At 53.7% G+C, this 228660-nt stretch overlaps 3 protein-coding genes across 10 annotated transcripts; all 3 read right to left on the reverse strand.

Moving 5' to 3' along the window:
- Positions 1–8256: 8256 nt before the first annotated feature.
- EML1 (EMAP like 1) lies at positions 8257–152452 on the reverse strand. 6 transcript variants are annotated; one of them, XM_053666080.1, is made up of 23 exons: positions 151212–151472; positions 66778–66960; positions 59602–59737; positions 49362–49496; positions 38739–38767; positions 37631–37687; positions 35168–35297; positions 31987–32136; positions 31139–31208; positions 29270–29380; positions 28332–28427; positions 26737–26871; positions 26021–26120; positions 25275–25429; positions 22945–23070; positions 22539–22670; positions 20099–20166; positions 17955–18043; positions 13084–13181; positions 12891–12978; positions 11451–11546; positions 10278–10408; positions 8257–9734 (listed from the first exon to the last, which is right to left on the reverse strand). In XM_053666080.1, exons 2-23 carry the CDS (start codon positions 66932–66934, stop codon positions 9609–9611), a joined length of 2415 nt encoding a protein of 804 aa, XP_053522055.1. In that variant the 5' UTR covers positions 66935–66960; positions 151212–151472; the 3' UTR covers positions 8257–9608. The 6 variants fall into 6 exon arrangements, with proteins under 6 accessions (XP_053522055.1, XP_053522054.1, XP_053522053.1 ...); XM_053666079.1 differs by having other exon boundaries at positions 151115–151472; XM_053666078.1 differs by lacking the exon at positions 151212–151472 and adding an exon at positions 112701–112896.
- A 3322-nt stretch (positions 152453–155774) lies between these two features.
- Positions 155775–186472, reverse strand: LOC119037986 (cholesterol 24-hydroxylase). Of its 3 annotated transcripts, XM_037130405.2 has the most exons (15): positions 186254–186472; positions 179590–179670; positions 178906–178987; positions 173085–173158; positions 172551–172637; positions 167416–167554; positions 166631–166741; positions 165717–165867; positions 165523–165585; positions 164043–164115; positions 160071–160155; positions 159325–159435; positions 157439–157527; positions 156678–156744; positions 155775–156536 (listed from the first exon to the last, which is right to left on the reverse strand). In XM_037130405.2, the coding sequence occupies exons 1-15, from the start codon at positions 186370–186372 to the stop codon at positions 156366–156368; spliced, it is 1503 nt and encodes a 500-aa protein (XP_036986300.2). In that variant the 5' UTR covers positions 186373–186472; the 3' UTR covers positions 155775–156365. The 3 variants fall into 3 exon arrangements, with proteins under 3 accessions (XP_036986300.2, XP_036986301.2, XP_036986302.1); XM_037130406.2 differs by lacking the exon at positions 159325–159435; XM_037130407.2 differs by lacking the exons at positions 167416–167554; positions 172551–172637; positions 173085–173158.
- Positions 186473–190756: 4284 nt separating this feature from the next.
- On the reverse strand, positions 190757–213388 carry HHIPL1 (HHIP like 1). The gene is made up of 9 exons (XM_053665981.1): positions 213102–213388; positions 207180–207826; positions 204411–204554; positions 201840–202168; positions 201279–201405; positions 199441–199586; positions 196463–196544; positions 193994–194076; positions 190757–192280 (listed from the first exon to the last, which is right to left on the reverse strand). The coding sequence occupies exons 1-9, from the start codon at positions 213375–213377 to the stop codon at positions 191703–191705; spliced, it is 2412 nt and encodes an 803-aa protein (XP_053521956.1). The 5' UTR covers positions 213378–213388; the 3' UTR covers positions 190757–191702.
- Positions 213389–228660: the final 15272 nt, after the last annotated feature.

A 228660-nucleotide genomic window follows, 5' to 3' on the forward strand; every position in this document is an offset into this window, starting at 1 on the left:
GAGATATGTGGCCCCCCAATGATTTGTTTCTGGAGGTCACCAGTTCTTGGACCAGGAAAGATGGCTCACTGAAGTCAGTGACTATATGACACGTGATATGTGTGGGTGCAGGACACATGGTCAGGTTGACTGCTCCTGGATGACAGCTCCCATTCGTGGGGGAGGCAGGGAGCTGGGTTTCTGCTGTCTGCCGAGCCCGGGATAGCCGTCGAGCCACAGACGCATGAGACAGCTGGAAAGTCTTTAAAGGGCACCTCATCCAACCTCCGTGTCCAGAAGGGGAATTGCGATTCTTGGTCCCCTAGAGGCCACAGAGGCCAGTGAGATGAAAAGTTGGGTGACCTGGGTTTTACAGATGCCAAGTCCTAGAACTGCTCACAATTATCCCACTCCCAGTCCCAGTTTCTTCCAGGTTTTTGCCTGGGGTCACCGCCGAGGAATCAGCTCCACAGACCTTCCCTAGTACCTGGCATTGCCAAAACAAACCTCACTCACCACAAATAAACAAAAGAAACACAGTTGCTTCGGATGATTCACCAGTGAGACCCTGTCTGGTTTATATTAACCAGCTTAAGTTGTATTACTAATTCAGGCCAGAACAGAAGTGAAGACATGCTTCTTTAAAATGAAGACAACAGCAGATGTCTCAGGGGACTCAGGGACCACCAGTGACCCTCACCCTGTTTTTGAAAATCCTCATTCACACCATTCATGTCATTGACAATTCAGTCATTATCAACTGTTGTTTTCTGGAAATACAACATAATTTGCATTCATTCATTCAGTGTTTATTGAGCACCTACACATCTGCTCAGGCTGCTGCCTCCATCTACCTGGCAAATTATCCTCAGCCCCGACCATGGGACCCTGAGCACCCAGCCCACAGGGCCGCTCATCACACCCTGCGGGCATGGGCTTCTTAGTTAAGTTGCTGGCCCCACCACTGGACTGTGAACTTACGAGGGCAGCAATTTGTTTTATTCCTTTGTCCCCGCTGCCGGTTGCAACGCGGAATTGAAAAGACCCTGCTGACAGGTCACCCTCATTCATCCGAGCTGGGCCTGGGGGGCGGTGGGGACCAGCCTGGTGTGTGCAGGCATTACATTCTGGAAGCAGAAGCTCCTGCCTGTGTTCTGGTTCCATCTGGCAGGAACTATAAATTGCTCCCAGCCCCTGTTGTCTTCCTTACACCTGAGGATGGTTTCGTAGCTAGAGCTTCTCTTGTTTGACTCCACCCTATGGGCTCCTTGGCTCAGAAAAACAACTTTCCTTAAGATTATATTTCACCCACTTTGAAGATTCAGGAGTGGGGAGGGCTCTTGGGAAAGGGACCTGTTAGGGTCATCCTGGAGATGCCCCCAGGTTCCTGTGGGATAACTCAGAGACCTGGACCAGTCGTGGGGAAGCTTGGCCAGATGTGGAGGGGACCTTGGGTACTCACCCAGCAGAGAACAACTTCTCAGTGCCGTTGTTTGCAGTGGCTGGAGGTCTGAGCGCCCAGGCGGGGCAAGGCCTCCCCTCCCAGAGGAGTGTGGAGCCAAGTTCTGCCGCCTCAGGCTGCCTGAGTGTTCCCACTTAACTGAATTGAGCAAAGTAAGCCAAGTGCATCCCTCAGGCCAGCCTAGCCAGCGATCCCAGAGCTGCTGACTCCATGGGAGCCTCTGCCCTTTCCCAGGAGGCCAGCACTTTGGGAAGCCATGACCCACTCCCCAACCCAGGAAAGCCCACCCTCCCAAGTATCCCCAGCCTCAGTTGCCAGGTCCCAGCATGGGGGTGGGGTAGGGGGGTGGGATGGTTGAACCCCCAGCAGCTCTAGGGAAGAACTTCCCGGTCACTCCTCCCTGTTGTCTGTCTCACACCTGCCTGCCGACAGCCAAGCCATTGTGGGGACCCAAGGAACACATTCCCATCAAAGGATGGGAGGCCTGGGCCGCTGAATGTGTGAGCAGACCATTTGGGGGACTTGGGAGGTCTGAACCCTGTGATTTGCAACCCCCCTCGATCCCCCACCTCACCGCAGTGTTCTACCAAGAAGCAGAACTTGGCGTGGCTACCAGAAGGACTGAGAGAGGGCTATAGGGAGTCAAGGTCCTGTGCCAGAGCAACACGAGGACAAAGAAGCATTTGGGGAGTGGCACGGAGTGTTTTTTAAGTGTAAAATGTAATCAGAGGCAGCGAAAAACAGAAAAGATGGCGATCTAGAACTAGGGTGGCACACTTCTGCAAAAGGGCAGCAGAGGGAATATCTTCGGCTTTTTGCAGGCCCCTCGGTGTCGTAATTATGCTCCATTGGGCCTTAGAGTGTAAGGGCTGCTCTGTGTAAATGAATGGACGTGACTGTGCTCCAGTCAAACGTTGTTTATAAAAATGAGTGGCAGGCTGGGTCGGGCCTGCAGACCCTACTTTTGATCCAGGGGGGCCTGGAAGATGGAGTGAAAAAAATTCCTTCACAAAGCAGAGTGAAAGAAAGAACTGGAAATAATCATTGACAAAATGAGGCACTTACTGTATTTTTTGAACCATAAGAGGCACCTAGAGTTTAGAGGAGGAAAATAGGAAAAAAAAATTGAAGCAAAAAAATGTGGTAAAATATTTAATAACATAAATAACATGTTATTTCACCAATGTAAATGTAAACAGAACTCAACAGTAGCATCAACAACCATTATTCTCCCCCAATTTGAGAGGGGGTACATCTTATAGTCCAAAAAATATGGTAAGTATTGATAACAGATTCAAGAGACCAGACTTCTCAGTAATATAGTTCCAAAAGGGCTGAAGGGGGGGACCCATCAACGAGGGCCAAATAGAGTTTTTAAGTTAGAAGAACTCATCAGAAGACTGGCTGTCTTCTCCTGAGATGAGGAATAAGACATTGGTTGCCCCTTTCACCTCTGCTTGCCAGAGTTGGACTGGAGGGTCTTGTCGGGGCCATTGGGCACAAAGACGTCCCTAGGGGAAAGCAAGAAGTAAAGCTCTCTCTCTCTCTCTTATTTGCCGAGGACATGACCTTGTGTATAGAAAACCCAACGAAATCTACCGAAGAGCTATTTAAATGCATAAACCAACCTCAGGGAGGTCGCTGGGTGCACAGTCAATACACGAAAATGAACCATGTTTCTATACACTTGCTTTGAGCATCTGAAAATGAAATTAAAACAATTTCATTTACATTAACTTAAAAAAGAATAAAGTTCTTAGAATAAATTTAACAAAAGAAGTGTAAGACCTACACTGAAAACTATAAAATGTTATAGAAAGAAATTAAAAACCTAAATAAATGGAAAGACGTCTTCCATGAATTGAAGAGTTCAGTATGGTTAAACTGACAATACTCCCAGATTGGTCTAGAGAGTCGACACAATTCCTGTCAAAATCCTAGTTGCCTTTTTTTTTTTTTGGCAAAACCTAGCAAGCTGATCCTAAAATTTATTTGGAAATGTGAAGGACCTAGACCAGACAAAACAATCTTGAAAGGGAAAAACAGAATTGGAGGAGTCCTATTTCCTGATTTCCAAATTTATTGAAAAGTGACAGTAATCAAGAAGGCATGACTCCAGCAATAAGGACAGATATGCAGGTTGATGGAATGGGACCGAGAGCCCACAAGTGAGCCCTTCCGTTTATGGTTAATTGAGGTTTAACAAGGGTGCCAAGATAATTTGGTGGAGGGAAGAATAGTTTTCATTAAATCGTGCTGGGATACCTAGGTAACCATGTGCAATAAATGAAGGCAGATTGCCTTTTACATCATATACAAAAATTACTTTCAAACAGATCATAGTCCTAAAACTATAAAACCTTGGGAAGACAACATACAGGGTGGGGCAAAAGTAGGTTTACAGTTGTTCCTAAGGAACATAATACGATAATAAATAATAACATAAGGATAAACTTGCATACTCACAACTGTAAATCTACTTTTGCCCCACCCTGTATGTGGAAGTCTTCACAAACCATGGAGTAGGCAAAGGCTTCCTCGATATGACGCCAAAAGTCCAAGCAACGAAAGCAAAAAAAAAAACAAAACATAAACTGGACTTCACCAAAGTAAAACACTTTTGTTGAGAATAATGCCATTAAAGTGAAAAGACGACACAGAACTGGAGAAAATATTTGCAAATTAGATGTCGGAAGAGTATCTAGAGTATACAGTGAACTCTTACAACTCAGTAACACAAATATGAATAAGCCAATTAAAAAGTGGGCAGAGCATCTGAACAGATGTTCCTTTGAAGAAGACACACACTCGGCCCACGAAGCAAAGGGGAAGATGCTCAGCATCATCAGCTACCAGGAAACACAAACCAAGACTGCAGTGAGACACCGCTTCACGCCCACTGGGTTGCCTATGAGTGTAATTGTACCTGACTTTCACTTTGCCAGGAACCTACATACAATTATGAGGCCATTACGGCAGTTTTACTTTAATGCATTGATGATCCACTGAAGTGGATGGTTTTCTTAAAAACAGGTAGAAATGCTGGTAACAGAACTTGGACTGAACCCTAAAACCAGCAGTTTTCAACCCTTTTCATCTCATGGCACACAAATGATTTAGTAAAATTCTGCAGCAAAAAAAAAAATTTTACAGATCTGATAAGAATAGGTATAATTTTGATTTACACACTGGAAGGCTGTTGTCTTTTTTTTTTAAACCTAAGGGAAAAGAGGTCAGCACCCCTGACTAAATATCAGGTGTTGTGTGTTTAAAGAATTGCTGTGGCATGTCAGGTGCAAATCGCTGCCTAAAGCCAAACTGAGAGCCGTGGGCATTTGTGTGGTGCGCTTTGGGGAAACCGGCCAGCTCTAGCGCCAGCATGGAGAAATGTCCCGCTCGGTGGTCGAATGACCACACAGTGAACGACTGAGTGGGCTCCTGGCAAGGCAGCAGGTCCAGCGTCGCCTGCAGGCAAGGTGAGGAGCCCAGCAGGTGTCCCTGCTCTGTCACTTGCTGGGCCTGGGCTTTCTGGATTTAGATTCTAGATGGTAGATTCTGGCAGCTGGAGGTAGCCGGGGAGCGGTGGGGTGTTGAGAGGCATGGAGCAGGTGGGAGAGAGAAACAGACGCAGGATCCAAAGCAGCCCCATCCTCAACCACATCCCAGAGCCGGTTTTCCTGCTGATTTCATCCAGGGAGAGCACTTGCTGCTAAAACCAACTCTGAGAGCCAGAAGATCCCCAGCCCCCAACTTGCTCTCAGCCCTGATCTTTCCATCATGTTCGCCTGCCACAGTTCATTGGTTTTTGCCTTGATAACTTTCCAGTCTGTTAGAAATCTGAAGAAGGTAATAATGTGTCTGTGTTTTCATTCTTTTATAAAACCACTGCTTAATTTGGGAGATAATTGAAACCTGCTTCGCCCAAGTGACCTAGAACTGGGCTGGCGCGCAGGGCCTGATGGGCTGGCGAGGCGGCGCTGTTTCCGCACACACCCCGGCCCTCTCCTCTGAGCGCTGAGGCTTACAGCCGCTAGGTAAAAATAGCTTCGGGCAGCTTCCGCCAGGAAGACACTTAAAAAGGGAAAAAGGATTCATTTGCTAAAAAAGAAAAAGGCTCCCAAATTGCTACCATAATTTTGGAGTGCATTTTTGCAAACATTTCTGTGTCAGGGACAGGAAGGCGTTCTCGCCCTTAAATTCAGCCATTCCACGCAGGGTGTCTGCCCCCAACACGCAAAGCAACTCCATGAAAAGCTCAGTGGACAGAGCTGTCCTTGGCGGTGCTGTGGGCAGGAGGGAAAGTGAGGCAGGAGAAAACACTCGGGGTTGAGGGCGAAGGTCGGGGAACCTCCTGCAAGTCCAGAAGCTCCCCTGCAGCTCGCAGATCATTCACCGGGGCAACACCTGCCTCGTACTGACCACCTGTGGGCACTGGACGCCCTGCGGAATGTCGGAGGCAGGGAGCTTGTGGACCGGGCGGCTCCACCATACTTACAACTCAACTCGACCAGGGAAGTGCAATAAGCAGGGATACAAAATAGGGACCAGCATCCAGACCAGCTCCTTAGGGAAGACTTTCGGGAGGGAGGAAACGACTTTTAAGCTGAGGGACATGATGGTTGTTGGCAAGGAGAAATGGGAGGAACAGTGTTGGGGCAGGGAGCACGGTTACTGGGCAGTGACGGAGAGCAGGCTGTAGTGTTGGGTTGGACAGCTCAGCGGAGCGTGCGGAGAGACCATGTTGGAGGAGCAGAGGCCACTGCACAGGCCCATGGGCCATGTGAGGGAGTGTTCCCTCTGAGCCACGACAGGGTTTTAAGCAGGAGAGTGACATGTTTAGAAAGCTCACCCCACTGCCAGTGAGGAGGCTGCAGCCAGGCTGGCAGTGACGGTGGCCAGCCAGGGAGAGGCAGTGCAGGTGGGGAGGTGACGTGGACACAGGCTGGACAGCTGCCCCGGTGTGGGAGAGGCAGAATGGTGCAGGGGTTGGTGAGGACCCTGGGGCCTGACTCCAGGGGTTCCCACCCGGCTTCCCTGCTGTGTGGCCTGCAGCAAGTTAAGGGTCGTGGTCAGAAGCCACCTCCTAGGGTTGTCGAGGGGACTGAAGGAGTCCCCATGTGTCAGGCACTTGCAGTGGTGCCTGGCGTGGGGTCAGGGCTGCTGTTCGAGATACTATTATTGGTGGCTTGTTGCTTTGGAGCGTAAGACTGAGGCAGGTGTACATCCAGGTGCGAGCTAAGGAAGCTGAGTCAGGAGAGGGGCTCGGGCCTTACAGGGTTGAAGAGGTGGGAGGTGGTGGAGACAGCCCGGGGCGGGGTGGGGGACAGGAAGGCCCAGGAGAAGCCTGCAGGGCACAGAGGGGTAAGCAATAGACCAGGAGGCTGTTTTTTTTTTAACAGGAAAGAGTTGAACCTGCTTAAATGCTGGTGGTGGGAGGCTGGGCAGAGCACAGGGAGGACACGTATCCCTGGCAGGGTGGGTTTCATGATGTGTTCTTGTCATCGTCATCGCTGTGAGGGGGCTGGGAGAGGAGTGATGGTGTTTATCACGACCATGTGGCGTGCCATCAACAGGAGTTGTTTACAACGAGGTTATGAAGACACGAAAAGGTGCCTGAAAGTTATATGAAAAGCAACGTAAAGCATTGTATGTGCAATACGTCAACTACAGAAATACACCCACACCTGAACTTGCAGAAGACGGTGCAATGGGGAGAAATGGCGCCATTTCTGGACGGTTGGGGTGGGGCAGGGTTTCCTTTTGGAACGCTCCGTGATGAGTCTGTGTTAGTGTTTTCATGGAAAAGTCCAGTGAACTTTATTTTATAAAAAGAAACTAGGGTGGCCAGGGGCTGTCCCTGCCAAGGTCGCGGTGACCTTGGGCAAATCCCTGCTCTCCAGGAGTTTTGGTTTCTGCATCTACAGAAAGAGGGGGCTCAACAAAAGCGTGTTCCCCCAGGGCGTGTCCCTGGAGACTGATCCCAGGGAGGAAAGGCTGTGTGGTCAGGCAGCTTCCGAAACCCCGCGTGCTCACAAACTCTGGGAAGACCCATTCTCAAAAAAAGCTCTGCTCAAACCCGCCCCTGTCCCAAACATGAGGTCTGTTAGCAGCCCATGGAATCGTTTTTCCTGGTCACCCCCAAACCCCCCCGGAGCCCCCCTCTCAGCAAGGCCTTCAGGCAAACACCCCGGTGGGGGGGCTGGCAGAGCACTGGGGGCACCTGGAAAGGAGGGGCAGCCGCAGCTGCGGGGCCACCCTCCTGGACTCCAGGCCTCCTCCCCACCCTGCTGTCCTGAGCACACGGGGTCCTTTCCGGCATCTGCTGCTGGCTGCCGCCTGGGCTGCAGAGCTCCTGCAGCCAGGGAGGGAGACAGGAGGAGCGAACAAACCAGGACAGGGGAAAGCCTCGCCGGCAGCAGCCTGAGTTTCTGAAAATCACCTTTACCTGATGCCACAGACCCACAGTGACCAAGGAGAGGACAGGAGGCCTTTGGTTAATCCCTGCAAAGCTAATCCTGGGCTGCTGAAAGAATTCATTTAAATAGAGACAAGTCGGAGGAGAAAAACAATAACTTACATAACACCCTTTTCCCATTACTGAGCTTAAAAAATAGTGTAAGTATGCAGAAATAAAAGCAGATCTTATTAAGTTAGTAATGGGTCCCTTTTCCTTCCTTGATCCGGTTATTCCCTCAGTTATTAATTTTGAAATGATTATTTTGCAAATCTGATAAATGTGTGCACACCACAGGCAAATTATAGTCCCCAGAGAAGAAAAAAATCTGTATATGAGACAAAGTATAGTGTGAATCATATCTAATTTCAAATATTTTAATTTATATACTTTCATGATTATAGGTCAATACGAAATCCGCTTTTCAGGTTTTATTTCATTACAGAATATATTTGATAAGGATACGTACAAACAATCACCTTTAATACATATTGTTTACCGGCGCCCCACCCCTGCAGCGGCCCCCAGCTGTCCCGAAAATGCTTCCCAGCGTCTCGATGAATCGGCCGTCTGAGCAACCAGGGCCCGTGAGTTCAGCTAGTTCAATTCCCTTACTTGCCTGGAACAAGTAAAAATCTTAACATTTGTTTTTAAGTCTGTTTATTATTCTTCTATTTTAAAATCTGAGATACATTCCCCAATGTAAACAATACATTTCAGTTTGTCACACATCAAAATGCATAAGGCCTCCTGGACAAACGGACGCCACCTACGTTCACGCATCAGGGCGCCCCCTCCCTCGGTGGCCAGGTGGGCGCCCGCGCACAGACGACGGGGCCGGGGGCCTCCGGGAGCACCTGGCGCAGCCTCCGGGCTTCTCCCGCTGCAGGTGTGTGGTATCTTTTTGACTTGGTCTACTTGGTCTTAAAATACAAATATACAATGTCCGTAAGCATAAAATAGTAAAGCCTAGCCTTACGTATTTCTTATGAATCGCTAAAATCCTATACAAGTACAATACCATATCATGCCAATTAATATACAAAGGCAGCCAGATGACTCCGTTCAGGGGCGCCATCCACGAGGGTGCGCAGCAGCAGCTGAGTGCGCGGGGTCAGGCCGGCACCTGGAGCTCCGAACGCCATGCCCTCCGCGGAAACGTCAGTCCATCCCGGCCCGCCGGCCTCCGGAGGGAGAACTCAGGGAAGCCTTACCAGGGTAACCAGGTAAATTCGCCGCTGCGCTTCCCAACTCAGCTGTGCAGTGACCTCAGCTCCTCATGCGCTCAGGTCACCCCTCTGGGCCTTCGACCCACAGGGACCGTGATTCGGTACCTCATCAGTGTCACGCACACTGGGCTTAGCAAGCTCGATGGCGAGAGGGGCAGGCCTGCGTACAGTGTGTGAGAAGGCATTCTGTGACTGATTTCCAAGAGTTCATAGAAAAGTTACGAAGGACATACCAATCTGCTGATGTCACTGTACTGTAAACCCTGGCATTTTCTACATGAACTGTGTTTTAGACATGGTACAAGCGAGAGACCCGAACTGCTGACCTGACGTGGTGCTCGCTGATCCACTAAGCTAAGGTAACCGGTACAGGGCGTGGTTTCCTGAGGTTTGTGAGAACTTTGCAAACGAAACAGAAATCACAGTGACCGCGTGCCCGAGTCGGTGCCTCCTGGGCTGCTCTGCGCCCTCGGCCTCGCCAGCACTACACGACCCGCCACTGCATGATGCTCGTGTCTTTGCCGCCCGTGGAGATGAGGTGGCTGTCGTCACAGAGGAACTCAACATTGGTGACGTGACTGCTGTGCCCACTGTACACGTGGCTGGGAGCCTGGAAGCAGACACCGAGGAAGCTCAGCGCTGCGTGTGCAGCCGGGAGCTGGGAGGGCTGGAGCTCCGCAACGTCCGCATCCTCTGCCCTGCCCTCCCCTCCCCCGGCTGCTCCCTGGGTGCGGTGCTCTGTGCACGGTCAGGTCAGGGACAGACACGGGCAAGTGACCATCCTGGGTGCATATGTTCAGTCCCAGAGACGCCTGGGGGTGGAGAGTGAGGGGTGTCCTGCCAGAGGACGGTCGGGATAGGGAAGGACCCTCCTGGTCCTTCCTGGGCGTGCCAGGCATTGCTGCTGGCTCAGCGCAGGGGGCTGGGGTGGGGCCCCGGAGGAAGCCACAGAGGTAGGACAGCCAGGTCCATGGACCTCACAGGGTCGGGGTTCCTGGGGGGCGGGGGGAGCCCCTGAAGTGCTCCAGGGTCACGTCCGTACCTGTGACCGGAGGCATTCACTGACAGGCCTTTTACTGAATTACCAGACAGCCCGGTCAGGCCAGAAACGCACCCCCCGTGGGGGGCGAGATTCTCGAGGACAGCTCCTTACCCGGAACTGCGAGCAAGGGTACGAGAAGAGGTGAACTTTGCCGAAGTCATCGCCCGTGGACAGGAGTTTTTCCTCGTGGGCCCGACAGACGGCATTGATGTCGGTTCCGTCCGAGCCTTCTGGCCACACTCCTGCAACCAAGAGCGCAGACAGAGCCCTGGAAACCCCAGAAACACTGGGCCGCGCTGCCTGGGGACCGCACTAAACTCGGCCGAAATAAAGTCGCCCAAGTCCCAGGTGCAGAGACCAGGGCCGGGAGCACGCTCCGTGTCACTCCCGACCTCTCCCTGTTCCCAGAGCGTCTGATGGGAAGCTGACTGGTCCGAGAGCGTGCAGTTTCCCAATTTTTCTTTTTTCTGGGTAACTCTTTACATGTGAGAGTCTCTCCAAAGAGCTTTCTAACCCTGGGTCTGAGTGTGACTTCCAGGCGTTTCTTGGTGTCAGCAGCTTGCTCTGTGACACCAGCAGGTGTAGGGGCCGCCTGCCATGGGCCAGGCGAGCCCGCGGCTCTGCTCCGGAGCCCTGTGTCCAGTGGGCCTGAAGCTGGGACCGGGAGCGACGTCTCCTGACCATTGTGCCAGGAATCCTTGGCGGCCCCAGCAGCTCTGGTCTGTGCATCAGTTTCTCCAGAAGTTCTGGAGTAAACCTGGGGATCCTGGCATTTAATACCCGCAAATGATAAAATGCCAGCTCTAAGGAGATTTGTGGAATTCTGATCAACTTATTGATCTAAGATCTTACAGAAAGAGATGACATGTATTGCTTTTCCCTGCTACCACATTGTAGTAATTTATTTTAGATCACTTATGAATATCTTCCTAACCAGAACTTTGAAAGAAGTGAAAGTTTCAGTTTAAGGGCCCAAAAGACACAGTGATGACTCCAACAGATGATACGTGTGTTGACTGAGTGCCATCTATCTAGGAAGTTCGGCACAACCTCGTGGGAGAAGATTCTAGAGCATTACCCAGGACCCCTTTCATACACGAGAAGAGAGTTCACGCCCGGGTCCTGGCCCTGCTCGCCCGCCCCCTGGAGCTGTGGGGAGCGTGTCCTGGGGCCTTCACGGGGCAGCACAGCACTTTGATAAGCTGGTGACTGCGGGGCTGCCCAGCTGCTGGGGAAATGCCCTAGAAGGAGACAGTGAGCCCTGGGAGAGCCGGAGAAACTCACCGAAGACGTGGAACCCCAGGGTGCAGGTGTAGGTGGCCCATTCGATGTCTCGCGTAGCTTCCACGCTGACGACTTGCTTACACGCAGAGGGGACCCCTGGGGAGAGCACACGCAGGTCTGCCGACACCTGACAGAGGTCCCCTGTCCTTCCGGGGCCTCACCTGCTACGGAGCCCTCAGGAGAGGGACAGGGGGACCGAGCTCACAGCCGGCACTGAGCCCAGCTCCCGGGCGGCGAGGGCCCGCCTCCTCTTCGTTTTCTGCCCGTCTTCCCGTCTGGGTCTGTCCCGCCCACCCCCGCCATCCGGCTTCTCTTTTCTTTGACCATCTCTGGTTCCTCGGCCTCCACCTGCTCACTGTCCCCCCAGAGCCCCTCCACACTACTCAGGCCCCCTTCCCCACATTCACACGTGTGTGGTTACCCTCTACAATCCTTTAACACCAAACTTATAGAAACCGGTCAGACCAAGTCCTACAGCCTCCCAGGCGACTTGTTTGCTCCCCAAGTGAGCTCTTACCGGGGAAGTGAGAGACTGGGGAAGTCACTGAGAGACCGTGTCCGAGATGGTCTAGACCCAGGGCCCAGCCTGGAAAGCCTTCCCTCTGTTCCTGCTCTCGTCAGCAGGGTGGTGGGGAGGGCGGGGAGGGTCGATCACGGGAGGAATGGTCGAGGCACGGGTTTTCCCCCCTCCCCCCCTGCACCTGCTGCCCTGCCTTTCCTGGGCTCTTCAACTCATGGGCAACCCCTACCCACTGGCTCTAACTGCCTGGGGCTTCCCATCTGGCCCTGATGTCCTTGTCTGCAGAACAGGATGAGCGTGAAAGTGCTGCGGCCCATTTAGGAGGTGCAGTGGGAGCACCTCACGCTTTGGTGCCCACAGCAGTGCAGCCGTGACCCTTCTTGAGCTGTGACCCTGGTGTTGAGCCAGCGCTGGGCCCGGGCAGCAGCTGCCTGGCGAGTGCTCGCAGAAGCAGAGCATGGCCTGTCTTACGCACTCTGTGAGTGCCAGCCATGACTGTCCTCACCGTTCCTGGGCACAGATGCAGGCCACAGGGGTTGGCGGAGAAGCAGGACAGGTCCCAGGGGGCTGCCTCCCACCTGGGTGGGAGAGGCTTCCGGGTCTGCCTGATGGGGAAGACATTACCACCGGTCCCCTCACACTGTGACAGCTCTGACCCCACTGTCTCCTGCCACATCTGCCCCTCTCCAGCCGCTCTCTGCAGGGCATGGCCTCCACCTCCCTGGGGCCTTCGTCTCCTCCATAGGGACACAGGTTGGCAGGGTCTCCATGTGCCTCGGAGGTGGGAAGGACGTGAGAGGTAGTCCAGCCCGAGGGCTGTGTCACAGGGGGCGGAACCTAGCCCTGAGCTGCACAGGAAGTGCGTTTTTGCAGGAGGCCCCGCCTGTTCTCAGAGTAAAGTACTCCTGGGTGCTACTCACAGTAAAGGATTTCGTAGTCTCCGGAATTGGACACAAGGAACTGGGAGTTTACAGACCAGTCCAGGTGAGTGATGAAGCTTGAGTGACCCTGGGGGAGAAGTGCATTGTCTGAGTTTCCTCGTCTCATGAACGCTGACCCACAGCGTGCAGATGCAAGGAATTCGACGGATCAGTAAGGGGCAGGTGTGCTTACCGAGCATTTGCCCACTCGCGTGTACTTCCTCCCGTTGTCGCTGACTCCGTAGATGTAGATGCAGTTGTCGTGGGAGCCTATGGCTAAGAAGTTCCCATCTACAAAGACAGGGCAGATTGCGTTTCCACTGGGAAAGATACACATTTGATCAAGTACAAGGGACAATGCCAGGTGCCACCAGAGATTTAGAAAACACAGCCAAGTTAATGAATTATTTCAAAGATGAACTACAAGGAGAAAATTTGCTCCGAATGATTCCCATAAGCACTTCTATTTTTTGAAAATCATACCTGACCGGATTCTTGTCCTCGTGAAACCCTCCCTTGGCCACCCCCACCGTGAAGGGGCCGAGACTCGGGTCCTGAGTGGGGCCCACAAGGCCCTGCAGGATGTGGCTGTGTCTTTCCTCACTGTGCTGCAGGGTCTCTCAGGCCTCGGACGCAGCCCCTCCCCGCCCGCAAGGCCCTTCCCGCCTCAGCCCCAGGCACACTGCCCTGGCATCCCTGCCTGATTCCATGGAAGGGTCAACCAGACAGACACACCTTTAGCCAGACTGACTAAGAAAGGGAGAAGACGCAAGGTATCAGAATCAGAATAAAGGAGGAGTCTTCACTACCAAACTCAGCAAAATTAAAAGGATTATAAATAAATATTATGAACAATGTTATGCCAACAAATTAGACAACTTAGATGTAATGGGAAAATTACCAAAACTGACTTAAGGAGAAATCAAAACTTAGAACAATCCTACAACCAGCAAAGTAATTGAATTAGTAATTAAAAACCTTCCCACAAAGAAGAGCCACGCTGGTTACCTCATAGGACTCCTGTCAAATATTTCATAAAGAAATGACCCTAATCCTCCATAAACGCTTTTAGAAAATGACAAAGAAGGGGCACTTTCCGGTTCCCTCCACAGGCCAGCAGTGGTCTCACAACTAAGCCAGACCAAAGCGTCACAAAGAAACCAACACCCACATGGACACGGATGCAGAATCCTCAACAGAATGTTAACAGACAGAATCCAGCAACAGATGAGAAGGATTAGACATAACCACATGAGATTTAGACCAGGAATGCAAAGATGGCTTAACCTCTGAAAATTAATGTAAGACGCCCTATTAATAAAATAAAGGACAAAAACCACATGATCATCTCAATAGGTACAGAAAAAAGCAGTTGACACATTCTAACACCCACTCATGATAAAAACTAGACAAATCAGGAACAGAAGGGCCCCGCCTCATCATGACAAAGAGCACCTGACATCGTCCTGATCAATGAACGACTGCTTTCCCCCTGAGACTCGGAGCGAGGCAGGGACCCGCCGTGCCCCTCCTGTCCCTCATCACACTGGAGGTTCTACCGAACGCAGGGAGGGACAAATGGAGGCGTCCCGGTTCCCAAGGAAGAGTGAGGCCGCCCATATTTGCAGAGGACGTACTCCCATATGAAGAAAATCCCAAACAGTTTACGCACGGAAACCCCACTAAAACAAATGAAAGAGTTTAGAAAGGTCACAGATATAAGATCTATGTACAAAAAGATAACTTTTATTTTTCTATGCTAGCAATTAACATTCTGAAGACAGAATTAAAAAAAAACGTCATTCACAATGGCATAAAAAGCAACTTGGGAGAAAGTCTAACTAAGGAAGTACAAGACCTGTGCACTGACAACTGTAAAACATCGCTGATAAAATTAAAGCTCTCAATAAGCAGAGAGACACTGTTCAGGCATCATGAGACTCAGTCTTGTAAAGATGGCAACTCTCCCCATATTGGTCTACAAGTTCAACATATTAAAATCTTGGTAGGTTTAAGGCACATCATAATTACATTAGCCAAAATTAAAATGAAGGAGAGAATCCTAGAAGCAGCAAGAGCTAAGGGGACAGTCACCTACAAAGGAGTCCCCATCAGACTGTCAGCAGATTTCTCAAAAGAGACCTTACAGGCAAGAAGGGGCTGGAAAGAGGTATTCCAAGTCATGAAATCCAAAGACCTACAACCAAGATTGCTCTATCCAGCAAAACTTTCATTTAGAATGGAAGGACAGATAAGGTGCTTCTCAGATAAGATCAAATTCAAGGAGTTCATCATCACCAAGCCCTTATTATATGAAATCTTAAAGGGACTTATCTAAGAAAAAGAAGTTAAAGAAACATGAACAGTGAAAGGACAACAAACTCACAGTTATTAACAACCACACCTAAAACAAAAGCAAACTAAAAGGACAGCTAGATCAGGAGTGGAAACATAGAAATGAAGATCTCAAGGAGGGTTAGCAACAGGGGGAGTGGGAGAAAGAGAAGGGGGGAGAAGGTACAGAAAATAAGTAGCATAGACAGTAGATAGAAAATAGATGGGGGGGCAAGAATAGCATGGGAAATATAGAATCTAAAGGAATTGAGACACATGGTCATAAACTAAAGGGTGGGTAATGGTGGGGATGGGGGGGTAGGGTGGAGGGGAATGAAGGGGGGAATAGAACAACTGTAACAGCATAATCAATTAAAAAAATTTAAAAAAATCTTGGTAGGTTTTTAAAATTAGAACTTGACAAGCTAATTCCAAAATTTATATAAAAATGGTAAGAACCTAAAATAGCTAAAGCAATTAAAAAACAACAACAAAGTTGGAGTAATTACACTACTCAATTTCAAAACTTACTCTAAAATTATAGTAATCAAAATTGTGTGGTGTTGGTATGTGGATATATAGATGAACGAGAGAGAACTGAGATTCTTGAAATAAACCTTTATATTTACTGTTAATAGATTTTGGACAAATGTCAGGATAGTCCAACAGGAAGAGAACTGTATTTTCAGCAAATGCTGCTGGAACACCTGGATATCTATACGCAGAATAAATAAACTTGGACTCCCACCTCTCACCACCCACAAGCATTAACTCAAAATGGATCACAGACCTACCTACACACAATGGCTGACACCACAGCTGTTATAAAAGAAAGCACAGGAGAAACTCCTCATGACCCTGACTATGGTGCCACACGCAGGATCCATAAAAGAAGAAAACTGAGAAGCCAGACTTCATCCAAATTAGAGCTCCTGCTCCAAAAGAGCCCATTAAGAAAATGAAAAAAAAACACCCCAAAACCCTGGCTGGTGTGGTTCGGTGGACTGAGCACCAGCCTGCGAACAGAAGAGCCGTCTGTGGACTGAATGGTTGCTGGTTCAATTCCCAGTCAGGGCACATGCCTGGATTGTGGGCCAGGTCCCCAGTGGGGATGTGTGACAGGCAACCACACATTGATGTTTCTCTCCCTCCCTTCTCCTCTCTCTAGTCCCTTCTCCTCCCTTTAGAATGAATAGATAAAATCTTAGAAAAATAAATTATAGGACAGGAAAAGACACATCATACTCTGAGAGAAAAATGTTTGCAAATCACATATCTGATAAAGAACTCGTATATGGAATATAGAAAGAGTTCTTACAACTCAGTAGTAAAACCCAATTAAAATGGGCAAAATATTTGGATATATTACTTCATCCAAGAAGATACAGACAGACACGTGAAAAGATGCTCAACATCCTTGGCAGTCTCTATAGAGACGTAACTTGAAACCAGTGGGGTACCCAATGTCCCCACTGGGTGGGCGCTGATCCCAAAGACAGATGGCAGCAGGTGCTGGCGAGGGCGTGGGGAAACTGTCACCGGACGCATTGCTGGTGGAAACGTAAAATGGCGCAGCCACACTGGGAAGCAGGTGTGCATTTTCACAAGATGTTAACATAAATTTGCCGTACGATCCACTGATTCCACACCTACCACACCTAGGCATTTCCCAAGACAAATGAAAACAAATGTCTACAAAAGGCATGAACAGTGACTGTTCATAGCAGCGTCACTGACAGTGGTCACAACATAGAAGCGATCCGAGTGTCGCCAACTGAAGGACAGGTCCAGTTAAAGTGGCCCACTCGGGGGAAGGGGCACTGCCCAGGAGTTACAAAGGAATGCAATGCACCGGGGGTGTGAATGGTGGGAGGAGACCTGACCTGGGGTGGTGAACACCCGACACGGTGTCCAGATGATGTGCTACAGGACTGTGTGCCTGAAACCTGTATCATTTTACTAACCAATGCCACCCCAGTACATAAAAAAGGAACTACCTACTGATACGTGCACAATAACCCGAGTTAGTCTCAAACATGTTATTCTAAGGAGAAGCCAGACAGATGTCACAGGCTACATGCTGTGTGGCTCCGCTGACACGAAACGTCCAGAGCAGGCCGTCCGTCTGTAAAGCGGCCCAGTGGCTCGGGGCGTGGCCGGGGCTGGGAGGCAGGTGGAGGCTGCTGCTGAGCGGGGAGGGAGCTTTCTGGGGCGCTGAGAAGGATCTAACATCGGGCTGGGGCAAAGGCCGTGCAGCTCTACCAGTCTGCTAAGAACCAGTGAGTCGCACACGTATAACGGGCAAATCAGTGTATATGAATCACACGCCAACAAAGCCGCTCACAGAATCTCCTCCTTCTGAGACGCAGACAGCGACACCAATGGATGGAGGAGCAGGGGTCTACGAATCACTTCAAAATAACACGGAGGGGCAGTGGGTGGTTCGCAGGTGAACGGGACAGGCCAGGGGTCAGTGACCACCACGGCCGGGGGTGAACGCACGGGCTTTGTCACACTCTCCTGTCCAGTTCTGTTCTGTGAAAATTTCTGTGACTGAGAGCTAAGAAAACACACAGGCGTGGTAACCACCGAGGAGAGAGAGCCCTAAATGCCAGTGATGTGCATTCAGATTTCTCTCCGAGGTGGCTCGTGACGTTTCTTCTGCAAAGACCCCCACTTGGACTGTTGTGAACCTGCTGGGGCTGCACTGCGTGTGCCCGGCGCCCTGACCTGGAGAGTACCGCATGACAGACAGCTGCTCGTTCCCGTCCGTGTGCACGGTGACCAAGTCCCTCGTTTCCGTGTCGAACACAAACCACCTGTTGCAAACCAGAGACAAAGTACAAAAAGCTGCTTAGTGGGGAGTGACGTCAGCCTATTACAGTACCCGTAAGACTATTAAAAACTTAACCTAAGGGCTTAATAAATACTCTGCTTTTACTTAACAAGAAAGCTTGCTCCCGGCTTTGATTTAAAGAACATTTCCTGCCTGTGAGCATTTCCTGAAAAGGAACAGCACACTGGCGACTACTCAGACTGGTTCAGTTACCGCCGCAGGCGGTACAGGTGAGGCAGGGCTGGGCCAGAAGGCGGGGCTGGAACAACCTCAGGGGCGGTGAGGTTCCCAGCTGGGCCATGTCTGACCCCCGTGAGCCACCGGCCAGGTGAGGGAAACACTGGTGAGAACGAAGGATGAGCGAGGAGGGGGGACAGTCACCTCTCTGAGCTCAGCTTCCTCAGAAGGAAGACAGGGCTCAGGACCCAGAACCACCTGGCCAGCCCAGAGTCAGCCCTGTCATGTTGTGACAGGTGCAGAAGTGCTCTGTACCCCTAACAAGGACGCAGTACTCGGAAAATTCCCGTGATGGAATGACTGCACTCTCCTGCCCGCCTGTCCTGGTGTGGTGGCGGTAACTGGGACTCGTGTTCTCAGGAGTGGGAAGCCATGAGGCCTCCTGATCCTGCAGTTCCTACCTAGATGACACGTTCCGCCAGCTTGTCCCCTGGGCCAGCACCGCTGTCTTAGCCTTCCATTCGGGGCCCTAACCCTGCCGCTGCCCAGCATGCCTGAGGACCCTCTGAAATCTGGATTTGGCTTCTTGGCTTTAAGTTCTTGCATCTGCAACATCCATTTCCCTTTCCTGTGCTATTTGACCAAAACAGAGGTCAGAACACGAGGAGCAGAGAGACTCAGCGGCCTTTGGAAAGTCCCGTTGAATTGCGGCATCAGGAGCCAGGCCCTGGGACCAGAGATGCGGGAGGCATAAATGGAAGGCAGGGATGGGGCTGCACGTTCCATCCTGCCCTTGTCGCCAGGTCCCGTCCCGCTACACAGGCAGCACCTGGCTGTCAGGGCTCCTGGTCAGAAGCCTCGGGCTTCTCCAAGAGCGTTAAAGGGAAGGTGAGCGTGTGGCCCTGCCCGTGTTTTTATGGAGAAGCCCCTAGAAACGAGGGTCCTGGCTCTTACAATACTGCTGCCGATGACTCAGAAATGGCTGCCCCTTCTCTACGCACGCTCTGCAGTCACGACCACAGAATCGAGGTGGTCTGCTTTCCAGAGAGGGAGGGCAGGAGGACGTCAGCAGAAATGCCTGAAAAAACTGTCAGGGGTGCCTGTCCTATGGCGAACAACGGGAACCTCTAGAACCATGACGAGGAGAACCACTGAACTCGCCTGCCAGACGCCCAGGCGGTGCTCTCTGTACCTCGTCCCCTCCGCCACCAGCGCCGAGTGGCGAGGCAGCTCATACTCCCACAATTTATAAAAAGCAGCAAATGCACAGAGGTCATGCAACCAGCTCACAGACGCGTGGCTGCCGGCGGAGAGGCTGGAATCCCAGCATTGACCTGTCGCCTGGCCCCCCGAGGCGTCGGCTCAGGAGGCTGAGTCTCAGTAGGAGACGCAGGGTCTGGGCAGTTGCTAAAATTTTGAAAGGGCAGCAAGAACAAGCCTTTTGACAGTCTCAGTACCTGGAAGTGCTTTTGTGCCTGACTCTGAAGTTGAGGCTCCCCCCACCACCTGCAGAAGAGGGCTGGAGGTGCTGCGCATCCCGTGAAATGGGACACAAGTGTGTGCACGTGTGCACATGTGCAAGCACGCACGTGTGCACATGTGAGCACACATGTGCCTATGCGCACATGCCTGAGCCTGTGCACTTTTGTGGGCACTCTTCCAGGAGAGCAAGCCAGGGCTTTCCTCAGATCCCCAGGTCCGACATGCGAAGGACCCTGTCTCAGTGTCCTTGAGTCTGACCCAATTGCTGCTCAGTCATCAGACGCTGGAGATGCAGCCGAGGGCTGCTCCGCACCTGCCCTGGCAACACAGACAACACGCCTCTTTCCGTGACCTGTGAGCCACGCTGCTGTGGACTTACCTCCCGGTCAGTGTTCCGACTGCAACCACAGACCCTGAAGGATGAAAACCAGAAGACTGAGCTGGATCCTAAAATATTTTAAAGGAGGTGTAAATTGACGGCCAGGCACAGCACTATCGCATAAAAACACACAGCACAGCCCTGGTCCCTCGGGGCCTTGCAGCCCCGTTTACAAATCTCCTCTCTCCAGAGAGAACGACATTTCCCTGCTTGGACCAGGCACAAAAATTTTTCTGTCTCTGCCTTTCAGCCTCTCATAGCTACAGCAGCCAGACCACGGATCGAGAAGAGGTGCCCTTCTGCTGGGTCCTGGAGCCACGCAGTGGCCCCCGGGCTGAATGGCGTGTGTGCTCTGCCCAGACACAGGGCCTCTGTCCCCATCCAGCAGTTGGACACTGGGTGGGCGCAGACATTCCGCACCCCCAGGCGGGTCCGAGACGGGGAAGGCACGTTCAAGGTTTCGGTCCGGTGGCCCGCACGCGTGTGTGGTGCTGATACGAGATGGAGCGTGGTCAGTGGAAGAGGTGGCAACAGGCTGTGGGTCCCCAGAGCGGGAAGGCAGACCCGGCCCGTCCAGGAAGGGCCACCACTGGTGACGGTGGGAGTGGACACACCAGGATTGGGGAGCAGGTGTTTACGGGACAACGACATGGTCAGAGAGGTGGACGCGGTGCCACGGGGGCCTGGCTGAGAAATGGCAGGCGGGTTTACGGTGCAGAAAGTGAGGGCCACGTGGGGGACGGGACAAAGTGCGGTGGCACAGGGAACGTGGGCTGTGTTGCCAGGTCGGGACTGTGGTCGCTAGCAAAGAACACAGCAGGCGACTTTTTCCCTTTCAAGAAAAAGAGTGGGTGACTCCGTCTGCCTGTGAGATGGGGGTCCCTTGGCAGGGGTGTTTCGGACAAACTGAAGTGAGAAGGGGTTGGTCACAGGCAGACCAAGGAAAGCGCGGCCGTGGGAACGGGAAGAGGAGGAGCCGCAGAGACTATGGATCAACTGAAAAGTAAGAGCCCAGGCGCTCCCCAGTGATGGACTGACCCATCGCTGCGATGCTGTTCGCAGAGGGAGGGCTGTAAGTGGGTGCAGGCTGCCACGACACACACACAGAAATCGCGGCCGCTTGAGGCTCATAATGTGCCTGACAGGAAGACGCTGAGGCCCGGGGGCGGGGGTCCTGTCCAAAGTCACACAGACAGGGGAGAAAGCAGAGAGCACTGAGCCGCAGTTGTTTCTGGCGTCCGGTTTGGCGCCTCTACCCTTGTGCCAGGTGGACAGGGTCGCCAGTCTGCCCTCAGCACGGCTGCCGCGCTGACCGAGACCCCAGGGAAACCACCCCCTCCAGACTGCCACTGTCCCTGCCACATTGGTGGTGGCTGTCAGGTCTGCACAAACCCCTCATGTATTTTTCATTCATGAAGCCCCCTCCTGGGGACAGGTGCAAGGCAGGGCACCACCTCGTCTAGCCACACCTGCCACCTCGGGCCACACCTGTTCTGTCCTCTGAGTGGCAGGCTCACCCCTCTGGCCCTGGCCTCTCCTGCTCAGCTCTACCAGTGGCTGCCCAGCTCTAGTCCCGCGGTGGCCTTCTCTGAAAGCAAAAGGCAGGAGGGCTGACCCTCAAGTTGGGGCATGCCAGCAGTTACGTGGGGCTGCGGGCAGCGGTGTGGGGTCTGGAGAGGGGCCACCCCTTACACAGGAGGGGTGTCACCTGGGGCACCGGATGTGTGTCTGACCCACAGCAGTGTGAGTGCTGGAGGGCCCTGGGTTTGGGAATCAGGCCGAGCTGGGTGCAGATGCTGGCTCTGTGGTGACCTCGGCAACCTGGGCAAGTACGTGGGTGGCGTTTCGAAGCCTCGGTTTCCTAACCAGCGCCATCAGGGCGAAGGAACTCCTACTTGCAGGGCGGCTGCCGGGGTGAGGGCGATGAGTTCACACACGTGCGCAGTGTGCGAACAGAGCTCAGGGTGTGCGGCAGGGCGGCGCTGGCCCCGTGGGGAAGGCCGGCCGGCACTCTGCTTTGCACGCGGAGTCCCTTTTGTAAAGGTCACAGAGACGCTGGTGTTAACACTAGAGCTCTGCCTTTATCACTGAACTTGGATTGCAGAGAAGAACTGCTCATTCCAAAGGCGATCCGGCAACAGGACGCAGGCTCCGCACCAGGGGTCCTCAGCAGCTAGGCCCTCGGCGAGGCCACACCCAGGCAACCCAGCAACCGACTCGGAGGGCCCCCCGCTGCCAAAATTCAACAGCACCCCGCAGAATTACATGGGTGAGGCCTCTGGGCAATGTTTAAAGCGATACAATTTGGAGGAGCTCAGTGAAGTGACATTTGGGGATAATTTATGTCACTATTAATTTCATGCAAGTACATATTCCAGGTGAATGGACATATTCCAGGTGAACTTTGACAAGGAAAACAGAATACAACATGTACGTCTACCTCGATTATTTTGTCCCAGACTGGCCGGTGACCGACAGCGTCCCACAGGGTGGCGTGTCTGTCATGCCCGCAGGTCAAGAACTGAGGTTTGGAGGCATGGACGGCCAGTCCCCAGAGCTCATCGGTGTGACCCTACAGAGAAGCAAGACAAACGGACGCTCTCTGAACACTCCAACCGGCACGCAGGAGCCCTGAAGGGTGACATGCCAGGCTTGCCGCGCGCTTTGGCCCCGCCCTCCTCAGTCTCTCCCCGCCCCCACTTCACTCAGGAGAGCAGACCGAGCCCCCCCGAGGCTCAGGACGGTTGTGTTAGTGTGAAACACAGGGTCGTCTCCGCCTCGTAACGCTTTGTTAAATTCTAACGTTACGGGACATGGACAGGTGCAGTGGGCCAGCTGGAACGCACCTGAGTAATGGCTGCAAAGTCCCCGCACAGTGTGCCCTGGAGGACGAAGTTCCTGGTCGTGCCGATCAGGATCACGTGGCCTTTCCCCTCGGCCACTGTCCGTATGGGACCGAACTGTTCCGGGATCTGCGCGGAAAGGATCGGAGTTAACATCAGTGATCAGCTCCACCATTCAGAATGCTTTCGTCTGTGTATTGATGGCAGCGCCTATCACAGCCTCTCTCTCTCTCTCTCACACACACACACACACACACACACACACGCACGCGCACGCATGCACAGGGAATGGCTCACTCTCGGTGCCTGTGGAGTGAATGACCAGAACTCCAAATCTTGCTTTCACACTCTGAACATTTCATATACCTTAAAAGAATCAACCTGGCTGGTGTGGCTCAGTGGATTGAGCATGGGCCTGTGAACCAGGCTATCGCGGTTCGATTCCCAGTCAGGGCACATGCCTGGGTTGCAGGCCAGTTCCCAGCAGGGGACACATGAGAGGCAACCATACATTGATATTTCTCTCCCTCTCTCCTTCCCTTCCCCTCTAAAGATGAATAAATAAAATCTTTTAAAAAATTTAAAAAAAAAAGAATCAGCAAGAACTAAAGCTGTTTAAAAAATAATAAAGAATAAAGCATTTTTTTCTTGACAAGACTAAAAAGTAAGAAACACTTGTGGTTAGTTACTCCTTACTTGTGATGACTTCGAAGAGCCGTGGTAAGTAGTAAGTAAAATTTGGAAAATGAGAGGCTGGCCTATAGTACAAGCCATAATGAGAGTTTCTAAAATTTTCTGTAACTTAAAATGGTGAATTTTCTGGCAACTTCACTCTACTTAGTTTTGATCCACTGTTCATGTTGGTAAACATGTGGAATTTTCTACATGTTAAGAAAAAAAAATTTCAAAACACGCCAGCCAGGAACAACTCGCAGTGGGAACAGACACGGAGGCTGGGGCGCACTGGGGCTGGACTCTGGACCCTCCTTGGGAGGAGGAAGCAGCGTCTCTGCTCGCTTACTGACACTTCCCACCTCCAGTGTCTGTGACGGGAGCGAGGACAGGAGATGGCAGCCCAGGCTAGTGAAGAGGATTATGGGTACATAACCTTGGTGAGCATCTTCTACGAAACTGGATGAGGCTTTGGTGCTTTCGATGTGGTTACAGCTCACCATGGGTACATGTTCAGTCAAGTGCTGGTCAAACCTCATTATAATGTCAACAGTGAATTCTCAGTGAAAGGGGAAGCGATTTCCGAGTTCAGAATGGAGGCCTTCCTCTACTAAGTGCAACAAGCAACAAAACCAAGTTCTCCGACAGCCAAAGCACCGAGCCAGCTGCTCTCTGATGGATCGTGTTGTGAGCATTGACTTAGCAGCTGGAAACCCTCTACAACGTGTCCACTCTAGGGTGGGGGGAAGACCATCAGCGGTCAGATGGATGCTGATATCTGTCTGCCCATTATTTCCCGGGGCCTGGGGGAGAAAACTCAGCGTGTAGAAGAAATACTGGAATTCTTGCTTCTGGCTCCTGCTGGGGTGCAGGCTGCTAACCAGGTGATAAGTAGACCCTCAGTAAATATTAGCTCAAAGTGATAAAGTCTTCACAGTAACACACTGGAGATTAGTGGAAAAAAGGAAAAAGAGTGTAATGATAAATCAAAATGTAGATACAATTCCCTTGGAAAAGTGAGATTGGTTCTATTATAAAAATATTCTAAATGGGAAATGTTACAACCTCAAATTTTATACATTTACTGTTATTTTGCTGTATATAATCTGCAGAATTTTGCCCAGATTTTTTGAGGGAAAAATAAAGGTGTGCTTTATACATGGGTACAATGGTTATATACCGTGGGTGTAATAATGGGCATGATAACCCCGTGCAATATGTACACAAAAATGTGGGAGCACATTATACACAGTAAAATAAGGTAATTCCATTTTCGTAGTTGTACTGTAACTGCCTCCATGATTTTAGTCAAACGTTACACCGCTCGCCCTGGCTGGTGTGGCTCAGAGGGCTGGGCGTCATTCCATAAACCGGAAGGTCACTGTTCTGACCCCTGGTCAGGGCCTGGGATGTGGCCAGGCCCCCGGGTGGGGGTGTGTAAGAGGCAGCTGACTGATGTTTCTCTCCTTCTCTTTTGCCCTCCCTTCCCCCTTCTCTACATATAAATAAAACTTTAAAAAATATACCACTCAATAAAATGATATCTAAAACAATTTTCAAAAATGGTATGCTAAAGATTTAAAATCAACAAGGACACTGATTGGGGCAAGAGTTTAAGGCTCAAAACAAATTTCATAAAAAATAAGACTGAGCTGTCTTACCTCAGTTTTATGAAGTTTCTGGTAGTTTCCATTCCAGGAAATGAGCTTTCGGTCCTTCCCTCCTCCCGACACCAGGGTGCCGTCCCTTAGCATGCAAAGTGCGAAAATGCCCCCCTCGTGGGCCCCTTGAATGGCGTAGCTTATTCGATTCGTACCTGAACACACCAAGAAACCATCCTTAGTCCTTCAGGAGGGGGTGCCCTGTGTCTCATCACGGGCCAGTTTTGCTTTAAAATCGACATCAGCACACTCCCTGGGCTGAGCCCAGAGAGTGTGTTCTAAGTGATGCCCCCTCCCTCCCATCGCCTGCTCACCGGCAGTGGGGACTCTGGTCAGACTTGCCCGAGCGCCCACAGTGCATATTGCCACTCACGTATTGGTACTCGAATGCTATGTGAGCCAGGACAGTGGCTTAAATATTTCACAGCTACAAAACAGTCACGGCTGACTTCATCGTTGTCATTTGTTAATACATCTCCTAATAGAAGTACTCATCCCATCGTAGCATCTTGGGCTTAACGAGCCTTTCAGAATGACAACGAGGCACTACTCTTAAAGACCCGTGTTCCTCTGCTCTGGTGTAATGGTTCCAGGCCACACATGCACACACCTGTGTATGTACCTGAGTCACTCGGAGTGTAAGAGCGATCCTGTGGATTATGTTAATAGACAATTCTTACCGAAGTCATGCTTGATTTCTCATAACACCGCCAAACCAGTTTGAGTTGGGAACGACCATGTGTTACCTTTCCCCCACACCAAGATGTTGCCACTCGAGTCTCCGGTAATGGTGTCGCCGTTTTCAGAAAAAGTCACGCAGAGAACAAACTTTGGCTTTTCTTGCTTCTGCAGAGTGTCATAAATATATGTGTTTATATATTTAGTCAAGACGTCCTCTGGCTTTATTACTACCACCTAGACTTGCACTAACCCCCAGAGAGACGGCATTACCACCCTGCATGCCTTGCACTTCTACCTGCCCTTACACAACTAATGCGGTGAGAGCATCTGCTCTTACCAAATTCCTGCTCATATAAGGTTACCGACAGCTCCAGCCAAGGAGGGTGTTGGGGGTGGGGGGCCCAGGGGTGGGCAGTGCTGTCGTGCCTACAGTGTGAGGAACAAGGCCCTGGTACCAGAATAAGGGAGTCCTCTAACTCCGTCTCCGGGCGCAGCTGCAGCTGTCACCAGAGAGAAGAGGCACTGTCCCCCGGTGCTGTCAGAGGCCCCTGAGTGGCCAGACTAAAAGGCACAGGGTATCTTGGCCATTGTGGGGGCCCGCTCCTCAACTCTAGTAAAGGTCTGGGAACAGTCTTTGTCGCTACACCCACACACGCACCCCCACACTGGCCCGGTGAAACTGACTCTGAGACTGGGTGCCTGAAAGCTCCCTGATGACAAGTGGAGCCAGCTGACCCAAGTGCACGCCAAAACAGCAACGCCAGACGCCATTGAACTTTACCTCGAATAACCCTTGCTTCTTAATGAGGCAGTTTCCCTCTAGCGTCCAGAAGTAGAGGTGTGATTTTCCACAGGTGACTATGATGTTGGTGTCGGTGGGGTGGAAATCCACAGCAAACACGGCTTCATTGGAGCACTGGGCAAAGCAGGGGGCTCGGATGGCTCAGGTCTCTTACACACCGTAGACAAAGCGCGCGGCCGGGCCCCAGCCCTGGGTCTTCCCCCTGAATCGATCCTCTGTAAACACTAAACCCATGTCTACGGTGGCCTTAACCTCTCCTCGCCTGTCTTGCCCACTGGACAGCAGCCCGCGGCCGCAACACGGGGCCCTCTTTCTGTGAGGACCCGTCACCGCAGCGGGCACAGAGCAGGCCTGCAGTGGGCTTGGGGGGCAGGGGCAGCAGGGGACTGCACTGCAAGGGGAACGGGCCCTCCTCGTCCCGTCGTGGTGGCCCGGCCCCGGCCAGACGGCAGGACAGGCTGCGGGGCGTTTCGTGCACATGTCAGGTCCCCTCCCCACGTAGTGACGGGAACCTCTGGGGCTGGGAATCTGCATTTTGTGCAGCTCCACTGCTCCCGGCCCACATGGGCCGCTGTGTTTGCCCTGGGGTCCCTCCTGGTGTAACTCCTGGGACTGTGCTGGTGGGTCGGCAACCAAGCTGGGGACCCAGGTCCTTGGGTGACTCTCACTACCCTGCACCCTGGCTGGATGAAAGAGACCTGATTGTTCCGTCTGCTGATAACTCAGTCACACCTTCTCACACCTGGAGGCTAACTTGCCTCTGACTACTTTCAGCCTAGCAACGCAAGAACTTACTCGTGACCAGACTACTAGAAGGCAAGGCTCTAGCATGAAAGCAGGTGTTAGGAAACATATGATTAGTGTATAGGGTCTGCAGCCCAGTCTTGCAAGGAAGATGTTCTCCCCACAGCAAGAAAGGAGGGCGACCCCTTGCTACCCCTCATGTGAGGGAAGTAGGACTACGTAAGGCTAGTGGATGCCAGGACAGAACTATGAAGTCAGTTCTGTGAGACAGAGCGAACCACGATTTAACAGGAGGAACACAGGAAAATGCCTGTGAAAGCTCGCTGCTCTGTTGGGCAGAATGGATGGGAGGTGGGGCAGAAGCGCTCTGGGCCCCGGAGGAGACGGGGCAGGTGGTGCTGGCCTCCTCTGCGCCCACCCTGCTCCCTCCGGCCCCCCACTGATGGGGGCTGGCACTGGCACAGCATCTCAGCACCACGACACCTCCGGGGCCTCCTCGACATGTGAGTACATGGGGGCTTTTGTTGAATGAAAGACAGAAAAAGTCATCAAATGAGTGATGCAGTGAATTACAGGGGTCGTGGCTGTAAAACGAGCAGGGAAAACCCTTGCAGACTTCGTGCAGAGGGGAAGACACGCCGCCAGGACTTGGGCCTGGCATCCTGGTGGGGGGGGAGGGACAGGTCAGAGGGATCTGGGGCAGGTGTCGCCCGAGGGCTGCCTTGGGGTGGGGACCCCAGAGCCCACTGGGAAGCAGGGAAGCAGGCATGGGAAAGAGAAGGCTCCAAATGGAAACATTGGCACAGCCGGCATTGGGCCGGGAGAGAGACCTTGGCGTCGGCCAGCCGCTCCTCCCGCTGCCAGTCCCACACGGACAGCACATGGTCGTTGGAGTCGTCCACGGCACACAGGGTGCTCCCTCCGTTCTGGAAAACATGTGTGTTCCCCAAAGATTGCACTTGAGAACAAAACGGGTTGAGCGCGATGAAAAATGAACACTAATTTTACTTTTAATCGGGACCGCCACATTTCAGTTAAAGAGTATTTACTGACTGCCTCTGAGACCTGCCTGCTCGGACAGACGGACAAGGAGAGGGGTGAACGGGGAGGGGGTGGGGCTGATGAAGGGACAGGAGCACGAGGGGCCAAGGGGCTGGCTCTTCCCCAGCAGGTCCACTAAAACCAGCCTCCAAGGGGCTGCAGAGCCCCTGCCCCCTCCACAGGAGCTGGTGCCTGCTGCACACACAACACACGCCTGGTGCTAATGGGTGACTGAAGGGTTGTGGGAGGACCAAGAGCATTGGGGCGAGGCGTGTGCTGCTGGGACATAAGCACAGACAGGGGCCTCGGACATCAGTTTCTGAGCTGCCTGAAGAAGTGGTTGACAGGGTGGATCTGGGGAACAGCAGGCACATCTGGAGGAAGCACATCTGGGAGACCACAGGGGCTGTCTGGCTCCTATAAGAGACAGGCAGCTAGCCCCTGTGAGGACAGCAGGGTCCTGCTGGGGCCCCTAAGGAGGGGCAGGGGAAATTCAAGGCCGGAACAGGCAAACTGCCTCACCAAACCCGAAGACAGCGGCTGCAGAGCCTTCTGCCATCAGCACACCCGCATGTCTGGAGAGGTCTAGTTGGAACGCTGACCTCTGGCTGAGGGGGCCAGGGAAGCCGGAAGGCTTCAAGGTCAGACCTGTGCACTGACGCTCACCCTGCCCCCTCTGGCCACCTGCTCCCTGGGAACAGAGTGCACCCTCCCGGCTCAGACTTACGGATTTAGAGAAGGCAATGCAGGTGACGGCTCGGTCGAAAAACCCAGTCCCGATGACGTGCAGGGTATTCAATGTCACGGAATCCCAGATGCGCACGTGTGGGGGCAATTGCTGGGGAGAGAAAACACGCCAAGTCCTCGACTGTGACAACTACACATCTTTACTTTGAAGCTACAAGATTGCTTCACCTTTGTCAAAACAAGATGTCAAAACAAAGTGTCAAAACACTTTTTGTCAAAAGGTCTCTTTCTGCTTTTCTAAGTTCTATTAACATAAAAGACAGATCCCCGCTGTCCCCAGGAGGCCATGGCCCCTGGGCCAAGGTAACCTCAGGAGAGGTTACCAAGTTGTAATTTTGAACAGCCCATGCTGGACTCCACAGGAATTATTCTACTTTTACTCCTGGACACCCCTGCATTTTAAAAATGAGAAATGACGAGGGAAACGGAATCTCGGTCAAGGGTTAGGCTATGATGTTCGTGCGGTTACCAAGGGGAGAGTGCGTGTGCATTCCTTAGGGCGGCCACCGCCCATCGTTTAAGGCACTCCCTGGGCCCCACAGGAGCCCAACAGGCAGTCAGTCACGCACAACGAAGACGAGAATTGTCATGGTTTAGTCCCGCACTCTCTCAGGGTGTTGCAAGGTGATCTACACTAATCTCGCTCTTTAGAAGCTAGCAGTCCAGAACAGCCGGCAGATCTGTTCCCAGGACACAGAGTGTGGTCGGGTGAGTTAGGTGCTAGTTCGGACTCGTCTCTAAGGAGCTGGGCAGCTGCAGGCAATCACATGACCTCTGATTCCTCTGCTTGGGCGTGAAAGGAGAGGCTGGGGGTGAAAGGAGAGGCTCGGGCAGCCACCCCATTTTCACCCTTTGGAAAGTTCTGATTGAGTTCAATGCCAGAAACTGAAATACACTTTTGGTCCACTAGAGGGAGGAGCAGATAACTTGCTACTAATTTCAAAGAACTTTTAAGGTCACTTGACAAAAAAAAAAAAAAGTGACTCTGTCCCACTTATGTGTATTTATGTAACAGTGGTCTGATTTATTGTTCCTGTTACTTCAAGTGTAGCACTGCAATGGAAAAAGCATAAAGTTAATATTTAAAAGTTGATGTTATTGAACTCTGCTGACAAATGGTAGCACTCGTTTGCTGGAAGAAAGCACGTTGATAAAAATGGAAGCATTTCATGTAGGTGGTTTCAAATCATACATTGTTCGGTAAGCAGCTATACTAAGGTAGGTATCAAAAAAGGACAGCAGTTTTGGATACGACATGACAATGACCACAGCCTGTCCTAAACAACGGCCTGGGAGCCAATTTTGAATTGTGTTCTATTTGCTAAATTCCACCAGTTCTCCGACCCCCTCGAACATCAGCTGACACCTTGCTGAAGGGCCAACCCAGTTTGAGCTAATGCCCCGGCAGCCTCTGCGGATTGCGCACGCGCAAGACGCACATGCGCATGCGCACAGACGCGCTCCACTGGCCAACCGCAAGCGGATGGCTCACAGGGAAGGGGCTGGAAATCACTGGGGAGGCAAGAGGCCCATATTCAAATGATTATTCACTATGATTTTAACTTCACTTATTAAATGTTTTTCATATTTTCATGTTTATCATGCAGGTAAATTTCTTAAGAATTAATGAATTCTTAGACAAGAACAACGTTATTTAAAAACTGGCTGAAATGAAGCTGAATTCAAACGGTTTTTAAGATCATTGTAAAAGTGTTAATTCACAGTAAAAAATTCTAATGGGGGTTAAGAAGTATTCAGGTGCTTGACACCTAAGCATCCTTGTTCATCGGCAAAACATTCTGTTGTGTGACCAGTGTGTGACAAAAACACAAGAGATGCTGTAACTCACTTTTCCATCCTTGGAGGTGCCCGCGACCTGTCCTGTTGCTATCGTGATCTTATCCGGATGAACCGCTAGGCTAAAAAAAAGTCCATAAAATAGCTGCTGTTTAAGGGTAAACTTTATTTTTTCCTTGATCAAGTATAACCTAGTTGACAGTTTAAATATAAGAAAGACATAATGCCCAACTTCTTACGGACTCACAGTAAGCTGAGCACCCTGGTGATGCCAGTCAATGAGAGCTTATTTTGTTTCATCTTCATTCCTGCATCTCTAGAGGATTCTCAACTCAGGAATAAAAGTGGAAAATACCATTTCTATCTCAAAACCATTTAATTAGTCTGAAACTGTATTAAGAAGTCATTTTGAGTATATCGAATAGCAAAGACATCCTATAAATATGTAAATCCATTGTTTCATCCGTCTGTCCGTCCATCTATCCATCCATTCTTCCGAGATACATAAAACCCCACCAAAATCTATGAATAGGGGAACAGCAGACACAGCCATAAACATGAGGCAAGACATTTTAATTTTTATTAAAAAATAAAGACCCAAATTAGAAGCTGCTGGCACTAGATGTCTTCAGAAGGCTTCTAATCAAGGGTCAATTAGAGCTATCGGTTTAGGTACTATGGTTGGTTGAGATTATGTGTCATAAAGACAGAAAACTAAAAAGGTGTCTCAGGGAGCCAGGGAGCCGGTCAACAGCACAGAACATGGAGAAGAGCTCTCCCACGGACCCCACTCGCTCTCCCACGGACCCCCTGTGCTTCTCCTGAGACACGTCCCAATACCGAGCCCTCTGCTGACAGTGCTTCGCCAGTGTGGCACGAGCCTGAGTCTGGGGGACTCACCACTTCACGTCGTCATTGTGGCCAGCGTAGTGCCTCTGAAGCTGTTCCTCTACGTTGTACAGCACGACCACAGACGCGATGAAATACACCGTCTCGCCCGTCGGCAGCAGGTACAGGTTGTTCCGACAGTCTCGGCCCCTGTACCCGTAGCTTTGAGTGTGTCAAGATAAAACTTTTTTTCCTTGGAAGAGCTGACAAAGCATCAGCTTTATTCAACAGGCGATACAATTCTATAGATGACTACTATTACTCTCAGTTTCACAAGTTCAAATAACCTTAAATTGTACAATAACTAGTGCCAAATATTTCCATCTCCCTAAATAGGCTGTAAAGTTGGACATGGTCATTGGTTTAATGTGAGTACATATTTTTAATACAAAGATGTGGCTTTATTTTTAGAAAGCATGTATTATATTTTGAAAGCTGAATTTTTTAGCTTGATTAAAAATGGTAATTTATCTATTTTATTTACTGAAGGGAACTAGATCAGACATTTGTGAAGTCACTGGGAGATTAACTCTTTCCGATTTAGCCAGTTAATCGCGGACCTAGGAGTCACCCACAGGTCAGTGTTTTCGCTGAGCTGTTGGAGTTTTATGTGGGTCCTGACTTCCTCACCCCTCAGAAAGGCTGACAGCCGCAGTGTCCTGCTGCACCGCACCACCCTGACTCCAGAGTGAAGTCCCTTGGAGTTGTATTTCAATGCTAATTTCACAAATGTGCTGGACTACTGTGCACCAGATTTTCTCCTTCCTTTCCACTGCCTCTTGTGCAACATTTATCTGCAGTTACCACTTCTGCTCAGACCTACTCAGCTCTCACAAGAGTCCACGGTGCGTGAACTTTCCTTTCCCTTCTGAACCTCTGATCTCTCGAGGGCGGGGGCCTGACTCGGGAACTGGAATTAGAAGGAGCAGCAGGGCCAACCGAGTGTCCTTTGACACCTCTTCATGTTGTTGTCTTGAGACACAAACTTACAACCGGACACTGAAAAGGCCATTAGGCTGCGGATCAATGAGAGACACTTGGCCTGGTTCTAGGATCACGACTGAGAAATTAATCAAATCTCTATTCTAGTTTGTGTCACATGTAGCTTGTATGAAAAAAATACATCGGAAAATGATAACTACTGTTCCAAATATTTAGTGTGGTTATCAACCCTATTCCAAAAAAAACCTTTAAGCTTTGATAATTTTTTTAATTTTTAAAATTATTTTATTGTTGTTCAATTACAGTTGTCTGTATTTTCCCAAGCTTTGATAATTCTTTATGTTTTAGAATATTTTCAAAATATTTAAGACACTGATAATTGACTTTAACATGTTTAAGTCAATTTAAGTTTATTTTTAACTGTAATTTTGGAGCTAAATCTTTTTCATTATGAAAGTACTTGTAAAAGGTGTAGACCACAAACACACACATCTATGAGTATATAAAAGTTTAAAAAGTTAGGTCTTTCCTCCAACCATTCCCAGGTCCTTAGGATAATTACCTGTTAAGATTTTGGTGTGTATACTTCCAAACCTTGAAAACTATTAGGAGAGCAAAACATGTGAACTTACATGTGAGGAAATAGCCTAGCAAAATATACCACTTATTTGGAGCAAATACCACTGTTTCATATTTTCTAAAATATAAACAGGAGTTGGCTGAACACATGTGTGTTTTGGATAATGTTTTCCAGATCTGCTATAACCAATTTAACAATTATTGACTTAAAGAGAAACTAACTGAATCACTTCACTTCCACGCACTGAAATAAATCCCAAAATAGGGGCAGGAGATGCTTCTGACTTCTGAATCTGAAAAAATAAAAATATATTTGGGGGGGAGAAATTTAGGTACAGATGGTAATTCTAAAAAGTTTCCAAAGTATATGATTCCCTAGTTTCAAATACAGTAGCAATTCTTCCAAATGTAATTACACCAGCCTCAGTTTAAACCCATTTTGTGTAATTTGCATTCAGGGCTTTGCATTAAACTGGCATTCAATAAATATTTGTTTGAGGGTAAATGAAGGACTTTTGCTCTTTGTCTTAAAATCTGCGTGGCCTGGAAGGTGTCCTTCGCAGGCTCCTGCAGAGTAAAATAAAACAGTACAGTGAAGGAAAAGTAGCCTAGAGTGAAAAGTTAAAGTAAAATGCAAGGAAACAGAAAAACCCACACATAATCCAGCCTTTTTCTCAGCCCCGCTGTCCTGTCTTTTGGGGCCTTCTTGTCGGGACGACTTCACATTCCAAATCTCCTGCTACGGAGGCATGGGGTGCTCTGTCTCAAGAACAGTGGTCACATGGCTGACTCGGACGCTGTGGCCCAGGTTCTGGGCTGGGGGAAAGGCTTCCTACATTCTCAGAGGGGTGTTACATCTATGCTGCGTGGAGATTTCGTTTAGTGCATGGGTATTCACCTCTCTCACCCGCTCAGTGAGGCCAGATTAGCCTGGATGTGGGGCTCCCGTGGCCGCCACGCCCTACTAGGTTTGGGGGATCCGCATCCTTCCTCCCGGGCTATCGTTCTTTCTTCCTTTCAGCTTAGCAACTTCCTGCTAGCACAGCTTCGCTCTCGGATAGCCTCGCTTTCTCATTCCTAAGTTCAGTATTTTCTTGCATTTTGGCCGCTGTACCTTTCACAGTGTAAAGCCCTGGCTTTCCCACCATCCCCGAAGAGCTGAGTACAGATGGCTACTGCTAAAAATGATCAGCACTTTCGGTTTCATTAGAACCTCAGATTCTACCCACTGTGATTAGTTTGGCTAAATCTACTTTTCAATTAAGTTTTTAACTAACTTGATTCTGTCAGAAAAATTAAAATCCAGGCCAGAAACTAGTTGTGCATTTTCCCACAGCTGTCCAAAAAATAAAAAGTCATTCAGACAGCCACTGGCTGTCAGTCTTCTCCTTCCAGGAGGACGCTGCCTGTGCATCTGAGTGAGGACCAGAGACCCCCAGGGAGTGGCAGTCTGTGCTCTCCACAATCACTAGCTCTTAGGGAGCTACTCTGCTAGTCTCCCTGGGTGCTGACACAGAGCCAGTTTTGTTAAATTATGTTTTTTAAGTGGGAGAGTTTGTTTTTAGAAGCTTAAGAGGACTTAAGTTTTACGAATTTCTGTAGTTAAACATGAAGCCGAAAGCCTGAATTGGCTGAGGACCTCATGGAGGCCCAATGGATGGATGGAGGATACACCCACTCCAGCTTGAGCCTCTTGGTTGGAAGGTCCGCCTTGGCCTCCAGGCTGTAGCAGTCCACCTGGTCCCTGGGCAGGTACATGGTGACCGGGCGTCCGCGGAGGAACATCTTCACGTACCCTTCTTCTGCAAAAGGAACAGAGAGGGTGGTGAACCGCTCAGCGCCCAGGGCGCCGGCAGGCAGATGTGCGTTCTCCAGCGCTTCGGGGGGGACGTGCAAGCTTTACCCTCCGTTGTGTTGCCACTTCTAACAAACGGCCAATTTCCCCTCACGTGTTTCTGATGTTCTGCTGACTCAAGTACATAAAATATAGAAGAAGATGTAAAAAACAGGGGAGAACTAGGTTCTAGTCATTTTTCACGAGAGGTTTTGGTGCTTACATTTGCTTTATTGTTGCAATGGGAAAAAACGGCACCCCTCCCATATTATAACACAAAAAAATGCACTGAAACTTTTTACTGAGTTTAATGGATATATAATATCGATATCAAAATTTGTAAGGTGCCCTTCAATATTTAAATTGCGTTGTAATATCACAATGTAAAAATGTATCTTTTACAATGGACGCCCTGAATCAGAAGTACGTGCCAGGATGCATGCACCGAGGACAATGCTCGGAGAAATGCGAGAAGTGGAAAACGAAAGAGCAAAGGCCCGCTGGCGAGAAAAACTGAGAAATAAAACTTCACAGAGCAAACACTTTCTATTATGAAACATTATGAGTTATTTTACTATAATAACTTACGATGTTTTAGTAAATTGTGAGGACAGAAGCAAAACCCACTAGTACACCAACACGAGGCCACCCCAGGACTTTGAAAAAGAGACAACTTGGGGTTTCCTGGCTGCATTTCCAGGACATAATAAGACCCGAGAGAGTTCTGGTGGGCCTCTGATAAGTGTGGATTCAGAACTCCCTGCGCTTGGTGCCTCACCGCAGATCAAAGCACAGGGCTCTCATGGCCCTTGCATAGCGGGGCCGTCGGGACAAGGGAGATCTGTACGTCACTCACAGAAGAATCATCCGCAGAAGGCAAGCGGTGAGGAAACGCCACGAAGTCACTACAACACCGTTAGGTACCATCGTTACGGATTAGCTCTGTCAGTCTTGTTCCTAATTTCACACGATGCCGCATGCAGTGCTGCCTGCGCAGCCAGAGGCCATCTCAGCTCTGTTACTGTGCCCACACTGCAGACCCCAACGCATGCACGTGACACACTCTTCGCTCTGCAAGTGAAGCTGGACTTGGGACGAAAGACAATACCCACTCGCTCCTGTGCAGGGTGCTGGTCACCATGTCCGGGGATCCCTGTTAGAAGGCTCTCACTGGGCTCCCTCCCCCCCAGCTCCACTGGACTAGGCCACCAGGGGCCCCATCACAGCAGCCTCTCTTATTGGTCCCCTAGGCCATCTTATATTCTGCTACCACACCCATTAAGGCCAAAACTGAATTTCACGGATCTCTGCCAAAATCCTGCGCCTGTCTCTCGCTGTATGCTAAGGCCCAACGGCCCAGCCCAGCCACCGTACGTGGGTTCTCCTCTCTGGCCAGCCGTGTTGCTTTGTCACCCTACATGTCTGTCTTGCTCTGGGTCCCTACACAGGCTCTTCTCCTGGCCTCCAACCTCCTCCCTGTCATTATCCCTCACCCAGACCTAAGCACAGCAGACTGTGTGGCCCACTGAAAAACCTAAAAGCGCCCAGCAGACTGACAGACGTGAAGAGAAGGGACAGCGTGACAGCGCTTAGAGTTAACTCAGGGTGACCCCGTCCGCCCCCCGGAAGGGAGGAACCCCAGACTGCAGGTCAGGAGCAGAGAGAGCACAAAGCCACTTCTGCAGCACGCACAGAGCCCACGTGGCTGGATTTAATCCATGTGTATGAATTAAGTTTAATCAAAGCACCCTACTCGCGCATACTGTAGTGGGGTGTGGCGTACGGAGTCCTCACGACCGAGGCTTGCTTACTTACTCCACAGGCCTAAATGACTGGACTAGGCAAATAGCCACGGACTCAGCTTCGGCGTGGTTTCGAACTGGCAACACAGACGTCCTACATCTAAAATCAGAACGCAGCGAGGGGAAGCCATGGTTCATTCAGGCATGTTAGGGTGACAGCCACCAAACGCAGAGGTGCCGGGGGACGAGGCCAGCAGCGGTGCAGGAGACCATTTCAAACGGTGGACACCCAGGGCTCGTCCTATAGCTCTCTTAAGGTTTACACAGATTTTCTGGAAGTTCCTGTAATCGGCCAATAATCAATCAAGATCCAAATGACAGCTGCTGCTTTAAACCCAACCAAGTCAATGCTCAGTGGCTTAGCTTCAATCCAAGTGGTTTGCCTCGCAAAACCATTTTCATACAAGGAGAGAAGTTGTCTGCCTGTATGAAAACAGTTTCTGGAGCCTGGGCCACAGCTTTGCTCAGAGAGCTATGAGGTTTCGGAGAGGCGGCCTACCTTCACAGTGTGTCACCCGGCGCTTCCCGTGAGATTTCGGAGACAGGGACAGAAGGGCTAGATAAAGAGACGTGGAGCGCTGCAGGGGGCCTGCCTGCCTGCTGCAGGGCGCGCACTAGTTCTCGTGGGAGGTGCCCCCGGCCCCTGGCAGAGAGACCGGGGCGCGTTTCAGGGATCCCGACAAGTAAGCCTCGCTCCGCGGGCTTATGGTCAGTAATGGTCAGTAATTTCATGCTCCCTGACAACGAAATAAACACTAAAGCTCTTGCTGATAACCCCCAAACTCTGACTTCTATGTTTCAGTTCTGAATTAAAGGAAGAATCTGGGAAAACTAAAATTAAATGAGTGGATTTAACTAACTGCATACTTGTCAATTGTTTTGCATTTCAAGTGCACTTTTAAGTAAGGCTGATATTCTAAAAATAGCATCTACCTTGTGAAATGTGTTACAAAAAGATCCACGGGAAGAAAGGTCTGTGTGAACTATCAGTGTGCAGGTTAGGAAATCAAAGAGGAAAAGGGAAAAGGCTACTTCTAGACAAGTTGTAACTTGCTGCATCCGGAACTTTACTTTTCAGAGAAACGCAAATATTGGCGGCAGGAGCCCGTGAGTGGGATGGACAGAGGCAGCAGCAGTCTGGTAACTAGAAATCCCCAGCAGGGGGGCTGACCTGTGGCCCGCAGGCCACGTGTAGTAGCCCAGGAGAGCCGTGAACGCGGCCCAACACTAAATTGTAAATTTACTTAAAACATTATGAGATTTGTGTGTGTGTGTGTGATTATGTGTTGCTGTGTACCTAACGTGTGGCCCAGAGAAGCCAGAGGCTGGACACCTCTGCGGCCTACAGCATTGGTCGTGGCCTCTCCCCTCCGCCTTACTGACGTCACTTGAATCGGTGTTCAGAGGGGGTCAGTAAAGGTTTAGTTTTTATGACCGTTTTATGGACAGCCTCTACGATCGGAGTGGTGATCCCCCGAAGTCCCCAGGGACCAGCGGATAGCTGGCCCCTGAAGTCCCGCGTGTCAAGAGCTGGCCCCCGGAGCAGCTGCCTCAGGTCCCAAGGAGGTGAGTGAGGGGCACCCGCACGAAGGTCACGTCAGACTTACCAGGGCTGAAGACGGGCTCCTTGGGTTTGCTGTGGAGAAAAGAAAACCAGATGTTAAAGGGAGGCTCACTGCACGCACCTGAGACCCGTGCACGACTGCGAGCTGGTCTGTTGCAGGGGTGCCAGGTGAGTGGCGCGCATTAACAAGAAGAACAGAGCCCAGTAACTGCAAAAGGGAGCGGCTGCGACCCAGCACCCAAAACAGCGCAGAAGGCTGCGGCCCCCACTCCACCCCAAAGATGGGCCTTCCTTGAGCGAACGAGACCTGGAGAAGGAGAACATCTGGTTCATTGAGAGGGCAACCGCCCTGCCTGAAGGTGTCGGTTCGGTTCTTCCCATGCGCTTCTGACACATTGTTTAAAGAACTTACATAAAACTAGCGGACTCCTGACAGAGGGTGCTTTGGAGAGGAATAGGGAAGAATGGGGGGCACCTCACTGGAGGTGTGGGGGCACCACTGTAGACTTTGTCTAGGCTGAGACCACCCCCTCACCACACCGGGGAAACCAAACCCCCAAAGGCTTCGAGGTCGGGCCACAAATGGACTGAGGTCACCCCCAGGGGCAAGCTTTCAACAGAGCAGGCTGGCAGAAGGAGTCCACGGACCACAAGACACAGCCCTCCTGTGACAGGCACCGGTGGGGACCTTGCCCTGCTAGACAGGGAACGGGCGCTCGGGTGGGGCAAGAGTGTGACCATTCGGACACAGAGCCAGTGCCAGACCCTGAGTCTGAGCGGCTTTAGCGTTCACGCTGTGCTCACGGGGCCCCTGGCTTCTCGAGGGGCCCCTGCTCTCAGACACACAGCAGACACTGATAAATGCACGCACGCCCAAGGGAGCCACACGGGACTCGAGCCTGTAGAGGAAGGTGGACCTCACAGGTCCTCTGTGTGCCCATGTTTAAAAAATACACCTGAGCAGACAGCACCCTAGCACCACTTTTCTCCTTCACTTTGAACTTGAAATACTTTGAGAGACTCCACCAGGAAAACCGCCCTTAGCTGCATGGCATAGTAAACAGTGTCCCGGGTGGCCGGGTGATTTCACGCAGCCCAGGGGGCCCTGCTGATGCCACAGAGGCGTCGGCACCCTGGTCGCCTGTGCTTTCCCAGGCTGCATCTATGGGAGGCGGAGTTTCCTGCTCGCTAACCACTGGTCACTGAACACGGCGCTCGGACCGCACGGCCTATTAGCGGGAAAGCCCCAGGCTGACACCAGCCTACAAGGCCCTGAACACCTACTGACCCCTTGGCACTTCCTCCCCAAGTCACTGAGCGCAGACACCTTGTCCCTGGCACCTGCCAGGAGCTCCTGTGCCGGCTCTGCCGCAGCTGCCCCTGCTCTTGGGGCCAGTTCCAGGGCCGGTTACAGTCCCGCCCATGTGGGGTCTGGGCTCAGCCATTCCCTGGCGAGGCCCTCTCTGAAGTTCCACTGTACATGCTATGCAGGCGCTGCCCCTGAGCCCCCCAGTTCATTGCTTCTCCCCACTAGGAGGAGGTGAGTGCAGGCGGGAGGTGCTGGGCTCCGCTTGGGCAGTGTCGGTGCCTGGAACCTGGTGAGGTCTGAGCCCGAGCCGGTGGGAAGAAGGGCTGCCTCCCAGCAGAGAAGCAGCTGCCTGGTGTCTGGTGTGAGGCCCTCGGTCCCCCAATCGGGCCCAAGTCCACCCTGACGCCTCTCGGGGGCCTGCGCAAGCCCAGTGTGGAGGACTTCTCTCGGTTCTCTGCTCTGCCCCAGACGACTCGGGCCTGTGGGCCTGGGCCTCAGACAGGCGTCTTTCAGCAGTTCCTGCCCTGCCGGCGCCTCGGTCTGAGCTCACTGAGGTCTGCGGGAAAGGGGGTGTGTGTGGAGGTCCCCTTGTGCCCGGGGGTCTGGAACTCTGAGGTCCGCACTCAGCCCTTCCGGATTCTCCGAGCTTTCTGCCGCTGCCCTGTCCTCCCGGCCACGGGCCTCCCTCCTCTTCCAGCCTGTTGGAGATAAAGGTTGCCTCGGGGCCGTCTCCCTAAGCCAGGCTTGTCACTTTTTGGACTTGAGTTCATCGCATTAAACTTGGTCGGTTTAAAACAGTTGCAATTTCGTAGACTACCTGGCTTGTTCTCACTGTTGGGGGTTCTGGGGGGGCAGATAGCGACATGTGTATGATTTTCTAAGCAGAAGCACAAGCCTTCACTCCAAATTTCCTGTATTATTAGATTCCCGGGCAGGGCAAGGACACACGGACACAGGACGGAAGCTGAAACAGGAGGCGGCAAAGCACACACCACAGAGACACGACACCGGGGACGCCAGGCAGGGCGTTGGGAGACAGGAATCTGTTCTTTCCACCTCGGCTCTGATCACAGGAGGAGAAAGACATGAAGCCACACACACAGAAACAAGACGCCCAGCACCTGTCCTGGGGCATGGAACGCGCAACTGCGGCTTCCGTCACCCTTGGAAAGAGAAGCCCACGGGGGCACCTGAACGCCAGCACACGGCGCCCGTGGGCTTCCCTCGCTGCGGCGGTGCCGGAGGAGGTGGGAGGGCCCCCCCTGCGGAGCAGAGGAGCAGGCCTGTGTGTGCCACCCCAGGTCGCCCAGAGAGGGGCCAGGTGGCTCTGCAGTGCTCACGTTTCCTAACTCTCTCCCTCAACTCCGCATCATTTTAGTCTGTTATATTGAAAAACATACGACTACTATGTTGCATTATTTTAGAAAGTTACATTTGTACAGAAAAAAATACTACGTTTACTTTAACATCCCTTATCCCCGCCAATGCACCAAGGGTGCCTGGGAAAAGGCAGTTCCACACGTGTGTGCAAGTCTTACAAATGCACACCTGTAACACAACGATGAGTCTTGCCAACCACGGAGAGAAGGGCAAACCCACAGAACGTGTGAGGGTAACGATGACCCAATACTGTGGGTGCTCATCACCACCAGTGACCTGGAGCCACACCCTGGACATGCGTCCTTTTCAGAGCTCACTTTCAGGAGCATTGAGAGCGGGCCCCTCACGCCCAGCAACCTGAGAAATGTGTCCGTGTCTGGGCTCTGAAAGCACCCAGGACACCACCTCTCAGGGTGTCACGTGACTTGTCTCTGATTACCCACTCCTTAGAGCGAGCTCTGTGGAGAGATTTGGCAGCCCGGGTGTGGTTCTGTGTGGGCAGGGGATGGGCTCTGGGACCCGAGGAGACTCCGTCCATCCCTCTCTGAGTGTGGAGCCTATACACGTATCGTCACTCTACTGCCAAGCCTATAAGAGAAGCCAGCTCAGAGGAGAGGAAGGGTTTCCCCTTGGTGAGCACACCCTCCACTCTTGGCTATTCTGACAGCTGGCTGCCGCCAATATCTGCAAAGTGAACAGTGTTGCAATCCAGGGCAGCTTTTACTGCTGTGTTTTGGCAGGAAGGGCATTGGCTGGAGGAGCTGGCTTACACTCCCCTGGACTGGTGGGTTCAGGGGACTCCCCTAAGCCTCTTGTAAGCACTAAGCAGGAGCTGGGGACTCCTGGAGGATGCAGGTAGCCTGGAGCCTTCACCGGAGCAGTGGCTGGATCTGGAGGCCAGCAGCAGAAAACCAGGCAGTTGGGGCCAAGAAAGACTCCCTCCCTCACACCCACAAAGCAGCTACAGCCGTCCTAGCCACGTGCCCCCAAATTCCAGCAAATGTTCACTGTGGACCTTGGGCGCAGGGGCCATCTCACTGCAGCTGGTTTCCCTTTCATCTGATGGGACACGCACTTGCCACACTGCAGACTGACCGTCTGGGACACGTCCAGACCCGGATTCCTGAGCGTCCTCTGACCTCTTCCTCTGTGTGGGACCACACAGCACCTTTGCCTCCGTCACCCAACTTACCCAAGTTGCTGAAAAGGGGCTCAGGGGGCTCCGGGGGCCCAGCCCCGGGCACATCAGGCCTGACACACAGGTGACTTGTGCACAGGGATTTAGGGCAGAGTCGGTGGGGGCCAAAGGCTGTTCCAGCAGGGATGCTTGCTCCTGAAAATGACTGGTAAGGGTCAACACAGGAGACCACTGCGAAGTCGCACATCTTGTTTCCCAGCGTCTTAGTCATTTAAAAACATCGGCCCTCAGCGTACAGTCTGCGCCTCCTTCTGAAAAGGATTCTGTCCAAGAAATAAAATCCTGCTGGAAGTCAAAACACTGCACTATGTCAACAAAGATGCTTTACATAAATTGCCCCAACCAGCTTTTTACTAGAAATAGGGTCATTCAGGAAACACCTATTTAAAGTGTTTAGAAGTCACTGTAGACTCTACCGGGGACAAAAACTGCTGCTTCGTAGACACTTCCGGTGGACACTTCCGCCGACACTTCCGGCGCACCGTGGGGGCGGAGCACAGACGTGCAGACGCCAGACCTGCCGGCCCACCCATCGGGCCAGTCGCTTCACCCCCACGAGCCATAGTTTCCTACTGCTATGGAAACTCAGTGGGGAAGCCACCGCTGAGAGGTGTGGGGCTTTGGCAGAACCAACTAAACTGGGTGACAAAGTGCCCAGGGCATGGTTACCAATTAATATCACTTCCCTGTCCCTAATTGCAGTGACAAGAGTCTGTATGTATTTTCGGGCTCTTCACCTAAGAGCCTCAAAACAAAACAACATGAAGAATATTAGCAATTACTATTTTAACGTTTATTAAAGGATAAATGACCCCAGGCCCTGAAGAATGAAGTAATTTCATCAGTTAAAAATAAAAGGGCCTAATTTGAATCATTTAATTTCCACAGAGATCTGTTTCAGGATCTAAAATGTAGTGTTAAAATCATCCACCAGTAGGTGGTAGTGTTTACATACTTCTTAAATGGTTTTAAATTAAATAGATAATATCCTTTCACTTGGTCAACGGATATTGATTGAGCAATTACTGTGCGCCAGGCACTGTGCAAAATGCTAGAGATACAAAGAATAAGAAGTCCCTCAGCTTGTCCCTCCTCGAGTGTGGGGGTGAGGAGGGACAGGAGAGTGGGTGTGGGGGGTGGGGAAGGAGTTCAGGCCCAGAGCCACCTGACCCGTACCTGGCTCAGCCGGAGGGGCAGGGCAGCTCCCCAGAGAAAGGGGCACCCCGAGCCCGGCCTGGAGGGGTACACCGGTGTTCCTCCAGACACGCCCGATCATATTCCCCCCGCCGAACGTCCAGGCATGTACACGTGGCACTCAGAAGGGAAAACTCTCCATTTGTTAAGTGCTGGGAAGTGTGAAATAATTCATGAAACTATGCATGTGTGTGTAGGTATTTTTGGTATCTGTGTTTGGTTTTATAATAATTTTTTTCTGAATATGCTTTTTTCTTACTTAGGTTGGCATTTCTTTGAGACTGGGTTTGATCATCTTCCCGTCAGTTAATTGGCATTTGTCTTTCTCACTCAACTACCTGATCGAACTCTTTCCCCACTTTTTAACTGAGTTGTTGTCTATTTTCTCACTGGTCTGTGCTGAGTCCTTTGGAAATGAAGGAAATTGGCCCTTTTCAGTCACATGTCATTGATGTTCATTGAGAGAATGAATCTGTGTGTGCAAACCCTTTCTCCAAACCACCAAGCCTTGCACTGTGTTCTGCACGTAGTAGGTATTCAGCATGTTTGGCAGGGCTGTGGAACTGAATGAGCGAGGCACAGGAAATGCCCAGAACTTCTGATCTCTTCCTTTTCCAGCTGGGGTGAGGGCAGAAACAGAAAGATTCTGAAACGTCCCAAAGAGGAGAAGGACTTCAAGACTGGGGGAGGGCCCTCAGGGCTCGAGGGCCAGCCCCAACACCGTGGAAGAGGAAAGCAGTCTTTGGGGCTGCCGTTTACCGAGGGCCAACAGTAGGCGAGCTCCATGCTAAGGATTCCACGTGCCTGACCTTATTTAATCCTTAGGACGGCCCCAGGAGGTCGGTGCTGCGTCTATGGCGGCGAGGAAAACCCCAAAGATGGGAAGTAACGGACCGCAGTCACACGACAGAAAAGTGGCAGAGCTGGGAGTAACCCTGGGTTACGGCCCATCACCCAGTGGGTCGAATCTTTTTGTGTTACGCTGATTGGGGTGAAAAAGATTCACTCAACAAACGTCTACTGAGTACCTACTACGTGCCAGGTGTTCCCGATGGTGGGCTCGCCGGACCATCTTAGAACAACCTTGTCGGTAACTGGACATCAAACTGAAGCACATCTGCCCAGAAGAACCATGACCCACAACTAAAATGACGCTGCAAGAGTATGTTTACTGACACAGAGTCACGGTCATGGAGTAAATGAGAAAGAGGCTTCCCAGACACAGGCAGAGAGTATCATTCATGTCAAAATTACACCCTGTACCCTAGAAACAAAACCAGATGGGAATGTAAGAAAATGTTAGCTGTGAGCCCCGGAGATCAGAGGTGATTTCCACTTCCTCTTTTTTGTACATCTGGTTTTCCTAAAACACATGTTACGTGTGTAATAAGTAAGTTTCCCCAAGAAAGAAAGAGCGAACCTCGCTGGGGACAAGCGACAGCTGGTGTTGGAGAGGCCTGATCTCCGGGCGCACGGAGGGCCCTGAGCCTGCGCTGGTGCCGTGAAAGAAGCACGAACCCGGGGGCCTCGCGGTGTCAGCGAAAGGCTACTTCACCCTGTGCCAGAGCATCCGGGAGGGGGTGCTCCTGGCCATGTAGGAGAAGCGGTCAGCGTGGGGGTGTGTGTCCTCCGAGGCGAGAGGGCTTCTAAGGGCCATTTCCGCACTGCCCACGTCTTCATCATTAGTTTGAAGTTTCTCTCAAATGATGTTGACTCCAAAGAAAGGCAGCTTATATGTTTGTTACAACAAGGTTTCTAGCAGATGGTTGACACATTTCTTGTTAAATCAGCCCATTAGAACAACTTCTTGATGGAAACTAAGTGTTTTTTCTTAAGTTGGTATGTAACATTCCCAGCAGAATTACAAAGAATTACATTCCCATCAGTTTATAATTGAAACAGTTTATCAGTCTAACATCTATCGTGAATTGTGCATTCTAAATAGTAACTCTTTTTTCTGTCTGAAGTAAAATACTTTTTTAAATTAAAAAAATTCCTACTGGATTAGTATACTGGCTACATTAGATAGTGTAGATAGTTCATCAAGATGGTATTTTCAATCCCTCATTTGAATTTAGTAAGTACTTCATTATGATGTGGATCACTATCTGATTATTAATATTTATTTGCCATCAATAATATATAAAGTAAAGATTATATCGCCATATATAGCTTTTGTTTCTTCTGGAGCTTCTGTCAGTGCGAAGATTAAGTGCTATTTATTTTGTGGCTCATTACCAGCCAAGTGCTGTCAAATGTTAAGCTAAGGTAAAAGTTCACCATGTCATATGGAGGACTGTTAAATCCAGTGGCCATTTCTGAAGAAAACGGGATAGAGATGCAAGAAGACTGACACTGTTATAAATAATATAGCTTCCATGAAAGCAGAACATAACAATTTTAAAATGAAGTACATCTTAGAAAACGTGAATGTTGAGATCTCAAAAACACTGTTATTTTAGGTTCAACGGACCTATTTGTGCAATTTACAGGGACTGGCTTGGTATTTGCTGTCATTACTGTTACTGAGAGACAGACATGTTGACGTGGAACGGTTTTCCTCGAGGGAAAGGAGCCTTGTTTTAATTTTCGCCGAGGCGCCCTGAGCGCTAACGACAGGCCTGCCCACGGTGCGTGGTGCGTGTGAGCTGCAGGGCCACCGAGCGGGGACCGGGACTGCTGCACATGGGACCGTCTCCCCCGCAAGGTGGGACGGCTCCAAGTTTCTCCCGCCACAGCACTGACCTCACTCGCGGGCACGCTCGTGGGTCCCGAACCACTCACGACCCACAGACCAGCGCATTCCTCTTCCGCTTTTCTGGAGATACGCAGACTTTCAGCTGCTGCGTGACCAGGCTAAAGCCCGTCTGTGTTTTTTACCTTCATATGTGACCTACTTTGTTTCACTTCCCCTCAAAGCCTGGCTTCTAGAACTGGCACCCTAGCCCAGGGCCAAGGCACCTTGGTTCCTTTTTTTTTTTTTAAATTTCACCCCTCCCCTCTGACAACCTGCAGCTTGTTCTCTCTGTGGGTCTGTTTCTGTTTTGTCCTGCTTATTCATTTGTTTTGGGTTTTTTGTTTTTTTAGATTCCACATGTAAGTGAAATCATGAGGGATTTGTGTTTCTCTGGTGTATTTCGCTGAGCACAGACTAGCTCGTTCTGATGTGACAATGACCGTGAGAACCGCGATCACTCCCGACACTTCACATCCACCTGACCACGTCTGGGCTTTGCCGAAGTCTCGGTTGAGGTCACAGTGCTTACTGTGTCACCGAAGTGGGTGCCATCCAGTGTACGTCAGACCAGAAAAGTGACCAACAAACTCAGAGGTCACCTAGCAGCCCCTCCCGTACCCACGAGGGACACGAGGTGTGGAAGTCCAGACGCCTCACCCCGCACAGGCCGCACAGTGTGATAACGGCCCCCACGGTGGTCCCCATTTTCCAAGTGCCACACGCCGTGCTGGGGGTTCTCCTACCATTTCTCGTAAACGTGTAAGATTCAAGGGCAGTGGACATAAAACCCCAGTTCACGGAGGGAGACATGAGGCTCGGAGAAGCGAAGTGGGGGAACTGATCGGAAACCCCGGTCTCCCTCTCACTCCAGAGCCGGCGCCCTTTCCATGGGGTCTCACGCCTGCACTAACCAAAAAAGGAACACTCCTGAAATGTGAGACGGCATCCCAGACCCGTGGACAAATACCAGTGTGCGACGGGGAAGACACCACGCTGTCCTGAGGCCACCGAACACCATCGCGTTTAAAAGAGAAATTGCAACGGGTCACTCCCAGTACCTTCCTGTGCACGTTTGAAGTTCCGGGGTCTGGGTGCCGGTCGGTGAGCCCCCAGGTCGGCCGCGCTGCCCTACAGCCAGCCGCTCACGGGGGGATGGAGAGCAAAGATGGAGGAAGGGGGCCGGGCGGCGACTGAGTCACCAACTGGACCTTCACTGTGTTGCTTCTCTGCTGCTGCTTCTTCCTGTCTGAGTCACCTCCTCTGGACCCTGAAGGTGTCTGTCCTCCCGGCCGTGACCCAAGAGGGGCGGGGACTTTCCCTCTGAATCTCCCAGTTCAGAGCGACACTGGCCTCTACCAGTCCAATGGGAGAAAGGGTTTACTTTTACATGCATGTGTTCAGTTGTTTCAGTTATTCTGAGGGGATGATTAGTAAATGTACTCAGGCCCTAATTTCCAAATCAAAATTTCCTACCGTGGCATTTACAAAAAAAAAACCCGTTTGTAAGTATCTTTTACGGAAATATTTACTCAGGACATTTACCAAAGCCATAGGATTTAGAAGATAAAACAGATCTGGATTTGCACAACGGAGATTCCCTTTGGAAATTCTTAATAAAACGCAGATGTGCAGAGAAGCAGCCAAGCTGTTAAGGGCCACCGAGATCCAGACATCACAGGTCAGCTTGTGGGCCCTCCCCAAATCCGCAGGCGCTGGAAGGCCACACCACAGGTCCCTGCGCTCACGCTCTGTTGCCATTGTAACCACCTGGCCTCATTTCCAGGGCATTATCACCCACTTAGCATAATCTTCTGATAAGAAGCAGTAACAGTCTGCATCAGAAGACTGAACCCACGTGAGTGGGTTTGAGAGATTGTTAGTGGACCATGGACTTGACCTGCTACAGATGTGAGAAGTGCTTGCTTTCTTCCTACGAAACATGGTCTTTCAGGAATAAACCTGAAAATGCATTCAAGCTTCCTTCACAGGACTGGAACAAGACGGATTACAGACTTGGGAATTTCACAGCCTGTGGGTCGGAGCCCAGGGCTCGATGACTAAGCCTTTTCCTTACACGAACATTCGGGGAGGGGGCGGGGGAAGAGTTTAGCCTGTGAAGCTGAAATTCCTCCCTAAGCCTTGCTCAGTAGAGAGAACACGATTAAAGCACAAGGAATAAAAAGTGCAGTAGGTATAACATACACAGAGAAACCGATCTCCCGCGCACAACACATTCTTAAACATAAAAAACAATTAAAATGCCCCAAACTAGCTTTCACTCTTAAAGCGTTCCTATTAGTTTCACAGCTATCTGTCATAATCCATCAAACACAAATCTCAAAGAAAATCCAAAATCAGGAGGAGTAGGTGCATTTCATGCGTCCAGTGAGAAACTGGTTCCTACTTCTGGTGTTAGCTCAGTGTTAAAAATAGTTTCTGACCCATCATAAAAGTACAACCTTTCACCCACTCTGTCAGAGAAAACACTGCTGACACACTTACACTGCCCACTGAAATCCACTTTCACGTGGCAGCAGATCGTGCTAGAAAATACCAAGTGCCCTCAGGGAAACTCGGAACAAACAGCTCCCCAACTCCACGCAGCTGGTCGAGGCGAGTTCTCAGCAGCTACCTCTGCATGTGAGCGCGCTGGGCACTCACACTGTCCTTCCTTCCTGGACATGACCGCCCCAGCGCTGTTCCACGGGGGCCCACTGCGATCCCAGCGGAGGCCCAGGCAGCCCTGAGAGCCCCGAGCTTCTGTGCGTGTGAGGGGTGTGGCCTCATCTCTGGGGAAAAGAGGGACAAGGCATCTGACCTGCGGGGACCACGGGTTCGGTGTCTGTACCTTTCGCTGTTCTTTTTGCCACTAGAAGAGCTGCTGGTGGAGCCCGTGCGGTTCCGGTTGCCCTTGGGGTCCCCATAGCTCTCCCTGCGGCCGCCAGGAGACACTCGTTCGGAAGAGCTGGTCCGCTTGATGGTGCTGGAGTGAGAGGCAAATGACAAGGAGGTCCTTAACAGAGTGATTTTATTTCATGGCCGAGTATAAAATACATACACAGAGCATCATGGTTCCACGTTCATGTTTAAAAGACAGATTGGCCTGGCTGGTGTGGCTCAGTGGATTGAGTGCTGGCCTGTGAACCAAAGGGTCGCCAGTTCGATTCCCAGTCAGGGTGCCACGTCCTCTTCCAACCATGTTGTCTGACAAGGTCCGGGCATGGAGGACTCGAGTTCAAGGAATTCGTCTCCCCGGAGGAGAACGTGCCATCCAAAGTGGGTTAACAGTTGGCTGTTTTATTTTAATTATTTTACTCTTGCTACTGAATATAGGCATTATACTGCACTTACTTATTCCTGCGAAAATCACCCAAGAGGAAGGGTCAGTTCAGGGGAAAATTCCCCACAAAACTGCCTAAAAGGATGGAAAAATCCCCACAGACTCCCCTCTCCCTTATACAGGGAGTACGACAGCCAGGGCAATATAATTGTTAACCATAAGGGAAAACATGTCAAGTTGTATAAATTACCCTGGTTTGAGCAACTTAAAGTGATCGGGACCGCCACAGTGTACCAGAAATAAGAAAAACAGGTTAGATTTCTTAAATCAACAGTTAAGGCCAGTTAATAAAGAACCAGGTTATTGTTGCAAACACAGGTTGTGCTGCCAACATTTGAGGGAAGAACAGATCAGAAAGACTTTCCCACGACTGTTCCTCACCCACAGATACAAAGGGTCCTCCAAGAAAATGAGTAGAAACTATATAGACCCCTATCCACAGCCCAGGGATACGGTCGGGACGGTTGAAATGCAGCTGCAAGGCAGAGGCACCTGTGGCTGGATTTCCTGTCTGTCTCTCCTTACACGTTTGTTTGGGTGACCAGAAGGTGGTGGGATTGTTAGACACCTGTATTTCAGGTTCATTGATTAGCATAATTCCAATGAAGTTGTACAAAATAATTTCTTGACCAGAGAACAAAGTTCCCTCTAATGAAATAGTTCCTGTATATCTAAAAGTTTTTGGAGTAACAGCCCCACCTTTACCTTGAATAGGAATATATATCAATTAGACAGGCAAAGAAATAAGAAAAGCTGGTTAGAAATGGTTACTAGGGAGTCAGAGTTTATAGTACACAGAGAAACATTTTAGGCAGAAAAATAGATAGCTAAGTTAGACATCACAAAGGCCTTATAATAAATTTCTTAACCTCTGCTCGGTCTAACGTACCTTTTGCCCCATGCCAAATTCTAAGACCTTTAATAGACAACAAGACATTCAAACTCTGTACATAGTTATTACAAATTGTCTGATTAATGGCTCTCCTGGTCAAAACAACTTTTGTTTAACATAAATGAAATTATGGAAATTCTTGTATTTTTCCTGGTTACTTTTGTATTGATTTTTTGCTTAACTGATCATGCAATGCTGCAAATGTTAATCACTACCTAAAATGGAAGTATAAAAACCTGCTTGTACTTGCAATAAACGGAACAGAGCTTCACTGTCCTTTGAGGCGTGTTGTCGTCGGTTACCCGTCGCCGACGCCTTACCCACCTTATGGGAATCCCTGGACCCTGCTGCGGCTGGTCCGCAGCATCAGGGCACACGCCTGGGTTTCCGGCCAGGTCCCCAGTAGGGGGCGCGTAGAGGCAGCCACACACTGATGTCTCTCTCCCTCCCTTCCCCTCTCTCTAAAAAAAATAAATAAATAAAAAATCTTGGAAAGACAGATTGGTTCTCAAGTCCTAACTACAGAGATCAAAAAACTTTTCAGAATTTCACTTGGACTCAGTGTTTCCCTCACTGCTCTTGTAACCATGGTGATCAGCACGGGTCAAAGCCACAAAGGAAGCTGAAAGGTAAGCACCCCCACAAGGTGGTGTGAGAGAACCTCGAGGGCTTAGCTGGGTATGACCCTGCACTTGAGTAGGCCTCAGCTTGGACCAGTGGTGCTCAACCAGGGGCGACTCTGCCCCCAGGGGCAGGTGGCAATGTCCGGAGACATTTCTGGTTGTCACAGCTGGGGGAGAGGGCTACCACTGGCACCTGGTGGATGGAGGCCAGGGATGCTGCTCCATCCCCAGTGACGCCCAGGGCAGCCTGACAACAAGGCAGGATCCGGCCCCCAGCATCAGTGGTTCTGGAGAACTCTGGTCTGAAGGCTCGTGGGGGACGAACACAGGGTGCCACAGGAGGTGACATAGCATGCCACCCTGTGCGCAATGCTGTGCTGAGGGGTGGTGCCCATGCTGGCCCTGACCACCCTTCTGGGGACTTTTTGACAAGTGGGAGAAGGGACACCAAGACAGAAGTTGAGACCAGCAGGGCCACAGGATTTGAGCCATTTGCAGCCAGATGGGAAATCAAACGGTCCTATCTTCCCTGACCACGGACGCTTGAGAGCAAATGGTTTACACCTCGGCTCCCTGACCGGAGAGTAAACGGCTGGTCAGGGAGACAGACAGCAGACGCCAATTAGTGCCGGCCAAACCCAAGGGCGGGGAAAGTCAGGGAAATAAATAACAAAGAAAAACCCAATTAAAACCCAAAACCCAAGATAGAGGTAAAGCTGACCGGAAAATGACCCTGGTGTATCAGCACATTAAAGAACACACCTGGAAAGCTGAGGCATATTTTGTGGAGACCCTCCCCTCAGCCTCCATCAGGATTCCGGCCTTTAGGAAACAGGTAAGAACTTTGAACAAAGAACCGGGCCCAGGATCTCTCTGGAGCACACCCTCCCCTCTCTGACCCCTTCCTCGGGCATGAACTTACTTGATCCTCACTCTAGGGGTCCCCCCGAGACCTGCAGGCTGGGGAGCAGCGGGCCGTGGCAGTGCCAGCCTGTCCTGGGCTAACCCGAGGCCCCTGCTCTCCGACTTTCAGGGAGCTGACAGCAGTCCCACTCCCCACTCGGCCCACTTCTGTCACTGTGGCTTCCACTTCTTGGGGAGCCCACACGGCCCCGTGAGGCTCACTTCCTTCCCACGATGTTTCTAGGGAGCCAAAGCAGAGCACTGCCTGGCCACCCCCTGCTGCTTCTCCTGTCTCCAGCTTCAGTGCACACACTCGCGAAGCGTCCTGGACTCGAGCTGTGAAATTATTCCCGCACGAAGTCAAAAGCCCACACACTACTGGCCAGACCGGCCGCTTTCCAGGGATAGGGTGGCTGGAAACCCGGGGGACTGTCTGGGGAAGACCCCCAGAAGGCTGAGTTTCTGGGAGAGGTAAGGGGCTTGCATGAGCCGTAGTGACGCAGTGGGGAACGCGGATGCACGGCAGTCACAGAGCCGGGCGGGATGTGGGCCGCCTACTCCGCTCCTAGAGCAGTAACTGCATTGCCTGTATCCCTGCAAAGTTCTGAAGTTTTCATCATCGGCCATACATTTCTTGAGATCTTACCTCGTTTATTGTTCTCGTGAACTTAGTGGCAGAGAAGCTTGATAAATATCTATTAAATGAAGGGACACGAAGCGCTTTAATTTAGCACCTGCTCTAGAAGGGAGAAGGGAGAGTGGGTGGGTGGGTGGGTGCAGTGGAGGTGTGTGTGGGGGGATAATTGTGCACACCTGTGACCCAGGTGGTGCCTCAGAGCAGAAACCATCCAGCTGGCGGTCACTGAGCCACAGATGTGGAGGGAATTGCCAAGTGAGGACAGGAAACTGCCACGGGATTGGGCGGTAGCAGAGAACCCAGAGAGACGGGGAGGAAGGAACGAGGAGAGTGGCTGGCGGCCCAGACAAAGAAAAAAGGGGAGGACCAGTCAGGGTGCCTGGAGTGGAGGGGAGACGACGGGGCTTCAGGGGTGGGGCGGATGGTGGGACGTGGACCCGGGGCTGCCCGGCAGTGCCCTCGCTGCTTCCACAGTTACAGGTCAGACAGAGGGAGGCCCCACGTGGTCGGGGCTCCTGCCGCCTCCGGGGCTGCTCCTCCTCTGTGGCCACCGTCCCCTCTCTGCCTTTACTCTCGGTTCCTGCTCAGCCTGGTTCTTCCTTGGGGCCCACGTGCCGTCCTCTCCCTTTGCAACTTCCATCTAATCTCTTGGTGTGTTTTTAAAAACCACACGGCACCCTGGCCTTTGAAAACCAGTTTGCTCTCTGAGTGAGCAACATAAATGAAAGGACCCAAACCACGCAGGTCTGAGTGCATTTTCTGCGCAGTCCCGCTGGTGACGAGGGAGCTCTGATTCACAGCCCCTGAGTCTTCCAGCCGGACCGACATGGGCGTGCCTTAAGGTCAAAATGTGAATTTTTAGAACGGTCAATTTGGGGACAAGGAAATTACAGACCTTAGGAGAACATGACATGTTTGAGATTTTGGACTGAAGTCTTACAATTACAGAAGCCTCTGTGCTTAAAGTTCAGCATCTTCCAATGACGACAAACATCAAGCTATCGTGACGTGGCGGATCATTCTGTGCCAGTCATTTGAGGCACAGAGGGTGTAAATGGGTGATGGAAGGAGACTTCGTGCACACACAATTCAATATACACATGACGCATTACAGAACTGTACACCTGAACCCTAATAATTTTACTAACCGGTGTCTGCCCAATACATTCAATTCAAATTAAAAACTAACCAACAGAGTCCTGGAGTGTCTCAGGTAGCGGTCAAGTTAGTGGTGGAGCCCCATGCCCTTGAACAGCACGTCCTTCCGCTGCCTGTCCTTGCTGTGTGGGCTGCCCCTTTAAGAGGCAGAGGAGCCAGCTGACTTCTTACAAGACCAGGTGGCACTGCTGATGCGCTGGGGGATCTCGAACAAGTTTCTGAAACTCTAGTCTCAGCTTCCTCACCCGAACATTGAAATGAAAAAATTCAACCTTGCAGTTGGATGAAATGACCGGAAAAAACCAGGAAAATAGATACCCATTCGGCAAACAGGAGTCCCCCATCCCTGCTCCCGGTCCCTGTCACAGACGGACTCTCTTTTTTGCCAAGTAGAGAAAGTGGGGATGGCCCCTAAGGTCCCTCCCAGCTCAAATATTTGGTCACATAGAAAGTGCTGGGGAAACTATAAACATTTACATAAAGCACCTTAAAGAGCTGAAAGCCCAGTTTTCAGGGGTTGACACTCAAGCCGGCGGCCGGGTCAGTAGGAGCATTTCTGGTGGACGCCACAGCGCAGTCACAGTGAGCGGCACTGAGGACTCTGTTTCACACGTGCCACCCGACGTAAACTCACAAAGCCCCTGCAGAAGTATCCTCGCCCCACTTCACAGCTGAGGAAACCACTCGGGGAGTGAAGCCACTCACTGGGGCCCCCCAGCGAGGCCCACCTGCAGTTAGTGAGGCACGGCAGCCCTGGAATTTCGAGGACCTGTTGAATGTCTAAAAATCCCACGGGTGCCGATAATTGATACAGCGACATGATCTGAGAGGTGGTGAACCGGAGGCACTGGAAAAGGTCTCCGAGCTGGGGTGTTGGAGGGGAGGGGAGGCAGCCAGGGTCACCGAGCAGAGCGAAGCGCTTCGCCTGACCGAGCGTCTGCTCGGTGCACCTGCAGCGAGAAGACTCACAGAGCCGCACAGAAACAAAGCAGACTATGCGAGAGTGCAACCCTACAAGCGGAACTCACCCCCACACGGACACGGAAACGCGCCGTGGTTTGCATATCAGGCCTGCATGCAGTCCATCACAGCTCCTTCCAGACGCCTGTCATTCACACATTTGCATTGAAATGTAAAGCTATTTTAAAAAAATCTGGCATTGTTGTATAGAGAGAAAAAACAAGACATTTCCTTCTGAGAGCCAAGCGCTCTTATGAATGAAAAAGGATTTACTAGGACCCAGAGTGAAGGGCAGAAAACAGAGCTTGAAGACAAGGCGGCCAGAGGGAGTGATTCTGCACAGTCACCGTGAGCAGTGTCCTGAAACAACCAGCGGGGCTATCAGAGAAGTCACGCCTCCCGGGGACAGCAAGTGAAGAGGAATGCTCTTCATCGGGAAGCGGCCTGGCTTTGAGGTCCCCCAGACGTCCTCTCAGTGTGGGGTGGAAATGCCAGGTAGCAGCATTTCCTCTTCTCCCTCCTGCTATCTGCCACACTCCCAGACCAGAACCCAAGTCCTGGACATGTCCTGGTCCTTTGGGCTTTACAGTTACATCTGCAGCCAGTGGGCTTGGCCAATGTAAACTACATTTAGACAGAATGAAATTTCTGCTGTGCCACTTGGTGACCGGAAAAAAGTGGCAATCTTTTTTTCTTATGGTCTGATAACTCTAAGTGTAATAAGCTATAATCATGTCTTCCTTTTGTATGTGACTTGGAACCAAGAACTGGTTTTACGAAATTTTGCAAAAATGATCCCAAATTATTTACAGTAGAAAATACAGAAATCTGATGGGGAGCTGATCACAGGTTCTCCGATGACATCACGGCAGCCGGGACGTCTAATACTGGAGTGAAACAAGGACTCGCTCCACAAACGCTCACTAGGCATCTCCCGTACACCGGGCACCATGCCAAGCTCCAGGAGCCCACCAGGGGACCAGGACTCACCTGGCCTCTGGTGTCCTACAAGGTGTGAGTAAATCTAACAGGTCCAGAGCACGTGCCTCGGTGATTAGGAAATGCTCTTATTTTTCACTGTCTACAGACCTACCTCTGTGGCAAAACCAAGTGATTTCCAAAGAAGCCTGGTGATCTTAGAGAATCTGACAGATGCCAAGAGGTTGTTTTTCCTGCCACAAGACGCCAACTACCTGAGCCCAGGGAGGAGCGGGAGTCACTGGTGATGAAGGGGTAGGTGCCGATTCACCGTCTCTGGTCTGCTTTGAGAACCTACCCTGAGCACGAATCTGACACCTACATTTCAACAGGTCTCAATGATAAAAGTATTAGAAGGAGTCGTTTTGTAAAAACTAACAGCAGGTTTTGTTGTCCTATTCTTCAAATCGTGAATGGTACGTGTCTGGCTTTGGCCCATCCATAAAAGCTGTGTTTCTAACGAGGGCGACTCTTTTTCTGAAGGACGGCCAGCTGCCTGTTTGGATGCAGCAGGAGCTGTTGACCGTCCTGTCTCGAGCTCAGAGCCGAGCAGCTTTAGAATAATGCTCCCTTTTTGTACCAGTTTGGTTGTCCTGGTCTCTCTCCTCACAGCTCTGCCCTATTGTAAAACTCCACTTAGGGACGGGAAGAATGAGCGACTGTCTGTGTGGAGCCCGTGGAAATGTTATTCTATTGTCGGCCTTGGCACCCCCACTGCGCAAGGTATGACCTACAACAGTCTTCCCCATTGTCCGCCGACTCTCCTTTGACTAAGGGAGACAAAGCTTCTCCCGAGGGGTCCAAATCCAGCCCCCAATCGAAGGCTTAATTGGCAACACAAAGCTCGACCACCAGGTCCTGGACACTCTCCAAAGGGGGTTTTGTTCTTAAGCCCCAGGCTGGCAACCCCCAGAGAACAGAAAACGGACACGTTACCCATCCACGCACCGCAGATGCCCCAGCTCCATGAATCTGGAACTCTGATTACAGAAAAACTTCTACACGGTTGTAAACATATTGGAAGTGCTAGGATGTTGTTTTAATCCTAAAATTTACAATGCCTAGTTGCTTTCTGTTTTCGAAATTCTCTCCTAACGAGTGATCTATAGGAACTTTATAAACACAGAATAACAGTCCGATGCTACTGGTGGATTTACAACTTCCAAATAGATGGAACACACATCTGTGGAAGCCCATAAATGCCAAGGGGGGGAAGTAAGTGATTCACTACACTCTGCACTGGAAACCAAGACTCTTGGACACTCAGTCTGGAATCTATGTGTTTATAATTGGCAGCTGGATAATAATTTCCCACGTTTTTACTTTTCTTTGGCTCTGAAAAAATTTTATTTTATTTATATAAGTTCCAAATATATAAAGAGGTATGAATTATAAAATTCTATTTCCTTCAAGAAAAAAAGAAAAATCTCATTTTCTTCACTATCTGCTACTTCAAAAAATCAATCTTAAAATTAAACAACTTCCTCTTAAACAACCAATGGGCAAAGAAGAAATTGCTAGAGAATTTAGAAGATATGCTCTGACCTGTGTAGTTGAGTTGCTTGGGTATTGTCCTGCAAAGCAAAATGTCACTGGTTCAATTCCCAGTCAGGGCACATACCTGGGTTGCAGATTCAGTCGCCAGTCCAGGTGTGTGTGAGAGGCAACTGATCAATGTTCTTTTCTCACATCAATTTTATCTCCCACTCTTTCTCCCTCCCTTCACCTCTCTCTAAAAATGAATAAATAAAATCTTAGGGGGAAAAAGAGAATTTAGAGAATACCTGGAGACAAATGAAAATGAAAACAAAACATACTAAAACTTAAGAAAACAGTACTAAGAAGGAAGTTTATAGCCATAAACAACTACATTAAAAAGAAAAAAGATCTCAAATCAACAACCTATCTTTACACCTCATGGAAGTATAAAAAGAAAAAAAACAAACTAAACCAAAAATTTGCAGAAGTAAAGAGACAATAAAGAGTACAGCAGACCTAAATGAAATAGGAAACAGAAAAACAATTTTTAAAAATCAGCGAAACCAAGAATCTTTTTAAAGACGAACAAAATTGACAAGTCCTCTGTGCTAGACTAAGGAAAAAAGAGCAAAGACTCAGCTAAAATTAGAAATGAAATGGGAGATATCAGAACTGATTCACAGAAATAAAAGGGATTCTGCAAGGCTGCCATGAACAAGCGTGTGCTGATAGACCAACAGCACAGAGGATGTGGACCAACTCCTTGACATGTACAACCTACCAAGACTGAATCACAACCAATAAAAACCCTGAACAATCTACAATTGGAAGGAAACTGAAGTGCTATGAAAAATCTCCCAACCAAGAGAATCCCAGGACCAGATAGCATCACTGGAGAGCTCTACCAAACCTTTATAGAGGAAGTAGTCCCCGTCCCCTTCCGACTCTCCCACAGAACTGCAGGGGAACACTTGCCATCGCGTCCCACGAGGCCAGAGTCACTCTAACACCAAAACCAGGCAAAGCTCTAAGAAGCACTGCACAGACCAACACCCCTGACGAACACCGATGCAAAAATCCGCAATAAGGTGAAACCAAACTGAATCGAACAGTGCGTTAAACTAATTATAACACCACAACCAATTGGGATGCACTCTGGGAATGCAAGGATGGTTCAATGTAATGAAAACCAGTGCAATCATCACGTTAGCAGAATAGAAAATCGATCCGTGTGATATAGCACATTAACAGGATGAAGGACAAATAAATGTTTTCTTGATCGATGAAGAAAAAGTACTTGACAAAATTCAACATCTTTTCATGCTGAAAATACTCAGCAAGCTAGAGACAGAAGGAAACTACCGTAACGTAATAAAAAGCCACGTATGAGAAGCCCATAGCTGGCGTTGTACTCAATGGCAAGAGACCAGAAGCTTTTCCTCCGAGAACAGGAACGAAGTAAGGACACCCACTCTGACCACCACTACTCAACAGCACCACTCACTGGAGGTCCCACCAGTATAATCAGACAAGAAAAAGAAGTAAAAAGCACCCAAATTAGAAAGAAAGAAGTAAAGTTATCTCTGCTTACAGATGACATAATCTTATCTGTAAAAAAACACTAAAGATTCACCCTGGCTGGTGTGCCTCAGTGCACTGAGGGCTGACCTGTGAACCAAAGGGTCCCTGGTTCAATGCCCAGTCAGGGCACATGCCTGGGTTGTGAGCCAGGTCCCCAGTTAGGGGCTCACGAGAGGCAACCACACATTGATGTTTCTCTCCCTCTCTTTGGCCCTCCTTTCCCCTCTCTCTAAAAATAAATAAAATCTTTTAAAAAAACACTAAAGATTCTCACACACACAAAAAATTTAGAACTAATAAGCAATCTTAGCGAAGCTGCAGATACAAAAACCAACACACAAAAATCAGTTGCATTTCTATAAACTAACAACAACTCCGAAAGGAAATCAAGAGACTGTGGAAACACACCAAATACTGTACTTTTACAGGCTTTAATCAGATGGGAGACTGCAAAGTGTCACATAGGAAAAGGAAAACCTATTTTAACCCCCGAGATGGCTCTGCCTTTAGCGTCCACCCAAGGCCCTCGGTGCCTACCTTTTGGGTGTCGCCGTCACAGCCATGTCTTTCCTGGTCCCGGAGGGGGATGGCAGAGAGCCGCTCGGTTTCTTTGGTAACACAGTGCCATTGTTGACGGTGGTTCTCAGGGGCAGGGCCTGCACCAGCGGTCTTGCTGTAAGACAAGCGGGAAAGGACTTCAGGACGCGCCCCTTGTCGAGGTAACTCTTCAGGACATGCAAATCGGTTTCCACCAATGCTGGCGTCATAGACATGGTGCCGAGGCAGTTCAACGGCGATGTCTAACGAGGGGTGCTGACGACTGAACCTCGACACCGGCCGCATGCCTTACACAGAAGTTAACTGCAAACGGACCACAGACCTGAGTATAAAATGCGAAACTATAAAACTTTTCGATGAACACATTGGGGAAAGCTGTGGGGAAGACTTTCCAGATACAACACCAAAAGCACAACCTATGAAAGAAAAAATTGATAGCTTGGACCTCATTAACATCCTAATAGTTTTGCTCTGTGAAAAAGCCTTCATTAAAGGGGTGAAAAGACAAGTCACAGACTAGGAGAAAATATTTGCAAGTCATATAGCTTGTAAAGGATCTGTACATAGAATATTAAAAAAAAAAACTCTAAAAACTCAACAGTGAGAAAACAAACAGCCCAATTAAAAAAAAACAACAGGCAAAAGATCTGAACAGACCCCCCACCAAAGAAGACACGCAGATGGCAAATGAGCCAATGAAAAGATGCTCAGCATCTTCTGTCACTAGGGAAATGCAAATTAAAACAATAATGAGATATCTCGATCTACCTATTAGGATGGCTAAACTCCAAAAGACAGACAAAGTACTGACTTCAGGCCAGGATGCGGAGCAATGGAAAGCACTCACTGCTGGTGCGAGTGCAAACCCGCACTGTCGCTTTGGGAGAGAGCTGGCCGTCGCTAAACACAGTCTTACCCTGCGACCCAGCCACGGGCAACCCTAGGTGTTTGTCCACTGATGGGAAAACACATTTATGTAAGATCTGCATTTCATATTTACAATAACCGGAAGCAACCAAGATGTCCTTCAGTTCGTGAGTGAATAGAAAAGCTCTGGTACATTCATACAACACAATATGATACAAGAGAAAAGGAAAGGAACCAGCCCGCACCACCGGCGGACGAGTCTGCATCCATGCTGCTAAGAAGAGGCGTTATGTTGCCTTTTCTGGGTCACCACTGCATTCTTTTCCTTCGGACCCGCTGTGCCTAGCACCATCGGACTGGCAGCCCCACGGCAGGCAAGACCCTCTGGGCCCGTTTTCCTAATTAGGCTGAAGTTAGTCTAGAAATGCTCTCAGGACGTCGCCTCCGCTCTGAAATCTACGACCCTAGTCCACGTGAGGGGAGTGTTCTGAAGCAACACCGGGTTCCCGTGGACGTGGACACCCGGGGGGCTCTCATATTCGCAGGAAGTGGAAGGGGAAGAGCCCCGGGTGGAAGGGGACAGCCCCCATTGGGGGGGGTGGAGGCAGAGACCCAGTCACTCCGGTGGAACCTACGGCCAACAGTGACCCTGCACACTGGTTCACAGACTGTCCCCATGCGCTACCGAGAGTAAAACCCCGCAGACGGACTCCATGGGTTGGTGACTGAAATCTCCGCTCTCAGATATTTGGAATCTGAGGGCTAAACATCCACGGTTGGGCCTGCAATGAAAAGTGCACCTTTCCGAACGGTGGGACTGGAGTGGCCGGACTTCAGAAAGTGCTGTGCGCGATAATACATTTTCACAACAACAGCTGATATAAATGTGGAAGTTCAGGTATAGCTAGTCAGATCCACTAATGCTTAACACGTTGACATCGATGTTCAGTTATAGTCTATAGGGTCAAGAAACCTTTTTAACTTGTATTAACAACTCAGTGAGATATTTGATAAGTAAAACTTTCCACCAGGCCTATGCAGGTGATTATGTGTGAAATCTACAGTTTAATTTCAGCATATCTGACCATTCATGGACCTAGAATTCCTAATTATCTCTTTCAAAATATAAAATGTCTGTATTTGGAATTGGGGAAGGCAATCTGCTTTTGCTGAACTGTAAGACAAAGTAGACAACTGGTTAAGTGCTGGGAAGGTTCCTGTCGCCAGGACCCAGCAAACCTACAGATGCATCTGTGCCCCGATCCAGCTATCCCTGCTCCCAGGATTTGACCCTGAAGATACCCTGGCAAAAACACAAAAGGCGCCCTGACTGGTGGGGCTCCGTTGACTGGATGTTGTCCTGTGAACAGAAAGGTCACGGGTTGGATTCCCAGTGAGGGCACATATAAGAGGCAACCCATCGATGTTTCTCTCCCTCTCTTCATCCCTTCCCCTCTCTCTAAAATAAAAAATAAAATGTAAAAAAAAAAAATCCTAATGGAGTGAGGAGAAGTGAATAGAGGGCAATTAGGATGAATAAATAAAACTGACTACATGTTGATAAATAATGAAGCCAGGTAAAAAATAAAAGGTATTTTTCTTTCTACTGTTATATACATTGGAACATTTTCATAATACAAAGTCTAAAAACAATCTTTCTTAGCCTCTGAAAAATTGAATATACCTCCTAAACATTTTCTATAAATCACTAAAGAATTCATATATAAACCGTAGAGTAGAAATAATAAGAAGAATGGAAGAAACTATAGTGTGTTCTGTCCAAAAGAAAGCAGAAGTTGTTCTGTGATTAACTAGTATGTAAAAAGAAAGATAAAGAGAAAGGACGGTGAATGGGGGAGGGGAAAGTATTTCTCCCTAATCGTGGTCCACCAGGATAAAGTACTAAGTTAATTATTCATTAACTTAATCCACTGCAAAGAGCTGCAACGTTTTGTAACTTGTTAGTTTTATATATCTGATATAATCTGTGGAGGGACCATAACATAATATTTCCCACAATTATATGCTGAAGATGATCTACTGTAATTTGCAAATCAAATCAAACCTTGAGAAAAGAACTCTCATTTCTAATCATCCGGTTATTCATTTCTTAAATATTTGACTTGGTTTGAATAACCCTAATTTACATAATATTGCTCAGAGGGTGCACAGCAAAGCAACACGGAGGGCGGAAGGAATCCACCTCTACGTGCAGCCAGGCCTCGGGGTCCACACCCAGATTTTCCTATGCCAGCTGGGTGACCTGGGGCAACTTATTCCTTCTCCTCCAGGCTGCCTCCACATCTGTAAAATGGGCACAAAGCAGTGAAAGGAGCTAATATATCCAAAACCTCTACTGCAAGTCCAGCACTCGGTCAACGAACAAACAGCAGCCACAGTGTTATGGTAAATGTCAGGGTTAAGTGCTAGTGCAATGGAGGCCGTGTGACTGAGGAGAACCCACAGCTCCTTTCGACAGCAGTCCCGGGGGCTCAGTGCTGAGACCAGGTTTCCATGTCCTGGGAGGGCAGGACTGACTTGCTCACCAGCATCGCCAGCAGAGGCTTCAGGTGACATTTCTGAAGTCTCTGATCATTAATCGGGCTATTAATAAAAAGGGCTGCAAACGTACAGAGAAGTTTTACCAAAGGCAACCTGTCGAACTGTAGCAAAATTAAAATGAGCGGGAGGAACTACTTGCTGGTTGATGCCCGGGAAAGCAGACAACCCAGATGCATGGGACGGTGACTATAGTCTAACCGACGGTTTCCTTTTAAAATCCAGTGACGCACCCCTAGCTAGCGCTGACACGGGAGCCAGCCGTGCACAATGGCTCTGTCACCTACTTGACCCCACACCTGTCTTCCTGAGAACACGTGAGCGAACTCCGCCTCCGGAAGTCTGCCGTGAGCCCTGCTGCTGGTCCCCACGCAGTGAGGGTCAGATTCAGGGGGAAGAAAGGAGTCAGTTTTAAATAAAAAATTCCTTCTGCTTATTGAGGAATATACACCAAAGGACATTTAGAAACCAACTAAAAGTATAAAAAAGAAAAACGCCATAACCCTACCACTGAGGGAAAAAAGCAATAAATGTTAGTATAGCTCTTTCAAATATTTGCACAGATTTTGTCCATTTACTTGAAATTATACAGTCTATTCAGTTCTGCATCCTGCTTTTGGCTCCTAACGTAGTGTGTAACGCTTAAACATTCTCTCTGTTCTTACCAGTCGTGGACCCTTTCAAAGACCACACAGCCTTCAACCTCAGGATGCCAAGTGGTCTGGCCGTGCCCCTCCCTTCCCTGTACTGCTTCCTGTCCGACTGTCCCCACTGTGCACCATGCTGCAGTGACCTTTATTCACCAAGTATTTTCTGTATTTGCACACGCAGTAGGTCCGCTCACTTCATTCCACTAGTGGTGAGTGTTGTGCCCATTCCAGCCTCAACGCTGAAAAAACGTGACTCTTAGCAAGAGCTTCAGACTGTCTGCCCCGTGAGCTACTTGGTTCTTTCTCTGCTGTATGGTGACCCCAGTGCATAGGACCGTCCCGTCTGCACGGAAATCCAACATGGGCAAAGCTAACTCTGCGGGCTGATGCTCTCTACGGTGAAGACATAAGAGAGGGCAACAAGGTCTTAGTATTCTCTCTCTCTCACACAAACGAACGGAAAAGAACAGCAAAGTTTGGGGAGCTTATGTAGAAGCTGAGTTCATCTTCATGCTAAGACCCAGTATCACTGGGTTAAGAAGAGTTGGATAATTAGCACAATCAGCCACAATAGGGACAGTAGAATATTGTTAAAAAAAAAAAAAGTCACCTGAGACACAGGTCCCTCTCTATAAACTACGTCCACAGGCATTTTTAGGGGGTGGCCACAGCCTTCCCCTGTCTCGGGAACCCTCGAACTTGAGCTCTGAGCTGTTGTCATGAGACTAGCTCTCTTTGTTACGCTAGCAAAGTCCTATGAAGAAAGATCGAGTCGGTCAAAGCTCAGAGGTCAGGATGGCTTTCTTCCAATAAGCAGAGAGGTGATGGGGAGAGGAAAGAGAGTGAGCACCCACAGCTCGTGGCCACACTGAGGCAGCGAGTGGAAGCGCTGCCCAGCAGCGGGGCATGTGGGCAACTCACAGCCCCAGTGTGCTCACCACGCATGTGTTCTGGGTGCTGTGAAAGCCGACTGCCTTCCAAGGTGGCCTGACCCACTGTAGCAGACAGCACAGGGACGCGCCCCCGGAGCTTCGGACAACTAACCTGGGGGAGAAAAACAATCACTGAATATTTAAAAGTGAGCGTGCTGGGAGTCCAGTCCACTCAGGGCTGCATGAGGATGGCAAGCCTGGGCACTGCAAAGCGATGGTGATAACAGGGCCTTTCGGAAACCCAGGGAGGTCTGCCTACAGCCCATCTTGTTTCAATGATCCCCAACCCCAACCAAGGCTGCAGAGGGCCAGCTCTCCTGACCGCGGGGCGCCTGCAGGGCCATCGCGGTGCCTCGGGAGGAGCTGCCTCCAGTGCCGGTGACCGATGCCTCCCCCTCCTCTGCCCCAGCGTCCCGAGTGCACTGTGCCCAAGCAGAGGAACCACGACCCCCACATCAGGGGTGCCACCCCTCCCAGCTCCCTTGTGGTCTTTTTCCATTTCTTGATGTGACCTTCTGGCTTTTATGCTTTGGCTTGTTTTCACTTATGGAAAGAACGCTGCCAAGAAACATCAGCTATAACTCCTCTTAGAAGTTTTATAAAAATTAAGTTTTACTCTTAATCAAGAAAAAAAAACTCCTGGGTAGCCCTCTTGTATTATTTTTTTCCCTAATTTTCTAAAAGTGAAGACCTTGTAGCCCTAACTAGTGGGTTGGGCATTATCCCTTTGCAAAGGGAAGGGTCACCAGTTCGATTCCCAGTCAAGGCACATGCCTGGGTTGCGGGGCCAAGTCTCTGGCTAGGGGTGTGTGAGAGGCACCTGATTGAAGTTTCTCTCTCACATCAATGTTTCTCTGCCTCTCTTTCTCCCTCCTTTCCTTTCTCTCTAAAAATAAATAAAATCTTTGAAAAAAAGAATAAAGAAGCTATAGAAGTCTTAAGTTTTATATGAGCAACTACTTCTAACGTACCCTTTAGGATACAGTAGTCATCGGAATTATTTTGGGAAAGCTGAATAGGTCAAGAATACCTGAAATAACCTGGTTTCCATTTAAAATACCCTCGTCACTTTGTAACTTAGGAGAGAAAGACTATTTGAAAGGATTATTCAAAACGCAGATGGCGCCCTGCGGGTGCATCTCCTGTGGGCTGGTGGTGGTGACCCCGGAGGGCGGGACATCCGTTTGCCACAGAAATGCACAGATGGCCGGGCGTGGAGAGAGCGTGAGTACCTGCAGCAGAGCCCTCTCCTGACCCCAGGGGAGACACGGTGACTGTAGCATCACTGGTGAAATCCAAACACAGTAAGAAAGTTCAAGTTAAAGGGGCATTTACAAGCCACAGTCCCAAGAATGTTTTAACCAAGGGATTTCTACAGCCCAGAGGAATTCAGTTCTGCTTTCTAGGGCTGGCCCTGAGGAAAATTCAGACAAGAGGTGAGCTGCACCTTCCAGCTGAAAGCAGACAGGAGGGTATAGACTAAGAGGGGATTTATTTCCAAAATTTCAAAAAGAGGGTCACCACAAAGTTACTTAAAACAAAAACACCACTTTTTCATGTTCTGTGCCCAGATGCCACAGGGAAATAAAAAAGCATCTCCATCTGCCAGACCGCCTGGGGGTGAGCGATAAACTTCAGGGCCCTGAGCTCCTCGGGGACAGGCCTGCCCCCGCTGGGCCCCAGGCCTGGGCTCAGTGTTGCATGTGGCCCGTGATCAGTCACGAGTTTGCTGAACTGAGATGAGAGACTGCATGAGATGAGCATGGAGGTGAGAGCTGGAGACAGACTTTCCAGAGGAAGAGCTTCCCTGGGGCACTCAGGGGGTGCTGGGGCTTTGTGCGAACTAACTCCGTCCCGGAGACTCTGGGTGAACTATCACTCTCGCTGCGGACGGTGCCTTCCTTGACCCACCAGGCATCTGCTGACCACTACAGCCACACCCCTCTGGGCTGTACGCCACCGCCGCCGAGTCAAGAAACACTGTCCTGCCTCGTGTGATGACCCTGACCCTGCTGAGGTTGTTTCACTGCTTTTCTGAGTTTCGCTTCTCTGTCCACATTAAAGAGTACGGCGCATCGGCTGGAGCAAGGCCCGGCCCTGAGACCGACCGTCCTTCTGCTCCTGCATGAGGTCGGGCGCCCGCCCACCTTTGGTAGGTCCTTTCCTGTTCAGCACGGCCTGCTGCTCCTCGGTGATGTTCAGCCGCCGAACCACGTCGGCCAGGGCGGACTTCAGCAGCTGGATGTCATCTTCTTGCATCTGGACCCGCTGCTCCAGGGAGGCGATGCGGTCTGTCACCTCCATGCTGCTCGCCGCGGAAGCGCTGTCATCTGAACCAAGGAAAGGAACAAGTCAGTTTCACGTGCCCCCCAGGGAAATCAGCACAGTAAACACACACTGGGGCAGGGCTGCCGCAAAATAATTAAAAAGCGAAGACAACGGCCTTTCAGCAGAAATCACGCGGCACCTTCCACTACGCGGGACCACAGCGCTTCATTCTCTGCAGCCTCCTCCTCCCCCACGTCGGTGGTTCTCAATTTTCAAGCTGCGGCTTTAACTGCCATTGCATTCCCCCCTCCCATGGCATCAGAGGCCTCGGAGGTAGAAGGGATTCTAGAACCTGTTGACTTCAACCTCCCACCCGTGGCCGGAGCCACTGCGCAGCCTCGCAACTTTCGCTCCAACAACGCCGACACGTGTCAGAGAATCACCAGGCCACGCCGCCCGCTGGGCAAGACTTTCAAGGCCTGGCCACTCTGACCAGGCAGTTTGAGTGGCCAGTCCTGTTCACTTAGCATAGCCTTATGGCAATGGCAGCATTTTCCTGTACAGAATCATTACTTCCCAGTTCCTTTTCCAGGTGTGCCAGGCCCTACGTGACCTTCCCCGCCTCTCCGACCTCATTTCACATCACTCTCCCTTCACGTGCCACGCTGCGGCCGTGCCGACCTCTCCCCCACCTGGGGGCTTCTGCATCTGCTGCTGCCTTTGCCTGAAACATTTCCCAACCCGCCACCTCTGTTCTTAAGGTTCTGCCTCCAACGAGAGCCCTGCAGAGAAGCTTCCTAACAGCCTTACCCGACGCTGTCGCTCTCGGTACATCAACCTTGATTCTCTCTTCACAGCATCTCTGACTGCGATCCTCCCAGGTATCTGCCTATTGTCTACGTCTCCCAGCTAGAATGTGAGCCTTGCGGAGTCGCTCTGCTTCCCGGTACGATAGACCCTCTTGGACACACCCCTGAAGAAGGCCATCAGCAAGCCCGAGACCTGAAGAAACTGCCTGAAGGCTCTAGAGGGCGGACACAAGCAGCACGGAGGCTCTGACGGGGCGTCCACGCCCGCTTGGCAGCGGGCAGAGGGGCGCCTATACAGGCAAACCCCCTTCCACGGCCACAGCTACGCGGCATGCACAGGGGGGCGAGGGCACATGTGGAAACCCTCGTAGTTGTTTCGTCCTAAGAAAACCAAAAAGGGAAGTCTAAAAACTGTGAACACTACAGAGCATGGGAAGAGCCCAGGAAGGAAAAAGCCATGGGGGGGCGGCGCCCCCCACCCCACACTCTGTCTGTTCCTGCAAAGACTCAAGCCCGCCTGCCGGCCACACAAGGTCAGAACTGAGATCAGAGCTGCAGCCCTGGAGACAAGGCTGGTGGTCCCAGCACAGCGAAGAAAGGTCCCCACTCAGACAAAGGAAACAGCACTTGTCAGGTAAACGGAAAACAGAATGTCCACTACTTAACACTCGGATGTCCAGGATGCAATCCAAAATTACCAGGAACATAGTGAGAATCAAGAAATGAAACCTGTTTTCGGGAGAAAGAAAATAAACTCAGTACGAGTCCAAAATGAACAAAACATTGGAACTAACAGGAAGGACTTGAATGGAAGCTTTGTCAAAGAACAAACAGGCACACGGGGACATGTTCAATGTCACTGGCCGTCAGGGAAGTGCAAAGTAAAGCCACAACGAGCTATCACTGCTCACCCGATGGAACCGTCCATGCAAAACACCGATGGAAGCAAGTGTGGGGAGAACACACGGCACGAAACTCTGCTACATTGTTGCTGGGCCCACAAAATCTGCTACCATTTTGCTGGGCCCACGAAACGGTACGGCCCCCCCAGAACACAGGGTTGCAGACTCTCATCCAGCTAAACATACACGGGCCATGGGACCTAGCAGCCCCTAGGTACTGCCTCTGGGGGAAGCAGCACGACTTTACGGTGGCTCCATTCATACTCGGTGAAGGCGGGAAACAGCTCACGTGCCCTCGCTGGTGAACGGCCCCCTGCCGCGCGTCCACCGGTGACATGGTGGAGTACTACGCGGTGACAAACAGGAGTGGTCCACGGCGACACACGATGCTCTGGATGGCTCTCAAAGGCACTACACTGCGCGAAGGAAGCCGGTTTCTGAAGGTTGCACACCAAATGGTTCATTTACGTGACACTCTCAAGAGGAAGCCCCAGCGGGAGAACAGATCCCTGGTCGCTGAGAGCAGGGGAGGGGCACAGCACAAGGGCCTTTTAGAGAATTAAAGAAGCGTTCTGTGTCCTGATAATTACATGCATCTACACCGTGTTAAAATGCACAGAATTGTCTCCAAATGGGAATCTTGCTGGATGTTAACCTAAAAAATAAAATAACTTTTAAAGCCCTAGCCAGGTAGCTCAGTTGGTTAGACTGTTGTCCCAACAGGCCAAGGTTGCAGGTTTGATCTCCAGTAAGGGCACATACAAGAAGCAACCAATAAGTAAAGAGGTTTAAAAAACATAAAATAGTATTTTTAAAGATTTTATGTACGTATGTATGTATGTATGTATTATTACAAGGGAAGGGAGGGAGAAAGAGAGGGAGAGAAGCATCGATGTGTGAGAGATCACATTAATCGGCTGCTTCTCACATGCCCTCAACTAGGGACCTGGCCTGAAAGCCAGGCGTGTGCCCTGACTGGGAATCGAACTGGTGACTCTTTGGTTTGCAGGCCAGTGCTCAGTCCACTGAGCCACATCAGCCGTGGCATAAAACAAACAAACAAACAACTTTTTAGGAGTCCAAGTGAGATCAGGTCCACCCATTGGCTTGGTCTAGTAGGGGTTATTTTTGCTTGCTGAGGTTGGTTGCTGTTGTACCACGAGGTCTCGGCAAAGGGACATCTCAGAGACAACTGAGTTCCTGTCGCTCACTCGAACGGGCTGTCCTGGGGTCCCCGCTCGTTCTATGGGGTTTCTCTATGTGTCCTCGCACCTGTGTGGGAAAACGGGCAAGTCCCTCTTCGTGACGTCAGGCCAAGTGTGGGGGGACAGCAGCCTTTCTCCCCTCAGAGGAGTTAAACGTCTAGATTCTCTGGTGTGTGAACAGAAGACGGAGGACCAGTCTGGGACAGCTGCCACGTGGGCGCCTGGCCACTGCACACCTCCCGGGAAGGCCTCGCCGCAGGAAGAGGGCAGGGAGGGTTCTCCTGAGCGTCAGTGATGGAGACTTATGAAGAGACAAATGCTTCGGTCATTATTAGCATGGCCTCTGGAATCAAGCACCTGGGTTCAAATCCCTGCCCTACTACTTACCAGACATGCGGTACAGGGCAAATTATCTTATTGCTACGTGCCTCAGCTTCTCCATTTGTAAAATAGGGATGACAGTTATCTCACATTGTTGTAACATGAAATGAGTTAATATGTGTAGAGCACTTAGGACATTTTTTATGTAGTAAATGCTTTATAAATGTAAGTTATAATTAAGCAATTGTCATCACTATTATTACTGATAAAAATTACCAAAGTAAATTCAAGTTGAACATTTCCTTGAAAATTCCTATGTGCTGCCTAAACATTCATATGAAAAACAACACCGAGAAGTTAATTAGAAATGAGTGCTTGATTAGTATGTGTTTCTAAGTCATACAGGAACCTGGCACAGGGACTCAGGCCTTTCTCTGATCTTTGGGGCTCCTGGAGGGGACAGCAGTGTCGGGAGGGTGCACATAGTCACAGGGGGGTTGGGGGTAGCGGGGGGGGGGGGGGTGACCTGCACCTGGTGGCCTGGTGGCCCGGTGGCCAGCAGGGTGCTGAAGAGCAATGCCAGCCTCTACCAAACCACCTTGTGTTTGCGAGTCAATGGCAGCAACACTCCAAGTAGGGTGGGTGAGGCGGCCTTGAGTCCTCCAAGGTTACGGGGTAAAACGTTGTCAGGGTGGTCTTGGCTGGCTCCACAGACGGCTTTGCTAAGACTGCACAAATTGGACTTGGTTTTCATTTATGTTGCCAAGTTTGTACAGAAAGAGTCTAATTTCACAATTTTGCCCTGGCCGGCGTGGCTCTGTCTGTTGGAGCATCATCCTGTAACTGAAAGGTTGTGGGTTTGATCCCCAGTCTGGGCATGTGGGAGGCAACCAATCGATGCTTCTCTCTCACATCAGTGTTTCTCTCTCTCCCCCTTCTTCTTGCTCTAAAAGCAATGAAAAAAATGTCCGAAGGTGAGGATAAAAAATATTAAAATTTTACCAACCCCCTACCCACCGCCAAAACAAAACCCTGCCTGCAAATACAAGTGATCAAAATCAGAAATGCCTGATCTGCTCAGTAAGAAAACCCCCGCTGCGAGCTCCGCGGACCTTCTCCCTGGGACATGCCTCCCGTGCTTCCCAAACTCGGCAGCGCCACTGCGTTGACCAGAGGTGGCCCGTCTGCTCCCACAGGCGGTCACTTCCAGGGCGATGGCAGGCTTCTCGGCAGCATGCATGAGCTGCGTGTGTGACGTTCTTAACTTTCATGTGCACAGGAACGGCCAGTGGGCTTCCGACGACTTCACACTCCAGCCCAGAGGGAAGCTGATTATTAGCACGACGATGAACAGAACCCAGAGCCCAGTTTAACCACCACGCAGCATTTCCGAGGTTCTGAAAACTTGTCTGAACTGGAACTACCGGCTGGGGCACCTGCTTGTCTCCTTTGGGGGGTGTGGGGACCGACACTCACATGATGGGTGGAGCACCGCTCTCTCTCAGCATCGGGGAACTATCTCAGAGATCGCCCGCACAAACTGGCGCAAAGGGCAAGGCGCAGATGGGACACAATCAGAGGCGGAACCAAGCCAGCAGTGGCGTGAGGCCCGTACTGCAGCTATCTCGGCGGGCCACCTGTGCCAGAAGTGACCGTTCCCCCTCCACCAGCAGCAGAGCTTCTGGGGGCTGAATTCCAGCCTCATGGCATCTTCTCAAGGTCCAAATGGGGTTCAGAAAACGAGTCCTGGGAAAGGCTGCAATCAGCGTTTCTGCACTGGACAGCCTGGGTCCTGGGGCTTCAGGAAAAGCACTGGCGTGGCATGCAGATCAGGTAGGCTTCAAGTCCTGGATCTCTCACTATTAGCCATGCGACCCTGACAAATGACTCAACCACACCAGGAACAGTACCACCTGCTGTCTGAAGTTCCCGTGAGGCTAAGTGTGAAGGCGTGTGATACACCTGCTGCAATGACGGCAAACAGAGGCTCGGGACAGATGGTGGCGCAACATCATTATAGTTCACTGTTGTTAACATTATGGTTTATAATAGCAAAAGACAAGCATTGACCTGCAGCGGAATCAACATTAAGAATAGTTTCTAGAGCCGATTCTGCAGAGCTGGGCGGCGCCTGGCCCGAGAGGCCAAGGCTAGATCAGAAGGTACCATTGCTGCCTCTGCAGCCCCTGTGGTCCCCTGAGAAGTGTGACATTCACCTGAAGAGAGAGGTTAGTTCCGTAAAGGCCCCTCGCATGGCAGCACGTGACTCGTGGGCAGAGGGCAGGCCCAGCACCAGGTCCACGGCTCCATCTCAGACTTGAGCTCGTGAGGACCCAGTCTCGTGTGCCAGGCTTCTCTCTGAATTTAAAGTGGTGAGGTGGGGTCTACATCACCTGTGGGTCCACACACAGGAAGGTAAGTTTGAGGCTCTACCCCTCACCTCGATCTTCATGTGGCTATTTTTGGCTGTGACTTTTAATTCATTTTAAGTTGAATTACCATTTTATGGTAAAAAATGGCACAAAAAGATCTTCTGGTAACTTGAGCATTTTCTTCTATTTAAAAGGTGAGGGGCGGTCACCTTCTCTCTTCCTAAGATGGTCTCATTAACCAGAGATAAAAACAGGCCCTTGATGCTGCGAATCTGGGGACGCGAAGGCGTTGTGGCTGTCTGAGAGTATGACACGTCCAAGTCCCTGGGGGCCTGTAAATTTTACCAAGTTCACTTAGAATCTGGCCCTTCACGTGGAGAGGCTCTTATTTCTCCTCTTCGTCATCTGAAACGATGCCAGCTGCCCTTTACTCCGGCCCACCACGTGTGGGACGCTGCGCCTCACCGTGTCTCTCTCCAGTCCCCACAAAGTCCTCCCATTTCGTAGGTGGCATCAGAGCGGCTGGGTTTTCCGTCCACCTCGTCTGAATGCGCGCAGCTAGGAAGTGACAGACGGGGGCGGCCGGGAGCCCTCTGTGCCTGCCCCCATCGCGCTGTCCGTCGGATGACAGGCGTGGGTTCCAGCGGGACTTCTGTGGCACTAAGTAAAACACATGTAGAATTTCTGCACCATTTTACCTTTACCAAAACATAAGACAGATGCATTTAGAGACAGCGTCCTGCAGCAGGGTTGTGGAGTTTTGGAACTAGTCGTCTAAGCAGTCAGTAACTTGCAGGTAGGCATCTCCCATTCGAGCTGGCTTTCCATGACACGTGTTGTCTGCAGAACGTGGTCGCACTCAAAACCCTCCTGAAACAGAGAGCAGGACCCAGCAGAGTGGCGCTGAATCCCCCACGGTGTCGGGGCCTGGAGTTCCGCCCCCCACCCCCATGCGCATGCGCGGCTCTGAGCACCATCCTGGCTCCCGGCTCTGCTCCACTTCTCCGTCTGGACCTTCGGTCCTCCTTTGGTCACGTGGGTCAGTCAGGCGCCCAGAGTCCCACTCATCCCTGGGCTGGACCTGCTGTTTGAGCTCCAGCTCTGAAATTCAGCACTTCACAGAAAATGACAAGTACTGACCCCACACAGGTCAACCTGACTCAAATGATGCTCAAGAGCTAATGCTCGTACACTTGACAGTGAAGGAATTCTGCAGTGGCTCTTGACTGATAGGAAAAGTTGCCATTGCCTGTTCGTTGCCTGTTCGTGAAAGGATCTTCGGCAGAGCCTCTTGACTCTGGGAAAATATGGTATAAAGGTCTTTTCTGAGCCTTAGGTTGTGAAATCATGGGACCGGAGACCAGGAAAAACCCGTAAGCTCACCCTAAGAAGCAACGTGTGACTGCTGAATTGGGATGACACGATGCAGTTTAAAGCCAGCACATCGTTCGTTTAATTCAGTAAGATGTTAGTGGGCATCCTCCCAGGCCAGACCTAGTGCCAGGCGGTGCGGTGAACACAGCGCGCCTCCCGACCCAAGGGCACTCAGTCTGGCAGAGGGCAGAACGTCCAGCAGATAACCAAGCCAGGGACAGAGGAACCCCAATGGCAGCAACGACACAGGCCCCAGCCCGCCCAATCACGAGCTTGGCAAAGAGCCTGGCTCTGGAGATGCAATACGAGGACCAGACAAGCCTGGATCAAAACACAGGTGGAGGAGGAAGGGCAGGATTTCAGGTGAGCTACTGGGTTTCAATCAATGACTAATGAATGAAGTGAGAGTAAGAGCAATCACTTACAGATAGGGCAGCCTGAAAATTCTCAAGTGGAGCACTTAGGAAATGTGCCAATGACTGTACTTTGAAATATACTCTAATTTCATTTTGCCTGACAAAGATTTCCCATGGAATTGAGAGTCCTCAAAATCTTTGGAGTGTTTATTTAATACCACAAGTCCACACTCACACACATGCATGTCCACACTCACACACATGCCCACACCCCACACCCCACACCTCTACCTTTGCAGAAGTGATCAGGTTTCTGGTTCCTGTCAGAAGCTGAGAGACCTGGGTGCTGTACGTTGTGAACCCTCTTTCCCCACAGCGTTAAAGCGAAGGAGGCCCTGCAGCTGAGCAGGAAAGAAGCCCCCGGTCAGGGTGAGAGAATCTGCTCCCTGATGTGGCCTCTGCCCCGTGGTTCAGCGGCACTGGGAGACTGAGGCAGGACCATGCACCTGTCTCCGGGACAGCTGGGGTGACAGAGAGGAAAAAGCCTGGAGCTCATGACGATGCTCCTTCCTAAAGCGAGAAGAGCAGGGCTGCCAAGTTCTGACCACATAAGGGAAGATAAAATTATGGAGGTGGGAAAGGGGTGAGCAGGCCAAATGATGAGCGTAAGGGTTGGACGTGAGAAAGATCTAATGCTGTGTCCAGACTGTGTCTCACAGGAAGACCGGCTGCTGCCATGCTCACTGGTTACATCTCAGAGATGTAACAACTAGGTCCCTAAACCGACTCAATAAAAAGTTGTCTGAAAAGGTAGCTTTCATAAAATTTTACTTGCTACATTGTTTCAAAAACTTTAAGCAAAAAGGATAAAATAAAAGCTATTCTTATCTTCATTTTAAAATTACTTTCCATTAGTATAAACATCTATCTAAAGCACGGTGTAGTTACATCACCCATCACACTGACTGCCTTCTGAACTGAACACTTCCGGTCGGTTGGAGACAAGGCTCCTTCGCAGGAAAGCCTGGCCTTTAAGAGTCGGGATGAAAAGTCTGAACAGCACAGTTCCGACGCTGGAAATCCACCAGTGGGGCTGACGCCCGAGAACTGGTTCTCCGGGATAAAACTGCGCAGCACACCCTGCGGCCAGCAGTCTGTCTCGGGACAACATGGCAGACACGCTGGCTCGTGGAGGATGTTAGGACTGGAAAGCAGGGCTGCTTCTCGTTGTGCAGCTCATCTGCCAGCCTCCTGGCGAAGAGCTGGCGCTGTGGCCTTCTAAGGGCAGAATCTAAAGGCAGGTTTGAGTCCCAGCCTCCCCCAACCCACATCCCCTTTTTTGTGGTTATTGTTGTTATTGGAAAACTTTGTCTTTTTTATTAACATGGTAGAACTAATTTTTAAAAAGCGCCAGCTACTTCTGCTTCCAGCCAAGATGGAGTAACAGGTGCCAGATTGGCCATCTTGCCCCAAACAGAGGAACAGAGTAGGCAGAAGGCCTACAGAGTGGGCACAGGCAGGGAGGGATGGGGAGGCGGCCAGCAGAGGAGACCCCCCAGCTCTCAGGAAGTGGTGGGGGCGGGGATGGCCCTGAGGTGAGGGGACAGAGCTGGAAGTCCAGAAAAGCCACCAGGACTAAGGTTCGCAGGGCAGAGAACGACAGAGGAGGAGGCCGCACAGAGGGAACTTCGGAAATGAGTTTCCACCGAGAACTGACCGGCACTCACATGGGAGGGATTTCTCCAGGGAAATCAACCGGGAAAGAGCAGAGAGGACAGACCCCTGAGCTCCCGTCCCTGCTGGCGGAGGTTGACCCGTGTCACCCTCAGGAGCTGGGCGGGAACCCGGAGCACTTCACCCTGGGCGAAATGCTACTCTGGTCCCCAACAGAGCTGTGTCCAAGTAGCAAAACCACATGCCAGCACAAAGCTCAAGTATTTATAGGCACATAAAAATATCCAGCTCCCAACAAAGTTAAATTCACAACGTCTGGTATCCAACAAAAACGACCAGGCAGGAAAATATGACCCATAATCAGGAAGAGAATCAACCAAGCAAAACCAACCCAGGACTGACACAGATGACAGAATTATCAGACGGGAACATCAGTTATTTTAACTATTGTATGTGTTCCAGCAGCCATAGGAAAGGCTGAATATGTTAGGTAGAAGCATGAAGGTATATGTGTGTGTGTGTGTGTATATGCATATGTATGTTCTATAAATATATTTTATATTATATATATTTGAAAGTCAAATTTCTAGAGAGCTACAATACACTGGATGAGATTAACTGAAAAGATTAGTGAACATGAAGAAACAGCACTAGAAACTATCCAAAGGAAATACAGAGAGAAAACAGACTGGAGAGAGGGAGGGAGCGGGGGAGGAGGAGGAGGAAGAGAAAAGAGAAAATGAACATCAATAAGAAGAGAACACCAGGGAGTTTGTAAATCAACCTCCAGTGTCCTAGTATCTGCGTGAGTCAAGTGTCAGAAAGGGAGGCAAGATGGGGAAATAAAGAAATTAGAAACATAATGGCTGAAAGATTTCCAAATTTGATGAAAATCAGAAACCCACAGATCAATAAATCCCAAGCACAAGAAACACATAGGAAATTTCGCCAAGGCAGGGTGAAATTACATCGCTTAAGACCAGTGATAAAGAGAAAACCGGCAAACTGGAAGCACAGCCTCCTCACCTACTTCGTGATGAGACTGGACGCATCTCCCCCAGAACGGGACCAGGCGAGGAGGAGCTGTGCTCTCGTCACACCACGCCGGAAGCCCAGCCAGTGCCAGACGACAACTACAAGTAAGTGTGCACGCCGGAGGAGGAGAAAGAAAACCGCAGATGACATAACTGTCTAGGTAGAAAACTGCACGGAATAGACAAGAAAAACTCCTAGAGTAAGTGATTGTAACAAGGTTGCATGATACACGGGTCATGCACAAAAGTCAACTGCCTTCCCGTGAAACAAACCAGCTGGAATTTGAAATGAAAAATAAAACACTACAATGGCACCAAAAAATTAAAATATGTAGGTATAAATCTAACAACATATGTTTAGGATGTATATGCAGCTAATTATGAAATTATGATAAATTAACAAAATGTATACAGGACCGATATGCAGGAAGCTATAAAATATGATGAAATAAAAAGATCCGAAGGAGTGGAGAGATATTTCGTGTTCACAGATTGGACGTGCCCATATTCTCACGTCAGTTCTATCCAACCTGATCTAGAGAGTCGACCCAGTAACTCCGGCGGCTATTCCGTGAATGCCGACAAACTGACTCTAAAGTTTATATGGGGAGGAGGCGAAGGACCGGGGACGGCCAACATGGTACTGAGTAAGGGCAACAACACGGGGAACTGAAACTACCTGACGTTCAGACTTCGTACAGAGCCACATAATCAAGACCTCATGTTATTGGGGAGGAAACAGACAGAGACCAATGGGACACAACAGAGAGCCCAGAAATGGACCCCACAAAGGGAGTCAATTCATCTCTGACAGTGGAGCAGAGGAAATTCAATGGAGAAAGGGCAGTATTTTCAACAAATGGGGCCGGGACAGTCGGACATCTGCAGACAGAGACCCTACAACTTTCACAAAAAGTAACTCTAATTGCACAGGGAGGAAAACGAGTATTTTGAACTGAATGAACATGAAAACACAGCAAAGAGAAACTTGTGAGATGCAGCTAATACATTTCTTAGGCTTTTATAGCACTAAACACCTACAGTAGAAAAGAAAGGAGAAGGAATAGGAAGGGGTGAGGGGAAGTGACCTCGGCTTGTACCGCAAGAAACCCAAAGTGAGGCAACACACATCAGGGCGGAAATCAGAGACGAAAGGCTACAGGGAAAATCAGGCCCAAAGCTAGTTCTTTGACAAAGCACATAAAATGGACAAACCTGTATCCAAATTAATCAGGAAAATAAATGAGAAAGGACACAGAGTATCAGCATCACTACAGAGCTACAGATGTTAAAAGGATAACAAGGGACCTGGAAGAAAAGCTCTATGCCAATAAATTCAATAACTTAGAAGAAATACATGGATTCTTTGAAAAACAAGACTTCCTAATGTTCATCCGAGAATAGGTCATCTAGATAGCCATATTTAGAAATTTGAATTTATAGCTAAAAACCCTTCCACCAAAAAAAACAGGCACCAGTGACTTCCACCAGACATTTCAGAAAGAAACAGCAGGGTCTGAGCAAACTCCTTCCAGGTGGCGGGGGGAGGAGGGGACACCACTCAACTCATCTGTTAGGCCAGCTTTGCTCTGATATCAAATCGGACAAACGTGTTACAAGAAGCGTGTTGGTGGCACACGGAGCAGCTGGATCTCTGACACACTGTGTGCAGATGTACGTGTTACAACCACCTCGGGAAAGAAGCAGTTTGAAGAGTTCGCCCACAGTTCGATCCAACCATCCTACTACTAAGTATTCACCCAAGAGAAGTGAAACCACACACACGTTCATGCAAAGACCTGGACACGAACGATGGAAGCAACCTGACCTGTAATAGCCCCAAACTGGAAACAGCCCAAATGTCCAGCAACAAGCAAATGCATTAACAAACTGCAGTATGTCCACACAGTGGACATGGAGTTTATTTTCTCATACAGAGTTTAGTAATAAAAACATTTAGCACTGGAACAAGCGACACCGTGGATGAATCTCAACATAATTACGCGAGTTCAAGCGGCTGGAGAACAGAGTGCCTGCTGAAAGGTCCCACTCACAGGAAGCCACCCAAGACGCCAGCTAAGCTGCAGGGGCAGGTCAGAGGCTGGAGGGCTGATGAAGGGGCACGGAGAAACTTTAGAGGGAGACAACTGTGCTCGTTATCTTAATGGTTACGGTTCCGTGGACGTGTGCACGTGTCAAAGCCTATCAAATTGTTCATTTAAATAGGTTCAGATTACCGCACGTCACTAATGCTCCCGGAGAGCTTTAAAGGAGGAAGAAAAGCAGGACGAAAACCCACACAGAACACACCACATGCATGTCTGTGAATTTTAATAATTCCAGCCAAACTACTTAAGTGTCACGAGATATCAAAAACTATTCAGGAAATGAGATGTTATATCAAAAAAATATATAAGAAAATACTCAGTTTGGACAAAGAAAGGAAAAAGATAAACTGGACTATTTCTGTACCTAAAGCTCATAGTGTTTTTTTCGTAATAGAACTTACAAATATTTTTAATCACAGTCCCTACCGGATGGGTTTCCTTGGTTTCTACCCCTGAGGGCTGGAGCTGCCCCGCCTGGCTCTCTTCCCACTTAGCGTTCAGAGAGTGAGGCTGAGGTTAAACGCCCACCCCCCCAACACCGGGCAGCAGAACACTCAGATCTGCCCAAGGAGACGCTGGCCTCTCTACATTCAAAACCCTGCTTCCAACCCCCTGCAAAATATATCAGAAACACTACTCAAGTACATTTCTGTAGGATCACTTTTAAAGAGCATTCAAACAATACAAATTGACAATCTAGTTCTCTAAAATCTTAAATGAACTGGAAAAGGATATCTGTGCAATTGAGTTGCAGCATTTTCCAATGTGAAATTCTGCGGTTTGATTCTCCAAGTACCACTTGAGGTTTAGTCTGAAATGTGAACACCGTACTGGGGGAAAAAGTAAGAGAAAGCCAAAACGGGAGGAGGCGCAGGAGATGATTACAATAACCTGGTCAATCCAGGACCCTCAAAGAACAGGTTTCCCAGAAAGCTGGGTCTTAGGAAGGCTCCACCTTTTTAAGGAACCCACTTTCTGAAGTTTCCACCATTTTGTTCAATAATGAAAAGCTAAACAACCTAATTTTGTAAAAAAATGAGCAAAGACTTGAATAGATATTTCTCCAAAGCAGATACAGGAATGGCCAGTGAGAACATGCAAAGATGTTTAATGTCACGGGTCATTAGGGAACTGTACATCAAAGCCACAACGAGACACCCCCTCGCGCATGCTATAATCCGCAAACTTGAAAGTAACAAGCTCTGGTGGGGACGTGGAGAAACGGAATCTCCTTCACCGCTGGGAGGAGTGTGACATGGTGCAGCCACCGTGGAGAACAGTGTGGCGGCTCCTCGGAACGCCAGCCCAGAACTGCCACCCCGCTCCCAGGGTGCGCACCCAGGGGGACGGGAAAGAGGGGCCCGGACAGAGCGTCTACCCCCTGCTCACAGCGGCTGAAAGAGGGACAGACTCAGTGTCCACAACTGCGTGTGGATACACCGGTGTGGTCTACCCACACAGTGGGACATTGCACAGACGCAAAAAAGAGAGGAAGTGTGGATATGTGTGCCCGACGCATCACGCCAAGTGAAATACGCCAGTTATAATAAAAGACAAAGACCGGGTTCCCCTAGTATGAAATATCGCGGGTAGGCATATTCATCGAGGCAGAATAAAGGAGACCAGGGGCCAGGAAGAAGGGGACATGGGAGTTGTCACTTCGTGGGGACAGGGTTCCTGTTTGGGGTGATAAAAACACCTTGGAGATCGATGGTGGTTATGGCTGGAGAACACTGTGAATGTAGGTATTGTCATCGAATCTGTGCACTTAAAAGTGGTTTAGATCACAAATTTTGTTGTACCCACAGGGTCCAGCGGAAGGAAGGCCTGCTCAAGTGTGGTTGGGAGGGCAGTAGTATGGGTGTACTAACTGATCATTTTAATTTGAACATTTCACCTAGAATGTCACATGGTGTGCTTGAGCGTGACATTGTTAGGTCACAAAATTACATGCTTATGATTTTGTCATAAAAGGCAGCGTTGTTTGTGCGGACCCTGTATTTCACCACAGTAAAGGAGGACCCACAATTGCTTTCAGCCAATTTGAATGGCCAGCTTTCAGGGAAACATTGGTTCTTTAATTCACTGGCTGGCTCACAGGCTTTGCAGGGTGAGGGAGACTCGGAGCCCGCAGCACTGGCCACCACACTGACACCAGCGCAGCGAGGGCCCCAGAGGCACAACAGGGGCCCGCAGGCCACCCTGGAGGCTCTGGAGGCTTCTGGGGCCGGGTGACGCTGGTGGCTATTTTAAAGGACTAAAAGGATGTAGCCCCGCAGAGGGGAAAAGCGAGCATCTGAAAACATGCCCAGTCTGGGTGAGAACAGCTAACAAGAATGTTCAAAACCAGGGCGAATGAACTTCTACTTGCCTTTTTAAAGGTAAAGCCAATGAAGCACCGGTTCCTAGTTACGACATGACTAGGAAGCACGAAGAGAAGGAGCTGTAACCACCAGCCGTCTATGGACGGGGGAAATTGGTGCCCAGCTTACGAGCACTGGTCCGCTTCGACGCCTTCCCTCCCTTTACGGGCTGTGTTCGTGCCGTTCCACACCCCGCCCGTGCGCTGCAGCCTGCCGGGCTGGCAGCTCTGCTCTGGCAGCGGCAGCAGTCACGCCCACCGGGTCCACACACTGTATTTGGGGGGACCGGCTTGCTCGGGCTGCCATGACGCTGCCGTACAGACCAGGGGCACAAGCAGCCCACATTCACTTCCTCGCAATCCTAGAGGCTGCAAGGCCAGGCAGCAGGTGCGGGCGGGGCTGGCTTCTCCGCAGGCCTCTCTCCTTGGTTTGCAGATGGCCACCTTCTCTCTGTCTTCCCATGGCTTTCCTTGTAACATGTCTGTGTCCTCTCTCCCCTGCTTGTGAGGCCCCCAGTGCTACTGGGCTAGGGCCACCCCAGTGACCTCACTGTAACTCCATCACCTCTTTAAAGACCCGTCTCCAAATATGGCCGCTTTCTGAGTTGAGGGGGATGCTTAGGGCTTCAACCTATGACCGGGGGCAGGGCCCAACTTGACCCATTGCCGTGGCATTCACAGCACATCCGGGCCTTTTAGGTCCTGGCCCCCGGAGGGGCATCTGCACGCACTCCTGCCTCCGAGCTCCGTGGCTCTGCCTGGCTGTCCTTGGTCAGCTCTGTGGGGCAGGACAGTCACAGCTGTGTTTATTTTGCACCCCATCTGCACACAATGCCTCGTTGGGAATGAATAAGAAAGGGGTGAACTTACTGACACTGCCGACTGGCCGGAGTCCGTGTGGGGAGCTGCCTGGCCTTGCCCCTCACCAGTGTCCTCGCCACAACCCTGCGCTGCCCCTCGTCAGCACAAAGGCCTTTGTTCCGGACATCGTCCAGGCCCGGCACAGTTCCAACGCCCACTCCGTTCCTGACTCACTTCTCTGTGGCGCCCACGTGGACGTCAGCCTTCTCGGCCCCACGATGGAGTCACGCGTGTAACTGTGGGGGCGACTTTTCCCGAAAGTCCCCCTGTCCACCATGGATGAAAGTGAACACTAACAAGACATGACCTGCTTGGGGAGGAGAGGTAGCCAGTTTCTCCGAGGAAAACGGCCCTGAGCCCCTTCCTCCAGGGGCTTTTATTGGGTTGTAATACACAGGAATACAGGCCGGCAAGGATCAAACAGTAGATAACATTTCAAAGAGATCTGAGGGTTTAGTATGAGTCAGTGTCTGTCAGGGAGTTTTGCAGAAACTTTAGGGTTTCCTGCTCAGACTCTTAACATGAATGAAAGCACTCTTAGCAAAGCCGGTTTCACAGGTTTTTAGGAATTCTTTGTGATGCCAGATTTTTCTCCAGATCCACTCTAGCAAGGCAAGGAGCTGCACCCCTCCCCATCAGGTTCTCAGGCTTAAGTGGATTGGAGCCAGGAAGCGCTTCTCCCAGAGGACAGGGGGACTCGGGCTGTGTCACATAGCCGGGGGGGGGGGGGACAAGGGTCCACAGCTTGCTCTTTGTTGCAGCCCCCCGAATCCTTCCATGACGGCCTCCCAAGTGATGGAGTCTGGCTTAGGTTGCGCCTCCTCTGAGGGGTCTTACCCATATCTGACTTCCGACCGTGGTTTGGGGGCAGAGAGAGGAAATTGAGGCCGCATTTGATACCAGAGACAAGCTTTTGTCTCCTGTGGCTCACATTCTAGAGGTCACTCACTCATCCTTAGCCATGGGGGGTAGTTACAATTCCTGAAACCAGGCAGAGAGGTCCCCAACATGTAACGCTCCCAGAGCTCTCCAACAGCCACTTTTGCCCTAAGATTCGATACTAAATTGGCCGCTGCCACTGAGTTTATGGTGGTGGAGACCCAGAGCCAGCGAACAAAGGAAAGTCTCTGTTCGTGAGGGGCCCGAGCAACAGCGCTCCTTTCAGGACACCGTGACACACTGCTTAAAGAAGCGGGGCTGCAGGCGGGCGGACCCGAGGCTTCTGGGGGTGGGAGTGGTCGAGGTGGGATTCCTGCCCTCCAGAGTTGCTCAGTGCAGCCACGTAACTTATTGGTCCCCTCCCTGCTCAAAATCATGGGATGGACGCACACTTTAAATGCTACAGACTGTGCAGAAGCAGAATGGTCTGTCTTCACGAGAAGGAACAGTGCCCTGAAGCTGCACACTTGCCTGTCGCTCAGAGTGTCTGCCCAGAGCCTCACACTGAGGTCTCCCTGAAGCCGCAGGGGCAGACCTCAGCCTGTTCCCCAGGAAATCGGGAGGCAAGACTTCCAAACAGGTCCCGACTGCAGAGATGCTCAGTGTCTTCTATGACAACTTCTTGGACATGAAAGATCTTTCTTCCTCATTTTCTCTCCAAACACACCCAACTCTGCTGTTCCCACTGCAGTCTACCGAGCAGAGACCTGGGAGCCTGTGAGTGGAAATGCGCATCAAGGGCTGGCTAGGGCAGGTCAGGAGCTCAGTGAACTTGAAGAAAGCTCCCAGGACGTGCCAGGCACTGCCAGCTGCAAAGAGTGGATGTACAAGTCCCTTCCTTTGGGGGCCTGGAGGCTAACAGGGAGAAACAAGGGACAGAAAGTGTCCTCGGGCTCCGACGGGTGCTGGCGCAGAGGTGAGCACAGGTCTGGGGGGAACAGGGACACTGGAGGACAGAACAGGCCGAGACTGTGCAGCCAGGACACTCAGTTCTGCCACCTCCCAGCTATGAGGTCTGAGGCCACTGTTGGGTCTCTCGGACCCTTGGTGTACGCATTAGAAAGTGGCAGAATAACACTCAACATACAGAGGAGAGTGAAGGTTAGAGATGAGGCATAGTTGAGTCCTTCACCCCCAGGGGTTACTCTTACGTTAGCCTGGGACAATCAGGGAGATTGGGACGTGAGGACCCGTTTCTCCGGAGCCTGGAAGTGGCCTGGCCTGGCGGCCGCAGGCCCCAGACAAGCACGCCAGCACTTCTCCAGCCCGAGCCCGGCCCACAGGTGGTCTGCACAGGTTGTTTCAGGGACTGTGCAACCACTTCACCCGATTTTCCAGATGACAGCAAGTCGGGCCCAGAGAGTCCAGACTGGAGGTCTTATGTGGTCTTATGACAGCAGCCTGTGTCCCTCTGCCACCCCGCCCTACAGCAGAAAGGGCCCGGCTGCGAGGCGGAGGCAGGACCAACTCTGCCACTGCCGTGAGGGAGGCCCGTGTGCGGGCGGCCTCTTCGGAGCAGAAGCCACACCCACACCAGCCTCGGAAAGGGAAAGGAAGCGCGTCTGCTGGCAGCAAGCAGGACTCCCAAGGGGCAACTTCATCAAAAGACACTGAGTCGGTATGAGAGACGCTGGTCACACACACATCCCAAGCCAGCCTGTGTCACTGCACATGACGGTCACAGCAGGATGACAAGACTCAAACTAGAAAGGCCAGGGTGGCGGGGGAGGGGTCTTGGTTCTCTGCCCAAGGAGGGAGCTTCTGGAGGGCCCGGCACGTAGGCCATGTGGGAGCCCAGCTTGTCCAGCCTTTGACACCCCAGCTAAATCCAGAGAACACAGATGGACTGGACTGGTGACAGCCAGCATGTCTGGTGGGCAGGGCAGGACAAGCAGAGAGCTTTAGGATATAAAACGGCTACCGCAGGGTTTTGGCTGCCTGAGGTGGGGGCCGAAGGAACTAAGAAACACAATGCAAAGAAGCAGCAGCGAGCAGGGCTGGCCAGCAAGTCCACTCCAGCAGGCTTGTTCTACCGCTAACCAGAGCAAGCCCCTCAAGTTCAAGGGCCTTCTCGAGGAATGCACAGGTCAACAAAAGGAAAATAGATGGTATTTTGAAACAAAACAAACATGCTTGCCACCATCACTGGTTCCCGAAGTCCCCAGTTCTCATCTGAGGTTCGGGAACACCCTTAGTGACAGTGCATGGGGGGGAATTGTAAAAAAGGATGCTAAGCAGTGCAAACCGCCCAAAGACGTGTGCCGTCGGAGCTCTGGTTCAATGCCAGAGCTACAGCTGCCATCACTTGCAAGCACCTCACAGGCTGCAAAACGCCTCTGTTCACCAGACAGCGTCCGAGCCCTGATTTCTGCACACAGGGCTGCCTGCCCCGAGTTCACAGCTGTGACCATGTGGCAGTGGCGTTGTTTGAAGCTGCACTTCCTGGCTCCTTGCTCTCCTGTGAGGCAGCGAACACGCCCCTTACCTAACTGCAGACGCGCTCCGTGGGGAGGGGCTGTGGTCAGCCACGGAGGCGCATTACAGAACCGACAGGCTGGCGAGCAGAAATGCGAGTGTGGATCCGACTCTGAGCAATTTGCAGATGGGCTCCTGTTCCATTTTGTATTTGTTGTTACATGGTGCAGACACTCCCGAGGGGGCAGGGACAAGCGACCCCTTCCTCCTGTGCAGAAGGGAGCCCGTGGGACAAACAGAGGGGCCCCGGTTAAGAGCTGCAGTCCTTTAACCCTAGACTCGACGTCCTCATCTGTACAGCAGGGGTGGTAATGACCTGATATCATGGGGTCGCACTGCTGAGACGCTCACATATAAACACCTCTACATAAAAGCAGAAGAAAAGTAAAGTTAGGGCAAGAATCCCTTCCGAAATGACCCCGTTGACCATCACCCAGCCTCCGCTCCACTGGCAAACAACAGTGGGCAGCGCGCCCCTTGAGGCAAGTGATGCCACAGTTAGGAAGGGCGCTGGCTCTTTGAAACCCGAAGCTGAAGCCCACCAGGGGCCCAAGTGCCGTCACCCTGTGTGGCTGCCTGCCAGGCTTCCCCCGTGCTCTTCCGTCCACTGTTTGGCCACCAGGGAGACATGACACTCAACACGGTCGCTAGTGGAGCTGGACTAAAGCAAGACGCAGCTGCCCCTGTGGACCCGCCCCAGCCCCTGCCAACTGAGGCCAGGGCACGGTGCACCCGCTGTGGGCTGGGATCATCTGCTTGTTGGGTTAGTGGGAAACCAGTGACTCTGCGTCTTTGCAGGGATGTACTGCCAAGCTATCCCAACGTGCGCAGGACTGGCTCTTCTACGAATCTGCTTCTAACCGAACAGCAGAGCCACGGTGCTGAAAGAGATTGGGAAGGTGGCTGAGGTGTCGAGACTCTTCCTCCCGACTGTGGTCGTCCTGGGCCTGCCAGCTGCCAGGGACTGGGCATGGCAGACGACAGTGAGAGCCAAGAGGAACGGAGGTTCCTTCCCCAGGTCTCTCCCCGCAAGGCGCTCACGAGGCTGGGTTTCCAGGCTCCTCAACATGAATCACAGGCTGGAGCAGCACACTGTGCATCCAGGGTGAATACAGAACCACGAATACACCGACAAAATAAAACCCTGCAAAACTCTCTTCCAAAAAAGACAGTGTATAGGTAGAGCCAACAAGCTGTAGCTAAAAAGATTTAAGGACAGAGTGACTTTCACAAGCACCAAACGGGTTGGCAACACACTGTAGCCCTTGCCGCCAAGGTGCCCGAGCGTCGGGTCGGAACGTCTCCCGCCCAGTCCTTCCGCCACGACCCTGCTGGACCCTGAGTTACAGACCTGGGCCTTTAACAGACAGCCTGGGAATTGTCTGTGTGTCTCGAGTTTAGAGTTAGGAGGCATTTTAACTGCTTGTGTTTTTACTTGTCTTGGGTTTAAAAGTCCAGGAACAAATCCAGGAAGATTTTAAAAGGTAAAGAGAAATAGGAAGTAACCCTCAGGCCCTCCCACCCCAGGTGAGGCTGATGGCCGGGTGCCAAGCCATTGCTCAGGGCGGGCCTGGGTGTTATCGGGGTGCCAAGGGGGGGAGGGCCGAGCTACCCAATTCCGGACTCTCCCTCTGTCCCACTTCACCCCCACCACCCTGGAGGGAAACTGCTAGAAAGCGCTCCTGACTCCACAGGCTGCTTCGTGCACCTGTCTCATCTGTCACTGCAAGGCCAAGGGCAGCTCTTGCATGAACCTCACAGGGGAGACAGTGCCTCTGATGGGACTATTCCCATCTTTGGCTATCAGACTCCATGGCAATAACAACTTCCCAAATTAGCAGTGCACCTCATTACTATAAAGAAAGAGGAGTAAAATTTCTGAGATCTGTACAACCATAGATGGAGAAAAGCCACCCTATTTTTAACAGAAAAATGTTCAGGGGTGGGGGCTGGGGGAGATAGACACCGTAGCCGGCATTTCCAATGCCACGTACAGGAATGGGGGTGTGTCACAGGGGCAGCGCTGCTCGGGAGTGTGGCACCCACGCTGTGTTTAGGCCGTCCCTCGACATCGGTTTTCAAACGTTTCTCGGCTCCCTTCTGCACACGCCGAGCACAGAGAGACCGGGGCCTCGGGTTTCCTTCCTCCCAGACCTGTGGGCCTGCACCGCCTCCTCTCCGGGCTCGCGCCTTTTTCCTCCTGGGTGAGCTCATCAGCTCGGGGCTGCAGCCTCGGCCTCTGCTGAAGACCCGGGCTCGCAGCTGGGTCACACATGTGCATGTACATGTGATATATGGGTTCCCGTGGCCCCTCACCTCCATGAGGGCACCACAACACAGCCAGTCATACTCCACAGGCCCCAGGGCATCTGCGATGGCATCCGTGTTCCTCACGCACGACGTCAAGTCACACGTCAGACCCTGCCGACCCCTAACACCTAAACCCTCAGACCGTCACACAGCTCTCAACAGCTCTAGACCCCGTCTTCACCGTCACCCCCTGGGCCCGGGCATCCGCTCCCTGGGGTCCTGCTATGGCCTCAGCTGGCTCCCCTGGCTACGGTCTGATCCCACCTCTTTCTCAAGCACGGGTGTGGTCATGTCCCTGTTCAAATCCTGTGGGCGATCTCCATCGTCTTTGGGACAAAAGACTTAGCGCTTGGGATCTGCCCTCTGTACACCTCTCTGGCCCCATCCAACACCTGCACCTCCCCAGCTCCTGGGCTGCAGCTGTGGCTATAGCTGGGTGAGTGGTTTTACCTGCTTCCGAGCCGTTCCCCAGCCTTCAACCTCCTCCCTCTGCTCCACCCAGCTTACAGAACTACGCCCTCCAAGGAAGAGCCCTCACCACTAGCACTGGAGAAGAGAGCTGGGTCCTCCGACCCTGCCGCGTATTCCCAGAGTGTCACCGTGGCGGACCACTGTCACAGCACTGACTGGAAGGCTTTGCAGGCGTCTGTCTAGGCAAGCCCTCCTCCATCAGACTGAGCTCCTGCACACAGCGGTTGCACCGTTCGGCCATGGAAGCCTCAGCACCCGGGCATGTTACCTGGCCCAAGACTGGCCCTCCCAGAAGAGGCCAACTGAACATCAGCTTCTCACACTTTGAGCAGCAAGTGCCTGGTGTACAGCTGCATATCGGTTATTAAAGTCTGGTCCCAACGCCCTGGCTGGTGTGGCTCAGTGGAATGAGCGCTGCCCTGCAAACCAAAGGGTTGCTGGTTCAATTCCCAACCAGGGCACATGCCTGAGTTGCAGGCCAGCTCCCCAGTAGGGAGTGCACAAGAGGCAACCACACACTGATGTTTCTCTCCCTCTCTCTAAAAATAAACAAATAAAACTTAAAAAAAAATAAGGTCTGGTCCCAAGACTCCTGAAAGTCCCCAAGTCCCTTCAGGAGGTCCATGTGGTCAAAACGATGTTCATAATAATATCAAGGTATCATTTGCCTCTGCCACTTGCTGATGACATGGTGCCATAGCCCGGGCAGGGGGCGGGGGTGGTGTTTGGCAACAAGTCACTGTGCAATTAGCCGCTGCAGAGAATTAAAAATGCCTAGCTTGTGTAAGAATGTCTTTGATGAAGCTGCAAAAATATTAATTTTATTAAAACTCAGCCTTCATGTCCCTTTATGTTCTGTGTGACGAACAGAGAGCGCACACGAAGCCCCTGGGCCGCAGAGCAGGCTCACCTGTCTCCAGGAGGCAGAGCACGAAGCCCCTGGGCCGCAGAGCAGGCTCACCTGTCTCCAGGAGGCAGCGCACGAAGCCCTGAGGCTGCGCTTTCCCTCGGGGACACCGCTTCCACTGCAAAGAGCAACTGTGAGGCGAACTGCACTTGCTCAGACTCAAGGTTCTAGAATTATTTCGCCAAGAATGAGAGGAGTGAGCCTGTGACTTCAAGAAAACAACTGTGAGTGTCTGCTGCCAATGAGAGAAAGTGAGCTTTCAAGAAAAAGAACACAAAACAGAACAGAACCTGGAAAACCTGTATCAGCCTCCCCGCGCTGGGTGGCTTCCCGAGACTCGCGGGCGATGCTGATGGCATCGCTGGTGACACCGCCCTTGCAGTGAGACTGTGCGACCAGATGTGTCCACAGTCCGCAGAGCTGAGCAGCCCCGTGAGTCACTGTTTTCCAAGTGACGTTCCCGAATCACACGTGGGTCAGACAGCCATTCCAATGCAAGGCAGATCAAAGGCTTTGGGGACCTCTGACCTCCAATGCCAATCAAACTGAAGGGCTCCAAGCAGAAAGACTTCCGCCTTCCCTGGGACCCGGCCAGGGCCCCGGCAACTAAAATGCATCTGGGAGTAGCATCTCACCACTGTGCCACCTGAACTTAAGCTTTCCTCATTTCTTTCTTCTTTTTTTTTTTCCAGATTTCATTTACTTATTTTCAGAGAGAGGAGAAGGGAGGGAGGAAGGGAGGAAGAGAGGGAGAGAAACATCAATGTGTGGTTGCCTTTCTCACACCCCCAACTGGGGAGCTGGCCCCCAGCCCAGGCCCGTGCCCTGACTGGGAATCGAACATCGGCCTTTCGGTTCGCAGGCCAGCACTCAGGCCACTGAGCCGCACCAGCCGGGACAACGTATGCTTTCCCCATCTCAAATGCAGTACAAGACTTTTACGGTTGAACCAAACCGAGAAGCCGCATGGAGACACCTGTGGAGCAGGCAGCGTAAGAACCGCACTCCGGCTGTCCCACAGGCGGTCCCGCCAGGGCCACCAGGGCCACCAGGACAGCGGTGTCTGCCCGCAGCCCGAGGTCAACCTGTCTGCCGACCGTGTTGCGGGAATAGAACAAAACCTGAGGGTGAGCCCTCCCGTCAGAGGTCCCTGGGCCACACTCGGGTCTCCCCGACAGCATCTGGTGTCAGCAACAGTCCCCTGTAAGGAGTGGGGATGACGGACGCCCATGGAGCAAAGGTGGGGCTGAGAAACGAGGTGGAAAGTACTGGAATGAGGAAAACTACGAGGCTGGAACACCCTGTGCTTGGAAATGTTGGCAATGGTCACGCCCCCACCTCCCAGGAACCCCGCACCCTCCCTCCCTCCCTGGACCCCCCGACGGCCAAGCAAACAGCACTCGGCTCCAGGCACCTCCCCGCAGAAGCAACGCCAGAGTCACGGCGTGCGCTCTCTCGGATCACAGAGAAGATGGGGGAACACCACACACCCTAACGGTCCGCTCAGAATGCTCCTGTCCTGGTCACTTATGAGCCACGCGTGGAAGCCGGCCTTCCAGACAGCGGAGCATTGCAGGGCGCTGTAGCTTGGCACCTAAGATAAATATCTACTCATCCCTGTCTGAAAAAAGAAGAGCCAAAACAAACAGACAAACAAACAAACAGACCACCTTTGCTTGTACAGGAATTGGAGATCGTTACCACAGTCTCTAAAATGAGTCCACGGTAACGGTGACACAGCCAGCACCCTGCAGAAGGTGTCCGGCTTGTTTCGGTGACCCAGCCTTGGCTCCGGTTTCAGCGTGGAGGAGACGTCTGCTCACGGGTACCAGAAGGACAGAGTGGTGCTCCCACAGGGAGCCGTGGGCTCTGGAAGCAGAGAAGCCGGAGTGTGCCTGCCGGTTCTGCCTCCCTGAGCCTCACTGTCCCGTCTGGAAGCCCCAGGCCCCGCAGTCGGGCTGCCACAGGGCTGTCACAGGGCTGCTGTGGCACAGAGAGTCAAGAGCATCAAGACCCCGCACAGCGTCTGGCACAAGGCCACTCATTTGGGCTTTGGCTTTGCTAGGACAGTGACCACTGAGACACTCCTGCACGACGGCCCGGGAGAGGACATCTTCTTGGCCCTGAGCTGACTGGTCCGTTTGTGGTGGGTCCCGCTGAGGGAGGGAGGGGAAGGGGGGAGGGGGTATGGAAGCCTCGGCGGAGCAACGTGCAAGCCAGCCTCTGTGTAGCTGGTACCTTAACATGCTCCATTATGCAACCCACTCTTTGTTTCAGAGCTCTACGACCTATTGGTTTAAAAAATGCTTTATCATAAAATTGGCTCCTCTCACCTTCTTTTTGGATTCTTCTTTTCAAAAGATGAACTGGGCCCCGAGTCCTTCTAGGTTCTTTGCATCTCCAGCTTTCCCTGAAAAAAGACAGCTGCTCCGCTCCCCCGCCTTTCCAGTGTTTGGGGGAAGGAAGGGCCATCTCAGAAGTGCCAAACCCACAAACGCCGTGGCAGGTGCCAATGTGTCAGACACACGGCCCTGCCCTTCGCCGCCGATGTCAGGCTTGCAGTTGCAATGCCTTGAAGCTGGTGGCCTCGGAGCGGACGCGGGTCCCGTGCGGGCAGTGTACCCCGGGTGGCAGATGCGGCCTCAGCCACCTCATGTGGGTGTGAGAGGGAAGCCTGGGGTCAGGTTTTCCAGACCATAAACATCAGTGTTCCATTCGTCTAAATTTTAATGCAGTTCGGTGGACAGCCAGCTATTCATTCGGACTGGTATAATGACAGCCATGCCCGGCCTAATGACGAGCATGCATTCTGGGAGCGGTGTCATCAGAGGGCTCCGTCGTAGTGCAAACATCACACTCACACCAACCTAGACAGTCCAGCCTGCTACACACCCGCGGCAGAGCCTACTGAGCCCAGGCGACAAGCCCGTACAGCCTGGCACCGCACAGAACACCGTGAAATCAAATCAAGCACCAGGGAACAGATGTAATCGAGGAGATGGGACGCAGCCGAGAAATGATGCAACCGAGAGACGTGGTAAAACACGAGGCGTGTGTGTGCGGCTGCCGCCGGCTGACGGAGCGCGCCGTTCCACAGCAAACTGTCTTTTTTATGAGCAGAAGGAGCACACTCTAAAACAACGATGGAAAGTACCGAGTAGCAAACACATAACCCAGTAGCATGGCCGCTTGCTCTCATCACCGAGCCCTGGGCACTGCCCACAGTCCCATGGGCCGCGCTTCCACACAGCTGGCAGTGTGGTCAGCTCGACACCCGCGTTGCTGGTGGCTGCGGGGATTTTCCAGCCCCATAAACCCCATAAGACCATCTCTGCGTGTTCAGTCTGTGGCTTGTGAGCCCACGTGCATGGCGCACAGTCAGCCTGCTTACGTCTCTGTATAGTTTTAACAGGGAAAGAGGTGTCTTCGTCAGTCCTGATAATCTACCAAATTATTTGTTCTTCAACCAGAAGACCCCATAAATGCCTCTGTGAGGGTATTTAAAGTTTTACCTTGAAGATATAAAAAAAAAGAAAGCTAAGCAACTGTTTATTTCCCCTCCACTCAAAAGCCGGCGTTTCTCTTGCACAAGCATGTCATTTGTTGCTCCTTCGTGGAGACACTGCACGCACAGACCGGTGTGCCCAAGCACACAAAACTGGTTCCACTGTGACCCTATGGCACGGCCTTACACGCTTACTCATCCTTCCTCCAGAAAGGCGGCTCGGGAGACTCCGTGGCCAAACAGGCTGCTCCTCTTCCAAGGGCGGCACCTAATCGATTCAGCCTTGAGCTGACGGAACCGGTTCTTGGCAGAACAAACCGGAGGTCTTTTCTTTGGCTCCCGGCCCCTCTGCCCACTCTCCCGATGGATCAGAAGGGAGAATCCTTACACTTAGAAACACTTCAATCCTCCACTAGCTTTTAAAACCATGTAGAAATGTTTAGTAAAGAAAAGCAAAAGCAAAAACAAAACAAAACCCGAAACAAAACAAAACCCTAAGCCATTGGTAACGGAGAAGCTAGTCACTGGGACCGCCAAACAAACTATTCAGAGGCCTCTATTCAAAGGTCTACATTATTTCCTTGACCCCTGAAGCTCTCAGCCACCCTGCGGTGAGGCCCTCCTTCTCCTCCCACCCCACCCTCGTCAGAGGGCCCTAAATCTTGACACTGAGTCTCTTTGGTGTGGAGGGGACCGCGGGGCCAGGCGCACTGTAGGGCCCATTGTGTAGAGAGCAATGCAGGCTGGGAGTGCGTGGTGGCATGAGAAGGGTCACCCGGAGGCTCCTCACAGGGGGCAAATTCCGAGAAATCCCTCAAGGCTATGCAGTTCCTCCGAAAGGCCACAAGGTTCTCAAACCAACCGCCAGCCTCGCAGGTATTTTCCAACTACGATTTATCAAAAAGCGGCCATCACGTGGATGTTGCAGAAAACCCACTGACTGAGATTCAGGTGAAGCAACGTAAGTCTGCCTGACTTTCTCAGTCTGTGCCCAGTTGTTTGGGTGTCATAAACACGTAGCCTTGTAAATGCCCTGGGCATGTGGGACTGAGGGGCCGGGTGCCACACCTGCACCGGCCACGCACCCCTGACACAGTCAGCGACGAGACTGAGCCACCAGGGACCACCCACACACCCCTCTGGAGTGTGACTTCTGGCACGGTCGCAGCTCGCTGGCTGCAGGTGGCCCAGTGGCTCTCAGAGATGCATGAGGACAAAAGAGGCGAGGAAAGAAGTGTAGGAGGTGACTCCCCAGAAGACACGGGGGACCCCGGGTGGGCTTGTCTGGGTGTGGGGGCGGAGAAAGGGGAGCTGGGAATGCCCTCATGGGACTGCGCAGGGTTCTCAGTTCCCCAAGCGGTCTCAGCCTGCTTTGCGGGCAAGGACACGGAAGCAGTGGGAAACTGAGGCACGCCGAGGTCAGGTGATCTGTCCTGGGACTCTGAAAGGAGCCACCACTGCCCTGGGACCAGATTTTGAAGAGCTGAGTTCTAGAAGGTAGAAACTCGGTCCGAATCCCCGGAGACGTCTGAGGGCCCATGGAGGCCGCAGGAAGGGGAAGCAGAGGCCAGGCCCCGCGGGCCGAGAGCCGGGTGTCTGGGGCGGCCGCTCTGCCGCGTGAGAAAGGCCAGCCCAGTCGCTCCAGGGAACCGGGCCGAGGACAGAATAAGAGACCACAACAAGCTGTGGGCTGTGGACGGTGAGCAGATGGAAGCGTCACCGCTTCAGACGCCAGTGTCACAGCCCGATGCCAGCCTGGTGACCGGCAGCCACTCAAATTCCAATGGAAGGCAGACAGGGAGGGAGGGAGGGATTGCTGGAGGGAGGGAGGGAGGAATGAGTTCAGTAAGGACAGTGGGCTCTCCCTGAACTTGGCTTTCTTGGGACAAAACTCAGCACATCTGGCTGCCTGGTTCTGGAGGCCCGGGGCTGGCTCTGGAGGATGCGGTGACAAGTGACTGGTACAGCGACCTCACGATTCCCCTGGGGGCACCACTTACCTACAAGCCAGGCTTTCCACGGAACGTCAGTCAAATGTGGGGCTGGGGTCCTCGCATGTAGGGCAACAGGGAGACCCACCCAGGAGCCTCGTCCGGAACCACCCTGGGCCCAGGGCAGCTTGGCTCTCAGGCCCACTCGTCCAAAAACCAGTCCACAAACCCCTCACGTGTTTCTGAACTCAGGTTGGGCCTCAGACTGTGAGCACAGCACACAACGCCACACAGCCCCCCAGGCCCCAGAGGGGTCTCGGGCTGGACCTACAGTCACGCTGAGAAATACGTCTACAGAAAACCGGAGGAAACCTCAGGTGAAAAGAAAAAATGTAAATCATGAAAAGCCACACGTTTCAACTCCGATGAGTTTCCCCAACACGACAAAATGACTTTAGAACAGGCGGCGTCTAACAGATGAGCCACTAGCGAGCATTTGGTTTTCAGGGCCTTGCGGATTCTGAAATCCTAGAGAAGGGATGTGAGCTGACTTGGAAGCGAGTTCTCCCACAGGGCTCTCGGGTCTCAGTCTGGAGGCAGCCGAGACAAACCCCACGCTGGCCAGGCGTGGGCGTGTAGTGTCCCGGCCACACATCCCCTGCCTGCCCACAGGGGAGCGGGCCCCAGGGGGACAGACCAGCAGTTCCCCACCTTCAACAACGGAGGACAAGAATCTTCTTTTACAAAAAGGAAGGCACTTTACCCAGGAGATGGCCCTGAAGCAGAAGGGAGATGTTTGGTAAATACATTGAAGCAGACGAGGAAATTTACAGTTTTAAGAAAATGCTATGGAATCCTGAAAATAATATTATCATGGCTAACATTTTATAAATTCAGATTTTTGAATGTCAGGTTTTCTTAAAGCAGAGAGTATCTGAATAATTTGCAAGGTCCAGGAGAAGTCAGCTGCGGAATAAAACGTGCGATTCCCTGTAACACATTTTCTTCCTGAAGCGCTCTCGGAAAGGTGGATTACGGAAGCCCACAGAGCCGGGGTTTTGCCGGGACCTGTCACTTACTTAACTGTGTGGCCTTGGTGAAGTTGCGATACTTAACACCCTTGGTCTCCCTGTGATAAAACCATACTTTGCTCACTCAGTGTTCGGCTGTGAGAAGTGAGAAACAGATCTGAGGGTGCTCTGAAAGCTATGAAATACGAGGGTGGAGATCAGTTCACATGGGGTCGTGGGCTCGGTCAGTGAATGAAATGAAAAAGGAGAGCCTCCACCTTCCTCCCGAAAGTTCCAGTCAAGACAGTGGTCCAGGAGGACGGCGTGCCCACCACCTCCCAGGACCCCAGCGAAGCTACCAGCAAACTGCAGGACAACCGGCCGGGAGAACCGCAGGGAGTCCAGCTGAACACGGATCCCACAACCAAGGATACAGAGAGGCAGCCCTGTGCAGACGGCAGGAGGGGCCGAGACAGGAAAAGGGCCGGGCCCACGTCCCACGGTGGCGGTTCAGCAGGGGAAGGGTATCTCCGCTGGAGAGGTTCCCCCATAAAAATGAGGGGTTCCAGCCCCACACCGAGCTCCCCAGCCCGGAACGCCAGTGCCAGGAAAAGGAGCCCACAGAACACCTGGCTGTGAGACTCAGCGGGATGCCGTCCATCCAGGTGACAGGAGAGGGAAGGCTGCTGGAAACCCAGGTGTCCTCCTAAAGGGCCGTGCGCGGACTCTCGCTCGCAGGCACTCACCTGGGCTCCGGCAGGGGCACAGCGGCATGGGGGGCACCACAGACATGCAGTGAGGAACTGAGCTGCATGCCTTCGGAACAGGGCTGACGAGACAGCTGTCGTTGCCCCTGTGTTGAGCCCTCCTCTGCCACAGCTGACTGAGTCTGCAGTAGACTGGCGGAAGTCCACAGGCTCCACCCCGATGACGCCGAGACCCCGCCCACAGCAAAGGTGCGCAGGCCCAAGCGGGTGGTGGCTAGCCTGAGACTTTGTAGAGTGGCCGCAGGCTCAGCACTTGAGCCAGACTGGAATCTGCATTAACCTGGCGACCACCACTTGTCCCACCCTGGTTGCGACCCTGCCTCACCCATCTTGCATACCACCTGAAGCTCTTTCAGTGGCCGAGGCAGGGCTCGGGCGCCTTGTGCCTGTTGCTGACCTGCCCCAGGCCAGGTACTGGTGGCAGCGTGGCCTTTCCCATGGCCATCCCAGTCCAGCACAGGCAGCTGCCACCTGCGGGTCACTCTGTAGCTTCTCACGGGTAGCCCCAGGCTGCTCACGGACAGTGTCTGACACCGGCCTACACTGGAGCCCCTCCCGAGGGCCAGCTCAGACCAAAGCAGCACACCCAGGGGTGGGCTTGGCAGGCACTGGATTCCACTGGGGGGACGGGGCCCCCACTCTGTGTGGGTCGGCCTCCACACAGCAGCTTGTCTGCCGAGGTCACGGCCAATTCTGACAGCCAGTCAGCCTGCAGGCTAACCCCACCCGTGGACGTACCAACGGCCACCAAGACTCAACTGCAAGGCGAGAGCACAAACACCCCACACAAGGGACACTTGGCTCAGGTGACCGGGAGACGGTGCCACTGTGCCCCACAGGACACCTGCTGCGTAAGGCCACCCCGACAAGGCTGGGGACAGCAGAGCTACCTACAAAATGCAGGAACAGGCAGAGGGAGGACTAAAAGGGGAGACAGAGAAACACGTCCCAACTGAAAGAACAGGCAAATCTCTAGAGAAAGAGCTGAATAAAATGGAGGCAAAATATCTACCAGATACAGGGTTCAAAACACTCACTATAAGAAAACACAATGAAAAATTCTATGCCAATATATAATTGTTGGGAAGAATGGATAAATTCCTGGAAACATACATTCTTCCAAGACTCAATGAGAAACAGAAAATCTGAACAGACTGATTACTACCAATAAAATGGAAGCGAAAATCAAAAACTCCCAGCAAACAAAAGTTCTGAACCAGATGACTTCACAGGCGAGTTTCACCAAACATTCAAAGAATTTACACCTCTCCTTCTCAAACTATTCCAAACAGTTCCGGAGGGCGGGGGGCTCCCAAGCTCAGTGTATGGGGCCGCCATTAACCTTATTCCAAAAGCAGATAAAGATATATCAAAAAAATTATAGGCCAATATCCCTGATGAACATCGGTGTAAAAATCCTCAGCAAAACATTAGCAAACTGAATTCAGCAATACATTAACAAAGAACATACAACACAACAAAACAGAACAGACTCAGAGACACAAACGGTCGTCAGAGGTGCGGGGGTGGGGGCTGGGTGGGACAGGTGAAGGGACTGAGAAGCGCAGGCTGGCAGTTACAGAACAGGAACGAGGACGGAAGCACAGCCCAGGGAACACCGTCGATAATATCGTAATAACTGTGTGTGGTGCCAGGCAGGGACTGGAAACAGCAGGAGAGCACTCTGCACAGTATGTGATTGTCTAACCACAATGCTGTGCACCCAGAACGAATACAATATTGAATGTCAGCTGTAATTGGAAAAAAACTATAACAGCAAAAGATTACTCTCGAAAAATCCCTCAGTCCCCAGAGTACAGAGTACGTGGCTTTGAGCATCTCTCACTTGGTCCCCCCAGGGTTGGAGGAGATTACAGTGGTCGGCCTACATGGAGGAGCCGCGTCCACCGAAAACAATTAGGTGCATAAACAAAACAAACTTGCATCAATATACGTATCGTTTTTCACTCAGCACGTACACAAGCAGGTGTAATCCATTGTGCAGTAACAAAGGCACTTTGCTGCATCTGACGGAGTTACCCCACCGCAGCCAACAGAGAAGAGTGTGCCGGGTAAGACTCGGGAGCTTGCAGGCCGGGCACGTTCTCCCTCGCCTTCCACAGTGAACCAAGGACGGCACCACCCTCTGCGTGGTTTCGGTGCATGATTCTCGTTTGCCAAGTGTTACTGAGCATGGATGACATGAGGGTGCCACGCAGAGCAACAGAAGGAAGCAATGCCTGAAGACAACCCGGGGGCCCTGCGCTCAGGAAACTCACCTGCTGGCAGGGGACACAGAAGCTGCACAACTCACCGCCGTGCAAGGTGGAAAGAGCCCGGCACCAAGTGTGTGTGGGGCAGGGCGGGTGTCCTGCTTTGGAAATGCAGGGGAGACACTGGTAACCCTGGCAGATTGGGGAAGATCTCTGCAGGCTGTGTCCCCAGGTTGAACTGTATTTCAACACGGACACGGGAGGGAATGATGAAGCAGCCCAGAGCCACGGACATTCTCGGCAGCTGGAGGAATGGCGCACGCAGCAGGCACCCAACATTCATGGGGCACCTACCTGGCCACAGGAACTGGGACAGATCAATGTGGTCACATCCATGAAAACATGAAGGTGACATGTGTCACTAGTCACGTCCCCACGCTATACTACAGGCCGGACATCTCACACTCATCCTCCCATCAGCTGCGTCCTCTGGGCTGGGGGGCCACCTGCGGGGGGGGGCTCAACCTGCTCCCTTGCTCACAGCCTCCCTCTGAGTGTGCCCCACAGGGTACAGAGCTGCAGATGAGAAGAGCGGAAGAGGGTGGGGTCGGGCGTTTATTCCCCCAGCTTCTTTGTAATTAGCAGAATCCAAATTCAAACCCAGACCTGTCTCCAAAGCCTGGGCTTTGAATCTCAGGAACGGTGAGCTGGTGACGGACCCCAGCGGGTCTTGAAAGAAAGACATGTAATCTGCTCTGCCGAAATGTTCAGGAGTCGATTCATTTGGGGCATGTGTAGTCCATGCCTGTGTATCTTTCTAAACGGTTCTGCAAGGAGGTGCTCCACGCAAACACGCATGTCAACGGGCTGTGCTAAATGTGCAACAGCAATCCAAAAAAATAGCCCCCCAGAAAGTCGGGATATTCCGAGCCTCCAGGCCAGACCCGCCTGGCTCGCGGGCCCCACACCTGCTGTTTCCTTTCTCAGCGCCCGGCTGGCGGGGGGGGGGGGGGGGGGCGAGTGCCATTGGCGGTCTGTAGGCACGTGGCATGGGATTTCTTTTGCAAGCATATGCCCCTCAGCACTTTTCCAAACTGCTCTGAATGTTTTCCACCTCCCCCACTCCCAAGAGAGGCAGTCGGACACTTGCCGCCATTCTCCGAGTGTCAGAGGGCCCCGCCGTTGCTCTGTGCTGGGCACGATGGGCAGCTCGGGTCTGAGCCCCGCCCTCGGGACTCTGTCCCAGCCTCCCTGGCCCGACCTTGTGCGGACGCCAGCTCGGGGGAAAGAACACGCTTTCATTACCCAGATTCCAGAGAGAAGATGTGAAGACTTTATACAGGCTGAGCAGGGCTGCCAGCAAGGCACATGGGTGTGATCTGACAGCCTTGAACTTTGAGAACATCGTCCCACTCTTTGTACTTGGCTTTGAACCCTTAGTTAGACATGGTTCACTTTGGGATTCTATAACTCCGTGAAACTACCATTTGAAAAAAAAGGTTCGGTACATGATATAAGCCAGTCACAGAGGGACAAAACCATAGGATTCCAGTGTCATGAGCAACTGAGGCAGTCAGACTTACAGGGACAGACCGGAGACGGGGGCTGCAGGGCTGGGGGAGGAGTTAGTGTTTTGTGGGGACAGAGTTTCAGTTTCACACGATGAGGAAGTTCTGGAGACAGAGGGTGGTGAGGGTCGCGACACTGAATGCACTTAACGCCAAGGAACCGCACACTTAAAAACGGTTAAGGTGGCAAACACCAAGGAACCGCACACTTAAAAACGGTTAAGGTGGCAAATTTTATGTCATGTGTAATTTATAATAATGTAAAGATATTCTGAAAAAAGGAAGAGAATAATGACTAGAATAGGGCTGGTGGAGAAAAACCGAAAGAACTAGAACTGTTGATGGAAAGACTGACCAGTTTCACCGAGCTCAGCCACGGCGGCCAGCCAGGCTGCCGCCAGGGGGTGCGAAAGTCTGCCAAGGAGGCAAAACCAGACGGAAGTGACCATTTACTGTTTCCACTCCGAACTGACTCACTCTCTGCTTCAGCACGCCGGCGCTGAGGGCCCACGGCGTGGTCCTCCGGGGACCGCTGGACCAGAGGGAGGCCAAGGTGTGCGGGGCACCGAGCGGCACAGCCACGGCCTGCATGCCAAGTGCCCCCACGGCACCTAAATTAAACCCCAGCCAGGGAGGCTTCCGGGGCAGGGGAGCTGGGCTCCGAGGACCAGGAGCCAGGCAGGTGACAAAGGACCGGGAGAGCACCCCTGCAGGGAAGGCCGGGCACCGTACAGGGGCATACACATCACCAGCCTGGACCGTTCGGACACCACCAGGAGCTCAGGGGAGCCTGGGGGAGGCAGGGGGAGGCAGTTCACAAACCAGCCCGGTGTCCTGGCCGCGCCGGGGAACTTCCAGGGGACCGCAGGCAATTCAGAGACCATTGAGGTTTCTGCTCTAGAAGGTGCTGGAGTGCGCAATGCTCAGGGAGACACGATGGAGACCCTGCACATCCAGGGAAAGGAGCTCAGGTCTGAACCAGAACGTGCCTGCGGCCCCTGCTAGCAGGCAGGCCAGGCTGAGACGACCTCCTGAGCCCGCTGCATGTCCGGGATCATTCCAGCTTTTGGCCCACCATTCACTTATCACACAGGACCGAGTGCTTGGCTGCAGGCAGTGGAGCTGGTGCCTGGATGCAAATCCCAGCTCTGCCCAGGGGACCTGAGCTTGGCACTTCAATTGTGGGACCCCTGTTTCCCCACCCGTCAAAACGCAGACACCATGAGAGCCACCTCGGGGGGTTGTGGTGAGGAGGAAATGGGAATGCAGGAAGTGTGCAGCCCGAGAGACACCTGGTGCGGCTGGGCGAGCGTTCCAGAACCGTCCACATTCCTCCTCCCTGCCTCTCGTGTCTGTCTCTGGCTCTCTCTCTCTCTCTCTCTCTCTCTCACACACACACACACACACACACACACACACACACACACACACACACACAGAGTCCCAGGCATGGGGATACGGCCCAGCCTCGGAAAAGCTCCAGCCGGGTCTCAGTCTGGGGGGAACCGGGAGCTGCTGCACTGCAGTGTGACGGCCCAACTGGCGAGGCCCGGTGACCAGCTCGTCCCCTTCGCTACAGCGCCCACATGGTCCTCGGGGAGCAGTGGCCGAGGTTGGCTCGAGGGGCAGTAAAGCATCACCAGCGACAAGACAGCCCGACGAGACAGCCGAGGAAGCAGCCCCGCCAGGTCCTGGTCCTGCTGGGCAGCAGCCGCTGGGCCGACACCCAGTGATGCCGGAGCACGGGAGCCCCGGCTCCACCGGCAGGCTCTCCGCCGCGCACGTTTTTCTAAGAAAGGTTGAGTTCTTGTTCCAGAAAATACCCTTTGGGGGCCGATCTTTTTCACTGCGGGAAACGCTGGTGTTGCCTACAACCTCACTGAGCCCACTGCTTCGGCTGCAAATACTTTGTCTTAGGCTTGTTTAACCACCAAGTAATTTCTGCAAGTGTGTCCCCCTACTGATGCCGGTGACCCGCTGTCCCGCTGGCAGTGTCCTGTCTGTCCCCTCCGTGCAGATGAGTTCTGACGCCCTCGGGCCTGAGTCCTCACTGTCCCACATCATGTGTTCCTGAGTTTTACCCATCATGCTCCTGGAAGGCATGACACCCCTTCTGAATGCGTCAGTCTACCGGCTCTTTGATGAGGGGGCAAGTCACATGTCACGTGTATGTGACATGTGTGCACACATTTGCATGTGTGTGGCTGTGTACAGGTGATAGTTAACATGAGTATGCACACACTGTTTTAGGTTTACAGAGAAGGGGGGCTTCCTCTTCTCAATTAAGCACAGTTCAGTGTACACCTGTTCTGTGTCAGGCATCCTGCCGGGTGTGCGTGTTCCGAGGAGACGCTGTAACAAAAAGACGACCGTCCCTGCTGGCAGTCATCCGATACTCATGGACGCTCATCACGCATCGGGCACTGCGAGGCCCAGAAACACAAGGATGTTTACGGGAGACTCTGCCCGGAAGGCAGTGACGGTCTTCCTGGAGATCTGAGAAAGAGCCCCAGTGACAGGCCTCTGGGACAGTCGTGGTGACAGAGGTGTATAATCCAGAACCCTGTGGACACCAGGAAGCACGCCTCCCTACACGGGGGAGCCAGGCTGGTGGCAGGGGATGCAGCTGGGAGGCGGCTGACACGGGAGCCACCCCCTGAAGGGCGGGGTGCCAGTGTGGGAGGAAGGGACACTGAAGACTTTCGAACAGGAGGCTCTTACCACCAGCCCTGTCTTCCTGGAGGGCATCTAAGTGCCTTTCCGGTCCTTAGGGGAGCTCGCCCGGGCCACGGATTCGGTTACCGTCTGTATCTGTATGCTGAAGCCTCTCCAGTTGTTTATCTCCAGCCCAGACGTCTCCCCGGCTCCAGCCCCTCAGCTCTATGTCCCACAGGCTGCCAACGCCCCACCCGTCCTTCTAGCTCCTTCTCTCTGGGCAGGCAGCACCCGCTTGAGAGAAGAGTCGGAAGCCTGGCTGGGCTGACCCTCCCTGTCCCAGCTCCCGATGACACAGTCCAGGCTAGAAGAACCCTAAGTCTCCTCCAGTGGAAATGCCCACGCCTCTGCCCTGCACTCACACAACAGACTCCCCCCTCCACCCACCCCTCCTCTGCCAGCCCACCCTCCACACCCTCTTTCAAAGTTCCCCGGAACTCTGACTGCGCCACTCCCTTACCCTAAATTCTCCGCCACCTTCTCCTTGCCCCCAGGATGAGCCCAACCTCTGCCATGTGGCTGAGAAGCACGCAGGACCCTGCGCCCCACAGACGTCTTTTCAGGCCACTCTGCTCCCTTTTCTTTCACAGCAGGAGGTGCTTTCAGTTTCCAAAGGGTCCTTTCCACCTCAGGGCAGATGGGAAAGTTCTTCTCCCCGCCTGCCCTTTGCACTCATCCCCGAAGGAAGAGCCCCCACAGGCCCTCTCAGGAAGCACCAGCGCACACCCCCCAGCACCCTGGGCCACTCCACTACTGGCTGCAAGTGCTGCCTCTCAGGCCGCCCACCCCAGGCGAGTTAAAGAACCGACCGCAGACATCATGGTGCAGGTCCACTTCCCCAAGAGCGATGCCAGCTTCCTGGGTGTCAGTGAGACCGAGGACCACTGTCACATGAGCACGGTGGGCACTCCCTGTGTTTGGTGACACAGGAGTGGATTGAAGGGGCCGAGAGGGGTGGCCCAAAGTCTAGTTTTGGGCTGCTGCTTTTAAAAATCAAAACGAAAACCCAAGTGAGAGCAGACGAGGGTCTGAGCTACAGCATGAGCAACAGAGAGAGCCCGGAAGTAAACCCACACTTCTGCGGTCCATCGATATTGGACAAAGGATGCAGGCGTATACGAGGGGCTAACGACTGTCTATCCAGTAAATGGTGTTGGGAAAGCTGTACAGATACGAGCAAAAAAAAAAAAAGAAGCCAAACTACCTTCTTACGCCAAGTACAAGAATCAACGCAAAATGGATGGAAGACCTAAATGGAAGACTCAAAACCACAAAACTCCTAGAAGAAAACACAGGCAGTAAAATCTCTGACATTGCTCTTAGCAATATTTTTCTTTGATAGATCACCCCGGCAAGGGAAACAAAAGAGAAAATAAACAAAGGGGATCACATCAAAGTAAAAAGGTTTTGCATCAAACAAAGGAAACCAGCAACAAAGCCAAAGACAACCCACAGGGTGGGCGAAGGTATGTGCCAATGATACATCCAATAAGGGGTTAATATCCAAAATTTATAAAGAACTCGGGCAACTCAATACCAAAAAAAATCATTAAAAAATGGACAGAGGACCTGAATACAAAGAGCACATACAGATGGCCCATAGACACATGAAAAGATGCTCAAAGTCACTAGTCATCAGAGAAACACAAATGAGAACCATAATGAGGTACCACCTCACACCTGTCGGAATGGCATCAATAAATCAACAGGCAAGTGCTGGCGACCGTGTAGAGAAACGCGAACCCTAGCGCACTGCTGATGGGAATGCGGATTGGTGCAGCCACGGTGGGACACAGTGTGGAGGGTCCTTAAAACAGTGAAATGCAGTGCCTTTCGAACCAGCGATTCCACTTCTGGGTATGTGTCCGAAGAAACCTGAAGTCCTAACAGGAAGAATCTATGCATCCCTGTGTTCACTGCAGCATCATTTACAGCAGCCAGTACGTGGAGGCAGCCCGAGTGCCCAACGACAGATGGATGGATGAAGACGTGGTACCTGTATACAGTGGAATGTTACTCCGCTGCAGAAGAGAATGAAACCTCGCCACTTGCAACAGCAGGCATGGACCGAGAGGTCGCTCCAGGTCCATGGACGTTCAGTGAAATAAGTCAGAGAAAGACAAGCATCAAAGAACAAAGTAAACGAATAAGCAGAACAGAAACAGACTCATAGACATGGGAGACATTTTGATGGCTGCCAGAGGGGAGGGGGGCTGCAGGGCCTGGGTGAAAAGGTGAAGGGAGTGGGAAGCGCTGGTTGGTAGCTGCAGAGTCAGTGCGGGGGCGTGAAGCACAGTGCAGGGAATGCGGTCGGTAATACTGTGACAGCTACGTACGGCGCCAGGTGGGCACTGGAAATGTTGGAGGAAACACTTTGTAAAGGACACCACTATGCTGTATTCCCGACACTAGTCCAAAATGACAGCGGAAGTAAAAAATATATACATTTATAATAAACTTGCAAGCTAGCAAATAAAACATTAAGCCTCTGTACTGCAAAGGTCAAAAGACAGGAAGAAATGCTTCAGAAAAGAGGGAGTTAGAAAGAGCTGAGGAACAGAAAATGCTCAAATTCTCCACAAATGAACACACCTAAAAAGACCTATTTGGTCATAAATATTCTCAGTAGAAGGCTTGGGGCTGGCAGCGGGCAGCACAGCAGGCGTCCTCAAATGCAGGGTAGCGGAGCATCTGTGATCTCTGGTGCACAATGCCACTCCCAGGAGTCGCAGTTCATAAAGCTGTTAGGGACACAGTGAAATATGTGTGTACAACACCCATGGAATGTTTCAGACTAAAATTAAATCAGTGAAGCAGGAGGATGGAAGATCAGATGTTTGGGGAGCAGGATCCACAGAGCCAACGGAGGTGGGAGGAGGGCGCGGGGGAGGCGGAGCCTGGGGTGATCGCTAGGAAGACCATTTCGAACGTTTGAAATTGTTCTGCATGCAGGGACTCACTCACCAGAAACCGGTCCCATCTGCCAAGTTGCCTTAAAGGCCCCTCTCCAGGAAAACCTGCCTGACCCTTCCTGTCCTCAGGGTCTTGAACTGTGATCTGCCCACTGCCCTCCGAAGGTTGTGTGTGGGAATCACTCGCAGTCCGAGACAGCGACACACAGGACAAAGGTGCCCAGAATGAAGGACACAGCCAGTCCCCGACCCCACCACAGCATGTGTGAGGTCTGGCCGCCACCCCTCCGAGGCTGGGCCCGGCTGGTCCCCCCTCCCCACCTCTGCAGGTCAGACTCCCCACCTGGCCGGCTCTTGGCTCAGAGTTCTCACCCCCCTGCAGCATCCAAGCCTGCGGGGCAGATCGGCACAGTGGAGGTAGTTTAAGGAAGACAGAGACTGCGAACCTCTTCCAGAAAGCTGGCAGACCAAACGTACTGTTGCATTTTAAGACACAACTGAGTCCTCTGCAAATGTGGTTTTCCAAACCAACAGAATTTCCCAGGGAAGGTACAGCCTTAGAGGAAACCGCACTGGAAGTTTGCTCACCTGACTCCTACTTTAAAAAGTAATCCCATTGAAGAAAGCCACTCTTCTGAAGAGCTCTGTCTTTAGAGCCAGCCCAAGGGGATGTGGGACGCCCGCTCCTGCGCGACCCTAGGACACGCGTCCTGTTCCAGCAGGACGTGGAATCCACGTCGAAATCCAGTAAGAAACTCATGGAGCTTTGGGCGGATTTTACTGATGAGAATTACACAGCGTGTATAATTTAGAACATGATTCTTTTCAATACCAATGTTTCTGACTTCATTTAAAACATTTTGCTGATACTAGAAAGCCTCTCCCTATTAATAAGCTGGGATTTTAAAGATGAATAATAATATTTTTCCTGAAAAAGATTTTTGCACATCGTACAAAATACCATGGATTTTCGGTGCTTGGCGAAGCTGCCTTACTGATGAGAGCAATGCACTGATGTACAGCCGCCGCCGCTTTCCGTGATGAAGGCTTTTGAGCTACTGGTGTTACAATGCAGACAGACTGCGGCACTGGACGGAGAGTCTAGTCACACTGCACTCAGCTGAAATGTTTATTTCATCAAGACAATATGGGAAAAGGCTTACACTACCTCAGAAATTAAAAATAACCAACGAATGCTTAATATTTAGTTTTACTTTTCCAGGTGTATTTTATCCTTATTCTAGAGAGAAGGCAAGAAAGAGAGAGGGACAGCAACATCGATCAGTTGCCTCTCCCACACAACCCGACCAGGAATCGAACCCACAACCTAGGCCTGCGCCCTGACCAAGAATCAAATCGGCAACCCTTCAGTTACGGGAAGATGTTCCAACCACCTGAGCCACGCCGGCCGGGGCCAAAGGGTTACTTTTAAAACACAGTTCCGTGAACTTTCCACCAAAATGCTTGGGTTTGTTTATAATGTCATAAATGCTTGTGGTTTGGCTATAAAATAAAATCCTTGCTGGGCGGGGGGAGCGCCAGGTGCACCAGTTGGACACTCCCGCCCAGCACGGGTGCCGGCTCCGCCCCCTTCCAGGAAAGCATTTCCCTTTGATTCTGCCATCGTGGGAAGCCGGCAGGTCCACGGCCCCCACGGGAGGGTGCAGAAGGGTCTGAGGGTGCTCCGTCCCGCTGATTCGGAGGACTCTCTCCCAGGAGCTCCTGGATCCTGTGTTAAATCTAGCTATTTGCCAACTTTAAATAAATGACTCTTAATTCCTCAACTATACATGCTTGGGATTTAAAACATTTCAAAACTAGAAAAAATAAACAGCGATAGCTCAGAAGATTATTATGGTGATTTCAAAATATGTCTGGGAGCGGCAGGCAGCGTGGACCTGACCTGCCGCGGCCCTGCTGGAGAAGCCCCACCATGTCAGGAAATCTCTAAATGCACTATGTACGGGCTTCACAAAGAATACAGTAAGGTCTCTCGCAACACCTTCCAAGGCCAAATGGAGAAAAGACTGATAGCTACACTCATAACCCTTGCAGGCAATGACCAACCTCCGAGTTACTGTAATGCGGAAACACGTGCCAAGGGCCGGGATGGTCCCCTGCATCACAGCGCAGATGGCAACTGCCTTGTAACCTGATGGAGTTCTACTGAGAACAAAAAGTAGGAGAAGAAAGGGCTCAGCCACAGTCCTCGTAAACAAACAATCCCAGATGGAAATCAGTAAGAGGTAATAGGTGGCGTGACCAGCAAAAGAGCAAACGTGATCCCAGGCTGCATCATTAGAAATATAGGCTATAGAATAAGGGATGTGACGCAGCCCGTCCTACTCTGTGTTGTTTAAAAACCATGCCTGAGAGGCCACATTCAGTTGTGTCAAGTTTTCATAGGCATGTAGACAAAAGGAAAATGGCAACCAGGATGATTAAGGGTCTAATTATGCTGTATGAGGAATTATTTTTTAATGGCAATGTTCAGCTAGAAGAAGACTTGAGAAGGAGCTATCATGCTTGTCCTCAAATATGCGCCCACCTTGTATATGGAAAAGAGACTACGCCTATTCCACACGGCCCCGTGGGGCAGAGCGTGGGCTGCGTCTTGACCGCACGCAGGAACGACAGTCTGAGCTGTCTAAAGGAGGAACAGAATGCATGGGGAGAGAGTGAGTCTCCAGGCACCTGGAACTATGCGAGCACAGGCTGAATACTCTTGGGCGCCCCCCCCAGCCCAAACAGAGATGTCCAGCCCCGGAAGAATGGGTGGGATGAGCCAGTGGAAGGTGGGCCGGTTGGGGAGGCCAGAACGCAGCCTCCTTCCACCGGGGCTGGAGCAGCGCCGTGTCCTCTGCCCTACACTTGGGTTCCTGGCCGAGCTGTATGTGAAAGAAACAGTTCAAAGGCTTAAGAAAGTAAAGCAGGAGATGAGATTACCTACAAGGTTCCTTCAAATGCTGAAATTCTTATAACCCCTGGCCACTAAGCGGGGGAGGGGGGTGCGGGGGGGACTGGCACTTTGACACTTAGGTGAGCCATGACTGGGGACAGTTTTGAAAGTGTCACTGAAGTCACAACACTTTGTTCCCCGCACCAGCACCTTTCCCTCTTTCACACAGGTCCTACTTCCCTATTCTTTCAGCAGCAAGGTGTTGTACAAAGAGCTGATATCTGGGTTTGATGAAATCCAGGTTCGTTCCTCAACAATGTGAAACCCGGAGTTACCATATGACCCAGCAACTCCACTCCCAGGTGTCTGCCCAAGAGAAATGACATTTGTTCATACAAACACCTGTACATGAATTATTTATGACAGCCAAAAAGTAGGAACCCCCGAGTGTCCATCAGCTGGCAAAGGATAGCAACATGGGGTCCATCCCAACACTGGGACATTATTTGGCCATAAGCAGGAATGAAGCACTTACGTAGGCTTCAGCTTGGACAGACCTTGTTGCAACATGACGCTCAGTAAAAGACACACAGGCCAATTATTGTACGGCCCATTCACGTTGCCGACCCACGACCTAAATCAGAGACAGAAACTAGACCGACCCGTGGTCTGCAGGGTTAAGGTAATGGAGGAATGGGAGTAACCGCCACTGGGGGCTGGGGTTTCTACTTGGAGAGATAAAAATGTTCTAACATCAGATAGTGCTGATGCTTGCACAATGCTGCAAATATACTAAAAGCTCCCTAATTGTATACTTTAAAGGGGTGAAACTTTATGGTATGTAAATTATTTCAATAAAGCTGTTCTAGAAACAAATCAGAAAAAGAAGACTCAGAGTGTATCTAGGCCTCAGTAGTTGGGTGGCCTTATAAAGTTACAAACCTCCTTGAGCCCCCATATTTTCACACGTGAAAGGGGGCGGTGATTCTACCTCCTTCCCAGGGGGGCTTCGAAGAAAATGTGGAATACAGGGTAGCATGTTCCCCGTCCTACACTGGATTACAAATGAGAGCTTCTGTCCACTTTTCAAATATCACAGTTTTTCTCTGAGCAATAAGGAAGTCTGTGATTTCTAGCTCCCTTTACAGAGTCCTAAACACTGAAAAAACCAACAAATGAAAACAGGGCACAGATTTCCTGCTTAAGTAAGAGAGCCGGTATCTAAAAGATGAGAATGTCTAGTCCTCCAGGAGGCTGGACGCTTCCTGGGCCTCGTGTGTGGCGTCAGTTACAAATTGACTAGGAGAGGGAGCCAGAAAAAAAGCACTTAAAGCGAAGATAGAAATTTCTTCCATCGGAACAAAATTTTCCCTTCCTCCCGTCTCCTTTAGATGCTACCCTCTCTCTGCCTTTATTGTGTCAAGTTTGAGAACCACCCAGAGAGTGAGCAGGGGCTGTTTTGTGAAGCTAAGATATAACTGTGACTTTTTCGTTCCTGTCATTTTCAAAGGCATGGAGCCGTCCTTGGCATATGAAAATTCATGAGTTCATATATTATGCTGTTGTAGTCTTGCCATTGTAATGTAAATCTCTAATTTAAAAAGGAAAAAATGCTTCAATGTAGCTAATAAAATATCCAAATGTTTAATTTAGTTCTTGGTGAAATGGTGTTTCTGTGATCCACGACTTTAATTGAATCAGCACAGTAATTAACTGAATTGTATTCATTTACATTTTCACTTAATGGAAGCCTCTTAAAATGAATAATTTCACATTGAAACATCTGTTGCTTAAGACGTCATCAGTGAGCATCTCTTTCTGCCCTGCAGACAGACGACTCTTGCTTTAAATTGCATTCATAAGGTAACCAAAAACTAATAAGTAACAGAGCTAAGTAAGAACTTTTGGGGGAAAAGTAAATCAACAGTCATGATTCACTCAGCTGTGTCTTGAAGCGATCTTATTGTTTGCTTCTAGTTCTCTTAAAATGATTTTCTTTAAATTGTTACATACAATAAGTAAGAGCTAGGTTTTACTTCCTTTTAGACATCATTACCACTGATATAACTTACCAATATCTCTAAACGAGCAATTAACGAGAAAGCAGAACATTTTCAAAATTCATGGACAGATGTTCAGGTCAACACTATGACTGAACTGCTATTTAGCAACAATATGTTCGAATCCCAGTGCCCACTCCAAAAGAAGAAAAAAAGAAAAAAGAAACAATGTGGCCAGCCCCTCTCCCCCAAACAACTACTCAAATAAAAACGCCTAGGCTCATTTCACAACCTAAGTCAAATTGTCAACATATATGAATGACCACATATTAATCTTTTAAAAACCTTTTTGCCTGGAAATGGTGTAATATAATTTTTCAGCCGCATGCCTTGCACAACTAACACAAGGGGAATTCTATCACGAACATGCAGGAGGTGGTACTACTGTTCACATAAAAAACAGATTCAGATATGATTGATTATACGTCAATTAAGGAAAGTATTCAAATTCAGCTGAGGAATCTATTCAACCTACTGGAGAGTAAAACCCTCCCCACAGGTGAACCACAAAGGTTTCCAGTGACCAGAGGACATCAAACACCCTCCAGCTGCCTTACCACCCTCGGAGGGCCAAAAACCACAGGGGCTCTGCTCTGGGTTCAGTCTGAAAAGTCGGAACTTCCACTCCATTGCAGACTGCATTACTAATTCAGGGAAGGCCCACGTGTGATTGGTACGAAATGAGACACCGCCAAAACGACCAGAATATACCCCTCTCATGAAAAGGTGATAAATTTCACTGGAGAGTAAAATATTACAGAGAATGCACGAACACACTCACTACTCTTTATTGCTCCAGGCAATTCCTCTATTTGCAAACAGGTGTTGAACAGCTAGTGAAGTTCCCTTAAATCACAGCTACAATTGCAAAATAAATAGCTTGAGTTGTCAAAGCGTCTAAACTCCAAATTATTCCAACTGCACTAGAGGCAAATTTTTAAAAATACACTTTTTTCCCTTTTACAAACTTTTTGGGCTCTCTGATAGAGCAATAAATTCAAGACATAAAACATTGTGTTGTTAATTTTTGTGCATGAATTATCACACATAATGCTCTGACGAAATATGCAGTGTGCTGTGAAAATCTTTTTCAACCTTGCTGTTGAGATTGAAATCTTTCAGGCATGCAGGACTTTATATTTTTAAAAGATACCATATTGGAGCGATTAATGTTTCCTTCCTGTTAAAAGAATTACTATTTTTTTCAAAATGTATCACCCTGTAAGCAAAATAAGTGGAAACACTTTCAAGGCAGGTCCACTTTGCCTGTCCATGTTGATTGCATTGAACTGGGACGATTTCATCAAAGCGGACCTGAATGGATTCTGAGGGTCCAACCGCAACAAACACTGAGTGCATCCTCGTAGGCGTGTTTTGTTATTAAGTGATTTGTTTGCCGAGTTCTTCATCCAGACCTTTCCAAACAGATGCGAGTTTGGAAGCAGAACGCAACACGTCCCGGAGCCGCGGGGTGGCCGGGCCTCACGCGCGCAGCCCGGCCGGTGCGCTCGCTCCGGAGGCGCCGGACCAGCCAGCCCCGCGCGCGCTGGCCGGAGCGGGGCGGGGGCGCAGCGGGCGCGGCGAGCGCGGCCCGGGGCCCGCGGCCCAGCACAATGCGCCCCGGCGGCGGGAACCGCGCGCTCCTCCGCCGCAACTTTGCGCGGCCTCCCCGGCCGCCCCCGGCCTCGCCCCTCAGTCCGGCCCCCGCCGCGGCCCCCGCCCTCCCACCCACCGCGGCTCACCGTTGCAGAACTGGAGCAACGAGGACGTGTCGTACAGGCTGCTGTAGCTCGAGAAACCGTCCTCCATACTGAGGCCGCCGGGCAGCGCCCGCTCCCCCGGCCCGGCTGTGCCGCCGATCACCCCCACACTGAGCCGCCCGAGCCGCGGCCGGAGCTGGCGCCGGGGCCGGCCCTGCTGTGGCGGCCGCTGCCGTTACCAGGGCAACCCCGGGCCCGCCGCCGCCACCGAGCGAGCCAGCTCGGTCTCTGCCGCGAGGGGGCGCCCGCGGCGCAGACGTGGCCGGGCGGGGCCGGGGGCGGAGTCCGGGCGGGTGTCCGGCCGGCTGGGTCCCTGGAGAGGAAGGAGGGCGCGCGGCTCCGCGGGCGGGGATACTGCGGGATCGTCGGGGGCCAGGACGCCACCTCCGGGAGGGCGAGGCGTTGGGAATGCGGTCTCAGACAAAGGCGAGCGGGGAGGGCGGTGGCGTCGCGGGAGGGGCGGGGAACCCTACCACGGAGGCTACACTCCCTGCCGACCCGGGCAACCCCTGCTGCGGAAGCCAAAGCCCGCACTCCCAGGAGGCGCTGTCCCCGTGCTGGCCGGCTTCTCCAGGGCCAAACATGGACAACTTGTGAGCCCAATTCAGCTGCCTTTTCACCCCAGAGCAGCTCCGCTTTTGGCCGCGTCCTGCGAGGTGGGCCCCCGCTGTGCCTCCGATGTCCTGCGCAGCAGGGCCCGCCTCCAGGAGAAGGAGCGGGGGCTCCTGACCCCTTGAATCTTCGCTCATCAGCGGAAAAAGATGCGGCTTCCCACTTCCAAAAGCGGAAGGTCTGGGCATTTACAGGAGTTAAAACATCCTCAGCTCCCCTTCCGCATCAGCCCCCGGGGTGCAGACTTGTTACATTACCCTCTAATTAACTTGTTACAGGACCCAAAGAAATCAAGATTCATTCTATCTCAGAGAGAAAGAGTTAGGACACAGTACCACAGTAGCAGAAACACACAAATCCGCGGGTTTGTAACTTTTCCAGTCCACACGCACACAGGCTAGGTGCTCGGTATAAGTTCACTACCCGCAGCCCTAAGTAAAGGTGCTGCTCGCTGATTGGATGACCTGGCTGCACACACACACACAAAAATTGAGTGGTTTCAAGTTGTAGTTACTAACTCGTGTGGGTGGAACAAATTAAGGTGAAATGAAGACCCCGTGAAAAGTTACTCTTACTCTTGAGAAAATCTGTGAGCCTTACTGGGGTCTGGAGACACAGTGAGGCCCGTGTTTCCACCAGCAGAAGGCAGAATCAGGCCCTGGACTCTGTCACTGTGTGTGGCATGTTTGGCTGATGTTTGCCCACGCCTGGCATCAGATGCTGAAGGCAGAGAGAGCGGAGGGAGCTCTTATCCCCATCCTGGTCGGGGAAACGGAGCACAGAAGACAGAAGGATGAATGCCGGGCTACAAGTGCCGCTGTTGGACTTGGACCTGGTGTTTGAAGGACAGTGGGAAGGACAGTGTTAGTGATCGAGGAGGAAAGGTGCAGGGCCTGCTGACAGGTGAAGGGGCTGATCCGATGTGACTGGACAGCTCCGGTTGCAGACGCTGGGAAGTAGGAGTGGACAGAGGGAACGGGAGCAGGAGGAGACCTGGCAGGAGGTGGAGGGAGGCAGGAGGTGGGCACGCAGGTAAATGGCTGATTGGCCCACTGCCGGGGAGATGAGTCTGAGTGCGAACTGGCCTGAGGGGGCCAGGGCCTGGAGCCGGAGCAGCCTAGAGTGTCTCCATGGCTCCAGAAATGGGCACTGAGGTACAGACAGTCCAAAGGAGAATGAACCACCGACCGGAGGACCTTACAGCTGCTGGACAGTCAGGCTGAGAGGGGACAGCACACCTCCCATTAGAAACGCCCTGTGGCTAGTGGAGGCGGAAGGTGGCTCTGACCAGTGAAAGAACTGGGATTTGGGATCTGTTGGCAAAGAGGTGATAAATGAACTGCTTATTCGGGGAGTGGAAGGTCAGATGGGAGCTGGGCAGAGCCTTGGGAGGAGAAAAGAGGAGACTCAAAGGCGGGTTCAGAGGCGGATGAACATCAGCCTAGAGTATTATCTCCTTACACTAAGAGCAGGGAAAGCTGCAAGGAGCCTTGTCACAGACCAGCCAAGGAAGACGAGCCTGGGAAGAGGCCCTCCCCTCTGGTGGCAGAGGGCCTGCCAGTGACCCGGAGCATCTCAGTGAGCACCTGCGACGGGGGCAGGGCTGCTGGGTGGGAAAAAGAGAGCATGTGCACCTGCGTTCAAGAATTCTGGCAGCTCTGGCTGCTGTGGTCTAGTGGTTTGAGTGCTGGCCTGAGAACCAAAGGGTTGCCTGTTCCATTCCCAGTCAGGACTGATGTTTCTCTCCCTCTCTTGCCCTCTCTCTAAAAATAAGTAAATTTTTTTAAAAATAAAGAACTCTGGCAGGGAAGGGAAATGGGGCCAAACATAGAGGGCAGGGTTGTCCGAGGGTCACATAAAGTCTCCCCCAAAGTGCTGGGGGACCCTATGCATCTATTTCTAAGGCAAGAGACAGGTGCTGCATACGAAGAGCCTGTGAAAGGCGAAACTTAACCTAGGCGCGCATTTGACCTTTACCCTTCTCTGTTTTCCTCATTCCCCATCTTCCCCCGCTTTTCGCCCAATCTTTACTCTCTCTTTCTGCTCCATTTAGTGGTTCTGTGCATCAGGGTGCGTGGGAGAATTGATGTAAAAAGCTGGATTCCAGCATCTTGCACTAAGGAAGGAAATGATAACTGTGAAGAAATGTTTAAAAGATGGTTCTCTTGCCCTGGCTGGTGTGGCTCAGGCGGCTGGAGCATCATCCCATATACCAGATGGTTGGGGGTTCAATTCTCAGTCTCGTCACATGCCTAGGTTGCAGGTTTCATCCTAGGCAGGGTGAGACGGGAGGCAGCTGATCAGTGTTTCTCTGTCATATCGATGTTTCTCCCCCTTCCTCTCTCTTTAAAATCAATAAACATTTTTAAAAGATGGTTTTCCTTAAGAATGTTAGTATTATTGATTTATAACATTAAAAGTACAATATTTGGTAGCCCAAACTAAAAACAGAAAAAGGTTAGGGAATAAAATTCAGAAGAGAGACGGGGAAAAATTGAGCAGATTTTCTTGGACGATTTCACTCCCACTAGAGCAAAGTTACAAGTAAGACCTCAGTCCACCGGCTTTGCAGTGATGAAGGTTGTTATTAGACTCTTAAGCTCGAGTATTAAACCACTGTGCTTTCCCCACAACAGTGCCAATGCACTCTAAAGAAGCAAATGGACTATAATGACGAGGACACGCAAGTTAAGTCAGTCGGGTGTCATCTACACAGCACCGGAAAAGGATCACGGAGCAAGTTCAAGGAAAATCTCTGAAAACTTAATTAATAATGTGCAATTTTGAGCCCAACTATTTAACAGGCTGGCATCTCACGCCACTTGGAGGTAATTTTTGGCCTGAGTCTGAAGAACGTTGTCATTGTAGTAAGTGACATGCGCTCTCGGGGACAGTGTAACCACGGCGTCCGTGCATTAATAGCACGGTTTGCATGACCTGTGAGGAGGAGGAAGGAGAACAGGAGTCCTGTAGCCTTCACTCATCGAGATGTAGTGAGATTCTGTAGAAACGCGGTCATCTGTTGTTTACTTCAAGGTTCCTCCAAGAGCAGTTACACAGCACCAGGCAGTGTGCTTGGGCCCGGATGCAACTCACTTCAAAAGTCACGCCAGCACTTGAAAAATGAAACAGAAAATTCCTCTCTGGGAATGTCCCCGAAGGAATGGAAGGGAGGGTCTCGAGGGCGTCTTTGTGTGCCCATGTCCACAAGAGCCAAAATGTGGAGACAACCCAGTGTCTATGCGCAGACGCGCAGAGAGGCAGAACTCGCTCCATCCGCACGATGGAGGACTCTTCAGTCTTAAGAAGGAAGGAAGTTGACTCATTCTACAGCATGGGTCGGCCTTCAGGGCCTGGTGGTGCTGAGTGAACTAAGCCAGTCACAAAACGACAAATGTCTGATTCCACCTCCATGCGGTCCCCAGAGCAGTCAAATTCATAGAGATGGGAAGCAGAATGGTGGCTGCCAGGGGAGGCAGTTCACGGGGACAGAGTTTCCATCTGGGATGTTGAAAAAGAGCTGAAGATGATGGCGGTGATGGTGGCACCACCATGTAACCGTACTTGATGCCGCTGGGCCACACACTTAGGAAGGGCTAACATGATGAATCGTGTGCCAGCTGTATCTTAGCTCAAGGAAGGAGAAGAAGCGTAACAGCAGGAAATGTCACAGGGCACCAAGCACAGTGAGAGCAAGTGTTCACCTTGAAGCACCGCTCTCTGCTCCAGACACCTGCCTGGGGGCTGAGCTGAGATGTCAAGTGTATCCCTCCCTGAAGGTCACAACCTCTAGGAAACATTCAGGCACATGATAGTCTCACAAGTAAGTGTAGCCTTGCAAATTGTGGTGAGCGCTATGAAGCGAAAGAGAGGGAGTTGGATAATTCGGGAGTGTCTGAATTGGGCTGAGCAGGGAAAGCAGGAACGGGGGTGCAGAGTAGCAGAAGCCCCAGGGAAAGCCGGCTTATCTGAGGGACACCGGAGATTATCACCTGAGGGCTCTGCCTTTGCTCCAGGAGCAAAGGCAAGCTGCCCTTCCGTGAGTATTATGGGTTACCCTGTGTCCTCCCCAACACACACACACACACACACACACACACATGCACACACACTCACACACACACTCCTATGTTGAAGTACTAAGCCCTGGAACTTCGGAGTGCGATTTGCAGCTGGGAGGGGGTCAAGTTAAAATAAGGTCATTACAGTGCACCCTAATCCACTCTGGCTGGTGTCCACGTAAGAAGAAGAATCTAGGGCACAGGCAGACACACACTGGGAAGATCCGTGAAGACACAGGGAGAAGATGACCATCTACAAGCCACGAAAAAGGCCTGGACCAGGCCTTTCCTTCACCGCCCTCAGAAGAAACCATCCCTGCCAACACCCTGGTGCTGGACTCCAGCCTCTGCAACTGGGGGATGGTGCGTTCTTATTGTTGAAGGCTCCCGGTTTGTGGGACTTTGCCCCAGCCACCCTGGCAGCCTAATAGTGTCATCACGTCACGGATTCAGGACACCATCCCATACCGATATTAAAAGATAACATACACCTTCTTACAAGAAGACTGCTCCTCTATAAAATGGGAGGCAGTCACGGATTCTTAGATTCTACAGAGAACGTCAAACCCCGAGGTTTCCAACCCGCCAGCCATCCCGCTGCCTCTTCCTGCAGCATCCCTGACAAATGCACGGTCCCTCGGGCCAGTGCAAAGGTGAAGAGCTTGAGTTGTTAAAGGATTGATGGTTATTTTTATCCCAGGCTGCCCTTCCGAAAGCATCCTTCCTGGACGCCCCCTTTTGCCTGGTCAGTTTAGACTTCCCCCGTCCTGGTGCGGGCTTCTGCCTGTTCAGCCTGAGTCCTGGTTTCCACAGCCCTGTGCAGTCACTCCAGGGTTAACTTGCCCAAAGACAGCTTAATGAGGTCATTTCATTCTCTGTCGCCTACCCCACTTAGTGCAAATGCCTTGGCTCAGACCTCAAGTCTGTGTCCCTGCCACAAAGGCTGTCTTTGGCATTGGATGTGCTCCTGCCACACCACGCGCTCAGCAGCATCTCCTCAGGATGCTCAGACATGCCCTATGCTTGAATGCTTTGGACCTGCGCCCGTGCCCCAGGCCCCAGGGGCCTGCCTTCCCTGGCCGCCAGCATGGAAGCTGCTGTCACCTACGTGAACTTGGCAGCCTCTGCAGGCAGGAGCGAGGCTGGCTGCTTGCTGCACTTCCACACCTGCTGGCGTTTCACTGTATCCCTTCTGTCAACCTTGTATCCACACACCCCTGCCTTGTAGGAACTGGTGTGTGTGTGTGTGTCTCCCAGGATATTAGATGCCTCTAGCACATCATGCTCGACACAATGTTGAAAGTAGTTGGTGCTGAGTAAATGACGAGTGAATGAATGAATGCACAGTCGTCTAGATAAAATCAGTTGCCCAGAATAGGCACACAATAGGACGTCAGATGCCTAGAGTGTCCGTCTTCTCCAGGCGAAGTGCTTCATTTCTTCCCTATCCAGCAGGTGACAGTTTCTAGACCCTTCGTCTGCAAAGACGCCCACCCACTAAAAAGAAACAGGGCTCTTTTCTCCTGATTCTGGCACTCAGAATCGAATACGATAACCTTAGAGGACTGACCTGGGTGACATTTCCCTTCTGATGCAGGTGAAGTTTGTGTTGATTCTTTTTTTTTTTTTTTTGAAGAGTCAGGATACTTACTGTTGGTTCCTCTTGAACTTCCCGTCAATTGTAAACCAATCAGTCTTTGCAAATGAACTACAGTTGGGTCTCTCCATCCTGTAACTGAACTAATTGATTTTTTTTTAAACCTAAAGACAGACTTTTTCTTTACCCCTGTTAAATGTCATTTTGTTGGTTTCAATCCATCCTGTGAGCCAATCAAAATCTTTCAAACTCTTAAATCTGGCATCTAACCCGTCAGCGGTGACAGCAGCCGATGCGCCGTGACAAATGCTCTAGCGGCTCCTTCATCCCGAGATTGACAAACACATTAGCGGCGCCGGAGTGGGCGGGGCTCTGCGCACACCCTGCGCAGCCTCGCCTGCCTCGTCTGCCTCGCCCGCTGCGCCTCTGTTGATCCGTTTGTCAAAATTCTGAGCATGTGTGTTCAACTAAACATGAAATCGCCCCAATTGTGCATTCGCCCAGCCCGTCTCTCCACATCACCCACAGGGTGTGGGGAGGGAGCTTCACCAGGGCTTCTCCTCTTCAAAAGGAGAGAACAACGCTGCTTTGGCTCCTGGTAAGCAGCTTCCCTTCCAAGTCGCACACACACCCGATCGTCAAAGATCTGTGAACATTTTTGCTCAGCCCCGATATTAACATCAAACTTATCTTCTATATTTTCCAGCGTGCAACTTTTTCTGCTTTTTGGAAAATTATGACATTCTTCCCTTCCCAGTTTTCTACGACTCCCATCTGGCAAAATCCGAGGTGGTTTGCCAAGGCCTGGAGAGCAGAGCGGCGGTAACTAATCAGTCCCCTCCGCCGTGGCGCACTGTCTGGGGCTCTCAACAGTTTCTCATAAGGGTCGTTTCTTCAACTCCTTCCAGTTTTAAAATTAGTCTCCTTATTTGAGAAAAAGAAATCCTCCAAGTCCTAACCATGCAGACGGGTGTTCCGAGTCCTTCCCAGCCCCGTTCTTCAGCCCGGGTCCGTCCACGCAGTTTTCCACTCCCCAAACCGCCCACAGTGGCCTGCCCCTGGGGCTCTGATTGTGTGAGTCCCCTGCAGAAATGCCCTGGACTCCGTCCCTGGTCTCAGCTCAGATGCTGCCTTCCTCTCTGTCCTGCTGTGTCCCCGCCCCCTCCTATTGTTAATGGCAGCCGGCACCTTTCACCTGTGCAAACCAGCCTGCCCGATGAAGCTGGCCTGCGGGCAGGCACCCTGGGGGCCTTGAGGCCAGGCCTCCACTCCCCACCTTGTTCACTCAGCCTCCCACAGCAGCCACCAGGGGTCTTCCCAGGGCTCTGTCTGGCCTTGCACCTTGCTGGGAGCCTCGTCCTTGGCTGTGGAAGCCCAGCTACTTATGGCTCATTTCACAAAGGTGACGCATTCGCAGCCGGATGCACCCCTGTCCCTGCCTGTGCACCAGCTGTCCTGGGAGGGCTGCGGTGGGTGGGAAGCACTGGGCCAGAAACTCTACTTGGTGAACACAGCTCTGTTGGAGGCTCTCCAACTGCACCATCCCATCCCTAAACCATCCACACTGCGAACTCCTGAACGTCAGCGCCTCCCACAGGTAAGCCGGGCGTGGCCCAAAAGGACAGGAAAACTCCTGGCTGTCTCAGCAACCGTGGCTTTCCCCCAGTGGGTTATTTACTCAAAAGTGTCTTGAATGATCTGAGTCTATCAAAAGAACTGACCCGTGTAGAAGAGTCTGAAATGAAAAAATTAAAGGCAGCACTCAGAAGAAGACTCATGAGAAGACTGCTACTCTATAAAATGAGAGGCAGCCACGGATTCTTAGATTCAACAGAGAACGTCAAACCCCGAGGTCTCCAACCCGCCTGCCTATCCGGCTGCCCCTTCCGGCAGCATCTCCGACAAATGCACCGTCCCTCGGGCCAGTGCAAAGGTGAAGAGCTTGAGTTGTTAAAGGATTAATGGTTATTTTTATCCCAAACCGCCTTTTTAAATGTTCTCCACCCCCCCAAAAAACGTTGTTCCATTTAGGAAACTCAGCATTTTCTTGGTCTCTAATTCCAGGAATTAGAGCCGTGCAGCGGCTCCGGCAGGATGCACCCCTCCACCCCAGGCTCTCGGCTGCACGAGGTCGCTTCCAGGGATTTCTGTTCATTTGCTCCGTGGTGTTGCCCGGGAGGTGGCAGGCCGTTCCTGGCTGACAACCAACTAACCACGGAGCAAACACACCGCTGTTACTCAGCTGGCTGGGGCGGCCCGGGGTGTGCCGGCCGCCTGAGCCGTCATTAGCCAGGCGCCCGGGCTCTGAAGGGTCCTGGTTTGGGTGACAAACCATATGGTGATCTTAGCTGACATGGAAAGACCTAGAATCTACCCCTATTGAACACTGGAGAAAGTTATTGATTCATACAGGTGTATCGAAAATGCCACCTAAGCTGCCTCACAGCATCACAGTTGTGAGGAATAGAAGGTGCCGAAATCTGAATATTTATCAGAAAAGTTAAATAAAAGACCAGCTCTGAGGTCGGCCCTGTCCCCCCCAACCCCATCACGGGCCCTTTGGTCCCCGTGGTCCAGACACACGATGCTTCATTGTCACTAACAAGGCGTCAGGGGGTCCTTGCTCCCGCTGTCGCCTGTGGAGTCCAGATTCCCGTCTCCCACTGTTCAAGGCAGACTCGGGGTCGTCGGGTCAGAGGTCACTGGGGAGGCAAAGCCCCATCCCCCACCCCCGGCATGAGCTCCTGCACTGTGTTCTTTCGTCACAGACAGTGCCTGGGTGCTGACCATTCCCACGCTTGTTGAAACACACCGAGTGCCCAGCCCGCGCTGGGGACGGGGACACAGAGGGAGGGAAGCACCAGCCTGAGGGTCTCACAGTCTAGGAGGGGGGCAAACACACAAGAGAGACGCACTGAAGTCCACAGGAGGGACCAGGCACACAGGGGCCCACTGGGGGAGCGTGGCAGTCGCCAGCCAAGCATCTGCTCCCGTCCAGCCTCTGTCCCCATCCCCGCGACGTGGGGACGCAGAGGGAAGGTAGCTAAAGCCTGAAAGAGAGCCCTCACCAGGAGCCCCATGCTACCATCCTGGCCTCAAACTTCCAGCCTCCAGAACTGTGAGAAATAAAAGGTTCTGATGCTGAAGTCCCCCATCTGTGGCATCCTGTTACGGTGGCCTGAGGTCGTTAATAGAGAAGCAGGTAGACCCCACTCCCAATCTCCTTTCTCTCCCTGCAGATGATTAGAAGGTTATTCTCTGAAACGGGTGAATGAAGGGGTTCTCGGCACACCTGGGTACCAGGGGGACCACCCAGAGCTGAGGGCAAAGGGCGGCTTAATGCTGAACAGTGACACCTCGCCCAGCCCCTTCCCACCCGCAGCTCCCAGAATCCTCATTGCCAGTGTCCACCCTGCAGATGAGACTGTGGAGACCCTTCTTCAGGGGCTGTGACGGGCTCTCAGGGAAAGACCTGGAGGTAGGGAAAGGCAGGGGTCACCGGCATGTCCACATGGTGACAGGTCTCTTCTGGAAACGAAGGCAGTTATTGAATGCTCCTCTCCAAAATTTGAATGAAGAGCCAAGAATTTCTAAACATTTGGGAAAATATAAAAGGAAAAAAGGGGGGGAATATGAGGAAACAGAAAACAGAAAGAAAACTATCACTGACATCTTCAAAGGTTGAAGTTATTGCGGCCATAAAATAAGCAGAAGATGCTAAAGTTAGATGATAAAAAGAGTTTTGGGAAATTAAAAGTATTACAGTAAAAATAAAATCTCCACAGAAGACTCTAAAATAGAATTAAGGAAATTCCCCAGAACAATAGAACAAAAAGACAAAGCAATATAGAATATAGGAGAAAAAATTCAATAATCGTGTTGGGAAGTTCACTGTGTGAATAAGTAATAGGAGTTACACAAAGGATTAAGAATTAGAATGGCGCTGGATTTCTGAACAGCAATGAGAGGAGCTAGAATAAGAAATTCAAAGAGTAAATTTTTGAGGGAAACTTATTTTCAACCGATGATCACAGGCCCAGACAAACCAATAATTCAAGTGTGTAAGTAGACTAAAGATATTTTTCAGCCCTGGCTGGTGTAGCTCAGTGGATTGAGCACAGGCCTGTAAACCAAAGGGTCACCAGTTCAATTCCCAGTCAGGGCACATGCCCGGGTTGCAGGCCAGGTCCCCAGTGTGAGGTGTGAGAGAGGCAATCACACACTGATGTTTTTCTTCCTCTTTTCCTCCTTCCCTTCCCTCTAAAAATAAAATTTAAAAAATTTTAAAGATATTTTCAGTCATTCAGGGTCTTAAAAACCTAGCTCCTGTGTGCCTCCTTTCTCAGAAAACTACTGCAGGATGTGTTCCATCAAAATGAGGGTGTTACCAAGAAAGAAAAACACATGGGACCCAGGAATTGAAGAATCGAACACAGGAGAGGGGTGAAAGGAATCAATCCCCAGGGAAATGGGAGGAGAGATTCCCAAGAAGCCAGCTGTGCCATAAGCAGTGACGATTGTGTGAGTGGACAGCCAGATTGCAGCCCGCAGTTCCAGGCTCTGGAGACATGCCACCTAGAAGAGGAAATCAAAAACTATGAAAGGAGATTTACACATTCGCCTGAGTATTTGGGGCTGACTTAGTGACAGATACAAAGAAAACAGAAGCCAGTTACTTGCTCCAGGAAAACAACAAATTGTAGAAGAAAGGAAATTCAATTGTATACTACACGGCTTAGTCAGGAATAGTGTTTAATAGTCATAAACCATATAAATGTAATGATCAAATAAAAAGTATGACCTAACTATAGTGGAAAGATGGAAGAAGTGTGTGCATATGTGAGTGTGCAGTGAGTGGCGTGAGAGACAACGAAACCTTCACCTTCCACGGTGAGATGTGAACAGAAAACAAATCCCAGAACCTGGGAAACTAGGAAGTACCAGCTTCCCCATGTTATTTCAAGAAAGATAAAGGAGAACCAAAAGGAGTGGATAAAATATTCGGAAGTGGCAGTTGCTTCTGGGAGGTGGGAATGTGGGGCTGGCACACATTCCTCTTGTGGGGACATGAGGGAAGGTGACTCATTTTTTGGTATTAAGTCTTATAGAATGACTTGATTTTTTTTTAAATAATACATTTAAATCAAATTTAAAATCCTATGTGCATTTAAATCTAACTCTTGAGCTTTAATTTGCTTATTTGTTCTTTAGTTGGTTCATTGGTTCATTCACTCATTCCTGCATTCATTCATTCATTCCTGCATTCATTCATGCACTCATGCACGCATGCCCTCATTATGTAGACATCTGCTCTGATCACTTTTCTCAAGGTCAGGTCCTGTGCCAGGTGAAGACAGCTTCAGGTCCTGCCCCTAAGTGTCCTTTCCTTTCAATAAAAAATTTAAAAAACGTCAAGGAGTTTAAAGATTTAGGTTCCTTTTTACTTTGTTTTGCCTGAGAGACAAAGTTCCTGACGAACTCAAAATTCTACGTTTGTTAGTCAGTTGAAGTCTTGGGACAATGTGTGGCTACAGCCTGTGGTTTAAAGGGCATTATGATAAATCTCCCAGGGAAAAAAATGCCCCTGTAATGTATCAACACACATATTTTCATACATTGGCCACTTTGGGGAGAAATAAATGTGGCAGCAGGAAAGGCAGCCTGACACATTACAGGCGACACACCACCATTTAGGAAGAAGGGAATCCATGTATAACCAATATCACCAATGACAACAAATCAGAATTCATTTATACACCACCCCCTGAGATGTGGCTCTCAATTGCATTATTAGGTGCATTCTTAATGATGACATTTAACGATAAAAACTAACCGTATTCAATACATGGGACAGTAAAAGGTTGGTGACACATCATTGCTATTCTGCATGAGTAAATTCCACAAGACTTCACATTTCTAACAGATAGAATTGCCTCCTTTAGCTCCATCTATAAGGGCACCCAGGAGAACCTCTTGCCTGTGTTTACTGTAGGAACAGCTCCACTACCTGCCAGGACTTTACTTTTGCCTGGAAGACACTTCGAGGCACCGCAGGAGAGCAGCAGGGATGTGCTCCGGAAAGAGTGTGCGGAAACCACGGGCTCTCGTCCGACGAGGGTCCACGGTAACGGGATCGTGGACGCTGACTGTGAAATGCTCTTTCTCCCCGATGGTGCCTTTTGTGCTTGACTATTTCTACTGTCCCGGGTGAATCTACAAAGTATTTTTCTTTCAATATTTTATGTATTTATTTTTAGAGAGGGGAAGGGAGGGAGAAAGAGGAAGAGAAACATCAGTGTGTGGTTGCCTCTTGCTCGGCCCCCACCGGGGACCTGGCCTGCAACCCAGGCATGTGCCCTGACTGAGAATCGAACTGGTGACCCTTTGGGTCTCAAGCCAGTGCTCAATTCACTGAGCCACAGAGACCAGGGCATGAGTCTGCAAAACGTTTTATTCAAAGTCCTTGTTGCTGTCCCCACATTGCCATTATGTGGGTCACAGGAGAGGCTTATAAGTTATACCTGTGTATTAGGCCTGCCTTTCAAATTGGAACAAAAATTATATTACGTAAAACACATTCCGCCTACTCTGGTTCATCTCAAATGCCATTTTCTCAAATGCTACCTCCTCTGGGCACCCACCCTTCCCTCCCTGCCAGGCGCCCCCCCCCCCCCCCCCCCCCCCTTCAGGTGAGCTCCAGTCCTTCCAGGCCCTGCCTGCCCGCCATGGGCTCCGTACTCCCTGGCCACAGAGACTGGATCTCTCCCAGGCTCTGCGATGAGCGGATGATGCGACTTGGAGACGCAAATTCCTGTAACTTCTCAGGAAGGCCACGACCTCTGCCTGTGCCTGGGCCCCGTGCCAGCTGCATTTCCCATTATGTAAGATGGAAAGAGCAAGTCTGCGTGAGGAGAGGAATGACCGCTTTCTTTTTTTCTTTCTTTTCTATTCTTTTCTTTTCCTTCTCCTTTTTTTTTTTTTTGGAGGGGGCAGATTTTGCAATCCGAAAAGCTCCTTATGATCACTGGACTAGTTTCCATTTGAAGCTAATTAGTAAATTGCATTTCTGGCTCTTTAACTAGGTTAAATTTAGCTCATCTTTTCCCTTAAAGTCAAGCTGTCGGTAGAATTTGCAATTAAAATGCTCACTCTCAACTTTCTTTCCCATTCAGGGGACATTCGCAATGCACCCCCTTTCCAGCCTCTCCTCCCTGCAGCTTCTCCCCAGCCCAGGGTGCCTCGTGCACACAGCAAGATGACTCCTTACCTCTAGTTTTGAGGGTCACCCCCAACCATGGCTGACACCTCTGGGTTGCCCCCCACAAGCAGGCAGGGCATGAACCCATGGCTGCAAATCAGCCTTTGGCCCAGCAGCTAAACACCTATTGTACGCCAGGCCCCCAGGGAGCTGTGAAAAATGCACGACAACCCAATGACCAGGGCTGACACAGGGGCCTGGGACATGGGGACATCCGGGGGTCCCAGAAGAGGAGAAAAGGGTGCCCTCGAGGGAGGACTGGGGGTGGGGCGACATTGCAGAAATACCGAGCACCACAAAAATATCCTTTAACAGCCGCTGCATCCAAGCCTGGGTGTGCCAGCTGACTCTGGGCCCCGCCAGGCCCCAAGATGCCTAAGAACCTCACGGTGAGGAGCGCGGATATGTGTGCCTGTGAAGGTTACCAGGCGGCCCCCGCATGGCTGTCTCTGGTGACCAGAGCCATTGAGAGCCAGGAGAAGTGCCCCTGCCCTAGAATCTCACCTCCGAGCCTCCCGTTCTCTGCTTCAGTCCTCTCCTTGAGCCCTGCAAAGGTCTCTTCCCACCCACCTCCCAGGGCCGGTCGGAGCCCCCTCCCCACAGCCCAGCACCCCAGCCCCGCAGCAGGACCGCCTTGGGGTGGGAGTGGGGAAGATGCTCACCCGGCGTGTGTTGGGCAGAAGAAAGTCTCCAGGCCAGGTCCTCCCTGTGTGAGCCACCGCTGCCCCTCCGCCCAGGAGATCTGGGGAGGCAGACACTGGCTCTAGGAGCCTCCAGAGCCATTAAGCAAGTTGGGCTGGCGATTGCCAAGGGGACAGGCAGCCTCCATGAGGCCGCACCGATGTGCCTCAGGTTCCGGTGCTGGGGGGAGGGGCAGGGCCGGCCTGTCAGGGAGTGGGGGGTGGTGCCCACCTCACCCAGCTGGGTCCCTGCCCATCCACACTCTGTGCTCAGCCACTAGACCCTGCGTATCTGGGTGGCAGCAAGTAGGGCAGAGAAGGCCTCCTCGGGGGACCGACTGCAGTTAGCGAAATGAGCTCAGCGGCCTGGAGCGTCTCCGGAGCCGAGAGGGGACCTGCAACCAAGCATTCGCGTCTTTGCCGTAATAGCGACTTGGAATTTCAGAGGAACGTTGCCCGTGAGAAAACTGGAAAACATTTTTTCTCCCCCAGATGTATGGCCTTGGGCAAAGGTCCACCCCTCTCTGGGCCTGACCAGTGTCCTTCCAGCCCTGGCCTCTGAGGCCCTGCTGGGTAGAGGGTCCCAGCACCTGTCCACGGGGTGCTGAGGACAATTTCAGGCCTCTGGGATTGTCCACCTGACATTTTCACAGCCTTTCTTTTATGAAATGGTGACCAGAGTAGATCGTCATTGTGGTTACATGTCCTTAGTCAGCAAAATAAAAAGCCTGCAGCCATATCCTTCTGTCCTGGAAGGCTCAGGGACATGTCATAGTCCATGACTCATGTCCAGCAGCCCGGCCTAGACCCTGAAGGACTCTCGCTTGGGCTTTGGTCTCTGTAGGACGCAGAGGGGTGGCGTGGGGGAATAGACACAGATGCACACCCCATCTGTGGGGACCACACTGTGACCACTGGGTCATGCTGGTCCTGAGCATGCTCAGGACCCACAGCCTTCTTCTATACCTCGGGCGGGGGAGGGAGAGCTCTTGCATTTATCTTTTCAGTGGTCCACCAGCCAGGAGGGCACCGAGGGTCAGACTGTGCATTGTGATCCACACATAGGTCATGAGATCAAGTTAGCAGGAGACTGAGACCAGCGTCTTGAACAAGGAATATTGTGGAGCAGGGCAGACTACATCAGGGGACAGCCCCTGTGGCTACAGAGTGGGGTAAGTGTTCATTCGTGCACCTTCTGTTTCAAACACACGTGTATGTTCGAAGGTACACATTCAGAGGCGTTTATAATGTGTATGGTCCTTCTGGATGGAGGAGTAACTTCGGAAATCAACCCTCCCGCAGGCAGACTGTGGGCAGAATAGCGACACAGCCTGTGGGGTCAGAGCGCAAACCAAAGCAGGTGGGTCTGGGAGCGACACCGAATGTAGAAGCATCATCCCACGGGGGGCGAGGGTCTGGTTTCTGTGGCCTCACCCTAAGGACATGGCATCTGTGGCAAGGGCCCGAGGGGGCTCAGTCCCATCGGAGGCTTATTGTCCCCTTGACAAGGACCCGGGAGGAGGAGCCACGGGCAACCGGGGGAGCTGGAGAGTGGGAAGGAGCCTCGTGAAGGAGACAGGCAGGGGAGGAGACCCCAAATTCTGTGCGCACCACAGTGCCACAGAGTTTGAAGTTCGAGTCTAACCAAGTGAATCACCTACTGAGACACCCTTCACGACAATATCGCAGAATCCAGTCGCCACAGCAGGACGTTCACAATGTCCAGGGTACAACTCAGAATTACCCACATGAAAAGGGCCAGGAAAACCCGGGCTGGTGTAGCTCAGTGGATTGAGCCCGAGCCTGTGAAGCAAAGGGTTGCCGGTTCAATTCCCAGTCAGGGCACATGCCTAGGTTGCAGGCCAGGTTCCCAGTAGGAGACACATGAAAGACAACCGCACGTTGATGTTTCTCTCCCTTCCTCCTTCCCTTCCCCCCTCTCTAAAAATAAATAAATAAAATATATTTTTTAAAAAGGGCCGGGAAAGTGAAGCCCAGTCTCAAAAATAAATAAATAATTCAATCAACAGATACCAGCTCTGAGATGACCCAAATGTTAGAACGATTAAAGAAGAACTTTAAAGCAGCTATTATAGCAATACCCAATGAAGAAAAGAAAAAATATGTTCAAATAAAGGACAGGACATCACAGTCGAGAAATACACAATATAAAAATGAATCAATCAGCAGCGTTATTCATAATAACCGAAAAACAGAAACGATCCAAACGTCCATCAACTCACAAGCGAGTAAACAAAGTATGGTGGATTCACGTGATGAAATATTATTCAGTCATAAAAAGAACGAAGTTCTGACATGTGCTCCAACACGGATGAACCTTGAAAACATCATGTTAAGTGAGAGAAGCCAGTCACGAAACACCACACATGGTGTGATTCCAAGAACAGAAAATGTCCAGAAGAGGAAACTCTATAAAGACAGAAAGTGGACTAGTAACCGCCAGGATCTAGGAAGACAGGGAAATGGGGAAGACTTGCTAATGGGCACTGGGCTTCTTCTGGGAGCAGTGACATGTTTTAAAATCACATCGTGGTGATTATTGCACAACTTTGCAAACATCCTAAAACCACCGGGTTATACACTTAAAAGTGACAAATGAACAGTTTGGAACTGGAAACCACATTATCTACAATGAAAAAAATTCACTGGATGAACTCAGAATGAGGACGGAAATGACAGAAGGGGAAAATTAGAAAGCTTGAAGAGAGATGAATAAGACTTTTCTAATTTGAAAAAAAGAGAGAGAAGATGGAATAGAATGAATAGAGCCGTGGGGATGGGTAAAACAACATCAGAAAGCTAGAAGTGCCAGAAGAGAGAAAAGAGAAAATGGGGCAGGAAAAGCACTTAAAGAAATAATAGCTGAAGACTTCCCACATGTGGAAAAACACGCAAACTAGACTTCCAAGAAGCTCAGCAAAATCTGAATAAGGGAGGAAATGATGATAATAATGGTGAATGGAGGAAACTATGCCTTGGGCACATTACAGTCAAACTACTGAAAACCAAAGAGAAGGACAAAAATCTTAAAAACAGACAGAGGCCCTAGCCAGCTGGGTGTTGTCCTGCAAATTGAAAGGTCGCTGGTTTGATTCCCAGGCAGGGCGCATGCCTGGGTTGCAGGCCAGATCCCCAGCTGGGAGCATATGAGAGACAACCGATCGATGTTTCTTTCCCATGTTGATGTTTCTCTCTCTTTCCTTCTCCCTCCCTTCCCCTATCTCTCAAATAAATAAATAAAAACTTTGTTAAAAAGACAGAGAAAAATTATACATTATGTGCTGTGGACATCTCGCCAGAAACCATGGAGGTCAGAACATAGTGTACCAATATCTTCAAAGTGTTGAAAGAAAAAATTTGGTCAACTGAGAATTCTGTATCCAACAAAATCATCTTTCAAGAATGAAAATGAAACACAGACAGTTGAGAACGAAGGGCACCTTGGCGACCCATCGCCACCAGGCCTGAACCAGGAGAAATGCTAAAGGAAGCCCTGCCATCTGGAAGGAAATAACGTCAGGGAGAAACTCAGGTCTTCGTGAATGAATGAAGGGCAGCAGAAATAGGAAATATTTGGAGAAATAAAAAAGACCATTTTTTCTCTTACATAAAAAATTGCCTGTGACTGGAGCAAAAAGTATAACAGTGTCTTATGGGTAAAGGATGGTGGGAATGAGGATAAATAGACTTACAGGATTGCAAAGTTCCTACATTTTATTTAAGTGGTGTAATACTAACTTTGAGAAAACAATAAAGATTAAGAACAACCACTGAAAAAGCAATGCAAAGGCATGAAGCCAAAAAGTTCATTGGTAAATTAAGATAAAATCCCCCCGAAAGGGCAGGAAAGAGGAATAGAGAAATTAGAAATAGAGTCAGCAAACAGAAGATACATAAATAAAATGACAGACCCGCATTCAGTGAAGCCAGTAATTACACTAAATGTTAATGGGCTGAGTATACACACTAGTTAAGAAGCAGAGATCACTAGAGTGGAAAAAAACAAGTAAGAAACAAGTATATGCTACACACAAAGACTTTAAATATAAAGACACATGTAGATTGAAAGGAAACATGTAGTAAAGACGTATCCTGCACACAGTAGGTCTGACAGGTTGGAGCGAATATATTAATATCAGGTAAAATGGACTTCGAAACAAAGAATAGCTACAAGAGCTAAAGATGGATACTTCATAAAGATTGAAGGGTCAATTTCTCAGGAAGAGATAAAAATAATAAATGTGGCCCTGGCTAGTGTAGCTCAGTGGATTGAGCGCGGGCCTGTGAACCAGACAGTCGTGGTTCGATTCCCAGTCAGGGCACATGACTGGGTTGCAGGCCAGTTCCCAGCAGGGGACGCACGAAAGGCAACCATACACTGATGTTTCTCTCCCTCTCTCCTTCCCTTCCACTCTAAAGATAAATAAATTTTAAAAAAATAATAAATGTGTATGTGCCAAACAACAGAGCCTCAAAGTATACAAAATAAATATGGACAGCTTTAAAGGGGAGAAATAGACAATTCCACAATCATGCTTTTCTCTTGGCAACATATAGAACAGTGTAAGCAAAACAAACAAACAAAAAAACCAGTAATGACAAAGTGGATTCCATTACATCTTCATGTACTTAATATTTATACATATGGGTTATAATGTAAAATACTATATTTTTATTATGACTCATTTCTTAAAAGGGTTTGAAAACTACTCTTTCGGGGCAAACACAGAGGACTGAACTACAGACCCTGCAAAATTCAACATCAGGTGGGTGAGACAGGTCATTCTAATACCGGTGGAAACTGGTATATGGCAGAGAGGAAAGTAATGTTTATTGAGTAGCTACTATGTGCCAGACACTGTGCCCAACCCCTTACACAGTTGCATAATTCTCAACCAGGTGGTATTATCATGCCTGTTCTTCAGGTGGGGGAACTGAGGCCCACAGAGGTAAACTGATGGGGCTGGTGTCAGCCAGAACTTGACCCAGCTCTGACTCCTACCAAACAACCACAGGAAGACAGAGAGAGTAGCTCCTTTACAGGGAAATGGGGAAGGATGGTACTGCAACATGTAGGGGTTATTGGAACTGGGTGAACGAGAAAAGAAGAGAAATGGTGGGAGCAAACGTGTCCGGGGGGATAGTTTGTGTGTGACTTTTAGGGATGTCAGGCAGCAGGAACTTGGAGGCCACGGGAGGGACTGGTGGGGAATATGTCTGGAGGGGCCGAGGGCTAGATCAAGTGCAGCTGAGCCTCCCTTTGTACTCCCAGGCAAAGCAAGAGAGGGTGGCAATCTTGGGATCAAGAGGACTTGGGGTCTTGCTCACCGCCCCCTTCTGGGCTGTCTGGTCTGGGAGATGCAGGCTTGAAGCGGTTTTTCCTACATTTAAATGGAGTGTCCCCAGTGTAATGTCCTGAGAAAACCTGATCATTAAAGGCAGGTACGTGCAGAGGATTCGGTGACGTTTGTGCAAATGCTGAAACACACACGCCCTATCCTTGGTCCAGAATACGTCATTCCGCGAGTGTCCGCACGTCTCCCTTACGTAAGGGAGATTGGGGACGTGCGGACACTCGCGTCCCCATTGACTAGGTGTGTGATCCCAGGAGGTGTGGCAACCCACTGACACAACAGTCCAGAAAGCTTGGACTGTGTGCTAAATGCGAGGCTAGGGGTGTAACGGACCTCCCCAAAATGAGAGAGGCGCTCATCTCTCTGCCCACGGCCAGGAGGCCAAGGCTGCTGAGGCCCGGGGCCGACGCTGAGCACTGAGGACGAGCCCCCAGCAGCTTCAGTGCTCTGACCCCCAAAAGGGCCGCCTCCTACGTGTGCTCCCATGCCTTCACTGGCTGGTGCTGCTACACGGCCCTGGGGCCAGAGCCATGCCCTTTCGGATGGTGTCTCCTGGCATCACAGGAGGGCACTGACCTAGTGTCCCACAGGTCGGTAGGGTGCCAGCCGCAGAGCAGGCCTCACTGTGGGCGAGCTGACACAGCCCAGCTCCCCCAGGGCCCAGCACTGCCACGGACCCCCGCTTGGCTGACGTGCCAGACCGATGCTGCACCCTGCTTCTCCACTTCCCAGGGAAGTCAACGGCAAATGCCAGTGTCCAGAGGCCGGCTGAGAAAGGGGGACCAGAAGGGCTTCCCCTCAGAGGGAGAGGGGTCTGCCTGCTTGGCTATCTTGACTCTGTGTCCAAACCACTAACCAGTTCCAGCTGGGGACACCCTGGAGCCCTAAACTGATGACAGAAAAGACACAAGCAGTGCTGGGAGTCTTCAGAGGCGTGGCTCAGTTTCCCCATGGAACCGGCTGCTCCGGTGCACGCACACATGACCGGGGCGGGGATGCTCTGTGCGCCCATGGGTGGGGTGCCAGAGCCATGTATGTCCCCATCCCTGGCCCAGGGCCCGTCGGCCTTCTCTCCACATCCTCCCTTGCGTGGAATCACTGAGTTCCTCGAATTGCATGGGGCTGTTGTGTGTCTCCGTGATCTTGCCCACGCTCTTCCAGCCACTCTGAGGTCCCTTCCTCTGCAGCAGTTCCTTCAACTCCATGGTCTTTCATACTCCAGCTCGGACATCACCCTCTGGGCTCCAGTGGCTGTTCCCTGAAACTGTCCTTCTGTCCTCTGCATCGCCCCTGCCAATGGTATGTGCCTTGGAGCGTTTCACTGACACTGCGGCTTCGTAATGGCCATATTCCTTCAACTCCAAGACACACCTCTTTGCTTTTGAAGGTTTCTGAGATAAGGTGGACTCTTACATTCGATGCCCACCTGTAAGGTAAGGGCGCTTCTCTCCCTGTCCCCCATCCCCAGGAAAAGCTGCTGTGAAATGAAAGGTGACTGGGGGCCCTGCCTTGGGTTATCTGTGTGACCCCACAGCCCGGTGCAGACCAGACCTGGCCAGCATTGGCTGGTTCAAGTTTGAGTTCAATTCAAGTTGTGTGCTCAGCAAAGCAGAGGGTTCAGGATAAATACAGTCCAGTCCTGGTCCTCCAGGAGGTCGCAGGTGTGTGTGAAGGAGGGCCTGGGAGGCCGTGAGGAAAGCAGCCCACACAGAGTGCGAGACAGAGCCCACACACACACCTTGCCCTGGACTAAGGGGCTTTGTCATCGTTTTCTGTCTGTGATTTTTTTCGAAGGACAGATAAAGTTTTATGATTTGCAAATGCTCTTGCATTCTCTGAATCAATTCTACAAAGAATCTCAATGCCCACTGTCCATCTCATTTTACAGAGCAAGGAACGGAGACTAGAAGAGCCTTTTCCATGGTCCACAAGCAGAAAGTGCCAGAACCAGCTAGAAAGGGCTGGAGCCAGGCCATGTCATTCCCTGATCCCTGCTCTCTCCCCACGAGAGTCAGCCCCGCTCTGGGGAACCCAGATCTCCTCTTCAAAATATGAACACGCAACGCAGTCTCCAGCAGAAGTCGAATCCCTGTTCTGCGAAATAAGAATAAACCCTGAAGTTTCTCACTACGCCTTCTTCACACAGTCACCATGGCGATGGGAAAATATTATGCAGTGAAGGAATTATGGGAATCTGAATCAGCAGAACCCGCAAAAGGGCCTTTGGAAAACTGTGAGTCCCAGTGGACAGGCCTCCTTCTCAAAGTATCCTCTCCCGAATGATGGATTGCCCTCGGCTTCCTATGGAAACTCAGCGGCCAGCCCCGCTCCACCAGGGACTGACCCGCTGTGTCCGAGCCAGCACCGGTCCCTTCCTGTCCCGAGGGAAGCTTGGGCCATTTATGAGCACGGTCGCTGCTTGGCAACACGGGCTTGTGGATATCTGCTGGCTTCACTCGATCCGAAACATTTTTGCTTGCCAAGTGGAACAAATGAGCGGTGTTGATTCTGGTGGATACTTAACGGGGTCCAATAGCATTTCAGTGGTGGAGAGACCCGAGGTGGCTTCCACTCTAGGACGAGGGTGCTATTCATCGAACACTAAGTAATGTCAGAAGGTAATGGCTGCCTTATCCTGTTCTTAGTAAGTGTCCCTGAAATTGTTAGTTAATCTGTGTGGGATAAAAAAGAAATGGAAACGTAGAATTGCCGTTTGATCCAGCAATTCCATTCCACTTCTGGCTGAACACTCAAAACAACTGAAAGCAGGGGCTCAAGCAGATATTTGTCCGCCCGTGTTCATAGCAACGTTGTTTACATCGCCAACGTGCGGAAACAAACCGCGTGTCCATGGAAAGACGGAGAGAGAAACACGGTCCATCCACACGGTGGGGGTTGTTCGGCTTCCAGAGGGAAGACGTTCTCAGACGCGCTGCCCCGAGGACAGACCTTGAGGACCCTGTGCAAACTGAGATAAGCCGGTCACAAAGGGACAAACACTGTATGAGTCCACTGAGGGGAGGCCCCTGGAGCGGTCAGACTCAGAGACAGAGGGCGGGATGGTGGTGGACCAGGGGCAGAGGAGAGGGGGTTCACTGGGGACAGAGCTTCTGGTGGGCCAGATGCAGGCGGCGACGGCTGCACAGCGCGAATGTACTCACTGCCCCTGAGCTGTGCACTTAAGGATGGGTAGTAACGTAAGTTTTCCATTACAGGCATTTTATCACAATAAAACAAACTGAAGACCGGGAAAGGCAGTGGCTTGGGGGACCCTGAACATGGGCTTGGAGTCCCTGCTGGGCCAGCCAAAGGTCTATCAGCGCAGTTTGGCGCGTGCTCCACCAAGCTGGCACGGTTCCCCGGCTTCTTGGCTTGTACCTGGACTGCGGCGCACCTGGTGGCCTCTCTCCTTCCTTACTCCGTCAGCCTCCTCTGCTGCACACCCTCCAGGGAGCCTGGCCTGCCCCGCTCGTTACCCTCTATCTGTCCACAGGGTCAGGTGCCGCACTGGGCAGCAGCCCTTGGGAGCAGGATGCGGTGCCTGGGGACCCGAACGATCAGTGACCAGGCTGGTCGGTTTGGCGGCCGCCACCCCACCCCTAGCTCTGCCTGCTTTCTCTGGTGTTATCCACAAGTACACACCCTCCGTTCGACACCGATGGACGGAGCACCTCCCAGGAAAGCCCCGTGCCAGCAACAGTAAGGGACAGAGCCGGACTGAAGCTGGCTCCCACGGAGCGGACAGGAGCAAGGTGGTTTTGGTTACGGACTCTGGAGCCAGGTGGCCTGAGTTCAGATCTGGACTCTGCCCTGGAAGCTGTGCGACTCTGACCAAGTTGCTCACCCTCTCTGAGCCTCAGTCCGCTCAGCTGTAATGGGGAGCAATACAGGTGCCCTAGTATGGTGAGGACTGAGTGAGTGAACATGTGTGAAGCTCCTCAGACAAAGGGCTTCACAAGCCTCGGCTGACAGTGAGGTCTCCCAGGGCTCCTGGCTCCCACCTGTGAGCCCTCCTCTCTCTCCTCCTCCTCCTCCTCCCTGCCTGACTGCGGCTCCCCCAGGGTCAGGCCTCCGTCGTCTCTGTGGCTCTCAGGCAGCGGAGAACGAAGCACACTCGGCGGGACGGGTGCCTTTGAATCCCAGCTCTGCCCTGGCTGACCGCAGGTGTCCAGCACGGCACCGTCTGCTCAGCCTGCGACGCGGCCGGGGATGCCGGACGTGGGGGCCGTCTGGCCCCGGACAGGCGCTGACTCGATGAGACCAAGATTACTATTAGTGGCTGTCGGCGTGGGTGAGGAGCCCTTGCAGGGCCTGGGAGCAGTGTGACACAGAGTTAAGGAGATGAATGGCTGAAAGTCATCTCCTTTGAGCAACGGTGTGAGGGTTACTACACAGCCCGAGGTAAGGAATGGGTACACGCACGGTGCTTGGCAGGGGTTAAAAGCCGTAACTGTGGAGATAATGCAGCACTGTGGGGACCGCTGGTGACTCGGTCAGGGGGAGAAATGGGAGATGCCCTTTTATGGGTGGCTGCATTGGGCGACTGTGCCCAGAGGAACGGAGAGGCAGAAGCCCTCGTGGCAACTTGGTGAATTTTCTGCAGAGGTTTTGTTTCTTATACACATTTGGTAGTTCAATTTTTTTTTTAAGAGCGAAGGAGGGAGAGGAGGAGGGAGAGAAACACTGACGGGAGTGGGACGCTTCCACCGATGCCTTTTGCACACAGCCCCACCGGGACCAGACCCGAGACCAGGTATGAGGCCTGACCAGGAGTCGAACTTGGACCTTTTGGTTTGTGGGATGACGCCCAACCCACAGAGCCACACCCGCTGGGCTGGAAGTTCACCTTTTAAACGGAGAGCTTTAAACCGGGCCCTATAGTTCCCCACTGGTGAAGATGGCTGGCAGCTCAGGGCCAGAGCCCCAGGGCTGGGGACAGTGACTGAGTTTAGGTGATATGCTCCAAACCCACAGTGCCACGTCCCTGCTGCCGACCAGGACAGGCTCTCGCCTCTCTGGCTGAGTCCACAACTGTGAGATATGCGCCCGGCCCCTGCCCAGGCTGCGGGGAGGGTGAACAAAGGAAGGTGGACCTGCCCACACATGGGGACTGTTGACAGAAGGAGAGGCACCAATGGTCACAAAGAAGTGGGACTGTCCTGCCCAGGCTGCACTCAGGGTATCTGAGGTGTGGCCATCAGGAGCCAATGAACCCCCAAGAACCACAAGGTCAGTGGGGTCAGGAAGGTGAGAGGGTGTGGCAGCCTCTGGGCCGGAAGGGGAGGCCCCCCAGGAAGAGGCAACCTCCAGCCAAGTAGGCCCTGCAGACCCCCCACGCCTGGCTGCAGTGTGCCCACTGGGTGCAGGGTGGCATCGGACGGAGGCCGAGGCTGGCTCTGGGGAGGGCAGGGCACCCTGGGCCGGCCCCACACAGCCACAGTGGGGGGAGCAGAGCCCCTTCCTTCCTCTCCTTCTAGAGCCGGGGCCCCACCCCGACACCCCAGCCAGTGTTTGCCGGGAGATGCGAGGGCCGCCTGGACCCAAGTAGGCTCCCGTTTGAAAGAACACAAGCTCTTTAAATCAAACTAAATGTAAACCGCATGTCACTTTCAAGATCTGTGGGCCTGAAGCAAGCTGCCGACGGGTGCAGGCCTGACCCCCGACCGCCCCTCCAGATCCCCCAGCACTGCCCGCAGAGAAACAATGGCCAAGTGGACCCCCGGTTCTCTGAGAACCAGAGTCCGACGTGTGAGCAGAGCTGGAGGGGCTCCGCCGTGATGGAAGGGGGGGCAGGCGGGAATGTGTGCTCTACAAGCAGCCAGCAGCCGGGTGAGCAAGCCTTCTGTTGCTGGACGGAGCCTGGAAGCCCTGCCAGCAAATGCATAATTTATGAGGATGAGCTATGCATATTTATGAGCTCATTGCCTTCCAAGGCCAGTTGTGGTCTGTGAAAAATCCTCGCATAATGAATTATTGCCTGAGGGGCGGGCCTGGGTTCAGGGCAGGCCTCGAGCCCTCAAAATTACTACGATGTATAAAACTCGCCTTGAAGACAATGCTCCCCACCAGGCCTGCCTTTGGTCAAATGTGGGGAAATCTCTTAGCTCCCAGCAGGATTTCAGGGAAACTGAGGCAGGCATCCTTTCCCCCCAAAGTGACCTGCACACACAGGAGGCGGAACTCAGTGGCGAGGCCTCGTAGGCCTCAGATCACAGGCAGCAAGAGCCAAACGCTCCTCGGGCCGGTGTTCATTCCTGCTGGGCCTCAGTCTTCCCATCAGTTAACTGGGGAGGCGGATGTCTCCTTCCGTCGACTCTAAGGCGTACTTGCCCCAGGAAGCACTGCTGAGACTGGAGTGTGACCGCGCCTCAGGGTCTTGGCTGCCGTCGGGGTTCGAACGGCCGAGCTCTCTCCTCCTTATGGTCTAGAAGACAGTGTGCCTGTCACAGTCAGGGCACCCCAGGCTCTGCTGAGACACAGCGATAAGCCACCGTCGGCCAAGCACCTGCTGTCTACCGGGCGCCGTGCCTGGCACACACCAACAGTGGCGCATGGATAGCGCACGTCCGTCCGTCGCATGCTACACAGCAGAGGTCTGGCGCATAGTAGGTGCTCAGTGCCCGGGAGCATCCCTCTTCTCATTCGTAGGATGCCCCGCTCAGCGGAATTCGCCTGGTAGAGAAGTCTGTCGGCAAAATGCTAATGGCGGTGCATGGCGTTCGAAGCCTTTAATTGGTGCCAGTTTAGTTTGGACTTGGGTGGGGGTGGGGCAGCTGCAGAGTTTTCCCAAACTAGTCAGAACCCAATTAAAATGTTACTCATGAAACCCAAGACAGTGATTCACTTAATACTCCATCTGGTATTTCTTGCTTCTAAGCCATTCACATGTGACTCAACTTCGACTGTGTTTATCAAACTGTAACCAGCTGCACACTTCCTTGTCCCAGTAAATGTCGTTCTGAAGGGTGTGCCACCATCAGAGTGCATCTGTGTGTGCCCGTGAGTGTGTGCGCGTGTGCACACGCTGCCAGTAGGCTCATCCCTGAGGGTCCAGGATGTGTGACCTGCATGTCTGCAGGGCTGTCCCTGTTAACGGGGGCCCAGTTGACGGAGACCCATGCTTTCACAGGGGGCCCTGGGTTCAGTTCAACATTCCGCTCCCACCGTCTCAAAATTTCTGATCATTCTTGAACATCATGCACAGGGCCCAGCAAATTGCATGACTGACTGGCCTGCGTGTACTCGGGTGTGTCCTCACGTCTGTGGGCCCCAGAGCCCACACGTCCCTTGGAGCACGAGTGTGAGTCCACACAGATGGGGTGAGTGCCCTTGCAGGGTGCAGCTGCATGGGGCCTACTTCGGTGGGGATTCAAGGAAGGGGATGTGATTGGGGCATCGAGGGTCTCGTGAACGCGCCAGAGGGTGGTCCCCACAGGAGCCGTGTGGGAGCCCCGAGATGCAGACACAATTTTGGGGAGCCCTCCCCCAGGTGACCGCAATGTATGCCAAGGTCTGAGAACCCCTGGCCTTAGCTTTTAGGCACTGAAACGTGTGGCCAGTGACACCTTGGCACTCCATCAGGACAGGCCCAGAACTTCACGCAGCTTGATACCGCCCACCCTGTCATCTGAAGTTCAGGGTCTCAAAGAAGCAGGGGCTGCTGGGAACACTGAGGAAGTGATGAGCCCGAGGCTGCCGAGCGAGGGGCAGCCCAGCTAGAGGCCGCGCCCCAAGGCCTGGGCCTGAGCCAGGCCCTGCCTCAAGGCCCAGCAGCACAGAGCGGCCTTGAGCGTTGGCCCCACCGCCTCCTAAACCCCTGCTTCAGCTGGCACTTTTCTGATTTATCAGTCTGGGTCCTGTGTGGGCCCTGCTCTCCAGCGCCCCAGCCCTGCCTGGGTTCCTGGCTTGACCACCCCCACAGAGACCCACTCTAAATCAGAGGTGATTGGCATTGGTCAGCACCCCCACCCCCAGTGCCATCGGCGGGTGCCACCTCTGAAAGCACAGGGGATGGTCCTCGTTGCACCCTTCTGGGGCCCAGCAGGGGCTGGCCCACGAACCGCTGGCACCTGGTGGTGACCGTACCCAGGAAGACTCCTCTCCTAGGCTCCTTCACTGAAAGTCGTCCCGGAGTCAAGATGCTGTCCCCTCCCTGAGATCATCATCGCTGCGTGCGGCAACCCTGGGCAGGTCAGTTGAGCTCTCTGAGCCTCAGTTTCCTCCTCTGTGATGGAGCCAGGGACCTGGCTCCTGTCCTGGGCCCTCCCTCAGGCCACACCTCCTTCTGGGGGCTCCTGCTCAGCCACCTGACACACCTCTCAGTTTCCCATCCCCACCAATCAGCGATGGAGCCACCAATAGGCATCAGTGTTGATTAGAGTTGGGGTCCCAAAAGCTTTTGAGGGGTCAGGAGAGACCCCTGTTTCCCAGGAAGGGAAGTGGTCCAGGATGGGGAAGAGGCTGGCCCAGCCCCACACCGACAACCTGCAGCCACAGTGTATTGGAGACCCAGAACCGTCACAAGAGGCAGGTGGGGATGTTATAGGTGGGGGCTCAGAGAGGTTAGGTGTCTTGCCCAAGGACACACAGCTCGGGACACCTGAATTTAAGCCCAGAGCCTTTACAGTGACATTGATGCAAACACCTTGCCTCTGGGGGAGCGGGGGCGCCAGCCCAGCCCGATCTCTTCTGGGCCTCTAGAACCCCGTGCCTCCTGGTGGCCTGTCCCCTGCGGTCCCCCCTCGGCTCCCATGCAGCCCGGGGCCAGCCCTTCTATTATTCACGCCTCCCTTCGGCTGCCAGCAGGGACCGGGCCCAGAGGTCCCCGCGTTGCCAGGAAAGACAAGGCGCCCACACCTGACGTGTCGTCTCCTGAGTCCCATCTCGATTCCCCGAAAGCACACAAAGACCTGTTGTCCCTGGGGCCGGGAGGGCGGGGGCTGGGCCTCCTTCTCCTGAAAGGGAGAGAAGCCATTAGCAGGATTACTGCGAGTTAGATTTACAGCCTCTCCTCCCGGCCACCTGTCCCCTCCCACAGCACTGAGTGTGCCCCAGGGGCCGGTGCCTGCTGTCCCGCCGCCCCCCGCGCCCCCACCCCCCGGGGTCAGGGGGATGCATCGGCTCCCACGTGCGGCACTCTGGGCTCGGTGCACCGGGCCTAGTTAGAGGGGAGGAAGCCGAGGCCCACTCTGCCCACTCTGCCCACACAACTGGTGAACGGGTCGGCTGGTGCTTCCTGCCCTGTGCGGGATGCCAGGCTGACTCAGTTGTCCCCAGAGCAGGACTTGTGTGAAAACCCACACCGCTGCCTCTAACTTTAGAGTCGGTCAAGTAAAGTGAAAGCAGAAAACAAAAAGGCGAGGTCACCAGCGGGAGCCCCGAGGTCTGTCTGCAGCCTGCCGCAGCCCGCCCTCCTTCACCAGCATCTGGAGCCCACAACAGGCAGTTCTGGGGGGATGAGTCGACACCCCACTCGGAGGTCTGACTGAGGTCTCTGGTCTCCCGGGGTCACAAGTGCCCCCACAGGGGGAAGCAGGGAAAGGGCAGGAGGTGTTCCAGGCTGGGACACGGGGCCCCCTCCCCACACTGGCAGACCCCACCCAGCTGGGGATGACTCCACAGGGTGAAGGGGATGTGAAGGAAGGAATTTCATCGTGCTGGGCAGACGAAGGCCTTCAGATGGTGCGAGTTCCAGGGCAGGGAGATGTCTTGTGTCCCCACTCCCAGTGGTGATACACTATAGAAACCATTAACAGCAGGCCCCCCATTTCACACATCAGGAAACTGAGGCACTGGGAGGGACAGAGATTCATTTGCAAGCCCCACAGTTGCAGGGCAGTGGCAAGGCGGGTTTCAGACACAGAGCAGGGTGGGGGGCATTTCATGGAAAACCCTCTGTCATTGAACCCTCCCAGCTCTCTGGACTAGCCGTGTGGTGGTCCACACCCGCTGAGCCTCAGTTTTCTTGTCCATAGAATGGCAGTGACAATGATACCCGGCTTACGGGTTTGGGAGAGAAGAAAACGTGTAGACAAGGGCCCTGCAGCCAGCTTGCAACGCTGTGCTCTGTACACCCCACTGGAGGAACAGGACCGGCCACAGCAGAGAAATAACAAGACCATTTGTTGAGCACCTACTACCTGCCAGGTGCTGGGCACAGAGATGACTCAGACATGGACACTGCCCTGAAGACAGTCACCATCTGGAGAGGGGACACAGGGAGCAAGGGAGGCTCACAGAAGAGGCCCCTCCCTGGCTGGGAAGGAGAGGGTGGGAGGGGAGGACAGTTGTGCTGGGAATGACAGGTTGTCCCAGGAAGAGGGACCAAAGGGAGAGAAACCCGTGGGATGTGCAGAGTTGCATCTGCCTGGCTGCGCTGGGGGTGTCGAGGGTGGGATGCTGGCAGTGCCGGGCCAGAGCCGGGGTAACCCGGGAGTCAGACCTCCTGGGGGGCCGATGTGTGCCAGGCTGGTGGGCTCAGATTTCACTCCAGTGGAGAATCTTCCCTGAGGAGCCCCACGAGCTGAGCGTCTCGGCCACTGGGCCGAGATGAGAGGGGTGTCCCTCAGGAAGGGCAGTGTGGGGCTCCCCACCCCAACACCACAAGTCTTTGCAGGCAGAACCCCTCCACGTGTCCTGTGCTCACTGTACCTCCTTCCCTGCTTCCTGTCACAGCCACCACGAGGGGAGCCTCAGTTACAGATGGGGACCCCGAGGCTCAGCTAGGCGCGGTCACTTGCCTACACGTGGCAGGGCAGGGGGTCCCAGCCAGGCCGTCTCCCACCAAAACGCCTCCCATGGCACATCTGCCCTTAGCTTCCTGGAGCAGTTCTTCCGTTATCCACCCGGGTGAGGGTTCCGTTCCTTTTTCAGGCTTCACATTTAAAAACAAAAGCAAACAAACAAACAAAAAAACCTGCTCTTTTTAAAGTGTGTGTGTGCTTTTTAAATGTGTATTTTTAAGAGGCAGCAGCTGATTTCTTGCAGAGCCAGCTCCGCCGGGGTGTCCCCCCTTCCTGCCCCTGTTTTCTCAGAACCATAAACCACCTTCCTAAGGGGCCAGGTGACGTGTTTGGCAACCTGTCATTCACCAACCAAAGGGGGTTCGGGTCCAGGCTCTGGAGGCCCAGAGGGGGCAGCCCAGAGTGGCCAGGCTCTAACTCTGGTGTCCCTTCCCGGGAAATGTCCCTCCCCTTGGATCTGCCCCTCCCTGACAGCCTTCCACACCAGCAGGACCAGGACACTTTCTGTGGCTCTGAACCCCGGGGACTCTGATCCCTACCCTGTCTGGCTCAGGGTGGTAGGTGCTGGGCGGGTCAGTGTCACCAGAGGTGCTCCTGGGGGTGGGGACTCTTCCGGTGTCAATAAGGAGCAGTGTTTGGGCACACAGAGACCTACACTGAAGATGTACGTGCCGCCGATCTAAAAGCCCCATGTGCTACCTCACAGCCCGTGCCGACGCCCTGAGCCAGGAGTGTGGGGCTGTGCGGGGGCGGAGGAGCCTGGGAGGGGGTGAGACGCTGGTGGGGACTGGAGCTCCCTTGGGATCAGGCTTTGCAGAGGGTCCTATTGTCCTATTTCCGTTCCGCTTGGCAGCCGTCCTGGAAGGTACCATCTGCCTCATTTCGCACACAGGGCCACAACAAAGGCCAGGAGAATTTATATGACTTGAAAAGATCGCACAGCACCAGGTGGCAGAGCTCCAATGCCAAGGCCAGTCTGTCTGGGTCCCAGCCTTGCTCCTTCCCTGCTTCTCCCCTGATCCCGGAGGGGCCAGGGACACAGTGATGGGATGAGGAAAGAGGCTGGGACTCCTGGCTGCTGTCACATCCATATCCAGCCCAGCCAGGGGTCCCCTTGGGAGAGGACCTGCCTTTCCTGGGTTACAGACCCAGCAGCAGGTCCAGGACGCGTGTCAGGGTGGCCTCCCTGCTTTCTCCCACTGGGCTCAGAACAGGACGGACTGGCACCCTCCAGAGCGGCGGGATGAATGAACACGCTGCCCGCAGGCAGACTTGGGCTGAGCCGATGGGTTCCCCTGGGCTCAGGTTACAGCTACACAAAATCAACCTGATCATCTGCACCTCCGCTGGCCCCAGGCTCACACCCGGCCTCCCGGGGGGATGCTCCTGGCCTGTATCCAGAGCTCCCCATTGACAGACGCAGGCTTCCGAGCACAGGAAGGACAAGGTCGGCTGCCTCGGGAACAGTGGAGGGCAGAAGGCCAAATAACTAGAGATAAGAAAAATCCAAAGGTGTCTCCTCACCAGGAACCCAAATCGCAGGTGGGGTTTGTCTTCACTGAGTGTGCAATCTGGACTCCCACCTCACTGGCCAACCCAACCTTTAAAGCTGGGAGAAAATCCCGCCGGGCTGGGCCAGTGCTGGTCAGCACCTTCTCTGGTGATGGTGCCCTTTCTAAGCGGGTCTGGAACTTGCAGAAACGTCCAGGTTTCCAGCTTTGTCCTGGTCCCTTCCTCCTGCCCGCCAGCAGAGGAGGGGCTCTAAGCCCAGCCTGCAACTTCAAGCAGCACACCTTCTCTGGATGGCCGCCCTGTGCCAGGACCCCAGAATATGTCTTTGTCCCCATTTTACAGATGAGAAAACTGAGGATCACGTTCCCAGAGCCGAGAGGTGATGGCCAATAAGCACCTGCAAAGATGCTCTGCGCCATTAGTCACGGGGGAAATGGAAATCAAAACCAGGATGAGTTGCACACTCGCTAGGATGCACGGAATCAGAAAGACGTTGGCGAGTGCTGCCCAAGACCTGGAGGAGGGACCGGAACCTTCGCACGCTGATGGTGGGAAAGCAAGTTGGCGCCGCTGTCGAAACAGGTGCCAGGGGCCCCTCGGCAGGTGAAACAGAGTCCCCATGGGGCGAGGCAAGACCACTTCAGGTATGCAGCCAACAGAGGCAAGAACATACCTTCCCACAGAAACATGGGCGCTACCCCTGGGGCAAGGGGAGCTGGCGTTTATTTAGTACCTACTGTATACATTCTCCTGCATTGCTCTAGTCACCTCAGTCTATTAACCTTACGGAGGAGGAAACTGAAGTTCGAGATGAGACCAAGCCCCCTAGCTCCTCCCTCAGGCCACAGCGCTCAGCAGGACACAGGCACACAGTAGGTGCTCAGTAGGCGCCCGCTGAATCAGCGCACCCTCTCGGCCCTGGACCTCACGCCTTCAGTGAGAATCGGCAGGAAGGATGTTTTCTGCCATGGCACCAGTGTTTTGATGTGTTTTCCCACCCGAAATAAAGGAGGCTGGATCTCTGGAAGATGTGTTTAAACTTGGTAGCATTCTCCAGTGTGGCTTAGAACTTGGCAGGGGGACCCAGACCTGCAGGAGTGCCTGACCCCCCATGCAGGGCCCCACAGTTCCCCCAAACCAGTTTTATTTCCAGCAATTCAGGTGACATCACCAAGTCTGGTGAGGGGGGGGAGGCCGCAGGGCTCGGAGACAACCCCCGTCCCTGCAAACGTTATTTCTAAACCAGGTTTATGCCGTCATCTGAAACAAGGTATGCTATTCGTTGTCACAGCCCTCTGCTAGGCCATGAGTTTTTATTTAAATTCACTTAGTTATACACTATTAAAAGCCAACTGGGAAAGCCTCTTATTAGAGTGAGGAGACAGCTGGTGTTGGGGGGTGGGGGTGGGTCATACAGCCAAGGCCACAGTGTCTGTATAGAGTGACAGATCACAGACCCTTCACAGTGTTCATTTTTTAAATATTTTTCTGTAATCATTTCCTTCTGAATTCATAGCCCATTTCTAAATGGTAACTATGTTGATTAAACAGGCTCGTGAACCACCCATGCCTCCTTTGCACCGTAGCAAGTAATAAATCCACGACGCCTTGGGGCAATTAAGAGCTATCGCTTCCAAGCTTCCCTTGGTTACGCGTTTCCTTTTTTGGTGTTGTGACCAAATCTCGCAGAAATGTATTTCTGTGCTTCTAATTGCAGACTCCAGTCTGTGGGGGAGAGAGCGTTTTGGAAATCCTCACCCCTTGCTTTGCATGCAACCTGCGAGTTGGAAGGGCACGGGAACCACATTTCAGGTGCTGGCCGACCGCAGCTCACGTGATACTCCCCGAACACGTCATAATTAAAATGGGTTCCTTTAAAAGAGAAAGTCCTTTGGAAAACAAAGCCAGTGGGGGGTGGGGCCGCTATGACTACCGTTCACTAATGGAGGGCTGCGCTCCCCCCTCTGGCCGCTAGGCGTGGCCAGGTGACTTGCTCCAGCCAGTGAAATGTGGATAGCGGCAATATTGGTCACCTCCTGGGGGGAACACTTCACTGCGGTGTGGCATCCCACCTCCCTCTTTGGCCTCGGGCCTGGGGACACCAGGGTCCGCGTGGCGGCACCAGGCTGAGCCACAGAGGCGGGGACCTGCCCTGAGAGTCGTCCAGACTCCGCAGGAAAGTCCTTCGCCCCTCAAGGCTCTGAGGTTTGTCTGTCCCACAGCACGCCCAGCCCGTCCGGATGACGCAGTCAGGAGAACACAAAGGGGCTGTTTCCACAAACACGAAACGTGGAGTCAGCCACTAAGGAGACACGGAGCATCTTTGATCCGTCTCCGGATCGATTCTACTCTGATGCCATGGTTTTGAGAAGAAGCAGGTAAGTGGTTGCAAACAGTAATAGCTTTGTTTCATTAATTTTTTTTCTTTTATTGATTCTAGAGAGAGGGGAAAAGAGAGAGAAAGAGAGGGAGAGAAACACTGATGTGAGAGAGGAATGCCGATTGGTTGTCTCTCGCATGTGGCCTGACTGGGGACCAAACCTGCAACCCAGGCACGTGCCCTGACCGGGGGTTGAACCAGTGACCTTTCCGTTTTCAGGACAATGCCCAAACAGCTGAGTCACACCTGCCAGGGTACTTTGTTTTATTTTTTAAATACAATAAATAAAAACATAAAATCTATTTGACTGTGTCAAGACAACTCAATTACAATGGACCCCGCACTTTAAAAGAGTGGAAGTGGATCAATTTCATTTGTTTACTTCCCAACAGCTTCTAACCTGTATGTATATGTGGTCACAAGTGTAAAACCTCCAGGGACTTTGGACACAGAAAAAAGGACTCAGCCACACAGATCAAGTCCTTTGCTGCTTAAAGTCCGCAGCTGTGACCAGGGCTGGTCCAGAGCAGGTGTCCCTGAGCCCTCCCTGGGGTCAGAACACACGCCGTGTGTTCCCCCTCACAAGCAGGGCCCGGATAACTCAAGGGTTTTGCTTTTATGTCCTCTCAGAGTCTCGTCACCACAGCCCCGTCCCTGGAGTGGTCAGTAACCAGACAGGAGAATAGAACCCTGGCAGAGAGCCCCCCTCACCCCGTGAGGGTAAGAAGCTGGGCCACCTCTGGGCTCTGGGACACCAGGAGCAGTCGGCTGAGGCAGAGGGAGGTGCCCACCCCTCCCCACCCCCACTCGCACCCTTGGCAAACCTCCTTGGATTCAGGCAGAGGGGGACACCTGGAGAACCAAGGGTGGGCGTCCTTCGGAGGACGCCAGAGGACTGTCAGCCCTCCCTTGCTGAGCCACTGGGAACCTGCAGGAGCTCCGGGCACTAGCAAGGGCAGCCACTTCCCACGATACCCACGGGGCAACCGGAGCCCAGAGCAGGGGGGCTGGTGGGAGGTGAGGCAGGAGAGAGAGGGTCACTGTGCTAGCTAAGCACATACTCAGGTTAGGGCGTCCACCCTCACCACCCCCTCTGACCTAGGGCCACTGCCACCTGTGTCGGAGGCTCAGAGGGGTTAGGTAACACCCCCAAGGCCACAGAGCCAGGGAGCGGCAGAGCAGACTCGAACCCTGGGCCCCGGTGGACCTGCTGAGAATACAGCCGCCTGTTCTTTGGTGCTTGGAATGGTAAAACTGCTTTGCTGGAAGCTTTCTCAAAGACTGGGGGGCTGAGAGCACAGTTCTGCCAGCAGGGGCAAGGGTGGGTCACAAGGTCAAGGGCAGGAGAAGACAATCCACAGACCTAGGCTGTCTGGAACCAGCACCTCCGGGCCCCTCTATCCAGGCAGTGCCAGCACTCAGTCACTGTCCCAGGCCCAGTGAGAGATGGGCAGGGTCCCAGTCTACAGATGAGGAAACCAAGCCGCAGAGCAGGATTGAGCCAGGCTCGCCCCACCTCCCTGAGGGCCAGAGCCAGGCGCCCGATCCAGGCGAGGTGAGGGCAGCGCCTCCGCTGGCAGCTGTGGGCACAGCGGGCTCCTGCTATAAATACAGTGCTGACAGCCGGTAACCTTAGCCGGCAGATGCCCCCGCCCGAGCCTGGGGCCCTGAATCCTGCAGCCTGCCCATGCCTGCCACTGCGCTCCCACCCCGGGGTTTCCTGACACCCTAACGAGGTGCCACATACTCACTGCAGGCTCCACATTATCGGAAGCAACGTTAAGGCAGCGTATCCGAGATGAGGCCGTCTGAGGGCCAGGTAGGCCTGTGAGACGGCCAGCCCCCTGGATGAGTGGGGTGGGAGCCCCCAGGAGGGGCACCCAGGTGGGGTTTGCACAGACAGGGTCTGGAGTGAATCCCAGCTCTACCGTCTACCAGCTGGGTGACCTTGGGCACCTGTTTGTCTCTCTGAACTTCAGTTTCATTAGCAACGCAGTGGGGTTTACGCCACCCCCCCCCCACCAAGGGATTGAACAGATAATGTGTCCAAAATGGCCAGGACACAGGACACAGCAGAATATTTGGTCCCTGCGTTTGCTGGGTGGCTCACAGTTCACCATTGGTTGAATAATAATAACAGCTACAACGACTAACAATAAGCCTGACATTATTTTAAGAGCATTACATGCTTTCAGTCACTTCATCCTCATTTGAACTTGGGGAGCTAATGCCCTATTATTGTCCCCATTAACAGATTTGGAAAGTGAGGCACAGTGCCCTCGAGTAATCTGCCCAAGGTCATATAGAGAGCAGGTGGAGAGCTGAGAATTTTGCGGCTGTTGACACAGGCCTCGGGACTGGTTCCTGAAAATAGGCACAAGTATTCACAGCAGCCTTCTGGGCCCCATCACTCTGCGGGGTAGGAATCCTGGGAAGACCTGAACTTCAGGCAGCTCGCTCTAGGGGAACACCCCCGTACCCAGGTGCTGTCTTCTCTTCTGCCAACCACGTTCTTTCAGAAGCATATCACAGACCGAAGACCATCATATGGCATGTCACGGGCGGGCAGCCAAGCCCCAAGCTCACCCAGGCGGCCCGCCAGCCGGGGTTGGCAAAGCCGGGATGGCGCCTGCAGGTCCCCAACCCAGCTGACCCCCTTCCAAACAGTGGAGGAGCCGCGGGGCTGTGTCTCCTCTGAGCCTCCTGAACACACACGCACACGCATGCACACACACAGGCTCAGGGCCCAGTCCGTGGCCCCGACAAGCTAAATACTGTCCCGACCTTCCTGAAATACCCTTCTCTAGGCGGGTGGCTTTACAAGCTACTAAAAGCAGGGCTGTGTCCCTGGTGGAGGGAAAGAGCTATTCCGGGTCCGTGTCAGGTGTGGGCAGAGCCAGCCAGAAAGGGCCTCCCCACCCCCCCATACTGGCTCCTGGGCCTTCAGAGCCACGGCGGACAATTCCTGGCAGCCAGTGCCACTGGCGTCTGGTGGAAGAGGGTAAGGTCAAGCCGGTGCTGTTGGTGTCCCGCCCCCCCCACAGAGTTCCAGGTCTGACTCAGTGAGGCCAGGCATTGGGCTGTCTGTCAGATGCCATTCGGCGGGGAGGGGCACACCACCAATACCTGCAACCCAGTCCAGGACCCCTGGGTCAGCTTGATACATCCCATCCTCCCCAGAAGTGTCTGACAGATGAGGAATCCATGGCCAGGCTGAGGCTTAGGCAGGGTGGCCTGGCTGGAGGGGTGGGACCATCACGCACAGGTCCCTGCACTGCTAGGCTGCTTCCCAGACCCCCCCACGGATGCTCCCACGAAGGCACCACCGAGCGCTCATGGCACGTCGGGCACTGGCAGCTGCTTTCGCACGGTACCACATTCACCCTCCTCAGCTACCTGATTAGGGACCGTTGACTGCCGTCTGCTTCTCGCCTGGGGACCCTGAGGCTCAGGCCAGTAAAGCCACCAGCCCAAGGTGACCCAAGTTGGAAGTGGAAGATTTGGGATTTGAACCTGGCGGCTTTACCCCCGACATCGAACTGTCACCTGCCTCACCCGAGGCCAGTTCGGGGGCATGTCCACATCACAGCTTTGTCTTCAACTGGAAGGAGCCGGGGGCAGCCAGCCAGGGAGCGGGAAGGGAGTCCCCACCAGGGACAGGACAGAGGGCATGCGGGGGACCCCACTGTCTGCCTGCTCCTCTGCCAGACTGTCCCTGCTGTCTCCAGCCTGGAGGGTCTGGGGCCGACGGAGGACCTGCTCGCACTGGCAGAGCAGGGGCTGAGGGCTCCCCACTCCAGATCCGCATTTACACACTCACTGCCTGCAGTCCCAGGGCCCGTGGCATGCTGAGCCCCCCCAGGTGGCCAGCTGCAGCCTAGGCCACCGCTGCACCGTGAGTCAACTCTGGGCGCCCTGGCTGACAGCGAGAGGGGTTTGCAGCAGACAGAGCTTCCTGCTCCAGCCCCGCCGGGAAGCTGGGATGGGGGTGGCAGAGCTTAGCTTTGAAAGTCGAGCTCCCCCATCAGGAGCACAGGCCCCCGGGCATCAGGCTAGGAGGAAGGGGGTCCAGGCCCCCACCAACCGCAACCCAGGGTGGGAAGGCAGTGCTCTGGGGAGACCAGCGGCCTTGACCCTGCAACCGGACCTGTAGAAGGTAAATATAGCGCCACCACTCACCAGCCGAGGGGCCCTCGCCGTCAGACATGGTGCAGGAGAGGGGTGGGCAGCCAGCCACTGGCCTGCAGGGACTCTGGGACCTCCTGCTGTCACCCACCTGGTGGGGCTCAGGGCTGCTGGTCGGGCAGCAGCGTCCAGTCCCCAGGCGGCGTCCCGCCCAGCCAGCCGGCCACCCCCCCAGTGCTGGGCTGGGCAGATAAGAACGTGCTCCCGTGCCAGGAGCCCGCGCGATTGGTGGATAAATCTGAGCACTGCCCTTCCCTGCCCGGGCCTCTCCCAGCGGCCTCTGACTGCTGCCTGAGGAACCACTGCACCCCTGGGTGCTGACCCAGTCCCCCCAACCTCAGCCCCAGCTCTGGGGACCTCAGCATGCCTGTGCACTGTCTCCCTCAAGTGGCTCCACCCAGCCAGAGAGGGACATTTATGGGCATTGGAGAGAAAGAGTGAGCGATGCCATGCACTGGGTATGTGCCCATGCCAGATTGGGTCCTGCCTTCTGCAGCACCCACGACCATCGTCTCCATGTCACAGGTGGGGTTAGGTGACCCACCCGAGGCCACCCAGCCAGTGAGGCGTGGGACTGGAGGAGGGAGCAAGCGCAGGTGCTGACCGATCCCTGAGCCTCGGAAGAGCGAGGGGGTGGAAGAGCCTTCCAGGACCTCAGGCCACAGGCCCATGAGCACTGAGAAACTAAAACACAGAGTCAGGCTGGACCTGTGTCAGGAACCCTAGAACTGCACCCGCCCCACGCCAGAAATCCCCCTCTTCCATCCTCCCCGCCTGGCCCGCTTCCAGGACCCATCCTGGAGCGGTGGGCAGGAGCTGGGGAGAAAAGCAATGAAGAAAGCGGAGCTCCCCGGCCTCCTCACCTGCAGAGTGGAGAGGAACCTCACCTGTGCGTTTCTGGCGTGGAGGATTAACTGAGACAATGCTGCTGCAGGACTCTGTAGGTGGGACCAGGAGGGGGCACCCCAGAGCGCAGTGGCCCAGCCCCGAACTCCCTGTGGAGCCGTAGCAGGTGCAGGCAAGGGTGGGGCCAGCCCGCTTTGCTGGTGGTCTGTGGGCAGGTGGTGGGCCCTCTCTGTGCTTTTGTTTCCACAGCAGGAGAGCATGCACGAGCACCTCCTGTGTAGCCGGCTGAGGGTCGGGCTCCGGCAGGGGGAGCCCACAGAGTCCTGCTGACCTGCCTGGGGCCAGTCTTGGGTGTGGCTTTGGGCTCCCTGGCATGGGTGGGTCCACAGAAGAGCACGTGGGGCTGCAGGACCCAGGCGAGAGGAGCGTGGCGTCAGACGGGCCTGGGTGCAACAGCACCTCCAGCAGCCCTCCTTGGTGACCACCTCCAGCAGCCCTCCTTGGTGACCGGGGCAAGGCTGGCGCCGCCTCAGCTTCTCACCTGAAGAGGGGAGGAGTGAGCCCTTTTTCAGGGGCTGGGGTGAGGACCCAGATGCCTTGGAGGGCCCTCCACCTCCCACCCTGCGGCGTCTGTCTGTCTGCCCAAGTCCCTCCAAACAGGCCCAGTGTCCACCCAGCTTCCTGCGCTCCAGCCGCTTCCCCTTCCTGCTCCGGTCCTAAGCCCCTTCCTGTTTGCTTTATCATGGGAACTTGTGTTAGGAAAAACAACTCGGTTCCTTTGGTTTTGAGGTCACTGCAGCAGCCACGGGCCCAGGGCCCTCCACGTGCCGCCTGGGAGGCCAGGCTCCTCCAGGGAAGGTTCCAGTGCCCTCCGCCCCTGCCTGGACTCCCCGCCCTGAGCCCCATGGACTCCTCCTGGTCAGGACATGGATATCCTCCTGGTCAGGCCCGGGCACTGAGCACCGCAGGGTTGGGGAGGGTCAGGCCTCCTCTGACCCCCGCTCTTCAAGTGCCCTCCCATGGGCAGACTTGCCCCTGGCTACCCAGGCTGCCTCCCACTGGGGGTCCGACCACCAGCAGGAGCACCAGCAGGGTGTCCCCGATTTCCTCAAGGGAAAAGGACACGCAGGAGAGGCTGTGTTCTTGGCCAAGAAAGGACCTTGACTCCATGGGTCCCACCCCATCCCTGATTCAGAGGAATGATCCACCAGCCAGAAATACCCCCGAGTCTGCACCCTCCCGGGGCTGGGGCTATTTCTGGACGTCCAGGCAGAGATGCCAGAGGCTGTCTGGAGCCCAGGGGTGAGGTCTGGGCCGATATGTGGATTTAGGAGCCACTCACCCCAGGGGTGTTGAGACAATCCTTTGGGTTGCACCCTTGTCGGGAAGCCCGCTGGGGTCACAGGATCCTCTCCCAGAGGAAGTCAAGCGCCCACGTATGTGGGGTGAATCACCGGAAGACCCACTGGCCGCAGCCCTCCTCACCCTGCCCTGAGGTCCCCTCCAGGTGACCCTCCTCTCTCTCATAATCATCCAGGACCTCCTACCCCCACACCACACACACTATGTTGGGGGGCACCTGAGCAGGACCTACCTGACTCTGGACCAGAGTGAAGGACACCATGCCCATTGGGCCATGGCAACCAGAGGGGGCTGAACCCCACCCAGAACCTTTCCGGGTAGGCAACTAACTGTGATCCTCTGCCCACCCATTTTGGCTGCCACTGAGGACCCACAGGGCCGCCAGGCGACTCCAGAGCCAGCTTCCTGCCCCAGCACCCAGAGAGAAGAGAGAGAAAACCTCTCACACACAGGATGGCCCACAAGCCACCCAGGGGGTCCCTGTCCCCAGCCTCCAGGCCAGTGGGCCTCAGGGGGTGGGAGATGGCTTCCACTCTTTGCAAAGAGCATTTTAGGCATTAAAACAGTTCAGCTCTGGGAATAACAGCATCCCCAGCCCTCCCAGGCCGCAAGGAGCTCTGCCCCTTCCCGACAGCCCCATCACCAGACCCAGGTCTATCACCAGGAAGGGCGAGGGCTAAGAGAGAGGGTATCGCTGCAGCCCCACCTGCGTGACAGTGCCCCTGCCACCCCCACTGGCTGCCTGACCATCTGAGCCTTGATTGCCCCATATGTGAACCGGGGACGTAGTGCCCGCCTCCCCTCCCACCCCCACCCCAGCTGTCAGTGGATGCCCCAGACCACGCGCTCCTGAACAGGGTGGGGTTTGCACTCTCTCACCCTGACCCCGCCTCCACGAGGCTGAGCCTGAATCGCCTCGGCCCCTCATTGGACGACTGTGGGTGGGGAGCACCACCCAGTTTTCCCTCAGCAGACATGCGTACCAGAGCTCTGCAGCGCGGCGCCATCGTGTGGCTGTTCTGGGAACTGCATTGCCTGCCTCCCACCGGCCACGAGTTCTTCTGGGGAGGCAACAATATTAAAGACCCCACCGCTGGGTCTGCAGAACTGACGCTGGCACACTCTGTGCTAATCTCTAAGCACGATCTGTGTAAATGCTCCTAATCCTCCCACCAACCCTAGGATGCGGGTTCTGCTATCTGTCCTCTCTTGCAGACAGGAAAACTGAGGATCAAGCCTTAGGGACAGATGGGGAGGATTTGACCCTTAGAGGTTTGGCTACAAGGCCTCGGTCTTCATCCCACCCACCCTGCCTGGTGCCAGGGGTTGGCACATTGGGGTCTCCGGGGGAGGGGGGGGCTTAAAAAGAAAAGTCTCTGGGCCCACCCCCAGACTGGTCTGGCTGGCCCATGGGCCTCCTCAGCTGTGCCGCCAGGTCTGTGAACCACCTGCCTGTTCACAGAAAGCCCCCCTTCTGGAAACGGAGAGGGTGGGGGAGCAGCTTCATGAGGGCAGGCGGAGCGCCCCTGTTGCACATCCCAGAGGCCCAGACCCCTGCCCAGCAGCCCAGGTGAAACCACTCCAGCTGGGGCAGGGGCTGGCTCTGCCCCCGAAGAGGACCCCCGCCTGCACTGAGCATGTCACTTCCTCCTGAGCCCCGGTGTCCCTGTCTGTTGCAGGGGAAGACCCCTGGGAGCTCCTGAGCAGGATGGATGTGAGGAATGAGGAGCCGATGCCCAGCGTCCGGCCGGCCCAAATCCACAACCTCCCCAGAGGGCAGGCACGCACCCCGGGCAGTGGGCGAGGGCATTGGTTCTTTTTGCACACGGGTGTGCTCCCAGGAGCTGGAGGAGGGACTTGGGCCAGCCTTTTCCTTGCCCGGGCCAATAGTACAGCTGCTGGGCCAGCCTGAAGTGCTGCTGAGGAAGGGACGGCTCCTTCATCCCACCACCATTGTGAGGGTCACAGTCCCCCCATCAGGGCCCAGGCCCTCAGGCCTCCTCCAGCCAGGTTGGAAGGAGCTGTGCCAGCAGATGATGAGGGCGTCATGGGCATGAGCCCAGGTTCCCAGGTGCTTGGCTCCACCAGCTGCTCCTGTGAGAGGCCCAGGGGGTCCCAGCCTCTGTGAGCTACCTGGGGAGCCAGCGCCCTTGTTGGGAATAGACGAGACGGCACAGGCCCCAGGGCCCGGGCCCTTTTCCATCAAGCTCTTAAAACCTGGCCTACAACCCCAATCTCACTCCTCACCGGGAGCACAGCCTTGAACTTGATGAGGGAACAATAGGGCCCTCCCAGTAGCCAACTTTCTCTTGAGGGGACAGTGTCCGGGCCTCTCCAGGGACAGCTTCCAGAGCTGCGTCAGCCCTCAGAGAGACCAGCCTCAACATCACGCCCATTTTTGTGATGAGCAAACTGAGGGCAGAACAACCTGGCCTGGTCTGGCCGATCATTCATGCAGTCAACACATATTTATTGAGCATCGACTCTGTGCCAGGCCCTCAGAGGGCATGGGGGGCCTCAGAGACGAATCACACACAGACCCTGCACCCTAGGCGATCACAGCCTGGCAGGGCGGTTGGTCACTTGGAAGGACACTCACGATACAGTGGTCAGTGTGGTGTTAGAGGTAGCACAGGTGACCATGGGAGCACAGAGGAGGGGCCCCTGGCCCAGCCGGGGGTGGCAGGGAGGGCTTCCTGGAGGAGGTGACACCTGAAGGGGGCTTCAGGGAGTGAGCAAGAGTTAGGGTTTCTGGCAGAGGGAGAGGCCTGTGCAAAGAGGTGAGGGCAGACAATGGCATATCTGGGTGGCAGCTGGGGTTCGGGGTGAGGCTGGTCCAGGAAGGGCAGTGGAATTAGCAGCAGACAGGGGTCTCTGAGGGATGTGAAGCAGGAGGGAGTTGGCAGAGGGCTCTCTGGGAGCCAGCGTGGAGGGTGCCCCCGAGGAAGAGGACGGGGAGGAGGGGTGGTGGCAGTGGCCTGCAGAGGAGGGTGGGCACGGCCCTTGTCCGAGGAGTCCAATTCTGCCGCAGGTCCCCTCAGCAGGGCGGGGGTGGGGGTGCAGGCTGCCAGCCCCGGGGCTGCAGGGTGCAGATCACGGGGTCCAGTGGCTTGAGCGTGGCTTGTTCCTGCAGCCCGAAGCGCTGCCCGGGCACCAGCCGGAACTCCAGCCTCTGCAGCAGCTTGGCCATGACCACCTTCACCTCCATCTGTGCGTGGGGCAGGGGAGGGAGAGCGGGCAGTCAGTGAGCACAGACATTGTGGCCACTGTGTCCCCAGCCCCGAGCCCAGGGCAGCCCTGAGCAGGATAAGACAGTCGCATGGTCACTTCTGCAGCCCTGGCCTCCTACCTGAGCAAACTGCTGTCCAATGCAGGAGCGGGGGCCCAGAGAGAAGGGGAAGTAGGTGAACCTTGGCCTGCAGGGAAAAAGGCGTCAGGAGGTGGCCGCCCCACAACAGGCTGGGCTGGGGTTCAAACACACGGAAAACAGCAGCTGCCTCTGCCAAGCTCTGGCTCGGCATCTTCTCATGTCTGCTCCCTGTGAGCCTTCCAGAAGAGCTATGATCATCCGCACTTCACGTGGAGGGACTGAGGCTTAGAACAGCGACTTGCCCAAGGTCCCAGGTCCCTTACTCATCTGGGCAGCCGCATGTCCAGTTCTGTGCAGTCTGGGTCTGGTCTTAGGGGTCTGCCCCTGGACCTTGCTCACCACCATTGCTTCACCACTTTAACACATTCACTCCCTCGGTGCCCGCCCCCAGGGGAGCCCTCAGTATTCCCATTTCTCAGGTGGGAACATCAAGGCCAAAAGAGGTGCAGTCACTTGCCCAAGTCATAGGGCTTCCCAGTGTGAGAGATTGGTTATGAGCATGGACTCACACCCCAGCCCTGCCACTTACTGGCTGTGCACTCTTGGGCAAGCTACCTAACCTCTCTGAGCTGTGGTGTCCTCCCCCATCAAAGGGGGCTCGGTGGGGCTCACGACTCCCTCATGTTAATCTGGAAGGCTACGTGGGCTCAGTGCGCGCAGGCAGCTCACACCAAGAGAGACCCGGGACCGCCCTCCTCCCACTAGTCCTCCCCTCGGGCACAGCTCGGAGAGAGACTTACTTGGGTGCTTTGGGGCCGAAGCGATCTGGGTTGAAAGTCAGTGGGTCCTCAAAGTATGTGTCCATCCGCCCCATGACGTAGGTGCTGAACTGCCAGGCAGAGGGGACGCTTGCCTCTGGTTCCAAGGATAAGTCCCCTCGCATCTCCCCCACCCTCTGTGGCCACCCAGTGGGGTGACTTGGAGCAGAGGAGTCCCCCAAGCCCCCACCCCCGCTGTACTCCACCCACCCATCCGGGCCCTTGAGGAACCCCGCTGGCCCCTAAGAGGAAGAAAGGGGAGAGCCAGTGTGCCACTGACCACCAGCAGGCACGCTCCATGGTCCCGTGGGAGAGCTACTGGTACCCTTGTTTTACGGATGAGGAAACTGAGGCTCAGAAAGGGTTATGATTAGCCTGAAGTCACCGAGCCTGCAAGCCGGGTTTTCTGCAAGGCCATCTTTCTCTAGATCCCGAGAACTGCTGCTGTTCCGGGCTTCTCTCTGACACCAGGCTTGCTTCGGGGCATGGAGCTGAAGGCCCCGCTAGCCTTTCACCTCCGGATTGGGGTCCGTGCCCCGTGGCCTGCCCCCAGGGGCCATGCATGCCCCCATCTCTGGGGCGCTGGGTACCAGCCTGCACCAGGTGTCTCCCTGAGCTTCTCTGTCTCCAGAACCCAGGCAGTGGGGGCAGAGCAGCTGCACCCCAGCTTTGCAGAGTGGGCCTGGGAGGTGGGGCGTCTCAGCTGAGCAGAGGTGCTGCTCTGGGCCAGGGATTTTGGTCAGATCTGTGACGTCCATTATCCCATTGACTCTTCTCAAAAAACTGTGACCCGGGTACCAGTGACCCCCATCTCACGAGGATGGCACTGAGGCCCGGAGACTCAGGGTCTCACCTGGGAGGACCCAGCCGGCCAGGAGCAGGGCTGGGCTGGGAGCCCGGGTCTGCCCGCCCGAGGCCCACGGGGCTGCACACCCAGGTTGAGGGTCAGCCACAGGGTCCTGTCCTGTCCGGTCTGAGGGCATATTCTAAAGAATCGGGCATTAAGGCAGGTGGTATTGGTGCACACGAGTGTTAAAAAAAGAGAGATAAACAGAATAAAGAACCACACACACGGATGAGGCTTTGGTACATGCAGGGGATGCGTGGCAGAACCCTGGGGACGGGGTGCCACGCAGAAGGGACTGGAACCACGGCGTTCTCCTTCACGAAAATAGAAACAAAAGCGCACCCTGCTGCGGGCTGAATGGTGACTGTATTTGGACATGGGTCTTAAACGAGGCAACTGAGTTGAGACGAGGTCCCTAGGGTGGGCCCTGGTCCCGTATGACTGGGGGCCCTGTAGGAAGAGGAGATGGGGACACAGGCACACACAAAGGGGCCGTGCCGGGACACAGGGAGAAGGCAGCCGTCTGGGAGCCACAGAGAGGGGCGCCCAGGAGACCACCCCTGCAGCCGCTTGCTCTCGGACTTCCAGCCCCAGGCTCTGAGACGCAGTGTTTCTATGGCGGCGGCTGCCCCCCTTGGGCAGACGAATACACGCCCCTCCTTCCACCCCACACAAGGTCAATTCCAAGTAGATAAGAACTTAACTTTCAAACGAAAAAGGTAAAATTGTTAGAAGACAATGGCAGTGACTGTGCTGACTGCCGACTAGGGAAAGATTTCTTACACAAGACAAAGCAAGAGAACCAACCACTGAAAACCTCTTGGAGCCTCAGCGTCCTCAGCTGGCAATGCCCCCTCTCCAACCTCACCCCTGGATGTCACCCGGGGCCGCGTGAAGGGGAGAAAAAGACCTCACAAGGCAGCCAGTGCTGAGAACGGGGCTGCTCACTTCCCTGACCTCAGAGCAGAGCCCAAGTCAGCACCGGCCCTGGGGGCGGCGGGCAGGCAGGGACCCCACTCACCAGGAGTGGGGTGTTGCCAGGGACCCTGACGCCGTCGATCAACGTCTCCTCTTCCAGCAGGCGGAAGGTGCCCCACGCTGGCGGGTATAGCCGCAGCGACTCTTTGAGGACCTATAGGAGCCGCACGGAAGGCGGTGAGAGAAGCCGGGAGACCCCAGGGAATGTGCCCCGGCCCATCTCTGCTCCCACTCACGGCCCTGAATGTGCACCCAAGTTCAGGACCGGGTCCTGGACCCCTTTCCATTCAACTCCCCGTATGACAGAGGAGAAACTGAGGCCCGGAAGGAGAAGGGGTTTGTGCAAAGGCACAGCACCAAGGGCCTGGACCAGAAGCCAGGCCTCCCTCTGAATCAGGGGTCCCACCCCTGGAGACCCCCACATCTCGGACAAGGCCTCCCTTGGGCTTACTCTCCCAGGGGAGGGGGGAATGGCCCTGCACAACCCTGGCCAAGCTGGAAAGTGCAGATACAGCCCCCTCGCCAATGGGCTGGTTTCCGACCTTGCCTGCATGTTGGAATTACCTGGGAAGCCTCCATAAGGTGCAGCCCAGGCCCACCCAGCGCCTTTGATGTCATTGGTCCAGGGGCAGCGTGGGGTGGGATTGTTTTAGTCTCCCAGGGGACTCTCCTGAGCAGTGAGGTTAGAGAACCCCCGTTCTATTGGGCTGGGGAGGCTGCAGGCCTGTATCGATGAAGGTAGGGACATCTGCCCAGAAGCTCCTGCCCCCCCCTTCCCGACACACACACCTGAGACAGGTACTGCAGTCTCCCCAGGTCCTCGTAGTCAAGGTGCCTCTTGGAACCGATGACCTCGTCCACCTCGGCCTGCAGCCTGTTGGGTCAGACAAAGACAAGTTCATCTCCAAGGACAGATGTCCCGATGTGAGCTTCACGAAGCGGGTGGAAGGAAGCACGCATGAGGGGTCTGGGGGGTCCCTGCCTGTGAGCACTGCCCACCCTGTTGTTGAGGACGTCCAGGAACTGCCACATCCAAACCCAGGTGCCCAAGCAGGCGGGAACGACGCCCCAGGGCCCTGTACAGGCCACCCGTTGGGTTCACTGCTGGGAATCGGCTGCAGGAAATCAACGACCCGAGGACACGGCTTTGCCCACAGACGCCCGTCTCAGCCCAGGTCACCGGCTGGAAACGGTGGGCTGAGCGGTGCGGGGACTCTGCTTGAGTGGACTTGGGGACACGCACTGTTAGAATGACGTGCAGCACGGGAGTGGAGGGGGACCACCCCACACCCACTGGGGGGCGGCTATCAAAGACGGAAGAGCACGCATGTGGTGAAAGAGCACGCGTGTGGTGGGGACAAAGGGAAACGGCAACCCGGTAAACCATTGGCGGGAGTGTGCGTGGTGCAGGTGGAAAATGGTGTGGCAGGTGCCTCAAAAAATTAAACACCAGGACTTCCCCTAAGATGGAGGCATAGGTGGAAACACTGTACCTTCTCGCACAACCAAGTTTAAAAACAACAAAGTTTTAGCAACAAAAACGCAGCCAAACCACAGAAAATTGAACTACACGGAAGTCTGACAACGAACCCTTCAGCCAAACTGGTAAGAGGGGCAGAGCCAGCAGCAGAGCAGGGTCGGACAGGAAAGATCCACCAGACTGACCCGGGTGCGTGACCCAGGCACGCCATGGCAGCTGTGGGCAGATCCCAGGTGTGGAGTAGCAGGCAGACCCACTGAGGGTGCAAGGCGGTGGACTCACTGAGGGCTGACCATGGTCACACATTCGCGCGCAGATAAACCAGCAAAGGAGCGAGCAGTGAGATGGATCGCGAGGGCCCCAGCGATGGGAAGCAGCAGAGGGAACCGCCATTGTCCCTCTTTGACCCCACCCCCACATACAGCGTCACAAACCAGCGGCCTGGGTGGCCCCGCCCTGGTGAACAACTAAGGCTCCACTCCTCATACTTAACAGGCACGAACAGATCAAAACATGGCTCAAGAACAACTCAGAGCCCTGGAACCCATAAATCTAAGTGAACAAGAAATTGCCAAACTTTCAGATGCAGAGTTCAAAACACTGGTGATCAGGATGCTCACAGAACTGGTTGATTTTAATCACAAATTAGAGAAATATATGAAGGCTAAACTAATTGAAATGAAGGGAAATGCACAGGAAACCAATAGTGATGGAAAGGAAACTGGGACTCAAATCAAGGGAGTGGACCAGAAGGAAGAAAAAACAACCAAACAGAAAAGGATGAAGAAACAAGAATTCAAAAAAATGAGGAGACACTTAGGAACCTCCAGGACATCTTTAAACATTCCAACGTCTAAATTATAGGGGTACCAGAAGGGGAAGAGGAGCAGCAATAAGTGGAAAACTTATTTGAACAAATAATAAAGGAGAACTTCCCCAATCTGGCAAAGGAAATAGACTTCCAGGAAATCCAGGAAGCTCACAGACTCCCAAAGAAGTTGGACCCAAGAAGGAACATACCAAGGCACATCATCATTACATTACCCAAGATTAAAATGAAGGAGAGAATCCTAGAAGCAGCAAGAGATAAGGGGACAGTCACCTACAAAGGAGTTCCCATCAGACTGTCAACTGATTTCTCAAAAGAGACCTTACAGGCAAGAAGGGGCTGGAAAGTACTATTCCAAGTCATGAAATCCAAAGACCTACATCCAAGAATGCTCTATCCAGCGAAGTTTTCATTTAGAATGGAAAGGCAGATAAAGTGCTTCTCAGATAAGATCAAATTCAAGGAGTTCATCATCACCAAGCCCTTATTATATGAAATGTTAAAGGGACTTACCTAAGAAAAAGAAGATAAAAAAGATGAACAGTGAAAGGACAGCAAACTCACAGTTATTAATAACCACACCTAAAACAAAAGCAAACTAAGAGGATAGCTAGATCAGGAGTGAACCATAGAAATGGAGATCACATGGAGGGTTAGCAACAGGGGAGTGGGAGATGGAAAAGGGGGGAGAAGGGGGGAGAAGGTATAGAAAATAAGTAGCATAGACAGTAGGTAGAAAATAGACAGGGGGAGGGCAGGAATAGTATGGGAAATATAGAATCTAAAGAACTTAAGACATGTGGTCATAAACTAAAGGGGGAGGAATGGTGGGGAAGGGGGTGTGCAGGGTGGAGGGGCATGAAGGGGGAAAACAGAACAAATGTAATGGCATAATCAATAAAATATATTTTAAAAAAAAAGTTAAACATGGGGTTGCCATACGACCCGGCAGTTCACTTGTGGAGAAGTAAGGCCTCGAGTAAACCTCTGCACACTCGTGTTTGGAGCGGCATTATTCACAACGGCCACAGGTGGGAGCAACCTAGGCATCCACGGGTGGACACACAAGGCGTGGACCCTCCACCCAAGACTCCACAGATGACTCCGTCCTATCAAAGAAGGACATGCTGACACCCGTGGCCTCGTGGATGAACCTGAGGACAGTGCCCGGAGGGAAACGCGCAGGCTCCAGAGGACACACAGCCCTGACCCACGTACAAGTGTGGGGCACACAGTGCGACTGAGCAGCGGATGGAAAGTAGAGTGGGGGTCACCAGGGGCTTGGGAGGGGGAGGGGAGTCCAAGTTTAGTGGGGGCAGAGTGTCAGTTTGGGAAGGTTCTAGGTACCCGACAATGCCACCGCACTGCATGATGCCGCGCTATACAGTTAAAATGGTACATTTTAGGTTATATGTGTACGTTTCCCCACAATGTTTTTAAAAACTGGATTTGGGAAGAGGTTGCAGTAATGTGGGGTAAAAAGTTAACCGTGAACTGCCTCTGGGTGGGCGGGGCCGCCGTGGATGAATTTTTAAAAATTATTATTTTAACTTTTCTGCTCTTTTCCAAAGTTTCTATGAAGAGCATATTATTATTACATCTCTTTGGAAACCTAAGAAACTATTTCATATTCTCACGAAGCCATTCACATGCCCTTTTGTGCCGTGAGAGCTGCTGACAGCAGGCCCTGCCCACCTCCCAAGCGCTCCCCGCCCTCCCCCAACGCCAGGTAACGTTTTTGGAGGGCTGTCACCTTCGGCTCAGTCAGTCCGGGCCACCCACCTAAGGGAACTAGTTGGTATGTAAGGATACCAGTGGCCCTGCTCAAATGCCATCCCTGCAGGCACGGCCTCCTCATCCGGCCAGCCGAAGGCCAGCGCTCCCCACACTTGTCTGGGGGTCCTGCTCAGGCCTCAGTGGCAGCCCCGGGTCGGGCACTAAGTAGCCATGGGGCGGGAAGGAGCCACCGCTCCAGCCCCTTGGAGCTGCCAGTTCCGTGAGTGAAACAGACTTGAAGCAAACAGTCCCAGAAGGAAATGAGCTGAGAGGATGCTAGTGGCTACTTTAGGGGTCTGAGAAACAGGAGACGAAGACGGGGGAGAAGGAAGAGGAAGGGAGGAGGCAGAGGAGGGGAGGAGGAAGAGGAGGGGAGGAGGAAGAGGAGGGGAGGAGGAAGAGGAAGTGAGGAGGCAGAGGAGGGGAGGAGGAAGAGGAAGGGAGGAGGCAGAGGAAGGGAGGAGGAGGAAGAAGAGTTGTTATGCTCTGGGAGAGAAGCAGGGAAAAGAGCTTCTGGAGAGAGAACAGCATGTGCAAAGGCCCTGGGGTGAAGAGCTGCAGCACACTGTGTGGAGGGCTCAGCCCTGATGTGGGAGCAGGTGGCCCGCTAGGAATCAGGCATCAGACAAATGCTGCGCCGACATCAGGGGAGCCTCCCAGCCCCGGACCCCCATACCTGGCCAAGATCTCTGGCTGGCGTGACAGCTCCATCACCGTGAACGCCAGGTGGTTGGCAGAGGTCTCGTGGCCTGCAGGAAAGGACAGAGTGGCTGCAGGCCCAACTTCCGAGACTCCAAACCCCTGGCAGCAGCTCAGGCCCTCACTTCTGCCCCCCATGGTTGTGCTGGACATACGGATGTAGAGGGATGTCTGTCCACTTCCGCCTCGCCTGACCCTGCCAGTGTGGTCAAATAAACACCACATGTCCCCATGCATCCGCTTTTCACTCTGAAAGGCCCTTCCTCCAACCGTCCTTGAGCCTGGCCTGGAGGGACATCTGTACCCATTTTGCAGAAGAGAAAGCCGAGGCTGAGAGAAATGTGTGTCTCTGAAGTCACACAGCAGGAGTGACAGGGCTGGGACTAGAGTCATGCAGACTTTGGAGCCCAAGGCCGTGTCCACACAGTGGGCACCAGCACCTGAGGTCTGGAGGGGGCACACCTTCAGTGGCGGGGACCACCGGGTGGCTGCCCCTCTGTGGGCAGGGGGCCGATTCTGAGTTCTGGCAGGATCTGGCCAAGGTGACGGTCAGCGCGTTCCGCTGGCCTGGGGAGGAACTGCCCGCACCGCTGGAATTTCCTCTACAGGGGTAGGGGGCCTCCCAGCTGGGACCCACTGCCTGCCAAGGGGTCCCGGTGGGGGTGGGGCTGCCTGGAGGGAGAGAAGGGACGGCACCTCACGGCATCCGGGTGGTGGGGAGGGAGGGGGAACATCAGGGCCCTGTCTGTCTGTCCATCTACCACCACCACCAGATGACAAACTTCCATGTTGTTCACCTCTTCTCCCCAAGACTAGCATCATTCACTTGTTCGCACATGTCATCTAGTCTTCACGGGCACCTACTGTGCTGGGGCCCAGGAATACACAGGTGAGCAAAACAACATAACCTCTCGCCCACCAAGCCTGCCATCTGTGGGGGGATGGGCGTCATGGAGCCACACCAACAAATATACAACTGAACCCATGAGACGTGTGGGCAGAGGAGCTCTGGGCACCTTGGTGAGCTTCTAACTGGGGCCGGAAGAGTCTGGGCAATCCCTGAGGGCTTCCCTGAGGAAGCACCACCTGAGGGAGCCCTGAAGAGTGAGGAGGAGTTTTCTAGGTGAAGACAGATACTCAAGAAATATTTGATGAGCAAATAAATGAAGCTGCTTCCCACAAATTCTGAGTGAGGGGGAAGCTTGAATTCATATGCCAAGCTTGTCTGACCCCAAAAAGATACCATCACAAGTCCCCATGGCTGCCAGCTCCATTAACAGGTCAGGGGCCACCAAGGAGACCTCCTGGACCTCCCTGAGCAGAGAGGGGAGGCTTCCACTCCCCTCATTCCAGCCCCCCAATTCCCCAGCGTAAGTCCACTGAGACAGACAGCCAGAAAAATCTGAGTCAGGGTTTAAAGGAGCTCTGAGCCCTCGGTCACCGACGAAACTACGAACCAGCAATGAAGAAGGTGACAAAGTTGTCCAGCAGAACCTCGTCATCCTGGGCGCCCTCTTCAGCTGAAAGACAGGGAGCGGCTCAGGTCCCAGCAGCAATGCCTGCGGCACGCATCCCGTTCCTTTCCCACAGCTCGTGAAGACGCCCCCCAGGAGGCACCCAGCCACCCCGCCCTCCCCGGGAACCCCCGCACCTTTGAGAATCTGTGTGAGGATGTCGGCAGGGACCTTCTCTCCCCTCTTCAGGGCCTCCCTGCGACGCTGGACCCAGTCCTTGCCCACCTGGCGCAGAAAGCGGATGCTCTCCCGGATCTCGCGCAGCTGTTTCCACTTCCCAGGCATGAACTAAAAGGAGATTCCAGTGCAAGAGGGTCCACTAAGAACAGAAACCTCCCTCTCCCCTCTCCCCCAGCTCTGAAATGACAGTAAATCCCAGCAGCAAGCAGGGAGGTCTGAAGAATGTGAGAAAATTCTAGGAAAAGATAAAGGAGCCAGGGAGACTAGATCAAGAAAGCTGGCTAAGCTCCAAGCATCCATTGGCTTCCTCTGCCAGCTTCAAATCCATAGAAAGGATGGGAAAGATGCCTGAAAACATTCAGAAAGCAATGGAAAATAAGAAGGGATCCCCCAAAGGATGGAGGCAGTAGGGACTACGGTGAAGGAGGAAACCACAGCCAGAGGGCAGCGAGGTGGAATCAGCAACCCCCCAAAAAATGGGGCAGCATCAGAGGACTGCCAACTGGGAGGTGATAGCTGGAGCTGCAGCAGCCATCTTATGACAATGAGGTTATGTACTAAAAACAGAACAAAAGAAAATCCGGGAACATCTGGCATTGTGGAGCCGTCCTAAGCATCCTAGATGGCCTGTTCCGGGGTCATTTTACATTAGAGAAAGATGACCTCCCAATTTACTTAAACCAGTTTCATTTTGAGCCTCTATTTTAGGCAATGTATGGGAACCCTGAATCGGGTCGGAAATCACTTCAGACAGGCGTACCAGCGCTCCAAACTCATTCTGAAAAAAAAAATCACTTGGAGGAGGTGCTCCAGCGAATGAGGACAACACAAGTAGGGTGGCTGATCGCCGATAGGGGGGCCGAGGTGGTACCTTTGCCAGGGTGTTGCGGGATGCAGTGATACCCTCTAGTATTAGCTTCACTTTCCCGGACAGAGGCTTCTGGGCTCCCAGCAGCATGCTGGTCTCCATCCCGAAAGCTGCCTGGGGAGAGAGAAGAACAAGGTCACACTCAGGGCTGGGAGGACCAAACGCTGGAACCAAGCTCAGTGCCATTTGGCTGGAGACCCAGGCCCTGGCTACGGGCTGACAAGCATTGTGTCACCGACTCCTCAGATGGAGCCACATTGAATATCGTGAGGATTAAGTAGCATGTAGTAGCTGCTAAATAAACCTAGGGCTCCCCCCTGATGAGATGCATTTCGCCACTCCACACCCAGCTTCCCAGTGGATTGGTGAATGACCATGACCCTCACTCACTGTCCCCAGCCTCCAGCTGCCTGACCTGCCTTTATCTGGGTTTGGGGTTCACGGGGCCACTGCTGGGTCTGCCAAGGTAAGGATTCAAGCCATTACCCATGAGGGAGTGTGAGGGGGAGGTGGGCTTTGGGGTGGGAGTCAGGGAGACCTCGGATCTGGTTCTGCTTCTGCCCCTGTTTCTGCCCCTGACTGGCCACAGGCCAGTGCCCACCCCTCTCGGGGCCCATTTTGAGAGGAGGAGCTAGAAGCTCCAGTCTCACGCCAGGTGTTTTGAATAGTCGAGAGCTGAAGCTCCAAGGGGCAGCTGGTAGAGGAGAAAACGAGGGAAGAGGGAGGGAAGGGGAGCCCTCCCCCCAGGAGGCATGCTCCGCCCACCCCCGTGTCCACCCACCCATCACCTTGGCCAGGATGTCTATGGTGGTGCAGGTCAGCATTTCCTGCATGGACACCGGGGTCTGCCCGTCGGCCTTGGCCTCCAGGATCTCCACCAGCTGCTCTGCTTTCTCATTAAATGTTCCCATCAAGCTGACCAAGGAGCTGCGGAGACGGCACGCTCATCAGCGGCCACCAGGACCAGCCTGAGGCTTTGGCCGTCCTGCGGCCCCTCTCCAGAGGCAGGCCCCCCACCAGCCTTTCTGGCCTCCCCGCAAGGCCCAGCCCCCAGGCTGGGGTTTCGGTAATCCAACCAAGCCTTGGGGTTCCACCACTCCCCTCCACTCAGAATGGCTGCTGCCCTTGTCCTCAGGGTTCCCTGGGTCTGCCACTGGACCCCTCGACTCTGACCTCAGGGGGCTGTGACAGAGCAGAAGCTGCAGAGGGCCATGGGAAGGAAGGGAAGGGAGGTCTCTGGTAACTGCGGGACCCAGGCAGCTTCCCCTCCAACCTCTCTGCCGGCACAGCCCACTCCCCTGGCCTGTCTGGCCCCAGGCTGCCACCTGCAGCCTCATTTTCCCATTCCACCCTCGTCCTTGAGAAGTCACAGTGCCCAGCCCTGCAGGGACATGAGTCCTCAGACCCAGAGCTCCCCACCACAGCACGCCCCCGCCCCCGACAGCCATCGGGCCCACCCGGCGGGCGTAGAGCTTAGAAAGAGGTATGGGAGGAGGCTCTCAAACCCCACAAAAATGGTACCCCTGAGGGAAGGGGGGGAGGCTGCCACCTGGCACATTACATATTCCTGATTTTATATGAACAGGAAGTGCTGCTCTTGAAATTAAAAGCAATTTTTAATATTAACAATCTTGCCAAAGGATAGAGGGGTGTTCTATTTCCTACTCCAGTTCTCAAAACTTATCTAGGAATTTGACGTTTCCAAATGCAAAGTTAAAAAAAAAAAAAGCCACATGGGAGAACAGAAAAAAGGAGCGATTTTTTAAATCAGGAAAGAAAACCAGCTCTTCCCTGCCCATCCCCCAGCCCTGCTCCCGCTTCCCACTCTCACACCTGCATAAGCATCCTCCTGCCCAGGGCTGCCCGCCCGCACCCCACACAGACTGCATATCTTACCCTCTGTGGCCAAGGCCTGACTGAAAGCACCACTGATCCAGCCCCTCACCACCTAAAACACTTACAAGCACCTAGTCACTTCTAGGAGGGAGGCAATAACCCTCACCGGGACCATGGGGGCGCTCTGTCCCTTGCTGACTTCCATCCAGAGTTTTGCCTTCCTGTTCCAGTGGCCTGTGGGCACCTCCAAAGCACACCACTCCTTCCCACCTCAGGGCCTTTGCACATGCTGCCCTTCTGCCTGGAGCTCTCCTCCTCGCCACCTCCCATCCCCATGCCTCGGTACCACCCTTAATGCCTGTCCGCTCTCCAGAGGGACACCCAAATGCCACTTCCCGAGGAAAATGTCTCTTGAGCCCATGCAGGCCCAATGCAGGTAGTGCCCACACTACCACAGCTTTGTCACGCTCACATGGTGTGCAAGCACATGCTTATTTGCGAAGTTATTTGCAGCTCTCTCTTTTTCTTTTTACATCACAGTCAGGTGGGCTGCTCAGATAGCGTGAGGCCGGCGGTCACGCCAGCACTGGGTCTCCTGCCAGCTTGGGGCTGGAGCGACCGCGGTACAGTGAAGCCCAGCCCCTTGTCCTTGGCGAGAACAACCGGGACCAGCGTCTTTCCATCCGAGCAATGTCTGAAAAAGCAGAAACTGGCCATTTGCTCTCCCAGTTTTATTGAAAGTATATAATAATCAGTAAATGAATGGATCAAAAAATTGTGGTACATATACACCATGGAATTCTATGCAGCAGAGAGAAAGAAGGAGCTACTACCCTTTGCAACAACATGGATGGAACTGGAAAGCATTATGCTGAGTGAAATAGGCCAGGCATTGAAGGACAAATACCATATGATCTCACCTTTGACAGGAAGCTAAAGAATAAAACAAACAAGCAAACAGAATAAAAACAAAGACGCTGAAATAGAGAACAAGTGGGCAGCGACCAGAGGGGAGAGGGAAGGGAACTTAAGGGGGAAAAAGGGGGGAGGGATTTTGAGGAACAAGTATGAAAGACACAGGGATGAGGACTGGGGGGGGGGGAAATGGGAGGGAGGGGGGAGACCGGGCGGTGGGGTGGGATGGGAGAAATAGATAAAAAAAAAATGTACTTGAAAAGTAACTAAATAAAATTTAATATTAAAAAAAAGAAAGTATATAATAATCTATATGGATCATGGCTGGAGATGAAACTCGCTAAGTGGTTTCTAGTTTTTCCTTGTTAGTGAATTAGAATTCAGCAAGTGTCAAAACACTTTCTTCTCTCTCTCTCTCTCTGTCTCTCTCTCACAAAGGGAAAGAGGGTTCAAGGTGAAGCAGTGAGCCAGAGCGCACTTGCCACAGGTGGGCCAGCCCCAAACACCTCCCAAAGTTTCTCTCGTCCAGCCTGGCGAATTCTGCATTTGCCATAGAAGCATCCTCACTGCCTCACTGAGACTGAAAATAACAGCACGGGGTGAGGGAGACGCTGAGCACCGCCGAACTGCACACCGAGCCTGGGCGCAATGGTGGAAGTTATGTTACAGGGATGTTACCCCAATTAATTTAAAAAACAAGAATGTTGTGAAGGCATTTACTAAAAGTGTGAAGTACAGTTCAGATGCCAGGGCCTGTGTGCAGAGGGTCCACCAAGACAGTGGCCCTGGAGCTGAGTCACGTGCGCTGGGAGCGGTCATCTGGTTTGAGTCTCTGTCCTCCATGACGCCAAAGCTGCCCCAGGGCCGGGACCCTGGAGCCTTCACGGGCGGTCGTCACCCTGGCTCTTGGCACAAGCAGCGTTTGTTAAATCAATGCCTCTTTCTCATCCATCCCTTCTGCTTGCGCCCCTGGCCTCTCTCCAGTCACACCAAGGCCTTTCAACCCACTACTTCATTCATGCACTCCTTCGCTCTGCAGACATTCCTGGAGGGCTTGTGGCGGGTTCAGTTGCAGTGCTGGGCGTGGTGCTGGGTGCGGGGCTGCAGGGGCAGCGGCTTCTCCAGTTTTCCAAAGCACGGGGTCTAGTGAGGAGGTGGGGGAGGAGCCCCGCAGTGGCGTGGCACTCGGCCTCACGGTGGAGCTCAGCAGCAAGGTTCGGGGACAAGCTCCCGAAGCAGAGCCACCTCCTCTGGGTGTCAGAGGAGGCCTGGGCCTCTCGGGGAGCACAGAAGGCAGGGGGTGGCAGGAACGTGGGCAGAGGTGCCAGGAGGGGCCCAGCAATTTCAGAAAAGTGGGAGGGAGGGTACAGACACTGGAGGGGCCCAGGGACCAGAAGGCCGTGGGCGTGGTCCAACCCTCATGGTTCAGATGACAGGGAGCTCTTGGAGGCCTCAGGGCAAGGGAGGAAGGCGGTCAGACCTGAATTTCAGCCAGATCTCTCCCTGGAGTGCAGCGGACGCATTGGAGGAGGGAGCCCGTAGGCAGAGAGGCGATGAGAGCCGAGATGGCATGTGTACACGCCCGCCCACAGATTAATTACACACTGACTAGTGACTTCCCAGCAGGGAGACCTGGGGCACACTGCCCTCACCAAGTGAGCGCAGGTGACGTCTCCCCAATGACAGAGCGACAGCACGTGCCTCCCGAGTGCGTGCCCCGAGGAGGCCACGCCCTCGCTTCTGTGCCATTCCCACCAAAAAGCCCAGGCTGAGCGTGACCGCGCAGATGCGGCAGACGGACTCGGGTGGCAGAGCGGTCAGCAGAACTGGCCTGTGCTCTCGAGGTCCAGAAAGTCAAGGGAAGACTGAGGCCTGTTCTACAGTGATGGAGAAAGAGACGTGGTAACCAAACGAAACACAAGAAGCTGGACTGGATCCCAGATGAGGAAACAACAGCCGTAATTGCACAAATGACGAAATTGGAATGTAGGTTGTGGATAACAGTACTGGATTGGTGTTAAATGTCCTCGTTTTGATACCTGAGCCACAGTCATGGGAGAGAATGTCCTTGTTCTCAGGAAAGGCACACAGAAATATTTTAGAGAAGGGACCTCAATGTCCCCAACTTACTCTGACATGGCTTTCAAAAATGCACTGTATGAAATATGAGTATATGCATGCAAGCACATAGAGCATGGTAAGTATATTTGTGTATAGACATAGAGAAAAAATGGTCAGTTAAGCAAAACCAGTAAGTGAATCTGGTAAAAGATATACAGGGTCACCAGACCCTCCGGGCAGTCCCTCTGCAAATGTGAGACTGTGTCACAGTAAAAGGTCACCTTCCTGCGAACATTAAACATGGGCCTGTGTGACCCTGCCATCTCCTCCTGGGTATACAACCAAGAAAAGTGGAGACGTTCTTGTGCACGCTCAGAGCAGCGTGATTCGCAGAAGCCGAAAACTAGAAACAACTCAAACGTCCATCAGCTGCACCTGTGGTTCATCCACACGGTGGAATATTATTTGGCAACGAAAAGGGATGAGTTTCTGACCCGTCCTGTAATACGAACGAACCACAAAAACACAACACCATGGGAAAGAAGCCAGACAGAAAAGATCACACTTTGTGTGATTCCACTTGCAGGAAATGTCTAGAATACAAAAATCCACAGACAGCAGTGGAGTGGCTGCCAGGAGCCGTGGGCACCGGGAGGGCACGAGGGATGACTCCTTTTTGGGGGTGATGAAAACGTTCTGAAATTGACTATGGCGACGGTGACATGAGTTTTGAGTATACCAGAAACCATTCAAGTGCACTCTGTAAATGGGTGAATTATATCTGAGTAGAAGTTCCTTAAAAATAAAATGTTACCCCAAAGTAGAAATAATAATAATACATAAAATAAAAGGCCCGACCAGGGAAGTTCCTCGGGGACAGGGACCTGCACCCCTCTCGGCACCGTTGGCCCTCAACCCTCAATGCTCACAAATCACACGGGGGCCTCGCTCGGCCTCATGTCCCCCTGGCTGGCCTCTTCCCTCTGTCCCTTCTTCCTGGACGAGACTCCCTCGGATGAAGACCCCGCTTCCCAAGCCTACCCACGCCAGGCAGCCCAGCACCGCCTCTGACCGGCCGGAACCCAGGCTGCCTGGCCGCGGCCACACTCACCTGCGACTGAAGGCCAAGTCCATGACTCTCCGCTGCTTGTGCCAGCGCTCGTAGTCACACTCGGACACCAGGCCTTGGCCAAACAGCCTGTGGGACACAGACACCTGGTGAGAGAGACCGCTGAGGGACCGCCTCTCGGGCACGGGGTCCCCTTCTGGGGTCGTGAAACCCTCTGGGACTAGACAGAGGCGACGGCTGAACCACGTCGCGAATGATGTGCTAAATGCCGCTGAACTGAACCTCTAATGTGATTAAGGTGGTGGACGTTATGGTCTGTGAACTTAACCATGATACGAAATAAATAAATGGGAAAGAAGTGGGGTGACGGTGTGCCCCAACTTCAGCAACCTCGCACTTCCTCTGTCATCAGAGAGGAAAGAGGAATGGGAAGGAGCTAAGACAAGGGCAGTGGCCACGGTGCGTGGGGCACCCATTATGGGCCCGGCAGCCAGGGCCTTGGACCCTAATGCTACCGCTCCGGAGCCCGTGGGCCCCTGCCACATGCCTCCCCTGGGTCCCCTCCTCACGCCTTACCTCTCACCAAACACAGTCTGGATGGCGTGGTACATCTTGGAGTCCTTGTTGTACTTGGTGGACATCAGGAACTTCTAAACATGCCCAAAAAACCAACATCAGCCCGTGCACCCGAGGTGCAAAGGACTTGGCAGTTTTGATTCTTGTGAAACGAACCCCAAATGATCCCCTGAGCTGAACGCCAGCTACAGGGGAAACGCTTCACACGTATGACCCCTCCTAACCCTCCAGACGTCCCAGCCTCAAGCAGCAGCATCCTATTCAGGGATGAGGAGGGTGGGGCACTGAGGGGGGAGTGATTATCCTGCAACCAGAGCCGCTGGGAGGGAGGGTTTCTGGGGCACAGGAGAGACACGTGGCACAGATCTGGGGTTGTTGGTGCTGACCGAGCCATGGAAGTCCTGGAAGGCTTCCTGGAGGAAGGGTCGACTTCCTCACCAAGGGTAATAACTGACGACTCTGGCAGCCGTGTAGCCCAGGTGTTAACAGCTCGGGCTGAGGAGTCAGCTGGCTCGAATCTGAGAGGCTCGACATCCTCACTCCGCACTTTGCACTAACAACTCTATGACGCTGGGCAAGTTAACCCCTCCTCTGGGCCTCAGTTTCCTCATCTTACCAGATGGGCAAAAGAAGAGTGCCTGCCTGGTAGGCTTGCTGCGAGGAAGAAATTTGTTCTACGCGACAGAGCCGAGAATGGGGTCTGGCGCACGGCGGGTGCTCCGTAAACACCTCTGGGTGTCTTGGAGACCATTTACTGCAGGTCAACCCTGAGGCATGGTGGTACTTATATGCTTATTGACACGTAGATGAAGAAGTCTGAGACTGAAAACTGGCCCAAGGTCACACTCGCGGTAGGTAAATGGCCACAGGATTTGGATCCAGACCATTTGCTTTCTGGGAGGGGAGACGCAACCTTGGTCCTCAGGGGAAGCCAGGGTCGCTGGGTGCATTCAGGCACAGGTGTGCGGAGTGGGAAGGGGTGGGAGAGGCCTGGCCTGGGGGGCGCTGAGCCGGATCCTGTGGGTGCGGGAAACAGGGCGGGCGTGTCATCTCTGCTGCGCACGCACCTGGGGGCTGCCTGTGTCTGTGAGATTTGCTCCGGGGTCTAACATCAATTTTCAGCTAAAAGGAACCCCCAGAATGGGTGGCCCTACTGCCCCTCAGACACGGTTGTTTGTAAGCCAAGTCCTGTCACTCACTACCCCACTCCCAAAGCGTCCTCTCCTGCAAAAAGTTGTGAGTGGACGCCAGCCTCCCAGGCCCCCTCAGACATCCCTGAGCACTCTGAGGTTTGTGCCAGTCCCAACCTGGAGGACGGACCCCTCACACGGAGGCAGAGCTGCCTCAACACCAGCTCTGAGCAGGGGTCCCCATGGCAGCTCTCCCTGGAACTGGGGATCCTTTGATGGCCCGGCGAGCCTGGTTCTAGGACACACGGGGTGCAAAGAGCACCCTCGGCACGTTGCTGCCCTCTCCGGTCGTCCCCACTGACAGCACACTAGTGCTGTAACTGCTGGGGGCTTGCCCTCCTGCCGTGAGCAACAGTGACACAGATGAGATGGATGGAGTGTCTGTTTTCTGACCCTGAGCACAGACAGCGCAGCACTGTGAGTAGTGGGAGAAAGGAAAGGCGGGGTGGGGGCGGGGAGAGACGCGAGCCATACAACCTGGGATGACTCCAGCTTTCTGTCGAGACCCAATTTTGGGGCAAAGATACCAGAAGCAGAAGGTCAGGTAGAGCCCAGCAGCCTTTCCAAATTTATGGGCCAGAGACCAGGGTCCAGGCCAGAGAGGGACGGAGTGGGCAGGGCAGAGCCCCCGAGAAGAGGAGAGCTATGCACAGAAAGAGATCCTATGTGGAAACTCTTGCATCTTTGGATACATACCAGTCTGTGCACGTGTAGAGTAAAACTCCACCAAGACTGGTTAAAAAAAAAAACAATTTCTGGGAAGGGAGAATTACTGAGTAACTACGGGCTGAACAAGTATTAGAGCTTACGCAGGCCATGAATTGTTCGAGTTTCCATAGGCCAGAGTTAAACCTCAGACGTGAGGCCTTGTTAGAGGCCGCAGAAGGGTCAGTCATAGCAGTGGGGCTAAACCAGCTCCACAGTAGAAGTCCACTCTGGGTTAACCCCACAGAAGCCTTCCAGCAAACCCGGAAAGGGTCAAACTGACCTGCAAGTACCTTTACCCTCCTCTGTGATGAAGTCCAGCACTCCTTGACGGAATGAAACAAAATCAGGCACTCAACAACACGCAACTCACAATGTCCAGTGTGCAGTGGAAAGTCACGGGACATGCCAAAGAGCCGGAAATCCTGCCCTATAACCAGGCCCAGAAAGAATAGAGATGACGGAATTCCCAGACAAAAACTTTAACACATTACAAATACTGCAAATACGCTCAAGGGACCCACATATCCAAGAAGTTCAAAGAATCTACATAGAACTGATGCAAAGAAGTGTACACCAAGGCAGATCATAATGAAATTTCTGAAACCAGTGATAAAGAAAAGTCGTAAAAGTAGACAAAGATAAAGTGGTACCAGAGTATGTGAAGATGGGTTGATCTGAGTTAACGATTACGCGATAAACCTGAGGACAAACACAGAGAGAGAGCGCGAGGGCTAATAACACAATAATGAAGATAAAATGAAACACTTCATCCTACTCCATCCCAAAGAAGGCAGGGAAGGAGGAGGGGAACGAAGAACAAATGGGACGAAGGGAAAACAAACCACGTTGTGGCAGATCTGAACCGAACCACACCGATGATCACATCAAATGTAAATGACCTACGCACTCCAATGAAAAGGCAGAGATTGTCAGACTGTATAAAACAGCAAGATCCAACCATACGCTGTCTACAAGGAACCTGCTTTGAAATATAAAAACCCAGGTAGGTTAAAAGTTAAAGAAAAAAAGAGGCACCATGCGCCGCTAAGCATAAGACGGCTGAGGTGGGTGTATTCGTACTGGACAAAATATATTTTAGGAAATAGAATATTACACCAAGGATAAGTGGAGGGATTTCTAAAGATAAGGGGATCAGTTCACCCCAACACATAACCACAATAAATGTGTACACACCTAATAATACAACTTCACAATGCGTGAAGCAAAACTGATAGAACTGAAAGTAAATACAGACAAATTCGTGATTGTGGTTGAAGAGTCCAACACTCCTCTTTCAGAAATTGCTAGACCACATAGATAAAATATCAGTGAGGATTGAGATTACAGTAACACTGTCAGCCAGCTTGACCTCATTGCTGTTCTATCCTCCCTCCACTGATATTTCTAAAACACCCCATTCAAAATGACAGAATATACATTCTTTTTAGTGCTCATGAACATTCATAAAGACAGACCATATGCCAGTCAGGCAACAAGCTGCAATTAATTAATTTTGTTTGTTTGTTTCTAAGCTGCAGTTAACTTAAAAGCATTAAAATCATGGGCAATGTTTTCTCTGACCTTACAAAATTAAATCAGAAATCAATAACAGAAAACTATTTGGGAAATCTCATTACATTTAGAAATTTAGTAACACACATTTAAATAATCTGTGGTTCAAGAAGTAATCAAAAGGGAAGTGAGAAATTACTTGAATCTGAATGAAAATAAAAGCACAACATATTGACATGTGTGCTACATTTGTGGTGATACAGTGTTTATGGGAAATGTGTAACTTTAAATGCTTCTCATGAGGAAACAAAGTCTAAAATCAATGACCTAAGTTCTCACCTTAAAACAGTAGAACAAGAGCAAATAAACTCTGAGTGAGTAGAGGAAGGGAATAAAAAAGAGAAGAAATCAACAAGTAGAAAACAGACAAACAGTGGAGAAAAACAGTAAGACCAACAGCAGGTTCTTTGAAAGATAAGCCTGATCAACCTCTTGCTACTCTGGTAAGAAGACAAGAGAGCCCGGGCTGGTGTGGGTCAGCGGACTAAGCGTCCGCCTGCGTGGGAACCAAAAGATCTGTGGTCTGATTCCCAGTCAGGGCACGTGTCTGACCTGTTGCGGGCCAGGTCCCCAGGAGGAGGTGCTCAAGGGGTAACCACACAGTGATGTTTCTCTCCCTCCCTTTCCTTCTCTAAAATTAAATAAAATCTTAAAAAAAAAAATCCCATGTTCCTTAAAAAAAAAAAAAAAAGGCAAGAGAAAGTTACTTCTCTCAGAAAGGGAAGAGGGACATCACACAGATGTGGTCGACATTAAAAAGATAATAAGTCAGTATTGTGGACAAATTTATACCAATAGTTTCAACAATTTAAAAGAAATAGATTCCTTGAAAGGCCCCAAACTCAAGAAAAAATAGAAAGTTTGGATGGCCATATATCAATTAAATAAATTGAATGTGTAATTAAGACGAAACAAAGAATGCCCTCAAAAAAAAAAATGCCAGGATGCCAGGCCCAGATGGCTTCACCAGTGAGTTCTACAAAACATTATAGGAAGAAAGAACACCACTCCTATATAAACTTTCAGAAACCAGAGCAAAGGAACCATTTCCCAACTCATCTTATGAGGCCTGTTAACCTGGTACCAAAACCAGACAAAGGCATTATAAGAAAAGAATAAAGAAACAAAAATTTGTAATAAAAGATGAGCAAATGATATGGTGTCCAGGAATGCAAGGCTGGCATAACGCTGGCCTGTCTCCCAGCGTAGTTAGGAATTTCTCCGTTTCCTTTCTCACTGAGCATCGTGAAGGTTTTGGTAGCATGCATTAAAAAGTCTTAAACTATGTCTGTATTTAAAAATCAACTTTTTAAAACAAAACTATTTACAAAATTTTTTTAAACTTTTCTTATTGTTGTTCAAATACGGTTGTCTCCATTTTCCTCCCACTCCCCCAAACAAAATTATTTTTAATGCCCTGTTCGAGACCTTGAACTGTTCACCTCGTCTCCCGACCTGAACCCTGAGTTGCACTGTGTCCCTCTTTGTGCCACCACAGCCACCGTCTGTGCAGAGTCACCGGCACATCATCGAGCACACACTGTGTGAGTGGCAGCACCTCCATTTACTGAGCCAGCGCCATGGCCTGGTGTGGACTGGACGGCCCACATGCATTACCTCAGTTCCACTCTCACACCCCCTATGAGAAAGGCATCGCCCCTATTTTACAGACAGGGAAACTGAGGCCAAGAGCATGAAGTAACCTGTCCAGATCACGCAACCAGGTGGTTGGTGGCAGAGCCCAGATCTGAGCCCTGTTCTGCTAACTCCTGGGAAGATGTCATCTGATGGCCATTACTGATACCTCCACGCAGACACCATGCTGCGCACGTTACAGACCAATTACTGTGCCCGTCTCTGTCACCGAGCCTCTGCAGTGGGGACAAATGGGAGTTCCTGATCCTATAGACCGAATGGGTTAATAACTGTAGAGGACACAGAAAAGTGCACAAGCCATAGTATGACTGTTTAAATGCCCTTTGACCCTTCCTTTGTGAAATACACTGATCGATACTTCATTTGCATCATAATCCTGAGGGAGAGGGGCCGGTCATATTCCCGCCTCGCCAGCAAAGGCACTGCGGTGGCAGGGTGCACCAGCTGAACACGGCGCACCAAAGGGGTCCAACGGCAGAACCCCCAACTGCCCACACCAACCAGCTGGTCTCTGAGAGCTGCCCAGCCTGGTGGCCTGGTGGGTGGCTAAAAAATGCCACTCCCTTTTGGATCCTCAGGACACCTGAATGCATGTGACTCTGGGACGTTCCTCCCACTGTCCCCAGGGCCAAGTTTTATGCACCCACCCAAGGGAAGGGACCACCGGTCTCCATGGAAACCACTCTGTTTCTTACCTTGACTGACTCAGGACTCGTGATGATGACTGAGGTTTTGTGGAAGACGTTCACCCGCACCACAGGCCCATACTTCTTAGCCCTGGAAAGCAAAGTGACCCAAAGTGGGCTGTCAACTCCCAGAGACTGAATGTCACCAGCCAGGTGCAACAGGAAGAACAGGGTACCCCATCCCAGGAGGGGGCTCGCTATGGGCTGGGGGCCCAGGCTCTGGCCTGGGGCTGACTCACTACTAGGTCACTTCCCCCACTGGGCCTCAGCTTCCACATCCATGAAATGGGGTTGCTACCTTCCTCCTTTGCCCCCAAGGTTGTACCGGGAATCAAGCAATAGCGTGTCTTTGAAAATGCTTTGAAGAGTGTAAATCACCACCCCAAACAATCACTCTTATCTAATCACAGCCCACAGCCGGGTTACAGATGAGGAAACTGAGGCTGGGGAAGCTTTTGGTGGCTGGTCGAAGGTCATGGAGTGGCAAAGGGCAGAGTTTGCCTTCCGAGCCAGCCTGGTCTGCCTCTCCACTCAGGGGAGGGCCTGCTGGGGGTGCGAGTGACCTGGGCAGGGGAGCAGGGAGTGTGTGTGCTAGAACTGGGTGGGGCGGGGAAGAGGATTGGGGTAAACGGGGGAGGTGGCCCAGGGGACCTAGACTGGAGTAAGGGCAACAAATGATGAGTCAGGACCCACCAATCCAAAAACACATCTTGGAGCACGCGGCCACAAACCTCATCCTTCTTCCAAAAGTAGGGAAGGTGTCCTAGAAGGAAACTGGAAGAAATGGGAAACGTTAAGATCACCACAAGTCACCGTTCAACAGTGCTCCCTTCCCCACAAGGCCCCGTGGGGCCGGCGTTATTCGACCATTTCACAGATGAGAGGGCTGAGGCCTGTGAAGCTAGAGCACCAGACTGAGGACTGAGGAGCTAGAGCACCGGCTCAGGGCCAGCAGACAGGCCACACGCCCAGGTCCGAATGGCCGCAGAGGCCTCCTTGACGAGGAGATGGAGGGAAACCAAACCTCCGCCCTGGTGCAGAGGCCAGGGGCTGGCCGTCGACGACACTGTGTGGAATTTCCTTCAGACAGTTGCTGAACACTTTCCCTGTGCGGTGCCAGGCTGAGCCCCACCCCCTCTGCCCTCCCCACCTGGAGGTAGGGCAGCTGAGGCTGTCCAGTTGTGTGCCTGGTACAGGATGCCCCATAGTCCTCATTACCAGAGGACAGATGGGGTCACACTAAGTCTGCAGTGAGATCACTAAATCATAAGCAAGCTTCTGGTGTCACCTTGAGACACGGTCCAAGGGACGCCCCGTCTCCTCTGTGACTCTACTCCAGTCAAGCCCACTTATTATAAAGCGTCCAGACAACGCAACTGCAGTGGGGCTTTTCCGAGTCAGTGAGCTCATTCTCCTGGGGGGAGATGGAGTCGATCTACAGACGAGTAAATCCGGGTCGGGGAATAAATGGGAGCAAAATCCAAGAGGGGAGTGGGGAAGGAAAGCTGGGAATGGATGTGCGGGTGGCCATTTATAAGGCAGGTCAGGGAATGTCCCTCTGTGAAGGTGTCACGTGAGCTGTAAGAAGTGAGGGACTTGGCCAAGCAGGTATCTGGGGGAAGAGCATTTGAGACAAAGAGAAAGGCAGGTGCAAAGGTCCTGAGGTGGGAGTGTGCTTGGTAAGCTCAAGGAAGGCAGTGTGGTGAGACCAGAGTGCTTAAGGGGACCATGCACAGGGTGTGGTCCCCAAGGTGGACAGGTACAGACAGCCTTGGGGGCTGCCGTCCGCACTTCGGCTTTGCCCTCAGGCAAGTGGGGGCTGCCGGTGGGTTTTGCGCAGAGCAGACAGAATACGACCTGGGTTTTAAATGCAATGTTCTTGCTGCTGCATAGCTGAGAGTAAAGGGGGCGAGGAGGGCGCAGGCAGTAGAAGCAAGGGTATAACTGTGACTTAATATTATTAGTCTAGTGATCGAAGTCATGCATTAACCCTTTGCTTCTAACCGACTGTATATCTTCCCTCTGGCCAAGTCCACCTTCCTTTCGAACCGCCTGTTCCTAGAATGAGGCACGCTGGTGCTGATGGTGAACCACGGACGTCCGGCAGACATACGGCACAAGGAAACAACAGAACGCCATGAGCCCAGGTGGGAAGTGTTTCAGCCTCTGCCCCTCAAGAGAAACTGCACGTCTGCACTCCCCCCCCCCAAGGAGTTGAGCCCCTCCTGAGCTCCCACCCATTCCCCATGGGAATGGCTGCCTTGACCAGAGATGGTTTTGGAGGTGTGAGCCTGCCATCCTCTTAAGCAGCTGGTACCGGACTCAACCACTTTCCTTCTCCCCTGTCTCACGAGCTTGGCTTCTGCGGCTGCAGGAGGCAGCAGAGCCTGCGGGGTCACTGTTCTGGACTCACCCCCGCCACGCCCATGAAGGGCCATGGAAGATGATGAGGGCTGGGGCCCATGGAAGAAAGAAGTTCTATTCCGAATGGATGTTGAAGGTGAAGCCAGCAGGGCTCGCCAACCGTTTACATGTGTTGAGAGACACAGGTGTCAAAGATGACCCTGGGCCACAGGGAGCAGGGATGGAGCTGACACTTACTAAGGTGAGCAGGACCGAGAAGGGGCTTGTTGGGGGGCAGCAGACCCGTCCTCCACCCCTGTCTGTGCCCATGCAGGTGGGCCGGCCCTGAGACAGCTGGCTCTGCCTGCAGGAGGGGCAGCTGGAGGCTCCAGCTCAACAACCCCCAGAGCAGCCCTGGGTGCAGCAGTCCTGCCCCGCCCCCGACCTTGGTAAGGCAGCTCTGTGGTCTGTGATTCCTCAGATTCCCCAGAGGGGTGCACTCAGTTTCACCCTGAGGCCCAAAGACAGGCAGCAAAGGGGCAATCTGCCCAAGAGACTGAGCAGGAGACGTGGGGAGAGCCAGAGAGGCTTCAAGAAGGTAGGAGGCACCTGTCTGCCCCAAGCTGCTGAGGGGCCAGGTGAGATGGGGGCCCAGTGCTGACCATGGGTAAGCACCATGGCAGTCACCGGGACCTTGACAAAGGAGACTGGGTCGAGGTAGGGGGCAGAGCCCGATGCCGTGGTGGGTTCGAGAGAGAACAGAAGGGAGGAACAGGAGCCCAAAGACAGGCAGGCTCCTTGGGGAGGTTTGCAGTGGGGGTGCGGAGACGGGGGCAGCCGTTGGAGGGAACGAGAATGGAAACAAAAGGGTTGGCTTTGACAGCATGTTATATAAAAATGGGGAGGATGCAGAAGAGAAGGAAAACTGATGACGCAGGAGAGGGGCCAATGCGGGGCAGTGCAGCTAAGCAGAGGGACAGCTGTCCTCGGCCAGGAGCCCCTGGTCCCAGTGGGAGGGCAGGACGAGTGGGCCCTGCGCAGGCAAGGGGGCGGCCGTTGCAGCAAAGCCCTGAAAGGAAGTCATCTCAGCTGATCCACATGCTCTGGGAAGTCAGAGGCAAGAAGAGAAGCTGAGAATGTGGGTGGAGGGGGTGGAGGGGGCGTGCCAGGGTTGAAGAGCCAGCAGGGAGGCTGGAGGGGAGCTGAGCAGATACACGGGAGAAAGGGCAGGGTGGCCGCTGAGGCCCGCCTGAGGTGAGGCCTTGAACTTGTACCACTCCACCTGCAGAAATATGAGCTGTGGACAGCACACACCACTGGCTGTATTTCCAGAATAATCTAGTTTCCATGGCCACTCACCAAAGCAGCTCATTCTTGGGGAAAATGTTCTGTTGTGAGGCACCTGAGTGAGAAGAGAGTCTGTAGCAGCCTCCCCCTCCCAGGCCAATCTGAGAGCCTCTGCCCAGGGTCCACCCCCCTCGAGGAGGAAGGTGAGTGACCCCAAGGACAAGGGTACCAGAGTGGGGAGGTCTCCTATGCCAGGCAAGAAAGGGAACGAAAGCCTGACCCCTCCAGCTCCTGCAGGGGGCAGTAGGGAGGTGAAGGCATGGCCAGGAGCCAGGGTTAGAAATAAGCAGGTAAGGGAGGAGGGGTGGTGGAACACTGGGACTAGGAGGGGACAGACAGAAGCCCACCTGGCATGCCCCTGGTGGTGGGCTGGAAGTGGCAGGACAGAAGGGAGGGCAAAAATACCCCTCCTGGCTGGTCCCCAGAACATGCAGTTCCTATAAATTTCAATGGGCACAGTGGGATCCAAAGTTTCCTGTGGGCAGAGAAAGCTGTGACCAGTCCCTGGAGCAGAGGTCACCTGGAGAGCCCAAAGGAATGAAGAAGCGGCCACCCAGTAGGGGTGAGGGTGAGGGGCTGCGGTTGTGCCAGAGAGAAGGGGTGGTGAGCGCTCAGCTGGGCACCCAAAGTCCAGCAGTGGGTCTCCACCATCACGAGGAACCGCCCGGCAACTTACTGAATGACAAGTTGGCAAGTAGGAGGGGGAGGAGGGAACCAGCACCACCCAGCAGTCAAACTTGAAAACTTATTGCAAAAGAAATAAACACTGGGGCAGAGAGACTTTTCGTTGTCAAGTTTACCCTCACCCCTCACTGCCAGGAGAGGAGGCTGATGAGAGTTTAGAGCAGCGGCAGAGCAATAAAGAAGCTACAAGTGTTTGTGTGGGATCCGAACATGGATCTGAGTTCTCAGCTGTTACACGGATCGGTGCAGTAGGACATTATTTGCAATGAGGACACAGAGGTGGGGAAGTGGGGCACTCAAAGAGGGCGACCTGGAGAAAGGGCATTCTGGAGACTCCTACAGAATTAGGAGGACAGAGGGTCAGGGTGCAGGAGCACAGCAGCTGCCTCTTCGAGGGACAGAGGGGTCCTTGCCTGCAAGCTGGCAAAGCCCTGAAGCACCAAGGAGCAAATGCCACTTCTGGAGGCTCAGTACATTGATTTCTTGTCAACCGTGGTATTTTAGCCAAGCACGGGCTGGGGATCCAGGCTTTGAATGCCAAAGCACCTGATTTGTGCTAGAAGGAGTTTTGGAACTTTCGGTTAGTGTGATTTTATATTTGGCCACCAACCCCTCTTTAATCCAAAATCTTTTTGCCTGGGCCCAATTCGGTTCCCCTCATTAGAACTAAGAGCCGGACCATAATTACATTCAGCCTCCTCCCACTCCTTGGGCCACCCACACACACCAGTAGGTTACATGAAAATTCTGTGGGATGAGATTTGGGGGAGAACTCAGGCCTGAAAAGGAGAGAAATGTGAACACATGCTACTCCATGGATGACCCTGGAAAACACGCTAAGCGCAAGAAGCCAGACACAAAAGGCCACATATTGTGTGGCTCCATTTATGTGAAATGTCCAGAACAGGCAAACGCACGTACGGAAAGCAGATGAGTGGTTGCCGAGGGCTGGGGGTTGGGGTGAGATGTGTGGCAGTTTGTGGGTGTGGGGCTTCTTTCAGCGGCGATGAAATACCGGTGGTGATGGTCTGGTTTGGAAGGGTGAGGTCTATGTTTAAAACGCAATTACAGCCCTGGCTGGTGTAGCTCAGTGGATTGAGCACGGGCCTGCGAAACAAAGGATCTCGGTTCGAGTCCCAGTCAGGGCACGTGCCTGGGCTGCAGGCCAGTTCCCGGCAGGGGACCTATGAGAGGCAAAGGGGCAGAAAGAGGCTTGACTTAAGTCCTGCCTTCTCAAGACACGGGTAGACCAGGCCTGCTCCCCAGGTCTGTCATGGTCTGTCATGCTTGAAGCACTTGGGTTTCGGGGAAGGCCGAGCTGTGATGAGACCCATCAGAACTAGTGATTTGGAAACCTGGAAGTGTGACAGTGCACCTAATAGCCACCTTGAATCACCTGCTCAGCAAGAGTCTCCTGCGCATGCACCAGGCACTGCTGTGCCAGATGTGGGAGGCATGGCAGTGGTCAAGACAGACACAGGCCTCTAGGAGAGACAAACACTTAACAAGAGGTTGTACGAATAATGAATTACCCAATTGACGTTAGGGTCACCTAGAGTTTACAAAATGAACATAATGTGGGAGCAGGTGGGGTCTCCCTGAGGAGTCGGTATTTAAGGCAGGCCTGGAAGGCTGGGGAAGCACCATCGAGGGGGGAAGACAGGGCCTCTATGAAAGGAAAAACCGGCCTGGGGAGACCCCAGGGTGGGCGAGGACGCCTGGGAGGACAGAGAGCCAGCAGGGGGAGACAGTTGCCTCCCTACGCCGCCAACCACAGAGATCTTTCCAGAACGCACCACACAGGCATTCAGGCTTCTAACACCAGGGCATCTGGCTTGTGCTGGAAGTGGGTGCCTTCTAGAACGTTCAGGTCCTGATGTCTTAAAAAGTGTATCTAATACCATTTTTTATTCTGGGTGCCTTCCAGAATGTTCAGATCCTGATGTCTTAAAAAGTGTATCTAATGCCATTTTTTATTCATTCATTCAAAAAATATTTATTGAGCATCTGCAATGTGCCAGGCGTTGGGGATACACAAGCGACACAGCAACCCTGCCCTTCTGGGGCTCACATTCTAAAGGGGAAGACAGACAACAGGTGCAGACAGTCAACAGGTGAACAGAAGGTAACTTCATGGGGGATGGCCCCATTGGGTGTTTGGGGCTAAGCAGGCTTTACACATGGTGGATGGGAAACTAGCAAAAAGGAAATCAGCTGGGGGTGGGGGTGGGGGTGGGGGGACGGCACAGATTGACTGGGGCAGCAGGGAGTAAGCAAGGGGAAAGAGAACCGTAGGGGCAGGTTCTGACAGTTCAGCTGTCAGGGGCCTTGGTGGCCACGGGGTGGACTTCATTTAGAATTAGATTTAGTTCTAAACTCATGAGAAGGCTTTGGAGCAGAGTGATAGCACATTTGATTTAAGCTTCAGAAAGGTAAATTTCTGGTAGGGGAGGTAAGTTGGGGGGATGGGGGCCAAGGATGGAACGGAAGTGCAAAGAAGAAGACAAACAAGATACACCAGGACAGAAATGCAAAAGGGAAGGTGACCAAAGTACAGCGCTACAGTCAAGTCGAGTGACCCTGTCCAAGTCCCCAAAGTTAGGGCGCTCACTTTAGAGCCAGGCTAACGTGGGTTTAAATCTAGGCTTACCGATGGTGTGACCTTGGGCAGGTGACTTTGCCTCTGCGCGCCTCAGTCTCCTCGTCTGAACGATGGGGTAACACTAGCGCCTACCTAACAGGGTTGTCGCTGCCATCACGTTTGTGGGGCCCAGCTGAACGCGGTGGGCGCCGAGCAGCTGCGGCGACTGAGTAATTTGTTACTAAGAATAGTTAGCGCCCCTCTCCCCGCCGCGGTCTCCAAGCCGCCGCGCTCAAAGGCGAAGCTGGACCCCCGACCTTGACTCTCGGTTTGGACGCAGCCCCCAGACCCCCCATTCGAGCACCCCATCCAGGCCCCCGCCCCCACCACCCCCCCGCTCACCTGGGCCTCGGCGGCCCGGGGATGTGCTCGTAGCGGCTGCGAGCGCGGTGCACGAAGGTGCAGCAGAGGCCGAAGGCGACCAAGACGGCGCTGCCAAGCAGCAGCAGCCCGGGACTCATGACTCCCGGGCAGGCCAGGCCAGGGTCAAGGCGGGGCACCAAGGGGGTGGGAGGCCGCGAGCGGACTCAGCTGTCAGCGCCGCGCGCCGCCTCTGCCCCAGGCCCCGCGCGACCCAGCACCGCCCCCGCCGCTCGGCTCCGCCCCCGCTCTCTTTGACCCCTCCCAGAGCGCTCCATCCCCGCCAACCACGTCTCCGCCTCCGGCTCCACTCTCCGGGTCCGCCCCCAACCCTAAAATGATCCGCCACGCCCTTCCTGAAGCTCCGCCCCAAATAAATAAGCCCCTCGGCCAGGCCCCGCCTAAAGCATGGAGTATCCACCATTCACAACTCCGCTTCTGGCTCAGACCTCTAAGGCCACACCTCCTCTTCGCCTCTCGGGGCTCCGCCCTCAGCCCTAAAGCGCTAATCCACAAGAAGCTCCGCCCAGAACGCGTTGTCCCTGGCAACCCTGGTTCCTCAGCACTTGCTACTCAGGCGGCGGCAGTAACTCCTGCTAGCTGGTTCCGCCTTCTTTGGCATCTCCAAATAGCGTTTCTCCTCGCGCGGTCCTAGGTCCCTTCCTTTTTCCATAAATCCCTCCTGGAAACCCATCTCAGCCTCCAAATTTCTGTATTACGCCGACTGTTCCCAGCCTTCTCCTTGGAATCTCCAACTCCCAAAGCTGGTTTCCCTTTCTTGACCTATCCACACCTAGTGCCCTCGGCCTCCCAGAGGGACTCAGGGGCAAGTGACCAGCACGCCGGGAGGTCTGTGTCTGCTAATGAAGAGCTCTCGTCTGGGCCTGAGCCTGCTTGCACGGAGCCTCGGGCGCTTCTGGATCCTCCCAGATCCAAGGAAGTCGTGTCTGAGGCATTGACGTGAGTCCAAAGAACCTGGAGTTGGAGTGGCTGAAAATCTGGGTATTGAAGGTCGTCATCAAGGGAAATGAGCGGCATGGCCAAAGGGTGTTTTTGAACCATAATGACCAAGACTTCCCTCCCTTTATAACCTGCTTCTCCGTACCGACCTGTCTGGAAGAAGGTACAGAAGAGGCCAGCTCTGAGTCTTTTAGTCCCCAGTTCTACACTCAGGGGCCCCCAGAGTGCAAGCAGAGAATGGGAAGGGCCCGGTGTGCCCACTCCTAGACCAGATAAAGATCCTCCGGACTGGTGAGGTGCGCCCAAATAGAAATACTGCTGCTGGGTTTCTGAGAGGGGACATGTCCCTGCCCACTCAAGAACCAGTCCAGGAGAGGTTTGGGGACGAAAAAACAGAGGCCTCTATGTACCCCCTTCCCAGGTACCGTCAAGGACAGTCCCGGTCAGGAACATGACTGTCATAGATTATGTGGGTAGCGGGGTGACAGAGAGCGCCAAGCACAGAGGAGACGGGATTTCTGCCCTGGGGACGGCAGCCAGGGTATTGGTCCTGGCGCGGGGACCTGCAATGGCCTCTCTTAGTTGGGCTAGGAGTCGGTGGCTTGGCGCTGCGACCCCTTGTGGCCGTGAGAAGCAGCTGCAGGAACGCGCAGGAGACCTCTGGTTGCCCCTGCTGCGGGGTGAGGCGTGGAGGTCACAGCCTCTCCAGAGCTGGGAAAGCTCCAGGGGTTAGAGGCAATTTGAAGGGAGGACCCCGAACAATTGTTCTTTGAGGTCGAGAAGGGCAGGTCCAGGTCCTGAACTGCTCTGGCCGTAGTCTGGGCCTCAAGAGAGCAGGCACTGAGCAGCCTCAGGATACAATTGTGAACCGGAACCTGTGCAGCTAAAGCTAATGAGAGGACTGGGCGATCCTTAATATTCTCTGGTGCACAGATCAACACCAGTGACCTCTGGCTCAATGTGACCATGGCTCAACCTGTGACTTCTGTCAACAGAACACTCCTGTACCCTCCCCCTGGCCTCTTCATCTGATCCAGCTCTCCTGTGATCAGGTGGGGAGTAAAGAGCCAGCACACCGAGGCTCCGGTGCCAGGCCTTTTCCTGGGCTGGCAACACTGCGAGCCACCAGCAGAGAGCGCTGCTGGGAAGCACGTGGCCAACCTCCTGGCTCTTCCCTGGGACAAAACTATGTGCTGTGATAGCCACTGACCTCATGTGACTGTCAAGCACTTGCAGCGTGGCTAGTGCAAACTGAGACGTGCTGTGTGTGTAAAATGCCCACCGGATCACATCGATTTAGTGCCAAAAGTGTATGTGACATTCATATTTTTATATTGATTACCTGAATAGGAGTTCAATATTATTAAAATTAATGCCCCCTGTTTGTTTTCACTTTGATAATGGAGCTACCAGAACGTTCGGAGTTGCCTGTGTGGTTCCTGTGACATTCCTGCTGGGCAGCACTAGCACAGAGAGCATTTCTCAAAGTGTGGCCCCTGGGCCAGCACATCAGCATCGCCTCGTGTTGTAGTGCAAATTCTCAGCCCCACCGAGATGTAACTGAGTCAAAAACTCTGATAGGAGCCGGCAGCTAGAGTTCTAACCAGCCCTGCAGGTGATTCTGCTTAAACTCGAGAATCACCGGTTTAGATGATGTCATGCAGGAAGTGGTTTCCCTGCAGGAACTGTGGAGGCAGATGCAGGCAAAGAAGTGGCTGAGCTGGCTGTCCTCACGCGAGTGGCCTGGCAGGGGACAGGTAGTCCAGGGAAGAGGAAGGATAAGACTCAGGGGAAGGGGGCTCTGTTCAAAGCTGCCTCACCCTCTGAAGGTGGGACCCAAGACCAGTTAAAGAGCCACCTTGGGGGGTCCACCCCCTCCCCTGGAAAAGATGGGTGGTGATGCCATGCCTTTGGGGGCCACAGTAAGGATTAAAGGAGTGAAAAATAGGTAAAACTTTTAGAACTGTGCCTAGCTCAGTAGTAAATGCTCAACAAATGCTAGCTATCCACCCTTATGAGCACTACTTAGGAGCAGCGAGTCTGCCATCAACTTCCTTCTCAGGAGTCGAGCCGCGCACCCAGCCTTGTGTGGAGCTGGGGGGGGCGGGGCACACCTTGCCCAGAGGACTGGTAGGCTGACGCCAGCACTGTCCGGAGGAGTGGAGAGACCCCCAGTCACCCTGCCAGCAGCAGTGATGCTCAGGGCCCCAGGTGAGGGCTAGACCACTCCTTTCCACCAGTTGGGAAAGGTGCCAAGGACCCTAGAGGGTGGCCCTGGGCTGCTGGAGCTGAGACTGCCCCACCTCCCAGGCCTCACCTTGTGGCATCACGGCCTCCAGGCCTTGACATGAAGAGGGGAGCTCAGCAGCGTGGGGAGGGACATGGAGGAGTCAGGAAGGGCAGGCGGAGGCTGCTGCTGCAGCCTGTCCACTAACTCCAGGCCAGGCCAGAGCGACCCACAGCTCTGGTCCCCTGCGTGGGTAGGCCATGCTGCTGCCCTGCTCTGAGAGCCTCGAGGGCCACCCACCTCCCCAGGGCTCTAGCCTCTGCTCCACCCTTTGTGGCCAGAGCCTCCCAGGAGTGTCCCCATCTGTACTGAGTTTGGGCTGGATGGACAGCGGGGTCCTCCCAGCTTCCTAATGCTGCTCAGAACTTCCCTGTGTCCTGGGAAGGTGCCTGGGCAACCACCCCTGGGCTGTGGGAGGACACCCAGCTACCTCCTGGGCAGGAGGCACCTCCAGGGGTCTCCATAGACCCCTGCTCCCCAGCCAGACCCGCAGCCCCCAGCAGGCACCCCACTGGGCCAAGCCACACACTTCTTGGGCACAGCAGTGCTTTCTCGGAGTATGGTGGTTAGGGGCCGGCATGCCCTGAGGCTGGGCTGCTTGTGGTCAAGTTCATTTTCTCCCTTCCCTGACTGGGTGCCCTCAGTGAAGATGTTTAACCTCTGTGCACTTAGTTTCCCACCTGTAAGAAGGGAAGAGGAGGCTGTTTTGAGGACTCGATGAGTTCATGCACACTGTGTGGCCTTACAGCAGTGACCAGCACTGAGGCCATGCACCGTGGCAGGGCTGATCGAGGTTTCCATAGGGGACTCAACAGGGCTGGACAAGCTGCAAGGGTGCGGGCCCAGAAAAAGGTCGGAGAGGGTGACTGGCAGCTCCTTCCTGCAGCCTGGTCTCCGCCCTCAGCTCCAGCAAGCGGAGCTGCACAGAGTGGCCGTCACACGCCCCCGGTGCCTGCTCCAAGGAGAGTCGTGCAGGCCCGGCTGCCCACCCTGAGCCTCTGCAGCCCCCAACACGAGCCCTCTCCTGTCATCACTGCCCAGTGACCACCTGCTCACTGTCCCTGCCCCCACCCCATCCCATCAGAGGCTGAGCCCAGCTGTACTGGATGATCCCCACCAGGTCCTCAGTGGGCAAAGAAACTTCTGCCTGTGAGCAGAAGAAGTCTGCAGGCCCTGCTCCTACCCCCAAACCCCGGGCTCCCGGGCAGGTGTCAGAGAAGAGGCAGGAAGGGCTTGTAAGCAGAAGCATTGTTGGCACAGCCCCGGGGGACAAAGCATCAGTAGTCTCACCGGGCCCACAGCCTGGGGGGCCCTGGGGGGTGGGGCTGGAGGAACGGGAGGGTTCCCTGGGACTTTACTGAGCGGGGTTGGGCTTGGAGGTGGCACAGGTGGCCCCAGAGGCCCTGATACAGCCTTGACAGTGGAGGAGCCTGAAGTCCCCTCTCACCAGGGGACCCTGGTACTGGGAGTGGCTGATGACTTCTGTCCTGAGGAGCAGAGTGGAGTCAGGCCTTAGGGTTGGGTGTCCCTGTACCTTCCCCTGCATCCAGAGCACCCACATGGATCCAATGTCCAAGATGACCAGGGGGCTTCGCCCAGGGGTCACCAGGACTGCTCTCCCTCCCCCCAGCCAGCTCTTCCCAGGCGCTTGCGTGGGCCCAGGCAGCCTGACCCTCAGCCGTGGCCCATGGGTCACCCTGGACCCATCGGTCTGATGGCCTCTGTGTCCCACTGGAGGCCTTGCTGTTCTCTTCAGCGCCTCTGGCCGCTGGGCCACCCATCTCTGTTCTTGGGCCACGTTCCTCGGGTGGTCTAGGGCCTTGCACTCCTGCGGTGGGCAGGGCAGGCCTGGTCCCTCTCCCTCAGTCCACCAGCTGTGCCTCTGTTAACACAGCCAGGGGCCATGTCGTCCTTGAAGGGTGGCTGCCCGCAGCACTCAGGGTCCCAAAGCCAGGACTGTGTCCCTGCTGCCACTCAGAGGTAAGAAAAGGCTGCCTTCTGCCCAGGGCCCCAACACCCGCGCAGCTTCCTGCCTGGCGGACACACGAGCAGGGGGACACACAGAGAACACCGTCCACAGGTCTGACGTGCCGCCTTCTGCTCCGAACTCCCGGCCACCTCCACCCTGGGACGCATGCGCACGCACCAGGGTGCACAGGGCGATGGCCAGGCCTGACAGACCAACTAGCTCACTGGCAGGTCAGGGTCCTCGTGGCTGCATATAACGCCGGCGTCCTCCTGGTGGTCGCAGTTGTGCCTGCCCAGGCCGGCGTGCCCGCACTCCAGCAGGGTCTTCTCATCACCCGCGCAGCGCACGTCGTCCAAAAGAATGGGGAGGGCGCGGCCCTCGCCGAACTCAGCGCGCTTGGTGGCCCGCACCACATGCGGAAAGCCCAGCTGGCGGCACACCACCGCGGCGGCCTTGATGTCCCAGCGGTCGTCGCACACAGTGCCCCAACGTCCACCGGCGAACACCTCCACGCGGCCGCGACCCGGGCTCAGGCCCGCGGGGCGCACCAGGCGCACCGCGCCATTTGGGGGCGAGGGGCTCTCCTTGCCCTGCCGGCCCCGCTGCCGCCCACTAGCCCTCCGGCCCCCAGGTTGCTGTGTCGGCTGTGCTGGGCGCCGGGTGGGCCGTGCTGGGCGCCGGGTGGGCGCTGGTGCAGGGGCTGTGGGGCGGGGGCGGGGGCGGCGGCGGCGCGGTGCCCTGGTGGTTGCAGGCACTGTGGGCTGCGTTGTGCTCTCTGCTCTCCGGATGAACTCTGCACAGAGGAAGAGCCTGCCTCAGAGCGACCCCAGCTCTCCACCCCAGAATGCAGACCCCAGGGAAAGATGTCCTGATTCCACCCTCCACTCTGACACCGAGGCTGCCGTGCCTCTGGGGTCCCCTCGGCGCCTGCAGCTGGGTGCAAGGTGCTTCTTCAGTCATTCCACAAACACTCATTGGCAGTTGCTTTGTCTGCTGCTGGGTCCCTCCACCCCGAATCTCAGCCCTGACCTCCTGGGAGTCCTAGTCTTGGGAAGGTGGGAACCGGGAACAGACCTCCCACACTATAAACTCAGGAGCTCAGTGGAAGGGAAGGTGTCTGGCAGAGCTTCTCAGAGCAAGTGACCCTTTCTGGTTGCAATCTTTGATTTAAGGGCAGGGATGCTGAAGCGTATGATGGAGGGAACTGCTGAGGGGCCCCTGGCAACCGGCAGGACAAGAGCCAGGCTGCCCAGGGCCCCCCTTGCCCCCAGGCTGCTGGCTTCTCCTGCTTTGCCTCTTGCTGCTCCCTCCTCCTTCCAGGCCCAGCCCTCAGCCTCTGCTCCAAGAGCACCGCCATCCCACACTGCACTGGGCCCCCGTGGCACCCGGCACACTGTCCCGCCACTGGGCCTGGGACACTAAGCGACTTCTCTGTTGTCCCAGGCAGGACAGGGCCTGGTCTGAGTTCTCCTTGTGGCTACAGCATCCTGCACAGAGCACGTCACTTGCAAAAGTGCCAGAAACTCCTGGATGAGTGGGTGGAACACTGGTCAAGGCTGGAAGCCAACTGAGGCTGGACTTAACTTCCCCAAACCTCAGCTCTTCCGGCCCCCCAACTTCCTCTACCCAGGGTACCCCTTCCTCAGGGCCAGGCACCCCCACTTACCCAGGTGCCCAGCTTGTACCTCTTCCTGCAACCCCCACACCCAGTTTGCCAACCAAGTACACTTGACCTCCTGGGTACACTTGACCTGCTGAAGTATTTCCTTTGGCCCATGAGATGGTTTTTAAAAGCCAACATTTTCAAATGGAAAGATTCGTAAGTAGCAACTCCAGAAGGCGGACACCACATCCGTCTTGCTCAGTTTTATCGCCCCGGAATGAAGCACGCTGGGTGCTAACCGAATGAATTAAATAATCAATGGGTGCATTTCTGGCTTCTCTTAAGCCCGGAAAGCCTGCCAGCGCCTGGCCTCTGCTCCCACCTAGCCTTGGCCCCTCAAACAGCCCCCTCCCCCGGACAAACCCTTTGCAGTTGGCTCCCAATCCAGGGGCAGTCATTGGTGGCCTTGCCCGGCCCCCCAGGTCATAAGATTGGCACCCCCACCCTCCCCACCACCCTTGGCCAAGCAAAACCATGTATGGCAGGCCCGGACCCAACGCCCCTCCCCCAGGGGCCCTGGCATCTAGAATAACTCTCCCTGGTGTTCCTTGCTCACACACCCTCCTTCCTGTCCCTCTCACGAAGTCTGAGTGTGGGTTCCTGGCCACAGCTATTTCTCCTTTTGCCATGTTCCCTTTGAGACCCGCACCCCCCGGGGGGCCCCCCACAACAGCCTGGGACTGGCACGCACCACCCTCTGTCACTGAGTGTCTAACGTGTGCCCAGCACAGGGCTAGGCACAGGCTGAGGACGGGCGTCCAGGCCCAGCCGGCAGGGCCTGCGCTGGCCGTGGGCGATGGGAGCTTCCCTCCCCCACCATGTCCCCTGGGGGGGGGCACTTACTTTCTTTGGGCACAAAGTGGATGAGGCGGCTCCTCACCTTCACCTGGACTGGCTGGATCTGACACTTGCCCGGGGGTGCCCGTCTGCCAACACACAGGAGGTCATGAGTGCCCCTGGGGGCCCGCCCTCCCCCTGCGGCCAGGTAGAACGGGGACGGGCCAGTGCGCATTCAAGCCCGGGCAGGTGTGTGCACACTAACAACGGTGGCCGTTCGTGAAGCACCTACTGTGTGGCCGGTAGCATGCCCGCACGCCCCATGCTCTGGTGCCCATCAGAGCCCCCCCCAGCACAGGAACCCCTCTGCACGGCCCCTGCGGGAGGGTGGGGGGCTCGCCCGAGATGTTTCTCAGAGCACGGCCTGTCCTGGGAACACGGTCCGGTGGCAAACCCCTCCTCCCACAGCCTGCCCTCCGACTCCTGTAACTGCCACCTCCCCGGCCCCACAGCCCCAGAGGAGGGTATTTCTCGGCCCCTCTGGTTCCTGGACTTCTGGTGATGCGGAAACCGGGGTTCTGTTTCCTGGAGGAAGTAGGGAAAGATCCCATCAGTTTAGAGGGGAAAAGGGGGGTGTGTCTTGGGGTTGGCAGCAGATCTGGGGGCCTTGGAGGAGTTTGGGGCGGGCAGAGAAAAGAGTCCAAGGGGGATGCCAGGGCTGTGAACTGGGCTCCGCTGGCGTCTCTCAGGGGCACCGGTGCAGAAAGGAATGCCATTTTAATTAGTTTTTGGCTGTCCCTCTGTCTTTGAACGGGACCCACTGGGTCCTGGGGCTGACCACGTGGGTGCGAGAGCTCAGTAGGTCCAGGCAGCACAAGGGGAAAGCCCAAGGGGCAGAGCAGCCACGTGACACGAGGCGGCTTCTGGGGGGCCTGGCAAAAGGGGGAAACTGAGGAAGGACACGGGCCTTGGTCCCCAAGAGGCTGAAGAAATGCAAGCAGCCACACACACTAGTCAAATCTGGGGACAGGGTGGGCTTTCCGGTGGCTCCGCATCCACGTAATATCCACCCTCCACACAGACCCGGCGGGGCTTTGTTCCTTAAGGAAATTATGTAAAAGATTTGGGTTACGCAAAAAGTAGGAGAAAGACCAAAAAGACCACAGCCGTCATGTTATGTGTGGGCGGTACTGGACGACCCCCCTGCCCCCACTTCCTGGGGCTTCGTTCTCCAAATGTTCTGTAATGCGGCCCCCATGCACTACATTGCAGGGCAAAGAAACACGTTTACCCCAAAAGAGAAAAATGAAAGGGATAAGGAAGGCCAGGGAGGGAGGGAGGGAGGGAAGGGGAGAGGGAGAGGGAGGGAGGGAGGGAGGGGGGGAGGGAGGGAAGGAGGGAGGGAGGGATGGAGGGAGGGAAGGGGGGAGGGAGGGGGGAGGGCGGGGTCTGGCCTGTTTCTGGCCCCTCCAACCCACGAGACCTTGAGCAGAACTGCCGGCCGCCACCCCAGTGTAATAAGCCGGCACCCCACTGCACAAACCAAGGCAACAATGGGTCCAGGTGGCGTCTGGCATGAATTAGGTGCCCGCGAAATGTGACTTTTCCTTAGAGAAGCACCCTTTCAAAAAAAATCTGGAAATGTCCAAGGATTGGGTAAGATAATTAGGGCACAGTGACTCAACAGAGAATCACGCAGCCATTAAAAACGATCCTTTGGAGGGTGACGTAGCAACGTGGAAATGTTTATACCAAATAGGGAAAACGAGACGAAGAAAAATGCCAAGTTTGCATGTGCCCTTCCGCATGATGTAACCCAGGAGCTGCCCAGGGAGAGATGGGAGAGACAGCAGGGAAGCAGAGGGGGTTTGGGAAGGGCTTCTGCCTCTCCGGACAGTGCTGTCGGTAACGAACAGGTCCGTCCTTTCAGTAACAGGGAGGCCCGAGAAGCTGCCCCTGACCAGGGGGGGCGAGGAGGCGTGGCGACTGAACGTGATGCGGGATTCCAGGCGGGCTTCAGGAGCAGGAGAAAGGACATGAGGGGAGCACCGAGATGCCTCGGTTTTAAACAGAAGTATGGAGTTTAAGGCATAGTAACGGACCGATATTGCTCATTAAGTGGGACAAAGGTACCGTGATAACGTACGACGTTTAAACAGGAGAGGGTGTGGGGCACGGGGGAAAACCTCTGTATTACCTCGGCAACTTGTAAAGCTAAAACTACTCTAAAATTTTTTAAAAGTTCTGTTCCAATGTGACGGCGGGGCCTGGGCTTCCCGGCCCGTCAATGTCCCCAACTCCCTGTTACCACAGACAGAGGTGGGCCTGGGGCTGCCAGGCTGGTTTCGAATCCTGGGTCTGCCCCTCACCAGCAGAATGGGCTTGTCTAGTCACTTCCCCTCCGCGGGCCTCAGTTTCCCCACCTGAACAATGGGGATGGAGTGCTGCCCAGCTTGGGGGGCGGTAGAGAGGGGAAAGGTGGTGAGGGCTCCTGGCGGACGGTAGCAGCCCGGTCACCGCTGCTGGGGGACTCACCTGGAGGGGTCGATTACTTTGTAGACAACCCCACGTGCCGCCGTGGCGCTCGGCACGGCCGTGGACAAGAAGTACAGCTCCCCTTGGGCAAGAAACAAGGGAGGGGTGAGAAGGCCACCTGGACCTCGTCCCAGCCAGCCCACGCCCCTCCGCAGGCTCTGAGATGAACCCCCCACCCCCATGCCCACTTCTGGAGGGAGCCGTGAGGGCGGGGCTCTGAGGGAAGCCTGCCTGTGCCCAGAACCAGAGACTGAGCCTGGGAAGGGCACCTGGACGTGCCCCAGAGTCTGCAGCCCAGTGTCCTGGACCGTGGCCATCCTGGACCGTGGCCACCCTGCCCGGACCGCCCAGGACTGACCTCTGCTCTGGCCTCCCTCCCAGTGCGCCAGCCCCTGGCAACCTGCCTGGGTTTCATACCCAGCGCTGCCACGTCTGGGCACAGGGAGGGTCTCTGCCTCCTGGGCGATGCAGGCACAGGGCTCTCTGAGCCTCCGCTTGCTCCCCCCACAACAAAATGCTTCAGAGGACCGCTCTTTGGACTGAAAGAGCTCAGTCAGCATCGGCTACTCCTGCTGCTGACACTGCCCTGCGGGATCCGGGGCCTGCCAGCTCCCGGAGGCCCGAGTCCGTCCCCACCAACCAGCAGGCGGAACACTAGCTCAGGAGTCTCCCACATGAATGCTGGTCCCTGCTCCTGGACCACCCCCTCCAAGCCTCAGTCTCCCCACCTCTTGGGAGCGGAGTCCTGAGCACCCGGAACCATGTGTGAGCTCCGAGAACATCAGTTCTCTGCTCTCTCCTCACCCCAATCTGCCCCCGGCCCCTGTTGCCAGAGGAACCTGTGCCTAAAACATAGGGTCCATTATTCCCATCTTACAGCTGAGAAAACAGAGGCTCAGAGAGGCCAAGAGATTTGGCCAGAATCACTCAGTGGCAGAGTGGTTAAGCCAGGCCCAGATCTCAGGAATGTCTCGGTCCCCAAGCTCATGCTTATATCGGACACATGGTGGCTGGGAGGCCCAGACACAGGCCACATGTGACCTAGTGTGTCAGGTCAGCCGTGCCAGTACCTTCTTCTGTCCTCGTAGGACAGTGGAGAGCTCTCTCAAGGATGGGGCGGGGGTGACTGCCCCAAGGAGAGGTCGAGACCGAAAGTGATGGGGCCGCGTGGAAGAAGGCACATCCCCGGCAACAGGTGCAGTCTGGGAGGGCTGCCTGGGGGCGGGGTCTGAGACTCAAGGCCCAAGAAACCCAGGGAATTCCATGAAGGGGAGGACACTTGAGAGGCAACTTGTGTAACTGGGGCAGATCCAACCATGGCAGGGGGCTGGGGACTAGGGGCAGGGGCACCAACGCTGCTGGGGGTCGGGTGGGGGGCAATAAGGACCTGTGGTGACAATGCCCCGTGGGAGGGAGCGGGGTGACCTGGACAGCTCATGGGCACAGCCACAGATTTGCAGTGTAGCCTTGGGCCCATCCCCTCCCTCTCTTGGTCTCTTTCTGGAGCGAGGCCCTTGGGAGCCGCCGTCTTCTCCCCAGCTGGGTGGCCCTGCCACCTACTCTCCAGCCCCCGGGAACGGCTCTACTCCCCTAGCCCAGAACGCCTTTCTGCACCGTCTTCCTCTGGCTGCTGACTGGGCTCAAGCTTAAGGGCCTGCCCGAGAGGCCTCCGGGGGCCAGGCTGGGAGCTGTACGCCCGCTCCGTGACCCGGCAGGAACAGCCAACCTCAGCTTCCCCATCTGTACAGAGACAGGGTGGGACCAGCAGGTCCTCATGCCCCCTCCAGCCTTGAGCTGCTGGGAGCCACAGCCCCCGCCCCATGCGCAGGCAGGGAGGGAGCCCCCTGGGCACTGAGAGGCCCTGCCTGGAGCCACTCTGATGTGGACAGCCCCTGGGGGCCACCAGGCCGGCAGAGGTCCTTGGTTTTCAATTTGCAAGTATCAGAGGAACCGCGAGTGGCACGGAGGCTGGAGCCTGAAGCTGGGAGAGGTCTGTCTGCCTTGGACCCTGGACCTGTGCCTTCCACGGCTGCCGGGCCAAGCGTGCCAGCAGGCTGTGCCTGGGCTGTCTGTCACATCACTAGTCACTCATCACTCGGTGTCGGGGCTGAGGGAGGGCCCCTGGGAAATGCACCTTCCAGGCCCTGCCTCTCTGTGGGAGGGTTACAGTGGGGAGGGTGGAGAGAGAGTGCCCCTCCTTCCAAAACACATTAACCCCCTACTGACCAAAAGAAAGGATTTTCAAAAGCCCAGTAGGCTTGGGCAGGGTGGTGGGGGCTGGGGCTGCCCTTTGGAAAATTTAGATTCTGATGGGTGTCGGTTCAACAAAGGTTTCCCAGACTCAGGCCTGGGGGCTCTGGGCACTGGGCTCTGCAGGGGACACCCCTCAAAAGGCCCCCGGGTGGGCGTTGCCCAGCAACTGGGCCAAGCATCCACTAGGCCCCACTGGGGGCCCCTAGGCTTTTGTCTAGGGACAAACCAGGGCCAAGGACAAAGGCAGGAGGCTGGAGCGGGATCCAGCCTCTGTGGCCCCTCTTCCTTTCCCCTCCCCCACTGATTCTTGCATCGAAACACAAGGGTTTGCACGCAGGACCCACTAACAGGCAAGAAGGTGGGGTCTACCCACTCTCCGAAGACAACGTGGCTTCATTTCATAGGCCCCAGTGCATTTGACATTAGGCACCCAAGGGGGTGAACATCTTGGGAGGCAGTCGTCCCCCACCTGCCTGCACTTCCACTGTTACAGAGACTTTCCCGGTCCCCTGACTGCCCTCACAGCAACCTTACTCAGGGTGGGGGGGGGGAACTGAAGCGCAGACTGGTGAGGATGATGCTCGAGCAAGGTCTCAAGCCCACTGAACACACCACTCTTCATCCTGAAGGTGGTTTCCAGCCTGAGACCCCTTCCCTGGAACCCCAGGCCGGAGGAAGCCACAGGGTGGGGACCAGTCAGGCGTGGGCAGCCCGGGACTGCTCACCAGCCTCGTCCTCTGCAAAGGAGATGATGTGTGGATGGTAGTTGTTGATGAGGCCTGGGAACTCGCAGGTCTGGCCACGGCCCATGCAGAGCTCGCTGTACTGCCACTGGCCTGTCTCCGGGCCTTCTCGGAGGGACATCAGACGCCTGCAAAGGAAGAGGAGCTGTGGGGTCATGCCTGGCATGGTGCCCAGGGGCCTGTCACCCACCAGTGCACCCATCCATCCACTCATCTATTGTCCAGGAAACTAGGACCATATATAATTGCAGGGTCCAGTGCAAAATGAGCATACAGGGCCCCTCGTTCAAAAGGTAAGAACTGCAAGACAGTGACGGCAGAGCATTAACCCTAGTGTGGGTTCTTCTGAGCATAGGGCCCTGGACATCCATGAAGCTGGCCTTGCGTGACGTCTTTATGAGCACCTACTGTGTACCAGAGAAGCAGGCAGGGGAAGGCACAGAGAAGACCCGCTTGGGTCCGGCCCCCTCTGCTCGGCCCCACCCACTGACCAGCAGGAGGCAGTCAGGGGCTGACTTGGACGTCAGGACCAGCGAGGCTGGTGCCCAGGACTGTGAGCCCACTTTGGAGCTGCCTCCACATCGGAGTGCAAGATGGAGCCTGGGCACCTGCACAGTACGGAGATCCGGCCCCTCGCTCCCTCCCCCACCTGTCAATCACCCAGCCTGCCCGCCTGCCTTACCCTCTGCTGGGAAGCCCTCCTGACTGCCCTGCATCGGGCTTCTCTGGCGCCGTGCACAGGCCTCTGCGGCTGGACTAGAGTGGACCGAGTGTCTGTCTGTCTGTCTGTCTGTCTCCCTGACTCGGGTATCAGGTGCTCTTCAGCTCTGTTGCTCTGGCCCTGGCCCTGAACCTGACCCGGCAGATGGGCTTGGGAAAGGTTGGCAGAATAAGTTGAATCTCTGGTCAGGGGACTTGGGAGTCAGTCGAATTGGGGTAAAACCAGAGGTTTCATCTAGACCCACTTTCCAGATGGGACAGCTGAGTCCCAGAGGCAGGCCCCACAGTGGGGCTGGGGCTGAGGAAAGGACCCAGCATCCAGAGGCCCAGCTCCGGGCTTCTCTCAGCTCCAGCTGCCGACGAGCTGGCCACACAGCCACCCACCCAGGGTGGCAGCCTGTGTCAGGTGAGACTCCTCTGCTCCCCTGCCCCCACCCAGGGCTCCCTTAGGTCCTTATTTCCCCTTCAGAGGAACACTGCAGAGTGGGCATCACCAACAGCGACCGGGTACTGAAAGTACTAAATTCGAAGCACCCTGTGTGTTAACCAATTCCCTCTTCAAACCACCCTGGGAGGCAGCTACATTACCGTCTCCATTCTGCAGATGAGGAAACTGCAGCACGGAGAAGTCAAGTGACTGGCTCAGGGTCACTCGGCTAAAAAGGGGACCAGGATTCGGACCCAGGCTACTTCAGCTACACATCTGCACACCATGCCAGGCACATGGCTTCCCTTGGGCCTCAGTTTTCCCTTCTGTACAATGGGAGAACTAGGTGGCCATGCGGCCCCATAAACTCCCCTGGGGAAGGAGTCTGACCCACGACAGGTTTAGGGGTATGCCCTGCCCGCCGTGGGGGCACACTGCCATGGAATGTGGGAACCCCACGGCAGGCCTGGGCTAGAGCCCCTGCTCCCCTCTCCCCAGCAGGGTGGCCTCCCCGGCCTCTCCGGACCAATGCTCCCTGGGGCCCTGGTCAGCTGGTGCAGTGACAGGTCCTGGCCCCCCAGGGTGACCATGAGTGCTCTAGGAAGTTGTTAGTGTCCCTCCCACCTCACCCCTTCGCCCCCCCTGCCTCCAGAACTGAGGTCAGGCCACTTACCCGCTCATGAAATCGCCGAAAATGTAGAGGCCGTTCAGGTTGGGGTACTCGCAGCCCCGGTACACGTAGCCCCCAGTGACCGACTTGCCCATCTTGTGGGGGTAGGCGAATATGGGCAGCACGTCATCTGCAGGGCGGGGAGAAGCTGGGGTGAGTCCCTGGGGCCAGCCCCTCCCCCACAGGAAAGCTTCGTGGGCGGTTCTGAGTCTTGCTGGACAAGGGGATGTGAGGGCACTCGGAGGGTGCAGACGGGGACCCCGCTGGTCAGCAAGGGAGGGAGGGGCTTACAGGGGGCAAGGTGTGGAGGAAAGCATGGGTTTGGTGGGTGGAGGTGGGGCGAGGCGAAAAGAGCAAGGAACATCCCAGGAGAATTGGGGAAGGGACCCAGTAGAGGGTGGGTCCCAGAGGGAGGCACACATCCTGTGGGTGGAGGGCGGATCTGGGATGGGGGTCCCCAGGGGCTGTCTTGTTGAGCGTCGTGCAGACACCAATGGTGGCAGTGGTGCGGAGCCACAGGATGGGTAGTGGGGGGGGCGGCGCAGAGGGCTGGGGGGCGGTCACCGAAGGAGGCGTTGGCACACAGCTTGAGGTCGTAGCACTCGAAGCCCTCGCGTGCGCGCCAGCCGTAGTTGCGGCCGCGCTCCACCAGGTCCACCTCCTCGAACTTGTTCTGGCCCACGTCGCCGCAGAAGAGGCGCCCGCGGCCCGCGCCGGACACCGGGTCGCCGCGGTCGAAGGAGCAGCGCCACATGTTGCGCACCCCCAGCGCGTAGACCTCGGGCCGCGCAGCGGGGTCGCCCACAAACGGGTTGTCAGGTGGGATGCGGTAGAGAAGGCCATGCTCACCGCGGTCCACGTCGATGCGCAGCACCTTGCCCAGCAGCGCCGACCTGCGGGCGGGTGGGAGAGGGCACCGGCTGGGGTTCGCCCTGCGCCAGGGCCATCCGCCCCGCCAGAGGCAAGGCCTTGGCCGTGGGCTCAGAGACTCCACTGGGTTCAGTCCTCCTCCGCTACTTACGGCTGAGTTACCTCTTTTATTCATTCAGCGTTCCCAAGCCCCTCACCATGCGGCAACCCTGTCCCGAGCCCTGAGCATCCATACCATCTATACAGTTGCCTCACGCCACAACGAACCTTTCAGATAGGTGGATTCTACTGTGACCCCCACTTTACAGACAGGGCAGCTGAGCTCAGAAAGGTCACATGAGTGCCCAGACACCGCACCACTGGAAATGCTGGGGCTAGGGCCCAATTCCCCAGGCTGGCCGCAGAAACCCACGGTCTTCACCACAACACGGTCCCACCCCCAGACCTCATTCTCCAGGGACCTGAGGGTGGTCCCTCTTCCCCGCCCTCTTAAGGGTTGTGCTGCAGGGTAAACATAAATGAATGTCTCATGCAGTCTTCTCCCAGCACTCAGCACAGTGCTTGGTACATGGTGGGTGCTCATTAAGTGTTTGTTGAGTGAACGAAAGAATGACTACAAGCAAAGTCAAGGGCACCATACAGAGAGTACTGGTTGGGGCTCAGAGAAGGGAGAGAGAACGCTGCAGATCTTAGCAGGAAACAGGAGGCCCAATTCTTGCTTTCTCTCCCACATTCTCCCTGGCCCAGGCCATCGCAGGCAGAACCAGGGCATGGCAGAGAGTGGACAGGCCTCGGTGGTAGTTCACCCCACACTCCACACCCTACCCTGACGTCAAAGATGAGGCAACCCAGGTTCGGAGAGGGAGACCCCCCAGGCAGCTCTGGACCAGGAGCCAGGCCATGCCATGGAGCCAGGACACATGGGACAGGGAGGGGTGCAGCCCTGACCTCCACGCAGCTCCTGGGGCGAGCAGCTTGTCGGTTTCATTCGTCACATGACCCAAGTGACACCTGATGGGGAAAGTCTGCCTTGTGCTTGAAGACGGGAAGCACATGGGGGACCGCTCTCATCCGTGATTTCTGATGCACCTACGTAGCCATCACGTGGGTTTTTCCCTGGCTGTTGGCATCTTGGTGGACTCCCTCCCTCCACGCTGCTTTTCAAGGCAGGTCTGCTGTGCTTTTGCACACTCAATGCAGCCATGCACATCATCCTCACACAGCATCAGCAGCCAAGGGCTTCCCTCCTTAGAGACGTCTCTCTGTGTCCTCGTGAGGGAGGTGAAGCTCTACCACCCAGTAGAGTCCCCTCAGTTAACTCCCCACTAGCCCGTGGGTCTCTCTCGTGCACTCCAGCTGCTCGGCGCCCAGCTGCAGACCACAGCCCAGAGCCACACACCACACGCACCAGGCTTCCATAGATATGTAGGCAAAACGCACAGCAGCAAAGTAATGTTTTAAGTTCCGTCCAATTAGCCACAAATCCTTAATTTCTGTTTTCTGAACTTCGTCTCTAAACACACCCCCAACACGAGAAAGCTGTGACGACTCTCACACTGTCACAGACGACAGCACGGGCCACAAACTGCGAACACTTTAATTACTGTAATCTACATCAGCCCCGCTAGCTCTGCTTTCTGGGCTGAGAAAAGGTTTGTCATTTTTGGCGAAGAGCGTGGAGGAGGCCGTGGAGGACAGCCTTGTCTAGACCCGCGAGACACCAAGTGTGCTTGTCTCCTTGTCTGTCCGTCCAGGAGTGGACTGACGGCAGGCCATCTGCTCAAGGCAAGAAATGACTAAGTGAGGGTAAAACTGTGCTTCAGTTTCTGGGCCATCAAGGGTGCCCACTGAGGTGCCCATGCAGCTCTGCTCCAACCAGCTCACGCTCCCCATTTGGTCTGACACAGCGCCCCTTTCCTTCCTCTGGTTCCAGCAGGACTGGGCTGGCTTCAGAACAAAACCCTCCCCTCCCCGGTGCCCTCTGATGTCACCTCTCAGGGACCTGTGACAAGTGGGCACTGTCCCTGGCCCTCCACAACCATGACTGCTTTTCCCTCGCATGACAAGCGTCCCCACGAAGATCATTTTTCTCCTCCTCTAACTGATGAGAGGCAGTGGCCTGACCAGCTGCAGGCTGGGCTGGGCCCCCAGCCCTTTAGGCTACATACACTGCACTGTGTGGCTGAGGAGGTCACTCCCCTCCAGGAGAGTATGGAACCAGGGGTATGTAAAGCAGCCCACCAGCCGGCCGAAAGCAGGACATACTTGTTTTGGGCATTTCCAAACTTTCCAAAGGGGTCTCCGGCCATCCCGCCGTCTCCGGTGAAGATGTAGAGGTACCCATCGTCGCCAAAGAGCAGCTGGCCCCCGTTGTGGTTGGAGGCTGGTTCACTGATCTCCAGGATTATCCTAAAAGAAGATGAGACATGCCCAGCACCCCCCCCCAAAAAAAAAACCTCAGCCAAAATACAAAACAAGATCACAGCCATAAATCCTCTTCCCTCTTAGATACCATTTCACAGTCGGAAAGATTTTTCATGTCCTTTATGGCAGGTGATTTTTATAAAGATCTGGTAGGCTGAGTGTAGAAAGTTCACTCTGTTGTGCTAATGAGGAATGGGATGCTCAGAGGGGTTGAGCAACTTGCCCACTGTCACACAGCAGAGGTTGGACCAGAACTCAGGTCTGTTAGTTCTGATCCACTGCCTTTCCCACTGCTCCCCACGGCTAGCACCTGCCCTGTTATGATCGCGTGAAACTGCTGACCCAGGCACACCTGGTTTCTCCATCGGTCATAGCCACCCTCACGCCAGCACGTAAGCTGAGCACTTTCCATGTATTCCCTGTGTTCACCTCCATGCCACCCTCAGCAACCCCCTTTACTGCCACGGGGAGCCTTCCCCTATACTGTGGCCAGCCAGCGGGCTGCTGGTTAGCTTTGGTCAATGGAGAGCGGATGGCGAGAGGAGACGAGATGCCCCATTTCCCTGGCTTCTGGCGCTGCCTCTAGCACCTGTGGCTGCAGAGACGGCCACAGTGGCCAGTGAATGGGGACTCTGGGTTTCAGCCCGGATGCTTGGTACCAGGAGCAGCAAATGGAGTACCACGGGCCTTTGCCCTCTGGTTCCTCTAGCCTGTGAGTGGAGGCAGCCTCTTGTGGTAACTTGACCTTCCCCTTTTCCTTCTCCAGCCCTCTGAACACCTTCGTAGCCACTGTATTCAATTCCCTCCAACTAAGTGCTTAGGCTGCTCTTCATGTTCCAGGGTTGATCTCTGAGTTACAAGTCTCTTATTAACAGAGATTAGAAAAGCAAAGGTATGGCAAGGTCAAGAACTGGAACCCAGGATGTTGGGCCTTCAGAGCCAAGACCAGAAGCCTTTCCACGTGAGGCCAACACAGATCACTGGGTGAGCGTACAGAGCTCAACTCCAGGTCCCCAGTGGACGGGACTGCACGCTATCATTGACTGCCTGCAGTTGGTATCCTAGCCCTGGGGTCAGGGACTGGCAGCTGAGTAGGGCAAGGGTGACCCCTCAGTCTTGGCCCTTCCCTGAGTCAGCCGTGTCTAGGTTTGTACTTGCCAGGTCCCCAGAGAACCCTCGCTGAACTTTCACTTGAAATATGTTCATATATTTATTTTCCGTTGCACCTTCAGTGTTAATCAGGAGTTAATTTTTAAATGTCACTGTTGAAGACATATCCATTCCATTCCTCTCTCTCCCCTTTGTGAGATCCATGTGATAAACTTGGACTCTCTTGGAAAACTGGTTGTGCAGCCTCATATATGATCACAAGAACTATTTCCCCTTTTTACTCTGGCTGCCAGGATGCTCATGTTCAAAATTACTGCTACATGATGAGTTCTCCATGAGCCCTCAGATTAGCCAGCATATTTGATTCCTTTTCCTTCTTATACTTCGATGTCTAAGATTTTACAGTTTTAGCAAGTACACGATGTGCTGTTATTTACCAATATGTTCTCAGGTGCAGTCCTGGCCCTCCCCAACCTGTTCTGTATTTCAGAGGGCTAGTTCCTAGCATGCTTCCCCAGCATGGGAAACGTTTCCCATGCTTCTTTGCTAGGTGGCCTCCAGCTAGACTCAGCCAATGAAGGCCTTGGCGAGAGACTGGAGGGCAGGGGGACAGGAAAAGAGCCAGTGTATTCCTCCCCATCTCTCTCCCTCGCTCCACGCGGCATCTTGGCAATAGCTGTACCTTCTCCCTGGATCCAATTCCCATTGCCCAGGCCCACCGTGGTTCCAGCTCCCACCGAGAGGCCCCAGCTGCAGGGCTCCAGCCCAAGCGGTGGAAGCCTATCCCTTCACCTGTTAAACTCAGAGTCTCCTCACTTCTTCCCAGGGTTGCTCTGTCATCATCCTGACCCCTCGGGAACTGTTCCCATGTCAAGTTCTGCCTGCTGAGCCACCCGATACAGGGCTTATTTTCCTGCTGGGCTCAGGCCGATGAGTATGCCAGGTCAGGTCAAGCCCGTTTTAGAAAGAGTCAGGCACAAATAGTACATTGAGCCAGCTCCGTGTTGAGGGGAGCAGAGCCAGGGAGGCAAGGAAAGGATAAACCTGCAAGGGTGGGAGGGGTGGAGGGTCCAGGTGAGGAGGATGCAATTGCCTGCAGCCCCCACAGTGGGCTGGGGGCTGGGGGAACAGTGGGGAGGGCTTGCAAGATGGACAGGCCAGGGTCCTGGCTGGGTGACCAAGCAGGTCACTTCACCTGTAGAAGCCTCCACTTCCTCATCTGTGTAATGGGGACTTCATACTCACTCACCTCACTGGACTTCATGAGAACCCAGTGAAATGGACCAGCTGAAGTCCCTGATCCGGGCCTTTGAACGTGATCCTGTGACGTCTGTCTGACAACTACGCCTCCCCTCACCCCAGAACATGGGGCTCGGCCCCCTCCCCAGGATAACATTCAAAACACGGAACAAGCCCTGCAGCCCACCGCACAGACGACCTCGTCCTACCGGCCGAATTTCAGCCCTGCCCCCGCCCGGCCTGGCTCCCCGGGGCGGCCACCTCTCGGAGTTGTGGTCCACGGTGTTCGCGTCGTCCCCCGAGACCCTGAACTCGCTGATGCGGATCCACTCGTCGAAGTCGACGCCCACCGAGTAGTACACGTAGAGCTTGCCGTTGTGCCGGAAGCGCGGGTGGAAGGCGAATCCCAGGAAGCCCCGCTCATCACCCTGCCAGGGCGAGGTGAGCACGGCCTGGCTGACGTTCAGGAAGGGCTTCGCCACCCGCGAGCGGTCGGGCAGGTAGGCCCACACCAGCCCCACCTGCTCGGCCACGAAGAAGCGGTGGGTGCCGTCCCGGGCGTGGACCATGGCCACGGGGTTGCGCAGCCCGTTGGCCACCTCCTCCAGGCAGAGCTGCAGGCAGCCCTGGGCGTCGGCCACCACGCGGCCCAGGTTCGAGTTGAGGTTCTCGCTGACCAGCAGGTGTGGGAAGCAGTAGTCCGTGTCATCCAGGGCCAGGTAGCGGCAGAACTTGGCACGGTTGCCCTCCAGCGCCCAGAGCTCGCGGTCAGGCGACAGGTGGCGGAAGAGGCCCCGGCAGGTCTGCCACATGTCCAGGCAGTAGTCCTGGCAGAGCCCGGGCACCGTCCGCAGGGGCGTGGAGGGGTCCTCGGCGTCATAGAGGTGGGCCGCGTAGGGTGAGCATTCCTGCGGGGACAGGGACGGCTCAGGGCTGCTGTGTGGCGGCACTTACGGGCTGTGTGACCTTGGACCGGTCAGCCCACCCCCAGAACCCCAGGCTGCTGATCGGCTGATCTGTAAATGGGGACAACCCCACCCAGGTGTTAGTGGGATCAGTCTCCACCACCGCAGGCCTCCCATCCCCTCACATTCTTCTCTTTTCTTTTTTTTTAAGATTTTGAAACATGCCCAAACAGGGGCTCAACTCGGAAACCCAGGAGTGCTCCCTGTCTGGGAATCGAACCGGTGACCCCTCGCCTTGCCGGGTAATGTCCAACCCACTGAGCCACACCGGCCAGGCCTCGCCTTCTTTCTTTTCTCTTGCTTTCCATTCTGTTAGAACAAATAACCACAACTGTTACTCCTACCACGGCCAACAGCATCAGCAGCTACTCTTGTGGAGGGTCCAAGGCTCTTTTTATTCAGATTTTATTTATTTATTTACAGAGAGAGGGGAAGGAAGGGATCGAGAGAGGGAGAGAAACATTGATGTGTGAGAGAAACATCTATCAGCTGTCTCTCAGGCCGCCAGCTGGGGACCTGGCCCACAACCCAGGCTTGTGCCCTGACAGGGAACCGAACTGGTGACCTTCTGGTTCACAGGCAGGCACTCAACCCACTGAGCCACACCAGCCAGGGCCAAGGCTTTTTTACATACTTTCTCTTGTAACATAACTGACGCTTCTGCCCTTTATCTGCACAGCGTACTTCTTTGTTTAGCTCCCAACTCAAGGGCCACCTCCTCAGGCAGGTCTTCCTGGGGCCACCCGAACCCTTCTGCTGCAAGACAAAGGAACTGGACCCTCGAGGCCTCTCTGGACCCCTTTCCAGCTCCGTTGGGCTCTGACTTCACGGGGCAACACCCAACAGCCAAGGTTCACCCCTCACCTCCCACTGAGGTGAGACACTGATGGGACACTGTGAGTTAAGTACCCCCACTTTGGCACCCTCCCTGTACCCCACCTGCCCAGAGCAGAGGCCTCAACTCCCTGGGCTCTATGAGGTCCCTCGGCTGGAGCCCCCGCTGAGAGAGCAGATGTGATTTTCCAGGTCTGTGTCCGACACACACGCTTCCCAGCCATGAGCTCACCGTGCCAAGGCCTGCTCTGTCCAGCCAGGGGCCCCCAGAGGTGTTGAGGAGGCGCTGACAGCTTGCAGCCCCCCGAGGCCGGGCCGGGTTCCAGCAGGAGGCCTCCAGGGCCAGCGGCCGCAGGCTGCCCTCTTGGCCGTGTTCTCAGGCGCCAGGCCAGAAGCCACTCCCTCCCGTTACTCGACTGTGCCTTTGCCACACCGCAACCTGTCTTCCGGGCCCCTCCACTGCCACTGTGGAGCTGAGGGCCACCTGGTGATGTGTGCTTAGAGGTCTGGTCAGTCGCTGCCCCGGGTCCAGACAGGGACAGCACATCTCACACGCTGACAAGCAGGCTCTGCCCGGTGTCACCTCCCCCGACCATGGTCCCCCGGAGCCTCCCGAGTCCCTCCAGAGGCCCTGGGAGGACCAGGGAGGGTCTGAACGCACACTTGCCCCACTTAACCTTCATGAGGTGGGGTCATCGAGACTTCCATTGCACAGATGAGGGACCAACGCTTAAGGGTCATCCATCAAGAAGTGGCCGAGTTGGGGGCACCATCCTTGGCTGACAGACACAGTGGGGAGCAGAAGGGACTTCCAGAAACCAACCTGAGTGCCCGCCACTCATCAGAGCCCAGCCCAGAACTACAGCGGGAGTTGGGGTGGGGGGGCTCCAGAAAGCCAGGTGGGAAGTTCTGCACCCACGGATCGAGATGTGGGGTCCCGCAGACCCTCACTCATGGCCCGTGTTCCCTTCCTTGCATGCCGTGCGAGCCTGGGGCCCAGACCTGGGCAGTCTAGAAGCAGGAAACGACAAGAGGGGGCAGTGATTGCTGCGGACGAGGAGGACGGCCAGCCTCTAGCCTCACAGCGGCCAGCGGGGGAAGGCTGCAGAAAAGCCATGGAAAACAGACCCGGCAGCACACTGCCCAGCTGCCTGGGCCACTCACTCCACACAGGGGACAACCACCTCACTGCCCCAGGGGCAGACCACCTGCCCGCCTTGCTGCCCTGGGACTCCACTGTGCCGCTGCTGGACTTGAGAATCCTGGGCCCGAGTCCTGAAGGCTTCTTACATCCACCGCCTGTTCCTCAGGAAGACCGAGCCTTCCTGTGCAAACGTCTCTTGTGGGATGTGCCCTCCGTGCCCACTTCTGGGTCTGGAAACCGTGCCTCCAGGCCCAGCTCCAAGGTCTCCTCTGACTCCTCCATTCTCCCAGGGCCCAGACTCTCCCCCGGTCCCGTGGATGTTCCCACAGCCCTCGGTCCAAGTCGCAGATGCCGCAGTCACCAAACTGCTCTTCTGCAGCCAATGGGGTAAGCTTCTGCTCTCACGTCACCACCGCCACAAATGGCTCAGCCTGTCTGCCTGGCTAGGACTCAATAATCTCTGAGCATGCCCCCCACCCGGAGGATTGTGGGACCCTCCAGGACAGGGACCCTAGGGCTCAGCACACAGTGGGGCTTCAGAAGGCAGACAATATGGCAAAGTGATTAAGAGAAGGGCTTTGGAGTCAGAGCAAACTGGAGACTGAGTCTACCATTCCCAGTGTGACCTTGGGCAAGTTCCTTAACCTCTCTCTGCGTATGTCCTCATCTGTAAAAGAGAGAAGGAATTCCAACCTCACAGAGCCCTTGAGAGCAATAAACTGAAATGACTCACGTGTTTGTCCAGTGAAGGCTTAAGCAATATAGGCTGTCAAGATGCACGTCAGGCCCTGGCTGGGTAGCTCAACTGGTTAGGGCATTGTCCCAACACAACAAGGTTTTGGGTTTGATTCCCCATCAGGGCACATGTAAGAATCAACCAATGAATGCAAAAATAAAGTGGAACAAATCAATGTTTCTTTTCTCTCTGATCAATAAATAAAAAAAAAAAAGATGCAGCTCAATGTTGCCTCCTTCCGGAAGTCTTCCCTGACTGTTTCAGGGAAAGTGTGGTCTTTCCGAGAAAGCCCCAAGAAAGGATCAGAAGCACCAGGAGGGACAAACGCCCTCTGGCTAGGGAGCCACCTGGGCAACTGGAGGTGGAGGCTGGTGAGTGCCAGAATGGGAGGGGTGGGGGGCAGGTTCTGGAGGAGACTGTGGGCGTGGGCACGTTTTCATCCCCTCCCGTCTGGAGTCCAGGTCCCCAAGGCAGACGTGAAGGCCTGCTGTCACTGACTCAAACTTGCAAACAGGCACCTGGGCCCTGCCCCCGGGGTGGAAATCAGCAGGCCTTGAATCTGGTCCTCCAACTGGTGCTCTCCCTCCCTCCCACCAGGCCCCGCCAGGGAAACCGGGAGCCAGCGCTGGCTGCCCTCTCCCCTCTCCCAGCTCACTCCAGACATGAGGTCACTCCCAGCAAAGCCTCGGGTGAGGCAGGCGCTAGCAACCACTCCACCGCCGGCTGCTCAAGGCCAGCCCATGCCGGGAAGATTCCCAAGGAACGAGGGGAGCTTCCTGCTGGGGAGGTAGCAGGACCGGCCCTTTCCTTCCTTCTCCACACATGTGTCCGCCTGATCTGTCCTGCTGAGCCTGCTGTACAGTAAGCGCTCAGTCGACCTACATGGAGTGATTTCAGGAACCTGCTATGCGCCCAGGGGTGGGAGGGGCCCGGACCTGGTCCTGTGGAGCCCCCACACAGGTGACGGAGCCAGACACTCGACCAGGCCTTGCTGGCTCCCCGGAGATGCTCAGGGACTCGGCAGAGTCCACTACCAAGAGCGTGCACCCCCCTCCTTTGCATTCTGGAGCTCCTCAGGGCACCTGCTTCCATCCTTTAAAAATTTTTTAAAATTTTTATTCCTTACCTGAGGAGGGAGAGAGAGAGTAAAACATTGATAGGTCGCCTCCTGTATGCACCCTGACCAGGAATTGAACCTGCAACCTAGGTATGTGCCCTGACTGGGGATCAAACCCACAACCTTTTGGTATAAGAGATGACAACACTCCAACCAACTGAGCCACCCAGCCTACCCAGACAGGCCACGATATTGGCAATGAGTGAGGTCTCAGACTCACCATGGCCATCACCAGGCTGTGTGACTTCCAGGCGAGTCCTGGACTCTCTAGGCCTTCACTCAGTCGGCCTCTGGGCCTAGCTCGGTCCCCACCCAGGGCTTGGCAGCCAATGGGGGCCAAGGAAGCAGGCACCAGAGAAATCCTACCAATGTGCATTTTCGTCATTTAGTCTGCGGGGCAACTCTGGGGGCAGTAAGATTGCCTCCGTCTTAAACACGATGCAAGGACCATCAGGGGACACGTAGAGACCTTCGGAATGACCTGCCCAGCATCATGCAATCAGGAACTGGCAGAACCAAAATCAAAGCCCAGTATGTCAAACTCCAAGGCAGCCCCCCAGCCCTGTGGGCCGAAGCTGGGACATTGCGCTGCCCCTGCAGGACCCTCTGGCCCCAGTCCTCTCACTGCCCAGGTGCTGGGCCAAGGCCAACCTTCAGGCTTAACAGTCTGGACTGTTATACCCACCAGTGCGGGTCAGGCACCCAGCATCAGACCCACGCAGGGGGAAAATGTACAGCTGAGGCACAACTTGGTGTGAACAGAAGCCCAGCTCCTCTTTCAGAGGGGAGATGGGGGCAGAAAGTTTTCACCAAAAAGATGTCACTCAGGGAATCTTGAAGGATGAGAGCGCCTCTGCCAGTGGGGGCGCCATCACGAGGCCGGGGCACAACCCAGGTGGGACCTGCCGCGCCTGAGGCAGTGCAGGCCCGGGGCTCACACAGGGTCTGAGGGTCCGAGGGTCTGGTCCCCCACACCCCTAGACGAACAAAAAGCCAGCGCATCGACCATGCCCTCAGCAGGCCCTTGGGACAATAGCTTCCCACCCGTGGTACCCCGGTGAGGGCGGAGCTCCCTCTCCCGGAGCACTGCAGGGCTAATTCTAGGAGGCCCTGGGCAGAAGAGCCCCGAAGCGCTGAGGGAGTGATGACATCAATCACCGGTCCCTCCTGGTTTGGGAAGGGAAACTGAGGCCCAGAGAAGGCCCAAGTCACAATGCCAGGGAATGGCAATGCCCTGGCCACCTCCAGACGCCCGCCTCCCCTCCCCAGACCCAATCACTCCCGCTGGGGGCCTTGGGGTCCGAAGCCCGCTGTCCACCCGCCGGCTCGTCCAATGGGGTTGCCGCCGTCGCCACCCCTCCGCCCTCTACCGCCGCGCCCAGCTCACCTGGCAAAGCAAGTCGAGCGCGTAGCCGGCGCACGCGGCCCACAAGCCGGCGTCTACGCGCGCCGCCAGGGCCCCGAAGCGGCGGGCCAGCGCGGCGTCCTGCTCGGGCGTGCAGCAGCCGAAGGCCGAGTACTGCGAGCAGAAAGGCCGCGGCTGTGGGGGCCGGAAGGGCGGCCTGAAGTCCAGGCACTGCGGGTGCGCCGCTGTTCCAAGTGCCCGCAAAACCAGCAGCGCGAGCAGCGCTGGGGCCCCGGCCCGGGCTCGCCGTCCCGCCATGCCGCTACCACCCTGCTCCGCCCCGCCCCGGCCCGTGGGGAGCCTCTGACCGCGCCCTGAACGCCCGCCTCCCGCCTAGCTAGCATCCTCCGGGGTCCGGCCTCGAGTTTGTCGACCTCCCCAGCAAGGAGGAGGACAGCTCTGGTCCGGGACACGTGGGCGGGACTGAAGGAAGGAAGGTGCCTGTGCAGAAATTGGAACACCGCACTGCTCAGTTCCCGCGGTTCGGGCAGCCCCTTCCTCCTGGACGCAGAGCCTTTCCAAATACAACGGCAGTGGGCCTGCCTCCTGGGGCCCCGGGTGCAGACTGGGTTTCCAGTTCTAACTGGGCCTCAGCTTCCTCTCCTGGGCGCTATTGAATCCGAGGCTCAGGAGCCCTGGCCAGAGGTCCCGGCTCCTTGGGTTTGGTCCTGGTGTTAAAGTTAAGATGTAGCATCTTAACTTTAAGATGTTTTGCAGCACAGCGTAAAGCCTGGACAGGAACTCAGAGGGGCAAGTGTAGCCAGCTGCAAAGAAGACATCAACCTGTAACTGACCACATGCTGTGTACAAGCAATGGCCAAGCCCTGGGAATGAATCCCTGTCTCCTTTACTTGCTGCAAGCAAATAAAACTACCTTGCGACAACCATGTCTGGTTACTGAATAGACATCCCTTGAGTTCGGTAACACTATCTCTGATGGGGCAGGGGTAGGGACACAATGGAGCCAGTGGCTGGGAATTCCCATGGAATCGCTTAAAAATGGAGGCCAAGCCGGGCAAAGCACAGGCATGTTGGCCAGGAAATCAGAAGTAGAAGTGAAACCTAGGGGTGGGGTTGGGGAGGCAGGATGGGGCAGTCTCCGAAGTCCCCCATGGGCTCACCCTTGGCCCCCACCCCAGGCTTCTTCCCTTTCAGATTCCCCTACCTCTCGGGCCCGCCGGGCCCGCGCCCTCCCACAGCTGCACACCTCCTGGGTGAGCTTCCGGCTCTCCCACCTGCAGCCCCTGGACGGGCCTCTGCCCTCTGTCACACCTCTGGGTCCTGGCCCCATTATGCAGCTCACAGGGCAAAGCTGGAGCTCCAGGGCCCTGGCGTCTCCACTGCTGCCCCGGCAGGGAAGGGGGTTGGAAGCCGTCACTCCTGCCCTGCCAGTGAGAGAAGAGCCCAACAGACCCTGAGTTCCAGGGGTGCAGCCCCAGCCAGGGATCTGAAGACAAGCAAATTCACTCTTAGCCAGGATCTGTTCACCAGGAGAAGGTGCTGGAGCTGTGAACTGGCAGGATGGCTTAACCGGAATTCCAACGAATTGCTGGGGGCACAGTGTGCGCTAGTGTGAAACTGAGGGACTCCAAGCTGGGGAGGTCCCAGCCTAAAGGGGGAGCATAGTTTTGTGATTTTGCCTCTAGCAACCCTCCAAAACCCCCTCAGAGCTATGGCAGGGGGAGGGGAAAGTTGTCATTGTGAAGTACACCCACAGTGTTCTCCAGGGAAATGACTTTTACCAGAACTCATCCACTCTCGGGGAAGGCATTTCCCCAACTCCAGCCCCCTCTAACCTTCCAGTCTTTCCTACAGGGGTCGAGGGTGGGAAACTAAGAGACTCCAGTGAATGTCACAGCTCCAGGACACACGATTATACAACATTTCTCCTCCCAGCTCTTTACAGACACCTCAACAGGCCTCCAGGATACGAACCAGGCCACAGTTACAAGAGCTACAAGGCACTCTGTCCGAGGAGGGGTTCTCAGGGAATTGCAAAGACAGCAGGAGAAACAAAGACGCCGGAGGGATCTGCAGCCACCAGCTGCCAGGGCCACGGCAGGGACTGCAGCCCCCAGTGAGATGAGCAGCAACCCTCACACCGAGGAGGCCCGTCTAGCCCAGTGCCTGCCACCCAGGCCACCGCGTCTGGCTTTCGGGAACAAGTTGCACGGCAGGTCGAGTGACGAGAAGAGACACCGTCTGAAGGGAAAAGAGCATCACAACCAGACTGGGGAGCACACAGAATTTGGAACTGTCAGACAGGGAGCTTAAAATAACTATGAATAATACGTTAAGGGCTTTAATGGAAAAAGTTAACAACATGCAAGGACAGATGGGCAGTGTCAGCAGAGAGATGGAAACTCAGAGAAAAAAAATTTAGCCCTGGCTGGTGTGGCTCAGTGGATTGAGTGCTGGCCTGTGAACCAAAGGGTCGCTGGTTCGATTCCCAGTCAGGGCACATGCCTGGGTTTCCGGCCAGGTCTCCAGTAGGGGTCATGTGAGAGGCAACCGAACATTGGTTTCTCTCCCTCTCTTTCTCCTTCCCTTTTCTCTACAAATACATAAATACAATCTTTTTTAAAAAGAAAAAATGAAAGGAAAGGATAGAAATAAAATTAAAAAATGTCGTAACGAAAAGGAAGAATGACTTTGCTGAGCCCGTCAGTGGACTGACGGGAAAATCGGTGAGCTTGAGGGTAGGTGCACAGAAACACCCCGAACTCATCTGCAAAGAGGGAAAAATGTTTAAAAAATTAAAAAGAACAGAAGATCCAGGAAACGTAAGACAGTTTCAAAAGGGATAATATTTTACGACTGGAGAACCAGGAAGAAAAGAGAGAGATTGCAGCAGAAGAGATATTTGACGTAATAATGGCCAAGTTTTCTAACATGAATGGCAAGTACTGGAAACAACAGATCCAGGAATCTAAAAGCCCAAAAGTGGGATAAATACCCCCAAATCCACGGCTGGGCCTGTCATATGCAAACAGCGAGAACACAAAGTGAAACTCCGGAGAGGAGGCGGAGAGGGGAGGCCGCTGGCCTGCAGAGGCCCCGGAGGAGGGGGCAGCCAAGGTCTCGCAGGAAACCCCGCAGGCGGGGAGAGGGCGCCACCACGTATTTCAAGTGGTCATAGAAAAAAGCCATCAACACAGATTTCTGTACCTGGCAAAATTACCCTTCCAGAGAGAAGGAGAAAGAAGGACTTTCTCAGAAAAACAAAGCCGGCGGGTTCATCAGCGGCAGAGCCGCCTTACCCAAGTGTTGAAAGACGTCCTTCAAGGGGGAGGAAGGTGACGCAGGTCAGACACTAGGTATCGGAAGATCGCAGCAGGCAGACAAGTGACATTAACTCCGCGATGCCGTGGGGACAGCAGAAGGAGTGGGGACACTCTGTGGTCAAATGCCTGCGTTGCCCGGAAAATGGAATAGTGCTGATCCGGCCTGACCGGTGGTGACCAGAATGAGGGAGGGGCTGCAGGAGAGGGCCGCAGTGGGAGTGTTTGGCTGAAGGGGAGGCCCTCTTACCCCCTTCCTGCCCCTGGGTGAGGGCGAGAGCAGTGGGCGCAGCCGCAGGTGACTGCAGGAGGGCCACTCAGCGACAGGGTGACGTGCTGTCCTGTCACTCTAGCCTGGGAACAGGGCGAGACTGGCTCCCCGAGAACACAGATGTCTGGGCCAGGAAATGGAAACCGAGGGGAGGGAGAACAGGCTCTCTCGTTATGGACCCAGGTCACAGACGAGCAGGCCGGCGCCTGCGTGGCCAATGGCGGCTCTGAAAAGGGGGGAGCCTGAGGCCCGACAGTGGCGGGGAGAGAAGCTGAGCCCTTGGAGGACTTGGTGGCCACCTGCAGTTCCCGAAGGGCGGTGTTTTGCACGAGAGAAGGAACCCTGGGCGCAGCCTGGGACCGGTCTGGCGGAGGGTAGCGGGGTTTTCCTCTGGGTTTTCCCGGAGCGATGGGCTCTGAGGCAGGCGCCTGCCCTCCTCCCAGATGGCGAAGCTTGTGAACAAAAGACCGCTTTCCTTTCCCCACAAACCGCTGCCTCAGAATTTGTCTGTGGGTGGCAGTGGGCAGCCGAACCCCACTTCTGGGTGGCAACAGTATTACTCGAAAATGGGCTTGCATTAGTAAAAAACGTATATTTCCTCTGCACCATTTGCGCAATCTTTTCTGAAAATCTAAAACTGTCCTAAAATAAAGTCCATTAATAAAAAATTACAGTATAAAGAAACTGTATATTGCACACTCTAGGGCAACCACAAAATAATTTTTCAAAGGGGCATCATCGATACGCTTAGAAAGGAGGTGAGGTGCAATCATACCAGTAAATGCACAACTAAAACCAGAAAAGGCTGAAAAGGGGGCAGGAAAAACAAAGAGCACGTTTAATTCGTAGTAAACAGTTACACGCACGGTAACTCCTACTGTCCCGAGACGTGAGTGATCAAAACACACCAACTGTAAGACAGAGGGGATAAAAAACAATGCCCTAATGTGGGCTGTCTACAAGAAAACCACTGGAAATATAAGTATTCAGATAAGTAAAAATAGAGAAAGACACACCACCTTACTACTAATCAAGAGTAACTGGGAGGGAAAAAAGAGAATAACTGGAGTGGCTACATTAATTTCATGAAAAAGCAAACGTCAGCAATAGAGGCCGGGACAGGGTCTTCTAGGCCCTAACACAGCGGGGGCGCTGGCTGTTGAGCCCCCAGGGCAGGGTGGCAGGCACAGGCTGGGCACGCTGCTGTTTACACGGACACAGAAGCACATGAATGGACAATAGGATGAGTGAATGAATGAAATACTCTGACTTGGCTATTTCCGGGAGGCCCCAGCCGCCGCCATAGCCGGGAGGCACAGGCTGGGTGGCCTGGACAGTTTCACTGAAAGCCGTTTGGAGCCATGGGGACCTGCGGGGAGGGCATGCTGGGTATCAGGAACAAAGTCCTTCCAGCCCATGAGCCTTCCAGCCCTGTCCATTGGAGACGGCCTTGGAAGCCAGTTCCGTGGCTGAGAAAACCTTGGATTTTCTTCCACAAACCTTGGCTTTGTGATGTCAGCGGATGATTCAGGGCCCACAAAAGCTGCCTTCTTGCCCGTTCAGGCTTGGGCGGGGGGGCGGGCACCCAGCCCTGCTGTGGTCTCCCCTCCGTGACCCCAGGCAGGACCCTCCCCCTTCCTCAGCCCCAGTTTCTCCACCTCTTAAGGGGAAGAGGTGAGACCGGGCCACCGCCAGTGGCTCTGGGTGCCACTGTACCCAGGGTTGCCTGAGGGTCCAGGAACACTGCCCATGTTTCCAGGAACCCAGTGAGCCATCAGCTGTCAGAACCGAGACACACTGGGCAGCAAACACCCAAAGCCTCTTCCGGCCAGACTGGTTCAGTGTGGGCAGCCATGCATCAGCTCCCGTAAACCAGACATCTGCTAATTACACGGTCATTAGTTCCTTCTCCTGAATGACAGGGAAGGAAGGCCACGGGCCACCTGCCCTCTCTGTCTCAGGGGAGCAGCCCAGGTCCTGGTTCATCCTTCCTCACCAGGGCTCAGGCAGAGCAGAACGATGTGCTACAAGTCACCTCGTGAGCACTGGGGAGTGAAGTGGTCTCCGCTCTGCCACGCTGGCAGCCGGACCACCAGTGTGTGTGGCTTAGGGCCAGGCACGGGGCCTGTGGCCAGCAAGGGGCTTTTGTAAACATTCCCACCCACAGAAAATCACAGAGAAGGGAAGAAAGAACACCGAGGACACACCACCAGACTTTACCAATGTGCATGTCCACAAACATTTGCTTCAGGTGCCTTAAATCTTTTTAAAAACGTGAGCGGCTGTGAGCTCCAGGTGATGTGGGTTAGAAATCAAAAGCGCTGGGTTTGAGGTATAGCTCTGCAATTTGCTGTGTGACCTGGGACAGGACGCTCAACCTCTCTGTGCCTCCGTTTAGTCATCTGTCGAATGGAGATTAGTGAGACTGTTAGAAGAGTGCCTGGCACACAGTGTGCGCTCAATAAATGGAGCTACAACAGACCCTCCCTCCACCCCCCATCAGCTTCGCAGCATTTCCTCTGCTGGAGGGAAGTTGTCCTGATGGTGGGCGTGTGCAAGGACCACAAAGAACAAAGTAACCTTCTGTGTCCCAGAGCTCCAGTGGTCTCTCACCCCACACTTTTTCTCCCGTGACTTGCCCTTTCCCCTCCAGCCAGTGTCTGGGACTCTGCTAATAAGGCAGAGTCGTTCCTGTAACTGCTGTCTACAGTGTCACCTTCTGAAGCTGCTGCAAATCACCAAAAGGCTCAGACTGTCCCCGGAGACCTGCCTGCGCACCAACCTGCTGTCCCCAGAGACCTGTCTGCTCGCCAACCTGCTGGTCTCTTTCCAAAACATCTGTTTTTAAGTTCAACCTTGGAAAAATAAATAGTAAGAGCGGAAGACAAACAACGCTATTGAAGACCTGTTGCTGCGCCCGGGCTTTGCCCGCGTCACCTCGGGCAGTCCTCTCACGGGGGAGCTGGCACCCGGGAGCTGTCTGGCATCAGGCCTCGGCCTTCAGTTCCCAGTGGGCCACCAGAACCAGGAGGCCACTCTGCCCCCAGATGCGGTCTCCGCTGCCCCCATGCCTGTAGGACTCCTGAGTCTCCCCAGTTAGTTATCCTGAGTCTCCCCAGTTACCCTGAGCCTCCGGGGGACTTGCAGGAACTGAGGGGCAAGTTTGCTGGTATTGTGCATCCGTGACCCCCACCCCCAACCTGCCTGCACCAGCCTATGTCCTTGCTCCTTTCTTGGGCACAGGCCACTGATGACAACAAGGTTGGGGTCTGAGCCAAGCTCCGTGGCAGGACACTCCCCTGGGGAGGGAGAAGGCACAGGTGGGAACGGGAGCAGACTCCGCCTCCTCCTTCTTGTCCTCCAACTTGTCACCAGCTGTGTGGCCTTTTGGCTCTAGCTCTCTTATGATCCCGCTGATAATCCAGCTAAGCAGCAGCAACTGTGGCTTTGACAAAGCAGTCCACGGTCTCAGCCACCCTCCAGCCTATTCTGCAGGCCCTGGCTCCCGGCCGCTCCTGCAGCCTGGGGCCAGGGTGGGGAGCGAGGCCAGGAGAGGAGGAGAGGAGGCTAGGGCAGCAGCGGAACGCTGACACTGGGCTGAGCTCAGAGCCCAGAGCCCTGGTGCGGTGGCCTGGGAGCTGGTGGCCACGCAGACAGTACTGGCCTCGGCCGCAAGGACAACAGGCTTGGTGGGCCAGAGGTGTGAGCTGACGGTTGTTGGTGTCAATTCAACACCAACAGGAATCCCCAGTCTGGGGTGTAGCAAAGAAGGAAGCCCCGTTCAGCACAAAACAACTCGAATGGGGTGCAGCGCAGCTAGGAGGTGGCCCTGGGGCCAGGCGGCGTGCTGTGATCTGGTCTGCCCCCTGTGCTCTGATCTGTGCTGAGCTGCTCCTCCCTAGTCCAGCAAGACAAGGTCAGGGTTTCAGCCCCACCATCCAAATGCAGTCCTTGCCGGAAACAGAAAGTGGGCCCCCAGAACCACAGGGAAGCTGCTTAAATGAACAGAAATCCCCACCCCTGGACCAGGAGATCTCTCCTCATGCAAATGAGGACTCCGAGTTTTCGCAGCTGGATCGACCAGCTCTGGCTGGTCAGAGCTACACAGCTTCCACTGGATGGAGGAAGCTGCATCCTGTTGGTGGAAATAGAATTCCAGGGACTCCTCTGTAAGGACGGATGGCAGGGACACAGTGCGGGCAGGCGCTTCGGGGCAGGTTTCTCCGTGACCTGCAGTTTGCACGCAAGGCCCCAGTGTTCAAATGGCCGCTAGGCTCTGGGTTTTCAAAATGTGAGCCCAGTAGCCCTAAGCCAAGTAGCACAGTTGGTTAGAGTGTCATCCTGGTATGCCAAGGTTGCAGGTTCGATCCACAGTCAGGGCACGTATAAGGCTCGACCAATGAGTGCAATAAATAAGTGGAACAACAAATCAGTATTTTTCTTTCTCTCTCTTCCTCTATCTCTAAAATCGATATATATTTTAAAGCTTTGAAAAGTTTGAGTCCAGTTAGCCACCTGAAACCTTCTTAGTAGGTGTCTTCTCTCTGAGGACCCACAGGAATAAATGACCCTTTGCTTATTCTGAGGGGCCCGATGACCAGCATGCGGGCCAAAGTGTGCCGTGCAGAGAAGAAAGTGTCCTAGACTCCGCAAAGTCCTGGGCCCGAATCTGCACTCTGCTTCTAATCCGACCTTGGAGAAGTCCCTCCTTGAGCCTCAGTTTCCCATTGGCACCACGACCAGGTGGCCCAGCCGTCCTGAAGGAATTCAGAGTTCAGAGGTTCTCTTCTGACCTCTTCCGCGCTGTTCTGTAGAGTATGGGCTCTGGGTACCTGTGTGAGGGGCGGGGTGCACAGGGCGCCACGGTCAGGGAGTCGGAGAAACGCCACATTCCAAGCCCCTCCTGCACCTCCGCACCTCCACTGAGGTCTCCGAGCAGCCCCGCAGTCCAAGCCTCACCCACCCATCTGCTTGTATGAGACTTGTTTTCTCAGCACACCCGTCGCCTTGATACACAGCTAAGCCAGGACCCGCACCCCCCTATTTCCTTACCTGTAAAGGACTTGGCACTCTGGCCTTGGCAGGGGTGGGGAAGGGTTAGATGCAGTGTGCAGTGGAAGGGGATCCCCAGAGGGGTGCTGACAGGCGTCACCCCTGCCCCTGCATCTCTAGAGCAGAGGCACCTCCATCCCCGGCCCCTTGCCTGGGGGAGATGTTTGCTTGCCCTGAGCCCCTAAGCGCACCTCCCCAGAGGGGCCAGGGGCTGGGAGGTTTTCTGGAGCCAGGTGTGGGGGCTCCTGCCTCCCGGGGAGCCCAGCACGACCTCCCTCTCCTCACCTCCAGCCCCGCGAGGAATGCATGCCAGTGTTGCTTGTGTCCTGTCACGCTCCAGAGGTGGGGGCTTCAGCCGCACTCTGGGGAAGCCCTAACTCCATGCCCTGTCCCTGCGCCACCCACTTCCCCCAACCCGGGCCCCAGAGGAACCAGCCGAGACCTTGAGTTCAGATTGTAGCCTCCGGGATGGAGAGAGAATAAATTTGTTTAACCTGCCTGGTCTTGTGGAACTTCGCTAAGGCAGTCCTAGCAAACCGAGACAGGACCTCTGTGACCTGGGAGGCCCTGAGTCCCTGTCGTCCTGACTCTCCCCACCCTGACTCTGTCCTGCCCACTTGCCGAAGGTGGTCCTGGGCACACCCTTCTCCTCTGTCACCCCCTGGCTCCTCTCACCCCCCACAGTGCACATCACCTGCACCTCACTTGCCCCTCACAGCCACCCTCCAGGGCTCGGATTATTATTATTAACTGCATTTTCCAGAGGGGGCAGCTGGGGCTCTGGTATGTCAGGACCGGAGGACCACCAGAGGCACCCGGTCAGAAGCTCCCACTGCAGGGGTGAAAGCTGCCCGTCGAGAAGGCATTTCTGTAGAAATGGGGTGGCAGGAAGTGGGGGGAGAGGATGGACACAGGGAAGGACAGCACCCTAAGTGGCCGGGAGCTTTGGGCAGCAGGGCCTGGTCTCTCTTGTTGCAAACAGCTGCCTGCCTGGCGTGTGGTGGGTGAGTCTCCCCCTGTGCAGGGCTTGTACCCAATGGCTTCAGACCCTGCCCATTGCTGAGGTTCCAGAAACTGGACCCTGAGCTTGCTGGGGCCGAAACCATGGTTCTGGAACCAATGGGTGCTCAGCTAAGCCCAGACTTTCTATAGGTGCCTAAAAGATCACCAGGAGAAGGAGCTTAAACCAAGGAGATATGCTCAGCCCTTGCGGGGGGTCTTTCCAAATTGGAGTTGGCAGAGTAAGGGGTGAGCACCCCACCGTTGGAGGCATGCAAGTAAGTAATTGCTGAGTATGTCCTGTCAGTGCTGCTGTAACTGGGGGAACATGTGGTCACTTCCAAGTTCTTTTCTGTCACTGCGGGTCCATGAATATTTAAATCTGTCATGTATTTTTAACAGGCAATGCTTCTATGTTGCTCTGAAATCCAAAAGCACAAAACTAAACCCAATGAAGAAGGCACCTTCCGCCCTCCGCCCCAGCCCACAGGCCTGCTCCTGGGAAACCCCGAGCAACGCCGGGCCCCCCTGCGATTTTGCAGGCTAGGCGGGCGCCAGCACACACACTCTATTTTTAAATAAACACACGATCACGTTATTTTTGTATTTATGCGCTGCCTCTTGCTTGTTTCCCTGACAATGGATTTTGAGCAGCAGCCTGACGATACGGGAAGTTCCCTGCCAGATGTCCACATCTGTGACATGGGAGAACCCACCTCACAGGGGTGTCAGGCGACAACATTTTCCCGGTAGCTCCTGGCTCGCCTTCTGGGTCCCTGAGGAAGGTCTTGGGGTCAGGAGAGGTGCCAGAGTCCACCCAGCTCGTGTGGCCACAGCAACTCCTCAGGCCACCAGGGGGCCCTGTGGAGCTGCCGAGTCCTGCTGGGGGCCACACCACGTCCAGAGGTGACCAGGACACCGCGGGAGGATCCTTGGGAAGAGGGGCGGAGCACTTGGGCTGGGGCTCTGCGTTTTGGATTTCCAGAAGCCTGTCTCTCTGTCGATTCTCCCACTGTCCTCCCTGTCCTGACGTCTGGGACAGGAAGCTGAGCCGACCTGTGCCCGGACTCACCTCTCCTGAAAAGAATGGAAGTTGCTAAGCAATCTTTGTTGTTGTTTACATTCAGAGAAGACAGGGAGGGGGACGGTGCCCTCCACAGCAGCCCGGCCCACCTGCCCTGCCGGCTCCATCCCTGATGCCCCTGGTTCACAGCTGCCTTAGCAGCGCTCCCTGGGGGACCTTGGTTCCCAGGGGCGCCTCACGGCCTCTTCTCTGTCCATTTGCCTGTCTCCAAAGGCTCCTTGTGAGTCCTCCTCTCCTGCATGTGTTTGTGCTGCTGTCTCTGTCTGGGCTGTCCCCGCCCCTGTCAACCCCGGGCTGGCAAAGCCACCCTTTCTGGCCACCTGCAGGCTGGGCACCCTCCTTGTGGGAGCCCACCGGGCCGGTTCTGGGTGCTGACTCCCCCATCCTGAGACTTGACCTCCAAGCCCAGAGCGGGGGAAGCCAGTGGGCCCCGTGCCAGAGGCCGGGGGTGGTCTCGGGCTGTGTCCCCTTTTTCCTCAATCCCAGCTGGCAGGACAGAGCAGAACAGGACTGAGCCGGAATCTGGACGGGCAGGCGCAGGGAAGCTGGGAACCTGTTTGGCAGGCTCCTCCCAGGCCACTCAGCTCCCTGCTCTGGGAACCGGGAGGTACAGGGTTGGCAAACCCAGGGGCCTGGACCCCCTCCCTGACCAGCAAGCCGACTGGCCTCACCATCCCAGAGCCAACGCCCATCGGGACCACAGGACTGTCCCAGCCACACCAGCCCATCGGTTAACACACGTGAGGCCAGCCACTCCCGAGTCAACGTCACCCACACTGCTGGTCTCTGTGACCCCCTTCTCCTCCCACATGAGGACAGACAGCTCCCTCTTCGGCTGTCCCCACATGAAGGGATAAGAATGCAGACTTTTACTGAGGTCTAGTGTACTCAGTTCTCACTATGACCTTGAGTTCAGCACTACTGTGCAGATGGAGAGGCAGAGCAGCAGGTGAAGCCTCTTGTCCAGAGTCACACAGGGAGCATTGAAGTCCAGGCAGATGGGCCCAGGTGCCTGCTCCTAATCAGCAGGACGCACGGCCTTTGGCAGTAGGCGGACTTAGCTTGGGGCAGGGGCATCACTGCTTTGTAAAACCAAATGCCTCTGCTCCCACGAGTCCTGTGCTTCAAGTCCTCTTTCTAGGCAACAGCAGGCCTTTCCTTTTACTGCTTAAAAGCTGTAGTTTTTCCCTGGCTGGTGTGGCTTAGTGGGTTGGGCTCCAGCCTGTGAACCAGAAGTTCACCAGTTTGATTCCTAGTTAGGGCCCATGCCTGGGTTTCGGGTCAGGTAACCAGCTGGGGGTGTGTAAAGGCAACTGATCAATGTATCTTTCACACATCGATGCTTTTCTCCCTCTCTTTCTCCCTCCCTCCCCCTCTCTCTAAAAGTAAATATATAAAATATTTTTTAAAAGCTGTAGGTTTGTATAAGAATAAATTTTTGTCATAGAAAAAGATAAAAACTCAGAGTGCCTCTGAATTTTCAGTGTTCCCACTCACAAATCACAGGTGCCCCACCAAATGCATCCAGGAGCAATGGGCTGGAGTTTCTGCCCAAGTTCAGGGTCTGGTGAGGCGGGGGAGGCCTGGCACCTTTGACCTGGGCTCACGGGTCCAACCCAGGAGACGTGGCCTCACATCTTTGGCAGAGCCCTGGGCCCGGCTGGGACAGGACCTGCCTAATTCTGGGCACCAGCCAGGCACTTGGCCCCAGTGACGCAGTCACCTGCCTGCCTGGAGCACCGGCCTCAGTTATAACAGTAATTATAACTATTATTAGTGTCCCATTGTGATGATGGTGGTGCCCAGGGGAGGCCGTTGGGCCTCGAGGTCAGGAGATGAGACTGTGCCGGGCAGACCTGGCACACCCGGGCTGTGGGAACTCAGGCCAATGACTTGGCCTCCCTGCGCCTCAACCTCCTCCTCTGGGAAGTGGGGTGAAGTTTCCGAGAGGCACCCACTCCTGTGGGCTGTCTGGTGGCAGCGATGGGACCTGGCCTAGCCCGCTGGGGACAGAGCCTGAGCTGCAGCTACAGGAAGGGGGGCCCCGTGGCACTGCCGGGTGCGTTCAGGGTGAGCCCACAGCCCCCACCGAACCTGCAGTCCAGGGTTCCTGCACCTGCACCGCCTGCTGGTTAGCAGTGGACGAGGTTTCAGGGCATCCACCCCTTGATGCCAGAATGTTCACAGGGACCGAGCTGTAGGCAAGCCCAGGAAACTCGTCTCCCCATCGCAGCTTCAGGGGTGCCCACGTTTGAAGACAATTTGGGAGAAAACCCCCCCCACCAATAACGTGTTAATTGGTACAATTGACCTTTTGCACCTGAATGCAGGTTCTCCTGGCTGTCCCTGCTCAGTTCCATTCTGTTGGTTGCAGTTTCTGGTTCACCTGCTGAGGTTCCTGGAAATGCCATGCTCTCGTGGGTGTTGCCGTTGGCACATCTGATAAGCAGAGGTGCCTCCTGCGGTTCCAGATGCTGATTACAATGGGCCGGGCTGCAGGTGGAGGCTATAGCCGACCCTTAGAGACCCTCCTTCTCCAGGTGGCACTGGGTTTATTTTTTATTATTTTTATTTTAATTTAAAGATTTGAGAGAGAGATTGACTTATTGTTCCACTTATTTAACATTCATTGCTTGATTCTTTTTTTTTTAAAAATGATTTTATTTATTTATCTTTAGAGGAGAAGGGAAGGAGAGAGGGAAAGAAATATCAATGTATGGTTGCCTCTCGTGCATCCCCCGTGGGGAACTGGCCTGCAACCCAGGCATGTGCCCTGACTGGAAATCGAACCGCTATCCTTTGGTTCGCAGGCCTGCGCTCAATCCACTGAGCTACACCAGCCAGGGCTCATTGCTTGATTCTTGAATGTGCACTGACCAGGGATCGAACCCCCGACCTTGGCATATTGGGACGATGCTCTAACCAACTAAGCTGCCTGGCCAGAGCCATGCACTGATTTTCAAAGCATCGTCTCTGGGTCACTCTGTCCAGGGAGTTGTGACCCCTCCTCCTAACCACCCTGTTCTTCAGCCCGCATTTTCCACTTCACCCAGAGGACAACAGAAAGAACTTGTTCCCAAGACACGCTAGTGTCTGTCCCACCTGTGTGCCTTTGCCCACAGTGTCCCCTCTGTGTTGGACGCTCTGTCCTTCTTCCTCACCTGGTTGCCTCCCACACCTGGACTTCTCCTTGCCCAACCCCCCCAACCCAGCAGGCTCCCCCAGGCCCTCAGTTTCCTGCTCTCGGCGGCACCCTTGCACTGTGCTGGCCCATCTGCCTACCTGCCCACCCCCATTTACAGCCTGAGGCCCCAGGGTCCCCGAGCCCAGCCAGAGCTGGGTCCCTGGAGAGGCAGCATTGGGCTGTCAAAAGACTCTGGGCTTGGGGCCAGGCAGACTTGGGCAGATGGCTGACGGTGCTGGAGCTTGTTTCCTCATTTGTTAAGTTGGGATCCTGGCCCCGTTAGGGACGGGACGAGGACCACGTGTACAGAGTGCTGGGCCCCTGGTGGACTCTCGGCCTTCACTGGCTGAATGCATGAGCCATGGTTCTTGCCCTCAAGTTCACAGTCTGGCCAGGAGTGGAGGAGGGACAGAGAAGTGCGCAGAGGAGACCGGTGTGCTGTCGGAACCCCCAGGAGGGGGCACTGATTCTGCCCCGTGCTGGGGGGCTGGGCGGGCCTCGCAGTAGAGGGGGTGTGTGTGCAGAGGGCGGAGGAGGCTCCTTGCCGCCGCAGCTCACAGAGCCTCCTGGCTTCCAGAGCGAGCTGTGCTGCAGCCCCGCCGGTGCCGGCCAGGGTGTACGCACCTGTGTGTCCGGTTTCTCAGGGTGCAGAGCAGCCCTCGGCCCTCCCCGGCCGGCTCTGAGCACCACAATTCCTAAGGTGTGAGTCCAGGGACATCCTTCTCCATCAACTCGAGGTGGTGAAATGAGCCCAGGCTGGGAGAATTGGGGTGAGTTTTGGAAGTGTGCCTTTGAGGGTACGATAGCCATGCTGGGTGGGGGAGGAGGGCTCCCTGGAGCTGCTGCTCCTGTGGCCTGAGGACTGAGGGGTGTTCCCAGCTGCTGGCCGCTGCCACTGTGCCCCAAATCTCACCATCATCCACCGCCCTTCTTCAGACAAGGGCTACTATTAACACAGAAATATTTAGTCTGGGGAAGGGAACACTTTGCTGTCTTACTGAAGGAAGGGAAAAGAAGATGCAAAGTCACTTTTATTGGGCACCTACTGCTTGTGACGGGCACCCCTATCACCCCCTTTGAATCCCCAGGTGGCTGAGTTGCTCGCCCTGCAGATGAGAGGACGGACGTCCGGAAGGGCAGGGGGTTGCCAAGGGCTCGCAGGGCCCGAGCTGGAGCCCAGAGCTGACTCTACCGTGCCCCGCTCACACAGGGCTTCTCCCCTCTCCCTCTGAGCATGGCTCCCTGGGGTGTGACGCAGACAGTGCCAGGGTCCTGGGGACCCCAGCCCTGGCTTCACCGCAGCCCCGCCTCCAGCCAGCTCTGTGGCCCCAACAATCACATCCTGGCTTGGAGTTCTCTCCATCCAGGGATGCGGCAGTGGGAACATCTACCCCAGCGTCCCGCAGGGACAGAGGGAGATGGTAAATGGGGTCACACAGGGTCTGGGCTGGGGCTCAGCTAAGGACAAGTGTGTATTCTTACCAGCTCAGGGTCAGGCATTTGCAGCTCCAGGACAGTCTTTCGAAGGAGGTGCCCGTGCACCTGACCTGACAGGCAGGGCTCCCCGCCCGCTCACAACAGCTGGGGCTGCCCTGAACCGCGTGGAAGCCCCAGCCCCCCTGCCCACCCCAGGAACAGGCACTCTGGCTGCCCTGAGACCAAAGAGGGTC

The sequence above is a fragment of the Artibeus jamaicensis genome, unplaced genomic scaffold (genome assembly GCF_021234435.1).
Source record: "Artibeus jamaicensis isolate MK-2021 breed Jamaican fruit bat unplaced genomic scaffold, CSHL_Jam_final contig_444, whole genome shotgun sequence".
In the NCBI taxonomy this organism is placed as follows: Eukaryota; Metazoa; Chordata; class Mammalia; order Chiroptera; family Phyllostomidae; genus Artibeus; species Artibeus jamaicensis.

Bases quoted from the DNA above. Each gene is read 5' to 3' on its own strand.
- EML1 (XM_053666077.1), bottom strand. From the start codon at position 152,341: ATGCCAGGGAGCCCAAAGCCACACCCAAGACTGGCCCCAGGCAGGTCA. The intron at 66,961-152,007 runs GTGAGGTTCCTC...TCCTTGGTTCAG, and splicing joins TCCACGCCAGAAACGCACAG to ATGACAGCGCTTCCGCGGCG. The intron at 49,497-59,601 runs GTAGGCACCGAG...CTCTCACTCCAG, and splicing joins GTGACGGCGACACCCAAAAG to CACCATCAAGCGGACCAGCT.
- LOC119037986 (XM_037130405.2), bottom strand. From the start codon at position 186,372: ATGAGTCCCGGGCTGCTGCTGCTTGGCAGCGCCGTCTTGGTCGCCTTC. The intron at 160,156-164,042 runs GTATGGGGGTCC...CTGACCCAACAG, and splicing joins CAGCCAGAGATCTTGGCCAG to GCTGCAGGCCGAGGTGGACG. The intron at 156,745-157,438 runs GTAAGTCTCTCT...TTTTCCCTGCAG, and splicing joins TTCGGCCCCAAAGCACCCAA to GCCAAGGTTCACCTACTTCC.
- HHIPL1 (XM_053665981.1), bottom strand. From the start codon at position 213,377: ATGGCGGGACGGCGAGCCCGGGCCGGGGCCCCAGCGCTGCTCGCGCTG. The intron at 201,406-201,839 runs GTGACCGCCCCC...CCCGCCCTGCAG, and splicing joins GTGTGCCAACGCCTCCTTCG to ATGACGTGCTGCCCATATTC. The intron at 192,281-193,993 runs GTAAGTGCCCCC...TCCTCTGTGCAG, and splicing joins CCACTTTGTGCCCAAAGAAA to AGTTCATCCGGAGAGCAGAG.